At 39.1% G+C, this 262,451-nt stretch overlaps 6 protein-coding genes across 7 annotated transcripts; 4 read left to right on the forward strand and 2 right to left on the reverse strand.

The window, feature by feature from the left end:
• Positions 1 to 13,601: 13,601 nt before the first annotated feature.
• Positions 13,602 to 117,952, reverse strand: LOC139720680 (uncharacterized). Of its 2 annotated transcripts, none has more exons than XM_071632036.1 (3): positions 117,338 to 117,952; positions 57,158 to 57,220; positions 13,602 to 20,907 (listed from the first exon to the last, which is right to left on the reverse strand). In XM_071632036.1, the coding sequence occupies exons 1-3, from the start codon at positions 117,375 to 117,377 to the stop codon at positions 13,661 to 13,663; spliced, it is 7,350 nt and encodes a 2,449-aa protein (XP_071488137.1). In that variant the 5' UTR covers positions 117,378 to 117,952; the 3' UTR covers positions 13,602 to 13,660. The 2 variants fall into 2 exon arrangements, with proteins under 2 accessions (XP_071488137.1, XP_071488138.1); XM_071632037.1 differs by lacking the exon at positions 117,338 to 117,952 and adding an exon at positions 79,097 to 80,661.
• LOC139720681 (uncharacterized) lies at positions 102,479 to 111,563 on the forward strand. Its single transcript, XM_071632038.1, has 4 exons — positions 102,479 to 105,098; positions 105,864 to 106,013; positions 106,674 to 106,889; positions 107,794 to 111,563. The coding sequence occupies exons 1-4, from the start codon at positions 102,527 to 102,529 to the stop codon at positions 108,099 to 108,101; spliced, it is 3,246 nt and encodes a 1,081-aa protein (XP_071488139.1). The 5' UTR covers positions 102,479 to 102,526; the 3' UTR covers positions 108,102 to 111,563.
• A 9,139-nt stretch (positions 117,953 to 127,091) lies between the features above and the next one.
• Positions 127,092 to 145,676, forward strand: LOC139720687 (hydroxymethylglutaryl-CoA lyase, mitochondrial-like). Its single transcript, XM_071632042.1, has 7 exons — positions 127,092 to 127,250; positions 129,803 to 129,910; positions 131,905 to 132,059; positions 132,938 to 133,091; positions 135,396 to 135,584; positions 143,611 to 143,736; positions 145,429 to 145,676. Exons 1-7 carry the CDS (start codon positions 127,092 to 127,094, stop codon positions 145,528 to 145,530), a joined length of 993 nt encoding a protein of 330 aa, XP_071488143.1. The 3' UTR covers positions 145,531 to 145,676.
• Positions 145,677 to 168,791: 23,115 nt separating this feature from the next.
• Positions 168,792 to 186,059, reverse strand: LOC139720654 (hyalin-like). Its single transcript, XM_071632010.1, has 5 exons — positions 185,846 to 186,059; positions 177,057 to 177,308; positions 175,649 to 175,918; positions 173,634 to 173,855; positions 168,792 to 168,922 (listed from the first exon to the last, which is right to left on the reverse strand). The coding sequence occupies exons 1-5, from the start codon at positions 185,934 to 185,936 to the stop codon at positions 168,792 to 168,794; spliced, it is 966 nt and encodes a 321-aa protein (XP_071488111.1). The 5' UTR covers positions 185,937 to 186,059.
• Positions 186,060 to 230,383: 44,324 nt separating this feature from the next.
• Positions 230,384 to 235,268, forward strand: LOC139720655 (uncharacterized). The gene is made up of 3 exons (XM_071632011.1): positions 230,384 to 230,507; positions 231,288 to 233,737; positions 234,831 to 235,268. The coding sequence occupies exons 1-3, from the start codon at positions 230,384 to 230,386 to the stop codon at positions 235,266 to 235,268; spliced, it is 3,012 nt and encodes a 1,003-aa protein (XP_071488112.1).
• An 8,180-nt stretch (positions 235,269 to 243,448) lies between these two features.
• Positions 243,449 to 259,278, forward strand: LOC139720656 (putative inorganic phosphate cotransporter). The gene is made up of 9 exons (XM_071632012.1): positions 243,449 to 243,620; positions 244,074 to 244,279; positions 244,936 to 245,172; positions 246,173 to 246,260; positions 247,356 to 247,474; positions 248,754 to 248,909; positions 250,739 to 250,871; positions 252,552 to 252,793; positions 259,132 to 259,278. The coding sequence occupies exons 1-9, from the start codon at positions 243,449 to 243,451 to the stop codon at positions 259,276 to 259,278; spliced, it is 1,500 nt and encodes a 499-aa protein (XP_071488113.1).
• Positions 259,279 to 262,451: the final 3,173 nt, after the last annotated feature.

Consider the following 262,451-nt stretch of genomic DNA (forward strand, 5'->3'; position numbering starts at 1 on the left):
GTTTGTCATGTCTTCCATTGCTTGGGAAACGTTCGAAAGAGTAAAGAAATTCATCACTGTCACAGCACACTGTAATCTATAGGCCTACATTAATGAACAGTACTATTATTTTGTGGCACAAAAGTATTGTTTTTAACTTTATGAAATTGCATAAAATTAAAACAAGATAGAAGATGCTAGTATAATATTCACTGTCTTCACTGCAAGTAAAAACTAAAGTATTTTTACATTATGTGTATATAATACATGCATATGTACATTGAATATACATGTACATAAATTCTTAGTACATAATATACAATGTATATACAAATATACGAAGAGTTTGTTCGCAAAAACAGATAAGTCCATATTTGCCAAATGGAGATACATATTTGCGATTAAAGGTTAAGAAAAATAAGGAGAATAAGAAAACTTTTGCTTCTTTTGACCATAACTTCAAAAATGTACCTTTATATGTAGTGACAAATATATCATTTAAAAGGTATTATTTTGTACTTTATGACAGAGACCATACTTCAAAATCTTCAAAAATGGATTTATCGGTTTTTGCGAACAAACTTTTCATATACATGTACATATATATATAAATACATGTATATAATAATACATATATATATATATATATATATATATATATACAAACAATACAGTGTATATACATATAAAGTTATAATATATATATTTGAGATGAATACAAACTTTCACACATATCACATACACACACACACAGCAGAGCAATGTCTACAGAGGGCATAGTGCCTTATATGAATATTACATACAAGGCAAACAGTGAAATAACTCAAACAAAACAGAAAATTCCAATAGACTTATACACATTTTTTTTAATATAATGAAAGTCAATAGCATGGGCTTATAGATTATGTACAATAAACAACAAAACCATAGTATTATCAACGCTCTACACGCATTCAGAAAGAAAAGATGAAATTGTGCCTTTGCTGTTCCAAGGATGATCAAAAGTTTCTCCTACTTAGTCTTTGGTTCAGCATTTTAAAGCACAGCTTTCCTTAAAGACTGCTATCACTTTTCACTAGCAATGAAAGAAACCTACACAATCTCTTACTTACATATTCAAAGAAAGTACTGGAAAAGAAGCCCAACACAAAAAACCATCAAGTTTGATAAGAAATCATGTGTTCAGAAATGTTCTAAGCAGTATTTTCTCCAATATTCCCCCTCTAACAGACACTCTCCTTTCGCCTGCACTGCATTAAATTGTTCATGTGCAAAGATCTAAAATCAACAGAGACTTAAAAACTTATATTTCAGTTTGGAATGAAGACTACACATACAAATAAAGGAACACAAAGCTATCTGGATTATTACTTTTTTTGTCACATATAGTACAGAACATTTCACTTAAATACACTGTTTGAAGGTAATAACACAAATAGAAATTATTAGTCATCATTATTCTGGAATGATTTGGGGTAATGCCAGCAAGAAAAAAAAAAATGTTTAAACAAATCAATAAGCACATTTCGAAATTTGTTACAGATTTGATTAAACAAGATTGTTTTATTTTCCCCTTTCTCCTCCTCTTCAATTTCACAACACCTTAATTGGGCAGAACTGTGAGCTTCTGTCAAGAAAACATTTGTCATGACATCTGACCTTTTGAGATCACCATTTAGGGGTGTCAAAACATTAGCAGAGTCTGGTGAAAGTCAAGCTCTGCAAAAACATGTGAGTTTATTCAAATCTTAGGGCCATCGGCATTCACAATGAAACAGACTCATAAAAATAGGCAGACATGATTACAGTGGGGAATTCCCTGATTCCCAGGGGCAGGGAGTGATGCTGGAACATTTCATTTCATCTCATCTCAGATATATTTCACATTTTCCAATAACTAAAAATTGTGGGCAGAGATTCTGGCAGACACTCAATCACACTGTACACTTTTAGTGTCTGAAGGATATATTTTTCAAAGGTTCTTTTTGTTTTCATTTTTTTCGTTTCTCAATAGCATGGTGATATTACATTTCAGTCACACTGTTCAATCACAGTGCAGCAATCAGAGCTCATTTATCAGAAGTTTTCACTCTCTATGGGGACTTTTTCACAGTGTGAAGGTGACAACACTGTCTGAGTTTCCACACTGTGACAGTGTTTGTGATACAGTGTCCACACTGTGGATTGCTGCATTCTCTTTATGTTACATGGAGTGGAGAGTGACATTAAAACTTTTTACAAATTTGCAAGGAATAACATTTAATGCCGTTTCCAATCTAGCCTCTCTGCTAAACTACAAAAGTTTGCTGTCTGTTCTACAATATTTGTTGTTGGTGTTGTATACTCAGAATCAAACAAAATGCTGAATAAAACGGTGAAAACCATCAGCAATCTGCTGAATTCAGTACAGTAGATTTGATTGCCCAGACACGGCACCTGTACGTCATGAACACTGATAAATTCTCCCCGACAGCAGAAATATAGATGAAACTTAAGAGTGAGAATGAAAGAAACTAAACACCAAACATCGGTACTCCCAACACTGTCCATCATGGAACGTAACAATTTTCACTTATTGCCTGATATCTATTTGGAGAAAGGTTAAAAAATTTCAGATGATTGCTATCGCACTGACTGGCTGCGCAGGAGATCATGTCTCCATGTGAATTATAAATGAAGAATATTCAATAATATCCTACTTGATACAAAAAACATCAACAACAACCAGGAGGTCTGTATCTACATATATGTGGAAACAATTACAAATGGGAAAAAAAGCCAGTTGTTTCACATAACACTAAACATTGTACATAAAAAATACACATATTTTACAACGAACTGATACAACTCAGAATCAAATATACATTGATAAAAAAACACATATTTCTACTTCACATTTTTTGTTTTGTCTGCATGATTGCTACTTTGCTCTCCGTAATCTTTTTTTTTGTTTTATTTTTCTCTACATGATGACACACAGTATACCATGAGCTACATCCATGTTGTGTGGCAGCTATGCTCACAGTACAAGATGTAGAAAAGACACATTTGAAAAAAAAAGACAACAATGACGCACAAAACAAGCCTGAAAGATGACTTGTTCATCCCTCCCTGCAGTAACATCATACGGGAAAACCATATATTCATCCCCTCTTCGTCAATTACCATTCCTGACGTACAAACCAGCAAGAAACTCGTTAGTACCATCTACGTCAACCTCACAGAGTTGCTCTCTAAAACTGACAATGCACACACACATACATACATACACACACACACACACACATACACACACATACACATACAAATGAATATATGTTTATAGATCTATATATATTTATATATATTTATGTCATATACTTCATAATTTATCTGCCCTCACTACATGTAAGCAATCAGTGGGACAGGTAGGCTTTTTTGCAATCTACATATCATCATACTTTCTTGCTGACAAACTCCAAACTACTCACTTTTGAGTAGATTTGACATGATGTACAAGTACAAAAATAAAACGCATACTAGTAATAATATGTCTTTCTAAGTACATAGACCTCTAGTCAACCATGGTAAATCTGAGGTGCACACTTGGAGAAGGCAGGATTGTACAAACACTTTTAACATTAAAAAAAAAAGAAGTCTCACATTTCCTTTGTTTTGTCTTTTTCATACAAATCACACAATTCTTGTTTTTTTCCTCTCAAAATCACACGAAGCTATTTCAATACCACATCTTCATTTAATACATCACAAAATTTTTCCTTCTGCATATTCTACAGAGCTGTGTACTGCCCATGAGTTATTCCAGCAGCTGTACAAATTTTGTACCAGCACTCTCGCACATACATGTAGCATTGTGCAGCTTCATGCTAAAATTACCTTTGATGACAAGAACTACATGGAGCAGAGACTTAAGTGTCATGATTATTTACATGCATTCCCCCATTTTTCATCACAATTCAGAAGAGTGCAATTGTATGCCTGTACCGAAATGCAAGACACGAAACCTGGTTACCAGGTTGTTTGTTATGTGACATTCAGACTACTTGTAACACCACTCAGAGCGCTCGTGCCTCTTTTTCAAATAAAGACAAATTGTCCTCAATGAAGTCCAACTTCAATACAAAACACAACAAACAGTCAAAGAGATTATCAAGCATGCTATGACAGAGAAGAAGTTAGACAGAGCGAGAGAGAGATATCACCAAGCCAAAATGATAAGAAAAGTATACTACATGTTCTACTTTCCAAGTCTAAACAATGGACACACAACCGATCTTACACAATACAACAATAACCAAACATAAAACCTGACAAAACAATATAAAAGATATAAAAAAGGGCTATGAAAGATTTGGGTAAAGTTCATACAGCTCGACACCATTTTCAAATAATTAACTCGAAGCACATATCTACTCCAGTGTCCCCAAGTCTGTTTCCCTACCGTAGAAACACACTTGGCACTGACATCGGATATGCCTCTTCACCCTTTTACAGAGTCCACTGAAGCACTTAAAAAGAAAAAAACAAATATAACTCTCAGCAAGTAATTTAGCTCTCTTTTCCAAGCCATCGATATCTCCTCTCTTACCATAGAACAGGGGCAGCCATCAATTATCACCATGGTTAAATATACCTTCATACATTTTTACTTATTCATACTCATACCCCTGCTCATTTCTTTCTTCCCCTACCCCCCCCCAAAAAAAAAAAACTGCAACAAAACAGAAAAAACACCAAACAACTAATCAAACTAAAAACTGAGCCCAACACTGAGATATCTGGACCCTCCCAACCTCTCTAAGAAACAGAAAAAGAAAAAAAAATGGGAAAAACTAAAGGTTAAGATTCTTTTGGGCAAGATGTTGAACAGATAAGAGAATGAATAACCTTGACTTTATACTTCAGTTGCTAAACAAAAGTGACAGATACGAGGTCTTGTGTGGCCCCTTAATGCTGCCAAACAAACCTACACAGAGAAAGGAGAAACAGTGTCATAAAGGGCATACAGCTGGATTGTAACAATTATGTGTGTGTGTGTGTGTGTATATATATATATATATATATATATATATATATATATATATATATATATATATATATATACACACACACACACACACACATATATATATATATATATATATATATATATATATATATATATATATATATATATATATATATGTATATATATATCTTTATTTCTTATCGTGGATATTTAATTTCATTAAAGGTATGGAATTATGGAATAGTTTTTGTTAAGTTGGGGATTCAAATCTTAACTTTTTTGTGAGACAATTAGAAACCATGCGTCGAATATCAAGGAGCATACAATTGTAAGAGGAATTCAACGTTTATTTGATGACGATCAGTTCTGAAATGGCCGAGATATCCAAAAACATGGGCCCACTTTCAATTAGGGCCTCTTTGTCCTTGGAGATCTCAGTAGTTTTAAAACCAATTTTCATCAAATAAACTTTGAATTCCTTTTAGAATTGTACATTCTTTCATATTTCATAAAAGGTTTCTCATTATATCAAAAAACATTGAAAACCTCAAGCCCCATCTCAACCAAAACTGTACTATCCCTTAATAAGTTTTGGGGAAATTATACTAAGCTTAGACTAATCATGCATGTGTTGTACACATCATATCTCGTATAATGTATTAGATCTTGTGCACTGAATGTATTCATGTTGATTACATACAGTACATATATTTGCCCAGAAAAATTATCCTACATAATGTAACAAAATGATACATTAGACCGATTCAAACTAACTAAAATATTCTCTATATCCTTTTTTTTTTAAAATCTGTTTACCCACACCATCATTGGCAGGAAATACAAATAATATTAAAACAAAAATAAGAAATAGAGTTATGCAGCTGAAACAATAGTCAGAAAAACCCCCTAAACAAAGAAAGGTTACTCCCTCACAATGGCTGGAACGATCCACAGTGGGACTATAAAAACTGATTGCATTGAAGAGGAAATGAGTATAATCGTTTCCCTGGGCCACTTCTTGCAGAGGAGAAGAGGAGAAAGACAAGGTAGAAGAAGAGGAATAGGCAGACCGTTTCTCAGAGCAATTCCTGCTTCTGGTTTCAGGATTCCCACCCCCTCCGTTACCCCCCCCCCCCCCCCATAGCTTCCCTTTTCCATTCTTTTTTTCCTTAAATAGTTCAATCAAGCTCAGTGACCAACATACTCTGAATTCTCCTTCGAACAAAAACCCAAGCAATTAGGTCGCTATGGCAACCAAAATCCCAAGGCACTCTCCCATCCAGCAAAGGGGGCTGACATGGTCTTCCTCTCTCGCCCCCCCCCCCCCACCTCCTTTTGACCTATAATGGTCTGGGGAGATCTCCCAGGTTTCTACCTTGTAGATGGGTCGTGCGGAGGGACTCCCCTCGGAATAGGACTGGGGGGAAAATGGGGAAGAAGGGGAGTCAGGGTGAGAGGATGTAAATGAGATACTGTGCACGCAAATACACATGTATGCTTAGATCTGGAGAGATTTGGAAAAGAAACAAAAATATTTGGGAATAACTATTGTCTCACCATGATTGTCAGCAAGGGGGGGGGGGAGGGAGACCCAAATGATAGTCTTACCTCTAGACAGCCAGGCTCATACATCACTTTGAAATGAATTCAGCTGGTGAATATGAGAAACACACCTCTATGTGTGGTCGTCTACCATGGCTGGAGCGGAGGCAGTGTATTACATTTTGGATGGATGAAAAGTTAACCCATTCCTTATGGGAACCTGGCGGCCTGTGTATTAAAATCTACGGGGATTTCAGAATTTGGCATTGAACGGGTTAAGCGAGAAGAAGCCTGCTCCCATTTTCAGGTGACTTTTCACAGAAATTGAGTTCGACTATAGAAGATAGAGCTCTATTCACCAGTCATTCTGTTTGAATTCCTGCAATAATCATGGCAACGCCACAAGTACGGCACACTATGTAATATCAACTGTTTGGGATATATGACCCCTTTCTCTCCCTTCAACACAAACTCCCTGCTCCCCCCCCCCCCCCCCCCCCCCCCCCAGCTCTGGGAGTTGCTCTTCCCGCCCTTTATCCCGGGCCATTTCCTCAAACTCACTTATCTTGCCTCTGACTTCATTTTTGTTCTCTTCCCCTTGTGCGAGCCAGGGCAATCACACTTCCCTTCGCCTTCTCTTATCCATCTTGGCTCAAAAAGAAGAAGAAGAAGAAAGAGAAAAAAAAAAAAGACAGAAGAAATTGAGAAATCCCACAGGCTAGAATCTGTAGTCTATTTTTGGCATGACGTAATGAATGACATGGGAGAAATGGGGAAGGGAGAAAGGAAGAGGAGAGAGAGAGCCAGCCCTTCATTTTTTTATCCATAAACAGGAGACATTAAAAAACAGAAAGCAAATTCAGCTACACCGTTGTTCTCAGCATGTTTCATATTATTGGAAATGCCTACGTGACTGCCAAAGTTCACCACAAGAACCATTCCACCCTTGAAGCACTCCTGAAGTGAGATGAACATGTCAGACTAAGAGTCAGAATGAAAGACAGATTTAAAAGAGAAAAAGAAATGAAGAATAGGAGAAAGAAATCTAATCAAATGAGAAGAAAAGAAAAGAAATGCGAGAGAGCGAAGAAGAACGAGTGGGGGAGGTCTGGAGTGGGAAACAAAAAAAAAAAAGATGGGAGATGCAGAGTGAAGCTTCTGGCCCACATGGGTACTGGCGACAAACGCTAGGCCCTGGAACAATTTCCCCTCCCTTCTTGTCAGAAGAGAACTTGGCGGCTCGTGACTCCCAGATGCTGACACTAGATTGCCAAAATAAGCCTTTTCTTCCCATAAAGGAAACGCGGCAAGGAATGAGAATCAAAAGAAGCTGTATGAACTTTGACCCCTTCACAACCTCTTCGTGAGGATGGACTGTCACAATGGATTTTGAGTATCAAAGATGCCCTACCTCCCTCCGAGGCACAATGAACAATAACAAACTTTCCTACACACATAAAACAAGTGGGAAAAAAAAAAGCAAAGAAAAAAATATAAGTGTCAGTCTGCCACACATACTGTGTACGCCATATATTTAGTGAGTCTAAATTTTCGCGAATCGGAACTTCCAGACGATTTCGCGAGTGGCTAAATTTGCGATTGTGGAGTCCTGAACCAAACGGGGAAATGTATACGCGTACGTCACATTCATAGAATGATCAGAGTCAGTATTTTTGCCTGTCTTCGATTTTGCGAATAGCATCTAACTCGCGAAATTCGAGAGAATAAAGACCTTGCGAAATATTTGGCGTATACAGTATCTGGCACTGAACTTCAAATGGAAGAATTAGAGAACCTGAAATAATGTCTAGTATGAGTAACTGTTAACTGATAAAAAAACATCAGCATGAGTGTTTCTCTTTGCTATTTGCTCAGTAGTGTCGGGTGACTCCATCACGCAAGTGATAAAGCTTTAGCTGGTCTGAATGTCTCAAATTTTTGCACTTTAATAAGCACTCAACAATGACAAGTCCCATGAACAGAACAACATAAAAAGAATAAACAAAATTCTGCCAAAATTCCATTAAAAAAAGGCTTATCCTTTTCTCCATGTACTGCACAGTGACTCACTATGAAGGAATACATTACTCATGCACACTTAACTCCTTTCTTTTTTTTTTCTTTTTTTTTGGTGGTATTTTCTGGAATATGTAGTGAGAAATATGCAACATACACACACACTGCGTACGTAACTCACACTATAGTCATTTCTCGGCACAAAGAGTGACAAAGAGACTTTGGGGTAAGGAACTGTGATGCAAAAATAGCTTCTCCAGGTATATATGTAAATATCCATTTGACATAAATCTACTTCTGATAAATTTTCCAATACTGTTATCTGTAAATCTATTCACGAAACTACTTTCAATTCGGTAGGCTTTTCACGTACACACATTTCATAAACCATTTATATATATACTTCTTTTTTTTCTACAGACATACTAAGGCAACGGTTATGAGCTAGTTCCTTTTTCAGTTGTTACAATGACATTTTCAGTGACTACGCAAAACTACTCACACGATATGAAAAAATAAGTTTCTCTCCCCATAAGCAAATCTTTCCCACATAGACTTTACCCTGTTTTGTTTTGACACATTCCTATTCATGTTTGCGAGCATCAATGCATACATGTATGTGCACGATTACGCAGCACAGTACATGTCCTCTCTGCCCTGAAACACACACGCAGTTTTTACATCTTGCAATATGGCTTTCTGCAAACTCCCCTCTTTCTTTGGGTAACCAAAGAACCATAACAAAACAAATAAAATGACAACAATGCCAATATGAACAACAAGCCGCAATGGCAAGTCTGCCTTTATCAGCCATCACTGTGAATAGCTTTCTCTCTTCTATCTATTAACCTGTTGAAGACGAGTCCTGAGAATACTCAGGCAGGTGTCTATGGGAAATGCGTGTTACAGCAAAATCAGTCCTTCCTAAACAGTTCACGAACAAACCATGCCCAGCCTGGGAAACTTTGGATAATCTCAAAATGTTACTAATTTTAACAAAGGCTGTCCACTTCAATGCCTGACATAATTGGTGAGAGTGATAATAATATAATGATAATAGCGATCTGCAATAACATGTTGTGGGGTGGATCCCTAGTCCTTGCTAGCAAGGTATGCACTTGATAAACTTTTGTTGATTGGCTGGTCTCAGATCTCAGATTATCCCACTCGCAAAGGTTTAGATTTACAGCTGCAGTCATCATTTGGTGGTTTGGGTCAAGAAGCTATGGTCCAAGTGACCACTTGGGTCACTTACTCAAGTTGACCACTGGAGACAATCAAGTCATAGGATTGAATCTACAAGTAATCAGCTTGGCTACCAATATTCTTCACATCGAAACTGGGGAGATATTTGCTGTGTTACACATCAACTGGTAGAAAATGATTCCTAAATCAGGGTAGGTTCTTCCTTCTCTGGTCAAGGCGTGAAGGTTAACCCGTTGAGGACGGACTGATTTTGCTATAACATGCATTTCCCATAGACACCTGCCCAAGTATTTTAGGGACTCTTCTTCAACAGGTTAAGTATTCAGAGGGGCCTTTAAAGCTGCCATTACAGTGCATTGCAGACCGGTTGAAAAGAATCTTGAGATATCACAACGTGGTTTGTGTGTAATTAAGAATACGCTACACTGTGTACACAGCGTGGCGGTTTGACCATAGCATGAACCTGTAATCCTGCCAGAGCGACTGTGAAAATACAATGTCAACACTTGCACTCACTGTGTAACAAAACCACACAGCTGAAAAAGGATTGAAACGGTGCGATTCTTAAAGGATGATAACTGCAGAATACTGTGTCAATGCTGTGCACTGCAGTACTACGGCGCATCATTACCTTTAACACTGGGGCAAATTTTCTCTCTGCCTATTGGAATCGAAATCTCAGTTTGGTAGAGATCCAAAACAGTTCTTACACTGTTGCCAAGTGTGGCAAAGCATGGTTAGTATCAGTCCCAGTGTCCTTCACCTTGGCATGGAGCTGGTGTGCATTGTGCTGTCATTCCATTCATGTCACGACCTTACACTCAGTTGACTCATGGCAAGTTTTCCATGTAATTTCCCTCTGTCTTAATCCTCATCATTTCGGCACGAAGTTTAATATGACGAGCCCTAATTTCTTAGACAACAACTCTGATCTCTTGTGAAGATGTTGACTATCACGGTGAGTTCCATGACGATAGGGTACAGATAATTGTTTGTCTCGTGAAGAAAAGTGAATGCGAGGTGTACGACGTTTCACCTGCTACTGCCGAGCTTCGTCAGGTTGCCGATAACTATGTCTGCATACACACTATAACCTGAACCTGCATGTACGCACTACCTTGTCTCATTGTACCTGACGAATCTCAGCAGTAGTGAGCAAAACGTCCTACATCTCACCTACGATTTTCTTCGCGAGACCAACCCTTACCTGTACCCTATTGTCATACAACTTTGATCTCCCATGTATAAGTAGAACACAACAGTGTTTCATAGCCTGCTGTCAATGAAGACGTAGACATGGTATTATAGGAGAACACAAACACAGTACAAAGGTTATTTTTCGTAAACATGAAAAACTGATATAAGTCATCTTCCTGAACAGAACTTTGAGCAACTTCCCTGTCACTTCCTGCCCAGAACAATTAAAGGAAATAAAAAATGTTCTAATGCACTAAAATCACGTGGCATTCATCTGACCTGTTCAGTGTTGCGCTATTCACCACTTTGCCCCTCCAAAGTCACATTTTGTGGTAAAAGCATCAACACTTTTATAATCCAGGTAACTTGTCTGTCTACTGCATGCACAAACATTACCTTCTAGGATTGAATGACCAAAAAAAAAAAAAAAAAATAGAAAAGCAACAATCACTGCATCCAACAAGGTCTACATAAACATTTAAACTTTCACATAGTAACTCCAGGAAACACCATACAGTTGGTTTCCTCACGACAAACTCCTGACCGAACTGGGTTGAGCCGTCTTGGCCTGAACAGGGCAGCTCACCCAGTATTTCAACAACATAGTGGAACTGGTCCACACACAACTTCCAGGATACGATTAAAAAACAAAATAAAACAAAAAACAAGCTACCACAATACAAAAGCAAACCAACAACCCTATATCTCTCTTACTATTGAAGGTTTGTCGGTGTCTGTCTTCACTGACCTTTGTGAACTCTATGTCGTGTCTTCCTTTACTTGTACGGCTGTGATGAATTTCTGCCTGTATGTGGATCAATGCCTAACCCAAATTCACAATGAGTGTCATTTGCAAAACAGTGTCAGTCTATCCAGTCAAAACTCCCCCGCACAGTGTACGAGAGTCAACAGAAAAAGTTCTACAACTTTATCAAATCACATTCTTTGACCTAACAAAAAGAAAATAAATGTGCATTTCCTAATGAAATTTCACAAAAATGAATTTGCTTTCTTCTACATCTTCATCTCCCCATGACCTGAAGAACTTCTTTTGTTTTGAAAAGGGTCGAAATCGTTTGGCCGCCACAATATGATTTTACATAATGAGGGCAACTATTCTTGAGGAACCTAAGGTTTGAGCAATAAATCTAGCCACAAGAAAAGAGGGGAAAATAGATGGTCCTACATAGTCATCCCTATGGGTATTAAATTAATGTTTATCCACTGGCAAATCTCCACACACAGGCAGTGTCATACAACGACACAAACAAATGAAAAAATCATGACAAAAATATACCTCCAAAGGACTACCCAATCATACACCATGAGAACCCACTATAGTGGAGCATACTAATCTACCATTAAAAAAACAAAAAAAAACAAACAAACAAAAGAACAACCACACAATAGGTATACACTTCATGTTAGCATGGTGTAGGGTGTTTTGTGACATTGCCCCTTCTTTTTGGCACATGTTGCACCCAGTCATTACTAATGACTTAAATTGATGCCAACACAGCATGCATGCAAATCAGTGCAGATGCCGCGCCAAAATCTGATCTACAACGACAGTCATCCTATTAATGAAGACAGTACTAACACGTCACTTGGCATTATTAATGTTCAGTTTTTGCACACACTCCAATTCTAATCTGATATATATTTCACTATGTGCTTTGGCACCAAAACACGAGGGAGGAGCTAATACTAATTTTAGCCCCATTCTCCCCTGGTGTATAGAGATCCTAGATACAAGACACGGTAAAAACACACCCTTGAATAAAATCTGCTAGGTAGACACACAAAAAACTCTCATGATTCAATACAAAATGAGTATGAAACACATCATATTGGAAACCTGAACATTGTCAGTGTATCATAAAGAGAAAGGCTTCCTCTACAATGGTTAGCCATTTGACATGTGTGACTTAAGCTTAATATAAGTTTCAAAAGAAGTAGAAATCTAGCTTACTTGGCAAGGCAGCATAAAAAACTCATTAAGTTAAAGGAGACAAGCAGCTCAGTGAGGTAATAATTCTGATGTGAACTGTATCAGTTCTCCTGACTTTACGTCCACATTTCATCTTGTTAATTCTTGTTCTAATAGTTTCTTAACAAGATCGCAATAACTTGAAAAACGGCGAGGAAAACCTTCATAGGTACATGGAAACAGCTGCCTAAAATTTCCCTTTTTTGTTCCTGAATTTTTCTTCTTTTTTTTTGCAACTATTTCTTGTACTACTACTGTCTGGAGAAAAGACATCCTACTGCTGCAGAAGCTCCATACACCACATGATGGCATGGACTTTCAAGTTGACTCCATCTACACTAATCTCTCCTCAGCCAAGTTTGGTGTCGACAACGTGGAACGTGAGCACCAAGAGACACATCACACTGCAAATTTTCCTGACTTCTCTCCGGAAGTGTGCTCCTCTTGTATTTAACTACTCGCACAATCGCACACCTGATGGCTTTCAAAAGCCTAATACCGGAGCTACTCCAGTCATACCTACGGCTCCTTCTGGTGGTCTCTTTAGCCTACATTGGATGGGATTCAGTGAGTTGGTTGGTGACTGATCCTGAATAGTGATGTATCTCCATCGCCTCGATGCACAGCTGAATGAGGTATCACTGACCACAATAACCTTTCACAATATGGAATATTCACTTGGCACCACATCTGGATCCTTTTATAAGCACATTCAACCACTTTCATGACTTCCCTTCCTCTGCTTCGCTCGCACTGTCCGTTTTCTCCGATGATGCGGGACTACCAGGTACTTTCTGTTCCCCATCTGCGGCACTGACGTCCTCACCACCATCTCCATGCAAATGAAGTAGCTCGTGTTTGTGGGCAGGAAGCTTCCCCTGCCTTTCAAGGGTCATCAGATGACCCTTCGACCGCAGGTGCTTGGCCAGATGGCCCGGGATTCGAAAGGCTATGGCACACTCCTTGCACTTGAAGGGTCTTGGATTGGAGTCCACTCCAGTGGTGGTAGCTAGCTCCACCCCTTCAACTCGCGCAAAGTGTTCCTCGGAGCGTTCGTGCTTCGACAAGAGGTTCCTGCTGGAGAAGGAGACCAGGCATTCGTGGCAGGTGAACGTCGCCTCCACAGCGTGTACTCTGGCATGGATACGCAGCTGGCTTGGCTTGATGAAGGCTTCTCCACAGTGTATGCAGCGATGATGACCAGTACTGCCAGTGGGTGACATGGCCATTCTCTCCTCTTCACTGACTTTGGGTCTGCCATCATCTGCAAGACTGTCACCAGACTGCTTGTCTCTGGAAACATTCTCAGTGGGGCTAGAAAGGGCAGGAGATGTCAATGAAGAGCGCTCTCCCTCACTAGTAGTGGGAGAAGTAGCAACTTCCCTCTCGGCATGGGCAGTTGGCTTAGGTGACCCAGAGCCTGATGGCAGGTTTGTTGACAAGATAGTTGGGGGTAACTGAAACATTTTGGAGGGGAGCATTGGTGAAACTAGGCGGTGGTAGGGCCCAGGGGAAAATGGCTTCAGGTGGGTTGGTGATGGAATTGGAGGTGCTTGAATGGATGGAGGAAGAAATGGTGACACAAACTTTTGAAGTGGAGACTTCTGCACAGGTGACTGGTCTCCGGCTGATGGCCAGAGAGGTGGTTTAGATAGAAGTAGCTGCTTGATTGCATTCCCTGAAGGTTCCATAATGGGTATCTGACCTGCAGTGGCTTTGGATGAACCAGAGACAGATGAAACAGCCTGTCCACTCTTTCTGCCACTTGAGTCTTCCTCGTCATCAGAGACAGGTTCAATGATTGGATGCATTCCATGGGCTGCTGGCTTGTGATGAGAGCTAGAAGAGTAGTAGCGCATGCTGGAGTCAGATCTTTCTGGCCTTCTCATCAAACTCTCATGTGGCTTCATCGGCACACTCATTGATGACAGTTCTGAATCTCGGGAATGAGAGGACTTGTTGATATTCTCCACCAAAGGCAGTGAGGAACCAACTGATTCTGACAATTTTGATTCTTGCTTTTGACCACCTTCTTTTCCTGTTGACAGTTGCATGCTCGTGGGAGGACTCTCTTCACTCCCCAAATTATCTCTGTTTTCTTTACTGACACCACTACTAAGAGCCACTCCCTGAGCTGTGGTAGATGTGGTTGATGCTGTTGTCTGGCACTTAGCAGAAACGGCCGTATTCCCTGTAGCAAGGCGATAGTGGTTGGTACAGGGAGCATATGACTGTAATGACACAATGTGGCCATACTTGTCTAGAACAGGAGGAGGTTGAGACTTTTGACTTGGACTCTTTCCTAGGAATGCTCCACCAGACAGAGGAAGATGTGATAAGCTCTGGGACTTTGTAAGAGGTGGGTGGCCAGTGTGAGCACGTTGCCTGTTTGTAAGGTGCTGGGAAAGCTTGCACACCACTTCGGACCTGGACAATTTTGACGACGGGAGCTGATCCTCTTTTACATCCTGCAGGTCATGTGGTTTGAGGATTTCACTGTAAGATCTCTTGAGTTTACCTGGATGAGGGATTGAGTCTCCTTTGACATGATGAGCATCTTGCTGCTCCTCAGTCGAATGAAAAGCATCGTCTTCCATTTCAGTCTCCTCACCCATACCATCATCCATCTCCTCCTCCTCAGAGTCATCAGCTGAGTCTGTGTCTTCATTTTCATCGGCATCCGAGTACTGGTGGTCATCAGATTCATCATATGCACTGGAATCGATGCCATGTTCCTGTTCAAGCTCAGATGGATTGATGCCATTCTCCAGACATTTCTTAGTGTGGGCCTTTGACTTCATGTGTTTGGTGAGATTGCCCTTGGTCTTGAATGCAAAGCTGCACACATTGCACTGGAATGGTCTGACGTCAGTGTGGGTGCGAATATGCTTTTTCAGCATGCTTGGCTTCTTACATCGGATTCCACACTCTTGGCAAACATACTTCCCCCTTCCTCGACCTCTCACATACACATACTCCTCATTGGACTTGTAACCCCCCTCAAAGATTGGTATTCTCTTGGGCTCCTTTCCCTTACTAGGCTTATCCACTGGGAGTTCAGCTTCGCTGGTGGCTGCAGGCGGGGTCGTCTCCATTGGTGTTTCAGCGGGAGAAACATTTGCTGTGCTGGAGATTTTATGCGTGTGTATTTCTTCACTGGCAGCTTTGATCTTTTCAGCAGACATATTCCAGGCCGAGGAGTGAGTCAGGATTCCACCACCAGCTGGGCTAATGCTGCAAGTCACATCACCAAGTGTTCCCTTGTTCATACCAGAGTTGTAGAGACCAAGATGAGCCTTCCAGGACACACCAAGGGGGTGCTTGGTATTTCCTCCTGGTCGCCAGTTAGAGTACATAGATATCTTGCGGTTGGATCCCTGTGGAACATACATTGGTTGCAAGCGCCTGGAACAACAATCTGTGACCTGGGCAACACCTTTCATTCTTGAGGATATGTTGGCATACAGGAAGGTTGGTGCAAGGGCTGGTCCACTACCTGCTTTGTTGGTCTTCACACTGCTGAACCAATCAGCCAGACTCTTTTCAAGTTTCTGTGGCAAGGACTTCAGGGAAGTCTGGTGTAAAACTGGAGTCAAAACTTCTAACAACTGTTCCCCAACAGAAGATTCATTGCAATTGCTCTGTTCCAAGGTCTGCGGTTTAAGTAGCGATGGACTGGATTGACTTTTCTCAGTTTTTATTGGCTGCACTTTACATCCAGTGCTATCGCTGTCCTCTTCAGAGAGTTTGACAGGTCCAGAGGCAGTTAGGAACTCTGCTTTTGAGGATGTCTGTGAATCAACACTATCTGCCTGTCCTGGTGGCAACTTGCCTTGGGTGGGACTCAGCTTGTCGCTTGGAGTTAAAGGTGACTTTTCAGACCTTGGAGATGAACTTGATGGAAAGCTTGGAGCATGTGATGATGATGGGGAGGGCAAGACAAAAAATTGTGATTTCGGTTTGCCATCTGCTGTGGGTGTAGCAATTGGTCCAACAATTACTCCCTCATTGGAAGTTGTCAAAATGCTCTCTATACTTCCACCGGCGTTGTGAAATGCATGGGCCACCAAGCGGCCAAGTTCACGAGCAGCGTCAACAGGAGTACTAGGTGTCTTTGCCTTCAGTGGTGACTGTGACATCTTCATTACTGATTCAGCAATTGAAAGTGCTTCAGGCGACAGCAAGACACGTGGATCGATTTTTGGGGATGACTTTGGTCCATCAGGAGTAGATGCACTTTTCACAGCTGCTGTCAATGGTTGTGGAAGATCCAAACTCAAGCGATGCCTTGCTGCTGCAGAACCAAATTTCATTGGTGACTTCGGGAATTTCTTACCCCCTTCAGTTGGTGTATGAGCTGGTGATCTGCCAGCTACATCAACTCTTGGGATTTTAGCCGACAATGGCGATCCTAGAATTTTTGCTGTTAAATCCAAGGCATGCGTCTGTTCACTAGGGGTTCTCTTGGCTGGCAGAGACCTTCCTGGACTCATATTTAATCCAGGAATGGCTGGGAGATTGCGTCGCTTTTGTAGACTGACCCGGGCACTGTTTTCATCAAGAGCCAAGGTGAAACTCTTTTTCTTCCTTGCCAGTGCCTCATTCACAGGCAAATGATCCAAATTTGGCGTCTCTTTCAGTCTCTCTCCTTTATCAGGCATAAAGGAGGTATTCGGCACTCGAGGGCTAGCTAAGCCTGGTGTCTTAGGCGTGAGAGGTGACTGCGGTGGCGCAACTTTCAGCAATCCTTCATGGCGAGGAGAATGTTGAAGAGATGGACTACTGAGGAGAAAGTCACTTCGGGTGGAACCACTACCTGTTGTGCTATACAAAGCTGTCACAGGGCTTTTGCTCTCACGAGGAACGAATGATGAAGCTCCAGGTGACTCTCTCTTTGTGTCGCTTTTCTCTGGCCCATAAGTTGAGATTGGCTGTCCAGGAAGGAGGGAAAACTGAGATGGTGCATGGGGAGTGGTTGGAGTGTGCTGAATGACAGATACACCTGGGTAGCTTGTCTCTGGCACCTTGGAGGATTTGGGTGAATAAGGGCTCCTCAAGGGGGTTGACGTTCCTTTTGGCAAAGACGGGTGTAACCACATGAGCTGGGACGCAGCATGGTTTGCATCCGGCCCCGGGAATGGAGGAGAAAACATCGGCAGCATGGAATGAGTTTGCGCTGCGCCATGATGTGGCAAAGCTTTTGGCATCTCCTCTTCATGAATAGGAGTGTGGTCATGATGTTTGCGCACCTTTTTCTTTGCATGGTGTGGATCCTGCGAACCTGCAGAGTCACTCTCTGATTTGCTCTTTTTACGCTTGTGTGCTGATTTGCCAGAGTCAGCATGATGGCTGCCATGTGGGCTTTCCCTCGGGAACTGGTGGCTGGCTGACCCAGGTGCAAGGCTCTCCGTTGGGAGATGTTGCATCATCGATGGATGGTGATACATTGCTGGCATGGGATATCTCATACCTCCCTGTAATGCTTCCTTCAGCATCCAAGGTGCCACCATATGAGCTGGTGGCCATAGGGGCGAGTACTGTTGGCGCTCCATGGGCAAACTCTGGCCTAGCATACTGGCAGGAGGTGTGTGCTGAGTAAGTTTATGCTGGAGCAGTATATTCCTAATCGTATTACCGTCCCCTGGCACGGCCTGCTGAAGAGTGCTGGGTGAGGAAGTTGGCAGCTTGTGGCTCGAACTGATGCCTCCTTCCGTTGGCTTGTGGGGGGGCTCAACCCGTGGCTGACCTGTGTGCTGGTGTGCTGCATGCTGGCTTCTTTTAAGGGACTGCGCTTCCCGCTGTCTATCTTGATTTCCCCTCACTTCCTGCTTGCTGTCTAAATTAGTTTGCTCAGCCAGCTCAGGCCTTCTCCTTATCTCCATGGCTACTGCACTGCTCTCAGCTGTACTTTTTGAATCGCATCGAGGGTCTGCAATGTTTGAAGGTAGCTGGGGCGGAGTGCTTGTCATACTTTCCCTGTAAGAAAAACTGGGTCTTCTTGGCTTGACAGACTCCAAATCAGAGTCATCAACTATGGCTTCATTTTGGGTGATGAGCTTTTGGATGTGTTGCTGCAGTCTGATTTGCTTTGACGGGGAGTTGAGTGTTGGCCGTGGCTTCTCTCCTCCATCTCTGGATGAAGTTTTATCACTCTCAAGGCAAACACCCTGATTTTTGAGAACCTCCTCAGACAATCCTGGGATGCCATCTACTGGAATCTGAAAATGGTACTGGCCGCCAGATTTGACGATGTTAAAATTTGTAAGAGGGATCATGATTTGCTGTGATGACTTCTGCTGATCAGCGTCCTGAGATGTCCCCTCCTCTCTCACGTGACCACCTTTTGAAGGTGCGGACCTATCTGCAGAGACAAGTGATGGATGTGAGACTTCCCTTTCTCCCAGATGGCTTATTGGTGCAGAATGCCACCTCTCTGTGAACTGGATGCCGCTCTCTTTTGAAGAGGTTGAGCCATTATTTTCAGCAGGTGTGTGATTGTAAGTGGCACTATTTTGTGGCGAATGTTTTCTTTGCTGACCCCCCATGAGTTTCATTGTATGTGGCTCCTCCTGCAGTAAGTGTTTATCAACTATGTGATGAGTCATGCTGGGCTGGGGTGCCCACATCATATTGCCGGTTTGGCTTGCAACGGGCGATGCCTGAGTCTTACTGGATGGAACAAAGCTTGGGAGGCTATCTGGCATCGAACTGCGACCACCGTTAACAACTTTTTGGACACTTGTTTGTGTCATCTTCACCCTGTCCTGCTGTGAGTCTACAGGAAGCGAGGATGACTGACTGTGAGGTTGGGTCTGTGCCTGCAAATCTTTCACTCCTTCTTTGTCACCCTCCTCATCAGTGTCTGTTTCATCTGAACCGCTATCATTTTCAAATTCAAGTGCTTTCAGGTCGGGTGCTAGACTAGAGGCTCCAGCCTTGGCGGCATGAGCGTGTGACTTGCAGTGTTTGTAAAGATTGCTTTTGGTTTTGAAAGAAATTCCACACGGATCACATGGGTAAGGGCGCTCGCCAGTGTGCGATCGAATGTGCTTTTTAAGCACACTGGGCTTCGAACACCTGCGACCACAACAGTCACACACGTGCTTTCCTTGCTTCTGGTTAGATCTGACCTCTATCTCACCTTCTCCCCTGCTGGTCAAACTATCTTTCACCGGTCGGGTGCGCTCTGCGGTTATTTCTCCCTGCCTGCTCTGTGAGTTAGATACTTGATGCGTGTGGCTCCAGTTCTCAGTTTGCAGCTGTTGAGCACTGTTCGCAAACTGCATCAAGCGCGTGTCATTGATATCGCGTTTGGATGATCCTCTCCTTTGGTTCAACACTGAGGGCGGTGTGTGCGGTGTCACAATGGCATCTCCCAATGTGGAAACATCATTCTGTTCACTTCCCACAGTATTCATAGTCTTAAACTCTTCCCCAGTAATCTTGAGCAGGGCTTCCAACGCCTGCTGTTTCAGTGCACCCTCCTCCTCACTCTCGGAACTGCGCAGTACTGATACATTCTTTTCCTTCTTCTGGCTACTGGCTGAAGTGTGTCTTTGACGACTCTGTTTTTTGGGGCTCCCCAATGTACCTTCCTTACTTTTGCTTGGCGATAATGTCCTCTGCTCTTGGGATGCCCGAAATTCACGAGCTCGGCGCTCTTTTATGATGTCATACTTGTCTTTGTAAATAACCTCAGGTACGCGTTCCTTCACAATCTCCGGCCTGACGGCGGCCTCCTGCGGTTGTTTCTCGCTGATGCTGTCAGCAACGTGAAGGGGTCCGATTGTTTCCGGTGTCAGCTTGCTTTGCTTTTCTCGCAATGCTTTGGCCTCTCTCTTTTGCCGCACTCTGTCTGTAATCTTCACTTTCATGGCACTCTTGTACTTGGGTTTGTGTTTCCCATGATGCCTCCGCCCTGATGGTTTCCGCTCTGCTGGTGAAATCTGAGCTGCACCGTCAAAGCCATCTGCATCAAAACAACAAAATGAAAAAAAAAATGTATCAGGTGTGGCAGCACAGATCATCATGGTACAATTAGTCACACTAATATTGAAATCAGAACAACAATATACACTTAAAACTTTCTTTAAAAAAAAAAAATCACTCAAAAGATGACCTGCATTAGCAGACATCATGACCTGCCTAATATGCTTCCAGTTTGACAAATGTTCAGTGCCCATCATACTGGAAGTAAAACTACATCCTTATTCAAAGGCGTAGGCATCGGCCCAATATTCACAATGTATAGTATAAAGCATGAGATATGCAGCCTAGAGCATGAAAAGCATACTGACAAAAGTGAATGACTCTGTTTCCTTTCAAAACACACACAAAAATCATCACAAGAATCTTAAGAGAAATGATAGAATTTACATATCACATCCACATGCCAATTGAAGCTAAATAACAGTATTTTGGACTCATTAGATACCAGTCAGTGTCATTTCTAGAAACATGAAAAGAACTGGAAGATACAGACATAACACACAAAGTTTCAACAAAACTCTGTGAAGTCAAGATAAAAACACTTAATAGCCATGCATCTCTTGTATAATGTGAGGACATGTTTGAGTTCTCAGGCACGGAATATTCTGCACACTTATAAGTTGATATCTTTGTTGATAGAGGGAAAAAAATACTAAAACATACAAGGTACATGTTTGCAGCTCTGTAGAGCATTAATTCGATCAATGTCAATGCCTTTTTGCTTGTATACAATGCATCAAGACCTTATTGAGGTCCCAGCACCGAGAAGGTTAAATCCAACAGTGCCCACGGATGAGACAAAAGCAAAGGGCTAAAACAAGAAAGGGAACTCCTTGGCAAAAATGTCTTTCATGGAGTCACACTCTGTGATATGTGACTCACACAGACACGTCCCAAATAGATTGTTTCCCTTTCAACTTTTCATCATGTTCTCCTCCGTTTCCTGTATTGTCTGCATCCATCTCCACACGGAGGGGAAAACTATGCAATCCTATTTAAGTCTCTATCACTCACAAGTCTGGTTGGGGAGAATGTCACTCGATATCTCACTCCAGATTGTCAGACAAACTCTTTGCAGGCCATCCAGTTCAAACGTGTTATTATCCAATTTTCTGTTCACACTCAGAAACATTTCTCAAACTTCTCTCTGCATTATGTTAAGGGCAAATGAGAAAAGGATTTTAGAAATTCTATCAACATGAACATGAGAACTGCATGTATACCCTGGGCTAGAGATGTACAAAGTTGTATAGACAACTGTTAGTCTCTGCCTGCAGACCCTCATGCATTCTTCACACATATTTCATTTGAATTTTTGCTTAACCAAACCTGTGACCAGCAATGCTAAACAACTGTCCTGATCAGGGATCATCACTTTTCATTGCCTGCATTTGCTACAACAGTAACTTCTGTACTTCTACTTAACCAGAATCATCAACAACAAGCACAAATGGTCCAATTTCAAACATTATACACACAAGGATGCAGCATTCATGGCATAAACAAGGAAAAGTAGAAATTACGCGGTGCGTAACATATGTCCCCGCCGGAAGTAGCATTTTGTAACAAAATGTGCAATATAGGTAAAAAAATCAAGGTCAATGGTCAAAGAAGTCAAAGGTCAAAATTCTGTGTAGAAGTTTTGAAGCCCTCACCTAGTGCTATCACATAAAGCAAACGGAATCGAAATCGGGTTAGAAATGGCGAAGGAGTAGCATTCTGTAGCAAAATGCACAATATAGGTCAAAAATCAAGGTCAAAGGTCAAAGAAGTCAAAGGTCAAAATTCTGTGTAGAAGTTTTGAAGCCCTCACCTAGTGCCATCACATAAAGCAAACGGAATCGAAATCGGGTTAGAAATGGCGAAGGAGTAGCATTTTGTAGCAAAATGTACAATATAGGTCAAAAAATCAAGGTCAAAGGTCAAAGAAGTCAAAGGTCAAAATTCTGTGTACAAGTTTTGAAGCCCTCACCTAGTGCCATCACATAAAGCAAACGGAATCGAAATCGGGTTAGAAATGGCGAAGGAGTAGCATTTTGTAGCAAAATGTACAATACAGGTCAAAAATCAAGGTCAAAGGTCAAAGAAGTCAAAGGTCAAAATTCTGTGTAGAAGTTTTGAAGCCCTCACCTAGTGCCATCACATAAAGCAAACGGAATCGAAATCGGGTTAGAAATGGCGAAGGAGTAGCATTTTGTAGCAAAATGTACAATATAGGTCAAAGGTCAAGGTCAAAGGTCACGACTGAAATTCTGTGTAGAAGTTTCAAAGCTCCCATGTAGTGCTATCATATAAAGCAAACAGAATCAAAATTGGCTCATAAATGACAGAGAAGTAGCAAATTGAAGATTTTGATCACACACGGACGCACACACGGACACACGGACGGACGGACACACGGACGGACGGACGGACGGACGGACACACGGACGGACGGACGGACGGACACACGGACACACACACGTACGGAGCCCGTTTCATAGTCCCCTGCTCGAACTCGTTCGGCGGGGACAATAAACACTTGGTGCACTGTTTAATGACCTCCTTTGAAAAGAAATAGAGTAGGCCTAAGTTGGAAAGTAGCAAGAAATCTGACCTGACTGGGGGAGGGGGGGGGGGGGGGGGGGGTGCAGAGTCTCGAGTGCACTATAAAGCACTGCGCTATTGCAGTCCTCACAGGCTGGAAAATCAAATTTTCCAACTGGGAGTGCATTCGGAAGCACTCTCATCTTCTACAAGAATAAAGTTTGAACGAGATGGAACACACACCCAAAGAGTAAGAAAGAAGGTGGTAATGCCTAGAAGCTGCTGAGTTACCAGCCAAAGAGAAGGGTTTCTTGCCAAAAGTCTGTCTTCTCCTGTCTGCATGTGTCCTCAACAGGGTCACACAGGTGACCTTAACCTGGAGGTATCCTTCCCCTCAACCCTCCCCCCCCCCCCCCCCCCCCCAACCATTCCTGGGGTGAAGACCAGAGGGGAGAGAGAAATAGAGGAGAGAGAGAAAAAAAGAAAGAGAAAGAGAGGGGGAGAGGAAGGGATAGAAAAGAAGAGAGAAAAGAGGGGTCTCCTGAGGAGGATGTCAGAGGGAATGGGACAGGGTGGAAATGGGTGCACTCCCCCACCCCCATTCCCACCCCCTCCACCTGTCACATGCCCAAGATGGCTCTTCCACAGTCATTCATCACTGCATGCTAACCATGTTGCATGGTTCAAATTCTGTACCTCTCTCTTGTTACTCAACATTTTTATTGAATTCTGGGCCCTTGTTTCTATACGATCATAGTATACAATTATCTTCTCCCTTGCATCTGTTCTCAATCTGTTCTGATTAAAAAGTCATTACTTCTCCTATGTAAGACTATTAAGAAAATACATGATACCAAACAAGATCAAGAACTGCAGTCTTGAATTCAGGCTACATCTCAAGGATGACCTATAAATATGACAGTATTTAAGGAAAAAAATACCAAGAGGAGAGAAGAGCTAAAGCATCAAAGTGTATACACTCCCCTGACGTCCTAATTTATTACTTCCTACATGCATTAACCACCATACAGTGTATGTTTGGAGTCCATATCCAAAGGTAGGGTGTCACTGTGGATGATAACTTCATTACGAACACCTGTTGGATTATGGGGGGAAAAATGCAACAGTCATTCCCAACTCTTGGCCACAGACCCGAAGATAAACGATGAATAAGGCACTGCTTTTATCCATCGACCCCCCCCCCCCCTTCATACAGGGCTCAATATCAAGTCCGACCACAGAAACTAGGAGAACTTCCCAGCAAGCAGCAAAAAGGGGAGCCAATCAAAGTCAGAAATGTTTCCACAATATGGATATTATTTTAAGAAGCATGTTTTCAAGGGTTGCACAACTGTTTCCAGAGCTTTCCAAAATGGGGGGGGGGGGGGGGAAATAAAGGGTGGGGAGGTGGGATAGGTTGACAACACCTAAAAATGTCATCGAAAAAAGTGGTTGAGTGACACTGAAGCTATTACGGGATCAGCAATGCATATCCACGTTTGCACTAATTACAGACAAGATTGTTGGTAATACGTCGATGAGGGGTGCAAGCTCAGGAGGGGGCTGAGGGATGCCCGGCAGAGAACACTCTCACATGATCCTGTGAGGAAACCATGGAAGCATCGTAGAAACAGAACAGGTGACGCAATTCTCATCTACTCTTCACGTGTTGATATCGAGAATTATTTCCCGCCACCTACCTGCTGAAAGGGCAGGCACGTGTGTAAGGCTTACATACTTTACGAGGCTCTGCATTAGCAGTGGCCAGGGGACATCACAAATTGATGTGGGGCCACCAATTTTCCAGAAAGATTATCTTTTGGTGGTCCAGTCGGGCAACTAGAGTTCAAAATCTACCATTATGTTTTGGGCAAATACTTTTTTCTCGGCCACACACTTTGAAATGTAAAGATGTTGGTGGCCAGAATGGCCTACCAGGGAAAAAAAAGTTAGTGTCTAGCCCTGCTCTATGAGGAGACAGGTGTCCAGTCATTCTACCTGCCCAATGCCAATTTGTAGTTGCCCTGGGCAAGTAAGGCTTGCAGTACTTTGCTATACATGAGTACTTCAAATTCACGTCAGCTGATGCCACGGAATAAAGGCTTTACAAAATGTCTTGTGAACCCATGACCACATCTGAACTATGGCCAGCAATATCCTGTAGTTTGCTTACAAGCAATATGTTCTGAATGATAAATTTAATGCTTGGATTTACAACTTGACAGGAAATGTGCAATAAGGATCAACTTTCTTTGTTATGATGGAATCATACACTACTTCAGATGATACATTTGGCAGAATCAAGGAAGAAAATTTCAAAGAAAGAATGGAATTAGAAGTTAGTTTTTTAAATAGGCAACACAACTGTAAGAACACACAGCAATAGTCACATGATCCAACTGAATTTAAACAAAAAGGGACATTTTTATAGAAATAACAGTATCTGTAAGATCTGCATTTTCTTCCTTCTTTCTATTTTTTTTTTCCTCAGGTAGCCACCCATTTCTGTAACAAGCTTGAAAATTATAAGCTGAATAGAAACCTTTCTGTGCCCTAGCAAAGATCATTCTAAGACTAGAATTTTGGCAACGAGTCTGTGGTTCGAGGCTATCCACTTCTAGGGAGTCACAGTGTGTATGACATCATCGCGGTGGTCAGGTCAATGACGATGCTACATGTACATACCCACACAGGGAAAGACTAGTCTCTAGTTTCAAACTTTTCCCAACTCTACGGGCCTCAGCATATCTTGGCTACACCACGAACCCTGTCTTCTAGAATGTCACATGATTCATTCTTACATGGACTAGACCAACAGGAAAGGGTGTAATTAAAGAGATCATGAGACTGTTGGCGGGCTGGAAAGGCAAGAGTCTGCATGGTAGACTAGATTCAGAGCTGAAAACTTTTGCCCATCACTGGTGACAGCTCATAACCGTGGTAACGGTCCCTTCCCGCCTCCGGTGGTAATCCATAGTGGCGGTTTCGTGTGGACAAGTGTCAAAATCTGCCGCTTGAGTGTGACTTTGTGAATCGCAATCCCAGTGCGAGCTATTTCTGTGATATTGATTAGCATCGTGGCAGAATGGTATTGACAAGACAGAACCCACTGCCTGGAACACAACTTCATTGACGCAGCTTCCAAGATGTGACTGGTTCTGTTTTTAATGCAAAAACACTGCCATTTTGGGAATGGTTGGGAATACAATAAAGGAAATTGTGTGGATATTGCCATACGAAAATTGCATCTACAGGGCTGCCAACCACTGCAAATCAAATTTCAGGAAAAAAAAATACAATTCATTAAAAACCCTATCAAGAAATGATTATGATAGAAAAAGCAATTATATCATTAATTATCAGTTGGCAGGTCTAGATCCACTCCTGCCTGCCAATATGTGAATTGAAAAGGAAGGTACATCGTACAAGTGTACAAAAGAAGCTAGTATTGGGGACAATTTTGTAAAGCATCACACAAAATTGCTCTAGAACATTGGCTGGCACGCCTTCAGGGTCAGAAACAAGAAAGAGATTTTCATTTGAGGCAAATTGAAAAGACACACTACCTAAATATACTACAATAAACTTCCAACATGATAATTATGTGTGATAATTTTTGAGCTAAGAATCCTGGCGACCGGCCACCTAACAGTGATACCCCAGACTGGCACATAGTCTGTCTATAGCTCACGCTTCATCCCTGTGCCAAAAATCAGCGCATTGCGTCGGGGGAAGTCTTTAATGCTGTAGCCTCTTTCTAGGCTGCTGCACAGATTATCACGCAGCACAAATCACAGAACACAGGCATTCGAATTGAGCCTGACGAGATCATCGCTGGCTTCGCACGGTAGAGACTATAAATACCTGACAACTCTGTGCAAGATCCTTGAATTTCGGCTTCCAGAATGAAAAATGGTTATTTCCGACATGAGTGACGCCTGCTTCGACACATTATGAGATGGCAAGCCAACTGTGACGTATTCATCACAGAGAGCTCACTTCTTTTTCCTTATCTTCCCCAACTGTCAAGCTGACGTTCCACAGTTTGTGTACGTGACTATAAAACTCTTCTTTACTAGGCAAAGACAAAATGTTGCAAGAGATTTGTCATTTAAAATAACCTGTTGGCTATTAGTGTGACTTGTTGAAATTTCATGGTGAACAGATTGACGCTTTTATATGATCAGACTAAACTCACACAACATAATCTTCCACTCCATTTAATTTTCCATTTGCATGAAGTTAGGCAAAGCAGGAAGTTATCTGTTGAAAACTACAATGTCACCAGCAACACCTATTATCTTACCACTATTTGCACAGAAACTTTTTGTTTGTGTGTGTGTGTGTTTGTTTGTTTGTTTGTTTGTTGTTGTTGTTTTTTTTTTGGGGGGGGCTGCATCATAAGAAATTTCACACAGCAAGCTATGCAATGACCACAGTGAGAGCAAGAACACATAGAGCACAATTCCTTCAGCCACTTACTGCCCAAGAGTGATTGATGGTAACTTGGAAAGAAGCCTCACCTCCTCCCCTCACTCTAAGATTTAAAATCACAAAAATCTGCTCAGCCTTCCTTGATGGTGTGTACAGACAATAATTCAAATTGTACTTGCAATCGTAATTGTAATTCAGCACTACAATTACGTTTCTCAACGGGTGTGAAAATGGTCCTAGAATCTAAGCCCTTCACTTCTGCATGAATGATGAAAGGGTGCCAATAAAGAACACCCCTTCCCCCGCCTCCCTCTCTCTTCTCCCCCCCCCCCCCCCCCCCCCCCGTCAAACTCTGTAGGCGTCCACAGGAAACGGGGAGATACACAGGAGATCTCCTCCCTTGCATAATTCCTTGTCAGATGGAATATTCAGGCACTCTGATGCACAGAGATATGGTAGAAAAAAAAAGAAAGAAAGACAGAGGGAGGGAGAAGGAAAGAGATAGAAACATCAATAAAGAGAGAAACAATAAAAAGAAGTAAAGAAAAAGACGAAAACTGAGAGAAAACAGAGAGCAAAAAAGAGAATAGATGCAAGTCACATGGCTGGATGTCTGTGTACAATGAATGGGCTTCTCCCAAGCTAAGAATGCTAGTCTTCAGTGTCAGTCACTTTTATCTTTCCAACCCTGCATTTTCAGGTCAGTGTATGGGCTGTACTCACTCAGCAACTGTTTTGAAAGACTACTGTGACGAGAACAGCAAGACTGGCCAAGACCTTTTGGTTGTTTGTGGAGAGATTTCTCCTCATCAGCGTAGCCTGTCCACCCACCCACTTTAAAATAAACCTCATGCACCGGGACTAAAAAGCAATGTGAAGCAGGTAACTGGTGACTGGGACAGAAGACTACTCCAGATCTTGGAAGAGTGCTGCTAATTGATTGATCAATCACGCCGCGCATAATAAGGAAACTGCACTGACATTCGTCACCCGATGACTTCCCACAGGTTTTCTTATAATAACCAGTTTCTACCTTTCAAGTCTCCTCCTCCTCCTCCTCCTCCTCTTCATAATCTTCTTTCTTGTTCTTCTTCTCCTTCTCTTTCTCTTTTCTTCCTTGCTCCTTCTCCTGTCTCTATCATCCCTCTATCGCAAAAGCTTTCTCACATTAACCCGAAATTTCTCTACTCCTTCAGTCACTGTCACCTCAGCCGCCAGGTTTGCTGCTTGCCTACGTTCCTCTTCACACTGATTCTGTTTGATGGATCCGCCGAGATGGACCCCATTCACACTCACATAAGAAGACCAAGTGCCATTGCAGAGTAATACATGGTTGCGATATTCACACACGTATGTATCAAAATTAGGCACATTCCAAAGTTGCATGGACATCCATGTATGTCAGTGGGCTAGAACAATACCCAAAATCAGAGAGGGTTCCCCTCCCCCCATATTCTTTTGCTAGGACCCCCCAAAATGGAGAAAAAAATAGTTATGGTTACAGGAACTAGTAGATCCTCAAAATCAGGGAGACATGGAAGCTATGGGTGATACCGCATCATTCCTCAATACCATGAGAGGCGACATTGAAGTGTACTATAGATGTGTTCAAAGGAAGAACTCTGAATTCACCAAACCAACCCTCTACCCAAAAATAAAAAAATAAAATAAAGGAATTACTTAATGAAAATATAATGCTGGCATTTTGAAAAGCCAGAAGTTGACAAAAGCTGCTGGAGCAACTTCTACAAGTGTGCTTTACTCGTCGAGGATGGATTGATATTGCTGTAACATACATTTCCCGTATACACCTGCCAAGTATTCTTGGGATTCATCTTCAACAGGTTTTAAAGGACGAGTCTTCCACATTACACGATGTAAAATACTAGTCCATCTTTGGCACTGACATACATAAATGTAATCCAATGGGATGGCAGTACAAGTATTTCAGGTATTTACATGTACAACTACAGTGTATATTATTCAAAATATTGGACAGGGGACCTTTCAAAACCAAGCACCGATTTTAATTTGCTATACAAACAGTGTAATAATTAGCAAATTTCAGCATAATTTGTAACAACTGAGGTAACACATCATCCTGACTGCAATGATTACTGTCAATCAGTCTGAACAGGCTCATAATGAGATCACACTTACTTTTCAAATGCGAATCGTGCCTTACTCTGTACACAATGAGTGAGTGGCTGATAGTACACCTAGTCTTAATGCTGCGGTTGTTATTGCTGTACAGCTGCTGTGGTTAGGAACGAGTCCTATTTATAGAGGGAATAATTTATAGATTATACATGGAGAATCATCTTCTGTGACCCAAGATTAGTTTGATTTTCCTTATCCCATCGTATCCTTGTAGAACCGTGTGATGGCCGACAGGATCAATGACTTGAGAAGTCACATGAATGCAGGCATGGGACAATAGCATAATAGATGGACGACATGGCTGGTCATTACAGCGGTCCACTTCTCATTGTTGTGTCTTCCATTCAATTTCAGGCTCTATGGCACTAATAGCCCCAATACCCACAGGGTGGAAAATCTTCTCTTTTTAAAAAATAAATAAAAATGGGAATTCCATTAGTCCACCATTTATGTCACCATCAAATGAAAGAGACTCTTCACTCAAAATAAAAGTAGGATTAATGCAGTATACCAGCACATTGAACTCATGATATCTGCACTGGTCTCCAGTACAAAGTATGAACAGTTGCAATGAGATCACAGATACAGGTAGATAGCATGTTGTTACAGGAAAATAAGCAAATCAAATCTATGCTCAACCCCTACCATGAACTGTCCAATTTATAATAACTTGAAATGGGACTTCAAAACTAGCATAAAACAAAGGAGAGTCTGATGGTAAGTACAGCATTTGGACATACATGTAAAGGGCAGAAATATTCATGCTGTGAAACTTTCATGAATTGGAGCCGACGACCTTGTTCCATGACATAAAACTTTCAGAGAATCGCCTCTGGCATTCAAAGTACTGTGTAGACAAGCACGTTCACATGCATTTTACTTTCGCAAATCTTGGCTCCTCGATACAATTACAATAGCAAAAGTTTCTGGTTTTATAGCACCCACTGCAGAGAAAAAGTACAGATTGAAAGATGTGGCAGCATGGTTAACCACTTTCTCTCTTCTTCTGTAGCTCATTAGACTTCAGGGTTTCCCCATCGGTGTCACGGACACACAGTCTAGAAGAAGTCTTGGCACTTTCTCCTCGGCTTTCCCAGACAGCCTAATTTCCAACGTAATGTGGTTAAAACAGGGAGAGCTCGAAAATTTGCAGACGGAAATGTGTCTGACTTGGTCTGCAGTCAAACAGTGGCCCTCTACACAGTCTTCCTGTCTCGATCCCACCCCCACAAAAACCCAGCCCCACATCTAATTCTGCAACTAAAGGGTGAGGGTGTGTTGAAGCTCAATTTGCAAAGGGAGAATCAGCATTTTGAAACACCTAGATTCAAAACGCCATTGAAAGGAGTCCTGTTTATACTAAAATTTTTTGAGCTCACAAAAGAGCCGATTATACTGCAAACATGGACTGTGCTTTGCTTCAATATACTTTTCAACCCATATTCTATGTTTACGTACGTTGTCTGCTTCACATGAACTGGAAAGGTGTTGAGATGCCGTCGATATAAACATCTAATTACAATGTGCTTTGCATTTATGCTTCCCCTGTAAATTGTGATTAGGGCAAAACACTAACAGTAAACGAACAGCTTTGTGCATTTGGAATCAGTGTTGTGAAACGCTGTTTATGCCACTGTGAATCGAGATCCAGCTGCGTTTTGTTTCAAAATGCTGATTCTGGCCCCCCAAAAGTTGAGCATTAATGCACCCTTAGATTCAGAAGATGGACCTGTGCACAGAATAGCTCAATTTTTAAGATTTGATTAAAGTGTTCACTGTGGAATCCCAATCGGCCTCCAAACAGGACTTCCAGTGCGGTAAGAATCCATCATTTCGAAAGTCCCTGTCACTCTTTGTTGTTGTTGTTGTTTTTTCTCCCACCCCCCCCCCCCCTCCCCCTCTCTCTGAATAAATCCAAACAAGAGGTTGAGTGGAATGGGTGGGCTCAACATATCACCATCAGTAGTTTTGCCAAAGTTATACACAAAATTACCTCCCCCCCCCCCCCCCCCCCCTTGGGATGTAGCTGAGATACTCTGAAAACCCACAAGTCTGAAAAGCATGCCTTCCCGATCTAATAAATTTTCGAATGTTTACTAGTAGAGAGTGATATATCCAGGTGAATATTCCACTAATGAACACTTTTTGTTTTGTGAATCGCTCACGGTTAGGGAAATGCACGAGAAGATAAAAGCCATAATTGCTTCACTGAAACACTTAGGATAAACCAAAGATTAAAAAAAAGCCTGCTGCCCAAGCTTCAATCACATTGTTAATTGCTACAAAATGAAAAATCTCATTGCAACACAATGACTACTATTGCATTTTCATGCCTATATAGACAACTTCGTATCACTGCATTGTGCAACCACATTTTGTGGTGGATCAAATGATGACATAACAGGTCTGCATCAGAAGACTACGATTGCCATATAACTGTTGTGTCATCCTCTGATGTAGAACCCGAAAGTCTGCCGTTCAAATTCGTCTGCCAGGAAAGTGCCTGGTAATGATAATAAATGGAGTAACGCTGTACCCAGTAACATTCCTGAAAGTTGCAACGTCACTTTTAATACATTCATTACAAGCAATCAGGAGAGAGTGTGCCAGTGATGCAAATGAGCATCTAGAATCCCACTCGCTCCCTACTTCTCTGGGCCTTTTGATCGCTGGGAGTTTTCTCATTCGTGATACAACGTAAAATACAGTACTGTTACTTTGTCATAAGAATGCAAATACACCACAACATACATCGCAAAAGAGTTTGGTATTTCGGCTGGCAACTCACACTACAAATAAAATATGCATGCCCGATTTGATGTGAATTGTGTTGCAAAATTATTCTGACCAGCCAGTGGTGTACAATGTATTTCTCAGGTAATATGACACACTCCCTGTCTTATTAAAGCCATTGAGGATGAGCTGGTTTTGCTGTTTACAATGTGCAGTCCCCACAGACACCTGTCCCGGTATACGTACAGTTGTAATCGGGACTAGTCTTCAACAGGCTAATTTCCGAAGTGGGCAATTATTCTATGCAATATGTGTAGTAGAGTTGTATTCTTTGGGCCAGAAATACCACAGTATTTCGTGAATTAGAGTGGTGCTGACTGATCTATTATTGTGGTATTAGCCAATGAGCATGGGACCAATAAATTACTAGGGTATTGAACACTAGATGCAAATTTATGAGAAAGTACCTAGTATTTATCACACCTCCTCAGAAAACAACAACACCCACAGCATGGAGGCGACGCTGACACAACTTTTAAAGCCCTTGTGTCATTTCACAATTGTATTCAAGTGGCTATGTGATAAACCTGTGTGATCTCTCCATGGCTTGATACTTCTAGGAATTCTAGGTCATTAATCATCATCTTCATTAACCACAGGGATGTCTCAATGTTAAAGGACAAATTCACCTTCATATATACATGTTGAATGAGTGAATGCAGCAATATCATTAGAACACTTTAGTGAAAGTTTGGGGAAAATCAGACATTCCATTCAAAAGTTATGAATTTCTTAAGTTTCTGCACAGTCACTGCTGGATGAGAAGACTACTACAGTGTATGATGTCACGTGCGTACAACGATATATGGAAAATATAAAGAGAATTTCACAAATTTTTATTTTGTTAAAAAAGTGCACATTTCCTCAACTTGTCGCTGACGTATGTTAAGGGTAATATTAATCCCCCTGCCTTCTGAAAGAGGTAAGTCAAGCGTTCTTTTATTTTGCGAGAAAAGTGAAAATATGTGTAATTTTCTTTATGTTTTCTTTATATCGTTGTACACACATGACATCACAAGCTATAGTAGTCTTCTCATCCAGCCGTGACTGAGCAAAAACTTAAAGAACTCATAACTTTTGAACGGATTGTCCGATTTTCTTCAAACTCTCACTAATGTGTTCTACTAATATTGCTGCATTCACTCAACTCACATGTCTATGGAGGTTAACTTGTCCTTTAAAGCCCTTGTGTCATTTCACAATTGTTTTCAAGTGGCTATGCGATAAACCTGTGTGATCTCTCCATGGCTCGATACACTTCTAGGAATTCTAGGTCATTAATAATCATCTTCATTACTGTTTACCACAGGGATGTCTCAATGTTAAAGACTTCAGTGAAACATATTCACTAGCTCTACACAAATTCTGATTGCTTGTCTGAAGCTTAACCAAAAGATCGGTCTGTATCTGGTCGTCGGGGATATGTTGCGTCTGGCTTCACGGAATTCCCTCGTCAGGAGAGCTGATAAACTTCAAGAAATAAAAGACTCCTCTGGACAGACGGATCTTTCTGTCTGGTCTGAAGCATGCACACAAAAGAACCATCAATGAAACCGAAATGGTTAACAAGCACATATCTGGTCACCTTTGGTATTAAACCAAGAGTAAAACATCCAAACAATACTGCAAGGAAGAGGGTACAGTCAAGTGAAGTAAGCAGGAAAAAATCTGGGCCCCATTTCATAAAAAGTTGAAAAGAGGGCAATTCTTGCTGGAATGGAAATTGTCATAGTAACAAGAAGAATCCTGCTTCCTGATTGGCTGTAGCTATTGGAAGTTGCCATTCCAGCAAGAGTTGCCATCCTAATATACATCTTTTATGAAATGAGGCCCTGATGAGCATCAGCCTTTAGAATTGGAAGAAAGTTGTGGCCGTTAAAAACCTGGTAGCATGAGGATTCCATGGAGCAAGTAGGCTGGCCTGCAGCTCGCATAATTTACAAATATTTAAGAATCCCCATTTATAACGATTTGTGCACAGCTTTATCACTACTCTCTATGTGCGTACACACACAACTGAAGAATCCTGACCAGAAACTTACCGTTACCGTTGAGCGTACTCTATGATGCACATTCACTAATGGGTGCTATTTGTGGTGTTTTGAATGCAGATCACACGTGAAGATCAATTCATTGGGACTACCCATGCTTTCCAATGCTATGAGGTCTTTAAAGCACCATGTTATCATGACGAACGGCGATTTTTCATCGATGGCGATTTTTCATCGATAGCAATTATCCACAGTCACATCCTGACAAAGATGGGGTGATAACGCCATGGCCACACAAGAGTCCCATTTGCTTGATAACAAAAAGAGAAGATCTTCACTATTCAAAGTATCCCTTACTGACAAAGAAACAGAAATAACATAACATCCTTTGCATGGAGTCGTTCTAGAGTTTCCATGATTTTACGATGATAACTTTCTAGTAAAATAAAGAGTGAGATTTGACAGCTTCTAATCCATTGACGACTCAAATAATCTCACATCCTTTTACTTACAAACAATATGAGGAGATTCTCCTTCACTACAACAAAACTTAAAATGAGAAATTAAGCTCCTAGCAACTGCAATTGCTCATGATGTCAAAAAATCATTGAGTTTCATCCGAGTTTTCCCCGTGGTACATGTAGATTTTTCACTGAGTCATGATCTGAAAAAATAAGTTTTGATACAAACACTTTGAGGATTGAATTTCATTGGGAGAGCTTGACTGGTATGACACATGTAGATGATTCATTTGTAAAACTAGACAAGTGAAGATAACAAGAGGAGGATCGTCCTACCATTGTAGATTCATAATCTTAACAATGGCCTTTCTCTCTATAGTAAGCCATCCCCCCCCCCCCCAAGAAAAAAAAGGGGGGTGGGGAAGGTTCAACCCTGGGAAAGATTGGCCACCATTAGGGGGTTGCTTCAACATCATTTTGAAATTGTTAACAAATCTACATTGTAAGTGAATGTAGATGAATCAACAAACAAACAAACAAACAAACAAACAAATAAACAAACAAATAAACAAACCTCTCTTCAGAAGGCATTTCCCATTCAAAGCAGAAGTGAATCGAGCTCCACTGAAAGAAATACCTAATATATTCAATCGTTCTGTTGTGTTGATAGAAAAATCTACTATAAAGTGATGCTTGATCCCCCTCTTCTCCCTTTCCCCATTAAAACAGAGAGGGTCTTAATCCCGGGAATTTCCTCGACGAAAAATCGCGGCCGTGACATCACTGGTGACGTACAGAACAACCATGGATTAGCGCTGCCTAAATATGGCGAGATTCCCACCATTATCAGCAGCGGGATCCGGAAATACAGTGAGAGGGTAAACCCATCAGTGCCTAATTTCCTCTTCACTGGGAATGGAGTGAGATCCAACATCAGCATTATGGTATATAGGCTATATATGTTTGATATACATGCCTAGACATGTAGTGGCCTCAAAAGAACAACAACAACAACAACAACAACAACAACACAAACCAACAACAACAATGACAAAGAAACAAATAAAAACAAGCTACAAAAACCAAAAAGGCATAATATAAATTTCATATATGTTTTTCCATACATTCCAGGACAAAATAAATAAATTTAAAAAAAAATCAGAATCTATCCCCTTTGAAGCTGGGATCATTATACACACGTGTAGGATTATGTACTTGAAATATATGTGTACATTATGATCTACAACTGTACATTCCCCCTTTTCTTCTAAGAAAGAAAAAAGATATAATAATTGATACAAATATTCTGTATCTCTTTTTATGCTACAGATTGAATGGCAGATCTGTATAAAGAGTTGAGGCGTAAGACCTGAGGAACACCAAGACAGAGGGGTATACACTTTGACACACTTTAAACCATAGCTCCAATTGGTGTCTGTATACGGTGTTGTGCATGCCATCCTTCCTATGACGAGGGGGATTGTGACACTGTACGTGTTGTATAGTGTGTATATTTGCCATTTCAATCGAAGCAAAAGAAAACAAAGCAAAAGAAAACAAAGCAAATAAACAACAAAAAACCCAACAGTGATAGCGAAACTGTGATACACTCATTGCACTTATGAACAGGAAACGAGCCACAAACCCTGATACTATGTATGCATGAGCTCATCGTGTTTGGATTTGGAATCGGACACGCCAGGTACAGATCATGAATGGATACTGTGACAAACATACTATACACCGAGTGTGCCTATTGACTTGCTTTGGATATATCACCAGTGTCTTGTAGAACTTTGTATTTTTTGTTGAGTCATATTGAACGGGTGAATAGCATCTGCAAACAAAGCGCATTCAGGGTGAAGAAACAGGGTGAAGAAACAATGAAAGAGCTGACAACTACATGGTAAACTTGCTCAAATATGCACCAAACATTCACTATCAAATACATCCCAACAAAAGCAACAGTACATATTGATACCGGTGGGGGAGTTTTCCCAGGCCCTCGAAATGAGGAACTACCTGTACGTGACGTTGGAGCATTCCAATGAATACAAGTACTAATTGGCAAATAATTTCGTTCTGACCTCTGCTAATCAACCTGAATCCTTTCACACACAGGTTCAACCTGTATTGCATGTAGTTTGCTAGATTTAAAACAGTTAGGGGCTCATTAAACCTCAGGGGTGAAAAGTCACACCAGCAAAATTAGTCCTTCCACACCTGTTACAGCCGTGATTTGATGCTACAGGTGATCATAATTTGACCGGTAGAAGTGACCGGCAGTGACCGCCACAAAGGCCTCGATTCTCATCTGATGAAAAAGGCCTCATGATCTTTTTTTTTTAAATCCAGTTTCCGTGACTTAAGCACTTCAAGCACTGGTCCTCTACAGTCCGTGTAACTTTGGAAATTAAATTAGGAAACTTTTCTCGCAACTGGTTTCCGCCAAACTTGTCATAATTTACAGCATCATGCTGCTTCATGTTTTTTCCTCTTCTATGACATTGTCAAATGGAGGTAATGAAGATGTACATATGAATTTTGAATTCTGTTAATTTTCGATTCAACAAAGAACAAACTGACCAGTCATCATGACCATCTTCAGAAGTCAGAGATCCTCAAAGCAAAAAACTACAAAATAGGTGATTTTACTGAACAATGCAACATTTTTGATTGGTTGAAATGAACTGAAAATGTTACATCTGAACTACTAATATATATATATATTTCCTTGCAGAATTACTTTGTCAGTAGGATACCTAGTTTAAACTTAACCATTATTTCTTTAGGTTTTTATCTTCTTCTTTTTTCTGGAGCAGGGTACATTTCATGGCCATATTTTTCTAAGGCTTGTTTCCTATAAATGCTTGCCTGTATCACTACAAAGCTGATTTTCTAGAGACCGCTCATGTTGTAACCACCTTTATCATTGCTCTTGTGGTAGGCTTCCGGAAGGATGGGTTAGATTTATTCATCTATTTATTCATCAATTCATTTACTCATTTTGTCTTTCAAAAACAGGGCAGTCTTTTCAGAGCCCACAGGCCTCCTTTAACCTGTTGAGGACGGGCTGATTTTGCTATAGTGTGCCTACAACATGCATTTTCCATAGACACATGCCCGAGTATACTCGGGAGTCGTCCTCAATGGGTTAAGACAGAGCCCTGTAGACATACATTGTAAATGACTTATCACCTGAAAGCGCAAGTCTGAAAAAAGGCGAGTTAACCTCAGGGAAGTATATTTTTTGACTTTATCAGGCTTTTAAAAAATCACATTTTACCCTCTAGGACCAAAAAGATGCAGTAATTATATGAAAAAAAAAGTAATCCCAATTGTTGATGGCTTCCTATGCTGTTCAAATGCAAACTATGGTCAAGGAAGGAAAGCAATATGCTGGAGGTATCTCCATGTTGTAATACAGTGAACTATGCTAGCTTCATCAAGCCAAAGTGAAGAAATAAAAGATAATTTCTGGAACATATCATTATTTATTATGATTTCTTGCAATTCTTCATCATGAAAGTATTTCTACTACTATTCTTTATCCATGTTGGGCTGTTAACCACTGCACATCAAAGCACATAGTAGTAGTACACCCTGAAAACTCTCTGAAGATAAAACATAGATATTTAGGTCACAAAGGGAGAAAATTGTCATACGTGCCAAAACAAAACAAAAAACAACTATAGTAAAACATTCTAGATAGAAGCTGCCATTAATACATCATTACAAACAAGAAAATTATCATTACTGTACTGCCATCACCAACATCTCATTATCATCATTATCACCATCATCACCATCATCATCATCATCATCATCATCCTCCTCGTAATCACTATAATCATCAACATTAAAATCACACACACACACACACACACACACACACACACACAAAAAAAAAACACCACACAATAGCAGCATTCTGCCAAAGACAAAAAGATCCAAACCTCCGACTGACAGGCCCATCACATCCTCATACTCCTTGTAACCTGTTTTTACAAGAAACTGTGGTGTGATATTCCAAACCATATTCCTCTCTGTGGCGATGTTATCTTTTCAATAGACTGCCACAATATCACCTCATCTTTCCGATTCTTGTATCAAAATCACAAGAAAAATGTCTGTATATTTTTCTTTTTTTGGTACAAATACAATACTCAACATACCTGATGCTCACACTACATAAACTTTGTCTGAATCCGAAACTGGCCGATATATTGCACAGCGAGTACACAAGTCTGTGACTGTGTCTTACAGCGCTTGACTGACATAGTAATAACAAAGTGAGTAATTTTCACATGACATACTGACTTCAGTTCTTCATTGGAGCTTCCCTCTCATAACCAACATGTCGTATGGGCTTATGGGGCATCCCTCTATTTAGAGCAGATATTTACCGTGTTCCACGGTCCCTTTGTACCAACCAACGAACCCATGCAGCACGACTTGAAATATTGCATTGAGCCGGCGTGCTGAGCCAAAAATATTTTACTCATCAGCTCCGCAAGAGCTTAGACGACGGAACAAATTTGTTATTAATGCTATGAGCAGCTTCCAGCAACTTAATGAGTTTCCTGAAAATCAAGCACTCCCGAGTTCAGTATCTCGAACTCGCATCATTCACGGTGTAATGTGCCGTCCCCCCCAGTATGCACGGAAGCTGGTCTATTAACGGTCTCATATAACGCGGCTCACAGTCTGTTCGGCTGCACTAATGCCGCCAACGTGCTGAGCTGCATGTGTGTCGGGATGTGTTGACAGGAATTGGAGAAGTAACATGTCAAGCTGCTGTGCCGAATGCACAAGATTCCCAATAAACTAATACACTAATTTTTGTTTGTGTTTTGCAAATTAACAGCTTTTTCTCTTGCTATACACCTGTCTGCGACGGGTAACAAAAATTAATTTACAGTTTGCCAACTTCCCTTCACATGGCAGGGTTCTAAAGAATTGCATCATGACAATGTCACTTCTGATTCCTTTTTTTAACATCAAAATAATACATCAAGGAGACTCAACCCCCCCCCCCCAAAAAAAAAAAAAAAAAATGTTGATAGTCCAACAGTATGCGAAGGAAAAGAATACAATACATGATTAAAAGATTGAGCAAAATCAAAACTTTATTCAAAACATTCGGAAAATTTGTATGGCACAACCAAGGCTAACTTGTAGCTCCATGGCCACAAGCTGCAGCAACATATTGATTTTGTCATCACCTACTGTATCTCTGTGTTATATGGCAAGTCCGTTACATCTACTTTAACCAGATATTCATTTTCTCTTTGATTCTTATTAATGTGAGATGTCATAGGACTTTATTATTCCAGCATATCTTCATAGAGAAAAGATGCTCAGTCAGCTGCAAACACCAGAAGAAATGAGGCAATATCTGGTCATTCCCACAATGTGCTCATTATATGTCGCATGAGACAATATGCAGTCATGTGATGCCAAAAAAAGGTTATCTAATTCTACTCAATTTCCCACTGGCTCATTGATTTCACAACCTACCTTCCATGTCACTCTGAACAATTCATCTTCCCATGTATTTTTACACTTAATACCTTTAAAGGGGCATAGTCCCGGTAGTGTAGAGGGCGCTGTTGATGATACTGCCGATCACCATTAGCATTGATACGAAGATTACCGAAGTTGAGCTGTCATCAAGAGTCAAGTGCATAGGTGTTGCTAAGTAACATTGCCTTCATTGTCTTCTCTGCGTATTGCGCAGTCTGTAGTAATGCCAGGATGCGTGCATATGTGCTTCTTACTATTATGACATCACAAAAGAAGTTTGCTAAAGCTGTCATCCCCAATCCGACCACTGACTACAGTGGATCGGACTTCTTCGGACTCGAGGAAGTGGGCCAAAGCGTAAGCGCCAAAGAGGAGTCTATAGCATAGGTCTCTATAGGAAACTTGCGCCGTGCGCCCGCGTACGCATTTGACTATTAAAAACACCGGGACCATGCACCTTTAACAGAACAGCAACAACAAAAGCTCACCACTCTGGACAGCTCCACGCACTACCTGCCTTTTCTCTTGACCGCTTCCACCAGAAGAAAACTCTACAAATAAAATTGGGAAATATGATTACAGCTCCTTTACAGGCACCAAGAAGAGGATATAAGAAGAAGGAAAAGAAGAGTCAGATCAAGGCTGCATAGAGGGGTGAATTTAGGGAAGAGGGACTCTTGATTTTGGCGGGGGGGGGGGGGGGGGAGGGGGGGGGGCAATACAGGGTGCCCATCATACGCCAATTTTTGCACCAGCAGCGACTCCTAATTACCCCCTATCCCTTACATCTCTCTATGGGGGAAGGAAGATCACGTTATCACTGGCCAGTTACCACACTCATAATTTGATTTGCTCCCGGGTAAGGGAGCAACCAAGATTTTTTTTTTTCCTTGTCTTTCCAAATAGAGACAAAGGAGATAGATAATAAAATGCAAATTAGCGGCTACCTAACTGTTTAGCGTTGAGTCACCGCGAAGCACACACACCAACGACAGCAAACTTTGCATACTGTCATCCTGTCTACCCTAGTGGCTTTCTTGATGTGTTTTGCACATAAATACACCTAGTATACAGTCTACGTGTTCCACACAAGATATTTGGGCAGCATTCTGTGGCCTATACTGCATACATTCATCTTTTTTTGTTTGTCTCGTTTGTTTAGGGCCTATTTGTTGTTGTTTTTTCACAAGATTTCAGGATATCGCCAAGTTATCAAGAAATCATTGCAATCTAGGGCAAACGGCCATAGTTTGGAAAGATCAGAGTTATGGCAACATGGCACACACAACATTGCCACATTTAGATGTGATCTATATGGTGACACACGTAATCTGATGTATTCTATATCCCCTTCTTTCTCCTTCCGCTCTTCTTTACTCCTCCCATTTCACGCCAAAAAACAAAATGTGTCATTTTCTTTTGCGATCAGATGCCAAAGTTGACAAGCTCAGTCATGTGACCTAAACACAGAAGGGGAGATGCTCGTCCTAAATCAGAATCAAAACGAGAGCGCATTCAAAAGTGCCACTCCTTTCCGAGTGAAAAAGGGCACACTGACGAAATCAAACACAGAATCAAATAGGTTCGTGGGTACTCCTCAACGCATATAACAGATAGCGCTTCACTTTCAGAACAAGGGCTCACTATTTAAGTGGCATTCAATGCCTATGAGGCATTTGTAAGAATCACATGACGTTTCTTATATTCAAGATTAACTCTGAGCATTAAACTTTGATTACTAGGCTTTTAGTTTTGAACTACAACACGTGACCATGACACCTAACCTTGAAAGAATTTGACCTAAATATATGGTGAATGTAGCAATATTAGTAGAACGCATCAGTGAAAGTTGTAGGAAAATTGGACAATCTGTTCAAAAGTTATTGAATTTTGAAGTTTCTATGCTTCCGTCGCTGGATGAGAAGATTACTACAGTTTGTGATGTTGCATGCGCAGAAAGATTAATACAGAAAATGTAAGGAGAATTCTACAATTGTTTTTTTTTTTTTTGGGGGGGGGGGGGGGAGGGGGAAGTATACGTTCCCTTGACTTGTCACTGACATACAATTGTATAATGATAAGGGCTATATCATTTCCTCTAACTTCTGAAAGAAGAAGGAAAAGGATACCAGAAAAGTACGTACTATTCATCAAAATTTAAAACTTCAAGATCAGAAATGTTGTGTGAACATAGCTTCAAAATACATGTACCAGCAGATTGTAGTGATATTAGGTAACCAACAAACCTGACATTTTCCACACCGAAACTGGGAAAAGGGACAAATGTAACAAACACAGCACAACCACTTCAAGTAGATGATTAGCTAATTGGTGCAGAAGCCACTTGCAAGAAATGATGTACATACTTTTATATGACACCACACACCAATACTGCATTGATTTTTTTTTTTTTTCACTAGGCACCTAGACTACAAGGTTTGAGGAGAAGTTTGATACATGTAGGTGCACCTCTACAATGTCTTGTGCAACGTTTACACAAAGATGACACAGCTTGTTTGATGGTCAGAAAAACAGAACTAAATAAAAGTGTACCAGAAATCTGAAGGTACGACCACAAAAAAAAATATGAGAAGTTAATGACCCACTGGGACAACATTCTTCCATGGAAACCACCATTGTATCTCACTGTGTGACTTCCCCGTCTTCCAACTCTTTTTGTTTTTTTGTGTCTTGTTGTTGTTGAATGGAGCTGATTATCAGGCAACGTACATTTGGAGGACGCGAGCTCTTTTTAGACACATAATCTTGATTTCGCTTTTACCGCAGGTTTACCAGGAAGACTCATGGAACAAAGATTAGAAACATGGGTAGTCTACCTCCATACTTGCGTGAAACTGTTCAGCCCTTTCAGTTTCAAGCAAGGCTGAAAAATGAAATCCCCAACAAATGCTATCTCACATTACAAAGAATTGAGGAGTGATCAAGACCACATATGCTATATGACTCATAATAATTTATACCTATGTGAAGATTTATAGGCCTGTATCATGTTTTGATTATAGGATCCACTTGCCAAACCATCCATCATCAAACAATGTAATTGCTCTGAATATTAAAAGGCGCTAATATTTTATAACTAGAAGCTCTCAAAACTTTAAAGAAAGTATACAGGGAACAAACAAAGAAAAAACAAGAAAACAAATCTCGTCATTTCGACACCAAAATGTTGACAGTTCTACTTCCGACCCTGGCAACGCGTTGGCACAAAGACAGAGCCATCTTAATCTTATCTGGCTTTGACATGCCTGGAATAGTACACAAGTAGGATATTTGAAACAAACCAAATTTTCCTGAAATCCTGCAGGAATTCACTTCCTCTCGCCTTGGCTCCTGTGCGGAATCCCCAACGCCCTTGACATATGGAGCAGAAATGTGGGGGAAAATGCAGCGGAAGGCATATAATGATGAAGAGACATTTAAGGTACAAATCGTGGGTACAGTCTTTATACCAGGGAGGTGGCCTGGTCTTTACCATTTACGAATATCTGGTCAAAATGACCATGCAGTGTAGGCCTATACTTTTACACTGTACTGTAAAAGTGGTTTCTTTTGCGGTGGTTATATTTTCGCACTTTTCGCGCTTTGAGGTTGAACCACGAATTTAACATCACGCGAAAATGTTTTGAGCTCGCCACTTGTTACAATGCTATTGCGCACATGCACACACAAAGATTCCGTGCATTGAGTGTATTGATGGTTAACACACACAGCGATACCGCGAAATGTAGGTACAAGCATGTTATAAAGTATTCGAGAGACGGGATTTCAGGTAAACCTGCATTTAATTTTGATTTCTATCTACTAAATAAAAGAATAATTGGATTATAATTTTGGTTTTCATGTGCAAAATAAAACAGTTTGCCGATTGTGAATTCACAGATTTTGCCGACCGCGAATTTAAACAGAGGGATGTCAAAGAGTCTGCACCGATGGAAACCGCGAAAGTATCTGTACGCGAAAGAAACCACTTTTACAGTAATACATCATGTTGGGTGACTCTTTCACTGCCATTCAAGTCGGCCTGAATTTCTTTGGACTTCCTCCATCTGTTTTCTTTCTTTCCCCGTACTATTCATCCGTTTCATTTTTTTCACTACTTTCATTTCATGTCTATGTGGATTTCCTGCACAGTAGATCCCTAAATATGTGTTTTTCTGATTTTTCATCTTTGTGGATTTTTTTCCACTTATTGTTTTGAAATATTAAGTGACAATCAGACATAACCATTTTTCTTTTCAATCCAACCTGGTGCCCGTTTCATAAAACTTGTCATCAGTGACAACTGCCACATTTCTATGACAAATTTGCTCTCAGCCAATCAGATGCAAGGATTTCAGTAGCTTGTTACATCTATAACAACTTGTCACTGATGACAAGTTTTATGAAATGGGCCCCAGGCCTGTATACGTTCATCTTCAATACTTGATTAGATGTAATCATGAAATTACTTCAGGGCATGGAATTATCATTTGTTTTTATTTTGTTTGCTTCTTTTTGTGGGGTTTTTTTAACAAATGAAAATGTGATACTGGAGTCAAATATTAAACATACAAATATGACCCACTCATAGTCTGAGTGAATAACCCACTCATAGTCATTGACATCTTAAAGACCACCATTATTCCCCTCCCCCCCCCCCCCCAGAAAAGAGAAAAAAATACAAAAATGCAGAAATTTCACTTATGCTCCTACTTAAATGTAATCATGCAAAAAAACAAAAACAAATAAAAATCACTCTTTGAAATCATAGCAAGATATGCTCAGGTATGTGTCAATACGTCGTGCACCCCGAGAATCGAGAATCTGGAACATAAGCAAGGGTTTTAACCTGTTGAGGACGGACTGATTTTGCTACAACACGCATTTCCCATAGACACCTGCCCGAGTATACTCGGGACTCGTCCTCAACGGGTTAAACCACTGTGAACTGCTTGATGTGATTTTGCATAATATTTTACATATCATAGTCTCTGGTTAGCCTCATAGCCCTCCCCTCCCTCTGCAAGGCTTGCCATTATAGCGCGAGGAAGGATGTCGCGATGACAGCGAAGGGAAGTGTGACCATCAGGAAACTCCAAAGCATCCGGGCAAAGAAAGGGGGGGGGGGAGACTTACACGTACATGCTGTCTGGCAGCAGGTACATATCTGCAAAGCATACTGCATTCATATTCACACACAGATGGAGGTAAATTTAGCCTGCCTTAAGAGTCACAAAGGAAATCTGCGTATAAAAACCTATATTTTTCCTTGTGCAATATATCCCTCACTCACCCATGTGAGATAGGCAAGGCTTGCATGGACTGGAAGTTATTATGATTGTAGGTAAAGTGCAATTTTGGACAATTCCACAATTTTGTCATCTTTCTCCCTGTTGATATCATAATCAATTTCTCTTTGTTATCTTTAAAACAATGCACTACAAATAAAATCAGGGTTCGAAATTGGCAATGGTCCGCTGGCCATTGGCCACCCAAATTCACGTCGGACTAGCTAAAAATCATAAAATTCTGAAGTAACTAGTCCGTCTGGCTAGCCAAAATATTGCTCCAGTGTCAAAATTGATTCTAAGTAGTCCGCCTGGCTAGTCAAAAAAAAAAGTTCAATGCGACCCCTGAAAATGCAACAACAAAATGCAATTCCTTGGCATCTGAGCGAAAAAAAAAAAGTTGATATAATACTACGCTGAAAAATTGGGTAAAGAGACCGAGTTTTGAGCAATCCCTGAAACTTTCTCCAGTTAATCTGCAATGCAAATGTAAACTGGAAGAGATTTCATGCTCCAACTGGCATACCACACGACAGTGATCCCCAATCCCTTCATCCTCCATCCCCTCCCCATCTCCCTCCCCTCCCCATCTCCCTCCCCCCCCCCCCAACAAAAAAAACCCTCCATCCCTGGGAATTCACAACCTCCTTTCCCCCCTGATCCAGTATCATGATGAGGAGATGCCCAGCATAAACATAGGCCTTGATTAGAAAGGCACCATGTAATAAATAATATTCGGGAGAGAGAGAAAGAGGAGAAAGGTGCCCCCTTGCACGGGATGGGTGCATCCCTGCCGCGCGGGAATAATTCCCAATATCCAGTCAGGGCCTAGTTTCTCCTTCCTCATTACCCCCTCGCTTCTCTGTGAGAAAATGAATTACCGCTACTCTGTCGCCATCGGATGCAGCCTGCCCCGCGTCAGCCGATACTCCTCATCTGGTCAATGCATGAAAATGACATACAATGTATCTCTCCTCTTCATCTTCATTTCTGAAGGGGGGCAGTGTTCCCCATCTTGTCTCCCCCACATGACTACCATCACAAAATGCATAATTATGATTCTCTCATAAACATCATAATCACAGATTTAGAAATGTGACATTGTTCTCTTATGTTCTCTTTTGTTAAAATTCTGTAAAGTGCTTCGAAACATTTTTGTCTCAAGCGCTATTTAAATCTTCTAAATCATCATTATTTATAAATATCTTTATATATGCATATTGCAGAAGAACAGGAAGTATAATATCCAAGAACATCTATGTGGTACAATGACAACATCTAATTTAGATGAAACAAAAAACTTACACAAAACAAAAGAAAACTGCAGAAAACGTGAACCTCGGCACAACAGGTGTTTCAGCACACCTACCCTTTGAAGATGACATTAATGTGAGGGACCAGTTGTAGGAGTATTCTTGCGTGCAGGTAGTTTGATATTTCTGTCTCGGCGAATGGAGGGGGGAAAAAAAAAGAAGGAATCCTAAAATACTTTTCGTCATAACTTCACCTCGCATGTGTGTCACGTACGGGATTCTGGGCGGGGGATGACATTTATCCTTGCGGAAATATTAGATAGAGCGGTCACATGACTTGGCACTGAGAGACAAACTACTCACACTTTTGCAACATGGTGAAATCTTGATCGGCAATAGAGCTTTAATTTGACATCCTTTACAAACCAAAGGTTATCATCGCAGGGATTTATCATTCATTTGCCGATTGATAACACGGATGATTTGTGGGTAAATTTTCTGCTTTTTTGATGGTGTAAGATAGCAATTTCATGAAAATTGCTGAGCACTTTCTTTTGCAGATGGTTACCATAAAAAACATTACTCTGACATTATGCAACAAAATTTCATTACAGTGCAAGTATCAAAAAAAGGTAGGCTTTTGTTGTTTTGCGAGGAAAAGCCAACAATCAAATCAAATCATAACAAATGAAATGAAATGGAATGAATTGAAATGACTGCAAATCAATATTTATCTGCAGATGTTGTATCAGGATGTTCTGTGCAAAATTTTCTCTTTATTTCAGGCAGATTGTTCAGATATATTAAATTGGAAATAAGAAAGAAACAGAAAAATACATGACATCTTCACAAGATACCCCTCTCTGCTCCCCCTCAAACACACACACACACACACACTCAAAACAAGCCTAGCAGGCTTCGTTAATGTGCTTTCTTGTTGCAGTAATGACATAAATAAAGTATAGGGTAAGTGGACAATGGCCACTTACATGTAGACATTGCAAGGAGAAGTAGGTCCAATTTTGGATAATTATAAAAGGAAGAGGACAGATTTTACACAGATCCGAGTCTCTGCAATCTGCCTGCAATGCATACAACACCCTGCCAACTGCTAGACTGAGTCCCATACACCTTGAATGGGTAGCGTTCGGGGTGCTAAATTGGGCCTAATCACTGTTATTAACGGCAGGGGCCTGTTGTTGTGGAATGAGTCGTGTGTCTCGCGATGGCGAAAGGAAATGAGCGCAGACGGAGGGAGACAGAAGCGGGACTCGGCTGACATGCAGGCCGAACTTGTCTCTTTCAGAAAGGCAGAAAAAGCGTAGCGCAGAGTCCAAAGTCTGGCAAATTGTCTGTTTGAATATATATTGGCATACACATAAGAAACAATTAAAACACTTGACTTGCCTCGAGACTACTGCAAGACTGACTTGATATACACAGAAACAAACTGGAACCAGTGGAAGTAAAATTCAAAAACATTTGCTCTTCACCATGAAAGCTGATGTCACAGAGATTCAATGAACTTTAAAGCAAGCAATGGTGTTATGATGAATAACACATAACTCTAAACACGTTTTGGCAGACTGCTTCAACACAAACACACACACTTTGCACAAACAGAACCGACCAAATAAATAAACAAACAAATCAACTATGAAGTTTGGCCAGATGATAACAAACACGAGCTAGCCAGAATAGCTTGTTCTCCGATGCATGAAAATAATTGATCCATTTCAAATAAACCACACCAAAATGTTTTCACTTTCTGGCTACAGCACCAGGAATCATATCTGTGAATATTAGAGGGACACTACTGCTATTAAAATGACTCATAAAGGATGAATTTGAAACACAGTCCCTTTTTGTCTATCAAAAACGGAAAGAAATTTTTGTTAAGTCCACTCTTTCCATCTGACATTGTCCCATCGACCGTCAAGTATCGCTTTCATTTCTAGGTCTTTAATCCATGTAAGAGATTTCAGAGAAATCAACAAATCGTTCTATAAGTTCCCGATAATCTGGGACAGATGGTTGAAAGACATGACAAGGCAATCACTATCTGATGCCATTAAGCACATAATTCACTGAAATTATTTGACAAAACAAATAGAATCAGCATAAGAATCATAGCTCCCTGAACTTAGTATCAGATACCCCTCTCACAAAAATTGTGAGCCTTACACTACAACTGAACAAATATTTTTTGTGATTTCTAAATCTAGACTGTCCATTCCTTGTGCTATGTTAGTTGTGGATGGTTGCCAACTTTGATGGAGTTCGCAGCTTTTGAATTTAACTGCATTTCTTCATACTTTGCAGTATGACAAAAATTTGCTCACAGTTTACAGATAGTGTAGGGTCAAAACTAGTCAAGGCACATTGAAAATACACTTGTGATAGCCCATTTTTCCCATTACTTTTCTCCTACACTGGCATGGATGCAAACAGTTAATGCAAGGTGAAAAGTTGAATAGCTCTTCATTTTTCCAGCTATGGTTCAAAAGACATCTTGTCCTATTAATATTGTAAACCATATATACACACTATAAACAATATATAGGTACATCTTTAATAGTGTATGTCCCCCCCCCCCCCCAAAAAAAAAAAAAAACAAAACAAAACGCTTAAAGGGACTGTAGATACAGTACTGGCTGAGGTAAGGGGTTCATGTTTTGAACATTTCTAAGTGAGATAATGAGAAACCTCTTATGAAATTAGAAAGAGCATGTAATTTTAAGAAGGATTCAACGTTTATTTTATGAAAATTGGTTTTGAAATGGCTGAAATATCCAAATAGGAGATAATAATAAAAGGCGACAGGCCACAACTTTATAAGGATCTCTTTGTTTCACCTTGTTTTTGGATATCTCAGCCATTTCAAAACCGATTTTCATCAAATAAACTTTTGATACCCTTTAGAATTGCATGCTCTTTGACATCTCATAGAGTGGTTTCTGAATATCTCGCAAAACGTTAAAAGCTAAATCCTCATCTCAAACAAAACTGTACACACCCTTTAAATACACAGGGACATGATAAAACATAGGGAATATTATATGCGATATTTTACATATTCTGGTATGAACATGAAGGCACTTGATAGTCTATATACTTTCGTTTTATACATCAGTTTTGAATGAAGGGTATTACAGAGTACATGAGTTTTTGAATAGAAGTATCAATTATTACATCAATGAGTGCCTCCATAACAATGACTCACAGCTGTTATACATGTGTCATTTTCATTCCGTCCAGATCATAGATCTCGAAGCCGGATATTTGATGCACATATATCAAAATCATCTGTAGACTTTTCTTTTCAGCTTTGCTTGTGCGTTTTGTTTGTTTCTTTTTTTTTTTCTTTCATATTTTTTTCTGACTAAAATGTTGAAGTGAGAAAGAGAGAAGGAGAGAGGTAGGGAGACAGGTACAGGAGTACAGTGTAATCAGCTAGTGGTTTGTCTTCTTTACATATAGACCGATTCGGGTTCGTTGAGGGCAGCAGACAATTTGTGGCACTGGGCGCAGCCATGAGCTCATTTTGCGGTGTCCTAGCCGACCCCCCCCCCCCCCCCCACCCCCGGGCAACATGTTGATCGCGCACTTGTATCAAAGGTTCACGCATTTAGCAAGCATTCGCGCACTCAGTACGAGACACCCATTAGCTAAAACAACCATGCATCAGTTTTTCATTCCGTGCGCGGAAGGCGGTGGGGGAGAGGAGAGGGGGGGTCGGCCGAGACACCGCAGTAATGGCGCTGCCCAAAAATACACATAGCGCGTCACAGAATCGGTCAATAATACAAATGACTGCTATCCTACTTACCCAAGTGAGGAGGACTTGGGCAAGTGCCCGTTAATTTCATTTTCTGGACGGTGACTTCTACCGGTAGTCGCCCAGGGCTGCATTTATCAACTTTTCCATATTTGAAACATGTTTCACTTCCCACGACCAAAAAGCGTTTGCACACACCTTTCTGATTGTGTTTCTCGAGTTGTTGCATTTATCAACTCTGTCGTGAGTCTGTTGCCACTAAACAGGTCCATTGCGCAGTTTGAACCAAGGAGCAGATATGTGTAGTTTGCAGTGGCTGGCATGGGCAAGTCTGAGCTATACACTCGTTTCAAAATAACTTTGTGTTCAACTCTAGGGAAACTCATTTCTACCTCAAATGCGTTTGCAATCGCACATTTTTCGGTGTTTCAGAAATGCAATTCAAACTGCATAATCAAAATAGCTTTGCGTTTATCAACTGCCCCAAACTCCCTGAACGTTGTTTGGAAACCTGAATTCGGCGCCAGAAGGGAGTTGATAAAAGCACCCCAGGACTACCGAGCTTGCGGCATCCTAGCACCTTGCAAACTTGTTCATTGGACCCTCAACATGCGCTTGTCCCGAAGCAGAGACGCACTTGTACCTGACAACAATTCCATACCAACCAAATAATAAGAACTGACTAGCCACAATGGTAACACAGTAGGACCTCGATTATCTGGCCACGTCAGGACAGGCAGGGTAAGAGAGATAATATGCTCAAATACAGCACTTTCTAGCATATCATGCTAGGGGTATACACATCTTATTATCAATTCATTAATACTATGATTAGGCCCCCCTATCTGCTTGGCATTGTCATGTTTCATACTTCATAATTTGACACCGAAATAAACGAAATATCCTTTCCAATGTATTGTTTGTTTGATTGATATTGACTGACAAGGGAATCGATATTGCGACTCATCAAATCCTGCCGCTGCATCGTACTGTAACCACTGCTGTGCACTCCAGTGCCAGTGACAAGTGCAGCACCAGTTATTGACATCGTCTCACAGACTTAAAAGTTACAGTCCACTGCAATGATAGGAATATGTCCCGTCGTGTATTTGCACGATAACGGTGAACGTGTTTGTTTTGAGTGAGATTGGCACTGAAACTGCATGAAAACAACAACAAAGAAATGTCAGCCAGTCAACATCCGGGTAACAGGGAATCCGGATATTGGATGGCTGGATACTGTATACGCCGAATATTTCGGGAGGTTTTTATTTTCGCGAAATTACAGACATGCAAAAGTATTGACTCTGATCCCAATGTGGATGTGACATACGCGTTCCATTCAGTACAGGACTCCACGATCACGAATTTAACCCGATTCGCAAAAATTTAGACTCGCAAAATATATGGCGTATACAGTAATCGATATCCTACTGTAGCTCGCTGGATGTACAGCTACAGAGGGAATGGGGGGGGGGGGCTACGGGAGAGGGGAGGAGGATGCAGGGAGGAGGGAAAGAGGAAGGAGGGGGGCTGACATAACTCATCAGCTCGCAATCTATTTCAGAAGGGCAAAAGTGGCTGACCTCCAAAACTGAGAAAAACTGCTGGAGATTTCTCTGAGGGCTGAATATTTTAGTAGTGAAAGAGAGAAAAAAAGGAAATAAAGAAAGAAAGAAAGAACGGGAAAGAGAGAGGTGGGACAGACAGACAGAAAGACAGACAGAGGGGAGATAGAAAGACGGAGAGAGAGAGCTCTACAGGAAACCCCTTTTAATGTCATCATGGTCTAAGATCATTAGGAGGTAACCCTCTCAACCTTTTATTTTACTTTTAACCTCCGATTTCTAATTACGTTAAGATTCGATGAGTAGCCAGCTAGATGGATGGAGAAGGGAACGAGATAAATAGATTGATTGATTGAATGATAAAGGGCGATGCACAGATAAAGATAGAAGAGAGAAAAAGAGGGGGAGGAATTGAGTAGAGAGAGCGAGAGATGTTTATCTCGAAATTTCCTCTGACAGAAATTGTGCATTTATCATCAATGCCAAGTCTTCCACCATTTTTGTAAGCCCAATTCAATTAGAAGATCAAGTTTGTTTCTCCTTGGTAACTCTGCATAATGTGGGGGGAGAGAGAGTGAGTGTGTGTGTGCACATGTGTGTGTGTGTGTGTGTGTGTGCAATGGTGTGTATATTCTCCAAAGTGTAAGTGTGCATGGTGGAATATATTGATTGAACAGTTACTGAAGCATAAATATGTCAATGTCATGATAGAGATGGGTTATTAACTGAACGAACACGAGATATGATGTAAACTGTAGATCGTACTGAGAGGATAGGCATTTAGAATTCCAGAAACGTGATACACTGTAGGCAAAGGTATACTATGAGCAGATTTATTTATAAGAAGACCAGAGGCTGGGAAGGGTGAAAGGAAAGATGGAGCACAGTTACTGATAAGGATAGTAGGAGAGAATACAAAGGGGGAAAAAAGAGAGATAGAGGCAGAAAGAGATAGATAGAAAGATATGGAATAGATATATATACAGATAGGATAGACAGATAGATAGATAGATAGAGATATATTGATAGCTAGAGAGAGAGAGACAGAGAACAAAAACAAGGTGGGTTTACGATAAACTCCAAGTTGTATCTAGACAGATAGGTCTATGCCTACACAAACGGGGAAAGGAAGTGAGATAGTGGCAGACAGAAATATATGTAGATCTATGGGATAGGTGTATAAGCCTAGATAGACAGAGATATAGATTGGGGTGGGAGAAAGAGAATAACTAAGATTCGGGTTCATCCTGTATATTCTGTGCAGGACTTTATCATACACGTCTATACTGTATCTTAATATGAGATTATGAAGGGGGGGGGGGGGCAGTGAACAAAATGTAAAGCGATCACTGGGTCGGTTATTAACAAGACGAAATTGTAATTCATTCAGAATTCTAGAATACAATGGTTTGTACGTGTACCTTTTCTCTACCCAGCTGTATTTAGCTTTTAACAAATCTGAAGTTGAGAATGTAATCCTGCAGATTGTATCCTGTATCAGAGTGATAATTAAAGGAACGGTCGATACTCAATGCGCTGAAGTTGAACAGTGCCAAAACAGAATTTCGCCATAATATCTCTTCGCGTTTTCGGGCAGTAGAATCAGCAGTCTCTTGATTTTGGTGGTACTACAATCCATGCAGCACATTGCACACTTGCAGAAATTTAGGTGTAATCTTGGATGATAAATTGCTCACGGAAAATTTTGTGTCACAAAAATGTCACTCTGCTTCATTCGCACTTTACAAAATTGGGAAAATTTGAGAGTTTATTGACAAACACACTGCAGAACAATTAGTTCATGCTTTTGTCATGTGCCATCTTGATTTTTGTAATGGATTGCTTTATGGACTGCTGGTCAAACAGATAAAGAGATTACAATCAATCCAAAACTCTGCTGCACGAGTAGTATCCAAAATCAAGAAACATGAACAAATTTCACCAGTTTTAAGAAGCTTACACTGGCTTCCAGTGAAAAAGCGGATTCAGTTTAAGATATTGTTATTAGCATTTGAATGTTTTTATAAGTTTACTCCACATTATTTAATGGAGCTACAACTGTACTTCAAATCTACACACCAGAGAGGAACCCCCATTCAAAAAGTAAAGATTTATTTGTTATTCCGAACAGAAGAACCAAATTTTACGGAGAACGAACATTTGCTTTCAATGCCCCTACCTTATGGGATAATTTACCTCGGAAATTAAGACAAATCACTGATATAAATAGATTCAAGTCTGCTTTGAAAACGCATTTGTTTACAATGTAAGCAAACATGAAACTTGGTACCATCACTGTAATTGGATTTTATGTTTTTGTATAATCTTTTCATTTTTTGAGTGCATAGGGACATTATCACTTTGTGTTATGCGCTATATAAGAACTGTCAATTATTATTATTATTATTATTATTATTATTATTATTATTATTATTATCATTATTATCATTATTATTATTATCATCATCATCATCATCATCATCATCATCATCATCATTATTATTATTATTCTCTCTTCTACCAAAAGTCACACGAATGCGACATAGCTTTGGAATCAAAACTTTTTTGTTGAAGAAACTCACAGAAATCTGTCCTTAAATTCTCCAACCTCAAGACCTTCTCTTTCAGATATGAGGGCTATAAATCAAAATGTAAATCTCTTTTTTTAAGACAGTACACCTTAAAAACTACCCACACTGATAATGAGTATGTGGTAGGTACTGGCATGCTCCTATCAACACTTTCACACATTTCAGAAAAGGCCAGACGAACAGAGAAATATTAAGGCCGGAATAATGACCGGACAGTTGTGGTAACTCCCCAGTAGGTAGACTAGATTTTCATCAGATTTACCATTTTATCATTGTGTTTCTATGATTTTTTAACAATGTGCTAATCTCCGCCAATAGAGGCACAAACTCGTTGAGGACTTCCTCTTGACCCCAAGCTTTCCTGCCTCCCTGCAGTGCGGTCTCCCACACTCCCCAGGTGTATGCCTCCCATGGGAACTGTCCTCTCCTCCCCCCCCCCCCCCTTCCTCCTCTCCCTCCTCCTCCTCCTCCTCCCTTCCCCCTCTTTCTCTTTCCTCTCTCTCTCTCTCTCTCGCTCTCTCATTCATAGAAATCTATGCTTTAAAGGGACTGTAAAATTCTAGTCGAGGTGAGGATTTAGCCTTTGACATTTTGCGAGATATTCAGAAACCACTCTATGAGATGTCAAAGAGCATGCAATTCTAAGGGGTATCAAAAGTTTATTTGATGAAAATCGGTTTCGGAATGGCTGAGACATTCAAACAAGGTGAAGCAAAGAGATCCTAATAAAAGGCGTGGCCTGTCGCCTTTTATTACCATCACTTTTTTTGATATCTCGGCTATTTGAAAACCAATTTTCATCAAATAAACGTTGAATCCTTCTTAAAATTATATGTTCTTTCATATTTCATAAGAAGTTTCTCATTATCTCACTTTGGAATGTTATAAACCTGAATCCCCACCTCAACCAGTACTGTACAGTCCCTTTAATTTGTGAAAGCGGGGAAGCACCTTGTGCTAGCACTAGAACCACAGCACACTACTTGGACAACCTCTGAAGTCCCAGTCACATCAATATTAAACAAAAACCTATAATTTTCTCATTTACCCTGTTTTTCTCCCTTCTTCACCATTCTTTTATCAACAAAGATTGGTTGCTTTGGGATATCTAGATCATTATATCTGGATTTTTACAGGTGAGAGGTGAGTGGCTACTTCAAAAACGAAGACGTCAGACAGACTGCACTTTCGAGATGGACTTTAGTTTGCTGTTTAAGTTTTGCAAGTTCTGTGGGTAGTTTTTGTTGATGGTGAAGATTTCTGACACACAGGTCAAGTCTTTTGACATTGACCTTTGAGCTTCTCATGACTTCAACAAGACTCAAGAAAGGGTCATTGCCCTTTCACACTACATCTGAAGCACACATACCAAAACAATGGTTGCTACCATTTCTTGGGTTAGTTAGATGGGAACAAAATGTGAAGAATTCAATTTGTGTCTTTGACCCTTGACCTGCAAATTTTGACCTCTGACCAGCAAGTTTTGACCTAACCTACATGCTGTACCACTACCAGTACAGCACCTTACTATATCATAACTCAATGCTACATCAACAGATGTATTACTTTTCATATACAGTGTCTCAGCAAAGTGCATTTACTGCAAGTTCAGGATTTGCTTTTGACCTCAGACTTGATCAAATTTTCCCCATATTGTATCAAAGTTGTTCTGCAACAAACCCCCCCCCCCCCCCCCCCACAAAAAAAACCCATATAATCTTATGTTATCAAACAAATAATGTTTGCGTGTATATTGACCTGAATAACAAGTTTCCTTTTCTCTTTATCTCTCTCTCTTGCTCTCTCTTTGCATAAACCTGAAGCATGTCATTGACATATTTTACTCTTGAAAGATACTCACCTTTCACAGATCTGTCTAAATTTCCATCATGCGTGTGAGCACCTGTTGGGGGATCTTCAGACTCTGGAATGCAAAAGAAAAATGAATGAAATAATAGCAAATAAATTATAAGTGTCTAATTCATCCAGGCTGGCCTCTTCAATGCTTACACTGTTCTACAAGAGGGCCCTGTCATTAGTATACTAAAGCCCCAGAATTTATTACCCATACCTAGCTCAAGAGAGACATTGTGGGCAAAACATCTCGTGCAAGGATAATCACATCTGCCGGGATTTGAACCCCAGACCTTTTGCTTACAATTCCATAACAATATCCACTAGGCCTACACCACAGTGTTCCAACTTAATACTACAGTGCTTATAATTTAGTACTTTAATATATTTTAGTAGAATTTACTAACTTGGATCAACCCCCCCCCCCCCACAAAAAAAAAAGGTTTTATCTGCACTCATTCACACATGGCAAAAAAAAAAATAATAATAATCAGTCAGCTGTATTAAATGCAACATTTTAAATCTCCAAACTGTACACACCTAAAGTAATAAAGACCAGAGAAGGACCTACAGTAGCATCACCTCTGACATCATGTGGCAGCAATTTGCATTATTGGAATACACAAAAAGAATCAAATTATAAAAATTTTATAGGCCCACATATTTCTTTTGCATCCTTATTCACATTCACTGTATGAGGCAAATTATTGTTAGGGTTTTCTATTCAATATCAAGACAGACCAATTTTTGCATTGTGATGCACATCTTAATGGTGAATTTGTTTCTTTCATATTCATACATTCCTAAGAATTGGCCCTATTTGTGTCATGTTGCAAAAATCTTCTTTGTTTTTAAAACTTGTAATAATGGGGGTATGTGAACGAGGCCCAAATGCAACCTGACAAAATCGCAAAGTTGCCCTGTTTTTCATCAGTGCTTTCTTTGGCAGCCGATTCAAAGGAGATAAATGCAGGGAGGATGGCTCTGGGTTTTCCTCTTTAGGCCTTGCGACAACACAACCCTCAGACAAATAAAAACAGATTATTGGCCCACCCTCCAAAATAGAAGAAGAAGATCACTAGAAGAAGAAGAAGAAGAAAGAAAAAAAAAAAACTTGCACACAGCATAGCAGAGGCATAGTCGGAATGCCATGGACAGAGTGTTTGTTTCGTGGGGGGATTCTTTTGAAATCTTGAGGGTCTGATTCTCTGTCCCTCTTCGGTCCTACCAGAATGCTGGAATTTTTCGGGAGGGAGAGGGATCTCTCACATCAGTGACACTTGACAGTCAACACGGGGAGTTACTGGGCACACAAGAATGCACATGACCTCGATGTGAACTTTGACGGGGTCATGAGGTCAATGTCTGGCTGAGCAGAAATTGCAGCGCTAGCACAGCTTCAAGGCAAGTCTCTCTCTTCTTCCTCTGTCACAGCCCTCATGGATGATTGTTTAAAAAGATACAAAGAATAGGATTGGGTTAGACTTTGAAAAAAACAAAACATCAGAGCCAAGGATTTTCAGTACATTTTTTTTTTTTGCTTTTACCAGTCTGGAGTGATGGGGGGGGGGGGGGGGGGGGGGGGCAGAAAAGAAGGAAGCTTTGTCAGATAGAATTTAGAAAGCAGACATACGATGTAAACTATATGTTGTTGTTGTCGTTGTTGCTGCTGCTGCTGTTGTCATTGTTGTTGTTGTTGTCATCGTTAATTTAAGAGGTGTGATGACAAATATGATAGCCTGCTTTCCCAGCCTTAGAAGTGGCACTTTCACACTATGAAAAACAATCTTTAATTTATGCAGCTTGTCAGGAATATCAAAGCCTCTATTGTAATTTCTCTTAAATGTTTTCATTTCATGAAATGCCCCCCCCCCCCATCTCATCAAACATGAGCAAGAAAAAGTGCGAGAAGGAGAGACAGAGACAGACAGACAGACAGACAAAGATAATACATGTAAGTGACTCTTTTCTCTCTTTCATTCTTTTTTTTTCAAGGAACCTGAGGGAAACAACCTGGTCTGCAGCCCAGACTAGGACACACAAGACAATTTATGGAAAACCCCCCTCAGAGAAAATTACAACCGCAGCACCGCCGCATGACGACATCTCTGCGCACTGGAGCTCCGAGATAACAGCCCCGCAGTTTCAGATTTGGAACATCCCGTGTTCTTGGCGACATTTCGAGTGCTCAGTCGAGCCAGCTGGCTGCAAGGGATCGGGCCAAGGGAGAAAAAGGGCTGCCCAGATTTTCCATTTCTTCATGCCAAGTTTAAAATGGCAGCTGACCCAACTCTGGCTCATAAAACGCCCGACAGACCCCCCCCCCCCCCCCCCCCCCCCCTCCAGTCAAAATCTCTGACGACAGACTTGTTTTCTATGTCAACTGCACACAATTTTGAGCATTTAAAAAAAAATGGTATAATTGTTGGACAACTCTGGTTCAGTTTTAGCTGACAAGCTGATTACTGCTTTCATCTCTGGATGATTTTGGACGGAGTGCCTGGGGTGCTGAGTATTCATTACAATTGCTTCCTTCAAGATAAAGAAGTCTACAGCTCAATATTGTCTTTGTCCATGATGTTTTCCAAGTCGGGCAGGCCTCAGGTAGCCTAAACTTTGAAGTTGCCATAGATAACATATGCGATGGCAGCATACATGAAGGCCATGCACACTTACAGTACAGCACGAAATATCGTGGCATTTTGAGACGTATTTTGTAATGCGAAGGCAAATCCACCAAAAAATACATTGCGAAATTCCATGGGACACTTGTATCTAGGGAGGTAATTCAAATTACACAGGGAAGCATACCTGTATGTGAGATTTAAATGTGAATCGTGCCCAACTAGGGATAGCCTGGTGGTAACGTCGCTGCTCGGACAGCAGTATGACAGGTTCAATTCCCACTGGTTTCTTTTTCTGACGTGTTTGTCAAAATACAGATCAGCACTTGCAATCTTACAAACACATTTTTTTTTTTTATACAGAGGGAGACATTTGATTGAATGCTTTCATAGCACATCTTCATCTCTCTGCTTTAATAATAATCTCTTGATTTCAAGGAAATTTTCATATGAATCGCGTATAGTTTCTACTGTAGCAGAGCTAATAACATTCTAGCATAAAAATCGGGGATTGTATGCAAAATATGTAAATATTTTCATATACCAAGGATCCTGGAAAAACAAAAATAAAAGACATTTCGTCATAAGCCCTGAATAATGACATGCACGCACACGATTCAAGGAAGGTGTGCCCGGAATGCTGGTGAGGCTCGTGGATATAGCATGCCCCTCAAGTGCGTTTGCGTCGTTCTTCCTGGCACATCTTCCTCGTATTGTGCACGTTCACAGCGTTCTTCCAGGGACATGATGATCTTATACCAAAATGAACAAAACTTGATTGTGGTAAAACAGATATGATTGTAGGATGACAGTACAGAATGAGTGGGAACCACGGCATAGAAGAGATGACACACACAAAAAAAGGGGGCAGGCAGAAAAAAAATATTCTGTGACAGAAAATGTCAGAAAAATACATTAAAATACAAGGACAAACTTGGCTCTAGTTGATGAATTTCTGAATGAAGTTTCCCAACTCACGATATACAATGTATGGGGTCTATTCTCAGTACAGGCAAGATGCATGGGAATAATCAGCGAGAAAAAATAAAGATAATGAAAATAAGTTCGTTTATTCAAAACTCTGGTTTGTTTTGGCATTTGGCCCACAGAGTTGGATGCCTGCCTAGAATAATTCACAGCCCTGACTCGCTGTGTAATGATGAGGTACACGGGGCAGCAAAGATGGCTGCCAAATATCAAGCCAGACAGCATAATACACAAAATCTATAATTAACCCATTGCTCTATGGAATCTGCTCTCACACACCCCTTCTTCAATGTTTCACAAGCATCTGTACCTGGTACTTTGTAGAACCTGGCAATGCATCTACTGCACAGTATTTAACTCCTGTGTTTTGAGTGCCAGTTGGCACAAAATATCCCACACGCTATCTGAGTTCATGGCACAGCAAGGGTTAAATAGCATGATCTATCAAACATATATGTCAAAACTGTAATCTTTCATCTGCAAATCAATACCATCCATGATGTGATTATTTTTTTTTTTTCATGGAAAAACTATCCATCATGATCCAAGGGACTTATACATGTATGAGCTCATACTGCAATGGCAAACTACAGACAGATAGAGACTGTACAGATATCTTTTTACATGTCCACTACCCATTCTGAACAATGTCACCAAGCTGGAAAATCTTGATTTCAAAAGTATAAAGGTCTCTGTGCCTTTACAGCAGGCCTAGTAAACTTCCCCTTCAAAAGCGTGGTGAACCAGCACGGTCAGCATGTAATATGATACATCACTACTTTAATTTTAGAGCCACTTCATTCATTTCTCTATGTTTTATTCTTATTCATGTTTTCTATATTTTCACCGATACTGGTATAAAGATTCTTTTTAGGAAAGACACAAGCCATTATCAAGGGCTGCACACAAACCCATTTTTTTTTTTTTCTGTCTGTCGGACCAGTGCACTGTAGGTATGCAGTTTTTCCATTTTTTTTTTCCTTGTACATTTCACTATTAAAAATTTACTGGTCGGACAGTGATTTTTACTGGTCCTGGACCGTCGGACCAGTACCAGTGTGCAGCATTGTATTATCTACAGGAACTTGGAAAGCTCTGTGCAAAGGTGGGCATTGATTTCAGAATCTTGTATGAAAAGGGTTACTCTATAGGTCCTATGCCAATTAGGCCAACACATTTTAGCGATTTTCATCTTTTGGGAATCAAGACTTTCTGAAAATTTTGCACATGGTTAAAAGTGACAAATCAAACAAATGTGACTCTTCTCACACCTGAAATGAAACAGACTTTGAGAAAACCTGAGAAATTTCCAAGTATCTTGACATTCTGAGGGAATGGTACTTTGCTTCTCTCCAAGATGTCAATCAACCTTCAATGTAGGCCTATACTTATCCAGTCATCTATGGCAGAAGATGTAGGCCTACATGGGCAGTTACTCGAGCACTGAATTCTTTTCTCTCTCTTTTTTTCCACTACCCGGAGAGCAATGTCCCTTTTCCTCGAAAAAGAAGGGAAAGAATGTAATTCCCTCTTCTTCTTCTCCTTCTTTTTTTTTTCAGTCCGAAGTCAAAATGTGAGTCAACCTGCTCCCAAAATCACCCAGCTGAAAAGTCACCACAAATATGTGGAGGGCTCTGGCTCACAATGGAACTCTCTGGCACTGGGCAATGTGTGTTTCAAACAATGTTCCCAGGGGAAGCAAAATGCAGAAGAGAAGAAAAGAAATTCAATTCAAATATGTTCCACAATCATACTTGAATTCTTTCATTGATTCACTACATAGAAATCAACATGCTGCTGAGCATCATACACAAGTACTACTAGTATACACGCACAAGTGCGTATGTTTACTCACAATTCTCATGTCTAGTCCACGGGAATTGTAATGGGAGAATATACACGTATGTCCATGATATGGTATGCCCATGATGTGGAACTGCCTCAACTTGGGAGGTTCAAAGCAGTGGGTGAAAGGAAAGCACAAGTCGTCTTTTTATGACTGCTCAAATACCTGGCTGAATCAATGTGCCCCTGTCATGAGCACAGCCAATTATAGCTGTCTTGGTTGAAATGTGGTTATGCAATGTCATTGACTTCATACTTGTCCATTGCCTTGAAGGCTTTTGGAAGATTCTTTTTTCACCAATAGCCATCTCTCTCTCTCTCTCCATCTTCCTACTAAAATCAAGCCCTATATTTCCTTGCTTACCAATGGCCAAACTGCTTTTGCTTTACTCTGCCAATAAATTGATACATCTCTCCCTTGAACATCCCCTAGCTACCAACAGAAATTGAATTTGAATACAATTAAAAGCTGTCACAACCGTCATTACAGAGCCCCTGTTCCTGAAATGACTTTGTACTACATGTTACAGGCCCATTCAGACATACCCTAAATCAACAGTTAGCATAAACTGTTTTATGCCAGTCATTGCCAAATAACAAATATTTCTTGTGCATGGATACTAAAAACACACACACACACACACAAAAAAACCCAACTGATTATCATCACTCAAAAATATGTAGGCCTACATCTAGATAAACAAATTTGTTTGTTTGTTTTTCAATCTCAAGCTAATTTGCCTCATGAAGCTAGTGCCCTAATGTGTGTGAACGGCATGCGAAGACAACTTCCTTTTTTCGTTTAATTCCCATGATGTAATATGTCACACTAAGTTTCAGAGGGGGGAGAGTGCAAAGGTACAAGTAGTTGTTGTTTATGCATGCCCTGTTCAGAGAAGTCAGGTGCTTTCTTTGCGTGCAGATGAATGAATGATTTACTTATTTACTCATTTATTTATTTATTTATTTATTTATTTATTTATTTATTTATTTATTTATTTATTTATTTATTTATTTATTTATTTATTTATTTATTCATTTATTTATTTATTTTTTTTTTGGGGGGGGGGGGTGTTACTCTACCTTGAATAAACCCTTCCTGTCAGCATACAACGTAGTTCTTATTCTTTCTTCCAAAGTTCCTGAATCTCACAGACCAAACAGTCTACAAACTATCATGTGGCGTGTGTGAGTCATATCAACTTGTGATTCCCTGTGTGCAAAAACACACAAACAAACAAGCATAATATTTCTTATATAGGGAGAAACATTGTCCACTGACAGTGTAACTATTAAAACAATATTGTCGTTCATTGGTGACATGTACCACATCTATTGCATGATACATATGTATCAAATTGATTGACAACCAATGCATAGTAACCACCTGTCCGACAAATGTGGTCCATATCTTTTATTTCACTTGAATGGCTGCTTTTATCCAGGTGTGACTTCACATATGAATTATCGTCTTGCCTTTTATGATGAAGCCTATTAAAACAAAAGATTTGAACACTCTAGTGTGTCTGTTTGTATGTGTGAGTGTGGGTGTAAAACGGGGGCGGGAATCCAAATTTCCAAACGACATCAACTTTGAGGATGCATGATTTGCATTTTGGTCTAGGCGCTCAGAGAAATACATTGAATGCTGGCCAACGCAGCAAAGAGGCCAATGCACAAACAATACATGGCGTTGTAATAATTATTTTGTTCCTGGGTCACCTGTTGGACAATTGGTAATAAAGTTGCATCAAAAGAAAGAAAAAAAACAAACTAGAATGACAAAAGAGGGAAAAGGGAGGTGGACTTTGCCTGATAACATAGAAGCACAGGGCAAAGACAAATTCCTGTGTATATTGACACTGTAAACAGTTCATCGCAATGTCATCGCCGCCGCAGGGAAAACAATGCAAGTGCCTAATCAAGCAGAGTTTGGGAGGAATTCATACAATGCCACGGTGACTAATATCTAGTATTTCACACTCAGTGACATCATTTGTTCTATTACCACCTGTGAATATAACTGACCTTTCCCACCCCTTTCTCTTTGCTGTATATAAAAGATGCTAAATATATTCTATTACATATGACAGAAAATAAATCCATGCTAGTTATTAAAAGGTACTGTAATAGTTCGTCATTCCGATGGTTTTTTCATCCAAACATCAAATAATGTTTGTTATTCCTAAGGTTCGTTCATGTAGAAGTGAAACAAGGTTCATTATTTCTAAAGGAGTGTATCAAAATTCCAAAAATGAACAAAGGTTCAAGAAAGTTCTTCAATGCAAAAATGAAATAAGACTTACACTTTAATCCTGAGGATTTCCTAGTGCGTATCATCTTTACATTTTCTTATATCATTTTCGGGTTATACTGAACCTTCGGAACAGCATACCTTATTTCATTTTCGGGTTGATGAACCTTAGGAATAATGCCACAAATGTTCGGATTAATGAACCATAGATAGGTAATTTCCGGATTGATGAACCCATAAGTATAGCAAATTTGTGTGTTTTGGAAAAACAAACCTTTGGAATGACGAACCTTATTTCATTAGTGGATCAACGAACCTTCAGAATAAGGAACAACACTTGGTAAGAACTAGGCAAAGCTGTGTTGATGAAGTGGAACTCCTTTCATATCAACCCCCAACTTGTTTGGGGGCTGAACATAATACTTTCTTTCAAATTTTGAGGGACTGTTTTTCTTTTCCCACATAGATTCAAATAATGTGCACTTTACAGACTGTTTGAGTGGTAAAACTAGTCTATTTCTGGGGACCTCTGAATGCAAATTATGCAGAAAACCTGAAGCTTGCAATATGTTTAGGATTGAGCAAAACAAGTTGGTTTTCTAGTGTACAAAACACGAAACACACTGTTCAAAGCTCTGCAAATATGAACTCTGCAGATTTTTTTTCCCAAATTCTATTGAGACATCTCTACAAAATAATGCACGGGTATGAGACCTACTATACATGTACAATGTACATAGGCCTTCTATGTGGCATATAAAGGGAAACTTGTTATAACAAGGGCCTAAGAACCACAACAATTTACCCAAGTGTTATATCAGATTTCTCACTATAACCAGGGTACAAAAACAAAGGTAAATTTATTTAGGAGCTGCAAAAGCACATTTTTATGACAGGGTTTTATCACACCTGACCTCTTTTAACCAGGTTCCACTGTATGACTCAGGAAAGATGCAGAATGTGTTCAAAATTGCCTTTGCATCAAAACAATTTGCAATTGGATCCAGGTAATTTCTCATGTTCACTTTAAAAGCACTAAAGTCCACACTCCTTGCCACAACATGAGACATGGCTGCTTTTTGAAATAATAATGTAAATGTAGCAGAAATATCAAACATGAGATCTCAGATCATTATCATAACAATAGCAACTTAACTACAAAGAAAATATGAAAGGATACCATGAGTTTCTAATACTTGCTTTCAGGAGATGCCAGTCCAGACAAACGCTTAAAGAATCAGAATGATGAGGATAAGAAATGGCTGGATCATTTTTTATACGTCTTTTGTAGTTAAGTCTTTAGAGGCGCCATGCACTACACATGACACTTGAAGTATTTGATTTCTTTTCTTTTTTTTTGTATAATCCCTCAAATATTCAAAGAATCTAATATAACAGAAATGTGTGATCAAAGTTCAAACAAGTGTCATAGGTGGGTAGCACACCACAAAACCTACCGTAAATGTTCTCAAATAAAGTTCTAATCTTGTTTGAGAATATATGTGGTACCATCTAGTGTAACTTTTACCTTCAGAAAAAATACAAGTCATGAAGCTGAAGAAAAAAAAAATGACTGGATTTCTGATTTTCCTCAAACTTCACTGACTGTCTAATACTTACTACCAATATTTCTTCATTTACTGAATCTACAATGAACTGTAAAGAAGGGACAGCATTTGATGGGGGAATGTTTGGTAGAAAAGAAATAGGGCCTACATGGGCTGGGCTGAACACTAACCCATTTTTTCTACTGGTCTGACCTGTCTGTTGGACCAGTAGGTACCCAGTTTTGGGGGGGGGTTTTCCAATTTTTTACTAGTAGATACCTGAAAAAGTTACTGGTCCGACAGCGATTTTTACTGGTCCTGGACCGTCAGACCAGTGTCAGTGTGCAGCCTTGCATAGGACTATATAGACATTCTCTGAACAAACATTTCGGACTAGACCCTCTCCTGTTCATGTGTCATCACAACATGGGTGTGTCCAATGACAGAGTCAGAGACTCCAACCCCAAGCACCTTATGATCTGGAGATTCTCCCGCCTGAAACCCCTAGCAAACAGGAGACTCCAACTTGATGTGCGCGAAGTTCCTTGCTGCTGGGGTCCAACTCTAGGGTTCTAGATGTTATCTTGTGCTCTCTAAGGCTTATTTTTCTACTTACAATGACACTAAGTAAAAACTCATTTCAAGCGGGAGAAATTAAATCTCAAGCGGGAGAACAGGAGATTTTGCAAAGATAGGCTCGAGGGGGGGGGGGGGGGGGAGAGGGGGGAGGGGAGATCTCCCGTCAAGAGTGGGAGAGTTGGAGTCTCTGCAGAGTATAAAGGGTCAAGTTTTTTATTCTACCTTTATACCATTACCACACCCAGAGGGAAAATAATGTTTCATTCACAAATCTAGTACTTGGGTACACTTGCACTATTATGGGAAGGGGGAAGGAGGGTTGGGGGGGGGGGGGGGAGGGAGAGAGAAAGGATCAAAGTGTAACAACCTTGAGTGTGCTCCAGAGATTTCAAGAATTCTTGAATCCATTGCAACCTCACAGTATACATCAAAGCAGCCTACCAAGACTGTGATCTTTCTGGCAGCCCTAAAAGTTCAACTGCCTTGAGGTCAATGCCTGCCCATGCTATGACCTTTGATCTCTGATAATCAACTCATCGTACCCAGGGGTCATTTTGCTGACTGAATAATTGTTCATCTTTTACTCATCAAACTGGCAACCCTGAATCTCACTGTGTATCCTACCTACACTGAAGAATGATGAGATGGAAATGGTTCAAATCAATATACAAAGTCTGCACAAACTTAGGAATATATCGGGTGGTGCAACCATCTCCAATATCGCTACCACAACAACTATCACGAAGGCCACCATATATTTCTCATAGACACCTGCCCATTAGGCCCTACAAGCACTCTTGGGACTTTCCATATCTTTAACAGGTTAAAGACGGTTAACTCTCTAAAACTGGTACTGAACCAGAACTGAAAAATCTTTCCACAGCTTAAACACTCTATCCTTGCAGGACGACAACACAATCTCTTTCCCCTGTAGGCATCGACACCTTTGCCAACCCAAAATTACCTCTTTAAACACCAAACTCTAAACTGTACTAAATAACAAAGTGCTTTGGGAGAGACAAAGCAGCCTGATGTACCTCTACTCAAAACACCCTATGGAAGTGGAAACGTAAACACAACGCGCCTCCAGAGGAAACCGTTGAAAGGCAGCTAACTGCAATCCACATACAGTTGCAGCGTCCGTCCCTCCGTACAATTTTAGTCGAGATCCGCCGGCCAGGTATGTATCTGCCTCACACTTGTCTGCCTCTCTTCCTCTCAACCTTTGACCCTTGTCCTACACAAGTTCCTCCTGCCCTTCCACTTTCCTACTTCGCTCTTTCCCTTCTCTTCCTGGTTTCAATTGTGATTAAAAAAGAGATGGGTAATCATCCTTTCGCTAACATGGCTGCGATTATTCCTTTCAGTTGTGGTTGCTTACTTTCACAGGTGTGATAACATCTCTGCTTGTTCTTCCTCCCGAGTTATAATTACTCAGCATTATTCTATTTGTCCGAATCAATCTATTTTTCCTAAATATAACTATAGATTGACCTGAATTTTGCAGTCTTTTTCAAATTAAAGATGCTTACTATTACAGAGTGTCTTGTTCCCCATGGAACTATGGTATCTCTTTGAGTATTTCACGCCTTGTGTTTGAAATCACGCATCATGATTCTAGCAGACAATTTTATGATGCTTTCAATGAAATAGAAATTCACAGACAGAAAGCTCCTAAAGAAAACTGGCAAGAAAGTGTACATGATATTTCTATTTTTCATCCATACTTGCTTATTAGCAGTATCTACCTTTATTCTAGCTGAAAAGCTTCACAGTTCATCACAGCATGTGTTGTGAGACTAATTTTCCCATGAAAATTGGTGAAAATCATTTCAAACTTTCACCCAACAGGTGTCTATTTATCCTTCCAAAAATTGTGTAAATTATTTCAAAAAATTTTTCAATAAATGACATATTTTTTTTTCTTTTTGACCGTGAAAACTTTCAGTGAAGATCATTTCACCAAACTTTTCCTCTTAATTACTGAATGAGACAACTTTTTTTCTCACCATGGTGTATAAAATTTCACAAAATTTGTACTAAATGAAAAACAAAAGCAACAAACAAGCCCACCTTTACTCCCATGAAAATTTTGTGTAAAATATTTCACCAAAATGCTATCTAATATAACATTCGTGGTTCCCCACACTGTGCTAACCTATCAACATAATGATGAGGCAGAGATATGCTGCAAACTGCGTGGCTTCTATCTGAGGTAGACAGGCTTTAACCAATAGCACATACACCATAGCATCACTAGTAAAAGTTTCAGACGAAAAAGAAAAGAAAGAAAAACCCTTCTATCGCATGTCATTAAAAAAGAAAAAAAAAATTCAAAATTTTATTAATGTGAAGATGTTATTGGGCCACTAGCATTACAGGTACAAAACTTCATTTTATACATGAGGTACAATGTAGGCTGAAGTGAGCTTCAAAGAACATTTTATATACTGTTTGTGTTCATGTTTAGGCCCTTCAAGTTTGCAAGGGCATGTTAAAAAGTTGTAAAAGAATCAAAAGTTGTGTGCTATCCAGAAAAATGACCACGAATGCTAACAAATGATTGAATAAATGCATACAGTTCTTTCAGACTCTCTCCGCAACTCACACGTACAAGTTGTGCACATACTTATCCTGACTATTTGAGAGCCCACAGGTTGGAAGACAGATATATGGCTTCTGGCGAGAGCAGCTGCTCAAGCACAAAATGGTTCAGGCACAACGGTTTTTAAAGCGCAATGTTGGAAATTACCACCTCCCTTGCACGTCCCCCACCCCCTAACTGGCCCTCTCGTATCCGCGCAGCTCAGCATGCCTTGATTTCCCTAAACTTTTCGCTGCAGTGGTCATCGGTGCAGCACTGACGCATGCACGGGTCAGTTTGCTGAGAGCACCGGTAAGCGTGAAGAAAGAAAACACATCAGATACCCCTTTTTTCGGGACACTGACCAAAGTGGCCATATGCCCGCATCACCTTTCGGTGACTCAGCCCACACAGGTTGCTATTAAAATGTCTTCCTACAGTCACCTACGACACAGCATACCTGAATCGTGCAATCGATAATGGTGAATAATAAAGTGATTCATTGCATGGAAACCAACAACAACGATGAATACAAAATAAAGAAAGGCTATAGGATACCTTTGCATCCAGTAGGAATTCCCGCAGTCGTGATTCACTATATTGCATGTTACTAATGTTGACTTTCAAAAGTAGAGAAAAATAAAACTATAACAGGATTTAAAGCCTTGAAACTCTATTTAGTATTTCCTTGTCTGACACTAATTCAAGGAGGTATGGTAGCCTTCACCTAACATTGTTTTATTTCAAAGTTGGACAGATTCAGCAATGAGGACTCATAAAAAGTTGCTGAATTGTATAACAAAAGAAGAATCCTATGACATTTGTACACACAAAACTAGTAAATGTGATGTAAAAATTTAATAGCAACATTGTCTTGTCTTATTGGGACACATATGACTGCACCTAAAATTACCGTTGCTTGAGAACATGTAATGCAAAATCTGAAGCCTTCCTTTCTTCTTTCATAGTTTGATTTCAGTGAAACTGCTGTCATACTATGTGGTATAATACATGAACATTTCTTGACCGCTAAAGACAGCTTGAACATGGGGGGGGGGGGGGTGATATCACATACGTTTGTGATTTCACACACAAATTTCTTGTCCATCAAATCATACATGTTTGCACCATCTGAAGGTGCTAACAGTAACTCAACACAGAAAATTCCCTTTTGAAACAATAAAAAGCTAACATTATTAGCATATATATCAGCAGCATCTATATGGCTACTAATTTTTGATTTCCTTTTTCCTTCTCTTGTTCAAATGCACTTTCCTTTTTTTTCTTCTTTCATGAATCAAGGGTTCTCAGAGAAGTTCCACAACATGTGACAGTCATGTGACCATGCAAGCTCATGTAAAGAGTCCCATACAGGATTTTCTTACAATCTTGATACTTAAAGGACAAGTTCACCTTCATATACATGTGGATTGAGTGAAGGCAACAATGTTAGTAGAACACATCAGTAAAAGTTTGGGGAAAATCCGACAATCCGTTCAAAAGTTATGAATTTTTAAAATATCTGTGCAATCACTGCTGGGGGAGAAGACTACTACAGTGTATGATGTCAAATGCGTACAACGATATTAGGAAAATAAAAAGAGAATTTCACAAAACTTGACTTTTTGAGTAAAGTGCACATTTCCACGACTTGTTACTGACTTATGTTAGGGGTAATATTATTCCCCCTGACTTCTGAAAGAGAGAAGTAGAGTGCTCTTTTATTATGTGAGAAAAGTGAGAATAACTTGAATTTTCTTTATACTTTCTTTATATAGTTGTACGCATACGACATCACAAGCTATAGTAGTCTTCTCATCCAGCCATGACTGAGCAGAAACTTCAAAAATTCATAACTTTTGAATGGATTGTCCGATTTTAATCAAACTCTCATTGATGTGTTCCACTAATATTGCTGCATTCACTCAACCCACATGTCTATGAAGGTGAACTTGTCCCTTAAAGGCATTGCAAATTATCATATCAACTGAAATCGTGGCTGTGCATACACCAAGGCTGCACACTGGCACTGGTCGGACGGCCCGGGACCTGTTAAATTCACTGTCGGACCAGTAACTTCTTTCAGGAATGGACCAGTAAAAAATTGAAAAACTGGGTACCTACTGGTCTGAGAGGCAGGTCGGACTAGTAGAAAAAATGGGCTAGTGTGCAGTCCTGATACACTCTGTAATCTTTGTCATTCATTAAACATTTGTCATGGGGTTAAAATTCTCTATATCAACTTTATCAAACATGTATCATAGCTTCTTTGACTCCAACAGAATTGATACTCACATTGGTCCTCAATGAGCTTAAAGGTGCTGTTTACCATTGGGAGCAGTGATTTAAAAAATGTTCGAGATATCACATTTGATGCATATATGTGTAGGTCAGTTGTATCACAAAGCATCCTACCATGTAAAGATTTTGCAATAAAGCGTAAAATATTAGGAGATATCACTATTTTTCTCAATAAACCATAACTGTAGATGGTTCAGTCTAGAAACAATCTTATTGTAACTATTGTTCACATTTTGTTAGCCTATATTCAACAATACTTAACATTGATTATACTGATTAAAACAAAACATTTCTACACTGGTTGTTTCTATACCTAGGCTGTAACTCACATTTCAGAACTATTTTGAAGCACTAAAGCTGGATTTTTGTTTCATCTGCAAATGGTAAACAGTGCCTTTAACTACTCATCACTGTGTGTTTGAAGCTCCTTGCTGTTACACCACTGTAATATGGAATGCCACAACGTTTTGAGTCGATTCACGTATAACGAGAGGAAGTTGTTTATCACTCCTCCCCTGCGGGTCTCTGCGCCACTGGGATTACATGTTAGCACATGGTGCCAGATATTTTCAATACGGTAGCAGGGGGTGCGTGTCTCACCCATTTCACAACTTCTTCATCCCTTGATCACCCACTGAACCTTTGTCAAATGAATGTTGAAATTCCACATAAAGGAACAAAGACCGAACAACAATTGATTGTAACTTACAAACTTTACAACAACAACAAAAAAGAAAAAAGAAATATATGAACCCCATTTTTTTGCTGGTTCTGAGCATGCATCATAATATCTCAACAACAAAAGAACTTGGGCTTGAAGTGTACATCTCATCTGTGCTGGCAGCACAGTGTGCCAATGCAGTGGTGTTTTCAATGGTCATTCAAGGGAGAGCTTTGCAGAATGGAGTGTCCTATTGAATGACCATTCAATGGAACCGGAGTTATGGAAGAGGGGAAAGTAACTTTTATTAGCAATTTGTCATAGGCCTTTCATTCATGTTTCAATGGGAGTTGGGTCACAGTAGATTCGGCAGAGACTTTGCCGATCATAGAAATTCGATGGAGTGCACACGGGAGCATTGCTTTAGAAATTTGTTCGGTATGAAAGGGGCAAGTGGCTCAGAGGGTGAAACCTTCAAAATGCTGTTTGGATTTTGTGCAAACATTCAGTCAGAACAACAGCGCTCCAGAGTAAAGAAATCCCTCCGAAAGTTTCCCTGAGAGCCAAATATTTTCAACAATAATGGTGGAGCAACAACAACATCAACAAAACAGCAACAAGTTAAGAGCAATCTTATACCAAAAAATAAAAAAATAAGCAAACAGAATAAGGCAAGCAGAAAGAATAGAAAGAGAATCTTTTTTTAATGTCTTTTGAGCAGAGAGAAGGAAAATGTGTCTTGAATGGAAACCTCTCTTGAAAACGCATTAAAAGTGGAATAAAACTCGACATTTGTACATTGCACATTCAAGTAATAGCTTTCTCCTTTTCATAGCTTTACTTCTTTTTCACAGAGCAAAAGTCACTCTCAGGGGTTAATAACCTTGTGTTATGCAAAAAGAATGCCTCTCCTCTTTATCAAAAAAAGCCACTGCCACTTGCTAACCATCCATTATGTTTTAACTTAGCATTACTGATAGTGCAATTGCTAAACCCCTCTCTAGATCATAGATTTTGTAAGAGACTGTTACAGTGTATTTGGGCATTTAAAAAAAAAGAAGAGAAGATATAGATTATTATATCTTGATTAGAGGTAGAACTAAACAGCTCTTCAAACCAGACGTAAGTAAGTTTTACATTGAAGAGGAGAAATTGTCTCAAAGTCATGGTAGACACATACAGCCTGAAGATGAGCTATAAACAACAACAACAGGACCAGTATCCTAGATGTATATCTCATTTGAAATGATACCTTGGCAGTATGATATCTACTGCCTTCAGTCTCAAACACAGCCTTTCTTTTCTTTTCTTTTCTTTTTGTTTAGCTACATGCACACTGTATGTGTATTGATGCTTCATATATTGTTAATCAAGTAAGGAAAATGAAATGTTCTTTAATATTCTACATGACAAAAAAAAAAGAAAAGAAAATGAACACAGTGCATGCATTTTTTTCTTTCTTTAAACTGGTCGTAAAACTTGTATTTCGTGTATTTTCTATTCAAGAATAGAAAAGGAAAACAATCCAGTCTCATAAGCTCTTCTACAAGTGTAGCACAACTAGTGATGAGATCTGTAATGACAGTAAGTGGATCTCCTCATCTGCTTTGTAAAAAAAAAAAATCATAAATAAATAAATAAATATATATATGACAAAATAGTTTTCATTCCTTTGGGTATCAGAACACATATCCTACAATTTTGGAGATGTGTGCTCAGATGTTACCTACAGGGTACTTAGCAGACAGGTGTAAACTCAGCCATCTCTTTGCAACACTAAATGTCCTTCTTGTTCTAAACATCACATTAGATTCATCAGGTGTGTGCAACTTGAGAAGCATAAAGTAAGCATTACGCACCTTTATAATTAGAACAAAGTACTTCTGTGCCCAAAATTATCGCATCTACCAAGAAAGCGAAACAACTATCACTCATCATTTTCCACTCGTCATTTTCGTTACTTTCCTTTTACAAGCGTATTATATTCCAATGATTTTATTCTTAGTGTTCTGAATGGTCTGAAGTTTGGATATATAATGAAACCAACATCACTGACTTTTGATTATGATGTCATCCTGTTGTATTATGATGTCATCCTGTTGCATGAGATCAATTTCTAGTTTGAGAAATTCTCTCAGGAGGCAGTCAATATCTGACATGTATTTACTTATTCATTTTATTTTTTTAATTTTGCTTCTGCAAAACCCTCGCGTCTACTACATTTCAAACCGTTGAAAACTAGTCTGAAGTATACTTGGTTATGTCTGTCTTTAGGCAGGGCTTGACACTAACGGTGGCCCGGTGGCCCAGGGCCACCAAAAATAAAAGTCGGGCCACCAAATTTTTTTAAAAAGGCAAATTTTTTGGAAAGTATGTCAATAAATTCGTAACTTTTTGGGCCGGAAATTAGCGGTTAAATTTGTTTTAAGGATGGATGAAAAGAACTGAATGAGTGCCTGAGAGTGAGTGTTGCAAGTTTGTTGAGGTTTATTTATGAGTAGATAAATACATTTATGTATGTCCAACTTCCAATTCTTACTATGATAAAACTTAAATATTTGACTCATTAAAAAAACAGGGTTTTTAATGTTTTTTATTGTGGTTTTTTTTCGGTCTACCAAATTGATCTCTCGGGCCACCAAAAATTTGAAATTGAGGATTTTGGTGGCCCCATCGGGCCACTAAAAAAAAAGTTAGTGTGGAGCCCTGCTTTAGGTACATGGACACATTTCGAGGAAGCATCATATCATATCAACATTCTGAAGGATCACATATGGAGGTAACTGTATTTTATGAACGCAAAGCAACTGGTAAATACTGGAGTAAGATGTGCATGCCTTCCACCAATGTTATAAATCACATTCATAGTCAATGCATCTTGTACAGTAACTTGATTCCTACAACCTGACTAATGCATGCAATTGTAGGTGTGAACCAGATATTGTATACCATGTATTCATTATGTACAGACCTGTAGTTGTAGTCATCTATTTGTCAGTTGGTCGGTCAATTCCACTCACTGACCACACGGCAGCACTGGTGATACAGACCAGAGAGGTAATGAGTAATAGAAATGGAGAGCTATTTCTGACTTATGCACAATGTTGACAGTCTGACTAATTCAAGGATGATGGGTGCATATACTCTGTATTCCTATCTATAGCTCCCTTCCCCAATACTCCGAACACGGGCGGGATCGGGTCATCAGATAGTCAGGAAAAGGCCACCTGGCAAGACTGAAAAGTTCCGCGCCGTTCCGTAAATTACAGCTCCCTCTCCTCCTTCACATGCAATAATCATACACTCTTCAGCAGAGTCACTGTGCAATATAGTGTACATTAGTGGCCAGCTGAGTTTAATACACAGTGACATTCTTCGCCCTTGTTTATTTTATATGTCAAATGTATCATTCTGAAACATTTGCATATAATATATGTCAGTATGGAACCAAGACTAAGGGGGGGGGGGGGGTGACACAGACAAATGAGGGTTTGTTCTTGTGTACACCAGACACATAAATGGGGCGGGGGATGACTCACAAGCAATAGGGTTGTTAATCCTATAAATGGTGATTAGTGGACAGACAATTGGGTGTTGGGGATCGGCCATGGGGATTTGGCGGTCAGATTATGTAATAGGTGGAGGGGGCCTGATTCAAAGCACCGCTACTTGAAGTGAGCGAAAAAAACAAGTCATTTGAGCCAGCTATCTCAGTGGAGGGCTGTGATTCTGTTTGTCTGAGCATGAAATCCTCTCTGCGACCAATGGCATGTGAGTGATTCAGTGGCTATGTAAATAAGGATTCGGAGAATATGATGTCTTCTTCTTGAGAAAGGTAGCACGCTTTGTCTTAATACATCGACATCATGGGATACCATGCAACACTACAAGACAACTGTCACAGGATATTGGATTTTTACACAGCACATCATTCTTAGCTCTGAGAGATCTGGGGAATAAAGATGTCGGGGGGGGGGGGGGGAGGGGTTAAAACACAAGAGTACATTGCAGATTTAAGGTGAATAGACAAATGATTTTGTTTTGTCAACATATGACACGACATGTGCCATAATATATCTCCAGTCATGTACACGTGTCAGGAAAGTTTGCAAAAAATGCTGCCGCCCACGGTTCCCAGTCAGGTTTTCCATCAGTATCATACAGTCCAGTGTACCAACGTTAACGAAAAATCACATGACAAGGATTACTTCTTCATATATGTGGTAGAATAACACTTAGGGCCTATGCACGCCTTCATTGTTTTCGTCTGTTCGATGGGCTGGGAGTAATTCATGCCTCTTCATTCTCGAGGGTGAATCCATTACTAAATGCAGTAGAGATGCCTCATGTTATGAGAGGGTTTTCAGGCACGTCTTTAAATGCAATGTGAAGTCCAACAAAAAAACCTGAATTTGGTTATCGCATACTTTTGAAGGAAACTGAAGGAAAAAAACAACAACAACACATACAAGTACACACACAAAACATTGATACAAAACACAAAAATGCTGCATTTATCAACTTTCCATTGTTTGAAAGGCGTTTCAGTATCCACTGCATCAAAACACATATATTGCAAATGTCTTCGGATGGTTTTGTCACCGCGCAGCTCCATTGCGCAGTTTGACCCGAGGAGTAGAAATGTGTAGGGCCAACGAAGCTGGCAGTGGTTGGCGTGGGCAGGTCTGAGCTATAAACATGTTTCAAAATGACTTTGTGATTGTCAACTCTACAGAAACTTGTTTCCAGCTCAAATATGTTTGCACTTGCATTTTTTCCCCAGCATTTCAGTGACATGTTTCAGACCCCATAATCAAAACCGCTTGACATTAAAATCAACTGCTCAAAACTCCCTGAGAGTTGTTTGGAAACCTTAAAGGTCTTGTTTACCTTTGGGAGCCATGATTTAAAAGATGTACGAGATATCACATTCAATGCATACGTGTAGGTCAGTTGTATCACAAAACATCCTATCATATAAGAATTTTGCAATAAAGTCTAATACATACGGAGATATGACTATTTTTCTCAATAAACCATAAATGTAGATGGTCAAGTCTAGAAACACTATCATTGTTCACATTTTGTATATTTGACAACAATAAACATTGATTATGCTGATTCAAATTTTTACATCTCAATTGGTTGTTTTCTATCCCTAACTCACATTTAACTAAATATTTGAAACACTAAAGCTGGGTTTTTGTTTCTTCTGCAAATGGCAAATAATGCCTTTAATTCTACCCCAGAAGTGAGTTCATAAACACACCAAAAGACACACACATGATTTTGCCCTCTCTATAATTACCTGGCCCCATATGTTTATAAATTCAGAGTAATACTGTGTGTGTCCCTTCCAGTACAGAGAGGTGCTTAAACTCACATTCAGTCAGTCTCAGAATCAAACAGAATCATATTGAAGTACCCAATTCGGTACATGTGGACAGTATCTAACAAATTGCATGTAAACGCTTTGTACAATTAGTGAAGTAAAATATCACCAGCAGACCCTTTGTGAAAACATATATCTAAATCAACAAACTGACATGTCATTCATAGTCACTACTACAAAATATTCGAAACTGTTGTTTTCCCTTCAGAATTGTTTGTTTTTTTGTGTAGAAACTTGCCGTCTTGCTGCTTATTTATAATCTTAGTGTTGATTTCCAAGTTTTTGAAAAGTTGCATAATAATGTCCCTTACATGAATGCACTTAAATATATTGGATGCAATTGACCTATTAACTAAATATCAACATATCCTAGTCATAGATGTAGGCCTACATCCCCTCATTTCAATTTCTTGTTTTGAGTCTTCATGAATGAAGATTGCTACAACCAATAAAGGCATGTTTTTTACAAATATTGTCAAGAAATCACACTCAACAGAGTTAACGAGATTGGTTGCATGCAAAACAAGGGCTTACATCAGCAATTCTCACTTCCCATTCAGAAGTTTATATACTACCACAGAACAGTGACATTCAGGCATCATCTCCTGAAATGTAAACAATGCGGGATGTTCTACTTTTCTCATTTGGATATGGTTCAAGTATCTATGAAGGTTGACAAAGTCTTCACGATTTGTACTGATAAAAAAAAGAAAATACTACTTCTGGCATAATTCTGGGCAGAGGCATTAAAATCAATACAACAACTTATGTATACAGCAAAGAGAGTAATTCCAATATTCTACAACCAAGGGGGCGGGGGGGGGGGGGGGGGGAGGGGGGAGGGTCGGGGCCTGTATCTTACCTGCCATTACGTATGTGAGAAATATAAGATGAGAGATTTTGAGCTCAGAACTACAACAACACTGATCATATAGCAATACTAACAAGTGCTAATGATTGAAATTATGCGTTCTCTAAATAATAAATACCGGTACTTGTCTGGTACCATACACACTAAACAGCACATCAAATGTAAAATCTTCGATGCGACTATGGCTGCCACTGAACAAGACCTACATTTATCGAAAGCGGCATTTTAGATCGATAGGTCATGTTTTACACCTCTCAATGAATGACACACATACAGTCGGTTCACCACCGCGGCAACATACCTTAAAAAAACTGCCGTGCGACGTATAAATCCAATGCAATGCAGTGGCCTGAGCTGTGCTGCTAAATGTAGGCTCCGGATTTCCCTACACGCTACCTACTGCCTGCTTCACTGTACACTACAGAAATACTATCCACATCTCTCTTCTCCCGATCCCCTTGGCTTCTTTTTCTCCCCCTCACCTCTCTTTCTCTCTCTCCCTATGCCCTCCCCGTTCCTGTGCAACCGAGTCATACAATGTTGGCTGGGACTCCTCAATGGGGTCAGGGATTGAACTGCACTGCACACTGCATTCACAGAGAGAGAGAGAAAGAGAGACAGGAACACACACATAAAATACACCCACTCAAATGCACATGCACAGACATACACACACACACACACACACAGATTCACACACTCATACACACAGGCCAGTCTTGAGCGCCCCCACTCCACACATAGCATGTATGATGATCATCATCATATTAGTGTAGTCTACACTTTCATACAGTAATTCCACTATGATAATTTGGACCCACAGATCATATTCTTCTTTATCTCTTATAGTTTTTTTTAACTACTAGGGATTTTTATGATCTCACTCCAATTTCTTATAAAACTATCTCATTATATCTTTTGCTGTATAGCTCATATCTGTAATAATACAATAAAGGACACTGCGGAACAACTGCACACAACTAGGAATTTTACATGTCTGTTCTCCTGTAGAATATCACAGTTCTATATTTAAACTGTGCAGGGTCAGAGCAGTCAACACATTTTCACTCACCAAGGCGGTACTGGTGGCTCAGATTACTCATTACCTCATAGCATTGTGATAGTTTCACAATAAGTGTTTGCTGAAGCCAAGATAAAGCCACTTCTATCATGCTAGTCTACATATTCAGACCATATTTATTCCAGTTGAGGAAAAAAATCTTACACACCGAGCAATAAAATTTTGACACATGTCTGCAGTAGGATCCCAATCTTTCTACTGTTCAATCACAACCTAAACAAACTGGCACAGATAAAGGACACATCTGATTCCAAGATGCAGTTTGTGTCTCTAACAGCAAGCAGGTCTGAACTTCAAAGACTAGGCTGGGTATCTACCTGGAAGAAGGTAGACAAGCTGCTTCATTGATTCAATGACTGCTTACCATGATACAGTCAATAACACAAGGAACTCAGTCTGTCATATTGTCCTTGCCCACTGACCCAGGAGAGAGTGATTTTAAGCCAAAAACAAAACAAAACACATGAATGGAAGCTCTTTAAATGCCCTTTAACTGAAGACGTCAAGGATAAAACCATAACGAACACAACAGAACATATACTGTACTTGGCATACAAATATTTCATTTTAGCTGGAAAAAAAAATGACAAATTTGTGCATACTAATCATGACAGATGATATTTACAATACATTTTTTTTAAGAGCTCGAAGGGAACATATTTCTATTTTGATTAGAGAAAAAATATATATATATTCAGGTACTAAAATGGTAAAATATGTACAATTATTTCCATAGCTCTGAAGTTACTTGCCGTTACCACATCAGAGTTTTACATATTTATATTTGATGCCACATATGATGCCACAAAATGTCTGTGGTCATTCAGAGCCTCTACAAAACCCATTCACATTGTTACCATGAGACAAAATTTATTCATTTCTTCATTTTTATTTTTTGTGACTTATGCAGGTCAGGTGCTATTCACAAATTCCAATACACAAAAATACTAACTCTTATACCGACATAAATGTGACACGCACATGTTCACTTCTCCGTCCTCTGTTATACTCCACTGTCATGAATTTAACCACTTGGGAAAATGTTGGAACATACCAATTCGAAAAAAACAACAACAAAACAACAACAAAACAACCATTATTCTCTAAATATGTGGCATGTACAGTTGTATGTAGTTGAGCAGCAACATATGGACTGTATCTAACAATCTAGGCCTACACATTGGTTGTGTTTTGGTTTTGGTTTTTCCACGTTTCCACTGCAAAAAGTGTGTATCACGCGATAAGACATTGCTAGATAGTTATCTCAGAAATAAGTCACCCATAGCGCATAAATATAACATACAGCCTGTACAGGCCCTAAATATTCATCAGTGACTCTTGCGATCAGATCATGGTAGGCTTTAAAAAGAACCATTACAATTAAATATATGAAATGAGATAGAAAGACTGTAACTAATTAATATACTGACAGGCAGGGCTAAACTCACAGTCTACATGGTCTATGAAAATACCAAAAACGTAAACGTTGCCCAAAGGAGATAACATGCACTGGACGATAAATACTGTAAAGCCCCAAATTTTCCTATCATGAAATTTTCGGGAATTAGAGCTGACGGCCTTATTCGCTGCATGAAATTTTTGCTGGCATTCAGTGTATATCACGAATATTGGCTCTCAAGAAATTCACAAAATCAAAATGTAAACAAAAAATTTCCTTTAGTCCTTTGCTATATATATGCTGTTATTTTCGCAAATGAGGTCACAAACGTTTTCGCAGGATGTCTTTTTCACGAATTGATACCGACGCCAAAGTACATTGCAAATGTACAATCACCCCCGCGCATGTCAATATTTTAGTGTGCTGTTAAATTCGCGATCCAACTGTGATTCGCGAAATTCGTGAAAATTAAACCCTTGCGAAAATAAGAGTTAATACAGTAGTTATCTTCAAGGGGGGCAGGGTGAGGGTAGCATTCGAGGGGTAAGAATGAGAAGGGTATTAAACACTATGGCTTTGGTGGCAACTTTTACATCCTTATCATTCTCACCCTACGCATTGTAGTGGCTGCATATATGTGGTCACTAAAAATATTAAATGTAGATTATGCAGCGTTCACGGGAGAAGGGATACCATTACAACTTTTCAAGTGGCATCGTGCTCTAATACCTGTCAACCACGAATTGTGAATTCATGATTTCATCATCGGATGAGCCATTCACACTTGATAGAGCCAAGTTTCAAATTGATTTTAATAGAAAATGCACCACCTACAAACAATATTCATTCATGCTTTCACACCACAACAGGTTTGGATTCATTTCAGGGGTATAGCCTTCACCCAGAATTAATACACTGGGCTAATAACATCCCCCCCCCCCCTCTCTTCCTATAGCCTAATATGGAATCAGATGCATCATATATTAAATAATTTGTATAGGTTGTATACAAATGTGGACAAATATGCAAATGCAGAGAAATGTATGCAAATGTGAAATATCACACTGTGAAAAAAATCCTTTTAAGAGTTCAACATTTACTTTATTCAAGCAAAGCAATTATGTGGTCAAGCCAAAGTGGAAAGTGAGGAAATAATAATATTGATTAGCCTAAAGCAAAAAATAAAGGCAGCCACAAATTGCATCACATCACATGAACAAGGCATTCAAGGCACTACGAACAGTGAGTGTATAATTTCCTTGTTTCTTATCAAGTGCTTGTGGGTAAAAATTACAAAATACATGATTAACAGCCAATGATTCAACAAAACCCATCTGCATCCTACTTTGCAATAACATCTCCAATATTTTTCAAAATGAGCATGGATGGTGCTGGTGGCATGATTTCAGGTAAGATCAAGGCATTTTTTCACACAAATAACAATGAAATTTTGCTCCAGCACATTTTTTTTTTTTTTTTTTTTTGCTGCTAACTTTTCGAATCATATATGATGAAAGTGTGTTTACCTGTACTCATCTCACACTATTTGGGTGCTACGACTTTCAAGGCTCTGTATCAAATATGACTAAAACTTATTCGCTCTAGGTTTTAAAGGTTATTGGGTCGAAGTTTACACCATGAGTCAGATATCAATGAGACATCTAACCACTGGGGTTTTTTTTTTTCGCCATGCTGTTTCCTTGTATGTACTAAAACATCTACTGTATATCTAGCGCCTCTAAATTTTTGTAAGTCTGGACTTCCTGATGATTTTGCAAATGGTTAAATTCGCGATCGTGGGGTACAGTACTGAATTGAGAAACATAGAGTGTTGTACATGCACGTCATATTCATATCGGGATCAGAGTCAATATCTTTTTCTGTGTCTTTAATTTCGCGAATAGCACCTGACTCTCAAAATTTGCGAAAATAAAAACTTCGTGAAATATTCGGCATATACATTGATATGTATCATTCAATGATAGTAATACAATAACTTGTTTGATTGATGCTCACAAAATCAATGATTTCTGCCCCACACACTAATCATCGATATGAGCTTCATTTCCTTTTCGATATAAAATAATTCTTAAAGTAAAGTACTAAAGACACAAATAAAACAACGAAGGAATCATATCATAAGCTATCATCCACAGTAATACTGGAAATTTTAAAAAAAGAGGCAATATTGGGTCTATTTTGAGACTAACGATTTGATCCGATCCCTGCACAGGAGGCCTTGTAATGAATATTTATTTGAAGCATCATGGATATTCATGACTGCTTCAGCGAATCCCCATCAGGGATTACAACAATCTAAATTTGGAAACAGTCTGGAGGAGAGGAGGTGGACTGGATAGTCTACAAACTAGACCCTTATATGTTATTATACCGCTGATTAACTCTGGTGAAGGGTTGTCTTCCGTCGAGGTGTTTCTATGAATTGGAAGGGTTGTCTTGTTTCAGTAAGACAAGTCAGCTGTCATAGATAGAGAGCAAGATCTTACAAATCAACAACAAATAGAGAGTAGCCACATTCTATTTCTTCTATCTTTCTCTCTCTGAAAAAATCACATACTCGAGTATGCAGTGAAAACCATTCTCCTTACATAACCTGTCGGAGAATGTAATCCATGCAATCCTTCATACCATGGAGCTACTAACAGACAGTAGCTCCACGTTCATACCATTTCCTTTCTCTACTCCTTCACAGTGGATATCAACCATACCCTGTTCTCTTGGAATCTTATTCGACAGGAACTCAATTTACAGTAATGCTCTGAACATCCCTCTACAATAAATAATTCTTTCTTTCTGTTTTTCTCTGGATGGGTGCAGGGGGAGGGCGTAGACCCGATAAAGTTGTGAAAAGGGGCTGATAAGCAAAGACTAGACCTTCCACAGTGAGTCAGACTGCAGATAGCTGACACACTCGGGCAGGCCATAATGAATACAGTCATGACTGTGTATGTGTAGGTAGGTAGACTCCCCTACGCACTGACTCATGAGTGTGCTATCACCAAGTTGTCACAGATGGCGTACATCCCATATTTTCACGATCACAGGTGATTGGGGAGGTGAGCAAATGTACCAGGTACTGCTAGTTATCTACTTCATACTGATTACTGAGGCTTATCACCCCTTCTTTACGATATAACATAGGACAATGCACTGGGAAAATAAGAACTGACAGCTACACTGTACAACAACAAGACAACTTCTACTATTCTACACTACATAGAGGGTATATAAAATGTATACAACAGTTTAATTTCATGGGAAAAGGTGTGTTATAGACCTATATCATACCAATAAAAGTAAAATGAAAATAGAACTGTAACACAATCTAGCTTTTGCATCAGGTCATGATGGTTAAAATCCAAACTGAGCATACCTGATGTCCTTTTATTGGTCACGCACAGGCGATTATGATCAGGTAGAAATTGATGGGTCAAAGGTCACTTTTTCGACAAGTGCACTACACTAGCTAGCACTGTACGCACACAAGTGCAGCAGACCAAGCGTAACAGACCACACCAATGGTCGGCATTGGCACGTTTATAATGAACACAGCTCTCAGAATAACAAGTTGAAGGAGACCTCCGGATGATTTTCATACTGTTACATTCAGTTGAACAACTACAAGTATATTGGATGTACTGCATGGGTACAGAATTTCAGAATTTGTGGTGATTGGGATGCGGAAGAAGAATCTTATAACAAATCATAATGAACAAGGATGATGACATGGCAGCTTTATACCACAATATGATTGCATGACTGGGGCTCAAGGGAGCAGAACGAAGCAAGAAAGCATTCATAAACTCTACACAGGTGAATTTGTCCAGCAAAGTGGTATAGCAATAGAATTTGATAGGCCTATATTGCTATATTTCTGAAATATCTGAGGCTCCATGTCATCATCCTTGTTCAGTGTAATTTGCCTTGGGTTTGAGTATTGGGTTTGCAATATCTGCTCAAGGACCACAATCGATTCCACAAATCAATACATGGAGCTGTTGCTTAAATTGTACCCCTACTATGGGTACATGACATGAAATCATAAAAATCGCCTGGACTTCCCCAATAAAAGTCAACCCGAAAGTGTATTGTGCATCACACTCTGGCATTGACTAGTATATGTGCTGTATTTCAAGAATAACTTCATAGATTCAGTACTCCTCAATGCAAAATAACATGAACCCATGAAGTGCCAGAAACATTTCCATAAACTTTATTTTTACATTATGATTTTTACAATATGTAATTGTAGTACACGTGTTTCACATGGTAATGTTCAAGTATCAAAGATGTGTTCCCCCCTTTTTTTTTTTGGCAGAATTTTGTGGAGTTGTATCACAAATTAGACAAATGACAAAAACATTGATCGAACAAGCACTTCCCCAGAACTATAAAATGGTTACTCAGGTTTAATAGGAAAATAAGTTTTACTTTTACTTTTACCTGTCCAAACACAAGGAAATTATACAGATGGAAGAAAGTGGACATAATAGATCGTCAGGTTGCGGCTTCACAGTTTCCTGTCATGGGAAATGACCATAGGTGAATACCTGTCCTGTTCTCACAATATTTCTGCCTTCTTCAGAGAGATGGTTAAATATTAAAGGGACTGTACAGTACTGGTTGAGGTAGGGATTCATGTTTTGAACATTCCTAAGTGAGATAATGAAAAACCTCTTATGAAATATGAAAGAGCATGTAATTTTCAGAAGGATTCAACGTTTATTTGATGAAAATTGGTTTTCAAATGGCTGAGATATCCAAAAAAGTGCTAATAATAAAAGGCGACATGCCCCAACTTTATTAGTATCTCTTTGTTTCACCTTGTTTTTGGATATCTCAGCCATTTCAAAACCGATTTTCATCGAATAAACTTTTGATACCCCTTAGAACCGCATGCTCTTTGACATCTCATAGAGTGGTTTCAGAATATCTCACAAAACGTTAAAAGCTAAATCTTCACCTCGACCAGAACTGTACACACCCTTTAAAGTTACTCAGAGGAAATGCTCATGCAGGGATATCATTGAGAAGAAAGGGAAAACCCCTGATACTGAAACCACACTCCCAACTTTTGTCAATCACCTGCCTGGGAGGTGGTGGGGAGACAACACAACTACAAACTACACACAACACCAAGTTCAGTTAGTCTCCTCCACAGCTGTCTTATTGTATTCCCTGCAAAAACTAAATCAGTATACGTACTACTGTAAAGGTGGACATTCAATACACTGTACACATTGAAAGAATTTTTTGCACTTAGTGTCTTTATAGTGAGGTATCATGAATTTCATGTTTTTAATTTCGTGGAATCAAAGCAATAACAAGTTGAATATTTCAAATTTCTACAGGTAAAAATATTCACACACTTTTATTTTCGCACTAGACACATGCCGTGAGAAAATATCCACACCGCGAAAATTTTTACTTTTTACAGTATCACAACTAATTGGTGGCAAATGAGCAGGACTGACTTGTAAGCTCTGCTGCTGAAAAAAAAAAACCAACAACAAATAATAGAAAGATTATGAAACACTGTAAACACACTACACAGAAAATAGAAGGCAAAGAGCATTGTGTTTGGAAAAAAAATGCACACTGTCAGGCATTCTGCACATGAAATTGTAGAAGAAACATACAAACCAACATGTTTATTATCTCTAAACTATTCTATTAAAATGGCCGAAAAATCACAACAGAAACAGACCCACAAACATACTAAACATAAATACAAACCAGCTAGAATCTAGACTACACTACACACTTCATGTACAGTCAATGTATACACCATGTTCTATTCATTGAGCATACTTTTTCCTATAATATAAATTGGACTTTAATACAAACTTTTTTTGCAAGTGGTTGTATTGGCAATCAAAAACTACTGCAAGTGCAATTGAACAAGGTACTGTATCTTCATTTTTGAAGTGAAAACTTTACTGATTGGATGCAATTGATTTTCAGATACTGAATGCGATAATTTTGCTGGTGGTTTCTCTTCCTATAAAGTTTGTGAAACTAAAAATATCATACAATGGTATCATATACGCTGTATAGTACTCCAGAGTACTGAGGCTGCTATGCTTGCTCGGCTATTTGATAGCCCTACCAATGCAAAGAAACCAGCATGTGTAAAATACAGACCCCTATTCAGACGCAAGCCAGTTTATACCACAACTCGATAAAGAAACGATGTATGAAGAATCATCTACTGACAGACTGTTCAGACGCTATTAAATCTCAACCGTTCTGGATAAACGTCATAAACATCGTAAAGATGCTCAGTTTCCCACTGCGCATGTTACGGCCATGACGTCACCGCTAGTGAGAGGAACAGGGTTTCGCACGAGCTCGTGTGTAAGCCCCGCCCTGTTATACCATTCTATGGTCGCCATACGTTCAGACGCATAATAGACATGATGGAATGCTGATTCATTATCAAGTTCTAGTTCGAAACGATGCTCTGACCATCATTTTGTTATCATCATTTCATTAGTCAGCGTTCAGACGTATAAAATTCATCATGGCTATACCATTTTGGTATGAATGTACCGTTCTGGTATAGATTGTTTGCGTCTGAACACCCCCATATTCAAATGTACAATGTTTGTAGTACTGTACCTTAAGGTGATTGTCTCAAAAGTGTCAATGCCCTTGATGTTTGCAAAAGAGGTTTCTTCCATAACAATATCAGTATATCTCATGATCAATGCATAAAGTCCCTACAATGAGTACATAGGTCGCTTTGAGCTTCTGAAATTGTGGCTTTGGGTTTGATACAACTTTCACTTTCGTAGCTGCACTCCTGGCCAAGAATAGCTGGGATGAACCAAGTCAGTTCCTCCTTCAAAAGGCCAGAATCTGAATGTCTTTGGCTTTGTTTTTAACCCATTGAGGACGAGTCCCGAGTATACCCGGGCAGGTGTCTATGGGAAATGCATGTTGCAGCAAAATCAATCCATCCTCAATGGGTTAAAGAGTATCTAAAGGGAGATAGCACCATGGGACCATTAACCAGAACTCTGTGACATAAACGGCTGCCAGAGCATTCCAGACAATGGCCACTATGCTGGTGAAAGTCTGGGGAAGAATCGCAAGAGATGTCTTGGAACACAGCCATGTGTAATAAGTGGGACAGTACACAAGATAGAGACTGGCAAAAACAAATAAATAAAAAGAATTAAAAAAAATAAAAACCAAGAAAAAAAAAACTCTTCCTGTTGATATCCTTTTCAGACAAGGTCAGCTTCAGAGGGTCTACGAAGTTGCTCAAGAGTAACTCTCGAGTTTAGAAAAACTGATGAAAAAAAAATCACTGAAAATTCTACGGAAAGTCATCCTCCATTGACACCTGGGTTTAATAGCTCTGATGGTGGCACAATTTCATTGATAAGCTCTGGTCTATATGGGATTTCCTTTCAAAACTTGCAAGAATTCACAAATGTACATTGTATGCCTGACAGCACGAGGAGAGCTGCACTCCTAACCATGCCTTTATTTTCAACCATTATAGAAACCTATAGTAGTCTCATCAAGACATACTCAGAAATTTCTTAGAAATTCCACTCTAGTGTCGTGCCATGGATAAGGGGATGAGAGGGCGCTATTTGCACCCTTAGCCCATACAGGGAATGGCCAGTACGTACCATGACAACTACAGAGTTTTGGCAAAGACTGATACATTTTTGTTGTTGTTGTTGTTGTTGTTGTTGCTGTTGTTTTTTTTCTTTGATGCACTGCCATTTTTTCTTTTGTGTGTATCTATGATCATATTCAGAATAACAGTAGCACTCACAGACATGCTGTTTTGAAGGACAATCTTTGCAAGATTTTGAAATAAGTATCTAGCCATGACACTGGCTATTCCCAGTCAGCAAGCACACCGCTAAGGCTGCGTTTAACATCTTTAATATCATGATTGAACCATATTTCAATACCCACTATTAAAATGCACTTGAAAATGTCTTCCAGACCCCATTTCTTGAGTTGTTGTGTTTATCATCACCTCTATCGCGAGTCAAGAGGGAGGCCTTGTCACTGTGCAGCTCCACTGCGCAGTTGCGTGGGCAGAGGTCTGACCTAAAAACTGCTTCAAAACGACTCTGCATTTATCATCTGCAAAGAAACAAGTTTCTGTCGCACACATGTTCGTCATTACACATTTTTCGCTCTTTCAAAGGTGTTTCTAACCCCATAATCAAAACAGCTTTGGGTTTAATATCATCTGCCCAATTCCCTCTGAAAGTTGTTTGGAAACCATAATTCCATGCCAGAAGTGAGTTGACAAACGCACCCGAAGACCTAAAACTGGGCGTTGTTGCCAACAGTCATGAAAAGTATAGTAGAGAGCTTACAACTTTTAGTTTTTTGGATAGTCCATTCAACCAAAGTGAAACAAGTAATGGTCAAATGTATAGAAACATATTGTATGTGACATTCCTTCAGATTATTAATATCAAATCAATATCAAAGAGTAACAATTTTTTGTTGCTTTTTCACAAAACAGGAATTCATTCTGATCACTGTGAGAAAAGAGAAGTATGTTTTTGAATTCAGGCCAATTTCCTTTCATTTTTTTTTTCAATCAAGCTCTTCAAAGCCCATTTTTTGTATATCCATCTACTATCACAGAACCATACACAACGATGTGTGATAAACAAGCACAAACAGCAGACGGAATTATCCCCTAAATTCTTCTCTATTATCCCGACTTGTTCACGGCCCTTTGCCGAGTGCAGGGACCGAGTCAGCTCCCATTCATCAGGACCAGACATAATGAGCGAGCGGGGGCGGGCATTCTTTTCTTTGCCAGCTATTCTCGCGAAGGGCTGGGACTAGGAATGCGAGCCACCAGCATGACTCATGCCACGGGAGAGAAGCCAGCGACTACAACCTTGCCGCCACCGTGCTACTCCAGGCGTAAAGCCAGTGAAGATCTCAGTTCACCGCGACAAACGCAACAACACACATACCAGTGGCTCCACCATTTATCTGACATGTAGCAAATGCAATTTGTTGCGTTGACTATGTTTTGAGGTTTCATATTCAGTTTATTACAGCAAAGAGAACAGGACAAGCAATTGATGATATATATTATATATTAAACTGATTGTGTATTTACGTCTGCAATCCCAAGGGGAGGGGGAGGGGATTCTGCATTATGGGTTTCATTTGTTTAACAGAAAATAACTATTCATTCACTAAGAAAATATTACCTATACATGTAGGTACAAGGTGGATGTAAAAAAAAAAACACAAAAAAACTGTACTATTCCTGGTTATTATTCATATTTATTCATGCTTTACAACAAACTGTGATGATGTTCTTTGAAGACACACGGATAGACACTAAACTTCAAACAGAAGTTTGTGGAACACTGAATTATTCAATTCCAGATTCCTAGAAACATGCAAGAGATTATAGGGATGGGAGATGCCAGTAGCTACACAACCAATGTAATAATATCCTACATAACCAGATAAATTTATGTTGGATGTTTCAAACTTCTACACTGCTGGTCTGTATTCAAAAGAAAAAAAATTACTACGAAAAATGAAGAAAATTCAGAAAAAATCACGCAAGTGACAGTTCCTAAAAATCTAAAACCTGTAAATTAATAACTGACAGGAGTTTGATTTGTTAATACAGTGGACACATGTGTTACTCTTTTTACAAATGCTGTGCTCTTCTAAATAAACAAATTTTTTTGCTTTCTGTACTGTCAGTTTTACAAATAGGCCAAATTTTAGCATTTTTGTGTGTTATTGCAGAATTTGAAAATGTGCACCATACAATTTCAAAATCAGATCAATTTTCACACTGACAATAGGACAGCTGATGCACTCTTTCAAATTCTGCAATATCATTATTTTTTTTAAATGGCCAAAAATAAAACCAAGATCCCTTTCTGTGGGTAACTGACAACCGGTCACATACACAATGTGTACCAATTGGCAGCTCCATTACAATTCACCAAAAAAAAAAGCATCTTGTCGAAAATCAAAAAGGATGGCGCACACTTCCAGGACTTTCAGATGGATTCGTTGCTCAAGTGTACCGGTATACGGTTCTGGATCGCAGCTGCCAGAAGTGGTATTCCCGATCATTGCAGTTTTCAGAAACTAAATCAATGCAATTTTGAAGAAAAAAAAAATGAAATCCGATATTTCCGGCATGTTTGAGAGAGGAACGAGTAGAAACAAATTAATTGGGATCATCCATCATCGATGGGCTTTTTCACTGGGCAGCCACTACAACTTCTGGTTGGTAATTAATTCACTCTATTAAAGTGACAACAGACAGAGAGGGGGGAGAAATAAAAGAGGTTGCACAACGACTGCTGATAAGATCAGTCCTGCGGGAAGCAGGTGCACTGTAATGTTCCTGGCCTACGACCCAATCGACACGGCATTACGCCCAGCAAAGGCTGCTGATATTATTTGCATTTATTTGTAATACAGCAAATATTTGCCAGGCAAACTCTGCCTACAGGAAGCGTTTAGGCTTTTCAGCCTATACATGTACATCCAAAGTCCATGCGCACCTGCCCCATGACCCAAATGCAAGCACGGTATGCCATTAATAAGCCTGTTGATATGACAAAAAAAAAATTCCTTCAAAGGTTCATGCATCACTGCAATGGTCAGATATCTCTCCACACAAAACATTAAAAAAAGAAAATGGGGGAGGGGAAAGAAGGACGGAATCACTTACACTTTGTAATCTACTATATGCATGGTACAGTACATTCCTTATCATTCCATCTTTATTCGACCATATTTCTGATAAACGGATGATTACTGTATCTGTGTGAAAGTGAAAGTGAAAATGGACTATCAAACTTTGCTTTAGTTTACATTAGCTTTGACCATACAAAGTGATACAAATGGTTGATCACAAATTCTCAAAATGGGAGAGAAAATTACATGGATTAGCCAAAGTCTATTATGGGTACATTGCTTTGAAAGTTCTACAAGATTGATGGTATCTGTCTAAAAAGTTGATACCATGTTTGGCACATTTTATGACCGGGTGCTGTTCGTTATTCCGAAGGTTTGCTATTTCGAAGGTTCGTTATTCCGAAGGGTCGTTAATCCGAAACACGCAAATTTCCTATACCTAGAGGTTCGTTAATCCGAAAATGAAAAAGGGTTCATTAATTCGAAAATTTGTGGCGTTATTCCGAAGGTTCGTTACTCTGAAGATTGGTTAATCCGAAAATGAAATTCGGAACAATGAATCTTCGGAATAACGAATCTTAGGAATAAAGAGCCTTCGGAATAACGAACCTTCGGAATAACGAGCTGTAACCTTTATGACTAATGCTAGATTGCCTCACAGATCTAATTCTTCAGAGCACTATAAACACTGTCTAGTGAATATGACTTTACCCTGGTATGTCTCTGTGAGAAAGTGGTCCATACAATATACACTATTTGCACTACCTTGCCCGGTCAATCTCGATGCAAAACTAAAAGCAGTTAGTAACATTTCCGAGAAACCATCTGTGCCTCCAGAGGTATAGACTTCACAGAAACCAAACTAGCAAACCCTTTAAAACTTGTTGCGTGCTCTGAGTACCTATTGTCACAGAAAACAGATACATTGTACAGAGTTGTCCAGAGACTAGAGAGGCATACAGGCAGGGAATGGCAAGCACAATTCTGTAATGGTGTGATTTCAACATTAAAGGGACTGTACAGTACTGGTCGAGGTGAGGGTTCAGGTTTAAAAACACATTTTTGGTGAGATAATGAGAAATCTCTCATGAAATATGAAAAAGCATGTAATTTCAAGAATTCCACATAATTCATTTGATGAAAATTGGCCATGAAATAGCTGAGATATCCCAAAAAGTGATCCTAATAAAATTGACAGGTCACGACTTTTATTAGGATCTCTTTGTTTTACCTTGTTTTTAGATAGCTCAGTTATTTCAAAACCAATTTTCATCAAATAAACTTTTAATTCCCCTTAGAATTGTATGATCTCTAACATTTCATAGAGTGGTTTCTAAATATCTAGCAAAACGTTACAAGGTGAATCCTCACCTCAACCAGTACTGTACAGCCCCTGTAAAGAGTGAAAGAAATTCCACTCTAAAGAGCCCATGTTCCATCCACTTGAAACACATTGCAAAATGAAAGTTTTTATTAGAGTCAATCAAATAGGAATATTGACATTTTCCTACAGTTTTAATGACACCACAACTGAGTCAAATTCACATTTGACAAAGGAGACAATGGCATCAATATCTTTTAATCTCCTGTTCATTTCCAGGTTATGTTTTCAATAAATCTCTTCTCCTTCAAATTCAGAAAGACATTGTAGTAAATTGGCAATATCTATTCTTAAATGCAGCTCTAGGCAATTTTTAATAGTTTAATAATTGTACAAACTTATTAAAAGTTCATCACAAATTTGTAGATTTGATTACACCGTGTACAAAGTGGAAAATTGTAAGGTGAAACCATTAAATGTCAGCTGAATTGCATAATAGGGACTGAAAGTGACACCAAGATCATCACTTCAGAAAAACATATGACATTTCAACACTTCATACACTTTCTTCTAATATTCTGCTTAGTCGAATTTCCACAAAGATATCCATTTTGTCTCATATATCCTTCTGAATGAAGTCATCTGAAGGAGCGGATTCTCCTGTTTATGTACTGTAAGACTAAAAACACAATCAGGTCCAAAAATATGTGCAATGACCACAGAGATGCCAAGTTCCAAAAATTTTTACGCGTGAGATTTTCATGACTCGGCGTCCTCGGCGTGGGCGCATGCGTGCGAGCGAGGGAGTGAAGCAACCGACCGGGGGGGTCAGGAGCACGGTATGGAGCTTTTTCAATATTTAGCTCTTAATGGTGCGATCTGGTGTATACTTAATTGACTATTTTTTCCTTATTTTGAAAGACAAAAGGGATATACCTTCAATTGCAACTACAGTATCACGTTAATCCTTTGACCTATGCTCCCGATGCATGAGAAAAATGGGTACCATGCGTGAGATCGTGAGACACCCTAAATGCTTGGGTCTCACGCAGAATGCATGAGATTGGGTAGCTCTGTGACCAGTCACTGTCCAAAGTACATGGTCAGCTGACCATATCTGCTCCCACCCATCTCTGTTTTATACCTTCTCATCGTGTCACTCCTAGTGTACAAGCTATCCTCACATATCTCCTTGTGATATACGGTACAATACAAAATGTATGTATGTATTGTACATACATGGTTAATGGTAATCTGACCAGAAAAATTAGTTGGTTTTCAAATTTCCACAACTTGGACTTCGCATTAAAATAAAGGAATCATGAAAGACCAACTTTAATGCATACAATTTGCACTAATCCCATTAGTAAGGGCAATCGTTTTTTTTTTTTTTCTTTAAGGGGGAGGGAAGGGGGTTCCTCATAAATTAATATGACTCCGTCTAGTTGCATTTTTAAGTGTAAACGTAAACGTATCAAGTTTGAGACCTAGGCGTAACATGATCCACCGAAGATGACTAGGGTAGTAGACATACAATGTGCAATGGGACCTTTTCCACTGTGAATGAATGAAATAAGACACCCTGGCTTGTTTATGTTGGTCATTTCGGTGCAAACCGACCATGCCACTTCACAGAGTATGGCAAACAGTATCGGTTCTATGAGCAAGAAACTCAACCTGGCTACATGTACATTGTACACGTGTAGATTGGGGGGGGGGGGGGGGTAATTCATCATTGCTTCAGGGAATACTCGTGGGCACAGTTGCAATTGAAAATGAAAATTTAATGCTAGAAAAAAAAAATATTAAAAGAGACAGGGCAAATATCACACCATAAACTTGACATCCAAATTCTATTTCAATGCCAAGTGCTATATCAACCCGTTGAGGACGAGTCCCGAGTATACTCGGGCAGGGGTCTATGGGAAATGCGTGTTGTAGCAAAATCAAATCCTCAATGGGTTAATTTATTAGTGCCATTCGTTTATAGTACTTAGCGTGACACAAAATGTGTGTAGTGTTTCTTTGCGGGAGTACCGCCCTCCAAAAAAAAAAAAAAAACATCAAAGCAAGAATGCACCCCAGAGAGTGGGTTTAAAATATTCAATAGCGTGGCACAGTATTGAACTCTAATACCAACTTCTACTCTGAAACTCTGTATTATATGAACCACTTGCTCACTTGTACATCACATACAATTTTGATAGCGTGAAAAGTTCACAGGAGAAAAAGGCTACAACGTCAGCACATTAAATGCTCTGTCTTCAAATTCCGAGAAACAATGTCATATTTGTGTAATATTAAAACATCCAAGCAATTAGCAAAACAAGGCAAGTCATTGTCAGGTGTGAATTATTCAGATCATGCATGCTGTCTGGAAAACAAGCTGTCAATGTTGATCTCTAGAATATTTCATACATACTGCACATAAATCATTACATGCCTGACACTCCCCCTCCCCTTTCAATGGTAAAAAAAAAAAAAAGCTTTATTTTTTTCAGTATGGGGGGGGGGGGTGAAACAAAAAGCAATTAGCATGATACTTGAAGCGCTCTACAAGTAGCAGCATTTGCCAAGGCTTATAGAAGTCTTGCCTCTTCAATTTGTCTACAGCTGTAATTGATATTTCCTGTCATAGGAAGAACATGATCAAAAAGCAGAAAGATGCCACACTGGTTCTTGGCAGCTCAGAAAGGGCAAAAAATAAAAAAGGAAAAAAAAAAGATTAAACATACTTAAACATTATGCAAATCACTAAAAGAACCCATGAAGTTACTTCTAATCAGATCTATAAAACTGGTAGGGGATGTCTGAGCACTTTGTACATAATGTACAGTAACATGTACACTGAGTATAGTTAGACAAAAATCTTATTGGAAGTAAATTAAATACACATAATTTGACTAAATTATAATATCAGGTTTCAGTGTGCATCCATGAAGGGTTTGCGTTTATTGTAAAAGTGGTTTCTTTCGCGTACAGAAACTTTCGCGGTTTCCATCGGTGTGGACTTTTTCGCGTGTATCTAAATTCGCGGTCGGTAATGATAGCGTTGTACAAGCGACGAGTTCAAAACATTTTCGCGTGATGCTAAATTTGCGGTTCAACCTCAAAGTGCGAAAAGCGCGAAAATAAAACCACCGCGAAAGAAACCACTTTTACAGTATACCATTTGTAGTATACAGGAATAGGCAGCATTTATAACAATACAACTGTCAGATGCTGGTTTTGAATGCTCTTTCCCCTACAAATAACTGAAACTAAATTGTACAAAAATCAACAGCCATACAGGATTTATAAGAAATACCAGGGACAAGTTATGATCAAATGTGATATATAAAATGTATGTGTGTGTCTGTCTGTCTGTCAGAGTGAGTATTGAGGACAGGTTTTCTCCCAAGCAACAGCCAATGTATGTTCAGCAAGTAATGGTTGCTACGGCTACCACCAGACGACAAGCTTTGCCTTCTCCCAGAGGCTGTGCACACAGGGAGGAATGAATGACGGGGGTCAAAGTTCAGCAAAGGTTTATTGGCAGAATGAATACTTAAAAATCTATGCACATACAGAATGCAGTGCAGTCCGTCCCTCTGGAGGACAATGGATCAAGATTGAAGTTATTGAACTGTAGCTTGCTGCTACAAATTATGTAGTTCAAGCAATGCTGTAGTGACTGAGCCATACCTCTCTCTCTCTCTTTCTCTGCATCTTTGAAAGTATGGCATGCATATTTGAATTTCAAAGTGGGCTACCCTCTAATTCACAAAAGGGATGGAAATCACTAGCAGCAGGTGCATTGGCAGTAAAATGTCTAACCAACTTATTAATAACTTAGAGAACATGCTATGAGAAATCACAGGTACCTAGAAAGAAAAAAAAAGATAACAACAAAATGATAAACTTCACAGACTTTCTGTCTTCTACTGAGCAACTATTAGAATTAGCAGGATCAATATTTTCAGAAGAAAACCATCAAATTCAAAACTGCTTGACAATATTGCCTGAACTGCATGGTGTCTGGTCTGGACTACAAATATGTTACCTGTCTGGACTATAGGGACACCCTATCTGCTCCAAGCCCTGCTCTTGAGAAGTTGGACTTGGAACATGGAAAAGGCCTAACCGCCACATTGTCAGAAAGTTCTCACAGTTCTCCACAGATGCACAGAAACATGTTAAAACGAAGAGAAGTTTGTGACAACTGTCTGAGCAAAATGTTAAACCAAGCACTGCTTTGCATGATAAGTTTGACGACCACTATGTAGGCCTACATTTTTGTAATTCATCACTAGATTAAGATACAGTGCTATTTTGTATCAAATACAACTGGAGTCTCATATCAGGTATTTTATACCCGTTGAGGACGAGTCCCCAGTATACTGGGGCAGGGGTCTTATGGGGAGTGGGTGTTGTAGCAAAATCAGCCCATCCTCAACGGGTTAAACATCATTTCATTTTCTCGATGAATGCCTTTGTGGTACATGTACATTGTATTATAAATGTGCCTGAACATCAGATTAATATTAAATCCCTTTGCAGCTTCTACTAATGACTACTTATGTATATTTCGTTTGTTTGTTTTTTTCATAAGTACATTGGTATACAACTTGTACATGCTCATTCTCTCCCTACATCTGGTATCTTTCACTGCTCGTTGCCTTTACGTCTAGCTGTACATCAACAAGTACACACTGTCAATATTTGTAGACCTACAACTGTACTTCAGACAATTCTCGGGAGAGTGTTAATGAAGTATTTCCGCATTTATCAATTGCACAGAGACCCTTCATGGTAAGGGATCGACTAAATTTGTAGGGTGAAAAGTGGTTCATACGTGTACATACATTGTACACCCGCAGTACGTGGGGGGGGGGGGGGGTGGTCATATAAGTCCAAAATAGTGAGGGTGGGGCATATTGCTCCAACAACATGCTTTACTACCTCTTTTTTAATAGCAAGCTTACAAGTGATGAGCAACTGTATGACTAAATAAAGCAGGGCAAAGTCATACAGTAATTGCATAGATCTGATCAACAATCACAGGGTGATACCATTTCAGAACACACACAAAAATCAATGGTTCAGTCCATCTTTGACAGAATCATGTGTACAGTGATGAATATCCTCCAATGTCTAAACCATTGTACGTACAGTTACTTTAGTGATGTTACGGTTGTTACCCCTCCACCATTCAACTAATCATCTTTATTAAACATCCAATCGAATTGGTTTGTGATCTTTTTTTATGCTAAAAACTCTTCAAATTGGATTGTATACCTGACACGCACCACATCAGTGCTACCATGCAATGCGATTAAAGTCATCTACATTGTATTTGGATATGGACAGACATCCGAGAATTTGTGGATGAGTACTGGAGCATTGACTACCCACTGTACATTGTATTTCTACAGTCCTAATGGTAACACCTGACTTCTTTCAAAACAAACATCAACAGAGGTAATTTTGTTCCTTTACATTATAAGCCATTAATTCCCTCTTCTGGTCATAATATTCATATTCCTCTATCATGACATTGTTTAAATGGACATGATGACAAGTGAGCAGGAATACTTTCTTTCGGTGGTCAATAAAGAAACTCTGCTCTGCAGCAATCTCTTGAACATCATCAAAACTTTTCACTTTGAAAGTGGTTACAGCTTTGATTCTACTCCAATGAATTAATCTCACTTTGGCATACATGATCACTAGTCCATGATGGCACTTGCAAGTAAATCACAATTCTTGTCAAAACCTGGTAAAGGCAATTGCATTGGCCTATTTGGCCTCAATGCTATGTAATTCATAGTGGAATGTAAAAGTGTAGGCCTACAATGTATTCATCACTATACAGCTATGTACAGGGTTCTGAATTTTAGGCAAACGCTCACTACTCAGACGTACTCAGTCAAAATAGGAGTCGAATTAGGCTACAGGTACATTGTACATGTATAAAGGGTAGTGATCAGACACAGTGAGAGCATGGAGCTACATGGTAGCTCCATGGTGAGAGCATCCACTGCTCCATTTCATGCTGTTGTCAGCATTCTACTTGGTTATAGGGTATACATTTCCCATAGGTACATCGATGAATGATAATACACATTAATCAGACTTAGAATTAAATCTAAAAGTTATTGATTCACTCTTTGGACTTTGGTTAAGGGCAGAAACTTACTTTCTCGTGCAGTGAACGGCAATGCAATCAACTTTGTAATCAATTTTATCTGGAATATTAAAACATGGACTGACAGGAAACACTCTGAACACTCAGACACTCAGATCTGGAGGTTCATGGTAATCATATTCCTGCCTCCTTACGATCATGGTACACAATTAACGGTTCACCTGGAAATAAGAACCATATACTGGAAACTGCATCATCAAAAAAAAAAAAAAACTAGAGAGGGGCCGTCAAAGGCGGCAGACCCACGCCTAAGTACAAAGTCGGGGTAAACATAATGTGCATTCGGTCATCTACCAGAATTCGGCCACTTAATTGCCAGTGTGCTTTATCACCAGCCAGTGAGTTCTACCAAAGATCGTACACTGAAGTGTACGATCTTTGGTTCTACAGTCACATCACACGCAAATCACATAATTACACATACGGTATTAACACTCATTCACGTACAGGAAAGTCCTTAAGTCTCCTCCAAAAATCCATCGAAAATCCCAAATTCCACCGTCAAAAGTGCAGAATCGGAACTTTTCCAAGCGCGCGCGAATTAAGTCGCTAAAAAATAAAAAGCGCTAACAATCGAGAAATACGCCGTTTTCTTGCGGGATATTTTGATTATAGCAAGCCGAGAGTGTGATGATATCAAAGGTCGTATGAGTGTACGATCTTTGATGGTATCCACAAAAGCAAAAAAGAAAAACAAAATTTACGTACCCCCTAGGCAATTACCCCTATGATTAGTGTCTACGGGAATTATTCAATGCAAGGGTTGAATGCAAATGTCTACTGCACCAGTATTCGGCCACCAACGAGCGCCGCAACGTCCCCGGTGCAATTTTGCACCAACAGTGTAGAGCGCGATGCATTTTCAGCGGCCTTGCACACGCATTGACATTGAGCACGCATATCGTGCAGTGTGACTGCGACCGAGCAAAATGCTCCTCCAACGAAAAAAACAATCAATGTTAATTTGAAAAATCATCAAATATCAAAGGTCGTATGAGTGTACGATCTTTGATGGTATCCACAAAAGCAAAAAAGAAAAACAAAATTTACGTACCCCCTAGGCAATTACCCCTATGATTAGTGTCTACGGGAATTATTCAATGCAAGGGTTGAATGCAAATGGGTCATTCCATGAAGTTGGGTACACAATGGGCAGTACTGTTCATCATGTTATGTATCTGTTTTCAGAGGTCCCAACAAAAGTTATTTTAATCTAATATCCACATTGTCTGATTAATGAGGAGTGATAGAATATATTATCAAAAGGGCATAGTTGAGACTTTATGAAAATCCCGTTTTTTGATGATTAAAAATGTTATTTTTTTGTAATTTTTGTGTTTCTTTTGTGACATCAAAACATTGTTTGTGTTGTTTGAATATTAAATAAATACAATTTACAGTAAAGAAAAATGAGTTGTGTATTTATTCACATTATTAACTCTCATAGTCGGCACTAATAGACAATTCCCCAATGAAGAGGTTTTTCTTGGAAAATTACCTCTTATGAGATCATGTTACTATCGTAACATTTCGTGTCCGCGAAATGGTAATGAGGATTAAATATTTGCGAGTGGAAAACTGCAGAAATACGAGAGAAACATGGCAAGAAATGTCTTATATATGTTTGTTGTCAATGGATCTTTAAAACTGTGAAAAGAAACAATCGCGTTTGACTGCTTTTGGAAAATACGGAGGAATAAGGTGCTTGTATATTTTCTTCGTGTCCGTGGAAAAAGTTACGATGGGAACAATTCTCCACGATCCATTCGGCAAATGACGTACGCTCACGAGTTGACGACACATTGCCCGGGTTTCCGGATGATGCGACTTGAATGTGACGAGTGCGATCGGCTTGCAGACGACCGGTTAGAACAGCTCAAGCCGCTTTTGTGTTTCGTGGGCAGCTGTTACGATGGAAACGACGTGTCGCTTTTGACAAGGTAGGCTAGCTATCTTTCTCATGTTCTGACATGATCGTATCGTACTTATATTACACTTTATGATCGATATTTCGTAGATTATACCCACAGTTAACGAAATTGTGTGGGCAGAGCCTCGAAGAATATTTCATTAAAAAAAAAACCACAATCGGCGCGAGTAAAGTAATTCGTAATGATATTGCATCTTTAGTCCCACTCGTGTCTTTTTATGTAAGTAAATACATGTAGTTGAATACACATGGAAGTCTGGTGGTAAACGACGACATCAGCGCCCTTTAGTAGTATCGAGTCTAGACTAGTATGACCAAGGAGGTACTACGCTTGCCTAGTACCTCCTTGGGGCTTGGTATGACCTCTTGCTGTAGTATAAGACTTCCTTATTGAGTTATCACCACATAAACCAAACGTAATTTATTGGTGAGATAGTTTGCTGAGAACAAGGTTCCACAAGGACAGGCGCATGCAGAAGAACGTCGCACGCTATTCTCGACGATATTTCCGTATGGGATGACCTCATCGAGAGTGTGACAACACGATGTCAATATGCAGGATTTATAGCACATTCTGAGCTAAATTTTAGGTCATTTAGAAAATAAAATATTTCACTAAGGAGGCTGACAATCGCTAGTTTACCGAAACTAGGGGCCCTCAACCATACAAGTTACTACTAATATGACACTAGTCTCTGTCTATCTTACAAACGGCAAAATTTGCACATGAAGTTTACTTCGCTAGTGTTTCTAAGTTTAAAAATGACCATTTAATCGCAGAGGGCACCCTTCAAAATACAATTCAAATAATGCCATTAATATACAACCCAATATAAATTTGAGGTACAGTGGAAACTCGATATAAAGATCAGTGTTCTACTGTTCTTTATAACAAGATTCCCCTGTATTAAAAAATGTAGTGTTCATATTTACCTAGAAGGTTGCCAGAATATATATTGTAATCTGCAAATCATATTTGAACTACATTTCAGTTTTAATTTTATTTTAATTTTAATGTTGTCTTTTCCCCCCTACAGCCCCCCCCCCCCCCCCCCCCCCCTCCTTCCAACTTATGATTACTTCAAGTTCAGGCTGGTTAAACACCGATAGACATGGCTAAGAAAAAGCCTTTCCATCTTCGGTTGCGATGTAGTATTGATTCGGAGGCCCGGAAGCCCTCAAAAAAACAGTCAACAGTAAAGTTAGTAAACAGTAATGAAGCTGCTTCCCGAACAACAAAGTGGCGACATAAGTTGAAGGCCAACAACCCACAAGAATACACAAAATTGTTGAAAAAAGCTGCGGAATATAACAAGTTACAGAGGATCGAAATGTCCCTAGCGGAGTCCACCTTAAAGAAGAGAAATATCTCCACTGAAGAGAAGGAAAAGTCTGAAAAGTTCCTAGAACAAAAGAAGCGGTGTAATGCGACTGCAGCTCTGCGAATGAGGAAAATGAGAGCAAAGAAAAAGGAGGAGCAACTACGGCTTCAATCAAACAAAATGAAACAAACACCTAGCACCAGAGCTCAAGACAAAAGGCAAAAAGAAAAATTACAAGCACAGGCAAGAAAGAAGCGAGAGAGACGAGCAGCAATGTCAAAAGAAGAACATGAGCAATACAACGCAATGCGACGAGAGAAATACAAGCAGAAAAAAGAAAAAGAAAAGCTTATGTGGATTGAATCGCAGAAGCTCAAGGCTCGAGAAGCAGAGCTAAAGAAAGAAGAGGAACGTTTGAAAGAAATTGCAGAGGCATTCGATCAGAAACATGCGGAGTTGGAAGTCACTCGCAAGAAACTCTCATCTGCAGGATGTGACGTGAGAAGTTCTTCGGCTAGAAGAAAAAGTTTGGAGAGAGTAAGGGCAGTTATGCCACAAGACCGAGAAAAGTGTGTTTCTACGATGATAGATCTATTTCAGAAGTCCTCTCCAAAAAAGCGTGCAGCACTGAAGAAGAGAGGAATGCACACTGGCCTTGAGGATGCCCATCATGAAGTCCAAAATCTCCTGACATCAAGCATTAGTGAGGAAATGGGCAGACTAAAGAGGAGCAAGAAGAAGAAAGACCTAGAAAAAAGAAGGAATATTGCTGCATCACTAAAGATCTTGAGCAAGTACCGACTTCAGAAAAAAGGATCGGCTCTCTTGCAGATGGGCCGCAAGATCATCTCCTCGGCAAGCAAGAAGAAGCAAATGCACGACAAGAGAAAGCTGTCCCCAGAGGTAGCAAGCGCAGTCATCTCGTTCTACGAAGAATCAGCCATCGACCTGCCTGATAAGAAAATGGTATCCATGAAGACCATGAAAAATATTCGATATCTTCAACAGTCAGTGGCGGCTTTGTTCTTGAAGTTCAAATCACAGAATCCAGACATGAAAGTAGGTGCAAAAACATTCTACAGCCTCCGGCCACATCATGTAAAGCTCCAAGGATCAATCAAATTCAGGGCATGTTTGTGCGAATACTGCACAAATATTGAGTTGAAGGCAACAGCAATTAATAATTTAGCACACAGTTACGGAATGAAGTCCTTCTTTGATGGCGTTCACTCAGTGAATCGCGTCACAATGTGTCCCAAGTCTGAAGGAGCGAAGACGTACATGCGACATTGCTCCGAGAGGAAATGCAAAGAATGTGGTCCCAAATTGTTGAGATCTTACCTGAGACCGCTGGTGGAAAAACACGGCCCTAAGCATATGACATGGAAGAAATGGATTCGGGTCAGAGTGGACGAGAATGGGAAGACGATCACCAAGCAACAGATTGTCACCAACGACGGGACAATATCTCAATGTCTGGAGGAACTTGAAGGGGAGACGGTCACTATCAGTAAGCATCTGCATAGTGCGTCTTGGCAATCTCAGCAGTTTGCTACACTTACCAAGGACATGCCAAACAACTGGGTCGTCATGGTCTTGGACTTTGCAGAGAACTTTGTATGCAAGTACCAAGACGAAATACAAAGCGCACATTGGTATCACACAAACGTCACAATCCACCCTATTGTTTGCTATCACAGATGTCCAACATGTGATGAGACAATGCAGGAGTCACTCGTCTTCATAACAGGCGATAATCGACATACATATCATGCAGTGCACCAGTTCATGTCACAGGCAGTACAGCATCTCCGGCAAAACATGGAAATTGACAAGATCATCAGATTTACAGATCAATGTGCAGCCCAATACAAAAGTAGAGGACCATTCAAGGACATTGCTCTTGCACAGCAACATTACCAAGTTCCAGTAGAGCATCACTATTTTGGTGCCAGACATGGGAAAGGTCCGAGCGATGGGGAAACGGCTGTTGTGAAACGACAAGCTTCATTAGCTATTAGTTCTGGGCGTAAAGTAATGAACAATGCAAAAGATGTATATGAGTTCTGCCAAGATGAATTGACAATACAACCAAGCCAAGCCGAATGTCTCCACTTTCAACGGAAAGTGTTCTTCGTAGAGGAAATGAATCACAACAGAGATCACAAGGACGTCCAGACCATCAAGGGCACCAGGCAACTGCACTGTGTAAAGGGTGAAAGCAGTGGACGGCTGTGGACAAGGAACCTGTCTTGTTTCTGTAAAGGCTGTGTTCTCGGGAATCAGCAGTGTGACAGCAGAGGGACTGTAGATGACTGGAAAAGTGAAAAGCTGTTTGCTGCTACGATTGAGACATCTCATGGTAAGAACTAAATTAACCTTAATATTTACCTAGAAGGTTGCCAATATATATATTCATTTAGTATTATTGACTAATGCTAGTTATTTGTGATCCAAGCAGAAAGTTTTCAAACAGACCCATCTTATTCATTGGTTGTTTTAAAGTCAGTGGTTAATATTGTGGGTCGATTTAAAAAATTGTACAACTGCGATGTCTAAGCAGTGTAACAATGTTCAAGTGGATGAATAAACGGCCAAGAATATAAAAGTTTTGAAAATCCTGCCTTCACTATCCAGATTTCTATGAATAAAGAATGAACCATTTCAGTAACAGTTTATTCAACACTATAGCCAATGGGGAAATTTGAGCATCGTAAAACAGTCATTGCAAATTTACATTTTTGCAGTAGTATTTAAATTATCATTTTCACAGCAATTTTTGCAGGGCTTCATTTCTACACTATATCAGATTTACTAGTAGCACGTGGGACCATGTAGCTCAGATTTTTTTCAACTGGATTCATTGTTAACCAATGCCTTTAACATATATTTCTGTAAGTCCAGGGTTTTTGAAAGATGTTCTTAAACTTATAACTCATGAATTGCTGCTGCACATTACACCATTGTCTTGCCATACGCTGCCACGATGACCAAATGTTGTTCTATACTACAGAGTTAAATATGTGCGCACTATCTGTACATATTTTTCTTTGGATAGACCAATGTTTTTGTTCGTTACAGAGTGGTACAACAGCAAAATTGTGTAAGTGTGAGGTGTTCTTTACAGATACAGGTGATACTGAAGACCCGTCTTCCATGACTGTTGCAGATGATGACTTGGATGCTGACGGCCCGTCTTCCATGACTGATGCAGATGATTACTGGGAAAGCGAATCCTCCCCTTCCTCTTCACCTGTGAAACAACTGCATGTTACCGGTTTGTACAAATCAGTAATATCGCTGTTTATGTTTTCTTCAACCCTTTTTTATATTAGGGAGTTAATTTTGGCGATATGAAAAACAGTTTATTTGTCCCTCGGATGAAACATTTAAGGTAGCCAATGCCTTTTGCAGAGCCCACAAAATGCCCCAATCATTGTTTGAAACCAAAGATATTAGTATTTGGGCAATATCTGTGAAATTTCGAAATCAAAAGTTGTGTAGAATTCAAAAGATAACAGTTGTAGTGTAGTCGGCATTCAAGCAACAACAGTGCATTTATCGTTCGGGGACTGTAATATAATACTTAAAATCCAAATAATAATGTCAGTAGGTATACGAATGTCATAGTAAAGAATTCACTTATTTCTTTTTGCTGTATTTTTAGTGATAAAATATACCATGAACATGATCAATCGATCAAACAGGTCTGTAAAAGGTAGACTAAGTCTAGAATAAATGTAAGGCCTTATAATAAATATACCAAAATAATTTGAATCATAGTTTTCAACTTAACTCCATAAATAAAGTTGCACAGAGGTTTCACAATATTGTCTGCTTGAATACTGTAGTGTTCCCACTAATTCTGACAAATTTCATGCAAAAGTCATTGTCTACCATTAAGGTCTTTTTTATGTATAATCTTCAACTTTCACAGATAACGTGGTCATAGGTGTTCCAACTTCCCACCCGCCTTCTACGTCTGACAGACAGCTTCCCGTTGAAGTCCCAACTTCTAACTTGCTGTCTACTGGTACTGAGCTTCATGTTGAAGACCAAACCTCTCACTCGTCAACGTGTGACACACAGCTTCACATGGAACTCCCTACTTCTCACTCGCCATCTACTGCTGGCACTCGGGTTCATGTTACAGGTTTGTAAAAATTATTTTTTACATCTCAACTTTCAAAGTTCAATTCAAGATTCAAATAATTTACTATCATGCACTGAAGCATAGAAATCATTTCAAATTGTCTGATATACAAAGGAAAAAAATGGCAAGTGGTATAATGTTAACAAATGTACTTAAGATTTTACTTGTTCTAATCATTGAAATTGGTCCCTGCACATGTATTGATGTTCTTGGCAATTTAGGTTTTAACAATCATAGCGCACATGGATTGGAACCCCACCAGCATGAACCCAAACACATGCGCACACACACACATTTATACATACCTCACAAATGAACACACACCTGCAAATGTCCCCATTTTTAACGCTTAAGTCCACCCACACCAAAATACTGATGTGCACTTAAACACCTCAGTGACCTCACCCACTGCAATGCGTATGTATCCACGTGCACTTACAGCATGGAGTCAGCATGAACACACACGTGGGACACATGCTCACCTGCACCCAATTCTAGTCCCAAAATGTCTTTGTTATTTATGTTTAAAGTTAATATACCCAATTGCACATGCAATATATTATGTACATGTGAAGGGATATTTTTTTCCCAACAAGTTAATCACACCTCCACTTTATGCATATTTAGGGAGGCTGTTACAAGATTTATGGAGAGACATACCAGTTCAATTCTGTTCAAATGAGTTTTTCTGTGGATCAAAATTCTCTTTCAGAATAACTATGTCTGAATGCAGGAGGATGTATGTCTTCTTTCATATTAAAGATCACTGGAGATCCTTTTACTGATTATGTTACGTGCAGTACTGGTTATCTGAGAATTGTCTATTGGTGACAGTTTTCTTCTATTTTGCAAAAGCATTGTTACTTTATAATTTTAGATATTTTATCTTTATTCATATATACAGCTTATCGCCAAACTCAGGACCTTCAAACTGGGGATTTTGTTGCCGTTGTATATGGTAAGACGTGGTGGGTCGGAGAAGTCCTGGAGCTGAAAGGAGAAGATGCACATATCAACTTCTTACTCAATAAGGGTGATAACAAGTACTCTTGGCCAGACAAACCGGAGCAAGACTGGATTCGGAGAACTGGGATCTTTGCCATCTTCCCCTCTCCACCAATTCCTGTGTCCTCAAGACATCTTGGATTTGAAGAAAACACTTTTCGTTCACTGGCAACTAGAATCGACACATTCATCAATCTTGAAGAATAGGATTAGTAGGACAGGATGCTGCATTTTAGAACAGGAACATGTATATGTGAATTAAAACAGCCTCAGGACAGCTTTGGCATTCTTCAAATTTTCTAAAATGTTTTATTGGAAGAGTATATGTAAGGAATAAAATACAATGTTTAATGGTGAAAATTCACCTTCCGTATCTCATTCCATTGTATGTTTGCCTTTTTTCATTCTTCCCATGAAAGATATTAAAATTAGCAAATGCCGAAGCTGTTTCGATCCTTTTATGTTATGAGGCACTACTGGCCAGGATCTCCTGCACATCATTCAGTGTAGAGTCTTAGTGCTGTAGTATTCGGTTATTTTAAAACCCAGTTAACCTACTTCAAAAATATGGTTGTGTTTCGGTCATATAATGTACAAATTTTTATACAGGTTGTACATATTCCTTCATTATTTTGCAGGTAATATTTATAGTGATAATTTTACTCGTAATTCTATTTGTAATAATATTTTCAGAACATAATGAGAATCAAAACAGTTATCCAAACCCAAACCATTTTGACCAAAGACGGTTTGGTTACTGCTTTGTTAACCTTTTTACTACAGCACTAGTGTAGACGTGCAGGACTGCGCTGCAGTCATCAGCTGAGGAGCTAGTAGCATGTGGCCTCAACTAGAACAAAATGCAAATGAAAGTATGGGTTATTTGGAATTTTTCATGTGAAAAATGAAGTTTGAATTCTGAATCAAAACATTGATTGAAAAACAAACACACATGCTCATATAAAAAACTGTTGACAACTCATGAGAAACAGGAAAATCTTAAATCAACAAGATATTGTTATAATTCATGGTTTAGGAACTTAATTTTTAATTCATTTAATAGAATTGATATTTGTATGCTAATCAGAAATCAAGTTTTTATGTGACATTACTTTAATACTAAATAGAATGACACAAGTTAACAATACAGGGGAACCGAGAACAAGATTCTTAAATTTCTTGGGACCATCAAAGTTAGATTGCTGTATTGAATCCTTGATAGTATCAGGGCTATTATACATAAGTATTATGAGTATAGGGAACTTCATTATAGTGAGGTCCTTAAGACCATATAAATTAGTGTGTTATATTGTAAATATGTTCTACTAGTAACACAAAAGAATACAAAGAAGTGGGACAAGAAAGATTACATTGTAGTAGTGGAGTTCGTCAGATCAGTGTTCTACTGTTCTTTATAACAAGATTCCCCTGTATTAAAAAATGTAGTGTTCATCACAACGGTGATGGCAAAGAAATTCAAAGTTAGAATTCCTGTAATAACTTCAAAACTTGAACAAAAGCAAAATGCAGGCACTATGTGACTAAAATTAAAAGTATTGTAATAAAATAGTATCAATATAATGTACATGCAAGAATATGGATGTAAATATAAAAGTCACTGTAACTTGAAAACGCATTGATAAACCAATACAAGAACTGGAGTGCCAAAAATATTAGTAAGGTAACATGCAAGAAAATGTGAATATGAGTTGTAACAAAATCTGAAGATATTGGGAATTTCATTTTGAATTAATGAATAAAATTATAATTCTGTCGTTCAATATGTCATTGTGATAGGCATGCACATTAAATTTGAGCCTACCCAGACTACATGCATCAAGTTTTCTGTAATCTGTACATTGTGTAGGAGGAAAGATAATCTTTCAAAGAAGGGTAAACGATTGTAATTAATTAAAATTATCCATGTGATTGCTTATTTTTGTTCAATTAAAAGCTGTTCTTGAAGAAAATCAAACAAAAATAATGAGATACATGCATTATTTGAGTAAAACTAGCAATTTGATGTTTCACGTGTAACAGGACGCCGGTATCTTGGTGTCTTTGTTACATGTGAAACCACCAAATAAACTTTGGGACAAATACATTATGATTATAAGAATAAAATTCTTATATATATCTTTATATAATTATTCTCAGTCATTACTTGAAATTTAAAAATGTTGAAAGTCTGATAAATCGAAAGACAAATTTATTGTTTCACATGTAACAGGACACCAGAATCTTTGTGTAATTGTTACATGTGAAACCTTAAAATGAAGTTTGGGCAAATAGTCATTTTGTATATGTGTCCGCATCTTTACTCTCCGATCTTATTTAAACATTAACCTGTCCTCTTATGCTTCACTCTATTTCCTTTATTATTCATGCTACATTTAAAAGAATATTAACAAATAGGACACTATTTTAGTGTTTCACATGTAACGGGACACCGGTATCTTGGTGTCTTTGTTACATGTGAAACCACCAAATAAACTTTGGGACAAATACATTATAATTATAAGAATAAAATTCTTATATATATCTTTATATAATTATTCTCAGTCATTACTTGAAATTTAAAAATGTTGAAAGTCTTATAAATCGAGAGACAAATTTATTGTTTCACATGTAACAGGACACCATAATCTCTGTGTAATTGTTACCTGTGAAACCTTAAAATGAAGTTTGGGCAAATAGTCATTTTCTGTATGTCCGCATCTTTACTCTCCGATCTTATTTAAACATCAACCTGTCCTCTTATGCTTCACTCTATTTCCTTTATTATTCATGCTACATTTAAAAGAATATTAACAAATAGGACACTATTTTAGTGTTTCACATGTAACAGGACACCAGAAAATCTGTGTAATTGTTACATGTGAAACCGTAAATGAAGTTTTGGGCAAAGTAGTCATTTTTGTATGTCATTTTGCATATTTATTTTCTGATCTTATAAACATTAGCATGTCCCCCTATGGCTCACCATATTTCCTGAATTATTCATGCTTCATTTCAAAGAATATTAACAAAAAGGACTATGTTTCAGTGTTTCACATGTAACAGGACACCGGAATCTTTGTGTAATCGTTACATGTGAAACCTCAAACAAGGTTTTGGGAAAATAGAGTCTTTTTGTATTTGTTAACCTTTTCACTTTCTGTTCCTATTTAGGCATTAGCATGTCCTCTTATACTTCACCCTGTTTCCAGTATTAGTTGTGCAGCATTTCAAAGATATATTTACATTAAGATTGAATTTCAAAATTGACCCCTAAAACTGTCTGCAGACCTTTCTAATAAGAAAATGTTGTAGGATTTTTAAAATTTTTAACTTTCGATTGGTATTTTTTGCTGTTGCTGGTGTGGAAAGAGTCACAACATACTTTCCAAATATTTCTTGATTTATAAATATCTTGTGGCAAACTAAGAGAAAAAGCAGATTTTCTTCAGATCAAATTGGAAGGTTGGTGTCCCTGTTACATGTGAAACAAGTGGGCGTTATCTTGAATGTGTGATGATGTGTAGTGGCTACGCTGCAAGATTCAAACTTCTAATAGTTTGTTTGATATACTCCATGTATCTATGTTTCTTGAGATGACAATAACTAAGCTCTGCATTAGTTTTGAAATTTTGAGCCTCATGTCACACTTTGTGTACCCAACTTCATGGAATGACCCAAATGTCTACTGCACCAGTATTCGGCCACCAACGAGCGCCGCAACGTCCCCGGTGCAATTTTGCACCAACAGTGTAGAGCGCGATGCATTTTCAGCGGCCTTGCACACGCATTGACATTGAGCACGCATATCGTGCAGTGTGACTGCGACCGAGCAAAATGCTCCTCCAACGAAAAAAACAATCAATGTTAATTTGAAAAATCATCAAAATACGGGCCAGTTTGTGATGACGGAGAACGAACTTTCATAAATCTAGAAGGACATAGTCCCTCAAATAGGCCTAAACGTAAATTTCGGAATTCTTACGAACATTTGAGCAGCGAAGTCGGATCGTTGGGGAGTTTATGTCTTCGTATGGTAGCGGAAAATCGCAAAGTGAGAAACGGGAAATTTTCGGAATGGTCACTATACCATGGGGTCAAAACTTCAAGGTCACACAGAATTTGCAAGGGTCAACCGATTATCACCAAAATCTAATCGATTCTTTCCTGTCATTATCCAAACATTCCCTGAACATTTCGTGCAAATCCGTTTACCCGTTCTCTTGTTATCTTGTACACAAACAAACAAACAAACAAACAAACAAACAAACAAAAAAACAAACAAACAAACAAACAAACAAACAAACAAACAAACATACGGAACCCTTTACATAACCCCCTGCCGATTTTCATCGGCGTGGGTAAAAATGAACCCTACACTGAAAACTGCATTAATCAGAAAAAAGAGAGACTCCATTCACAACACCAAGAAAACTGATATGGGGTGAGGAGTAATAATAAAACATTTTGACAGCTGCAGGGCTCTATGATTTGTGACTGCCATCTCATCTCTTTAATACTGAAGCCTTAAAGGAAAAGAAAGAAAGAAGCAAAATTCATAAATTTGTGTGTGCATATTTACTGCAAGCTTTATGATGCTGATATCAACCTCAAAATAATCCTGATGCCCATGGCTGTAAGAAAAGTGTTCTCACAGATCCCAGCCCTGCTGTGTACTTTAGTCTCAGTTGGGTTCTAGTTGTCCCCGCCGAACGAGTTCGAGCAGGGGACTATGAAACGGGCTCCGTACGTGTGTGTGTCCGTGTGTCCGTCCGTGTGTCCGTCCGTCCGTCTGTCCGTCCGTCCGTCCGTGTGTCCGTGTGTGCGTCCGTGTGTGATCAAAATCTTCAATTTGCTACTTCTCTGTCATTTATGAGCCAATTTTGATTCCGTTTGCTTTATATGATAGCACTACATGGGAGCTTTAAAACTTCTACACAGAATTTCAGTCGTGACCTTTGACCTTGACCTTTGACCTATATTGTACATTTTGCTACAAAATGCTACTCCTTCGCCATTTCTAACCCGATTTCGATTCCGTTTGCTTTATGTGATGGCACTAGGGGAGGGCTTCAAAACTTCTACACAGAATTTTGACCTTTGACTTCTTTGACCTTTGACCTTGATTTTTTGACCTATATTGTACATTTTGCTACAAAATGCTACTTCTTCGCCATTTCTAACCCGATTTCAATTCCGTTTGCTTTATATGATGGCACTAGTTGAGGGCTTCAAAACTTCTACACAGAATTTTGACCTTTTACTTCTTTGACCTTTGACCTTGATTTTTTACCTATATTGTGCATTTTGCTACAGAATGCTACTCCTTCGCCATTTCTAACCCGATTTCGATTCCGTTTGCTTTATGTGATAGCACTAGGTGAGGGCTTCAAAACTTCTACACAGAATTTTGACCTTTGTCTTCTTTGACCTTTGACCTTGATTTTTTACCTATATTGTACATTGGCTACAAAATGCTACTCCTTCGCCATTTCTAACCCAATTTCGATTCCATTTGCTTTATGTGATGGCACTAGGTGAGGGCTTCAAAACTTCTACACAGAATTTTGACCTTTGACTTCTTTGACCTTTGACCTTGATTTTTTACCTATATTGCACATTTTGTTACAAAATGCTACTTCCGGCGGGGACATATGTTACGCACCGCGTAATTTCTACTTTTCCTTGTTAGTTTGAGTTTGCTTTAGTTCAGCATACATTTTGTAAAACTTGCATTACACTGTCCTCTAAAGCCTGATTGTTCTAAAAGCAAGGAACAACACAGGTACAGTGTGTGATCATGAGTGAGCCATAGTCTTTGGGACACAAGAGACCAAGAACTGAACGATGCATACATGTAGTCGATTTGAGGAGGTGATCACTTTTCAAGCACGCTTCTCAAGCTACACGAGTATCACTCTCATTTATATACCACAACCTGTTTTTCGTTGTGCCAGCCAAAGACACGTGAAATGAAACCCTTGAGTTTTAATACCAAGAAATTATGCCCGCGATGTATGGTACAAGAGCATCTGTTTCAGCGTCATCTGCGCAATAGACCAGTGCTGACTCATACAATCTAAATGCCACACACACACACACACATAATGTACTCATATGACTGAGCTAAAATATGCTAGTGGTGACATATAATATGCTATACAATAGTGACAGATGATATCATTATTTATGATAAAAATGAGAGTAACAGTGGCTACTTTTATAGGGCACAGGTACTTTTTTGTATGCTCATGACGTTTTGATCAATACAAATAATCAACTACAAAGACATGAAATACAGGAACAAAGGGGTAATTAAACAGCAATTAGAAGTATAAAGAAAGGCATTGATGGTTAAAATATGACTTAGTATATTCCATGTTTTGATTTGAATTTGTCTGCTGCTGAAATTTGTTGAGAAGTCTGAGGGAGATTGTTCTTAAGTTTGGTCTACAAGAATAACAGCATATTTTGTGTTTGTTTGCTTGTTTGTTGGAATCACAGGGACAAACAACTTACGATCAATGTAAGCTCAAGTATTGGTTTCTGATATTTTGTGTTTGCAGCGCTAGAATTACAAAGACGCTACCTAAAATAAAGAGTATAGCTTTGAAAAAGATATATGCACTACAAAATGTGGCCACAAGTGACTCTGATGTAAATTGCACTGGTGTTGTTCATCTATGCCAAGGTTAAATCCTGGCTTGACAGAAAATAGAAACCCAACTAACGCACCTCCTGCACAAAGTTAACTCATTCAGAATTCAGCCCACGACATATTTTATGTACATTTTGAGGATATACATTGTAGTCCTATCATGTGAACATCAATAAAGTCACACACACAATAGCCGATACCCATTGAACAACTCTGAATAAACTATGTCTGCTATAGTCATGTCTTAATGATACATTGCAGGGCCGGCGGAGCATTTTCAAAAGTGGAGGGGGGGGGGGGCACTTCCGAGTTTCATGAGCTAACAAGCAAAAAAAAAAAAGGTCCTCAGCTCATCTCTCCTTTTCCATTTACATAATAGTGTATGGTACATGTAGCTTCACGGTAGATGTCAACACCATGGGTATAATGTATAAAACACATCACTCCCAGAAAGTACTACAGTAGGCTTGCAGCCATTCTGAGATCACAGAAAATTGTATGTTCTGAAACATGGCTTGCTAGATCAAAACTGTACATGAGATGCTAAAATGTAACAAGGCAACCTCTGTTTGCAGAGGGCCAGTGTAATCTTACTCTAATTTTGCATCATATGTTTTTACTCGTTTACATTCATCATGATTTTACTGAAAGACAGCTTAAAAGCAAATTCTCCTGGAGTGTAACTGCTAATGATGCAAAGTAACAAAAGCCGGGTTATTTTTTCATTCCTTTCTACAGTGTATTTAAAGGCATCATAATACTATATGCAGTTGTCACATCAAAACATAGTATTTCCCGTAATCTCACAGATTTTCACTCATTTCATGAACCAATAATGAGCCACACATGTGCACACACACGGGACACACAAACACACACACACCATGATATTGGGAGTTTGAGCAGATATCAGATAGGAAGACAGCAGTGTATCATTGAGAAATCATGGTATACAGCTGTACATGGACTTCAAAGGGAATAGGTCCTATTTGATGTACATGTATACTTGGGTGACCCGCACCTCGTCATAGTTAATGTTTGCCCATATTTGAATCACATTTCGCCACTGAAATTCTTTGAAATCCCACTCACATACAGGAAAAATGCTGAAAATTCCAATGGAATCACAAGTTCACTGATCGATATTGAAAATTTGCAGCTATCGTCGTCGAATGCGAACGATGCGAAATAGTTGCGCGCTAAGGAAGGGGCCCGCAACTCGTCACCCGCTCTCCCATAGACTTAGCACGTAAAAGACGTGTGCGGGTGACAGTGATGTTCCCATAGACATACACGTAAAAGATGCGTGCGGGCGACTTATAACACGTATTCCTATAGCCCTATGAAAATTTCAGATTTTCGCGAAAAACTGTTCGGTTTTCACCACAATTTGCTTGGTTGTGGTAGCCCTGCCAAGTTTCAAGCATACAGAACACAGTTCCGGGCATACATTTTTGTTTAGTGCGCTCAAAACAATTTTAAGTGGGGTGACGGTATTCGGGCCCCTGACGAGGTGCGGGCACCTCACTATACATGTTAAAAGTGCACAGAATCATGAATGCTGAGCAGAACATACTGCAAAGCGATGTGTAGCATGCAGATTTAGATGAGGGTCTGTTCAATAGTATTCAATACTCTGTAATCAAGAATACCACCATTCACCATTGCACCATGGAGGTGGTCACCTCTCTGCTCTGGCACCACTTTGGTTCTTTTTCTGACTGAGCTTCCTAAATGTAGCAGCTCTAGGAGCCTCTAGCCCTAAACATACATTGTACTGTAACAATGAAGCTGCTACTGGTACTCATTCGAATGCAGACCTGCTCCACTCTATCTTCTTCCGTACTGAAAAGGGCTATATCCCATGGTATGTGGCAAAGTTTATAGAATTTATGACTTGTGTGCTTGTTTTGAGGTGAAAAGTGGTCCTGTTGGCCTATGGCTATGCAGAAGCTGGTGAAGTGATCATTTTTTGCAGTTCCTACTGACATTACTGTCATTGTACCAAACCTTCAAAGAAATATTAATTTTTTGATTTTTTTTTAAATTTGTTATTATCAAATTGATTATTAGTTTTTTTTTACATGGCATAGTTTATATTTATAGCATCTAGAATCGCATCACATGTAGAGATAGTCTAGACCTAGGCCTATTCTGATAAATCTCGTCGAGGCTATCCAGACCAGGGGTTGGTTCTCATTGGCATCGTTGAAAAGCTGAAACATTGACGGAATACAATCCTGCAACCTAAAAAATATCAATAAGTGTCATTGTTTACTAGAAAATACTCAATAGCACCGGTACAAATGTATCAAGGTCATCACATAACAATGTGTGGTCCCTGCCCTGCACCTGCCCCTGGATTGCAAATCTAGAACTGTTCTGTAAGCTGTTGTTAGTGTAGTGTAGCAGATGTTTTCGTCAGACTCCATTAACATTAGAATCTACTGTAGTGTTATTTATGAAGTGACAATTTAGAGGTGCAACAATTAGAAATGTAATTGTAAACCAGACTAACCAGATCTTTTACAGACTCCAGACTAACCAGTTACTAAAGTGTATCAAAGTCAGAGAGTGAGCTATGGAGACACTGACACACGTTTATAAAACATATAAAGATCTAGAGATGTGCATCATGTTGCAATAAATCATTGACCGAGAAGATAGACTAAATTCAACATTGGCCAACATGCTTATGAAAAAGTCACCATGGTCACGATAATGCTGTAAAAAGATACACCTAAAAACTAGAACGTCTATGAAGTGGAACCTGCATAAATTTACTTACGCTTCAGACCCCTCGGATTTGATTGTTTTTGACGTGGCATTTTTGTGCGTCTACATTTGCTTGCGCACAGTGCAGCATCACACAATTCAAGCAGAAGAGTCAATAGAACAGACGAAAAAAGCTATTAAAAGAGCCGAGCACAGGCCTGTTGAACGCCGCAACGGGGGCTGGAGGAGAGCAGCACGACGGAGCACACGGTGGTGGTAGACAGACGGCGGGGCCGTGAGTTTGAATACCGAGCGATTGAGATCGCGATGACTACCGTCAGCAGTCCAGTCCAGTCCGTCGGGTTGGCTGGGAAATCCCACTGAATGTCAACAAAATAAAACAAATCTGCGGCGAAAATCCACTTTCCTCGCTATGACATGGTCATAGCGAGGGTAGTCAACGGAATACCATTGACATTCACAAATTCAACTGGTCAAAATTCCAGGGAAATTCCACGTTGGAAACCGCGGAATTCATATTTCATGGCTTCGGTGTTTATACGCTGAAGTTGTAAGATATCGTGACGTAGGCATATGATTAACGGCCGCATGACGTCATCGCAGTGAGTATGCCCGTTCGACTATGCGGGAAACCCCCTAAGATTTTAAAATTTGATAGGTTCTCGTGACATGCGCCCGTGTACAACAAGATTAGCATTCTTTCCTGCCTGTATCATTATCATACATGTACTGTCTAACTATTTTCACAGAGTACTTCCATAACGTGTTTTTTTTTTTCTTTTTCTGTCTTCTGCAGCAACACTGAAGAGGGAAGCCACCACCTGTAAAATATGAGCTGGCTATCAGACCGATTTAGCTTGCACATGGTGCACTGGTCTCAGTTTGGCGTCTTTCTGCCATCCTATATAGGAACCTACTCGTGCATGATCACCCCCCCCCCCCCCCCCCCCGCCACGTCCGCTCACATAATATCATTCAGGGCAAATGCTCGTTTTCCTTCATTTTGAAGACATCCCTTATTTTGGGCTGCCAAAATTTCTGACTCCCCACCCCTTTCCCTTCGCGGCCTTTTGCAGTCTTTATACTTTAGAGACCCCTCAATGCATCCCTCAATGCAACGCTCCTCATTGCAATGCATACCCCCCCCCCCCCACCACACACACACACACACACCGATCTCGGATGTTCTTTCCACCTGCTTGTTGGTTTAGAGCAGACACCCTTCACCTCATCTCAGGTACGTAGTTCGGATATGTGTGTGTGCGTGTATGTTTTATTATGAGAGTGAATTGACACAATCTTTTTTATTCCCACCCTGACCCTAATACTTTAATTAGTACAGTGAATTATGAATTGAAGAATGTCTCACAATGGATATATGCAAATAAATTGTCACTGAATATTGAGAAGACAAAGTATATGTTTTTCAGTAATTCTGTAGATAGATTACCAGGTAATGTTATATTTGACGCTACTCCCCTAGAAGAGGTTTCGTCTATTAAATTCTTAGGTGTTTGTGTTGATAATAAGTTATCATGGAAGTGTCACATAAAAAATATTTGTAATGTAATTGCACGTAACATAGGCATAATGAATAGATTGAAATATTATCTTCCTTCTTCGGCTTTGATTACGCTTTATTCAAGTTTGGTATTGCCGTACTTGAATTACGGAATTTTTGCTTGGGGGAATACATATTCGACATTGTTAGATAAACTTTTTCTTCTGCAAAAGATGGCGCTCAGAATCGATTTTAACCTTCATATCCGAGCACATACTGACAAGCTTTTCCTTGAGCACAAAATTCTGAAAATAAAAGAGTTGTATTTGTTTCAACTTGGTCAATTTATGTTTAATTACAACTGCAACTATCTACCCAAAATATTTTATTCTTTATTTAACCGTAACAGCCACGTACATAATTATCCCACGAGACAATCTAAAGAATTCCATCTTCCCTTATCAGTGAGAACTGTACACACTCAAAATACATTTGTATTTTGTTTATACTGGACCCAGATTTTGGAATAGCTTAGATAATGATCTAAAAGAATCTGTGAAGTTAATTACATTTAAGTATAAACTCAAAAAATATTTGTTTTCTAAATATACCAGTTAATTCTGTTCAATGAAAAACCCCGTCATGTTTCACTTTTCCTTGAGATTTTGTAGTGTGTCCACAGACCTTTTCCATCCCTCTCCTTTTCCCTCTCCTTTTCCTTCTCTATCCTTCCCTGCTCCTGCTCTTTCCTCGTTCTTCGTTGTCCAGTATCTGTCTGAGTGCATTTCCTCAAATTCTGTTATTTCTGTGTATTGTGTTATTGTAATTGTTGTTGTCGTCGTTATGTTTTTTGTGGCCGATTGCATATCTTCCTTTCCGTTCAATTTTCCTGGCACACCTAGCCCCATAGTGTCTGTGCCACAAATGTGATATGTTACATAGTTTATACGTTTGCATCCTAAAATCCTAGTAAGTATTGTTCATAGTATCAGCATCATTATATCAATGAGTAAAATGTACAATAGTATATAGAAGAATTTAAAATGAATATATTGGTATAACAAATTGGTGCTGTTGTTGTTTTGTTCCAGTGTTCCACGTCTTACAAGCGTGGCCTTTTTAGTGGAACACTGTTTTCCATCATTGTGATTATTTACTATTTTTGTTGCCATGACAAAGTGCATTGTTTCTTTTTTACGACATCATTCGTGTATAACATACTTTATATTGTATTGAAAAAAATCCTTTTATCAGACGAGTGTAAGAGAAATGAAAAAAAAATTGTATCACTTTGGATTATGTCAACTTTTTCTTTTCTTTTCTTTGTGATTATGAAAATAAATAAACTATTGAATTGAATTGAATAGTACTATAGTACAGTATTTGATCCTGATGCGACATTGCGCCGGTCTTCTTATCTCCAAAGACTTCAATAGGTTATAGCAGGGCCGGCGGAAAGGGGGGGGGGGGGGATGGGGCATTTTTTTTTTTGCACCACTTAGTGCATAGGAATACATAGGGTGTCACCACTTTGCCCCCCCCCCCCCGCACACACACACACACACACAATTTTTCTTTTTTTTACCCCGAAGTGGCACTAGAAAAAAAAAGAAACCTTGAAGTGTGAGCGCGGTATAAGGCCTTTGTTTTTACGCTGAAGACCCTTTATTGTGTTTGTTTGTTTGTTTGGTTGTTTGTTTGTTTGGTTATTTGTTTGTTTGTTTGTTTTGCTTGTCATCTGATGAAACCCGGAAGTGGCACCAAAAGTATAAAGTGAGCCCCACTTTTGAAAACCTGGCGCCGGCCATGTACAGGGTTATGGGGTTAGGGTTATGATAGGGATGTGAGGATAACAAACCTTTATTAGGGTTAGGGTTATGCCGTGGGTAAGTTTTATATCTGGCTTAGCGTGCAGATGGGAGCAATTGTCGCAGGAGCAAATGTCACGTACCCACAATGAGATTTCAGAACTCATAAGAAATTAAACAAAAATGAACATCTTATGACATGAATGTTTGTTATTGGTAAGGAATCTAATCCCTGGATATGATCATTATTTTTTTTTCTGTGTTTTCCAAATATTATAACCCCATTTCAAATTTCACATGATGTCCAAAGAGAAAGACAGAAAGAACAAAAAATACTCAGAGTGAGAAGTCAAAATACAGACCCTTTTTTCGGTTTGCTTTGTTTTGTTTTGTTTTGTTTTGTTTTGTCTTGTTTTGTCTTGTTTTGTTTTGTTTTTGTTTTTGTTTTGTTTTGTTTTTACGATCCTCGGCCGGCAGTGTCTGGATTTCGTAGCACGAAAAATAGACCCTACCCCTTATACCAAGGAGGTAGGAGTTCGCACACCTCCTCGCTTACAGTTTATACCGGCGATTTCGGAAACACATGTGGTCCCTCCTATATACACCGGAGCGGGTGCTGCTATCAAACTATAATCCCGTAAATTTCTTATAGAATGATATGTTTTTGTATATTCATGTTTTTATTTGTTTGAAATCATCGTAATGATCACTACCTATGATTTAATTTGATTTGATTATTTCTGCATTTTTCACAAAGTTATACAACATAACAAACAATATCCCAGTACTGTAACATTATACTGTATCCAACACAAGATGAATAGAAATACAGTCATAATGTAAACCAATAATGAAATATTGTATCGGTGAATTATAATCATACAAAAACAATTGGAAAATCATTGATTATTCAATCGAGTTAATACATTATACAAAATGCAGGAGACCGTCATCTTAAAGGGATAGTACAGTATTGGTGGAGGTGAAAATTGGGCTTTAACATTTTTTGCGAGGTATACCAAGAAAACACTTATGAAATAGTACAGAGCATACAATTTTAAGAGGAATTTACAGTTTATTTGATAAAAATCTGGTTTGGAATAGCTGAAACATCCAAAAACAAAGTAAAACAAAACGATTGTAATAAAATGTGGGTCCCGCACTTTATTAGGATCGCTCTGTTTTCGCCCTCGGCCTTTTCAAAACCAAATTTCATCAAAAATAAACATTGAATTCCTCTTGGAGTTACATAATTTTTCATAAGAGGTTTCTAGATATCTCGTCAAAATAATAAAAACCTGAAGTTAAGTCTCAACCCAAAACTATACGATCCCTTTAAGCTGAAGTTTGAGTTTGATGGCGGCCTCTAGAAAAGCATAGTATTATGGCTTATATTTCTTTACAAATCATTTAATACATAATGCATCAGTGCAATGGTGAGTTAGGGTGCAAGTGCATAGTGCAGATTTGTTATTTCATCATTGTTAATGCTATTTGAGAGTTCAAATTAAAAAATGATTATACTTAATCTTTATGTGTGCGTTTTATGTATGAACACGAATCATGTAATATAACATTGTAGAGGAAAGAATAAAGTATATCGTAGCAATTATAATCGTTGATGACCTAGCGTTGTAAACTATTAACAGCACATCGTGCAGTAGACTGTTATCTACTGTCCTTTTGTTCGGTGGCCTCTTGTGATGTATAGATTGGTGGAGATAAGGATTCGGCTTTTAACTTTTTCCGAGATACCAAAAAGCCACTAATACTGAGCATAATTATACCATTACAAGAGGAATTCAAAGTATATAGATGAAAATCGGTATTGGAATGGCTGAGACATCCAAGAACAAAGTAAACTAAAGTGTTCCTAATGAAAGATGGGTCCCACCTTTTATTAGGATTGCCCTGTTTTGGATATCTCGTCCATTTCTATATAATTATATATGTATAAAATAAATGTTGAATTCCTCTTTAAAGTGGAATTTCGTGCTCTTTCATAGTTCATAAGAGGTTTCACATTGATGGTCTTACAAAAAAAAATGTTAAATACCTGAAGTTAGGTCTCGACCAAAACTAGATCTTTTGACTTGTTTCATGCCACCTTGTTTTTTGATATCTCAGCCATTTCAAAACCGATTTTCATCAAAATAACTTTTGATTTCCCTTATTATTGCATGCTCTTCGACATCTCATAGAGTGGTTTCTGATTATCTCGCAAAACGTTAAAAGCTAAATCCTCACCTCAACCACAATTGTACAGTGCCTCTAAGTGTACGGTCGCTTCGGTCGGCCGGGCCGACACAACGGTACTACCGAAAGGGCGTCCAAGAGGCCTGGACAAGAGACAGATTTGACGGTCTAACCACGCAGCTGCGAAAAACAAAATCCTGTTCCGCATCCTATCCTTCTCGAACGTTAACGAAAGCAATAAAACTTTTCCCTTCTTCCCTTCTTTTTCTTCCATTGAGGGGGTCATCACAACCTATGATATATGTTATGGCGAATCCAGGCGGGGGCGCCCCCCTTTAATTTTTGTTAAAACAAAAGATATAAAAAGAAAAAATGGGAGGCGGGCATGCTGCGCCCCTTTAAATTTGTAAAGGCGCCCTCCCCCCCCCCCCCCCCCCCTTTACGGAATTCGTGGATCCGCCCTAGGCCCTGCAACCCATCGATAACGTGTAAGGGAATACATCTACTTGTCGAAACGGCTATATACAAGCACGCCCTCTTCTATGTTGTTCGTCGTTCGTAAGCTACACGTTGTTTACCTATACCATCCACTGGATTTCCCGCAATCAAAATGTAGGAAAAAAAGGAGGATTCCACTAACTGTGTGAAGGAATTACACTAATCAAGTCGAGTGGAATTACTGTTGCAATAGTCATATATCGTCACTATTTATCAACATAAAGATAAGTAAGTGCCTACAATAAAAATAAAATAACAATGGTTCGATATAATTAAAATCATAATATATTTTTGTATCATTGGATTACTAATACTACATTATCATTAATATTGTTAACATGATTAATTGTTTTACTTGAGAATACGATTCTTGTACTTGTGACATAAACTTGGTATGGACATGAACTTATATGATAATAATGTATGTACCAGATTCTCTTGTTTGTCTTCCTCTAGCTTTTCATTCTTTGTTTCCTTATTCGTTGTCATGTACATTTGTATAGGAATGATTGCAGAACCATACACTGTGTTATGCTTCTCCCGATTATGATTTTGTAATATCATGATGACAACATCGACAGTGTTACCGCGTTTATTGTTCCGGTTATATACAATCATGATGTTTGTTGCGATTATAATAATATTTTGAACTTTGAAGAAAAAACAACTCTTTGACACTAAAAAAATAAGAGCTGAGAAACGCAATCTCTGGGCCCATTTTGAAGGAAGAGAGAGAAGAAGGGAGGGCGGGAGAGGGGGGAGGGGGCGGTGTTGAGGAGGGAGACAGAGGGAGGGGTATACTAGAGAGAGGTGCGCGGTGGTGAGGGACCGCAGTCTATAGTGTCGTGAGGATGAGCTGCGTGCGAGTGAATATTATGACAATTGAGGTGGAGATACGAAGGAGAAAGTGCGTTACAGTTGTACTACATTATTGAGGGGGGGGGGGGGAAGTAATTGCATGATTCCTTAAAATGATCATACTTTCGCCCGCCATCTGATGGCTATATTGCGTAATGATCAGACACGGTAACATTCTCATTGCAGCTACATTTTATATGCATTACCTGCAAAATCATAGACTCAATTACGGCACACGTAATCAAAAAAGAACCCAACAACAACAACCCAAAGCAAAACTTTTGTGAATCAGTTTCAGACCCTAAACAATGAAGATACGCAACATCTTACCTAGGAAGTGTCGCATGACCTTGTACACGTTTTTCATTCTACATTCTTTATAATAACAAGATGAAAATTGCTGCAGTCTGGATACGGGACTATTTCGGTTGTCATGGTGTGGGTATATAGTCGCTGTATGGTTGGTATACTTCCGTGGTGTGGAGTGATAGCACAATTTCTGCTCTCTTATACAGCAAAAATACGATGAGACAGTCACGTAAAACGCAAAATGGTGCACAAACAAGAGAAAATGATGATAATAAATATTGTGGTAAATCGGTAGGAAGACTGGTAGCAGAAGCATGAGATAAACATATCGAAACATGCTATAAGTATACCACAATGTTTATACCATGTTCTCAGCACCCCGGGATGACAAAGTGAACGTGTAGTGATGCCGTGTGAGATTTTTAAACTGTCAACAAGTTTGCCACGGTCACCAGGTGACTGTGCTGCTGAGAAACTAACAAACTGAAACTATGTGTGACGGGACCGCTGTTTTTCTTTACATTATTACGTTAAAACAAAGATTAAAAACGTTGCAGTATTACAATAACTACACGCTCGATAATGTGCCAATATAGTTCAGCGCATGTCTCATTACAAAGTATTTTGGCTTGCAGAACAAAAATTCCTATCAGTGTTAATTTCTGTCTTGCATGGATAATATCACGGACTCGCGTACTGTTGTAACTGAAGAGTTTGTTCGCAAAAAACCGATAAGTCCATTTTTGAAGATTTTGAAGTACGGTCTCTGTCATAGTACAAAATAATACCTTTTAAATTATATATATTGGTCACTACATATAAAGGTACATTTTTGAGGTTATGGTCAAAAGAAGCAAAAATTTTCTTATTTTTCTCTTTATTTTTCTTGACCTTTAATCGCAAATATCTCCATTTGGCAAATATGGACTTATCAGTTTTTGCGAACAAACTCTTCAACTGGTCCCACTGACATTCATTATCATCTATCTGGACCATTATAAGAGTAAAGTTCAAGTTCAGTGAAATCTCCATCTATAAGCAAGTCAGAGAGAGGGATCGGGGGGGGGGATTAACCATTTTCATTTAATGTGCAAGAAGAATCTTCTTTATATTAATTTTTGTAAGGTATATCCTCTTGTATTGAGTGCATGGGATGTTATTTCTTGTAAAGTGCAAAGCTGGTCAACGCTGCAAGAAACGAGGGTGACTGCCAGAGCCTGGTGACGGCCAGTGTAGAGCGCCCTCACTTCACAAAGTTCAATTACATTTTCTTACTAATAAGAAAATTTTTGCTTCTTTTGACCATAACTTCAAAAATGTACCTTTATATGAAGTGACCAATATATCATTTAAAAGGTATTATTTTGTACTTTATGACAGAGACCATACTTCAAAATCTTCAAAAATGGACATATCGGTTTTTGCAAACAAACTCTTCATATAATTATATACATAAAATCATGCTATGGTCAATTTAGGCTGAACCCCTCTCCCTTGTAACCAAGACCAACAAACGAAGCAAACCATAGACGAAAATAAAACCTAAACAGGACTGCTAACTGTGTAATCACATACTTCATAATGCTCTGTTTTAGATTTTACTTATTTGATTGAAGCAAACCACGAATTTCTCTTTCAAGAAACCAAAGCCCAACAGCAATGATATGAGTACAAGTTAGAACTCAACAAGAGTTGAAGGGTTTGTTTGCAAAAACCGGTAAGTCCACATTTGCCAAATGGAGATATTTGCAATTAAAGGTCAAGAAAAATAAAGAGAATAATAAGAATTTTTTTGCTTCTTTTGACCATAACTTCAAAAATGTACCTTTATTATGTAGTGACCAATATATCATTTAAAAGGTATAATTTTATACTTTATCACAGAGACCGTACTTCAAAATCTTCAAAAATGGACTTATCGGTTTTTGCAAACAAACTCTTCAGTTTCTGGCTATTTGTCGAGGAAGGACAAACAATAATTGACATTTATTCCATGCCCGTAAAGTAACTTCTCTAGTGTGGAGATGAACATTTAATCTTTCCAATGCTTACTGATAGACAAATTGCCCTACATCGACGTAAATAAAAACATATAGACCGAAGAATTTAATGAATTTGAACATCATCGTTGTTTCTGCATTAAAGTTTATCCAGGTTATCAGCTCACTATTGATTGTGAGAGATGATTATTATCGTGTTCCTGCTTTTTATTTCCTCTACGTGTCACAGATCGAAACTTGCTTCCTTGGTGTTTGAATATAGTAACTGTTTTGTTCAATAATGGGTTTACTGTCCACGAGGAGACTTCAAAATAGAAGCTTGGCCTCTCAGCACGTCTCCTCCAGTTCCTGCAATTTTAAGTTTAATTCAATATCATCAGAAATTTAGTGATAACATATCAGTTTCACTGTATTTTCTTTGGCATGACAGTGAGCATGTGAGCATGTGCTGATTTCTGACCACTAGATGGCGCTCAGTCCAATCATATTGATTGACATGATGGATTGATTGACATCGTTTCAGTCGCCGTGCATATGACCACAGATTATGAACTCTTCTGTGCTTATGACGTATGGACGTGTGACGTGAGATGACAATTCGACGTTCGTTTCACGAGTGTCAAGGCAAGAGTCAACATGGCCGCCGGCATGAGTCGATTCTGGGCCTGCGCCGAAATCGTATCTCAAATGATTTTGAGGAGAGGAGCAGCTTCTTTTACGGGAAAGGACGCACACTTGCCAAAATTTGTGAAAATCGTCGAGGTCGGTCCACGTGACGGTCTTCAAAACGAAAAGGTAACGGCGGAATGAAGATACGACAGTTGTTACTTATGCCGTCTTGTAATGTGCAGTCCCACACATTCAATTTTGTGTCGGGCTTCTGGCAATTTGTCAATTTATAATATAGAAATCTAAGTTAAACCATAACGTTAATTTATATTCGTTTTATTTTCTTATATTTCTGTTATATTTGTTTGATTAAAACTGATGGTACAACTTCTGGGCACTAATGCACCGTCGTATCCATGTAGAAAGTGTAGAGTTCTAGACCTAGATCTATAAATCACGGTAGGCAACTACTACTGTAAAAGTGGAAATTTTCGCGGTGTTCAAATTTTCGCGCATTTCGCGCAACCAGAAACTAGCGCGAAAATAAAAGCACGCGAATATTTTAGCTTGCCATATGTGCCTGTGCGTGATGTCTTGATTCCGCGGAATTAAAAACACGCGAAACTCTTCCGACCCGGCCAAGCGCGAAAAATTAGTCACGCGAAAATATCCACTTTTACAGTAGATCGACAGTAAAATACGAACATTAGATCTAGAGTAACTGCTGCAGTATGCGGCCGTGCGCCCGTTCGCGGCAGGTACAACATACTCGGTAATATACCGCTAAACACAGTATTGCACTATTAAATGCACACTACACATATACTGACACACTACCAATCAATGAAAACCAACCAATAAAATAGGCACAATCTCCGACAAAAGTGAAATTTTCTCACCTAAGCTAAATGACAACATATCGCATAAAAAATTTAATTTTTGGTACTTCTTAACATAAACACTACATGTAGTTAAGAAACAATGGTCCAAGAAACTGGATTTTTTGTCGTTTTCTCGATGTTCGTGGATTTTGAAAACATATCCTCATGTAAAATAGAACTTTCGCGAGCCGATGTGGGCCGCCATTTTTTTTTGGAAAGTGGATGTTACCATCGAAAAAAAATGAGAAAAACACGAGAAAGACATCAACAACACCGCCAGAATTGCGATCCTGTTTGCAGCCAGTGCATGTGCGCCCGCTATTTTCACATGCTTTTGCAATGGGAATTGGTGCTTACGCAATGTTCGCGAGACATGTGAAGGCGTTCAGCTGAAGATCGTGGAGCACGCGCGTATTGCATAGGGATTGTACATCAAGCCGCAAAGCAGAGCTCCTATGGCGCATATCGGTGAAAATTGTGCCGGGTTTTGCCCTGGTAAATCATGAAAACTGTGTTTGTCATTGATCAAATTTTTAATGAAAACAATAGCGTTAATGAATGATCTTGTCTATGATATATGAAATGGTTGAAGATAATTTGCCTGATTTGTTTACAGTGTGGAAAAACCCTTAACCTGCCGCAAACGGAGTATTTTACTCTAGACTAGACTCTAGATCTAGAACATCTAACCAACGTTAGAAATCTAAATTTACTTCAAGTTCAAGTTCAATTTCCGCGCTGCTGGCGCCGGACCCATCAAACTAACTTAGCCAAATTATATCAAATTCACACAAATCACAGCACAGGATCAGGTCCCGGATATGGCCGGTTTAGTTAAATTATACTTAAATTACCCTTGTTCTTTGTAGATTTAATGTTAGACCTCTAGGTTTTCTGTTTATTGCTTATTTCTACTCACTCAGACTCAGGAGTCATATAAACAATTCCAAAATACCAAATCAGTCATCAGGAAGCATTGATATTGACATCAAATTTCATGTCGACCCATAACCCTCTCATTGCTCAAAACGACTCACTCTTGACTTTTTAATTTGTGACAGTGCCGTAGATATATAAAGAGAGTCTGGGCATCTGGTATTAAAATTGGACGCCATGCCGTTCCCCAGCGTATTACACGTAAGAGGGTTAGCTTGTACACTCACACCTAATAATGAAAGCAAACCAACAACGGAAAGTACCAGTGAACAATGAATATATGCGTATACGTATAATAATGCAAATTCGTAATGACATGGCTCCACAAATTATAATGGGACTTGTTTTGACCAATCACAGGCTTCAAAACTCATATGCCGAAAACTGAGTTGGCCAGACTCTCTTTATATGGCACTGCCTTATGAGCAATCACGGCGCCCTTGGCGTGTGCTTGCCTGCGCAATCTGAAACAAGTTAGCCACCTAATAATATTATGTAATGAATCCTTCAAGCAACTGTGCAGTGGGAGCAAAAGATCGGTGTACAAAGATGATTTATGGCAAGTTGAATGAAGTCTGGTGAGAAGTGCTCCACACACAGACTAACAGACACACAGAGACAGACGGTAGATACACATATTTTTTCTGTTATTTTTTTGTGAATACATACAACATGTAGATGCACTGCATGTAGACATCTCTTATACGCTACTGATCTAGGAATCTAGAGTACTGTATCTTCTACGTTTATTCTCACAGAGAATAAGAATATGGAAAGAGCTAGCATGTTTATGTTTGAGATGCTCTGCTGTAGGGCAAGTGGGGGGGGGGGCACGAAATTGTCTAATTTCTCTCTCTCTCTCTCTCTCTCTCTTTCTTTGTGTGTGTGTGTTTGTGTGTATTCCTCATCTTTTTGAGCCAGGTTGTTGTTCCGACTGAGACAAAGATCAAGCTCATCGATCGCTTGGCTGACACAGGACTGAGTGTGGTGGAGGCAACAAGCTTTGTATCACCAAAATGGGTGCCACAGGTAGATTTCATGGCTTCTAAACTTAAGTTTGTTAAACTTCATAATGTTCATCTACTTAGACTGCAAGAATCAATCTTTACACACCTTTTGTATTCAGCGAGTTTTGGGTGTAGTTGATAGTAATTGTAATACCTGCATAGATGCTTTACATCCAAGCTTCACAGCCTTTTCGATTTGAAGCCCACTTTGGCTCCTACAGACTTTATCGAGCCCAAGTTAGATCAAATCATGAGCCTTTTTTATTTCATTTTTGGCCGACATTGTGGCCCACCTGCAAGAGTTCATGGCCCGCTATTTGGCTGCAGCCCACTGGTTGAGAAGCACACCTTTACATGCTTGGGTACTACAAGTGTAGCTCATTGAAAACAGAGTACCGGTATCATTACTGTATTATTGGTAGTTTCCTCTCAAAACCATTTGCTTTTAATTCAGTACTGCATTTAACAAGCTTACATGCTACTTGTACAAGGCCTGGAGTTTTAAATAGCTGGACATTGTTTGCCCTTGATTCTTTTACAGTTGAACCTCTCGTATCCGGACAAGTCGGGACCGGGGCTCATCCGGATTGAAAGGGATTTGGCCGGATATGGGAGACTCAATGCTTTATACATGTACATATACTATACACATGTACAATGTACTGATGTAGCCCATTGTAGTACCACATGTAGTAATGTGTATACTGCAACCTTTTCATTGTTACATTTGGGGATGTTTGGGGATCTTAAAATGTCTGAAGGTAAGCAATTTGGAAGGAAATTTGATGTAATGTATGTTAATCATGTTGGAAGTAATATGTAATTCGTGTGTGTTTGTGTAGGAGTTCTCAAGGAGTTGGGGAATCCCCCTTTCCTCCCGTAATTATAAAAAAAAAATCACGGCGATATTGCGTCCGTATAATAGAGAGATCCGGATAAAGGGAGGCCGGATAAGAGAGGTTCAACTGTATTTGGTATGTGTAATACTGTACATGTATGTCATATTCTATGTTGCTATATGTCTACATTATCATGTTCTTTGCAATGCACTGAACATGGGGAATTAGTGGGTGCAATATAGGCCTCACATCTCACAGTATTGTGTGCTGACAAGTTGGCAATTGTAGCAAACCATTTAATACAGTGCTTGAGTGCTTTCTTTGCAGATTGGTACGGAAACTAATTGTCAATGATTAAAGATTACCTAATCCTGCTTGTCCCTTTTGTGTCACCATAACTTTCCTGTTGGACTGGGGCACACTTGTTACACCTGAGTGGGCTTGCTAACTGTACAACTAGGTCAAGTTGAGCTCAGTGCCTGGGCAAATAAAGGGTCAAACAGGTTTATGTGGATATATATTTCCCCTCGGGAAGCTGATGGCCAGCCCTCAATGAGTTATTGCCTATTAGAAGAATTGCAAAACTAAACAGCCAAAAAAGGAAGAGAAATCTTTTCTCCAGCCCAACAGATATTGTTTGTATGCAAGTACAAATGTAGTTTGGCAGGCAGGGACTAAAGGTTCATGTATACTGTACGAGCTGAAATTTTCGTGGTGGATTAATTTTCGCAAATTTCGGGAATCGCCTTTGAACCGCGAAAATAACAACACGCAAATAATACGTTCAGGTAGACCCTCGCAACCGCGAAATTAACAACACTCGAAAATGTCCTCCAAGTAGCAATTCGCGAAAATATCTGTACACGAAAATTTCAGCTCGTACAGTAGCTACAGGATGGTTTCAGTCATTCCTTGTGGGCATGCAAAGGAAGGAAAAAGAATAGATGATTCCTTTGTCTCCTTGAAGACCAGACACAGTTCTTTGTATGATCCGTGTTCCATATTTATGGAGCTGTAGAGGAGAAAGCCATAGCACTAGCTAGTTTGTTGCTGGATATGGTTGCACAAAAAACAGCGAAGTTGATGGTCAGTCAATGATACTTGATTGGGAATGTTGCATACTCTTGGCCTGCCACTATGTATGACATCTTGTCATTTTTTCTTTTGTGTGCAACAGATGGGTGATCACAAAGAAGTGCTGACTGGAATCACGAGAAGACCCGATGTGAGCTACCCCGTCTTGACCCCCAACCTGCAGGGATTCCAGTCGGCCCTTGAGGCAGGTGCCGAGGAAGTGGCCATCTTTGGGGCAGCCTCAGAATCCTTCAGCAAGTACGGGTCTCAACCTCTCGTCTGACTTTTGTTGATGTCGTTCATGTTACCATTGCCAATAAAAGAAGTTTTATGACAGCTCTGTAGGCTCCAAAGGCCTTGACTGCCCAAAATAGATTTGGAGTCAGTAGTTACTGGGGTCAATGTCGATCTCTGGTTGTCATGACAACCTCTTATAGCATCTTCTTGTATTATCAGTTGTTTGAAGGATGTACTCTCTCTCTCTAAACAAAACCAAAACAACAACAACAACAATAACAAAACCTACCAATTTCCTGTTAGGACCCCAAATCCTGTCAAATTCTTTGTTAGTGACACTCTCAGAAGACCTGAATGTCTTTGAATGCAGTTGAGAGGAAAATAGCTTTGCCTGCTGTTGTGTATGCGGAATGAAGCAGACTAGGAAGGAAGGCTGACATGCTGTTATCTGCAGTGGATAGTGTTTGTAGAAATAACTAAAATAGGACAGACCATGTCGTGATTTGATCTTTTGTTAGGTCATCATGTTTTCATCTGATTTATTGTTACTCATGCGATTTGTACTTTAAAAAATAGATATCGTTTATCATTACTGAGATAATTAATGCGCACATTTTTGTTTTTCAATCAGTGGCTCAAAATAAGTTCTTGTGTCACAGTGAAATTGCAGGCAATGTCTAATGTAAAGAATGTTTCTTCTCTTCAAAAGTCTGCAATATCAACATTATTCTTTCCTTGTGCCCTGCTTAACCTAAGTATCAGTAGCTTGTGAAGTGACAATTTGTTACAAACTCTTTGCAATGTGGTTCCATTTTATCCTTCACTGTCAATATAGTAAGAATGCTGGCGTGATGATAAACTGTGATTTTATGGTGTGTATTTCCATGCATTTTTTTCAGGAAGAACATCAACTGCTCAATAGAAGAAAGCTTGGAGAGATTTTCTGCCGTGATGGAAGCTGCGCAGAAGGCAAAAGTCAAGGTCAGAGGTTACGTGTCTTGCGTGCTGGGGTGTCCCTACGAAGGCAGGATCGAACCGGCAGCTGTTGCTAAGGTGAGCACAAATTTGCTGTTTTTAGAGACCTCTTGGATATATGTTTACGGATATTGTGAGTTCTGTTTTGAGATCAGGAAAGCTGTAGTTGCATTAGATCAACTACCTCTCCAAACGGCTGTGACATAATTGTGACCTTGCATCACAAAACAAACAAAAATTCGGCACCCCCATTTTATGTGAGGACCCAAAACAGGTGAAATGGCTCCACCTAATCAATCTTTACTTTTTCATATGTGACCCTCTACAACAAAATGGTCCTAAAGTCGCGCACGGTCAAAGCCGTGAAAATCGAGTTTGAAGTCAGAGCATCAAAATTTGTCAAAACTTACGATTTTCTGAATTTGACATATTATTAGAGTCTGACATGTCTTCTATCGTCTGTCGAAATTTTGAAGCAAAATGATGAAAGGAAAGACCAAAAAATAGCGTTTTTCTGGGCCATGTTTTTTGGCGTTTCAACGAAGCAGAAACTGGTTCGAACATTTGGATTGAGCGCCACAGATAGGCTCCGCCCCTAACAACGACCAGAGTGATCTCATTGGTCAGTTTGCTGCTTGCCGCTAACCGAAGCGTGAAGCTCGCACACTGCCTAGTCGACTGGTGCGTGCTGGCAGGGTGCGCTATGCCCAGCCGCTTCTCCTGGCATCCTGGTCACTGATTGGTCGGTGAGGAGACCGCCGACGCTGTGTTTGAATAAGCATTTCGGGGGTTGCTAGGGCTTACCTTCTATTGTCCGGAGGTGAATACTGACTTGCGTGTCCCTTGATCGTGATTGCGTCGCAAGGAGATCTTTTAGGGCGCTTTTCTCGAAACAGTGATTTCCCAGACGTCTCGACATGCTCTCTTTTAAACATCGATATCGCCACAGCCGATTATTTTTATAAGATGTGTTATATATCAATTTAAAGCAGAAAGATTAGGGAATTGTGTCATGCAATTTTCAAATAATCGGCCTCACCCGACTTTAGGATCATTTTGTTGTAGCGGGTCACATATCTTCTTTAATATCCATCCTTCATCTACATGGTTCTAAAGTTTGGGATCATAAGACAAATGAGAAACTGTAACTTAGCAGTTTTTCCAGAACATGTTTTAGCAGAATGTGATTGGGTATGTCTTTAGGATCCCTCATCATTTCCTTAAAACACTTTATACACTCTTTCCTTTTAACTAATAACTTCTGAAAAGATAGTGGTATGGCTTTGAAAGTTGAAAATAGCCATGAACAGAATGTGCTTAGTGAGTGTGCCAAATTGTAGCATAATCCGATAATCCTTTCATTGTGGTTGCCCTGGCGCTTTACATCCTGTATTTTGTCCCATTATTGCACAGCTTACATCTTGGTGAGATTAAGCACTTGAATAAACCCTTGACTTCAAAGCCTCTTTTCTCAGTACACATTTTTCAGTGTGTACTTTTTGTCCATTATTTATAGGTATGTTAAGAAAGTCCATTTGTATTGTGTTATACATCACTTTAAAGCTTTATAGCATCTGCTCACTCAGAATATGTCCATATCTAAAACTCTGTATCTGGTGACTTTTTTTTTGTGTGTTTTTTTGACGCAATGTCACAATCATATTAACATCCTTTTCTTCATCTAACTCAAAAAGTTGTGAACGGATTTGAATAATATATAGGAAAAGTTGATAATGACACAAGGAACAGATGATTAAATTGTGGTAGTGATCCGGGAATTTTTATGGATTTTTGAAGTATTTTTGATCTTTTAGCATATAAGGTCATTGAACTTGGGAGTTCTAGCTGTGCGTTCTGGAGGTTTACATACGCGCACTAAAGCGCGGGCTCTGCTGATGACATAAACAAAAGGCTTCTATATTGGGAAATTGCATGCATGTTTTGTGGAAATGAGTTGCTGGCTTGGCGGAGGTCTGTGCTCTCTGAGTGTTTTTCTAGTTCGTTATGTAACTATGATTGAAATGCATCAATATGATTGGAGGCACCCACTTTGGTGAGGAGCATAACATCCATCCTTTTGATAATCATCAACTATTCTAGATAAAAAGATACAATGAGAAATCAGAATGAAAAACAAAGAAATACGTAACAACTTAATTGAAATCAAGCAACATTACTAAAAATAACATCCATGTTGATGTCCAATAAGTAGAAATATTGTTTTGTTTTATAACTCAAATCAGTATTTGTGATATTCAAAATCGGGTCAGTTTTTTTTTTGTGCATTCCCAATTGATACATGAAGTCTTGTTACCCCATGGACGATAAAGTTACACTGTTACAAGTGCCTTTGCTCATCTTATTCGTTGGTGGTGTGTGCAGGTTGCCGATAGGATGTTCAAGATGGGCTGCTACGAAATATCCCTGGGAGACACGATAGGAGTGGGCACCCCCGGCGCCATGCAGGCGCTGCTGGAGACAGTACTAGAAACCATCCCAGTGGAGCGGGTAGCCGTCCACTGCCATGACACCTATGGGCAGGCCCTGGCCAACATCCTTGCTGCACTGCAGGTGAGAATTACTGGACAGTATGTCCCCCCCAAAAAAAATTACAATCAGATTTCCGCATTGATAGCTTTCAATATGATTAAACCGTCTGAATGCTATTTCAGGGTGTAAAAATATAACATCTTGCCTACTTTTTGCAGAAAACCCCGTTCAATTTGGTAAAGTGGTCACAGAGAAATGTGGATTGTTGTTATGCATGTCATGTGTCTATTTCTTTAAAGTTTAGCACTTGGATGCTCTTGGAACTGCAAATTCATGTGTGAACACAATGGACAGAACTTGGAGGGAAGAGTTCCTGACATACTCTACAATTATCCTCATTTCTCTTTGACCACTGAAGCAAATCGGATGGGGTTTTCTGCAAGATGTGGGTAATAAGTTATAGTTTCATACCTTGAAATTATATTTGGATTGATTCACTATTTTTAAAGTAATCATTGCGGAGGGTCCCATTGTTAATTTTTTTTTTTTGACATACGGTGTACTTTGATACTTACGTACAGTTGAACCTCTCTTATCCGGCCTCCCTTTATCCGGATCTCTCTATTATACGGACGCAATCTCACCATGATTTTTTTTTTTATCATTTAATAATTACGGAAGGAAAGGGGGATTCCCAACTCAATCTAACAATGGCGACCTACAGTCGACTTTGCCGAGCCGTGATGATCGAATTTTGAAGCGTCGTTTCGTCGACTCGTACTGTTTATTTTCAAGATCTACTTGATACATTTCTTAATAATTATTTAGGTAAATCATCCCAAGAATTTATAAAAGAAAATGATTTCATTCTTGCAAACACGAACCTCTATTTTTTGGTCTGTTACTGAGTGTAACAATAGAAAGGTTGCAGTATACACATTACTACATGTGGTACTACAATGGGCTACATCAGTACATGAGTATGTATATGTACATGTATAAAGCATGGAGTCTCCAGTATCCGGCCAAATCCCTTATCCGGATGAGCCGCGGTCCCGACTTGTCCGGATACGAGAGGTTCAACTGTATTATAAATGGGTTTCTCATTGGTGTTGAGACTAGGTGGCGACCTGGTGGCAACTCAAGTGTTGCTGGTCACGGAGACATCTCTGCTGTGTCTCCTTGTTGTCCTCTGCAGACTAGCCGTGTCTCTGTTGAGTCGCGATAGAATCAATCATGTTCGATTTTTCCGGAGACTCTTTCCAGTCTCCAGCTAGTCTCCGAGATGTCTCTGCAGCGTCTCCTTAGTCACAGTCACGTTGTGGAGACTAATTTTGTCAGCCAAGTCTCGGAGACTTCTGTGCGACCTTGTGGAGATCCACTGCAACCTACTGGCGACCACGTGGAGACGTTGCAGTAATGTCTCTGTGACTGAGAAGACGTCTTGGACACATCACGGTGACACCCCTGCAGCTTAACCCTATTAAAATGTTCACATCATTGAACATTTGAGGAAAACTTGGACAATCCATTCAAAATTTATGAATTTTTAAGTTTCAAATGCCGCCATCGCTGGATGAGAAGACTACTACAGCTTATGATGTAACATGCGTAGAACTGTATAAAGAAAATATAAAGAAAATTCAACATTTTTTTCACTTTCTCGCATACTAAAAGAGCACTTGACTTGCCTCTTTCAGGATGCAGGGGGAATGATATAACCCTTCACATAGGTCAGTAACAAGTCAACGCAATGTCTACGTTTTAAAAAAAAATGACATTTTGTGGAATTCTCTTTATATTTTCCTTACATTGTTCTACACATGCGACATCATACATTATCGTAGTCTTCTCATCCAGCAGTGACTGCGCAGAAAAAAAACCTTTTGGAGTCAAAAGGGGCCTGAACTTTCAATCCTAGGAGAATCTTTGTCTAAGGCAAAATGACATACAGGCAGGGAAAGCAATCACATATAAGGACTACACAAAACAGAACAGTCATGGGAGGGCTAGGGACACAGAACAAAGGAAACTAAAGGTTACGGTTGGAGGTCATGGGCAAGGAACCCAACAGGTACTATTGATATAATATGGACTGGCCTTGAGGGGGAAACAACATTTATCGCCTGAACTGGAATTGTATTGCCCAAGTTGAAGACGAGGGCAATACAATTCTAGTGAGGGCAATAATTAATGTCGTATCTCCCGAAAGTAGACAGTCCATATCATTATTATTTCCCATTTCAGGCATCTTGAGCAGTAAAATAAATCATTACAATGTAACTTTTTAGAACTTTCCAATTCACTGTGCTAGTATTTCACTCCGTGCTAGCTCGAGCTCTACACCACACTGCGCGCTACATCCTCATACACAGCTCAGGTACACAACACACGTGTAACAGCCAACTCACACAGGCGCAGGGATCATCCTCTGTTTTTAAGTGTTAACCTATGAGAATTTGCCCTCTGTCGCAAAACTCGAGGTATGCGGCGCATGTAGAAACAGCCAGCTCACACAGTAACAGTGATCGTCCTTGAGTTTTACGTGTTAACCTATGGGAATTTTCCCCCCGCAAGAAACTGTCATGAACAGCTAATTTTCCTCATTGGGAGCTCAAGTGCCCGGATGCTATATTCCCCTCGTTTTTAACACACAAATCCCATAGGCGTTTGTCAAAGCAGGGAATATGGGAACTTTGCTCCTCTTCTCCCTGCTGGTGCGTAATCCCGCACGTAGTACAAGGAAAACACAATTTTGTAGAACCACAGCTCAGATGCCTGATATGGGTAATAATACTCTATATGTGACCCTGCACCACAAAACAAACAAAAAGTCGCCAGACATGAATTTTTAGCTAAGACCATATTCTGAAAGAGCAGACTTTAAGCTTTAAAATGATGTATAACTCAAATCAAATGGACTCTCCTAACCTATCTTAATATTGAAAAGAAAGCACAAATTCAGGAAAAGTGTGAACTGAGAAAAGAGGCTCTGAAGTACAGTACCTATTCAAGCGCTTTGAATCTTAACCAAACCGTGCTGGCTGTGCGATGAATGGGACAAAAAGCAGGAAGTAAACCACCTGAGTAACAACAATGAAGGGATTATCAGATTAAACTGAAATTAAGCATGTCTCATTAACACATTCTGTCCATAATTAATGCCAACTTTCAAAGCAGTAGCACTATCCTTTCAAAAGTTATTAGAGTTGAAAGTGAAGAGTGTGTACAAGGTTTTTCAGAAATGAAAAAGGGACTCTAAAGACACACCTATAATTACACTATTTTGCCAAAAATGCTCTAGATAAAGTGCTAAAAAAAAACACTTTCTCTCCCGTTTTATGATCCCAAATTTTAGCATAATGTAAAAGAAGACTAATTGTGTCTTGCTCTTTTAGAAAACATGAAAAAGTCAAGATCGGCTAGGTTGACCCATTTCACTTATTTTCAGTCCTCACGCAAAATCAGTGTGTGCGACTTTTTGTTCGTTTTGTGATGCACGGTCACATATATACTTTGATATGTTTGACAACTTGCATTTGTTGGTTGACTCTTACTTTCATTTTGTTGCTTCTTCTTGGTACATTAGGTTAGGGCTTGCTGCTTACTCAGCCACCTCCCCCTCATGCTGTTGCTATTTTACTCTATTCCTTTCTTTATCCCTCTGTTCCTCATCTTGTTTGATGTTGCCTCCCTATTCATCCTTATCCTTCAAAGGTTGCCTTCCTATGGTCCTCAGGATCATCACTGACCATCTTCTGCCTTTTGTCTGTCCATCCCTCTGCTCTAATCCCCCTCCCTTTACCTGTTGGGCTCCTTGCCCATGACCTCCAACCCTTCCCTTTTGTTTTTATGCCTCCGCCACGAAGTGGTGCCGGAGGCATTATGTTTTCGGGTTGTCCATCCGTCCGTCCTTCCGTCCGTCCGTCCGTCCGTCCGTCCGTCCTTCCGTCCGTCCGTCCGTCTTTCCGTCCGTCCGTAATGAATTTTGTGGACAAGGTAACTATCAAAAGCTGTTGAGGTATCCTGATGAAACTTGGCATGTATGTGTATTAGGGGGTGAAGTTGTGCCTATCAACTTTTGGGTGCACGTGCTCAAGGTCAAAGGTCAAAAGGTCAAGGTCAAATACATAAAATTTCACTATTTCCACCATATCTATGCAATGCCGGAAGATATTTTCTTGAAACTTAGTGTATACATGTATTACCCAATTTAGATTCTCTGGTGAAAGTTTGGGTCATGAGGTCAAAGGTCAAAGGTCAAAAGGTCGAGTAAAAGTATTAAAACTTCTTTTTTTTTCTCTGTAAATTGGAAAATTGTTCAAGGTATCTTCATGGAACATAGTATATATACATGTACTGACTGGCAGTGATTATCTAGAGAATGTAGGGTTCATGGGGTCAAAGGTCAGGGGTCAAAGGTCAAGTGCAACACTTCAAAATTTTACTATTTCCCTCATGTTCATGCAATGCCAGCAGGATTAGTTTTTTTTTTTTTTACACTTGGTGTATGCATGTGTAACCTAATAGAAATTCTCTGGAGAGTTTTTTTTTCTTTTTCTTTTTTTATTGCCTCAAAGGTCAAAAGGTCAAAGATCAAGTGAAAGTGCTGAACTAACTTTTTCCTCCATATCTCGGAAGTGGCTCAATTTATTGTGAAACCTACTGCATATCTATGCATGTTCTACCTGAAAGTGATTATCTTATGAATTTTAGGGTCTAAGGCCAGATGAACATGGTAACAATTTACTATTCAGTACAGAAATTGCACTTTTTCTCCATACCGGTACCATGAAAATTACTCAATGCATAAATGTATGAATGGGTCAAAGTCAAGTTAAAGTCCTTAAATCCCCAAATACATGCTCTCCTATTCATCCAATTAAACCAAGTTCAAGGAAGGTGAACATTCAACACATTTCTGACAAACTTGTCATTTCAATATTTTGCCAGTTTTGTGAAAATGTAATCACACATTGTCCACATGGACTATCTAGACCTATTAGGAGAATCATGCATTATGGCGGAGGCATACCAGTCGCCATAGCAACATTTCTAGTCTTTGTTCTGTGTCCCTAGCCCTCCCATGACTGATCTTGTTGTGCTTAGTCCTTATACAATGTATGTGATTGCTTTCCCTGCCTGTTTTCCCTTTGTTTTCTTTGTTCTGTGTCCCTACATGCCCTCCCTCACTGTTCTTGTTTTGTGTAGTCCTTGTATGTGTTTGCTTTCCCTGCCTGTTTGTCATTTAGCCTCTGATGAAGATTCTGCTAGGATTGAAAGTTCATTTCCCTTTTGACTCCACTTTACTACATTGGCTCGCTGCTGTTGGATAAGCAGTTTTCAGCAGCTTTTTTTGCTACACTTTGAAAAAACTTTTGAACGGTTTGTCCAATTATCCTCAAACTTTCACTAACGCGTTCTCCTATAGTATTGCTGCATTCTCTCAATCCACATGTATATGAAAGTAAACTTGTACTTTTTAAAAGTGAAGAAGTTAGGCCCTTGTTTGGAGCATCTGAGACACCACTCTCGAATCGCCTTCTTGGCGAGAGCATTAGCAATTTCTTTCTGTCTCTTCAGTCGCACAAGCCCGATCAGTTGCAATAGTCGTGGCAACTTCTTCTCCAGTGAGATAGGCCTTTTTAACCCATTGACGACGGAGTGATTTTGCTACAACACGCATTTCCCATGGACACTTGCCTGAGTGTACTCGGGACTCATCCTCAATGGGTTAATACTTTATATGTCAACTTGCACCATCTGGGGGTGTCATAGCGAGAAGCAGTAACCAGTGAACTAGTGAATCAATCCAAATACAATTTCAAAGTATGAAACTACATTGTATAACTTATTACCTACACTGTACAGAAGACCCCATCCAATTTGCTTCAGTGGTCAAAGAGAAATGGAGATCTTTATAGAGCATGTCAGGAATCCCTTCTCTCCAAGTTTTGTCCATTGTGTTTACACATTAACATGCAGTTCCAAGAACATCCAAGTGCTAAACTTGGAAGAAACAAACCCATTACATGCTTTACAATGATCCTCATTTTTCTGTGACCACTTAACCAAATTGAATGTTTTTATACCCCCGCCAAACGAAGTTTGAAGGGGGTATATAGGAATCAGCGGACGGTCGGTCGGGCGGTCGGGCGGTCGGGCGGTCGGGCGGGCGGTCGGGCGGTCGGGCGGGCGGTCGGTCGGGCGGTCGGGCGGGCGATCGGGCGGTCGGGCGGTCGGTCCGTTGCAAATCTTGCGTCGCGAACTACTTCCTCAGTTTTCAACCGATTCCCATAAAACTTGGCACAGATGTGTGCCTTGGGTTGTAGATGTGCAAGACGTATTTTTTGACAGTACCCAAAAGTACGTTGCCATGGTAACGGCATATTATTGGCAAAAATGGGTACAAATCTTGCGTCGCGAACTACTTCGTCAGTTTTCAACCGATTCCCATAAAACTTGGCACAGATGTGTGCCTTGGGTTGTAGATGTGCAAGACGTATTTTTTGACAGTACCCAAAAGTACGTTGCCATGGTAACGGCATATTATGGGCAAAAATGGGTACAAATCTTGCGTCGCGAACTCCTCCCACAGTTTTTTATCAATTTTTATGAAATTAGGTACAGATGTTCATCTGAATATGTTAATGTGCAAGACACATATTTCCGCAGTGGCAAAAAGTGCGTTGCCATGGTAACGGCATGTTATTGGTAAAATATAGGGCAAAATGCTTCATGGCAAAACTGCTTCATCAGTGTTCTTCCAATTCTCATGGAATTCATATTGAATGTTTGTCTTAGGATATAGGTCAGCATGACACATTTCTTGACAGTGACAAAAAGTATGTTGCCATGGTAACAGCTCACATATTATGAGCCAAAATGATGGAAAATTTTGTGTTTCAAACTACTTCCTCAGTTTTTGCCCAATTTCCATGAAACTTGGTACAGATGTGTGCCTTTGGTTGTAGATGTGCAAGACGCATTTTTCGACAGTACCCGAAAGTATGTTGCCATGGTAACGGGATATTAATGGCAGAAGATCAAGGAAAGATCTTGCGGATTTAACTACTTCCTCAGTTTTTTGACCAAAGCTTATGAAATGTTGTTTTGACCAAAGCTTATGAAATGTTGTTTGGCGGGGGTATAACCAGTCGCTGTAGCGACATTTCTAGTTTTTTTTTGCAAAATGTAGGTAAGAAGTTATAGTTTCATACCCTGAAATGGCATGTATATTGTTTCATTATTTTGAAAGTTATCAATGTGGAATACGATTGTTGTTGTTGTTGTTGTTTTGTTTTGTTTTGTTTTGTTTTGTTTTTTTGGGGGGGCATACTGTAATTTTGCTGTTTGCAGTATTCTCCTGTAGCTATGTACAGCAAGTTGCGGCTGTGCCACACATACACAGTGCTGTCAAGCCTTCCTGATTCTGCCGTACAATCCCTGTATATCTTTTTCCTTTCTTGACAAAGAAAATACAATGCTGCACAATTTTGGAATGGGTATGGCCTTGGGTGTGCATGTGACACACAGGTGTCTCCCGATCACTCTTTGAAACCTCCTTGATTTTGTTAAGTGAATGTTGGCAACAATGGCGCAAATGTATTTTTCTTGAAGGCATGTATCTTTTTTTATTAATGCATATTCATAGTGATTATAATGAATATTCATATGCACATCCATAGGAAATTCATACTGTATACGCCATATATATTTTTTTTTTTTTTGGGGGGGGGTTATTTTTGCAAATTTTGCGGGCCTGTAGCCATTCGTGAATTTAACAATGTGCAAAAATATCAACTCTAATTCTGACCATAATGCGATGTGCACACTTACATTTCTGTGTTCATTAACTGTACTCCCCGTTCGCGAATTTAACCACTCGCTAAATTGTGGGGTAGTCCTGAATCGTGAGAAATTAGACTCGCTATTATATGACCTATGCAGTAAGCATCATGCCTTTCTGATGCATATCCATATCATATTTCTATTCCATATCACTCCTTTATGAATATTCACATACATATTCATTTACATGCATAAGTGTCGTCCTTTTTAAATGCGTATTCAACATATCTTATCACTTTCACATTCCCCTGCATAGATGGGTGTGACTGTTGTGGACTCCTCGGTAGCTGGACTGGGCGGCTGTCCGTATGCCAAGGGGGCCTCCGGGAACGTAGCAACTGAGGATGTGGTGTACATGCTGAACGGATTAGGAATCGAAACTGTGAGTATTGGTCCAGTAGGAGATGCAGTGCGATCATGTTGATGATGGCAATCGATGATGACAGCTGTGAGAGTTATGTTGATAATTACCCTCGTCATTGCTTTCATCCTCATTAATGCCATTTTTATGAGGGCAGTGATATAGCTCAGTTGGTAGCGTGTCTGCCTCCAGATCCAAGGGTACCATGTTCGATTCCTGAGTCTCAGTGAGTAATGTTGTGTGTAAGCATTCCTTCTCTCGTAAAGAGGCAAAATGCTCCATTCCTCGGATAGGATAATAAATGGGGGTCACATATGTGCGTTAGCCACGACTCATGCACATAAAAGATCCCTCTTCATTCATTCATCGCAAAGAACAGGGTGTTTAACCCGGTGAAGTGGTCCTCCTATCCACCCACATAAGAAAATGGGCGAATTATGTCGACCCCTTGTGGCTTGTGCCAGGTGATTAGCAATAGTCATCAAACGGTAGTAACCAAGCACATTGTGCCATACACTTGAATGAATGTCATTTTTAGCTTTATCATCATCATCATCATCACAATGAGAATGATGAGGACTCATCCTAATTACACTGTCAGTGAAGATTTTTGATGAAAAGGGACAAATTAAAGAGGAATGATAATATATTGGCTGTAACATTTTGTTAATCTGTGTTTTCCATTATCGGTAATTAGATTCATGAAAACTTGCTTCCACTTTGTTTTTCTTGCTGTGATTATGAATATATCAGCGTGTGAAACTGTGCCTTATCCAGGAAAACACCAAATGGTAATTTTGCTCATCATAGTGCAAGACTGTCATATTATGTCGTGTCACCATAATACAGTAAAGCAAGAATTATTCACGGCATGAAATTTCTGCAAAGTGAAGTCAACGGCCTTTTTCGTGGCACAAAATCTTCTCGAATTGCCCCTGGCATCCAATGCGAAGACAAGAACTTTCACATGCATTTTAATTTCCCATATCTTTAATCTCACAAAATTCCCTTAATTAAAATGCATGCCAAAATTTCTGGTTTTTATAGTAATATGGATTAGTCAAATACCAGTCGAGGATTTGATAAACACTACCTTGCAAGAATGGGTCTTCTGTAACATTCTGCCATAGGCAAATTATTTGCGGGAATGTTCTCTCATATGAGAACAGTTTCATATGAATAAAATAGCCAACGAGGAAAGCAGTGTGTACTACAGTTCGGACACGCAATTGAAAAGACACAGGAGCTGTGTATTTTTGTGAGTAGGTTGATAGTTTGATATTGAAGGAGACTTGTTGGTGATGTTGCAGAAACGGCTCCACAACAATTTTGAGGCAAAGACGGTACCCATTACTCTGAAAGTACTGTTGTTTCAATTATACAGTATACAGAATGTTCTTTCCTCAGGGTTTGAAATACTATTTAAGGATGGTTATAATTTGCCTAGGAAAACAATCCAGATCTAGTGGAATAAACCATTGTGTATGCACCCTCCCACCCCAGTCATCACCTACATGTATATATTTGCTACTTATGATTCGAATTTGTTTTACAGTTCACCTTTGCTAATCATGCTGGGAATTGTCCATATAATGTGCCATTGTATGTGTACAAAGCATGATTTTTTGTTTTTGTTTGAGCTTTTTTGTTATTAAAAGGAAAAGGGAAATCAAAACATTTCTCTCTTTGTTCATTCTGTTCTTGTATCTGCAGGGGGTTAATCTGGAAAAGATTGTTGCTGTTGGTCAGTTCATTTCCAGGGAGCTAGGCAGGCAGAACACTTCCAAAGTGGGCTGTGCAATGAGCAAGCTATGAAAGAACCGCCCAAGCTGCTGCAAGTTTGTCTGTCTTAGACTTTTGAGGAGGCCCTGTGACACTGGATAGATTGGTGATGGTGTAGACTAAGGGTATGTTTGAGCCCCCTTTTTAACATACCATACCCCTGCCAGAGGAGCACTGGAATGCTCCTTGAGCAAACTGTACTGTACTGGTCAGTCAAAAAATGGACCACCTCCCAGTATGGTCCAAAAGTGTATCACATTGTACCCCATGCCAGAGATACATCGCTTGACGCATGCTGTTCCAAAAGTGTACCATACCCATGAATGATGCAGGAATTCCATCATAAAGGGGAGGCGCCTTTGCCAAATTAAAGAGGGGGGAGGGGAGGCACGCTTCTCCACTTTTTATCTTCTTATTTCTATTGTTTTAATAAAAAATAAAGAGGGGGTGCGTGCCCTGTGCGCCACCCTCTGAATCTGCCATTGATTCCAGAAGTTGACAGAAGAGCTCCCTTGTTTATCATGTTTTCAAATGGATCAAAGGCATGCCGTAAAAGTGGCAGCCATTGCTTGCATACTGTAGGCCTACATCCAAATGTCATTTAATGTGCCAGTGGTTTGAGGCATAATGCTTAACTTCATTTCTGGAAAATTACAATCTAATGAAACTTTTGATTGAAGTGGTCGCAGATGAAGGGCATCGCGCATTGAGGTAACAGCAAGCTTTAGATTTTCGCTGTGAATGCTAATATGACATTGATGAGGCAAAAAATGGTGTTCCGCACATGCGCAAGACAGCTGTGACCATTGTCCAATGCAGGAAGCTGGGTTGTCTTAGCATTCACGTCGCTGATCTATAGCTCACTAAAACTGACGGAAGTCAAGTGGAGCCTGTTGGAACAGTAAGCAGCTTTTTGGATGTTTATGTGCAACAATAGATGTATTCACACTGACAGTGAAATACAGTGGTATATCATGCTGTGTTTTGTAATATGAATGCTTATACACCACAAAAAAAAAAACAAACAAACAAAGAAACCTTTGCACAATACCGTGGAATTTAGAGTGGTATTCCAAACCTACACAAAATATACGTGCGACAATTGAGAATGAATATGTGTCATGAATACCAACGGTCCTGCTGCAATGTGTTTTTCATCAAACGCAATGCTTTGAAACCATGAAACACCTCAGTATTTCAGAATGAGAATGACACCAAGTGAGTTGTACATGTATGGGTATGGTAGTATTTTTCAAATGTGAAGTGGACTGAGTGATCTATTCACTTCTTTCTTGCCATGGTTGGTGGTCAGAGAGACAACATGGGCAGAATAGGCACCTGTTCAGTGCTGTAATGATGCAGGATGTTAAAATGTGTGTGAATGTGTTTGTGTGTGTGTGTGTGTGTGTGTGTGTGTGTGTATAATGTGTGTTTGCATACTTTCCTACCACGTACAGATCGATGCACCTGCTGAATGCTGCAGTGTGTCTGGATGTCGTGTAGCATTTGGCACGGAACCAAAGACATTCCAGCCTTTCTGTGTAGACAGGTTGGACGCAGCATGCAGCCATCACGTGTGAAGCTTTTTTTTGTATTTAGTCTGTTGGAAAGCCGCTTGGTATTGTGAGATTAGAGGACCCAACACAGTGCATATCCTGCCTTGTCTGCACGCACCCTACCTCAATTCAATGTCCTTGGATGAAAAAAAAAAACGTGTTATTTTCTACTCCACTTCCCTTGATGACTTGAAGAAATGCAAACATTAGGGAATAAAAGCACACCTGTACAATGTATGTGGTTCTCTATTGTCCTCGAGATAGATTACATTGTATTGTAGCATATTTTAAATAGCTTGATCAATGTCATTATGTGTGTGTGTGTGTGTGGGGGGGGGGTACGTGGTGATGGGTTGGTCCTCTCAAAATACATAGACCTGTAGATTAATCACAGATTGTATTGCTTTCTGGCAATAGAAACCACTCTTCATCTCTTAGCCACAGATTTTTCATGGCATCGTGATTCAAGCGATATTTATGTGTGAGTCTATGGGGGTCCTGAAGGGAGAATGGAAAAAAAAACCCCAACAACAACAACTACTAGTACATTTATCATTTTTGTATGAGGTCTGTGTTGTGGTCAAAGGCCAAGTACGTTAAACACATTTTCCTTTTCTGGATGCATTTTCTGCAGAAGTACTTGTTCGAAACTAAGCTTAGAAAGGTGTTTTTATGCCTCCGCCATGAAGTGGTGCCGGAGGCATTATGTTTTCGGGTTGTCCGTCCGTCCGTCCGTCCGTCCGTCCGTCCGTCCGTCCGTCCGTCCGTCCTTCCGTCCGTCCGTCCGTCCTTCCGTCTGTCCGTCCGTCCGTCCTTCCGTCCGTCCGTAATAAATTTTGTGGACAGGGTAACTATCAAAACCTTTTAAGGTATCCTAATGAAACTTGGCATGTGTGTGTATTAGGGGGTGAAGTTGTGCCTATCAACTTTTGGGTGCACATGGTCAAGGTCAAAGGTCAAAAGGTCAAGGTCAAATACATAAAATTTCACTATTTCCTCCATATCTATGCAATGCCTGAAAATATTTTCTTGAAACTTAGTGTATACATGTATTACCTAATTAAGATTCTCTGGTGAAAGTTTGGGGTCATGAGGTCAAAGGTCAAAAGGTCAAGTTAAAATATTAAAACTTCGCTTTTTTCTCCGTACCTTGGAAATTGTTCAAGGTATCTTCATGGAACATAGTATATATACATGTACTGACTGGCAGTTATTGTCTAGAGAATCTAGGGTTCATAGGGTCAAAGTTCAGGGGTCAAAGGTCAAGTGCAGCACTTCAAATTTTCTACTATTTCCCTCATACATGTATTTATGTAATGCCAGCAAATTTTTTTTTTACACTTGGTGTATGCATGTATAACCTAGATTATCTGGAAATTATCTTTTTCTCTTTTTTTTTTTTTGGGGGGGGGGGGGGTTTGCCTCAAAGGTCAAAAGGTCAAAGATCAAGGGAAAGTGCTGAACTAACTTTTTCCTCCATATCTCAGAAGTGGCTCAAGTTATCTTGAAACTTACAACATATGTATGCATGTTCTGCCTGACAGTGATTATCCTATGAATTTTAGGGTCAAAGGCCAAAAGAAAATGGTAACAGTGTACTTTTCAATACAGAAATTACACTTTTTCTCCATACCTTGAAAATTACAGTATTCATACACTTATGAATGGGTCAAAGTCAAGTTAAAGTCCTTGAATCCCCAAATACATGCTCTCCTATTCATCTAATTAAACCTAGGTAAAGGAAGGTGAACATTCAGCACATTTGTGACAAACATGTAATTTCAATATTTTGCCAATATTGTGAAAATATAATTACAGTCAACCTCGCCTAAGTCGACCTCGCATAAGTCGAAAACTCGGCCAAGTCGAAGCTCCAGAAAAGTCCCGATTTTCTCTTTACTTTTTTCTTTAAAATAATCTTGCACAAGTCGAAGTTTTACAAGTCGAATTTCGCCTATGTCGAAGATAATTTCGAGTCCAGATTTGTGTAAATACATGTAATTTTCATCGCACAAGTCGAAGTTTTTTTTTTCCCGCACGTCATTATTCAAACATTGAGTGAAGCATTCTTTCATTCTTCGATAAATTAGCGAAGGATAAAAAAAACCACTACTTTTGTAATAAAATACTCCCAAGGGTCGAATACAAGTTGACCTAATATCCCTTGTATCCTTGATGTCCAGCTGAGAAGAACATAAAAACCAAAATTTCAGAAATGAAGATTTTGGTGGTCCGCGAAAAAAAGTCGGATGTTTGCCATTACTTTTGGAAATGAACAGCGGTAACAATCGGCTCCGTAAGAAGCCAAAATAAATGTCAGATGTTTGCTTTTAATTTTGGAAATGAATAACGGTAATATTCGACTCCGTATGATAATAAAATGAATGTCGGATCTTTGCTCATACTTTTGGAAATGAATAACGGTAAGATCAAGCTCCGTACGGTGCTGAAATTAATGTCAGATATTTGATTTTGCGTTTGGAAATGAATTAGGATAACAATCGGCTCCGGAAGATGCTGAAATGAATGTCGAATGTTTGCTTTGACGATCGGAAATGAATAATAATAATATTCAAGTCCATACGATGATAAAATTACTGCCGGATGTTTGCTTTTACGTTCGAAAGAAAATAATAACATTCAGCTCAGAAAGATGCTATTCCATAAAAGTAAATGTCGAATGGTCACTTTGACGTTCGGAGATGAATAACAATAATATTCAACTCCGTATTTGTACCATGATTTAATAAATGTCGGATGCTTGTTTTTAATTTCGAAAGTTAATATAGCAATAACATTCGGCTCCGGAAGACGCTGAAATAAATGTCAGATGATTGCTTTTACGTTCGGAAATGAATAGCCGTAATATTCTGCTCCATACGATGCTAAAATAACTGTCGGATGTTTGCTTTTACGTTCGAAAATATATAGCAATAACATTCAGCTCCGGAAGATGCTAAAATGAATGTCGAATGGTCACTTATACGTCCGGAGATGAATAACAATAATATTCAACACCGTATTTGTACCATGATTAAATAGAATAGATGTCGGATGCTTGTTTTTACTTTCGAAAGTAAATAACAATTACATTCGGCTCCGGAAGATGCTGAAATAAATGTCAGATGATTGATTTTACGTCCGGAAGTGAATAACAGTAATATTCTGCTCCATACGATGCTAAAATAACTGTCGGAAGTTTGCTTTTAAATTTCGAAATGATGCGTTCGATGGTGCAGCGGAAATCAACGTTTGATGTTTGCTTTGACGTTCGGAAATGAATAACAATAGTATCCAACTCCGTACGATGATAAAATAAATGCCGAATGTTTGCTTTTACGTTCGAAAATAAATAGCAATAACATTCAGCTACGGAAGATGCTAAAATAAATGTCGAATGATCCCTTTGACGGACATGAAACGCATTTCGATTATTACAGTCCAATAACTTAAGTTTCTCGATTTTTTAAAACTCAAAACAAAACAAAAAACACTAAATACTATACGTATTGCTATACCGTCTTCTGTATTTCAACTGTCAATAAAGACATAAAAAGACACTGCATTATAAAAATTTATCGGAGAATATCGGGAAACATGCAGGGGACATTCTCCGAAGAAGCTTCGGGGTCTGTTCGATGTTTCACGAAGATTTTGCGAACATCGCGCACGTCTGGCGAAGGTCAAGCGCTAAGTCGAGACAGTAAAGACATTTTCAAAAGCAAATCACGACCAGATCATGACGCATTGTGCGGAAAAGTTCATTGAAAAAAAAAATATATATATCTAATTCAAATTCTTACCGAAGTAAAAACATCCCCGAACAAATAACGGCGCCCCGAACTCCCGCGTTCGTTTCGCGATCTTTTGCAGAAATTACGTGCAACGCATTTCGATTATCACAGTCCAATAATTGAGCTCCAGGATTCTTTTTTAAAACGTAAACAAAACAAAAATACTAATTACAACATAATACTACCGTCTACTGTAATTTCAAGGCCACTAAAAACATGATAAGACACTGCATTATGAAAATTCGTCTGGAAATACAAGTCGAAGAAAAATTCGACTTCCGCGGAAGTCGAATTTCGCGTAAGTCGAAGTGTTTTCGCCGGTCCCAATAGATTCGACTTAGGCGAGGTTGACTGTATACATTGTCCACATGTACTATAGACCTATTAGGAGAATCATGCATTATGGCGGAGGCATAGCAGTCGCCTTAGCGACATTTCTAGTCTTTAATGTTTAAAAAATGTTCTATGTACTATGGTTAAAAATAACTTTTGAGATTGATGGTTTGTTCCTTACCATCATGGTATAATGATTATTGTGTTGATAATAATTATTAAAAGTAATAGTTCCTATGATATTTCATATTTTTATTGTTAAGAAAGAGAAATTATTATTTTACCTGTCATCAGAGTTATGAATTCTACAGGTAAGAGGCATTATAGTGCATTTAGGAGCTAGAGAATGCTCAGAATTTAACATTTTCTCGTGTATATGTCTTATAAAAATTACACAAGGGAATAACTGATTTTGAAACAGTCCATTGAAACATGTCCATTACTTTTCTTATTTTTTGTTGCAGTCTCTATGAAAACAGTATAAGTTGAAATGATATGTTCTTACAATATTAACACTGGCAGTAGACAGAACTTTACATAAGTTCAATGTGAAAAAAAGGAAATAATCGTGAGAATGGAAAACATAGTGCAATAAAAGTACAGCTTGTACATTGTATTCAAACTTCTGTTTGAGAATATAATTGCACACTGAGTGAAACGTGCATTTATTTGTTCATAGAAATTGGTGGTCTTGTATGCTAGTTGGCTTGTGGTTTTTTTTATTTATTTATTTATTTATATGTTTTATTTTCACAGGGTGGCTCCATCAGTGGATTAAACACTGTTGTTCTTGGAGGCCCTGCATGAACACATACATACAAATAAACACATGATAATCATACAAATACCAACATCACAATCAAATATGCAGTATCAAATCTGTATATATCTTAATATACTGTATACTGATATATGTTAAACTCAAAATTTAACAAATATTATGTAATGCATTACATCCTCATATCCTTAAATTTCCCCTACCTCAAATAGAGAAAAAACAGAAAAAAACAACAACAACAGAACTATACTTTGGCACAGTGGAGTGCCCCCCGAAATTGGGCCGAGAACGAATGTTTAGATGGGGCATGCCTTAAGTTTATTGGTATTGGTTTATTGTATTTTATTGATCCTGCTTTGAGAATGTAGATCAGTGTACTATGTGAGTGTATTACAGATTGTGGCTTTGGAATACTTGGGTATATTGTTATTTGCATTATGTATCACAGACACAGAATAGAGGCTTTTTTATGGCAATGTAACACTAACCTACCTGTAGAATTGATTTCTGTGCCTTAAAGTGGTATGTACATTTATAGTGTATAAAGTAACCATTCTTTAATAGCAAAATCAAAGAAGGATTTTGACTCAAGGTGAGCAACTTGAAATTCAAGAATAAAGAAGCATGTGGAAAAAAAAGCATGCACAAACACAAAAATATAAAGATCACAAGTGAATACTCAGCTACAACAGGCAGCTAAAAGAAGTGAGGTACAATTTACCAGCATAAAGTTTGAAAAATGTAAATGAATCATGAAAAAAGATACGTTTACACTCGTGATACAAAATTACAAAATTTACAGAAGATAGAGCTAAAGTGAGTGATGTATGATACAGGTCACAGAAAATGATGAAATTCTGATCAAATATGTGTCATGATTTCAAAATTATTTGAAACAATATGCTAAAACCTGATGAAAATGGAACAGTGCATGTATGTGTCTATGTCTGTGTGTGGGATGGGAGACAAAAAACAAAACAAAACAAAACAAAACAAAGAACGCACAATTAGTGGCCCAATGATTTATGCTACATTTTTAGGCATTGTGATAACCAGTCATTTTTTTTTTTTATTATCACCATCGTTATCTGATGATGATGGTTATTATCATCATCATATTTAGCATTGTTGTCATTTTTGTAGTTTTATTTATTGCAGTAATCATTACAGTGCACTCCCGTTATAACAAACAAAGTTATAACGAAATTCGTGTTACCATGAAGTAAAAACTCAGTAGGCCGCTACATTATCCGCTCTATGTGTGATATTGTTTATTTGATCGCTTATAATGAAATTTTGATATCACGAAAGAAAAACTGCCGGTCCCGAGGACTCTGTTATAACGGGAGTCCACTGTATTAATACTTGTATCGCAAACCCAGAATGTATGTCTACTTTTTTGTCCACTTTAGAATAACAAGCACATAGACAGCTGAAAAAAAAAGGGGGGGGGGGGCATGCAGCAACATTGTATGTTTTTATGCAGACATCAAAGAGACGAGACTGAAAGAGAGCGGAAAATGGGAACTCAGCCGTGTGTAACGCCAAGGTCAGCCCATGATCTTTCACCTGCCATTGACAGCACGGATGTGCGTGTGCGTGCAGTGTACATCAATGAGTTCATGATCGAGTACTGTACCATGTTTGCGGTAATAATGACTCGACGTTTCCTAGGAGACATGTCGAATCCCTGATTGATTTTTGCCCCCTCCAATGTTTTGCCTGTCTGTGTTTCTATATATATTTTTTCTTCCCTCTCTCCTTTTTGTAAAGAGTACTCTCTCTCACCTTATCCCGCCATCTTCTTTGCTGTATGTCACATTTCATCCTATCGTTTCTTGCCCATGATCCTGGGGTCATGGAAGTCTTACATGAGAGACTTTTCGCTCATGAGACACACTTAGGAGAGATTTCATGAAATGGATTTGAACAAATCAAGTCTCTCATAGCTACATACGAGCGATCGACTGTGGCCATTCTCCGATTACTTTTATGTGATGACTCCATGAAACGAACCCCTGGTACTTAATGTGTCCATACTGCTATCCGTTTTACAAGTCTGTATGAGAACGAAATAATTATGCATGACAAATCTTGCAGAAATGTGCATTGTTGTCTGTCTGTTAGAATATTTCTGTTATCTTGATCTACCGGCACCTCCTCCTCCTTCGTCAGGAATACACCGTACTCTGAAAGACTGCTATGTACACTGTAAGACTCTTCAGCTCGGAATTTCAGTCTATCTCCCCGTAGAAGGGGAAGGCCCGCTTTATATACGTGGAATATAATTTATGATATCTTTGAACATATTATTAAATCATGATTCTCTCTCCCTCCCCCTCTCTCTTATATATCGATATACATATAAATATATGTCTTACATTCTATCTTATATTAGCAAATAGATGTTTATGTATATATACACATATACATACATACATATATATATATATATATATATATATATATATATATATATATATGTATAAAGGCCATAGTGAACATCACTGCAACGTCTGCAAGTCATTCTTCCGTCACACATATACCCAAAGATAATGCAGCACCCACCACGTACAAGGCCAAGCCCGCTTCACGTTATATACATATTAGAAATATATATGATATATATTTAATATATATATATATATATATATATATATATATATATATATATATAATATATACATTAATATTTACGAAATGGTTCAGATGATGATCGTGCAGACGAATGCTTATGTCCTAATGAAATAATAGGGAGTCTCAAGAAATCCCACGATTATTTTTTTTCACAAACAATAGAGACGCTACAGTGAACAGCAGATTTATTTTGACTGATGCTGAGTTTTAATAGTGCTGCGAGTTCCTTCCAATGCAACCTTATCTTTTCATGGTCTGTTTATAGTTTGTTTATAATTTCTCCCAAAACATGATATGATTTCAGTTGATGTAAAAAAAATTTGTGAAGCACTTAAAGATTCTGAGGAAAATCCGACAATTCGACTCTAGGCTCTTTAAATCAACGAAAGTAACTCAAGAGTAGTAGTTGTACACCGCTATTTAGTGTAATATGACTTAAGGTCGTTTTTCCTTCGACATCAAATTTGCTGGAATGTAGACCCAACATAAGCCGTCACGTGTTCGTTGTAGGTCCATGGTTTAAAGGGATAGTATAGTATTGGTTGAGATGAGGATCGGGCTTTTAACTTTTTGTGAAATACCAAGAAAACACTTATGAAATAGTACACAGCACGCCGTTCTAAGAAGAATCCAATGTTTATTTGATGAAAATCGGTTTTGGAATGGTTGAGCTATCCAAAAAAAAAAGTAAAGCAAAGCGATCATAATAAAAGATGGGTCCAACCTTTCATTAGGATTGTTTTCTTTTGGATATTTCAGCCATTTCAAAACCAATTTTCATCAAATGAACGTTGAATTCCTCTTGGAATTATATGCTCTTTCAAATTTCATGGGAGGTTTCTCATTATCTCACCATAAAATGTTAGAAACCAGAAGTTTGGTCTCATCCAAACCTGTATGATCCCTTTAATACCGAAAGAAGATACCCGTTGTGTGCACTAAAAAGTATATACACCATTGTAGATATAAATGGACAACCTCCCTCAAGTCGACATTGTACAAGGCTGGCTAAGTCGAAGAAAACGTTTAACCCGGATGTTTATATACACATGATGATTGTATTGTTACTCCGAATTTCAAGTGAGTCGAAATTTACGTGAGTTGAAGGATTTTCTCGTGGATTCGACTTACGCAAGGTTGACCTTTTACAGATAATGCATTATACATTATCTTATACGATTCAGATCTTGTGAAAACACAAAGTTATATGCATACGCTCAGTGTGCACATGCAGGGACAAGATTTACTGTATACAATAATCTTTGATTCAATAGAATATGAAAAGCTGTGATTTACATAGCCTATATACTCGTATACATTTGCCAGTGCGTTGTACTCTACACACATTGGTCTTGCTTGCAATAGAATGGCTATACTAAGTCTATACAATCAAACACACGCGGAATTATCCCCTCACCAAAAATGTAATCACACTGGGATTTTCATTATATTCCAGGCATTCAGAACTCCGATCGTCCGATGCATGCTGGCAACAGGGCAATTTCCAAAAATGCTCTTCATTCTAGTTTACCTTTATGATGATGGTAAAATTCCGCAAACTTTAATGACTTAAAAAAACATTTCCCTACTTTTTCATATAATTCATAGTCATTTTATTTCTATTATTATCGGGTTTTTTTTTGCATATACATTGTAGTGAGCTTGTACTACATTCTTTTAATTTCCTAATTTTAGTTTTGACATCACTTACATCGATTCATACCAGACGGAGAGATGTAGGGTGGAGGTATAGTTACTATATCATTAAGCAAAGCTGTCGCAAGAGTCTCTTATTTTCAGAACCTCGTTATGAAGAGGTGGGATATACAAATGTACAGCTACAGCAGTATCCTTTCATAACAAGGTGATTTTGCCCGTTCCAACTCTGTATATACAATGTAATCGATGTTTGCCTTCCTATTGCACCGTGCTATAATGACAAACCTGATATAACAAGGTGATTGTCATTGTTTTTAGGTCCTTGTTATAACGAGCATCTCCTGTATTACAAAACACCTCCCACCCTTTGTTTCATTCTTTTTTTTTTTCTTTTTCTTTTTGCATCCCGATATAGTGATGAACCTGCTTGAACGAAGTAAAATGCCTTGGATAATAGGGTATCATTATAACGAGGTTTCCCTTGAACTTTATCGGAGTCGACTGGAACAATGGCAGGAGTTTGTCGTTTAAAGAAAAACCACTTAATCAATCAAACGTTTCTCGAAGGGTGTTCATTATACAACAAGTGCATTTGAAAAAGGACTTTCATAACTAAATTATGTCTTCACCAAAGTACGTCGGATTCTCCCGTGGCAGGTTTGGCAATAGACTAGCAACTTTTTGCAGCTGTAGCGGGTGAGACATTTGTACACTGATCTTTTGAAGCTGTCGTTTGCAATGCAATACACGAAGAAGTTGACAGTGTGGTTGGTGAGTCGGAGAGCGGTGAGCGCATCCAAGACGGTGTCCAGTACTTGATGCAGTTTGATCATGCGCAGAACGCGTCTGTCCAACAGCGTCTCGATAATGTGAGGTAACCACGTGACAAACAGGTACATAGTGATGATGAGCAGCATGCGTGTTGTTTTCCGACCAGGGCTCAGTTCCGCCTTCTTTTTGTTCTGCTCCTTCGGCCGCGGGCTTGGCAGATGGCGCGGAGTGACACGCGGTGATACCAATGCCAGTGACGAAGATGGTCTACCACCGGCCGCTGGCGACGCCGAGTGAAGTCTGGTCTCCACTAGTGTGGGCGTTGTCGTGATGCTCCGTGTAAAGAGTTCCTCTCTGTTGGGTAGTGTAGTAGACGAAGTCGGCAAACCCGCCGTGTTATTAAGGCTTTGCATCGGGATGACTGCGTTTCGATTGGCTGCTGCTGGAGTGTCGTGCGGCGGTTTACTCCGCGCGGGAGTCTCCAGCCGATGGGGTTGGGGCGGTCGACTCCGGTAGTGATCGTTCTTAGAGTCGAGGTCGTTGACGAGTCGCGAGTGGATCTCCCCACGATCTCTGAGAAACAGAAAAATCATCGCGTAGAGGAGCGTGCTGATCAGCAACGAGGTCATGAACGTGGTTACGAGCGCCACGGAAAGCAGAAGCGACATCGTGTCCGACGCCGTCGTGTGGCATTCAGCGCCTTCTTCCGTGTGAGGGTCGTACTTCTCATAATACGTCATGGGTATGTTTAGAATGAGAGAAACTAGAACTGCCAGCCAGGCTAGCATGAAGGAACATCGGACGGTCCAGCGACTACGCAGCGGTCGACACACGGCCATGTAACGGTCGATGCTAATGAGCAGCGTGAGGAAGAGGGAGCCGAACGCACCCATGTTGGACACCAAATGAGAGGCCCGGCACAATCCCGTGGTGATGAGCTCGTCGAAGCTGTTTCGCACGATAAGGAGGGGCGTGAAGACGCACACCATGAGGTCGACGATTGCCTGGGCGAGGATGAGGATGTCCGTGCTCGACTTCCGTTTCTTCTTGCCGTAGATGTCAATGATGATGCTGTTTCCCGGAAGTCCGAACAGCATCACGATGGCGAAGTAGGTGGTATTGATTGCAGCTGTGTTGTTGTTGACGTCATATTGTTGGTCCAGGCCGACTTCTCTCGTTCCATTTGGGATGCTCAGAACTCCCTGGGTCTGGTGCATATTGTAAAGGTTTCTGATTGATAATTGGGGAAGTTTCTTTCTTAATTATTGGCCGTCGCTTTATTTAATCTCTTCCTGCAGAAACACCGAGACACGGAGAATCGAGTAATTCGATGTGGCAGAAAATGAACACATCATTACACAAGCAGGTTACGCGAAAGGAACAATGATTCAGAATTCACAACTTGCCAGACAAACAGGATATTATCAGAACTTCACAGCAAAACTTATTTCTCTCTGAGTCTCAAGTGCAAATGACCAAACATCGCACAAGGCTTGACGAGGACAACTCTCATTACCCAAATGATGCAGGAAACAGTGACCAAAGTGTTCGTTAAATTAAAACAGCAGTCAAGAGAGTGACCAACCTAACCCCTCAATCAGTTGCAGAGCACAAACTTCTGAAAATGATCATGGTGGATGCGGTTGCCATGGTTTTGAAATCACTCAGTCTCTTTTTACACGGCAGCGTTTTAACGGTCATTTTCCCTGTCACGAGGAATTTTGTTAGAATAGTGCATTGCTAATTTTTGTAGAGCTACAATGAATTAAGTGCCCGCCTTGGCTATTACGAGTTCTATCTGGAGCACCAGCCACCAGACATGGAAGTACCCACTACACTGATTTCCATTTTGAAACCATTCGATTTAACGTACTGCTAGTTAAGAGCAACGAGCAGGAAACTATAAGTGGTATTAATTATTCGATACACATTTACCCCTCTGGGAGCACAATAAACACGCTCTGTTGGTCGCCATTATCCACTTCAATCAAAGCAAGGTTTACATATACCCGTCACTGATGGCAGCAAATGGAATAAGACAGATAACGCTGTTCCACTCGCTCCCACGCACGCTATCCAACCTGATTTAGTTTACAGGGAAAAGTGAAAAAAAGAGAAAAACAGTGACAACGGGCACGTGTGTCCGCCACCCCCAGGATATAATTTCGAGGCCGCGCAATAATGATGAGGATTAATTAGCACCAAGGCATTCTATAAGATCCATATAGCGGTAATAATGATGTCAGAGTTTAACCCTCAATCTCGAAATGATCATATCACTTTGTGTTGGAATAACAAATCCGAAATACACCTTAAAAATCCTTCGCATGACCCTATAAGATAGCTGAAGTACATCAGACCTTTCCATTATCTTCGTAGTGTTAAATCAGTTCATCGTGTATATGTGTGCTTTTGGGGAAAAATAAGTCGTTTGATCAGGAATTTAAAACAGCAACAATAATACGATAACACAATGATAATAAATACAATACAATACAATACAATACAATACAATACAATACAATACAATACAATACAATAAAACATTGACCAAGAACTGAGTTCACGTTATTTATTCTTCTTTATAACAGACAGCAAATGCATATGATCATTTTTGACGTTCTTACGAAAATATTACAGCAAGTACAATTAAAACCGAAGGCACACTATCTGATCTGTCTGAAAAAAAAATGCAATAAGAAATATCTGTGGAAGATGCGATTCAATTATTTTAACAATCCACTCAGATAAGAAGTATAGATACATTTTTGTATTTATAATTCCTCGGCGTATAGAGTACTGACTTCCAATGATTTTCTTGCGTTTTTGAAGTCGAATGTACTGTTTTGTCTCTGCTACTGGAGACTGCGTGAAACATTACTGTATGAGGCACTCTCACCCGAAAATACAATACACTTGTATTGTATAACATATACAGATAATATCGACAGAGATAAACATAGTACATATCACACACGTTTTAGCGCTCTGTTTAAAACTGATAAGGAAAGCGATGGCCACTGTTCTTTTAGAACAGTAAGTGGTTATCGACTGGCTGACCATGCCGGTATATATGACCTACAATAAATTAAGAATATACCATGAGATATGGGAAAAAATCACAATTTCTCGTTTTTCCAACCTACCACGCATCTCTGCCGCTTCATGCAAGAACTTATGATTTCCCATTTCAAAATGCCAAAAATGCACTTAGGGCCAATTACTTTTTTTAAACCTCTGTACGGCTTGTTGTTTGATATTTGATCAGAACTGCCTCCTAAACACATGAGCGCAGCGAAAAAAGAATTAGAGGGCACAAACACTCACACACACACACACACACACACACACACACTCACACATTCATATACAATGTATACACATGTCACATGCATGTATTTGTCATTTTAAAACATTGGAACAAACAACTCATTATATATAGGTAAACACAGGACGAAGAAAATAATAGTTACGACTAGTACAAAGATGAACAACTACGATGTTGAAAACAACGATGAGCAATATAATGCATAATACCACTGACATAATCTACACCTGTTCGTAAGTAGGATGCATTAACTCTCATGCAGCGATAAAAAAATCTAAAATTTTAAAAACAAGGACAGAATAATAACACACACAAGGCAAGGAGTTAACTTTTCATCTCTAGACTATAGTTAATGCATTCGCCCTTACATTTCTTTCCTGTGCAAGTACTCAGTTTTATTTTAGTTCGCTCGTGTTTTCCTTTCTTTCGTTTGTAATGTCTGTACCTTGCTTACATTTTGCGTGTGTGTGTGTGTGTGTGTGTGTGTGTGTGTGTGTGTTTGTATATAATTTTTGTTTCTATCGTATTCACACTGTTCTGTTGTATAAGGGAATCCCAACACAAAACAAGTTACCTGTTAGTGTAACTTCTCGGAACATGTCCTCATCAGATCTCTGTATAGCTATTGTGTTCCATATAAACGAATCCTTTGCGATTGACATGATCTGAATGAATGGATTTGAACCTTTGAACCTTTCTTTAACTTCATCTATCATTCTATCATTTTCATCTGTCGTCTTCTTAAAACATCTTTACACAGATTAACAGCTTTAAGGAAACGCCGGTGTTTGTTTGTTTTTTTCTTTTGGAAAAAAAAAAATCAGTAAAAAGAATACACACTGCCGACTTAGTATGGTAATAAGTACGAGAACTCTGTATGGCCGGGTCAAACAAACGATAGTCAAACAGACACAGAAAGCAAAAACAAAAAAGATTGAAATGCCGGCACGTAGGAATTGTATCCGAGAATAGAGGCTTTAACTCGACCCCTAGTGACCTTTTAGTTCCGATTGGCATTGAAAGCGACATAACGTTGTACTTGATACACTGTCGAAAGTTCCTGGCATGTACAGAAACGTTTAAGGGTCCATTCATGCGCACCAAGTCATCTTTATTGTGCAACAAAAGATGTGCACTGTTGATGCACTCGTAAGAAAAATTCTAACGATAGGGTGACACCACATTTGCTCCTGCGATAATTGCTCCGGTCTTATTTTCTCCAACGACTTAGCCTTCCATAGGGTTAAGGTCGTGATAGGGATTTAGGTTTAATTCGATGTGAAGATTAGTATTAGTGTCAGGGTTATGTCTATCATGGGTAGAATTTATTTCTGGATTACTGTGCAGATATTTCATGGGAGCAACTATGGCAGGAGCAAATGTCGAAATATAAAGGACACTGTTGGCTTCGAAAAATTTCAATATCGGCGGGATGATCCTGCTCATCAAACGTGTAGAAAGTTTTGTTTGCCAAAGTCACAGCTCTGGATCCTTCTTGATGGCGTCACACTCAAGACGATCAGGCCCCTCGGCCTTGTCGCTGCTTTTGTATTTTCGCCTTCGCCGCCTCGTCAGAACTATCCACGCGACGACAATCACGACCACGAGAATGATGACGACCACGACTACGGGAGGCACAATCATGGCTGCCAAATTATCACGTCTATTTTGATTTGGATCGTCGTTTAACCTCTCCCCGTCTTCTCCTTGACGTGAGTCGTTGTTGTCTCTCACTGCACCACAGAAATAAAAGATGAAAATACAAAGAGCAGAAATTTACCAATTTATCAGTGTACTACTCCAAAACACAATGATATTTTTCGTGATTTCTGTTCATTCCGCATTATTTCACAAAGGATGCTTATGATATTGTTGTGTACATAGTGAGGAAAATAATGTAGTGGTCTTGTGTCATTCATTCAGTTAAAGTAAAATCCTAGGGATTTTTGGCAGGATTGAAAACAAAAATACGTAGCCCTAATTTTTTCTTAAAAATTCGCAGTACCGCGGTACCCGTTTTGTCCGTCCCGTGACGAAGAATGGAGGACACACTCATGGCAATAATGGCAATAATAATAATAATAATAATAGTAATAATAATGATAATAATGATAATCATAATATTAATTATATTTATAATACTAAGTAATATTAATAACAATAATGATGATGATAATAATTACGATTATTATTATTGTTACTATTATTATCATCATTATCATCATTCTTATTATTACTGTCATTGCTATAATTTAAAATTAGCGTCACGCAGTGTGATACTAGAAAGAAACCTACTACTGTCTTCATTACGTCACTCACAAGAGAGAGAGAGAGAAAAAAAAATCATTTTTCTTTATCCGGAGGATTTTACATGGTCCTCCCCACCCCCCCCCCCCCAAAAAGGAAACATGTGACCAATGAAACAATAGATCACTCTCAGTCTGTCTGCATGGTCAGAGCAACCAAGAGAACAGTCAGCGGTTCTTGTATGTGTATTCTGCATTCTGTTAAATATATTTCATTCATCTATAGTATTTCAGTGCTCCCGTCTTCCGTATCAAACGCGCGGGTGGGGTGGGGTTCAGCCCCGCGTTTTTACCTCGTCCCCCTCTCCCCTCCCTCCCCCCCCCCCAAAAAAAAGATAGAAATGAAGTACCCCAATATGAATTTTCATTGGTTCCGTAATTAGATTCTTCCCGTCTAATGGGGGGGGGGGGGGGGGGGTAACCATTGAAATTGACCTTGACCTCCCCTTTCCGGCCTCGCAGCTTCCCCCCCCCCCCAAAAAAAAAAAAAAAAAAAAAAAAAAGCTCCGCGGTCCCTGGGTTGACATTACATTATTTTGCTCCCTTTTCCCAGATGCACAAAGAACTAGAGCGCGTTGTGAGCTCAATGTAGAAAGATAAACTTCCAGAAACAACATACCAATTCTGTTCGATTTTTTCTATTACACTGTATTCCTTTCTTTGTTTATTCGTTCTTTTTTTAAAGAAAGAACGTAGCCAATAAAAACTGATCTGCACTGGAAAAGGGCCTGCAATGTAAATACATATGTTGTTAACAATCTAATGTTCGATTTTTCTTTTTCACTCCTTTGCCAAGTGATAAGTGAAATATTTTTCTCTTCTAAAAGATAGTGCTAGGAATAATTTTCCAGTCTAAAGCTAACACGAAGCCTTTTAACAAGATTGTTCGTTTCCTCCCTCTTTATGTGAAATAAAATCAAAAGATTAAATTGTGGTGGCGAACTTTATTCTCTACCCAGGTACCAAAGAGCAAGAAAAACTATAACTCTGCAGCAAATACAATTGTGAGTATATTGCATGACATAAGTAATGTACATCGTGATCATGATGATAGATATGATGTATGTTCATACAGCATATTGTACGTCACCATGAAAGAGAATGAAATAATTCAATTCAGAATTTGCGTTTTCTTAACCCTCCCACATCGTTCTCATTTACGTAACAAATCTTTCCTTCACGGCTACTGTATCAATTTCTGCATAGAAATGTTCCCATTGTATAGTGAGAAAGTTAAAGTGGCTTAGGCTGCTTTCACATAGAAGTATACGGTATTCGCTATTCGCTATTCGCTATGCGCCGTCAAGTCGACCCAGTACACCATCACCCGCACCATCAACTCCCTACTTCTTCCTCCTACACAATCATCCCAGCAATAACAAACTGCACCAGAATGTCAGTCTACATGCCTATTTTTGCTAAAGGGCAAATCGAGACCAAAATTTTCATCATTTCATAAACGAAAGATGGTATACGCTGCTCGAAAATCGAACAAGCGCGATTCCCACTATGCTATACTATTCGCAGCTATTCGGTATTTTCGAATAGTGCCCTCTTATGTGAACCGGTGTTAGGAAATCCCATCTATGATGATTCAAGCTATATTCGCGTGCCCTCGAAAACGAGCACCGAATACCCGAATAGTATACTTCTATAGGGCTTTTTACACTTGTGTTTCTTAACCCCGGACTTTCTCTGACCCAGGACTATCGTTAGTCCGTACCAATTTTTTCAGCTTTTTACACTCGCCAATTAGTCCCGTACTATCTCTTGTCCGGGGCTAAGGAGAAAACTGACCTTTTTACACTCGTATTTCTTAGCCCCGGACTTTCCAAACCACATGAATATTCATAATTACGCTGTGTACTGTACACGTACACGCACGCACCGGCAGCACTTGATTACCTCGTTTCTGATTGGTCAGTGAGGGTCGGACTTCGTCTCCGTCGCTTAGCCCAGGATTATTTTTTCGTTCTGTTTACACTCACTTGCTTGGCACCGCAATTGCGGTGCTAACCCCTGCTATTTTGCAGGGCCAGATAGTACCGTACTATCGGTGGGGCTAGCCCACTTTGGCAAAAACGAGTGTAAACAGAAAGTGGGCTAAGGATAGTCCCGTACCAACGGTGGGGCTAAGGCCCCCCCCCCCCCCCCCTTAGCCCCACCGTTGGTCCGGGGCTAAGCAAAATTTTACAAGTGTAAAAAGCCCTTATGTGAACGCAGCCTATGGAAGCAGGGGAAGATCATGCAGTGATTGCAAAATGCACTTAATCAGTGAAATGTCTTGCTGATGAGAGAAACGTATGGGGTATCTAAGTCTGTGATGCTGGATGGTATCCTTTTCGTCTAAAGACACTCTGTAACCATGGTAACAATTCTTTTCATTACTGTGTATAAATGTTTCTTTATCTTGTCCTGTCTCTTCTTTTTTTTTTTTACATTTCGTGTTTAAACTTTTGTATGTAAAGTTGACAATACTTCGAACGAGGTGGGGAAAATGTGAACTTTGACCCACCGTGCAGTCTCACAATGCGTGTGCCACATCGTGGAAGTTCCGCTCGTATGAGGTGAACAAACTTTGTCAGTGATAAACTCAATAAGTGATTTTGTATGAAAATCGTATTTTGGTGTGGACGTTTCTATTCATACTTTTCAAACACCAGAAAATCGATCAATCTTCGCTATTACATTACAGTGGCTAAGCAGAATCGTTTCACACCAAAGGCTGAGCAATAAAAGTACGTAAATAACCAATTTTCTTCCAAAATTAATATTTATTCTCTACAGTGGACTGGACTGCTAACATACTCAAAACATAACTATATGAATGCCCTTTTGACATACTTTTCGTTACAAATAAATGTATATGGTTTTTATTCATTCAAATTGCCGAACAGGCAACAACTCACACACGCGAAATGTATTCAATACGAATACAATAACAACGATACAATTGTTTTCTTAAGAAAAAAAAAACCACACGCACACAAAACATGAAACAAAACAAAAATCCTATCAAAAACCTGAAAACAAGCAATCTAACCACAAAAACCCAAACAAACAGGGATGCAAACAAAGAAGAAAAAGAGAGAAACCCTTGGCATGACATACTTTCTAACAACTCAATTCCAAGAGGCTTCATTAATTTTCTGTGTTTGGGGCCTTATCTTCTTATCATAATTTTACTTTTCATTCTTCGTGTTCCAGACCTGCGGACGGGAAAAAGAAATTAAAGCAAGCAACCGCTTTAATAATCACTAAATCTATAACTGAAACCCAAATTGGCAACCAATTTTAGGAGATTTATCATCTGTTTCTTTCAGACAGTGTGCATATCTATTGAATTTCATCGAGTCAATGAAGCGACCATGTCATCATCCAAATTGTTCCTTGTGATGTGTTATCAATTTTGAAAACTTTCTTTCTCCTCGTCCCAATTACTATAAATTCTGAAACTTTGTGCCCAGTATAGGCCTATATTATGTAGACAATTTTCATAATATTTTATTGTTCAAATGTAAAAGTCTTCAGCCCGCCGCACACTACACGATTTTGCCCCAATTCACCAGTCTTAAGACCTTAAGACTAGAAGTGTGACGTCACAGTCTTGCCATTTTCTAGTCGTACGACTGGGTCTTAACGCCAGTCGTAGAGATTTGGCGTGTTGAATTTCTACGACCAGTCGTATAGGCTTTCAGCCATTCACAATGCAGTAAAATGCAAGCGCACGCAGTGCGCACTGCGCGCGCTTTACAGTCGGGTCGTATAGTGTGCGGTGTCCGGTCGTACGACTGGTCTTAAGACCCAGCTTGGTTTAAGACTTTAGGACCAGTCTGATCGTGTAGTGTGCGGTGGCCTTTAGAATCATTCAAAGGTCTCCTTTAATGGCAATAAAACGATGAATTCTCCAGCACAATACCCAACGGTTGTGATAGGTTAAGAAAAAAAAAAAAGAACCAACCTCTCCTTTATTTTTCCTTGATATTGAATGAGTCCCACTCTGTTATTCTATCCTTGCCCTGAAGCACCTGTCTACCAAAAATATTTGCTCTCGAGGTGTGTGTGTGTGTGTGTGTGTGTGTGTGTGTTTGTTGAACCCGAAAGCACAACATTACTTCTAAATCACCGCTGGAGTTCCGTTGTATCGTTTGTTGGTGGTCCTACGGGGACATGCTTTGTTTGAAATAACATCGATTCTATCGTGTTATTTATGTAACGTTATTTCTCCAGTACAATACGCTAGTGTATATTGACTTGAAATGATTAAAGGGTGAGTGCAGTCCAAATGTATGTTGACGTCTATTGATGCCTAGTGGTCTGTACATACATGTAATTAAATCACTAAATACTTCATGAAAATAAGCATCATATATTTGAAAATATTTCTGTCGATTTTTTTTCTGCACCCCTTGAGCCCCACCTCTAAAGAGCCCCCAGATTTATTCATATTCTCGCTGTGATATCATCACCCTGTAACAATAAGACACAGTTTTGCGCCTTACGTATCATTCACTGCTTAATATACATGTACCTACGCTTACAGCAGCATCACATCCTCGTTTTGCTTGTTTATTTTGTTTTTGAAATTTTTTTGACAATATTTTGACGAAGCAATGAATGGTAAGGCGCCTAAGTGTTAGTTGTTCAGCCCAAGTGTTACAGGAGGATTATGTCTGGAATATTATCTAGTAACAGGGAGTAATGACGATATACAATTTTTTTTTTTTTTTTTTTATAAAGAGATGAATCTAAAAGGGTACAGATAAAAATCAAGAAAATATTTAGAAATAAATAGCTTGCTTCCAAAAGGCCATAAATCCATTGAAAAATGATGGATTTAGCGCCTTTTGGAAGAAAGCCCTTCAAATATATGATGCATAGTTTTATGAAGCATTGAGTAATTTGGTTAGACCAAAAGGCATCAACAGAGGTCAACATATAAGTTTGGAAGTGGAAGTTGAATCCTTTTCTCAAAGAAACTCCTCTCATTTCCTCGGCAGTATTCTATCACACGATTAATTCCCGTGTGATTTTAAAGACACAAAAAAATTGTTACAAGAAGCATGCATTTATAAAGTATTTTGCGTATAACGGCAAGTCCGACTCATGGTCCTCATTAAGGGCCTATGTGAAAGCCAGGAAAACTACTACTAATGATATGCAACTGACTTGGGTCAGAGAGTACGGTGCAAACTTTATTTCTAGAATCGACCAATGGAATGTGGCTTTTCTTTTTCGTCAGAATTTATGAATTTAACTTACGTTATTTCTAAAATTCAATAGAGAATGAACGACTGTCTTGATAGTTCTTTCTAGACTATATGTTCCACTGCTGGTCCACTTTTAATGATTATGATGGGGGGAGGGGTTATCACCCCTTTTTAAAGCTATTTTTCACACTTGAAATGCAATCCAAGTTCTCTTGCAATCATTGTCTACGACATTAATATTTTGAGTCGTTTCATTTAACGACACAGAAGCCTTAATACAGAAGTATTATTCTATACACACGTATTCAGTCAATCAATGAGGAACACTGAACATCAAAGTACACATGTGATTGTCAAAATAAAAGAACCACAACTACCAACTCAAGGATATGTACTCAAGAAATGACCAACTACAGTACAATACCTTTACAATAGTAAAAATGTAAAACATTTTTGTTCTTCTATGTACTGTAATCATGATAATGTAACATAAATTTACTCTATGGAATGAAACGAAATTTTAGTTTCCCCCTATAGATGCCACATAAAGATATGCCTTTAGTCTTTCATATACCATACCATATTTCTTCTCTCTATATATAAATAAGCTTAATTTAACTCTTCTCTGATATAATTATGTTGATAGATATTCTCTTTACATTTTTGGAGTAGGTCAATATAAGTGCACACAACAAAATGAAAGACATTGGTGAAGTAATGAATGACCTCAACTCATTTTCCTGAAATACACGGAAGTTTTGCAGCAACAACGACATAAAACACCAAACTATTAAAGCTGAATGCCCTTTCTATAATTCCTAACAGCTCTTCTCAGGTCTCATGATGAACGGGTTATAAAATCACTAGGCAACATTCTTGCCAGAGCGTTATGATGACGTCATAGTCATAGCTGTATATGTCATCAGTCTTCGTCGGACTCTTCCGATGAGGAAGATGAGGAGGAAGAGGAGGAATCACTACCACTGCCAGATTGACCAGGTGCTGGAGCCGGAGTGGTGGGATCCGACGTCGTGGACGCCGCCGTAGTGGGAGCTGAAATGAATTCCATTCGAGAGAAAGGTATATTTACATGAGTATAGATAGGCATACAGAAAATGGGGGGGGGGGGGGGGTCCAAACTTTACTATGTCTAATTGATAAGTTGTCTGCTTTAATGAATTTTTACGGAATACAGTATGATATTTACAATGTTCTATTTTCAGCAGCAATATTGTATGTATGGAGTGATAATCATAAAATCCTGCACAAACAACGACAAACGACATAGCTTGTGATTCTTTGACGTAGTATATTATTATATACGTCACAGTGCAATAAACACGTTTTCGACAAGAACTTCATTATGCAATGTGATTATACATTCATAACACAAGGCCGTTAGGGCATTGCATATCTTAATCTTTCCATACCTACAATAATCATAATATATCATATTATATACAAGTGTCTGGCTAGAGAAGCTAGCGGCGTACTTTATATCTCGTACAGATATGAAGTTGCAATAGCATGTGCATAATCACTGTCCCAATATGGGTTAAGGTAGGAAAAGTGCAAATGTGACGAGACCCCCTATATAGGGAGCAGATTATTCATTTTTTTCACATTTTTATTCAAATTATTCAATTATATCTAATTATTCAAATTTCCATTCTATCTCTCTTTTTCTTTACGGAAGAAGGACATTGACCTGTGTGTTTCCTCGAACCCCCAATTCCCGTTTTATCAAAATCATCTTCCAATATCAAATGAAAAGAATCCGACTACATTAGCTAAAGAACGTAGGGAAGTGAGGTTAGTTCGCAAGTGGGATGTGGTTAAAGTAGACAACTACTGGCTAAGTTAGTGTCTGCGTATAGCACTAGAGCAGTGATTAGAAAGTTAGGTCTACAAATGCGACTATTACTATGCACTGTTAACATATCACAAGGAGACTCTATGTCTTTACGACATAGGACAATTACGTCTAGATGATACTGACATACCGGTATACAAGTAGTGAATGGTCACGAGGCGAAAGATAGAGTGGCTCTATTCAAGCCGAGTTGAATAGTGCGCCTCATCTTTCACAGAGTGCAAAATCTGTTTCCATTGCACGAGTAAAGACCATATTACACTATTTGTTTTATACAACACCTCGAACGTCAACAGATTTGGTACTCACAGATTCTTGAATTTAACACAGAAATGGCAACCATGGTAGCCTCACAGTCGCAGTCACCGTGTACGTACGTATGCGAAACGAAGTTGTTCACAAAAAATAAGTGACAAAAGTACGCGCTTGTAAGTGCGCTTTTTATCTTGTCGAAAGTATCTGAACTCAACTTTGGGTTCTTTGCAAACCATCATCTTTTGTCGTGGTGCCAACAATTTCGTCGATGACAACAGACGAGTATTGTGACTGACGGACAAATAACATGCTTAGCAACACGTTGACATTTTGCTGAGACAACGTTGACCTCAGGAGAGCGGACGTCAGAAGTTCATTCGTCAATAACGGAGACTTAACTCGGGATCCCCCCCCCCCCCCCCCCTACGTCACAGGCGTGCGCGCAACATCAGCAATCACCGGTGTGATTAATGACAAGGGTGAATGAAGAAATGTGTTTGTTTGTTGTTTTTTAGGTTGCCTTGAAATATTCTCTTTTACTGCAAACTTTAAGTTGCGACTGATTCCTAAATGTTCGTCCCTATTACTTGTACTGTCATATTATTGTGAGTCTTTCTTCTTTACGTATTCAAAACTAGGCCTATTCAAACAATCTCCCCAACATACATGTAGGACCAACATGTATACTTAGTAGTCCCATTCGCTAATATTAGTAGAAACCGATCTGATAATCTGAAAAAATAAGCATGGTTACGAAAAATAATCGTTTGACTTTAAGTCACTCCTTATCTATCACATGAGACTATCACTCACATTAAACCAATTTTTAGATTTTTATGAATACTTTCGCGAGGCTATTCTATCAACTCATCGGATATCGGGAAAGAAATCGGAGTTCCGTGTGTGGGGGAGTCACAACCCACGCAAGTAACAGATCCAGCTTTATTCATTCAATCGTCGCAAAGAGCAGGGTGCATAACTCAGTGGAGTGGTTCGCCCCAACTTCTTCAAACTGGATTACGTGAAAGACCTGCTATCAAGCAAATCTTTTAATCATTATGGAAAATAAAAATAGAAAAAAACAAATAAGCAAACTGGGAATAAGAACACAAGTTGGGAAATTATTGGGGGTCGCAGTTAGCGTCACTAGATAAAGGTTCAGTTATCTAAGACTCATATGCGCATGACATGTCAGCTATCGAAAGACAAAAGAGTATAGGAATATTAATTGGGAATAAAGCATAGTGATTGGGAGGGATGTATCATCGCAGAAAAAGTTGTTTCGCATCATCAGAATTGTTACTCATCAGGAATGTACCTGACCGCGTGGATGTGGCTGCAGCAGATACTGCGAGTGCAACCGTTGAAGACATTGCATCTACTTTCGTTACAACTGACGCTCTAGCTGTAAATGTTTGCCCAGCCGGGGTGCTTAATGTTGAAGAAGAGGATAGTGACGTCACAATCGTGGTCATACCGACAGTCGAAGCTAAAGGCAATGATTATAATGACACAGTGGAAATGGAAAACCACTCAAAGAAATACGAGAAGAACAGTGATAGTTTTATCAAAGTTCAACAAAATGCAGACATTAAGTCATAAAATTTTAAACTTTTTAAATGGTTTCATGAAATGTTTGCAGCGGACAAAATCTTTACGGCAGTGCAATCCCATTGTATAATTTTGTATGAAAAAAGAGTCATCGGGAACGAAATTTCGTTCTAACCTAACAGTTAAGTACATAAAGATATACAGATTATAATTTTGGGACCGGTATCTTTATTTCGTTGTTACGAGAATTTCGTCATAACCGTGTTTATGTTACAACGGGGTGCACTGTCTATAGGCCAATAATTAGTCGAGGTGATAATGATATTATTGGCTAATAACACTCCTCCCAGTTTGTACAAATGCTTTATCATAACGACTACGTTTTTCCCGACAATCTTCCCACTTCTTCTATGTATAATCCATTATTACTGCATGAATAATTCATTCGTTGACAAGTGATTTGCTCGACAGGAAGTGTAGAGGATCGTCTTGAAGTCAGTTGGATTGATTTGAGGCTAATATTGTCACCCCAACTAGTTTGCATAATTATGATAGCCGATTGATGTCACTTGAAAACATGGAAATTAAAAGTCAAATTCCTCGTAAATTTCCCTTTTCTTATCCTTCATAGTGACTCAACACATACTTTGTCTTGTTTTGTTTTGTTTTGTTTAGATAACTCAATTTATTACAGCAACCCAAACGTAGAGTGGTGTGGCAATGTTACAAGAAGTGAGAAAGTTGTCAGAAATTTGTAAAATTTAAGATGATGATGAGGATGTTACTATGGTTACTGGAGATGACTGCACTATAAAGTAATAATACTGTTCCAAGAGGGAAGGTTCTGCTCCTGCTAAGGCATATGCCATATCAACATATACAATTAATACAGTATGTCCCCCCCCCCCCAAAAAAAAAAAGAAAAAAAGAAATACAATCGGATTTTCGCATTGAAAACTTCCAATATGATCAAACTGTCTGAATGCTATTTCAAGGCCTTCAAGTACGACAGTATAACATCTTAGCTATGTTTCGCAGAAAACCCCATTCAGTTTGGTCACAGAGGAAATGATGTGGATCATTGTAAAGCAGGTCATGGGTCTGTTTCTTTCAATTTTAGCACTCAGGTGCTCTTGGAACTGCATATTAATGTGTGAACACAATGGACAGAACTTGCAGGGAAGGGATTCTCTACTTGCTCTACAAAAATCCGAATTTCTCTTTGACACCACTGAAGCAAATCGGATGGGGTTTTATGTAAGATTTGGGCAATAGGTTATAGTTTCATACCCTGAAATTGTATTTGGATTGACTCACTTATATTCTTATAGTTATCGTTGCGGAGGACCCGTTGTATTTCTTCTTCTTCTGTTTTGTTTGTTTGTTGTTTTTGGGGTTTGTTGTTTTGTTGGGGGGGGGGGGGGCATTGTACCTATGGCAGGCCTAGTGGCACTGTCAACGACAGATATGGCATAGTAAAGCTTCATGATATTCAACAACATCATCAACAACAACATCAGGGACTGGCAAGACAAAAATGCATAATGGTCCAAAATTTCATTTTTGAATAGTATGATATGAAAATCAGTGAAAAAAAAACATGGCACACGCTTCAGCAAATGTTCTTGAAAAACGAAACGGGAGACACCAAAATATACTGAAGGATGCCGAATTTTCTCTTGGAATTACTTTTGTGTCACAAGGGTTATTAAGGTAAGCAGATGGATTCAAGGACCTCCTTTTAAGTAGGATCACAGAATAAAACGCATCGTTTAATGTTTCGCCGTCATGAATTGATGGAAATACAATGCTTATTCACGAACGAAAACAAGATAAGATGTCATTGGACCTAACTTGGCTTTTTTGAAAGATATGGCAGTCAGAGTATGAGTAAGTCAAATTTCGAAGGCCAGTGAATGAAGCTCCATGGTTATGCAATCCCCAGACCAAATACAGAGCAAAGGTGTGTCTGTATGGTTTGCGTATGAATTAAACGAAATAATCAATGATTGCAGACGGTATGAAGAAACGACTTATTAACAGCGGCTATAGCTTGCTTAAAGCTGTGCTGTATGCTAAACAAACCTATAACTGTCACGTTGAACTCGCAGGACGCCGAATTCGACGAAGAATCTGTGACGTTAACAGTAACCGTTGTTGTTCCCAAAGAAAGGGAACTTGCTGGAGGGTCATAGGTCACCGTTGGGGATGGGTCCGCGTTGTCTGACGCCGTGGCTTCGGGGTAGACGAGGTTTGACTGTGACAACGTTGCGTCGGCCGGACAGATGACAGTAGGTGCCTCATTATCTAATAGCATGGAGCGATTCGAGACTTTAGATTACAATATAGACCCCAAAACTTTAAATAATGTTATACACAGCAGACCTGACTGAAAGGACAACAGATAAGAAGTCGTGTGCTACGAAAGCATGATGTTTATCAGTTTATCCTTCAAAATGAATACTACATGTATTATATACAAAATTAGATTGTTCTTGACATCAAGTATCCAACTTTAGTTTGTCCACCCAATTAACATGTGAAAAAGTAGAGAAAATCCTGCGCAATTACATTTGTCGTCGAAAATTAGATTAGCTTTGATACCACATCTCAAAATTTGCTTTTGTCAACATCGCCCCCCACCCCCCCCCCCCCCAAAGGGGAAAATTCTACGCATTTCATTGTCTGCGGCTCTATTACGGTGTGTGGTAGCATTGGACACATTATGTTTCCGCCATGCCGAAGCATTATGTATCCTTAATGTCGGGAACCATGAACATCCCCGAAGTTCGGCGGACTTTGGTCAATGGTATAGCTTACTCCCTAGGAAATTTACAATTGATTACCGTTTTAATCTTTCACAAAGTTAATTGAGGGGAACCAGTACCACCCTTCATTGGAATGAATACAGCCCATATTCCGGCTATAAACAAGGAAATACCCCATTGTCTACAGAGTACGAGGGAGTGACAAAATCCTATGGAGTAAATCATACTCTAGCTCCTATACAGACAACGAGAGTTATAAAATGACCTTTAGAATCTCTGCAAACTGATTGGTCAATATCATGAACATAATTTTTTTTTTTTTTTTTTTTTTTTGCTGGTCCACACTGAGCCTTGCGTCCGGTAAAATTTGACTTAAGCCATGTTTGACGTCGTAGTTGTACAAAAAGCATGATGGAAAAGAAAAAAATAAGGTTGAATTTCATGAATTTACAAGCCCATTTTATAAAACGAATGACGCGCAGGCCTAGTTCATGGCTCGGCGAAAATTAGATGCTCTCGTTTAACTCTGGCAACAGTCTAAAACCCACTCGCTGCGCTCGTGGATTCAAACAGTTCCAAAGTTAAACTCGCGCATCCAATTCTCACCGATTCACTTTGTTCTGTGCGCATCATACCATGATTATGACACACGTTATAGAGAATCATGATGCTCTCATAATCTCCTTGTTCTCTCAAGATTGGCACCTCCGACTTTTATTTTCCATCTTATATTTGGAGATAGATTTCATCAGACCGGAAACATTCCTTAACTCTGTACACACGAAAATAGAGAGGTATTTGCAGAATGCTAGAATAATGAGAACTTCAATTTAAACTAATGTATTTTTGACATTTAAGGAACTAGTTCTAAATCAACCAGATTAGTGAAGAACCTGTGATTGTTTTTTTTTACACAATTAACCCTAACAAGTATTTCGAAAATGATTTCGAAAAATTTGATAAAAAGATAATGTACGAGAACATGCACCACAAGGTGGTCTCTGGTTCTCTGTGCGTTAAAAGGCCATAACACTGAGACACAAAAGAGATAAGGATACACAATTTATGAATGAACTTAATCTGGGAGATATTATTTTATTTCTCTGTCGGGCATTTTGCAATTGGTAATTCTACCCCAATCCTCACTGATTCCACGCATTTGTGAAAATTACGAGGTGTTTTTCTTTTTGTATGTGTACATGAAATGTATAGATACAATAAGCAGAAGCGATAATATACACCTTCAAGAATCAGATAGGTATGTGTGTGTTTGTATGTTCGTGGGTTCATATAGAACACTCACAAAAAAGAATCAACACATGCTGTACAAACCTTCAACAGTAAGAGTGGAAGTGCACGTTTTACTAAGCACGTCGTCAGAGATCACGGTGGTAATTTGGTTCACGCCGACCGGAGCTTCGTTACCCACACCGACGTTAACGTCAACCATGACGCCGTTGTCGCCGATATACCGATAGTTAACCCCCGTCGTAAGAGTCACGTCGCCTGGGCCGAAAGTTGGGGTGTAGGTGTAGGTCGCCTGACCGGGACTCAGTGATACCGTGTCCGTCAGATCGGGACAGTTTACTGGTAACTCGGTCACTTGGTCCACAAGAGAGAGAAAGAGGGAGAGAGTGAGAGAGAATAGGAACGATGCGGTTACAGGTCCAGGGTTCTGTTCCATCGATACACGGGAACTATTCAACCAAACAATGAACCCTTAGGCCCGACCGAATTCACGAAGGAGGTACAATTGAAACCATGGTTTAAACCATGGACAAAGATCGTAGTTTTGTATGGGGCGCCAAGTGTCGCATGGCCTATTTCGTGACGAAATGACCATTTCGTTAACGAAATGATCATTCCATCGACGAAATGAAAAATGACTGATTTCGTAACGATATAGGCCATAACATGCGACACTTGGCGCCCCATACAAAACTACGGCCTTTGTCCGTGGTTTAAACCATGGTTTCAATTGTACCATCTTCGTGAATTCGGGCCAATGCTGGATGTTGGGAAAGTCAGTGTCCTATCAGATCTGGTCGGGAGGGGTATACAAAAACATTCAAGGTGTATTCTAGAACGTTGCAAAGTGGTTGCAAGATATTGTCCCCAAATGGCTGATTGATTGATCCCAAAATTGTCCTTGGATCAGCTGAACTGAACTAAGCACGTTGCTTTTTAAGCACGTTATAGCTGCAGAGAAACAGCCCCAAGATAATTAAGCTTTGTAGAATTCATCAACATCTCAACTCTGCAAATATACCAACACAGAATTAACAGCATTTAGGACTCAACCACACACGTGTGTTTAAATTGGGCTTTACTCTTTATACGATAATGTTGAAGGTCTGTCTCTATCATGGACTCCGACCGGTCCGAACATATAGTTTTTAATCCCGAAGCTAGATGCGGCCTCCTCGTAAAATGCACTTCATTCAAATGGTATCATAGTTCTTCCTTGTGTGTGCGTGTGTGTGTGTTTGTTTGTTTGTTTGTGTCCTTCAGAAAATTTAAGCTGTGTATTTTTTGTCCTGCAAGTTTAGCCTATAGCATAGGCCCTATACGGGTCATTCGGACGTGTAAGTCAGTCTGGAATAATTGTTGCGTTTTTGAAGAAGAAGGAGAAGAAGAAGAAGAAGAAGAAGAAGAAGAAGAGTAGACCAAAGGAACAACAAACAGACACAAGAATAAGCACAGAAATACGTATAATTCAGAAACAGTTGTTGATACCCACGTGGGTTGTTCACGGTGAAATTACAAGTAGCCACGTTGTCGCACAAGTCTCTGGCGATGAGGGTGACCTCTGTGTCTCCGGGTGGATATCGGTGGCCAAAGGGCCCGGTGGGCAAGCTGTATGAAATGCCGTTGAAGTCCGGGTTAACGTCAACATAGGTGTATCCATTATTCAGGGTCAGTCCGAAGAAGACGTTTACAAATGGTTGTCCCAGCGTAACGTCTGAACAATTTACAACAGGAGGCGTTGTATCTGTAAATCCAGATGAAATCACAGTAGTGGAGTGCCATGCGTAAATGCAGTGTAAGTGTGAATAGATCCCCCCAATAAAAACAAAGATATTTTTGCAGAGTGCAGATTGTCCACTTAGATGACAATTTGTAATCAAGACCTCACCCAAAGCACTTCCTTAACCATAAGCAGTACCCTAACTATAATGATAATAGCGATAATAATAATAAAAAATAATTATCAAACAACCATCGCACGAAACCAACACCCCTTTCAAAAACTAACAGAACAAAAAGAAATAGAATATCAAATATCACACGTGTGTGATTTGTACTGTGTAATACGTGAAATTGTACACGGCCCCGTCTCCGGCAATGAATAAGATTGGTAACAAACGTAATGTATGCTGCAAAATATCTATTGAATGTTGTATATCTAAGTAAAGAGCTTTTTTTTCTGTTGGTTATTACCTTCTATAAGTCAGGACGTGAATGTAATTGCTCATCTAAAACCGCAGATCACGGTAACGTATGTTACACGGCTTAAAGATACCTTACTATCAGTAACTGGTTTATATTTAATAATGATAATTTCGAATTGGATAACTGCAGTACGTGGCGGAAACTAATTATCAAATACACTTTATTAGTGATTATATAATCTGTTGCATTATCTATGACTAAATTGAAATTCAAAATTATTAATCAAAGAAAATATCTGACCTTTTGGGCCATCATCAATATATTACCGTAAAACATGTTAACGCATCTTACAGAAAATGTGAGACAAAAAACGGATGGTGGAAAACAGTATCCAAAGCCTGAACAAAACAATTGTTTTTTCATGTCTACAATGAACAATAATAAGTGTGCATGTAAACATGATTTTTAGAAGAATTTTGTTTGAATTTTTGTTTTTAGTACATTACACTGACAAGGTTTTTTTTTAAACCTATATTACAATCTCCCTCAAGGGGCCCCAATATATTATTCATTTTATTTCACTTTTTGATTTGTCCAAATTATGTATAAAAACTTGGCATGGAAAACTGGTTTTGTCACACATTCATAAACACATATTTACAACTACAAAAGAAAAAACAAAAAAAAAATTAATTACGTATAACATCAAATAAATATTCAACAAAATTACAGGGAACTAAAAATACATCATAACACAAACTATCATAATGTAGTGAACGTGCAAAGAGGGGATAGAATAGATATGTACATACACAGAAAACTATGTTAGAATTAACTGCTGCAAAAGATATAATAACCACAAATTTTACAACACCTCACTCTACAGACTACCCCAACATCATAATCCATAAATTATAAATCATAACACATATTGCATATAATTCCTCGCACCCCCCCCCCCACTTACACACAGCTGAGATCTGTCTCCTTTTACTGATGCCCTGACACGCCTGATATGCACAACCAAACAACTATCGGACTATTGCACATTAACATACAAAAAAAAACTTCCGTACATCTATTTACGTATATCAATCAAATGTCAGTGTACTGTGGAAGATCACACGATATTTTAATACAAAAAAAAAAATGCATTTCTATTAATACTACATTTCAGATACCATAAAAACCTTTTTTTTTTAGCATAACCACACAGGTACTAAATAAACTCTCATCGGGTGATTTCATAACGGAAGTAAGTATACGTACAAAACAAGAACTGAAAAACAAAACAAAATGATACTTCCGACTTTCTTTCCCCTAAATATGCGTTCAACTTTACTTGCACATGCCACTGAAAAGATGAGACGAAATAAACAGGTTCTCTGCTCTTTGATTTCTTTAAAATGCAGAAAGAAGAGTCAGCGACACCTAAACGAAAGAATCGCACCGATTTTTATATAATGGGTTTGACCGTACACCGTTTTTTCACCAATAATCTAATTCTAATTGGGATTTCATCTTTAGAGGTTGGCATATGTCATTATGAATGCAAGCTCATAACTTCCAAGCACGTGTCTCCTGGCCTTCCCGAAATTTTCGTTGCTGTTGTATATGTTATATTACTCTGCTTTTGCTGGATCTAAGGAACTTCGCCGACTGCTGACTTACACAACAGGTGTGTCACAATACACCGTGATATGTCACTCAAACATGCAACCCTCAGTACTCTGCGTGCCAGAGTGCATTTAAATTAGATTGGTACCCACCTGAACGTAATGAAACAGACGCGCTTATTCGTCGTCCCAAAATAGGAACGAAGCTTGAGCAGGGGAAAATAAATCCCAACGGGAACAACACCATCAACGACAAAAACATCACAAAACCATGATCGGTATTAAAAATAAAACACACACACACACACACAAAAAAAACTACTTCAGGAACCATGATAAAGCCTGCATTCATACTTCATTATCGACTTTGGCGTGGAATACCTAATTCATTACAAAGAAGTATGCCAACTATTTACACTAATTTTGTCTGCACGCGATGTTTAGTCATTTTCACTCGTCTATGATTACCATCATTTTTTTGGGGTGGGGTGGGGTGGGGCCAAGGGGTGCTGTTTACGGTTGAAAACAACAAGAACACGAGAGAATGCAAGCAAGAGTGACAACCCGTTATGGAAAACGGTGTAAAATGCAAATAGCATCGGTACGTGCCGTGAATGAGCCTTGATTATCATATTGTAAGGAAAGTTTCAATGGAGCTCAGCTCAAAGATTCTCTTTCCGAGTACACTGTGGACTAACAAATGAGTATATGAATATAAGAACGACCCAAGTCCATGGAGGATCATTTCGAGTAAACTAAAAAAAACTTCATATCTTTTTTATTTGTCCAATAATATTCTATTTAACTGTGATGGAAAGGCAACGTTGTATATACAAATTAGAACATATATTATTATGACAATTAACATTTACATTAATTGTGGAGAGGCCATTTTGTGTGGTGGACTTGGGTCGTTCTTTGATTCATATGGACTTGGGTCGTTCTTTGATTCATATACATGATATTCTGCTATAGAGATGGAGAAGGATGAGAGAGGGCGCTATTATATGAATGTAAGAATGACCCAAGTCCTTCATTCTTACATTAAAATAAGATTTAACTCATTCATTTCAGGCACTTCCGGGGGTAATTAGGATTTATCATTTACACACAAGATGAGTCCATGCATAAGCTACAATTTCCCATGTCAAACTGAATTTGGCCAAAAATTGGACTTGGGTCGTTCTTATATTCATATACTCAAATGTTGGCGTGAATATGGCGAATGAGCATTCTATTATAGTCACATCTTCGAGCATCACAAAAGTATCGTTGAACGTATTTCAATTTTCAATTTCAATTTATTCTCGTATTTCTCGATTAAAAACATATCAAAAGAATATGCCAATATGAAATGATACATGATATCCAGCTAGGAAGCATAATGAAATATTGCAAACACAAAGAACATAGTGGTAAATATATGAAAGTTGAAATCTGATAATAAATGCTTAACAATTTAATAGGAAGCTCGTGAAGCGGGTAGCAGGTCCTTGTATCAAAATTGAGAGTAAAGATTAAGATGTTGAGCAAGGGTACAACATAATTATGACCAAACATAGAAAAAAGAAACAAAAAAGAGAAGATAGAAATACTCGGGGATATAGCAAATTCTTCTCTAACATGTCTAATGCAGGTTTGGAGGTCGGATAAGCCACATTCTGCAAGCGGATGAACAGTTGTTATGATGGGATTATTAACAGTATAATATACTGATAATGATTATGGTATAGACAGAGATTATTAGAAAACATGCATTTTGTATCCTTTAATAGAAAAGACGGGGAAGTATTGAGAAGAGAACACATACACCAGCAAATCAAGAAAAATATTTTAAAAGCACCCCTAAAGAAGAAAAAAAGTTGAAGTGCTGCTACTTATTCAACAAAGCAAAAAGAGAAATATCGGTGTTTGTTTGTTTGTTTGTTTGTTTTTTGCACATGGTCCATATGAGAAATACTCGTTCAACATGGCATAGAAAATACCTATATCAATGAAAATAGTCTAGGGGAATGGTGGGGAAATGTTTATAAATGATCCTCATTTCCAAAAATGGGGGAGTGATTACGATAATCATGAAAAAAAAAATGAAAAACGACACGAGACTTACATTGCGATGTGAATGCGGAACTGGATTCCAATTCAATTCAGTTCAACTTAGTTTACTTCAATTCAATCTATTTCATTTTCTTCTTCCACAAACCATAAAAATAAAAACAAATCACAAATCTTGGGTGAATTTGTGAACTCTTATGTACTCAAGATCATTTGTGATTTGTCTTTTCTATTGCCTTGTAGAAGAAGACCATCAAATAAACTGAATTGAAGTCTCGTCACGAGTTTACTGTATCGTGGAAATTGAAGGCAATTATGAATCAACAGCATGATACGCAGTTACAAATCAAACTTCTCACATGTTTCATGATTCTACAGTGTGAGGAAAGACAAATGGGAGTCCACTAAATAGAAGAGCTTGTACATTGAGGACAACTCATGCAATCGAGTCAAAAAACTTACAAAGGAAAAATATGCGGTCGATATAAAAGAATTCCACATTGAAAGAAACGTGACATTTTGTGACTTTTTGTTCTTTTTTGAATGCGATTAGCCTGAATCATCATTGTCTGGTTTTATGTGTGTTCTTCTTTCATCTCCGTTATTGGAGATGTCATTTGTGCACACTTCTGGTGTGACTGCATACCTTCGGAACAGCGATTTTCCTATTCAAAAGGCATGGCCCACGGAGGCAATACAACAATGATGAACCCCCTTTAAAAGCTTGTAAAGGGAATCCATGTACCCAAAACATGCGTGTGAATACAGTAAGCCAATTCGTAATTAGCTCATGTGCACATTGATATAAATGACGATCCATTTGTCTGGGTTGTTCAGGCAGTTTCCTCGTTTTCAAAACGACGTCATATACATGAGATTGTCAGCCATATCTTAAGGAATTCATGTTCAAAAAAAAATATGGCAAGAATGGTCCGTCAACTATAAAATACATGAGGAAGCATCATTTCATTGTTTCGCATTAAACGCATTGAAAAACCATGTTTTCTCCTATCGCTATGAGATGCCAGGCTGTAGTAAACACTTTGTTGATGTCAGGTGGATGTGCTGGATAGCACCATTTATATAGAGATTAAAAGACCTCCGTGAACGTTAGTACAAATACAAGTAACTTTTTCTGCCCATCATGCCTAAAGCGGAAGTACGAACTGGCTTATTATCTCGCACGTGAATGCCAAAAAAAAAAAAAAAAAAAAAAATGAATCGTAAGAGCATAGTTTGAGGAAGTTTAGGGCAGTCGCTGAAAAGTTGTTAATGTCGTGTTTACATGTGCAGTTATTGCTGGACCACTTCATAACATCCCCACATATGAAGCGATATAAAGAAAACATAACCCCACAGTGTTCACGTTGATTTTTGTCTGTCCGTAACGCTACAAAAACTTCAATAACTCTTTGCTCTGTGCTTCAATTGCAATCAAACTTCGAGGGAAGAGGGGTCATACAAAGTTTCACATTTTATCAAATATGAAGGTCTCCTCAAAGTCAAAGCTCAAAGGCAGGGGTCAATGAACTTTTAGAGCCCAATGTTAAGTTTTTCTGGCGCGTTTCTATTATGGGTCATAACTTTTGATCCATAGGTCCGTTTGTGACTAAACTTGGATGGTAGATGTCCCTTGGGGAGTGGATGATCACCACAAGGTCAAAGGTCACAAGCAGGGGTAAACGAACCTTAAGAGCCCAATGTTAGGTTTTTATGGCGCGTTTCTATTATGGGTCATAACTTTTGATCCATAGGTCCGTTTGTGACCAAACTTGAATGGTATAGATGTCTCTTGGGGAGTGGATGGTCACCACAAGGTCAGAGGTCACAGACAGGGGTCAACGAACTTTAAGGGCCCAATGTTAAGTTTTTATGGCACGTTTCTTTTTTGCCATAAATTTTTACCCTTTTATATCTCTTTTCATCTGTTATATCTTTTTTTTTTATCTGTTACATGCCATTTGCGTACAATTTCTTGTACGCGAATGGGCGAGACACATTATGGTACTTGCCTTGTTATGTAAGTTACAACATGATTACTCATATTAAAGGGGAATTCCAGACGATTTTCATAATTTCACGTCATTGTAGTACATAAATCGGCAAATCCACGTATAATAAATTTGTGGAATTTACAGTGGTTCTTGAGCAGAGAAACAATACTTTGAAAAACCTTAAACAAATTACACTGAACAAGGATGATGACATAGGAGGCTCGCATATTTCAGAAATGTAGCAGTGAAATTCCATTACAATTCCGCTTGCTTGCGAGTTCACCTGTGTATGATTTATGCATGCCTTCTTCTTTTGTTCTGTTTCCTCGAGCCCCAAATCATGCATTTTTATGGTGACTCTGCCATATCATCATCCATGTTCATTGCAATTTGTTATAAATTTCGAAAATATTATATTATTATTCTTCATCCCAATTATCATAGATTCTGGAACTTTGTCCTCAGTCTAACTAATTCATAGTTGTTAAAATGTAAAAATCTGAAAATCATCCGGAGGTCTCCTTTAATACTAAATCTGATCACAGTTACCTGCCTTGTAACTCTGAAAACGGTACATGCAACAGGTAAGTCAAGTGCTTTTTTATCACGCCATGAAAACGGGTGACTTTCGTTATTCCGAAACACACACATTCGCAATACTATTAGTTGATTTTATTTTGTTAATCCAAAAGTGAAAAAAAAAGTTCGTTAATTTGACTCTCAGTGACGATATTCCGAAGGTTGGTTGATCAGAAAATGGTCAAACACTGTTCTTTTTTCCCGAAGGACGGTTAATTTTTAAGAGATGTCAAAAAAACATGCAATTCTTAGGGGTATCAAAAGTTTATTTGATGAAAATTGGTGTTGAAATGGCTGAGATATCCAAAAACAAGATGAAACAAAGAGATCCTAATAAAAGGTGTGGGTTGTCGCCTTTTATTATCATCACTTCTTTGGATATCTCAGCCATTTGAAACCAGTTTTCATGAAATAAACGTTGAATCCTTCTTTAAATTACATGCTCTTTCATATTTCATAAGAGCCGGCTTTCTCATTATCTCACTTGGGAATGTTCAACACATAAATTCCCCCTCAACCAGTACTGTACAGTCCTTTTAAAGGGAAACATGCGGAAATACGAACCTTATTCTATTTTCGGAATAGCGCATTTTTTTTTTTTTGCAATGACATCTACGGAATAACGATCTGTAATCACATGAATATATGTAATCACATAAACAGATGTGAATTATATATATATATATATATATATATATATATATATAGATATATATATTTATACTTTACGTCCTCCACCCCCCCCCCAAAAAGGAACAACCTCAGCTACTATTGTTTTCAAACTAGTGAATCAATCCATATACAAGTTCAGAGTATGAAGCTCATTACCCACATCTTGCAGAGAACCCCATCCGATTTTCTTCAGAGGTCAAAGAAAAATGAGGATCTCCAAAAAACATGTCAGGAGTCCCTTCCCTCCAAGTTCTTCCCATTGTGTTCATACATTAATATGCAGTTCGAAGACAATCCAAGTGCTAAACTTGGAAGAAACAGATTCAAGACATGTTTTAATTACAACAATCAACATTTCTTTGTGACCACCGGATCAAATTGAATGGAGTTTTCTGCAAAATATAGCTAAAATTATTCTAGACCCTTGAAATAGCATTTGATAGTACTAGTGATAGTAATATGATAATAACGCCACGATAGAGATATATAGATTATATTTATTATTATTATTATTATTATTATTATTATTATTATTATTATTATTATTATTATCATTATTATTATAGAGGAATGCATTAAATGCCAATAGGTGTTTAATGAAAATCCAAATATTTGGAGACCTCCCTCTTCATCAGGGATGAAAGTGCTAAAGATTTTAGGCACTTTCATCCCTGACCAAGATGAAATTGACGTGTTATGGCAATAAACTGATATGGTCGAACATTGGTGAATATATGATCAAAATGGATGGACGCGTAAATGCATGGGCGCGACATCGAAGCAGGACATAGGTAAATGAAAGGCCTATAGATAAGGAGGGAGAGGTGGGGGAGCGAAGAGGAGGGGTTCGAAATGAGGTGTTGGGATCTCTGCGGGCAGGGGAATGAAGGGAGGGGGGGGGGTACTCTTCTTGGGTACACGTAGGCCCTACTATACCTCAGGGAGGTGAGAATTACCTCCCTGGTATTATAATATGAAGAAGCTTCAATATCCACAGCAAGTGAAAGCCATGACTGTCAGATAACTTGTAGTGGTGCATGTATTGATAACTATCTTGTTTTTAGAATGCAGTGGCGAAGAATTTTTCAAAATAAAGACGGGAGGGTAAATCCTGTCGTGTGGAGGAAAGATCGGCAGACATAAGCGCGGAATGAACAGATGACGTGATAGAAAAACAAATAAACATACGAGAAATATAAATATTCGTAGTTTACACCTACCTGTGCTACAGTCTTGGCCTTGTGCAGAGGAGCAAACGGCGAGGAGGCCGCATGCCAGTATCAGAATCTTACCAGCCATCGATGGCGACATGAAAACCCGAGCCCGCTATAATGTTGCTTTCTTCGAATTCAGACCTGAGACCTTTCAGTCCGCGCGTACCTACGATGACCACGAGTGTTTTTGAACACGAAATATCACACGAGCTGTTGTTCTTATATCACTGACGAGTTTGTTACTTTTCAAGAATCCAGCTTTCGCGTTATTTATGATGGGCTGTACCAGGTGAACATCCTTATATCCACCAAAGGGCAGCCACAGCACGTCCGAATGTACATGCTCTGTGCGGTTAGTCTTGCAATATGACAGCTAGACTTCCGCCAACGTCGAAGGGTGGGCGTGTGGAATCTGTAATGTATGTGTGTATGACTGTGTGTATGTTAGCGAGGGTGTAATGTGTGTTTATTTGAGCGTCTTTTTTTTTGTAGTGATGATCTTTATTGGCTTTGTATTAATGATCATGGATTTAATAGTTGTTTAGATTTGAACGCCTCCATGCGTCACAGTGATGACGTATCACAATTATATAGATTTACCTCTGTGGAGAAATCCGAATTTACTTCCGATAGAAGCAAACATTTGCTCTTATAACTATCCTTATACTCGCTAACCGCTAGTAAAGGTTGGTCGTGGTGCTCTCTCTTCAAAGAGCGCGTTGACTTTTGGCTTTTTATGAGCTAAAATCCTTTGTTGCATTCACCTTCGATCAAAACACTGTCATTGAGTAAAATCGCTCAGTAACCTTCTCATATTTTCTCCCATTCCATGATATCGTTATTACGGGTAAGGTAAAAATGACAACTCGAGTGCCATGAAAAACGAAAGGTTTTTTTTTTCCCCTGAAAGGAATAAACTTTCAAGCATTTGTATGAGCAAAAAAAAAGTGTTGTTTTGTGTGAATTTGTTTTGTGTGAAACAGAAATGTATTTAATGTTTTTCATTGTTTGTTACATGTTTTTTTATTGTGACCACTTTTTACACCGAAGCATATACGCACCGTTTTCCCGGTAGCACTACGAACAGTTCTAGGACAAGCATACCCCCTGGACATTTATCCCAGACCCTTCCCCTGACCTTAACCCTCATCCTAATTCTGCGGCTAATTCCAACCCTAACCCAAATTATGACCTTAACTCTCACCCTGATCATCACACTAACCCCATCACAAAGCGGTATTAGCCAGAGGTAATTGTCCTCGGGGTTATTGTTCAGTTCATTTCAATTGATATTTATTTCCATTCCACTCATTCACAAAAAAAAAAAAAATCGTAAAAGAATGCAAATATATTACACAATCATTATTTCATCTGATACGCTGTGAGCACAAATTTATTGGAAATTTCGTGACAATTAGAATAGTAATGCTGGAGCTTTGCGGTCACACTCCAACTCAAAACCGAAAAATTAGTTATACAATTGTATTCGAGTTATGGGCATGCGCAAGAGGCTTGGCGGTTCGCCGCGCTGATCAATGCGCATGAGGCTTTATTGGCGGTTCGCCGCGCTGCACGCATCTGTGATAAACAATCATGGAGTTGAGGTGAGACGGAACATCTCTCTGAATTTTTGGCTGCGAATCCACTGAAGAATCCATGTTAAATCGAGTGGACGTCACATGATGCTGTCACAAATTGACTAAGGATGACGTTCCGAATGACTATTTTACAAACAGCAAACATCACACTGAAGCTTTTTAAGTCCGTACTTCGGTCTGAAGTTTCTTCGGCTTTGTTTCTGGAAGATTTTAGAAGTGTTGTTGTAGATTTTTATAATCACCTGAATAGATGAGCCTCAACATTTCGGCAGGAAAAAAAAGTAATCATACCTTGTTACGCTGCAGTATAACTTTAAGAGCATTTATGACCCTGTTTTCGGCATGAATTCTCTCTTTACACGAAGGACAACATGAGAATGGAAAGGAGTTCCCTTTAAAAAGTGCACGTGACGTTTGTCTGATGGGCCTCTTTCAAGCCAATCAATTATAGCTCGCCGTCTGTCACTTGCTGTCAGAGCAGTCCGACAGGAGATGAGGTCAAAGAGCACCAACGCAGGGGGTTTAAAGCCACGTTTACCATTTCCAGATAAAAAAATAAACAGCTTTAGTGCTTCACTTTCTTTTTTCTAAAATGTGAGTTAGGGATAGAAACAACTAATGTAAACATGTTAATCAGTATAATCAACGATAAGTATTGTTTAATATACAAAATGAGAACAATAGATTTGTCAAAATTGCTCTCTAAAAAAAAATCGTCTACAGTTATGATTTATTGAGAAAATAATATGATAATGTGATATTTCCCTATATTTAAGGCTTTTTGCGAAATTTTATGTGGTAGGATATGATTTAACTAACCTATGAACATATGCATCAAATGTGATAACTCGAGCATTTCTTTTAGATCTCTGCTCCCTGATCCTTGATAGACCAGGAGCTGGCTGCTGGTCAATTTACCCCATCAAGCCCAAAAGGTTTGACCCCTCAAAGTTACTGGGGCCACCCCCCTCATTACAAAACTGGGCGTCAGCCTGATACCTGAGGGCGGGGTCGTCCACCAGGGACCCCCCCAAAATGGCCCCCGGCGGGTGTAATTTACCCCATGGAGCCCATGGACCAAACCTGGTCTAAAAGAATGGCCTAGGGGTGTACATGATAAAAATATAAAAACTGACAAAATATCTGGTCGGGAAAGGGGTTGCCAGACCGTCCCCCCCCCCCCCCCCCCCCCCTGGGCCCCCCCTGGCGGGTGTAATTTACCCCACGCAGCCCATGCACCAAACTTGGTCCAATGAAAGTACTATTGGTGTACATAATGAAAATATAAAAACTGACATGATATCTGGTTGGGAAAGGGGTTGCCAGATCCCCTCACCCCCCCCCCCCCCACCACCGCCCATTACGCCCCTTCGTGGGTTTAATTTAGCCAACAGCACCCATGGATCAAATTTGGCTGAGGGAAAGTAGGCCCCACTATGGGTGTGCAAAAAATAAAGATAAAAGCTGACAAAATATCTCACTTACAAAGAGGAATCGAACATATCCCCTACCTTTGCTACCCCCCCCCCCCCCCCCATTTTTTAGTGTGAAGGGCCTATACGGTTTGGAGAGGTATGAATGAGCGTGTCATAAAAAGTAATAAATGGAACTTCTTAAATTAAGATGAAGTTATGACAACAGAAGCATTGTGTGTGTATATATATCCACATGCCCCATCCCACTCCCTCCCCAAAAGAATGGAGTTATCAATATCTACACTAGAAACATACTCAGACAGTGCAGACCTTTGCCAAGCAGCTCATTTCCACCCATCCACACATGCTAAAAACTGCCAAATTTCCCATATAAAAGCCTTTTGCTTTTAAATGCCATCAACTTCCAGCTGTGTGGTAGTGCATTATACCTTGAGCACATGCCTTTACCTTTAGTGCGCATGTATGCCAACCTCAAATTCATGCAGCTTGAACTCCCAATTCCATTGATCTCATCTGCCATAAGATAAAAAATCATCAAAATTTCATAAAGATTCCCGGATCACTACCAAAATTTATATTTATCATCTGTTTTTAAAATGTAATTGTGTTATTATCATCTTTTCATACAAGCTTCATCCAAATGTGTTCTCAACCTTTCAAGTTGTTTTGCATATAAACAATAATGCAGACAATACTATATAAGTAACATAAAACCTCAAGTGGCAGAAATAATTACAACTGTATCCAACATCCTACAGTTCAACTGTGTTACCATGCATGTGGAGCAAGCTCATGTACAACAGTACAAGAAACTGTATACCTGTGATACAAAATTGTACATGCAGTGGGTGCATAGGCCATAGTGTGGTTAATTGCATACATTATTTGTATGTTGTATACATTTTACTTGTTGCATGCAATTATACATTTTGAAGATCGGCAACACGTGTATCATCAGTCTGCAAACAATAAAAAGGCGGTGTTTTCCTGTTCTGGTAAGTGAACTGGGCTTTCCTATTGCAGGTACTATACTGGTAGGCCCCTATGACAGTAGTACATGTATTTCATCACTGGATGACAATTGGTGTCAGTAACAGAGCAAACAAAGAAAGGTCAAGAGTCTAGATCTTGGACTAGATCTAAGTCTCAAATATGCTATGATATGGCTAGATATCTAACGTTAGACCTATATTTCCTATACATGCTGTAGCTTGTAGAGTAACTAGTACTATTGGCGAAACCAAATGAACTGGAACAGGGGATGGATTATCAGCGAGATGTAGTGCATTATGAGTCATAACTGAAAAACCAATAAATAGAACATCAATGTTCTCAGCCTATATAGGTTTAAGTGTCAAAGGTGTGCATTGCTTTAAATTTGCATAGAACACTTAAACCCTGAATTTGTTAAAGTCACTGCACTTCCTATCATTCATAGCTAGAGTCAAAAAGGCAGAATCATACTACATTTCAATTTCTCTATCTAATAGACAACTTTGACTTTAGGATTAGAAATAGCCTTATTAATAGCTATATGTATCATAAGTGTTGAAGATGCAGATGTTCCAGTGAATGAATACTTGCAGAATTGGGTATGAAGATTAGGCAAATAATCTGAAACTCTCTTTAAATATAGCAAAAGAAATAACAAACAGCCTGATTAAAGTAGCAAATGTTGTGATACCGATGTCTTAACATGCTACAGTACATGCAGCATGTCTACCATGCCAGAAACATGGACAGAGAGCCTTAAGATTGAAGAGCTGTGACCAAATGAAGCCTCAAATTGCTTAATTGCGAATCAAAACCATTGGTAGTAAGATAATATTTTAAATACCTGCAAAAATATAGGAATCTGTACCAAAGGTCATTCACTTACACCTCTGTTAGAGCCAAAGCTATATTGTGCATTGCTACAGTATTTATGCTCAACTCTGAGTTTGTTTACACTGATGTATGAGGCGAAAGTACACATATGTTTTCACTTCAGTTGTTTGTTTTTCTATACCTTGTGCAGCTCTCATAGTTTACAGGTACAAACCTTTGTTGGTTGTCAATGAGTCTGCACAAAGACTACTACATGCTCCACACTGGCAATGTCCCTGTGTTGTAGCCTCTCCCAGGGGAGGCTGCTCCAGTGCCAGGGTGGTGCATGTAGTAGTCTTGGCGCAGACTCCTATAATACCAACAAGGGTTAGTGCATGCAAACTATATGCACTACAGGCCTACTACTACAAAACTATATGGCATGGTAGACATGCTGCATGTACTGTAGCTTGTTAAGACATCAGTATCACAATATTTGCAACTTTAATCAGGCTGTTTGTTATTTCTTTTGCTATATTTAAAGAGAGTTTCAGATTATTTGCCTAATCTTCATACCCAATTCTGCAAGTATTCATTCACTGGAAAATCTGCATCTTCAACACTTATGATACATATAGCTATTAATAAGGCTATTTCTAATCCTAAAGTCAAAGTTGTCTATTAGATAGAGAAATTGAAATGTAGTATGATTCTGCCTTTTTGACTCTAGCTATGAATGATAGGAAGTGCAGCGACTTAAAGCAATGCACACCTTTGACACTTAAACCTATAGGCTGAGAACATTGATGTTCTATTTATTGGTTTTTCAGTTATGACTCATAATACACTACATCTCGCTGATAATCCATCCCCTGTACCAGTTCATTTGGTTTAGCCCAAATAGTACTAGGTACTCTACAAGCTATAGCATGTATAGGAAATATAGGTCTAACTTTAGATATCTAGCCATATCATAGCATATTTCAGACTTAGATCTAGTCCAAGATCTAGACTCTTGACCTTTCTTTGTTTGCTCTGTTACTGACACCAATTTGTCATCCAGTGATGAAATACATGTACTACTGTCATAGGGGCCTACCAGTATAGTACCTACAATAGGAAAGCCCAGTTCACTTACCAAGGTCAGGAAAACACCGCCTTTTTTATTGTTTGCAGACTGATGATACACGTGTTGCCGATCTTCGAAATGTATAATTGCATGCATCAAGTAAAATGTATACAACATACAAATATATGCATGCAATTAACCACACTATGGCCCTATGCACCCACTGCATGTACAATTTTGTATCACAGGTATACAGTTTATTGTACTGTTGTACATGAGTTTGCTCCACATGCATGGTAACACAGTTGAACTGTAGGATGTTGGATACAGTTGTAATTATTTCTGCCACTTGAGGTTTTATGTTACTTATATATACAGTAGTATTGTCTGCATTATTGTTTGTATGCAAAACAACTTGAAAGGTTGAGAACACATTTGGATGAAACTTGTATGAAAAGATGATAATAACACAATTACATTTTAAAAACAGATGATAAATATAGATTTTGGTAGTGATCCGGGAATCTTTATGAAATTTTGATGATTTTTATCTTATGGCAGATGAGATCAATGGAATTGGGAGTTCAAGCTGCATGAATTTGAGGTTGGCATACATGCGCACTAAAGGTAAAGGCATGTGCTCAAGGTATAATGCACTACCACACAGCTGGAAGTTGATGGCATTTAAAAGTAAAAGGCTTTTATATGGGAAATTTGGCAGTTTTTAGCATGTGTGGATGGGTGGAAATGAGCTGCTTGGCAAGGTCTGCAACTGTCTGAGTATGTTTCTAGTGTAGATATCGATAACTCCATTCTTTTGGGGGAGGGAGTGGGATGGGGCATGTGGATATATGTACACACACAATGCTTCTGTTGTCATAACTTCATCTTAATTCAAGAAGTTCCATTTATTACTTTTTATGACACGCTCATTCATACCTCTCCAAACCGTATAGGCCCTTCACACTAAAAATGGGGGGGGGGGGGGTAGCAAAGGTAGGGGATATGTTTGATTACTCTTTGTGAGATATTTTGTCAGCTTTTATCTTTATTTTTTGCACACCCATAGTGGGGCCTATACTTTCCCCCAGCCAAATTTGATCCATGGGTGCTGTTGGCTAAATTAAACCCACGAAGGGGCGTAATGGGTGGTGGTGGTGGGGGGGGGGGGGGTGAGGGGATCTGGCAACCCCTTTCCCAACCAGATATTGTGTCAGTTTTTATATTTTCATTATGTACACCCATAGTACTTTCATTGGACCAAGTTTGGTGCATGGGCTGCGTGGGGTAAATTACACCCGCCGGGGGGGGGGGGGGGGGGGGGGCAGGGGGGGGGGGACGGTCTGGCAACCCCTTTCCCGACCAGATATTTTGTCAGTTTTTATATTTTTATTATGTACACCCCTAGGCCATTCTTTTAGACCAGGTTTGGTCCATGGGCTCCATGGGGTAAATTACACCCGCCGGCGGGCCATTTGGGGGGGAGGGGGTCCCTGGTGGACGACCCCGCCCTCAGGTATCAGGCTGACGCCAAGTTTTGTAATGAGGGGGTGGCCCCAGTAACTTTGAGGGGTCAAACCTTTTGGGCTTGATGGGGTAAATTGACCAGCAGCCAGCTCCTGGTCTATGAGGGTAAATAGTGGCTTTAAAGAGTTTGCGTGAGGGCTGGTGGATCAATCATGAATCCACAACAACAAAAAGAAACATCGGGGACAATAACAGAAAGAGAGAGAGAGAAAAAAAAAGGGGGGGGGGGGGTCGGAGAGAGAGAGAGAGGAAAAAGGCAACCGAACTAACGAGCAACAACGAATAACAGGAGAACATAATAGTCGGGGTCCTTATGTTACAATTTTAACTTTCGTCGGATTTTTGTGGAGAGTATGAAAACTATACATTTTTGGAAACGTTACAGTATAATCAATCAGAAAAACAATGTTTCCATTTGCACCGAATAATTTATGGCCGCCATCTTGGATTTTACAAAATGGCCGCCATAAACAAGGTTTTTGTTGATATATCTCGACTTCTAAGTGACATAGAGCTTTTATTTTGACAGTTAAACTAACATTTTCAGGGTCAAAGAATCCAATGCTCCTATTTTCATGTATGTTGAGACATTTCCTATAGCATTTGAATTTCTTGCAAATACTTACTAATTTTGTGACAAATTACGTAATATCAATTTACAAAGCTTAGGATTCTATTCAAGACTAATGAAGTCTAGACGTAGGTCGTCATGCCTCAACCACAGGGGATTATTGTGTGTGTGTGTGGGGGGGGTTTTTTCAGGGTGTTCCCGCACTTGCGTGTGTGTGTGTGTGTGTGTGTGTGTGTGTGTGTGTGTGCGTAGGTGGGGGTGCAGTACTAGGGTGTGGCATGCCGTCAATCCCTCGTTTGAGGCGAGTCCCCAACTGGGGCATACCCAAAGTGGGGTGCGTATATTTGTCGTTTGGGAGTTGGGAGTCGAAGGACTTGTCCATTGCAAATAAACTTTCTGCTCAGGCGTGACAAACCTGGAGGCCAAGCCAGGGTTTGATGACTCCAGCAGCTGTCGTATTACGTAAGAGCATGATAAGGATATCTGCCTGTGGCAGACCATTCAAAGTGAACTCAATTTTCTCTATCCTTTCTAAAGTTTTCAATTTTATATTCTATTGAGAAATTCTATGGTCATCCATTTTACATTTCGAACGAAAAAAATTGACCCGTAAATAACGAAAATACAGGAATAAGAAGGAGAGCATTGCTAGTTTGCCGGTGCTGACAATGTGCTATTTGGCAGTGAGTTACAACGGGGTACCTCCCTGGTTACAATCAGCCTGCTGACTGGATTGAGAAAGCAGCGTCGTATTACGTAAGAGCATGATAAGGATATCTGCCTGTGGCAGACCATTCAAAGTGAACTCAATTTTCTCTATCCTTTCTAAAGTTTTCAATTTTATATTCTATTGAGAAATTCTATGGTCATCCATTTTACATTTCGAACGAAAAAAATCGACCCGTAAATAACGAAAATACAGGAATAAGAAGGAGAGCATTGCCAGTTTGCCGGTGCTGACAATGTGCTATTTGGCAGTGAGTTACAACGGGGAGGTGAGACTACCTCCCTGGTTACAATCAGCCTGCTGACTGGATCATAGAGAAAGAGAGAGAGAGAGGGGGGGGGGGGAGAGCGAGGGGAGAGAGGGAGGGAGAGGGGGGAGAGATGGGGGAGGGAGAAGGGGAGAGCAAAATGGAATGACAATAGTTCCGGTCACTACAGTACAGGCATGCTCTGTCTGCATACGCTGAATGCAGGGAGGTCTCACCTCCCTGCTGAATGTCTACACTCACACACACACACGTACACACACACACGCACCATAAAGCTACATGGCCCATGCCAAAACCAAAACAATCTCCTCCTCTCGCGGTGCCCCCCCCCCCCCCCCCCCCTCCTGTGGCGCTGCGATGACTGATGCTTATACCCCTTTCCCGCTGAAGAAAATCTTCCCCGGGGGCACCTGGGGGCACCCGGGGAACCCCGCAGTGTGAAAGGTCACTCGGTTGAAACCTAGGGGAAGCCTAGGTGAAACACCGATGAAATTTTGGGCAATTTTTACCCGAGAAGCGTCCTGGGTAAACTCCGATAGTTCAACGGGAAATCACCCGGTGGTTCACCGAGAGCGCCCAGCGTGAAAGGTTGTCTCGGTGAAACACCGGGGAAAATATGCAGATTATGTCAAAGGTCATGTTTTGTTTCTGGTCATGCACACGTTTTCAGCTAGCTAGCGCGCACTCGACCTCCCAAATCCACACGTACAGGGTACTAGTAATTCGTATTTGTAAACATACACTCGACACTACATACTGTATGTCGTTTCGTGTGCAATGTGGCGTTCACAGTGCGACGGCATTGTTTTGCATCGTGCTGTGCATTGTATTGTTTAATTAGCACGCCGTGTATACATACACAAAGCTGATATAGGTTTACAGTGTACTTGATCGATTTGATGCGTCCTCCCTCTTCGTCTTCCTCTAGTGTCTAGCTCTTAACTCTTCCAGTAAAGTCTGATACAGTCCGCCTCTTGCTTGATTTTTTCGTATTTTGTGCTTTTCTCGTCAAGTGCTGGGTTTACAGTGTGCAGGAGAAATCCGTTGACGTTTTGTGCTGTTGAAATTTGAGGGAATTTTGCAAATGGCTGGAGTGTGGACCAAAGACGAAGAGAGAGTACGTATAGCGAGGCAGCAGTGAACGAAGAACTGAGCGGGACGTCGGCTGACGCTGCCGCGTACGAGTCCCTCCTCCGAAAACTTGCTGAACATGGGATCGAAAAAACCAAATCGCAGATGCACAACAAACTCAAGTACATAAGATCACCCACGTTGCGAGCAGAAAACCCGTCTAGGGGAAAGTTTCACCGAGAGCAGTGTGAAACGACGGCACTGAAACTTTCACCGAGAGGTTCCCCGGTGAATTCACCGGGGAACCTCTCGGTGGTTCACCGAGACGGGCAGCGGGAAAGGGGTATTAGATTAGGCCAGGGTCAAGAAACAGGTGTTTTATATCTTTGACTTTAAGTCATTGATTGCCAAGATATGCACTGGCATTATTTACTGGGGTGTAGCCTCTTCAAACGAGAGATTTGCGTCATGGGGAAATCAAGGTCAAGCCCTCCCCCCCCCCCCCCAATCCTTCTGCTTAGATGGAAAATTTAAAAAAAAAAAGAACATTTGGAAATTTATAGGTGTTGTGATTATTTCCCCCTGACTCTTCTTTTTTCTGATTTTGTTACTTTTTGGGGGGAGGGAAAGGAGGGGAAAATGTTTGTGTGTGTTTGTGTGTGTGTATGTGTGTGTGTGTATGGGGGGGGGGGGGGATACGGAATTTACCCTGTTCTGTGGCCCCTGAACCATACGTGAGGTCGTTCATGATATTTTCTCTGATGATACCATGCAGGACTTTATATTAAGGAAGTTCCTTAAGTTCGTCTTTGATTTGAACGCCATGAGGTGATGTAGGCAGGCAGCACTGCATGAGCTGAATTTATTGTGATCTTAGGACAACTTGTAATATAAGTGTTATGTAGGAGTCACTGCGAAAAGTTTTTTCTTCCGTGTATGTGACAGACCAAGGGGGTGTGGTGTGACAAGAGTGATAATAAGATCAATGCTGATGGATCTTCTCAGAAAATAGGGTTTACATACACCTGCGTAGACTGCGTGTCTTATCGCCGTTTTCTGTTAATTAGAAACAGCTCTGGCCAATGGTGTTGTAATCACCAGAATGTTCCATGGTCTGTATATGTACCACCATTCCTGAAGAAGGGTGCCTTTGCGTTTTTCGCCACATAGATTACACAGACTTGTCAGAGGACACGTCCTGCTGACGAGAAAGGAATCACCCATGGCACAATTAATGTTATAACGGCCAGAAGGCAGAGTTTACTGGAGAACCGGTTGCACCATCCTTATCAATAGGCAAAGCCTAGAGTCTATCAACCACTCCACACCATGTAGATATGCTGCACTTTGTCAATTCAAGTCCACAACTTGCAAAAAGAAGAGACCACATTGTCACCAGTAAAGAAATCTCAGAATGCTTCCAGCTGAAAGAACTACAGATTGATTGTTGCAACTTCTTTATTTAGAATGGAAGTAGGGGAAACATCAAGCAATATTCCAGGTTGAGCGATTCCAACATGTCTGAAAGCAAGCCACTGACCCAGGCAGGAGCCACCAATACTCCGAGGGGTAGCACATGAGTGGTCAACCCTGCTGACTGTTATCATTCAAGCAAGTCAACTGAGAAACCTGACTTTTGAACAGCACCCTACGGTCATTTCATTATTTTGACATTGCTCTTTATGAGAGCGTGGTTCAAATGCTGGATACCAGACCTAACCCGAAATGCCCAGTTTTCCCATGACTGGGAGAACTTGATGTTGTCTTGGCTACTGTATGCGCTCTTGGCGCCTCCTGGCATTGATGATGCTTGGTTATGATATATCTCAGCATCAGCTTCTGTATTATAGAAGTTTATATTTCTAGGTCTGCAACAATAAGGTAAACCCTGAAATGTACACATTATAGGGTGCTCGTCATGCCAACACCTATTCATATAATTATGTAGCTCTTTATATTCTTCAAGGAAATCCTATAACGTAAAGAGGTCTGTCTAAAGGCAACAGACCAAGTTGAAGCTGAAACGAAGCAAAACAAACAAACACCATTCTATACTTGAGGCTTTGACCACTAATGATATCATCACGGCTTTCGAAGAATGTGAGGAACAAAAACAAATATTAGAATGCAATGTTCAAGGCAGTGATGAATTACCTTCATAAAGTCGAAGCAATCTTATGTTTTGTCTCAGCAACCAGAAATGCTGATCAATCCAGTACCAGGTCAGAGATGACACAAAACATTCCAACAAGCAGATTCCTTTTACAAAGCAAGTCAAAGGCTGACCTGACCAACTATCTTGCTTCAAGACTCTAGAGTACTACAGTATAACACAAAACATGCCATCATCTCTTCTTCAGGGCATACCAGGAGCAACAAAAGACTTATTTTCTAGGATAATTATCATGAAACACACTGTTGATCTTCCATGCTGTCCTAGCATTACAGCGAAACTCATCAAATGCAGAGGTTTTTCTTCTCTATAGACACCGAATGTCCTTCTTCCTTTTCTTCTTCTTCCCTTCTTCTTCTGATTAAGTGTGCCTCAATCAATTAACTGAAGATTCTTGCACACTGTTAGTGTTCTAATAGTCATAGCAAATAAAGTCACCGGTGTTTATTAATAGCAAACTTTGAGCTCATGCTGAAGAACACGTCCATATTAATGTCCTCTGATGGGTTATGGATATAGAACATATGTGACCGTGCACTACGAAACAAACAAACATTCGCACGCACTGATTTTGTGTGAGGACTAAAAATAGGTGAAAGGGTCAATTTGGTCCATCTTGACTTTTATATTTTCCGAAAGAGAGGTCTTCTTCTGCCTGTACAGTGTCGGGGCAATCGTTAAACAGCCCGTTAACGATCCACTTTTATATATTTTTTGAAAGAACAAGTCTTCTTCTACATTATGTTAAAATTTGGGATCATAAAATGAACAGGAAAGTGTTTTTGTAGCAATTTTGAACACTTTTTATAGAATAGTATGATTAGGTGTGTCTTTAGAGTCTCCCTTTCATTTCTTCAAAAAATATATACACACTTTTCACTTTCAACTCTAAAACTTTAGAAAGGATAATACTACTGCTTTGAAAGTTGGTATCTATAATGGACAGAATGTGTTAATAGAGCATGAACAATTTCAGCTTAATCTGATAATCCCTTTATTGTGGTTAAACTGGTAACTTTCTTTTTGTCCCATTCATTTCACAGGTAGCACAGCTTGGTGAAGATTAAACGCTTGAATAGACCCTGTGCTTCAGAGGCTCTTTTCGCAATTCACACTTTTCTGAAGTGTGCTTTCTTTCCAATATTTAGATAGGTTAGGAGAGTCCATCTGATTTGAGTTATACATCATTTTAAAACTTGAAGTCTGCTCTTTCAGCTGTAGTAGCTTTCTGGTTTTTTTTTTTCTTTGTGTTTTGTTCCTGCTATCAATAAATATTCATTTTGTGGTAAAAATTTGATGTGACCCGAATCAGTCTCCGGAATTTCATTTATGTTTTCTTTTCTTTAAACCGAAAATTTAATTGGGCTGAATTTTAAACGTGACTAAAATATTTTATTTTATTTTTATTTTTACAGGAGGAAGGTTGTTATAATGGTTTCATTGTTTCTCCTGAATCTGTAATTATACATTTTCAATCAAAATGTACTACATTAGTTCTTATTAATGTCTAAAACAAAATCCTAATCAGTTTTGTGCGAAAATTCTTTTGTGCATTTTTGTCATTAATGCATCGGTACATGTTACTACATTTCCGTTTATTGCCGCTGATTTATGTTACTCTTAATTGTGATAGAAACGTTATGTTTTAGTCCCTGTTTTTCATCAAAATCGGCGTGCTTTCGTCGTATCATTTTCTTACAAAGTATCGTTGAAAGCCAATGGAAACCAACAAATTTTTGGAAGCTAATAGGCGTAATTCCATGTGTGACTAGTTTTGATTATAGATATCTGGGGCCTTAGCGACATCAGTCAGTGTATCGATTTGAAGCATGATCTTTTTTATAACAATTTGTCAGTTCGTAATGCTTTTCTTGTTATCTTTATACATTGGCGACCTCATCTTTTTTTCCCTAAGAAGAAAACCCCCATCCCCTAAAAAAAAAAAAGAAAAAGAGAAAATATGTTGCAAAGCTATAGATCCTTGTATTGTTTTATAGTTGGTATTTGGTTTGAGGATAGCGGATATCGGAACAAACAGCTTGAGTTTCGGAAGTAAAATGAGGTGGCAGGAAGCGAGGTATCAGAGGGGTTGTGAAAATTCAAACAATGGTGGACAAAACGAAGGGAAAAACCCCTGAATATCATGTACACGCTGAGTAATGAAACATATTCACACAGTGTGTCTTTTTTTCTCGTACATATTATATAGTCGTGATAAAAAAGGCTCTCTGTTTAAGGTCTCATACAGGCAAAAGTTGGAAACCAGTTCTCTTTACCTAAAAAAAAAATGATAATAAGAATAAAGAAATAAGTGTACTGAATCGGGGAAAAAAATTCAGTTCCCAAACATAATTCGATGATCTTTGACCATATAATTTGCATAAAAGAATGACTGCTCATATTCATCAGAAATTGCGATTTGCGTTATAGATTTTCTATAAATCTGTAAAACCAAGTTTCCTAGATTATTTTTGATCTTTTACGTAATTCACTTTTTATGGATCAACATTGCTAATGATTATAAATCGATAGTTTGTAGAACCTATCTTCAATCAACATGGAAATAGTGCTCAAATATGCAAATAGGTAGGGCCTATAGCATCAGCACTGGAGGTCTAATTTCAAGCCTTCTTTTCCTTTTGTTTCTTTTTGCACAGACGCTTTAATCTCCATAAAATGTCATGGAAATGATAGACGAAATAGTGCTCTGCGATAGAGTCACAAGGGCGCACATTCAAAAGTAAGCATATGGGCATTGCCCAGAGTTACCCAATGCACATCCAAGGCAATAAAAACAAGCACGTACTATATACCCACGTTGATACATCCATGGTACATGCCTTTAAAGGCGATGGCTAGTACCTTATCAGTGGGAATCAGTGGGAATCAGCGGAGCATTTACGTATGATTTGTGCAATAATCAATGAATCGGAAGATGTAATTCAGGTGAGTTTATGGTTGAATATAGCTTATTTTTTGTTTCCCCTGAATTTCTTTGCTGGTGCGGCATTGAGGATCATAATGATGAGAACACTCTAAGCAAGTATAATTACCGTATGGACTGAAAAGTGGCGATAATGGAGATTATAATGTAGAGAAAGTTGTTGCTTCTAAGAATAAACCCATATTTGTCATCAGGGGTATATTGATTTGTAATGGACACTAACTACCAAAGTGGACATTTAAGTCTGATTACTTGTAGAACATTTAATGAAACAGAACATGTCAGTTTATGGTTGAATCTACATCAAAGATTTTTAAACCATTCTATTTCTGTGCCGAAGCAGCAGCGGGTGTCAAAATGATGAGGGTTTTCAGACCAAAAATGAAACTGACGATGACAATGATTGAGATGAGATGGAAAGAAAGTTGGCTGCCTCAGAGATTAAACCAATTTCTGTCAGGAGGATTATGCTGGTTCTTTGGTTAGAGACAACTCATAAAACCCGATACAATTAATCACTTTGATTATTGATTTTAATGCTGCATGATTACTTTAGAAAAGTGGTCAGTGTCAATTTGCAATAAAAAAGAAAAAAGTCAAAAACAAAATATAAAATACATAAGAAAATCCAAAAATAACAAAATGCATAAGAATTGAAATGAATTTTAGATTTTTTTTTAATGATGTACCATTGTTGAATTTGCTACAACAGATATACACACCAAAAGTAGACTCTCAATTATCTACTTAGATTAAGATATGTGACCGTGCACCTCAAAACGAACATAAAGTCGCACACACTTATTTTGCGTGAGGACTGAAAATAAGTGAAATGGGTCAACGTAGCCGAACTTGACTTTTTCATATTTTCTGAAAGAGCGGGTCTTCTTTTACATTATGCTAAAATTTGGAATCATAAAACGGGCAGGAAAGTATGATTTTTAGCAGTTTATCTCGAACATTTTTGGTAGAATAGTGTGATTATGTGTGTCTTCAGAATCCCTTTTTCATTTCTGAAAAACCTTGTCCACACTCTTCACTTTCAACTCTAATAACTTTTGAAAGGATAATACTACTGCTTTGAAAGTTGGCATTAGTTATGGACAGAATATGTTAATGAGGCATGCTAAATTTCACTTTAATCTGATAATCCCTTCATTGTTGTCACTCTGGTGGTTTACTTCCTGTTTTTTGTCCCATTCATCGCACAGCCAGCACGGTCTGGTAAAGATTAAGCGCTTGAATAGACACTGTACTTCAGAGCCTCTTTTCTCAGTTCACACTTTCCTGAGTTTGTGATTTCTTTCCAATATTTAGATAGGTTAGAAGAGTCCATTTTATTTGAGTTATACATCATTTTAAAGCTTAAAGTCTGCTCTTTCAGAATATGGTCTTAACTAAAAATTCATGTCTGGCGACTTTTTGTTTGTTTTGAGGTGCACTGTCACATATGATCTTTGGCTTAATTTGCATAATTAATTGATAATCAAAGACTAGAAATGTATTATTTCAAAAAATCTTATGACACATTCGTGTATAGATTACTGGTGCCATGCATGCCAAATTTCGTCGCGATCATACCACTGATGGCCAAGAACTAGGGGGGGGGGGGGGGGTGGGCAGTTTTAGCACAGCCTTAAACGCCTGGACAGATTTGGGGTAATGGAACATTTACATCTGATTACTTAATACAGACAATTAGATAGGAAATGTCAGTCAGGCAAGTTCACAGTTGAATCTGATTCTTTTTTTAGTGCGGCTTCCTCTACCATACGAATCCTTCTTAAAAGCCTAAGAGATTAAATCCATTTCTCTTATGATGAGCATATTGGTCCCACAGCCATGGACATTAACTTATTGCAATGTTCATGTCTGGTCACTTGTAAAACAAGTGATAAAATTGCAAATGTCAATTATGTGAGGTTATTGTTAAATTTAGCTTATCCATTTTTCTACCTTTGGGTTTCTTGGCCCTGAAAATGGTAGTTTTGCTGTCAAAATCAATTTCTGGGTCATTTAGAAGCCGATTTATTGAAGAAAACATATTTCATGGCGGCCATTTTGGAAAAATCCAAGATGGCGACCATATAGGTATCGGCGCAAATGGAAACATTGTTTTCCTGATTGCTTATGCAATAACCTTTCCAAAAATGTATAATTTTGATACTCTCCAAAAAAATCTGGCGAAATTACATAAGGAACCCGACTATAAAGTACTGAGACCTTATTCACATCGAAAGATTAAGACGGTGGGCATGACCATGCGGTTCCTGTTAAACTTTATTAGTTAAAAAAGTAATACCCCTTTCATGCGTGGCTACCAACATCCTTGTGATGGAAAGAAGAAACAGCAATTTGCTATATAAGACCAAGTTTTAACAATTTAAACCCAAATCTATTTTAAACACAAAGGTTGATTCCATTAACCCCTGTGATCGAGACATATACTTATGTAGTGGAAATGAAATCTTTTGAATTGTGACGCTAAATTTTCTCCGATCATGCAAGCCATGAAACACAAATCTTAGGCCTATGATTTGATAATATGAATAACCATGTTAGGATACTTTGGTAATGATAAGGACTGGTCTATAGGTCTAGGGGGAAAATAATATACCCTACCGGTAGGCCCTACTAATGATCAATTGCTGCTTGCAGCACTGCAAAAAGTCCGGTGTTAAATATGAAACACCGAGCTGGTGTTTAATTTCCGGTGCTCATCCATGGTGTTAGATTAACACCTCCGGGTGTCATTTCAAAATTTAAAATTGTTTTTTGAATAGTTTCTTAGTTACTGCACTTTTTGTTAATTTTGAACTTCAACAAGACGATAAAGAATTTTCCGATAAAGTACTTGATTTTTGAAAAAATGTGTAAACAAATTTACACCACAGTAACACCAGTTGGTGTGGTCCCCTATTGAAGCTGGGTGGGTGTTATACCATTGCAATTAACACCACCAATATCAAATCAACATAATGCGGTGTCATTATTGAATTAACTCTAGTGCAGTGTCAAAAGTATCACCAGCCACAGTGTCAAATTAACACCACGAAATGCCAGGCGAACACTTTTTAACACCGTCACAATACCTTTTCGGTGCCAGGTAAAAATGGCAGAGGTAAAAATGGCAGAGGTAAAAATGGCAGAGGTAAAAATGGCAGAGGTAAAAATGGCAGGGGTAAAAATGGCAGAGGTAAAAATGGCAGGGGTAAAAATGGCAGAGGTAAAAATGGCAGAGGTAAAAATGGCAGAGGTAAAAATGGCAGGGGTTAAAATGGCAGGGGTAAAAATGGCAGGGGTAAAAATGGCAGGGGTAAAATGGCAGGGGTAAAAATGGCAGGGGTAAAAATGGCAGGGGTAAAAATGGCAGAGGTAAAAATGACAGAGGTAAATATGGCAGAGGTAAAAATGGCAGAGGTAAAAATGGCAGGGGCAAAAATGTCAGAGGTAAATAATTATGTCAGTGGTAAAAATGTCAGAGGTAAAGTTGTCAATGGTCAAAATGTCAGTGGTCAAAATGCTAGAGATAGAAATGCCATTGATAAAAATTTCGTCGTTGAAATGCAAGAGGACGAGGTAAAAGTGACAGATTTTTTGCTTCATGTTTCTGACACCTTTCTCGCAATACGCGCTTTTCGTGCCTTCTGAAATAAAGCACGGGGAGACCGGGGAGAAATGGGACACGGGGAGAAATATGGGACACTCATGTAACTTGAAAAATGCTTGGCCAGTCAACAATCCAATATATCAGTAAAAAGATGAGCCTCGGTACACCTGAAAATGGACATATTAAACCACTATGCAGCTCTACAGGTATCTTGTCAGTAAAATATCAAACTTACTATATATCTGGTAGGTCCTATACTATGTTAATAGATATTTTAATAAGTGTGCAAACTTCTGGAAATAAAATTGCTAGATAACAGACATGCAGGTATGAAAAATTGGCAGGGATCTTCTACTGTTTCTGTTACCACTGGGAGAAATTTAATAGGGCAGTGTTACATTTCACCCCGCGGCACATGTAAATCCTACATTGGTCATGATGGTTATCCAATTTCTCTCCAGGTTGTCTCATTTCTCCCCGCTTGATGTCCCATACCCCCAAAATAGGGGTTAAACAAATCATTAATTACACGAAAATGTTTTATATATAAAGGGGTATCACTAGATACTCTTAGTGGGGCAGCTTAGCAAACCTATCGTGCATTTTGTGATACAAGCACCAAATTTGGCAGAAATGTACATTAACATATTGCAAACATTTTCAGATATTGGGCCACTTGGAATTCTCTCTTTATGTCCGCCATATTGGATTTCAAAATGGTCGCCATTTGAAATCTACAGTTGCGATTATCTCTGGGTCTAATGGTGCTATTGACCTGATTCTGGTGTGTTCCGGGATTTACGCCCATGCTTTGGGGCAACAGCTAAGTTTGAAAGGCATCAAACATTTACATTTTTTTTTTTTCGCCTGCGGATTCGTTCAACAATGATTGAAAGAAATCCCATGGCAAACTATCGGTTTTTTCTCTCACTAGAACAGTTTATTGCTAAAGTTCGTCTCCAGTTTTAATAGGCATAAGTTTGTAAAGTGACCACAAAGTGTTCATTGAACTTCGAGATATTTGTTTTTGCGCCATGTGATACTTGAACAATGTAATAAAATATATTGCAAGAGCTTTCTTATGTCTGCCGATACGTCTCCTGTAGTTTGTTTTTTGCGTTTTGTATTTTTACTTCTATATTATGTCGCGATCAGACCTTGTGATAGGCTCCTATAACGAAACCTGAATGTGAGAAAATAGCATAGAACAGGTGAAAAATTAGCGGTTTGCTTCGACTATGTCTCCTTCACTTCTTTACACTAAACAGTTAAAAAAATGAAAAATAATGACAATATACTAGCCTGGACGTGAGCGGAATTCGTTTGTGTAAGAGTGGGTATGTGAGAGTATGTATATCTGCGTATATAGAAGTATATGTTTATACCAAAAGTGGGTTCGTGCGTGTGTGTGTGTGTGTGTGTGTGTGATAACTTCATTGGGCGAAACAACGTAGGATTACACTGTTTAAGGTTTTTGCAGCATTGTTGGAAGCCCCTTATAATGATAGATAACAGTAATAATAATGATAATGAATAGCAAAAATAATTTCCCATTTTTAGGCCTACTATAGGCTCTTAGCTGGTTTATCATTCCTGTGAACAGACAGAATACGCCACTGCACTTGAATCAAACTCAGAATAATGAGAGTGCTCTAATCTTTTTAAAACATAATTCAATAAATATTCTTCAAATCTGCAGTTTGGATTTGATAATTCGATAAATACAGTTTGCTCTGGCAGGTTATCATTCAAAACCTCTTCATACGTTCATCTCTGACGAAATCGCTCTCATTACTTCTAACATTTTACCTCTGCCATTTTTACCTCTGCCATTTTTACCTCTGCCACTTTTACTTCTGCCATTTTTACCTCTGCCATTTTTACCCCTGCCATTTTTACCCCTGCCATTTTTACCTCTGCCATTTTTACCTCTGCCATTTTTACCTCTGCCATTTTTACCTCTGCCATTTTTACCCCTGCCATTTTTACCCCTGCCATTTTTACCCCTGCCATTTTTACCCCTGCCATTTTTACCCCTGCCATTTTTACCCCTGCCATTTTTACCTCTACCATTTTTACCTCTGCCATTTTTACCTCTGCCATTTTTACCTCTGCCATTTTTACCCCTGCCATTTTTGCCCCTGCCATTTTACTCCTGCCATTTTTACCTCTGCCATTTTTACCTCTGCCATTTTTACCCCTGCCATTTTTACCCCTGCCATTTTTACCCCTGCCATTTTTACACCGAACCACATTTTCAACACCTGTGGGTGTGGTCCTCTATTGAAGTTTGATCGGTGTTACCGATGTTTTTACAGTGAAGGAATTCCAGCTCTTCCTGTAGTTGGTGAATTCTCCTTTGGTTTTAGCATGGACAGATGAGGCCCATAAAGGAGCTTCAAATACAAGCTTCTGTATTATAGTCCCATCAATTGCTCCGGCAGTCTGCTGTGGGCAGGAAACCTCTCTTGTAGTGGCCGAGTGTATTGGAGCGCTTATCTCTGAATCACATGAGCTTGGTATGGGTTAAAGGGTTTGAGCCCATGCTAAGACCGGGGACACACGTTCCCTCTTCAGCAAGACACTTTGTCCACATTGCTGTTATCCACCCAGGAGTATAGATCATGGGTATCCGGTAGGATGAGAACGTACGTTTGAGTTGGTTGATCAGCATGCATCATGCGCGTCTGCAAAATGGCGACTGGCTGGAATGATCCCCAGGGAATAGAGAGTGAGCACTGTCAGGGTCAGTTGAAAAAAAAAAAACACTCAGTGACAGGGGTATGTTATGATATAGTTTGAAAACTACAATTATTCTGAATCCAGAGACGACTTCGTCATATAGGCTCTCTCTGGGCAGTGATATAAAGCGATTGAATAAGTTTTAAGAAATATAGAACAGCGCACTTCTCATGTCAAAGTGCAAAACGTAAAGACGACATTGAAATGGCAAACAGGTGCACCACTGCGATGAAGTCAGCAGCGCTGTGAAGAAGGACCAACGGCATTATTCGCGAAAGATGCAAGCGGCAGCGCCGGTTCCTCTGCCCTCTCCTCATTCTGCGTGCTCGGCTGTGTTTCTGCAGCATCAATATTTCGGTTTTTCAAAATATCAATTTGGCTCAGAAACATCAGTGACACCATAAAAAATCCATCTCCTTTTCAGTGCATGTAAACATAAATTTCCAATGTTATGCCAGAAGCTCGCACCGAAAGAGCTAGATTTGTAGATTTCTTCTCCAAGAATCAAGACGATGTACAAAAGGACACGCGACAGGCCAGTAAGCGTAAATGTGTATGCCAACAACATTTTGCGCGCAAGAAATTAAAATTTCGCGCATGCGCTATTGCGTACTTCCGCTTCAAAAGAGTAGATGAGAAACAATCAACCGGGAGATCATTGGCTAGCATGAAAGAAATGTTCTTGACTGTTTAACATTCGATTCCCGGTTGAATCTCCCGAGTGATTCAGCGAATGACTAGCTTGAAAGGGGCATTAGCAAATTTCACTCGAGATTCCGAAGTACTGTACTTGTAACTCGCGCGTGATGTAGCATGAAAGAGCGCTTTGGTATTAAAACTCTTGGGTAAACTGCCGTGAGTCTTTCCAGAAATCTTACCCTCGAACGATCCCTAGTAAACAATTCCCGGATGACGCTGAACTAGCCGTTTCACGCATGCGCCATAATGTAGGGGCCTACGTGTGGACCTAAGATACACTTGCACTGCTTTGACAATGAGAAAGCGTATATACCCTACGAAATCGCATGTGCTTATGTTGCAGTAATGATAAGAAACAAAACAAAAATGGAACTACATTCTCACACACACACAAAGCAGGAAGGTGGAAAGCTTCCTGCACAAACTACCTCAGCGTGCCCTAAGTCTTGTGAAATTAGACCGGTCGTACATGGTAAGATCGATATCGATATCGAATTTTAGACTGCTTCGGCTTATAGGTACCTATGTATCATAACAGACGACATATTGGTTTCATGCTTCTTCCAGGGAAGTGGGAAAGCGTTTACCAACCAAAAGCTCACGTGAGCCTCTCGCCAACTATCCTGGTAGGTCTCCCACGGGGAACACTACGTAATGTAACCAAGCATAACTGTAACCTGATAGATGTCGCACTATACATTCTTTAAAGTCACAATAAGTTTAATCGTTAGATGATGTTATTTCAAAATCGCGCATAGAAAGCGGAACGAGAGTTCCTATAAAATTTGACGCTATTTCAACAAATTATTCTGAGTTCGATATGAGACTTTGACAAAGTGCACGCAACACGTTTGATTAGACAAAATTACTGTCTAACCTTTGTTTCAATCGCACACCATTCCAAGACTTTCTGACTTAATGAGTTAGTCAAGGAATTGAACTAAAAAACGACAGAAGTTTCACCACAGACATTGAGCAAATGATTTGAAGTAGTGATGCCACTCTGTGCTCAATATGCATTAAAAACCTGAGCTTGCATCATTTACTGTTTTGAGATGAAAAAGAGCATTATAAGAGAGTGCCATCAAGACCCACATTTTTTGTTATGTAACCACAGATAATCAGTTCTTACACGAATGGTATAGTATTGATGGAGTTGAGGATTTTAGCTATCAACTTTTCGCGAAATACTAAGAAACCACTCATGAAATGTATACAGAGCATACTATTTCAAGAGATAGTAAGTGTTTATTTGATGAAAATTCGTTGTGAAATGGCTGAGATGTCTTAAAACAAAGTTAACAAATTGATCGTTATAAAAGGTGAGTCCCACCGTCCGTTCATTAGGATCCCTTTGTTTTGGATATCTCAGGCATTTCAAAACCAATGTTCATCATGATAAATGTTGAATACCTCTTAGAATTGCATGCTATTTCATAATTCATGAGATATGTAAACTTTTTATTAGGATCTTTTTTATCAGGATCGCTCTGTTTTGGATATATCTCAGCCACTTCATAACTAGTTTTCACGATATATATAAACGTTGAATTCCTCTTGGAATTACATGCTCTTTTAGATTTCATAAGAGGTTTCTCATCTCTCTCTCTCTCTCTCTCTCTCTCTCTCTCTCTCACACACACACACATAACTGAAATGTTAGAAACCTGAACGTCCTAGTCAAACTTTTCATAGCGTATAACGATCCACACGAAATGTATAATAACATATTTCAAGTACAAACTATGTGCATGATTTTGTGTATAATGTTTGTATATGCATTTAGTGAATAAATCAAATCAAATCAAATCTAATCACATCACATCAAACCTAGATCCAGGTCTCAAATATACCATCCCCTAAGGCCCTGAGATGCAGTGTTTGGCGGGTGTATTTTTTTTTTCTTTCAAACGTTCTCTTCCTCTTTGCGTCCCGTTGCGTTCCTTGAAAAAAAAATATCAACAGCAACATCAATATCAAAAATATCTGTCTAAGTCTGCTTTAATCTAGTTTAGAAGAGTAATGACCAACAACAGCCAGTGTCCTACTATCAGTGGAAATTATTATTGGCTTGTTCTGATGCTATCATGTCATTGACTCTTATACCTTGCGTTTCAATTTAATGAACAAGGTAAAATAAGTTATCTATTTTTCGATTTTTTTTTTAAATTTCATTTTTGATGACTACTCTGATACAGTTTACTACTGTTTGTTCCTTCAACCGTATTTTGATATGTTTGCTTTCTTCGTATCATTATCTTTTTTATGTGTGTGTGTGTGTGTGTGTGTGTGTGTGTGCGTGTGTGTGCGTGTGTGTTCATGAATGTTTGCACATGCGGCTATCATACTCGCTTGTATGCTCTGCAACTGAATGTGGTAAATGTGTTTTTGTCTCTCTCTCTCTGTCTCTCTATCCCAGCTTCCTTAGTGGTGTTGTCTTCTTCCCTCTCTTCATGTTTTTTTCTTTTGTTTTCTTTTACATTGAAAGGGTGGGGGTGGGCTGTCCTCGGCACAACAGTAGAAGTTCCCCACATCCAGCGACTGCATACCCTCAATGAAATGCTCCAATTGTTCCGCGTCTCACCAGGAACTAAACCTTGAAAACTCGTGTTAACCGGGAGTAAATAACACCTCGAGCTTGAACTTGAGCTAACTGTTGCAGGAATGACTCGTTTCAGATTAAACAGTTAAATAAAAAAAAAAATGAGTATCAGCATCCGGTCTCCGGTCCAAGGCCGTTCTCCTTAAAGGACAATTTCACCTTCATAAACATAAGGATTGAGAGAATGTAGCAATATTAGTAGAACACATCATTGAAAGTTTGAGGAAAATCGGACAATCCGTTCAAAAGTTATGCATTTTTGAAGTTTTTGTGCAGTAACCACTGGATGAGAAGACTACTGCAATGTGTGAATAACTTAGATGTCACATGCGTACAACAATATAAGGAAAATATAAAGAGAATTTCACAAAATTTCATCTTTTGAAAAAAGTACACATTCCCCCGACTCGTTATCGACAAATGTTATGGGTAATATTATTCCCCCTGCCTTTAGAAAGAGGCAAGTCAAGTGCTCTTTTATTATGCGAAAAAAGTGAAAATATGTTGAATTTTCTTTACATTTTCTTTATACTGTTGTACGCATATGACTCACAAGCTGTAGTAGTCTCCTCATCCAGCGGTTCCAACACAAAAATTTTAAAAATTCATAACTTTTGCATCGATTGTCCAATTTTCCTCAAACTTTCACTGATGTGTTCTACTAATATTGCTGCATTCTCTCAATCCCTATGTTTATGAAGGTGAACTTGTCCTTTAACAATCAACGTTTATTCGCCTATACAATCTCTTGAATATCATCCCAACCCCAGCAATTTGGAGCAGCATGCACGCTGTTTGCTGATATCTACTTGGGAAACATAGTGTTTGATACTGGCGTATTCGTTTTCTTGCAATTTGGACTTCTGAGGCACATCAAATTTCACAGACGACAATCCGCAATCTCCTATGATAGAAAAAAAAAGTACATGTAATCAATGTAATTACACACTCCTTAAAAGGGAAGAGGGCCTTCATGCACTTTGGGTATTTGCCAATGCAATAAAAAAAATGCCTGCATTAATGTTGATAATAGGGTAACTCTACATTGAGAAAGTATTTGTTGAACATATATGCGATGTCCTCAGGAATTTCTTCCGAGTTCATAGAAACGTATAGAATTTCAAACTCTTCTGTTTCTTTGATTGTAAAGATAGCGTTTATAGTGCCCTACCTAACTGTGTGTTATCATTTTTTTTCTTTCACGTTTTCGCAAAAGCAAATATCAAAAGACATTACGGTTTTACGTCAGGTTATACGGTTGCAAAAGATACATTGTTTCTCCACAACTGTTGTTAGTTGAGATCCAATACGCTCGTGATAATTTTTGTAATATTGCTCCCTCATATCATCCATGATTGTGTAGAGTCGAATCTGTTGGTCTTATTCTTCTGATAGTTTTCCTGATGTTTTCATTCTGCATCTGTAGGGCCTACTTGCTTTCTTCCGCTACCGCTGACTTATTACCCTTCTCTTCTTGATTGATTAGCATTCTGTATTCTAACCTTACCTATATCTTCTTTCTTTCGGTTAATCTAATTTACCTGTGTTTTTTCCGTAACATTTCACTAATTATTAACTTAAGACCTATATAATATAAAAAATGTGCAGCAAGGCGCCCGAAAGATGTATCACAACCTCAAGTTATAACCACTTTTCTGTAACTTGAAATCAAGCAGGTGATATGACTATTAGATCAGTTGCATCAAAAGAACGGAATGATCCTCTTGGCTCCAAGTGCCTATGTGTATCTGTTTACTCTTCAAAGACAAACCAAAGCATAACAAAACAACAAATCACGCATATTTCCGTTTTGACAGCATGTTGGTTCATTCAAGTCGTATCATCCTAAAAGTCACGAATCCACTGTGCAATTCACAACAATCAAATGCATAATGATTATGTTGTTCATATATATTTCAACGATGTGTTTTGTGAAATAAATGCGTTCATAATGTCTTTATACATTATACTATAGACCATGAACTGCATTCAGGAAACACACCTACACATATTTTGAGTGCCAATTAAGTGGACACACACACACAAACACATACGTATGGTCATTTCGTGTTTATCAAAAGCTATATTTCTAACATCACTAGAACGCCAGATTTCTGACGTAAATGGCATCTTGTAAACAAGTTCCGACAAGTACTCCGACAAACGCGAAATAAAAAAGACCACCAAATATCAAACATGATCTAATTCGTCACAACATTTGCTCCTCAAACAACATGGTCATTGCGGATTACACCTCAGAGAGCCATGCCTATGTTTGTGTGCTGTGCGACGGCTCAACCAATCATATTTGCCTTTATAAGGTGATGCAGGGTTATTTTTCACGTCATAATCGGCATTTGCTTGACCGCCAATTGAACCAAATTCTGTAACACAAAATATCTGCCAGAAGTAAATTAGACATTGTCTCTGTTTAGCCTTCATATCCGCTGAACGGATGTCGTTTCATACAAATAAGGCGTCTGTTTGTCAGATATTTTTCGCGTGCATCAGGCTTGACCTATTAACTGTAAACCACTGAAACAATTCATAGTTTGGCCTAGATACTGTTTTTCCCCCAAAGTCATTGATCGCGACGATGTTATTCGCAGATCATCCTTGATCATGCTCTGAAAAATCATGTTCGGCGAGTAGGAGTGCTGCCGCCAGTATATCGTAGAACAATTAATCCACAGCGAGCACTATGTGACAATATCAAGGTTCATTTACACTGAAAACGTATCTCCAGTAAACTCTCCTTCATGATGAACAAAAAAGCAAACAAGAATACCTCACCACTGCCTTGATTGTGCATATTCTTTCTGTTACAAACTTTCTAACATTGCTATAATTACGATTTAAAAAATAACACTGCTGCAAAACACAAAAAAGCAGCAATAACAACAACAACAATAATAAAATTAGTTTCTTTGTTTTTTCTTTTTATTTTATATATTTGGGTCCTATGTTGTATCCGTGCTCCTTATCTCAGTATTTACACTCGGTTCAATACTGGGAACTATACCCTTAACCATGCTAACAAGCTTGCTTTTAAGTAGCTATTTCTTTAGCATTTATACCTAGATCCGAATTTTCATAGATTTATTTACAATAATTTATTTTGCATCCTAACCAGACAGCACTTTGTTATCTTTAATTTTTTTTTTCTTTGAGAAATATCACAATGAATTGAAATTGAATTGAAAACATTCTCGTATTGATCAATTCCGGCGCATTCTAACAATGTTAAAGATGATAAGATCCGCAATTCAAATCCAGTTTCGTGGTTTCATCACTATAGACAGTGTGTTTTAGGCACGATGTTCCTCTTTCATCGAAACACTGCCATTTAGAGGGGAATTTATGTCAGATATACATGAGGACTCATTGATTGAAAGGAGAAATGCAAGTACTATACACGTTAGTGAAGCTGGATTTAAAAATCGGAGAATTCATTCAATTCAGTTCAATTCAATTCAATTCAATTCAGTAGTTTATTTATTTCCATCATCAAAAAGAAAAGGAAAGAAAAAGTTGACCTAATCCAAAGTGATACAATTTTTTTCCATTTCTCTTACACTCGTCTGATAAAGGACTTTTTCAATACAATATAAAGTATATTATACACGAATGATGTCGTAAAAAAGAAACAATGCACTTTGCCATGGCAACAAAAATAGTAAATAATCACAATGATGGAAAACAGTGTTCCACTAAAAAAGCCAAGCTTGTAAGACGTGGAACACTGGAACAAAACAACAACAGCACCAATTTGTTTTACCAATAAGACATATTCATTTTAAATTCTTCTACATTTGTACATTTTACTCATTGATATATGATGCTGATACTATGAACAATAATTACTCGGATTTTAGAATGCAAACGTATAAACTATGTAACATATCACATTAAGAATTCATTAAGAATTCATTAAGAATAATAACTTTATAGATTTCCATGTAGGATCAGATTCCAAAACTTTGTAATTGTCTTGCTGATTTTCCCGCAAAGGAATGTACCAATCCATTATCGCATGGAGTGCTGTGTATCTCCGTCATAGTATATTTTTTGTTTTGAACGGAGCATTTTCGAGGCTTTACTTCTCTCCGGAAGGAACCGCGTGCGAATCGTGCAACGGAACACTTTGGGTCATGCGTTATTAAACAGTTTAAATTAGGATTATGGCAATCTGCATCGGGGCAAATCATATTTTTTCATCACCATGTTAAAGGGAATGCTGTACAATAATTCGATCGAGATGAAGCAGAGACACCTCTTATGCACAGCAGGAATGAGATAGAAGACGGAGTCTCTACCCACCACTTCTATGGACAGTAATTTTGTATCGCTGAATTCAAAGTAGATGTATTATTTCCTCCTATATTTGATACTAAATCTATATTCTTTTTCCTGGGTGGATAGGATATTGTCATTATTGTTACAATAGTCGTAATTATTATCATCTTTATTACGATTCATCTCTTTATTATTACTGTCGTCATAGACATCGTTTCAATTGTGGTTGATAATTTCATTATTCTTCGTCATGACAGCTATTAGTATTAATTAAACAAATAAACGTCGCGCGGTTTGTGTGCGTTACTTATTTTGCTCCATCGTTAATTATCGCGCAGGAACCAGCAAGGGTTATGAAAACACGTGGGATACAAATACACAATAAGTTACGAAAGTCGGCGGTTCATTATGATGTCACGCTAACGTTGGGGTTGCTGTACTTCGGTGCTTAGAGTAAAAATCCACTCTTTATTCCAATTGATTTGTGTAAACTCAAACAAAAGGGAGCAGAACACACAATTTTGAAGATTAACGTGTTTCAAAAATTGGAAATTAGCAGGTAGTAAAAAATCATATGCGCAAAGCCAGCAATCAACAAGATTGATGGTAATGTTTCACAACGTCTCCACTGATTCGTGTACAGAATGTTGTAATACTATTTTTTGTTGTTGTAACTTAAGCGGTATTTGTTACACTTGACTCGATCTATGAGACAATAATATCTTTTACAGTTGGCTTAATTCAGTATGTTTGACGCTGTTCGTTATATTCTACTCTTAAACTCATCAAAGCCAGTCTGCACATGAGTTGAAGGCTATTTCTATGTGGATGAGTAGTGTGTGTATAACGGAATATCACGCATGTTCCCGAAGACACCAATAGACCGGGGGCGTTTGGCAGGTCACCCGGAACATCCACAGCTAGACATTATTGTGTTGTCTTCAGGTTGCCATGGCAATGACGAGGGTTAACCGATTCCGCCAGCATGCAACTTTGCGCTGGCTGGGTCATAAACGGATGTTGGCGTCATCGATATCAACCTTTTATGGGATACATGATGCCGTATAGGCTGTTGCATGCAACATAGAAAATGCTCACTTGATAGCAGATTGTCTATGGCAATCAATTTCCTGCATGGTCTCCTTATCTTTTTTTTAAATCGCCTGGAGGTTAGAAGTGTCGAAAAACCCACGACAAACCAGCAAAGGAGGTTATTGATTGTGTGTCCTTACTTGATCAGTCAACAGTCATTATTTTCTTTTCGTTTTCTTTCGTAGATCTAGCAATTCCCCAATTTAATGGAAAACTCTCTCAGCACTGACGAATATTGATATCTCAGTGTAATCCACAGTGATGATGTATTCAGTGGTAAAGGAACGAAAAACTTTTCGTGACTAAGTTTAGACTCTCTTCAAAATTAAGACCCTCCGACTATAAAAAACCTCTAAAGGGCTTTTTACACTTGTAAATTTTTGCTTAGCCCCGGACTATCGGTGGGGCTAAGGGGGGGCCTTAGCCCCACCGTTGGTACGGGACTATCCTTAGCCCACTAAAGGGCTTTTTACACTTGTAAAATTTTGCTTAGCCCCGGACCAACGGTGGGGCTAAGGGGGGGCCTTAGCCCCACCGTTGGTACGGGACTATCCTTAGCCCACTTTCTGTTTACACTCGTTTTTGCCAAAGTGGGCTAGCCCCACCGATAGTACGGTACTATCTGGCCCTGCAAAATAGCAGGGGTTAGCACCACAATTGCGGTGCTAGCACCGCAATTGCGGTGCCAAGCAAGTGAGTGTAAACAGAACGAAAAAATAATCCTGGGCTAAGCGAAGGAGACGAAGTCCGACCCTCACTGACCAATCAGAAACGAGGTAATCAAGTGCTGCCGGTGCGTGCGTGTACGTGTACAGTACACAGCGTAATTATGAATATTCATGTGGTTTGGAAAGTCCGGGGCTAAGAAATACGAGTGTAAAAAGGTCAGTTTTCTCCTTAGCCCCGGACAAGAGATAGTACGGGACTAATTGGCGAGTGTAAAAAGCTGAAAAAATTGGTACGGGACTAACGATAGTCCTGGGTCAGAGAAAGTCCGGGGTTAAGAAACACAAGTGTAAAAAGCCCTTTTGTGTCAGAACACAAGGACAGTGTTTTATCAACACCAAGATACAGCGCAAACAAACTAACGTCCATCATATCTTTTTTTGTCTGTTGATTTTATATAGTGGGAATAATTCATATTACTGAAAAAAAATATGGTGAGCAAACACGCCGTATGATATTTGGTGTATCAAATATCAAATTGTTTGATTATGGATACTTTGTTTTTCAAGAATTTTTCACCGATGATGGTTTGCGACAAATATCAGCCTGGGACAATGGAAATGCCGTTCGGACAATGCTGTCAAACAAAAAAAAAAAAAAAAAATCACTCTTACACGTTTGCACGTCATATTCCTTCCTTTCACGATCAAGACGGTAAATGGAATCTGGAACGCATTAAAGGCAGTTGACAGGCTTAAACACGCTCCCACTCATACGCATCCAAGCTCACAACTGAGCAGGCCTGCATCCAACCAAAGTTCAACGCCCTTTCTATCTTGTCTATATACAGACTGTAGACCTCTACTAGACTAGAACTTCATTAGTTTCAGTGGCGCTTTCGTTCAACAGATCCACATCTCTCTTCATAATTTACTTGATTAATTCTATGAGGGTGTCTCCATTTGTTTCAGTGCAAATAGGTGTGCTTTTGCATTGTCGGGCGAGGCAAAAGAAAATCATGTTGTGGTAAATTTTTTGTGTGATTTCTGTTTCTGATTTGTTTTTCTATTCATCACTCTGTCTTCGCGCTACTAGTATTTGATATTCAGTTGCCTTCCAATTTGCTTGACACATGGTGACATGATTTCTATCTCTTTTTTTTTGATTTGCAAATGTTGTGGAATATTTCGCTTAAATTTTGCACTCATAGCTGGATTTTTTTTTTTTTTTTTTTTTTTTTTTAGGTTGAAGAGAAGGAAACGACAATTATTATCTAGCAACCAACCTGTACCTCTTCTACTTGGGATCGTCAATAAGATAAAACACCCAATCAAAGTAAAAAATATATGAACTGGTTAACAAGGAATGAGTAAAAAAAAAATGAAATTGAAGTTTTCTTCTTATTATTATTTTTTGTAGGCTACACATGTTTGTCGATACCTTAAATTTCAATTTGAGCTCTTCGAGAAGAAACCTTTTATATCCTTGTGACATCAGGAATACAAAAAGGAAAACTAAAGATGCATGTCCATTAGAACCAACACTGTCTTGCTCTATACAGTGAATGGGTCAACTTAAGTTAGTAATGATGATGTGATATCTTGCGTTGTACACATTTAACACATCTGCCTCATTTCTTCTTCAAAATTGAAGGGACAACGACAAGAAGTAACGCTACGCCAGATAACGAATGTATCCAGATGAACGTAGAGAGCGCTATCAGACTTTCGGTCAGAACGTACACTGCCTCAGAACTCCAGATCGCCAGGAAGAGAATACAAACCTGAATTCAGAGAAAAAAATGAAGAAAATTTTCGGAAAGACTCAATTCGTTTGCTTTGATATCTCAAATAATATCGTATAGGCCCTATATATAGATATGGAGCACAGGAAGCTACTATATATCGTATATTTGTTGCGTGTCTAAAAAACAGCAATGTAAGAAAATCCTTTTTTAACTTCTTGAACTTTGATTCAAAGTGCAACAGAATAATTTGAAAGTTACCATCTGTAATCAGGTTTTAAAAAGAGATTCTTAATGCCGTGATGTTGAAAGTACGAAGGACGATTATGGTGAAAGTGATCATACTGCTGAAAATGACATCCATTATAAAAAAGATACACACAAACACACACAAACAAACAACAAATAAACAAACACGGACATAATTATATCACCTTGTTCTCTGTCTCCATATAGCCCACGTTTGGGACGCTTCGCCTGCGGAGAGCTAGAAATGAACCGATCAAAGTCGGCAGTGTAAGAAGCAGACCCACGCCGCACGGCAAAACCTCAAGGTAGAGAAGGCTCTCGCTATTTCCCAGCCAACAGAACTTGTTGTGCCCATAAAGAAAGGAGTTCCCTTCTAGAAAATGACACAGCAATGCTGCAGCCGTCACAAGAACGGCTACTGCACATGTGGGTACAGCCTGGACAATCCCGATGCCTGGATTCGAATCAGTTGCTTCAGGCTTGCTGCCACATGAGCGATACAGACACAGCAACAAGAAAGAGAGAAGGCTGTAGTATACAGCGATGAAAGCAAAGTGACCCACGGCAGCCAGAAATACACACGGGCCCGTGCCGTCAGTAATGACCAACGAAGTGATCACGAACACCGCCAGACGAAGTGAAAGAAACATGCTCAAGATCTTGACGAAGCAGCGGCGACGTAGGTCCCACGTCCTGTCTAGCGTCACCTTGACAACGATCGTAACCATACAGACAATAGAAGCAATACATCCCGCCAAATTAGATGTCTTCATTGACGTGGTGAGCCCTAAAGATGTTTCAAGGCTACCAACACACGTGACAACTGAAGTTTCATCGTAGATGAGAAAGTCCTCGTCCTTGACAAGATTCTTCGTGGCAATGTGGAGGAGTCCATCAGATACCGACAGAAACTCAGTTAGATTTCGAGTTTCGAATTCACAAGTCCCTGACAGAAATGCACTCACGAAGCAAGCTGTTGAAATTATTGACCGTGTGTAACGGCTTACACCGCCTATGATATTCGACGACCTATCAAAAGAATATTGAACGTAACACACGTAGGGATGACGCACAGTTCCATTGTTGAAACCGTTTCCAGATGCAAAGTCTATTTCGTATACGCTGCAGTTGTTCTCTACTGCAAGTGGCCTCGTGGACTCCACGCCAACGATCAGATCACTAAGGTGACTACATTGTGCCAGGACGCCAGAGTTGCTGGTTTGAATTGCTGATCCGATCTCGTTATCAATAAGACGAGCTCGTGGTGGATCTCTCGTGATCAGGAGAAGCGTGTCGAATAGGGAGCTGTTGGTCACCAGTAAGGCATACCCTTCCTGAAAGGATGTACATTCGAGACGTCTTCCTTGATGATTGCGTCGGCAGAGATACGACGTTCCCTGCGAAGAGTCTCTCGCCACGAGCGGGATAGATTCGAGGCACTCCATCCGGGTGGCGTTGTGTTCTACACTTGTGGTCTTACCGACGCTTTCATGTACAAGAAGAGAACAGGTGTATCCTAACAGATAATAGCCTTCTAGACAAAACAAATTGCGGCAACGTCTGAGGAAGATATCAAAGATCTGACCAGTGCCGGGACAGTGAATCTGAATTCTACCAGGACTTGTGTTAGCACCTGATATATCTATCACTGGGGGAGGTATTGTGACGTGCTCAAGGTTACTGACAGTTTCTGAAAATGAACAATGTTGCAAGCAGAACATATGAGGATCCTGTGGACAAATGTAGTAACAGTTATTTGAGCAGTAGTTAACAGGCCACAGACCTGCGTCGGAATCGTCTAAGTTGCATCGTAAGCAGTGTGGATTGCCGTAGTACTTTTCATCGAAAGGATTTCTTACAGGCTCGAGATAGGACGAACACGCAGCTAGCAGTTGGCTGCCATTTGTTGTTGTATCATTACATCCATCTGCCACAATCACGTCCATCAAGCAGGAACGCCCATGACCTGTCTGTGCTACGGACGGCGAGTGAACTTGGAATTTACCGATCGGAAAGCCGGGAACGGAAACCCCTAGGATCCCCTCTATGTGTACGACGGGTCCCGGAAAGTACGACTGGGTAACCGTCCATTCCTGCAATTCATCCAGCGGGAGTTCGTGACAAAGCGCGCAGAAAACATTTCTGAAGACAGCGCCCCCACTGTCGAATACAGGCAGACGACGCAAGACGTCATCTTCGCCAAAGTTATCGGACTCACACATGGCACGGAAATCGCCAATAGTGGTGTACGATTCCGGACATCGGGTGACCATTAGTCTCCCCTTTGCCGACTCATCACTTGAGGCAAAAATGTCAGGTGGGTTCACCTGTTTACATTGGTAGTATTCGGTTCCCGGCGTCAAAATGACTTGACGATTTCCCTGACCGGCCGCACAGGCCTGGACGTAATCGAAGCAGCAGTCGCCGAATACCAGACACGCTGAGTCACACTTGCAGTAAGAATCGAGAATGCTATCACATCTTCCCTGGCAGGATGAGTTGCTGGAGCAGAAGCCGGCTGATACTCCCAAAACTTCAATGTCTGCAGCAAATACCAAATAAACCAAACAACATCATAATTAATTTGTGAAAATATCTTTTGTTTGTTCTATACCGGTATAGGAGTACGCATATATGCGGTAATGTTTGCGTGTGTGTGTGCATCGTATGCCTTAAGATACAATGAGACCCTGAGACACACACACACACACACACACACATATATATACATATATATATATATATATATACACATATGCATATTCTAAACGAGTTGGCGGTCTAACATAAGCTTTCTAACGTTTCGATCAACAACATATGTTAACGGATACTTTGAGAGCGTTGTAACTGTATATCACACTGTGGCGAATTCAAGGCGGATGCACATTCATACCAGATAAAGTCCTGTTCAGTTTGCACGCTCTACATATCTAGATACATGGTCATGATGCGTACACTAATGTTATTCAGTTACGTTCAGATTCGAATAATACAGAGAAACAATATGAGTAACCTCCCACGCATGAAATTTTCATGAGGAATTATCGTACAACTTACCCCAGCTGCATATCACATATGCCACATAATCACGTTGACATGGCTCGTCCGTTCCGTTGTACAATTTCCGAATCTCGCAGTCATCGATACTGTTTTCGTTACCCACACAGAAAATCTTGACGCTGTTGTGAATACCGTCTGAAACAAAGGGATTTCAAATGAAGATCATTTTGTAGACCTACATCTTTGGCCGAAGGCATTTAGCACCTGTTTAGGATGCAACTTGTGCGCTTTAAATCAAAGAGTTGAAATGCTACAATATCATTTAAAAAAAACAACGACAAACAAATACACATTACATTTTTTACATACATTTGAAATACACAAAAAACTGCCTCAGACAAATGTCTTTTTACATTTTTTCGGGCAATTTGCCTCAATTTCATTAATGTTCAGTACATAGCGTGATTAGACATTGTCCATGAGAGCCTGCAAATTACAAGCCTTGCTTTTCTGTAGTCACCTCCATTTCCCACAAATTTTCTTTCATGCTATAAGAACACAGTGACCCACAGTGTGAAACACAATATGAAAGACAGAGTAAACACATTGTGAACATAGTGTGAAATCTCTTCACACTGTTAAATTCGAACGTTTTAACAGTGTACACCCATTGTGAATCACTTTACAATCTGAATCACAATGTGAAACAGAATATTGCTATGTGAATACCCTGTGAAAAATCACACCACAGTGTGAAATAATCTTCACATTGTTAAATTCGAACGTTTTCACATAGTCGACTGTGTGAGCACAGTGTGACGACAGTTCGGGACACTGTGTTCTTTCCAGCAGGGTGATTCTACCATTTCAATACACTATCACTTTCCCTTATCACGAGCTTCTTAGTTTCTGTAAAACTATGTAGCAACAAAGTAGATATCATGCCGTATTCATACTTTCTTGGACATGAAATGATTGAAATGAAATGAAATGAAATGAAATGAAATGAAATGACTCCAATCTTCCTCTTCAATTTGCGCACGATCTGAATAACGATCATGAATCCATAAACTAGAAAAAAAAAGAGTAATATATACATTCCGCCTTTTGTCTGTGCATTATGTGCCGCATGCGGTCGTGAGTGATGGTTGCATTTCTTGGCTTTCGACATTTATACATTCTGACACACACGTTAAAGGGATTGTATAGTTTTGGTCGAGAGTTAACTTCAGGTTTTTAACATTTTTGGGGGAGAAAGTGAGAAATCTCTGGAGTGTGTAATTCCAAGAGTAATTCAATGTTTTCTTGACGAAAAATAGTTTTGAAATGGCTGAGATATCCAAAACCTAATTCCTATTCCTAATATAAGGTGAGACCCACCTTTTATTACGATCACTTTGCTTTACTTTGTTTTTTGATGTCTCAGCCCATTTCAAAACCGATTTTCATTATCAAAGTCTCAACTCCTCCTAAAATAGTATGCTCTGATTTACTTCATAAGTGGTTTCTTGATATATCTCAAAAACTTAAAAGCTCAATTCTCATCTCCACCAATGCTATGTACCATCCCTTTAACATGAAGAGACGGAACATACATTATGTTCATAGTTGAGTGAGAAAAATAATTCTCCCATTGAGGAAAAAACAAGATAAATAAGACAGGGTTTTTGAGATGGAGAAAAGGCTCGAGAATGAGAGAGAGAGAGAGAGAGAGAGAGAGAGAGAGAAATGTTAGCCTTGTGTGGAATTACTTAGGTGGAGATAAGATTTAGGGACTTGTCTGTCTTGATCTGCTGTGTCCTTTCATATGCAAATTAAGGACACTGTATTTGCATAATTCCCGAGTTGTTTGTCTTGTTTACGGTTGACACCGAAATACACTTATCATTTAGACCTTCGTGTCAGGCTGCGTTGAAGGAAGTATTAAGGGAAAGTTAATTTTTGACAAATAGCCGTCTTGTAAATTGAAGTAAACATAACGACATTGTGAGAAATAAGCAAAGAAGTAAAATCACTTAACATCTAATTTTGATCCTCCTTTAAAACTCTTCATTGCTGGGTGTAACATTAGGCAATGAGGTAATGAACGAACGTGTTCCTTTACTTGATGAAAAGATAAGAATACATGTACCTTAAAAATGGAAGTCATGTTTAGATGCTTCGATTTCTGCTTGAAGGTAGAAAAAGGTAATGGTCTTTGCACAATATCACCGAAAAAAGAAACACAGAAAAACAAAATCATCCAATTATTAAATAACGCAAGGTTTTGCCGGCACTTTCGTATCCTCGTCATTCAGTTTGATGATCATGTCATTTGAATTCACTTCCTTTTGATTATCATGCTATTTACTTAAGTCAGTTCACCTTCTAGAGTCACGTAACATGCACAACCCACGAGTTGTGGCGTTTATCATTCTAAAACTCTATTTGCATGAAATAACCTTGTTTGTGTGGTGTATATATATATCTATCCTTCTTTTTATTGTTCATACACACTACTGTCTTGTCCCCGTGTTATGGCATGAGTCAGAAAATCTATTGTTGTGGCTACGCTGAACAACGAGCAAGGATTATCTTTGTCTTTCAGGGAAAAAAAAGTCTATAGGTCGTTGTTCTGCTGAATTTTTTATAATCTTTTTATCTAATTCCTTGCAAGATTTACTTTTATACTCCGCACATGCATTGCAGTCAGGCAGCAATGTTAGTACATACAATCTGATACATGACATTTTGAGAGAAGTTTTTTGGTGAGACAAACAAAGAAAATGAAAGACAAGACATAAACCAAACATTCTTCACAGGCATCTTACCAGAATTGCTTCGGTTAAGGAGTGAATACGAATTACAAAGTGATACAGAACGAATGTGAAAAACAGAAAAGAAGTGATAGAAAAAGACAGACTGGGGGGGGGGGGGGGGTGGTGAGGAAGAGGAAGAGCGAGACAGACAGATAGACAGACAGAAATAGAGAGAGACACAGAGAGATAGATAAAAAAGAGAGAGGAAGAGGGAAAGAAAGTAGCGAGAAAAAAAAAAGATACAGAAAAACGCGAGATCATGCAAAGGACGCTGGCTACACCCTTAACCAATGAATCAGAACACACCTATAACATAATTCACATCGTGTTCCTGCTGGTAAAAATTATTGACCTATGTCTCTTTGTATGAGAGCAACATATAGTACGTGTAGCAGAGACTCACATAAATCAGTAAATGGCGAACGAAGGTGTTGTTCGGAAAGGATTTTTTCGACGAACATATTGTCACATTGTAGAATATTCACTGTCTGTAACACACCTGCGCTTACACTGCACACCAGTGATTATGTGGATACCCCTACCGGGGTCATCCCACAAGACCGACACCCACGAGTCACACAGTCCACGAGTTCGACATTGAAAAAAGGTCCATGAGTCATACAGCCCACGAGTCATTCAACCCATGAGTTCGACACTAGGTAAAAACAGCCCACGAGTTCGACGGATACAACACGGCGCTTACTGTGTCGGTCTCGTGGGCCTTGTTAGCTTAGTGTCGAACTCATGGGCTGTATGACTCGTGAGCTCTATGACTCGTGGGCTGTACGACTCGTGGGTGTCGGTCTCGTGACGTGCACTTCCTACCCCTATAAATTATGAGTCTTCTGTTTCTGTTCCCAAACGTGGGCGCCTCTTTAAAACGGTTTAAATGTTCGATACGTTGTAATCATTTGGTGTAATAAACCGCCTTTGTTCTTGTAGATTAAAACGGAGAATGGAAATGTGCAGCATCTTTCAGTCGCCTTACAAGATAAGTCTGATCTTACCTATTTCGGATTGCCTTGTCCCAATTTCTAGAACGCCCTCAAATCCTAATTGTCTGCAAATGACATTGCCGTCACGCGGGTCCCAAGAATCATGGTCACCGCACACCATCGACCACTCCTCCGAGAGATCAGGCAACATTAGCTCTACCACGCCCTCTCTTGGTGACCCCTCTCCATCAACAAGTCTCAGTTGGGTCATTCCTGTATTTGGGGGGGGGGGGGGGAATCGGTCTTAGAATAGAATACACTAATTTGAATTGGATCCTCTCTCTCTCTCTTTCTCTTTCTTTGTGTTGTTGTCATTGTTTATTTCTTTTTTTTTTTTAAGGTGAGCTATAAAAGCGCAATTTTCGAAAAGTAAATGTCGGTAAAATAGTTTTAAAGGACATGCTCGCCTAAACACACCTAAAAGTTGTGTACCTTCAAAGTTTCTGCGCAGCCATCGCTGGATGAGAAGACCACTCGGGTTTGTGATGACACGTGTGTACAACGTAAATATACAGAGAATTTCTCATTTTTTTGTAATGCATATTCCCGTGACTTGTTACTGACACCTGTTGCCTGTTAGAAGTAATAATGTATCCCCCTCTTTCCGAAAGAGGTAAGTCAAGCACTCTTTCATTTCAGTAAAAATATGAAAATATGTTGAATTCTGTTTATAGTTTCTGTGCATAGTTGTGCTGCAGTGACGTCACAATCTGTCGTATCCTTTTCATCCAGAGATGGCTGCACTGAAACTTTATAAAAATTCATAACTTTTAAACGGATTGTCCGATCTTCCTAAAACTATCACCCGTGTGTCCTGTATGTATGCATTCGCTCAGTCTACCTACATTTGGCTGAATTTGTCACTTAAACTGTCATCAAAATCGAATCTAGATTAAGTGATTTAGGGTTCTTATGGTTTCCCTCGTTTTCACAAGACAACCATATCTGAAAAAAAACCCATGCATCAATACGAGATGACGATGTGATGACGTCACGGCCTTACGAGTTTCTTCCTTGACATCACTGACAGTTATAGTTGTTCTTCTTTCCCTACACCAAATCAAAGAAAAATCTGATATCCTTTGATTCACCTGTATTTACTTATTCATTCATTTTATCATATCATTTTTGCTGAGATAAAGTACCAAAAAACGACCTACTATGATAATTTGTGAAAGCTTTATCAAAATCGATAAACACGATTTTTATAACACATAAGTTTCCTTTTTTTCCCACAAACCATTGGGGAGTTGCGAGTTAATGTCGTCATCACTTTTTCTAATTCACAGATATGCTGTCGAGATTGATAACACCACGCCAAGTCCAAACACCTAGTCCAAGTTTGATAAAACATTATACCATGTAGGTTGGTCTGATTTTACTTTAAAATCAAAGCACATTTTGAGAAGATGAAGGATTCAATTTGATTTTCTTTTAAAAGACTCACGCAGCTACAACAGTAAGAAGATTTTAATTACTATTGGATTACTAGTCATAGAAATATAAATTCGTCAGTTTGATTTGAGAAGACATTGTTGTCATTCACAAATAGATTATGAATATTAGAGGGCAGGCTGGAGTTATTAGTTAACATGTCTCTTATTTAGCTCAAAAAGAATCCTTCAGTAATGGATTTTTTTTACATAAATCAGCGAAACGCAAAGAGCAATCAACTAGTCCACGTAAACGCATTGCAGTGTTTTAGTGTTTTGCTATCAAGAGTTACAGTTTTTTTTCAATTTCAAAGGAAAATCGATTTATTTAGTAGTTTCATAAACAGTGATAAAGAAAGAGAGGCTGGCCGGTAACCTCATTCCTTAATCTCATTTTCTTGAACATTTTGGCTATTAATAGTTTCACCATTTCTTGGAAAGATGCGAAACTTTGAAGAAAAAAAACAACAACAGAACTCTATTTTTTCTGTTTACTGTCAATGTTTTTCTTTGTGCGAGTCAGCTAAAATACTAGATTGGCCATAGAATACAATTCAACTTTTATATAATTGTTTATCACTGGGAGCAGTTATTCATTAAAATAATCTAAAGAAAAAATGTTTGAGCTATCATATTTGATGCATATGTGTAGGTCACTTAATCACAAAATATCCTACCACCATTGCAGTGACCATATAAAAATTTCGCAATATAACGTATATGTAGGAACACGGAAATATCACAATTTTCTCAATAAACGATACTAGACGGTTTAGTCTAGAAACAATTTTGATAAAACTGTGATTCACATTTTGTACACTTATCAATACTTAACATTGATTACACTGATTAGCATTTTCTCATTGGTTGTTTCTATCCTTAATCCACAATGTAAAACTATTTTGAAGCACTAACGCTGGCTTTTTGTTTCATCTGAAAATTTTAAATATTGGCTTTCAACCTAGCGCTTTTCATCGAGACTTACCGCCAGAGGTTGTGGGCTCGGATTCCCCGCCCCATACAGGAAGACATGACGACAGCAGGACGCTCAGTAGGGTGATACGTAATCCTGACGTCACAAACATCGCAGACATGATCTCCTCTCTGGAGGAAGATTAAGAGACAGAGGTGACTGAGTTTTCTTCAATGTAATCCAGTTAGAAAATGTTAACTATTTACATCTACCTTAACATATTATATTTATGAAGTGTCTGATCATAAAACGAGGTAAATCCATTCTTTTTAAAGTGAGACATTTCAAATTGAAGCAGGTAAAAAAAAATGCAAGAAAATGTATCTCATCTGCAATGCGGTTGTTATCTTTCAACATGCTGTATAAAATCGTACGGGTACATGTACGAGTAAATTCATTATCATATCAGTGATATCAGCTGCAAAAATATGCGATCGACATATAGAAAACAAAATATCTCTCCATCTACCCTTACATATACCTACTGTATACATGTGACCTTACCTTTCGTTTCTTGGTCCCCACGATTCTATTTACCACTTGACTTGGATTTATCTCGGTTGTCCTTTCCAGTCCAGATTGCGAAACGCATGTCAACACAGATTAATAATTGCGAGATGATAGTTCGAAATTACATTAATCCTCCATCGTAATCAATTATTATATTGTGGATATATGCAATCATTAAAAACCTCCAAGCAATTTGATATTGGTTGCTCTCGTCTCTCTCTATCTCTCTCTGATTATAACACGCAGCGTAAGGGATCCATTGCTACGAAAGAGGAAATTCGTTCGAGAGGGAAATTTTATACCTACACTCTAAAACAGTTCATTTGCACACGATAACACAGGGGAGCTGTTTGTCGAGTTGACTTAATCAAAAAGCAATCTAGGTGTACAGCAAGTTGACTAAGTAAAAACACCGTCATTTCTCTTAACGTTAATAGATGGTCTGCTTTCAGCATCCCATTAAGTTGGTTTTTCGTTCGCAAATCGAAAGCTATTTTGTTGCTCTTACTGCCGAAAGGGGCAAGTGCTATATCAATAATGGCGGGAATCTATGAAGGCTGACGCTTCTAGTAGGCGCATGGCCATTTTCATCAAACAAAAAGGCGAGGAATATTGTGTTTGTGCAATTTACTTCTAGTAGATATCTAACTAACCATCACCGGTACAATTTCAAAGTGGTTTAAAAACGCCTAGTCTGTTGTCTGTTTGCATAGAGTAATATTGAACGTAGTCTTGGAAATTCAAGTTTATTATTAAATGTCAGCCATATTTCCCTTCCTGTAATGAAGTATCTTTATCATATAATCATAGTTATGTGTGCACCTTCTCTTCAACGTTATCTTCCTTCAACAGGATGAATAATAAAATAGTTGTCCAGAATGTTCAGTGCCGAAACAAAAAAAATACAAATAAAAAGAACAAATTTTCCTCTTGGGGGATAGTCTATGGAGAAGTGAGAAGGCAGGATGTTGGGAAGATGTCGTTTAACTCTCTGCGAACCACAAAAATTTCTTGCCCACAGGCATGTATGTGAAATTCGAGCACATCTGACTCATTGGCACAAAAAATGTTAAAGAAACAGACAGAGCGAGAGAGAGAGAGAGAGACAGAGAGAGAGAAAGATTGAGCCCAGCACTACCACGGACTCAATCTAATCCTAGCTGGCTATCTTGCTATTCTCTATTCTTGATTTACATATTCTATTCAGTTCATAATGCATCACAACCTTTTGTTTTTTATTTACATTATTCATTCATCAACACGCCACAAGGCAGTGGGGTTTAGCTTGATTATCTGAGAGATGTTCATAATCCCAGTCGACCTCACAGTCCGTGCATTCTTTTCTTCTTTAATTGTAACCGCATTTGCATGCGTCTTTAACGCTATGATAATGTCATAATCTCGTACCTCCGCCTCATGTATAATTTCATTGACAGGCTATATTATATGCTAAACAGTATCGTGTTTCCTACCTTTACCTGTCAGATAAGAAAACGTTTCTTGACAAGGCTTTCAGACTCTCTTCCTGTCGGAGCACATCAACTTATGGTCTCCTGAAGCCGTCCATTCGTGAATTCAGATAGTATGCTTCCACCGATATTCTAAGGACTTCTCGCTTCATCATTTTCAGTAATCTACAGAAAAGCTTACTTTGCTTGAGACCAATTACCATGTCATTTCTGTGCACTTGCTGATGTGCATATCAATAATCATCCTAGATAATATTTGGCATACGTAAAAGAACAAAATCTACAGCTCCATCACTAAAACCACTTCACCAGAGGGAATTCTTTTTCACATACATTATAACATACAACTTCGTGTCGAATTTTAGCCAACACTTACGAAATCCGATTCATACGTTGCTTCACCATATCGTGGCGCCATCTTCGGAATACTTTTCTTTTTCCCGCGTTCATTCGCTTCGGCAGAGTTCGCTGTCATCATGCCACATGGGCCAGAGGGTGCGTTGCTTCTGGCATTGTTGAGCTTCGCATTGACTCCAAAGCTCTCGACGGGGCAAGAATTCACGACTATGTCTTCACTAGACCTGGAAGGCGGCTGGACTCGTGAGTTGACTTTTTACATGAATGACGCTTGAATGTTGAATTTGTACTATTAATATAAAAACGAGTACATTTTTACTACGAGTTCAATAGATGTATACATGGGGGCCATTCTGTGCTTTAAAATGTATAATTAAAGTAATCTACATTTGTGCATGGTATAGATCGTGATCTTTTACAGTTAATTTCGAACTGCTAGTAAATTATGTTCAATGCAAAAAACTGGATCTATACACTCTGAAAGATATTAAAGAGTGCACTGGACGAATAGGAAAGCCATGAATGTTTCGTGATGGCATTTTATTCATCCAATCGGAAATCATGTTTTGAATGCACTTACATTTCATAATGTGTGTCTGTGCTTCATTTTTCCTATTTATAGAGAAATAAACCCCACTTCTTCTAAAATATTTCGGGTCCTGCAAATCCATTTCAAGCCACCATTTTTTGATTGGCTGCAGCCTTGATACATTCATCAAAAGCTTTATAGCGGTTTTGTAGAATCGCTTTTTGATAAAACGCGCGACTATCCTGCTTTAAGCGCCTCCTCACTTTAGGAATTTCATGAAAAATGTCTCCATTTGTATACATAGTATGTATAGTTTAGCCGCACTATACAAACTATAATTTACGAAAAATGGCATTACGTGTTTTGTGTTGTTTCTGTTTCTGTGTTGCTTTAGCACGCAAGGATGCCGTAAGAACTGATTTAGAATTGTTCTTTTTCCAAACTAAAATGCTGGACCTAATGTTTATGCTTGCAATCTCTTCAAATCTCTTTAGTTGACTTTGGCGACGCCAGTGTATCCATATGCAATGCATCTCATCTGTGCAGCACCAGGGACCCACCATGCGTTGATGGACCAGTTACCAACCACGTGGCCTGTTACTGCGATAAGCTCTGTGTAGTCTTTGACGACTGCTGCGTTGACTACGCCGACACGTGCATCGGCGAGTCGCAGGGATGGAGCGGAAACGTATCTCAAAGCGAACTCTATGAAAGTGCGTCCCTTCTGATCGACGTCGTCGAGGAAATTGGGAAGCCACCTGAAATGTACAAATGTAACACGTTCTCGCATGCCAGTCCTCTTATGAAGGCAGGGTATTTGGTAGTGTCGTACTGCGCCAATGCTTCTGTTGAATGCGACCAGGGCGCCGATCATCCCTTTTATTCAACATCAAATGAAGAATTCATGCGACTCTTTATTCCGGTAACGTCCCCAAGTTCTGGGATTGGGTATAAAAATGTGTACTGCGCGATGTGTAACGGTGAGATGGGTCCAATGGACTACTGGCAGCTGTCGGTAGAAGAAAGCGATAACGTAGAGATCCCGGATGATCTCCCTCTAATGAACAAACTATTCATCGCCCTCTTCTCGTTCAACAATGTCCTCTGGAGCCCTCCATCGTCTGTTAGCACAAAGTTGGTTCGGTCTTGCACTGAAACAACCGAGACACAATGCTCGCAGGGAGAGACCGCGAGTCAAGCCATTTGCAACACCGTAACGGCGCACATTCGCCTGTACGATGGGGGACTCGCTGACGGGGATGTGTATCATAACGAACTCTGCGTGCAATGTTCTAGATTGGATGAGTACCGTCTTACTTGTACCAGAGATTTGGCACTCTTGATAAGGCAGCAAGCTATCAAAGAAATCGACTTGAGCGGAATCGGTGTGCTGCCTCTGTCGACCATTATTGATTTCACAGGATCGACGCGGATTGTTATAAGCCAAGACCATGAGGAGCAGGTGTTTACATCCTGCCAAGAAGGGCATGCCTTTAACTCAGACCTTGGGCTTTGCGCACCATTATCATGCGCAGAGGGCTACATTCTCCAAGGAAACCAATGCATTAGAGAGGCAGAGGTTGTGGATGACTGCCCTGAGAATACGCAGGAGTGGGTACTCCGGTTTCATCCAGATGGCTTGCCGACGTGTCGTGCAAGGTTTGCCCTGATTCTAGAATGTCTGCGCCAAAATAGCTTACCGGTGGAATTGACAAGAATTCTGTCAGCCTCGGAAATGGACACTAACTGTTCGTATAGCTTGCTGATGAACGCATCGAGAATTGTCGCCACCCGGGAGGCAAGAGATGCTCTTGACCAATTTATGGTTGGCAATTCTACGGCATCACCTTTTATCACATGCTCTGTAGTTCATATCGAGATGTATCTCTCATGTATGACAAAATACGAGGAAGAGTGCGCCATCCCCTTGGACGTATTTCCATTAAGCGCTACTCGCAGAGATGCACAAGGACGAACAGAGTACTACGTGGAAGATACACATCGATGGTATTCATACCGCGAAGGTGTGGGAAGAATAACTTACGGAGCAGACAATCAGCAAATCGGCCATGTCTTTGTATGTGACGACAAGCTACTTCTTTGCCCCTTCCTCCGAATGAATGTCTCACTGTTTAGATTCAGTAGCACGTCAATGAGCATAATTCACGCCCCCACCGGTCGAATTGTTCCGGAAGAGCACTACAAGATATTGACTAACGGCATAATTCTTGTCTGCTCTCTCTTCGAAAGTGATGGATTCATCAACAAGACACTTACAACCAAAATCTTTGGGTTTGCCCTCGGTCAGTCGGTTGTTAGCACCGTAGGTTGTGCCATATCTCTTTTGAGTCTGTTTCTCACGGTTTTAACGTACGCTCGATTCAGAGTGATGCGCTTCAGCGTGTCCAGTAAATTAATCATGAGCCTATGCGTGGCCATTTTCATGGGTCAGCTGCTACTTCTTCTCGCGGGATTGGCCGACGAAAACCAAGGTTTGTGCGTAACGGTTGCAGCCTTAACCCACTACGTCTGGCTGGTCGCCTTTGCCCTGTCGTTCACTCTTGCCTACGACCTCAATCGTACTTTCGGCTCCGACACAATCACTCGGTCTGTCGAGAACGACCCCAAGCTTTACCTCTTCTATGCCGGTCACTCACTCGGAACTCCACTGCTTGTGGTGCTTCCCTGCTTGGTGATCCAAAGCCTGAAGAACGGCAGCGCCATCTACGCCAAGGACGACATTTGCTGGATTTCCGACTTCTTTCCTATGTTGCTGTCGTTTGGACTGCCAATAGCTATAACGCTCTTGCTCAACGCCGTTCTCTTCACGCAGACCGTTATCAGCATCTACAAAACCAAACGGTACTCCAGAAGGGTTCTTTTTCACAACTTCCAAAAGAGTACCTTTGAAGAAAACAAGAAGGAGCTACTTATCTACTTTAAGGTGGGTTTTCAATGGATTTGTTTTTTTTTTGGTTTTTTTTGGTACTACAGCATATCACTAAAGAACGTAATATGTATGAAAATATAGCAAGCGGAACTTTGTATCGAAAATAAGAAAGTCATCGAGCACCAGTGTGCAAGAAGTGACATTAAACAAATCTTCACGCTTTTAAACGAGCACAAACGTCACTGAGAGCAATAACAACGACAAAGTCCTGAAGTCCTGATGTTGTGAATCTTCTGTAAAAAGAAAAAAAGAGAGAGGGAAAATCTAACCGCAAAACACGTACATATACCTCATTCAAAAGCATTGAACTTTAGCAATATTATATTATATATATATATATATATATATATATATATATATACATATATGACAGAGTAATATTGGATGTAGAGCTTTAACATACCTTCACTGTTCGATGTTTAAGAGGCATTCCAATCACTATTAGCTAAGCGCAGAGAGACATTAGCAATATGTCTTACGCGTTTTGAAGAATTGAGTATATGAATATAAGAACGACCCAAGTCCAATTTTTGGCCAAATTCAGTTTGACATGGGATATTGTAGCTTATGCATGGACTCATCTTGTGTGTAAATGATAAGTCCTAATTACCCCCGGAAGTGCCTGAAATAAATGAGTTAAATCTTATATGAATGTAAGAATGAAGGACTTGAGTCATTCTTACATTCATATTATAGCGCCCTCTCTCATCCTTCTCTCATCTCTATAGCAGAATATCATGTATATGAATCAAAGAACGACCCAAGTCCATATGAATCAAAGAACGACCCAAGTCCATCACACAAAATGGCGTCTCCACAATTAATGTTAATGTTAATTGTCATAATAATATATGTTCTAATTTGTATATACAATGTTGCCTTCCCATCACAGTTACATAGAATATTATTGGACAAACAAAAAAGATATGAAGTTTTTTTTAGTTTACTCGAAATGATCTTCCATGGACTTGGGTCATTCTTATATTCATATACTCAATTGTTAATCACTGTTGTTAAAATTATCATTAAAACCATTCTCAATAAACACCCAGTCATTGCTTTGCAATTGTCTCTCTACCCTCTATAGATATCCTCTTTAATGGGCTTCACTTGGTTTGTGGGTTTCGCTGCCGTAATCATCCAGCATGAAGTTGCCTGGTACATATTCATCATTCTGAACTCGCTCCAAGGTGCTTACATCTTTCTCTCGTTCATATGCAACGCCCGCGTCTTGCGGCTGTGGACGAGTGGAAGCAGGGACAAGCTCGGCGGCTCCTCGGTCAAAAAGTCCTCTTCTGAGCTCGGGGAGGAGCTGGCTACCAGGTCCAACGCAGTTTTAACTTGCACCACCATCGACAGCGCTGGTCTTTCCAGCGGGGATGACATGCGGGGGAAAAACGACAAATCTGAGAATGAGAGAAACACCAGCGTAAAATCAAACGACACAGCAGCTCCCATCCTCGTGAGCGATAATCCCATGTCGGGAAGTGCGAAGGGGAGAGTGGGGAAAACGGTACACTTCTGAGTTGAAAACCAACCACAGCAGCAGCAGTAACAACAACAAAAACACAACAACACCCAATTCACCTATTTCGAAGTCGATATATTTCAGACTTGATAATATACAAAATTGTGTGCAGTCAAACGGGTAAGAAACAAAGATTTAGTTGGCAGGTCTTTATGATGTGAAGAAAGCTACAAAAACAGACCGAGCTAAGCGCTACAAAAATTAGAATATTTTCTGAAAATGTAATCACACGCGCACCTCACTGAATTGCAGAGAGACAATTCAACAGGAAAATAGAGCAGGCATAATATAATTCAAAATCAGCTTTGTATCAAGTCGTTCCAATCAAAGTGCTGCCGCTGATTTTGATGAACTTGCTGAGACAGATAATTACAGCAAGTTTAAATGAGTAACAAATGACAAGAGAATTAGTGCTATCACTTCCAGCATTCCTTCGTTCACGGAAAACGACTCTTTTTACTCATCACAGAGTAGCCATGTTGTAGACTCAGATTGGTTTACCGTTAAGCCTCACTGCTTCGCTAGAAGACATGACTGAAAAGAAAATTGCCAGTTGCGACATCTGGTACCGCTATAGTGACAATTCCTAGAATATTTTAAAGGGCCCTGAAATCCAAATGCATGTTGATTTGTGTTGATTTATGATACCCTCAACACCACTTTTGCGGTGAAACGAATATCTAGAATTATATAACCCCTGAAGAGATCCTTGTCATTTGATTGGTTGTTTGCCCTTGATCATTCGGCCAATTTCACTATGACGTCATCATCCGTGCAATTGTGGCTCCATATACCGTGCAATTTAGGATCCATACGATTTGCTCCACTGCACGCTCGCTGAGAGACCTGCAATCTACGCGTGTGAAACGCTTGCGTTTGCAGTGTGTGCATGCGACAGGGCGCTAATGTAAAGCGCTCAGTGATCACTCTTGCAATCTCAGATTCTCTCTTGTTTCTAAATAAATAAAACATCAAATGAAAAGGATCTATTTTGAGCGTCATATAAAACAAATAATGATTTTTTTTTAATTCATGCAATGGGCAGAATATTTCATTTCGTGAAAGATGAAATTACTGATCCATTCAACTCGACTGCGCCTCGTTGAATGGACCATATTTTCATCTTTCACCTCATGGAATATTCTGTCAATTGCACTGATAGACATTCATTATATGAATGACATTCCATATATTTTTAACGATTTTTTTTCTTCTATATTTCTTCAGATTACTTGGGAACGCCCACAAAAATCCTTTAAAACCAATATTCCTCTTGTGACCTCATCAGTCAATCATTGCTAAAGTACTGAAATGTTTAACAAAAGACATTTGAATGCACCTTGCCCTCGACTCAGCATAACTTGCATGTTTCTGTGATATCAGTGTTACTAACAAAAGACATGGCGACGGAACATGCAAGTTATACTGAGTCGAGGGGAAGGTGCGTTCCAATGTCTTAAAAAAACCCCATTTCAGTACTTTAGCAATGATTGACAGATGAGGTCTCGCAGGAATATTGGTTTGGAAGGATTTTTTTTGTGTGTGTGTGGGCGTTCCCAAGTAATCTGAAGAAAAATAGAAGAAAATATTATTAAAAATATATAGAATGTTTCTAGATATTCATTTTACCGCAAAAGTGATGCTGAGGGTATCATAAATCAACACAAATCAACATGCATTTGGATTTCAGGGCCATTTAAAGCTCTGTGTGCTACTCTAGTTTCTGTCCATTAGTATGTGTTTGAAATTCGTGCATAAAAAAATGACTCATTGGCACTCAAGTAGTGAGGAATAATTTGTACTGTAATTAAGATATCTACAAGAAATAACGAAAAAACAACAAAATACTTCTGCACCTAGTAGTGCACACCTAGTTGTAATTTGCTGAAACTTTATCATAAAAGTTTCACGACAGGCAATTTCCGTATTGACTTGTCTGTGTTCTCACAAAGGAAAAAGTCATATGCGGGAGCATTTGGCACTTTATCTTCCTACTCTTTTTTTGCGTTCAGTGAAACACTCGCTCATTAAAAAAAAAAACAAAAAAAAACAAAACAAAAAAACCAAAAAACAAAACAAAACAAAACCTACATTGAACTATGGTCTTACAGAATTCTACCGGTATGTGGAAAATGTCCTTTTGTTGTTGTTAAGCATGTTAGGAATAGCATTTATACCTTTCAGCGAACTTTGCAAGGGTCCAACTTTAGCATTAAGAATGCACCTGTAATGCACTAGCACTATTGAAAAAATAGGTTCTTCGCTGTTTGTGTACAAATCATAAGCACATGTGAATTTTGAAGGAGCTTTGATAGCCTTTGATTATCCGTTTGAAGGCAAGAAGAAGGCCTGAGGAATAGCTGTTTGGTTAACTTCTCGACACCCGGGCAACGGAGGCACATGGTGGACCTATACAAACGAATGTTGTGCTATATGCGTATCTCTTTTCTTCGTGTATACACACAATTTGGTAAACTATCAATAGGCCTACTATGACAATGATACATACATTACTTAAACTTTGCTACGTTTGACTCTGTCCACGAAAATAAAAATAAAAAGAACGTTCAATTTGGCCCTGTGTAGTATAGCGACTGAAAAGGATGCAATTGTCATAGTAGTGATTATAGCAGATACACTTTTCTTTGTCTCTAAAAGTAGTTAATAATGTCAGTGATATTGATAACGAAAATGGTGGAAATAACACTAATGTAAATAGTAATGAAGCCGTAATAAGGTAAAATTTCTGGACTGGTATCAAATCGAAAATCTTCATTTCATCCGGCTACAATATTCTAAACATTAATTTGGGGTTACAGAGAACATATATAAAATTATAATTTCTGAAATGACCGAATGAAGTGCAACGTTCGTGCAATGAGGTAATTTGCAAGGGATTTGATTAGTATGCTATTATCACAAAGATTGTAATTCATGATTGACAGGTGCAGATCAAGGATGTTATAAAATGCTAGTCAGTCAGTGGGATATATCAATGAATCCACGTAAGGATTCATTGCATATACCCCTTGGCACAGTTATCTGAGATTCCATTCCAATTAACGGCACCTATAAAGAATGCATTTCAGACAAAGCACATAGAATGTAATTGTGAATCCATTTGTGTATGAAAGTGAGACAAAACGAAATACAAACCTTTGTGCCACTCCCTACCTGTTGCAAGAAGCAGTCTTCAAATATTCGAATTTACGCAACTGATTAAGATGTAGTAAATTGGTTAGAAAGGCCAGGAATTCTAGACACATACCATTGCATACAGATGACATGAGAGTAATCAATTGAGGCACTTCCTTAAACTCTTTGCGTGCTTTGAGTGTCGATTGGTACAGAAAACCCAACAGCTTGGTACACACCTTCAAAAGTCACGGGCTGGGAAAGGGTTTGTTATCTTCTGTAAACACCCGTGCTGTTCGTGTCGTTGAACAAGTACTGCGGTATGTGAATTGAATTGCTCATCACTCAATAGGCGTTTTCACATCAGCCCGATAAAAATCCAAGCTCGAGATATTTTTCGCTATCGCAAATTAGCGCGCTATTTCATTTCCTATTCACATCAGCCCGAACATTTTCAAATAGCGCACTAGTTCGCATTAATTATCCTGCTATTTCGGAAATTTCCCGAGTTGGACTCGAGAAATTTTCTCGAACGGAGCGATTACAATTAGCGCGCTAATTTGTGTTCACATTATCAAATAGCGCGCTATTTCGTGATCGGGTCAATTTCCCAAGTTAGAAAATAGCGCGCTATTTCGAAACATTGGGCTGATGTGAAAACGCCTATTGTGATTCAAGTATTTGACGAAGTCGTAAGCACAACTTACACAAGTGCAGTTTTTTCCTTCTGCGTATAGTTTAGTGAGAGTTTAATATAATTATACACACTATACAAAGTGGATAACCATTATGACTATAGAAAGATATTCACCAACCAAGTGATGCATCGTGATCGAAAAATATACTATTCATGTGGAAATTAAAGACGTTATGAGGCACAAGAAGAATGATGTCATGATTATATCAATGGACTTTAATCCAAGTTGGCACAAAGAAAGGAAAAAGAATTTGAAGTGATTTATTAGCTTAACTAGTAGAGATCTACTCTCTTAGGGTGTGTATGAGTACATGTGGGTGTGTCTGTATCACAGACTGTGTGTTTGTATGTGTGTGTGTGTGTGTGTGTGTGTGTGTGTTTGTGTGTGTGTGTTTGTGTTTTTGACAGTATAAACACGAGCTAGCAGTGGAGAACATTACACTTACGGGCGACTGTGTGTAAATTGGACTAGAAAACCCTGCGTGATGGGTAACAGAGTCTAGAGAAATTATTGCTTACGATACTTGTATACTGTTGGTTATTTGGAAGGTTCGTTTTTCCGAAGGTTCATAATTCCTAAAAAAAAAGAGATTTTTTTTTGGTACCCTAGAGATAGACACTAGAAACAGCGTCTATGGTTTGTACATTTTTGTTTGTTTATCATTATTTTTTTTCGGATGAACGAACCTTCGGAATAATGAACATTTCATCTTCAGATTAACGGACCCAGAATTATTCATTCATTCATTCATTCATTCATTCATTCATTCATACATTCATTCATTCACCCATCCATTCATTTCCGCTTAAAAAAATAAAAACACTTACAAAACTCAAAATACAATAACCTTAGAGTGGAAGGATCATAAAAAGCACATACACACGAGGCTTGTTGGAAATGATCCCCTACAAGGAATCAATATTACATTTCAAAGGGAACAATACTCAGACAAATTTATATGATAAATCTAAGGTGGAAGATAAAATGAAAAGAAAATAAGAGAGGAAGAAGAGGAAAAATTGCACATCTTAATATACATATAATTTTAGCTACCTACTAGCACATCAAAAATATTTTACTTAAAGGGATGTTATAGCTCTGGTTGAGATCTAACTTCAGATTTCTAGCACTGTTTGGTGAAATGATTAGAAATCTCTCATGAAATGTGAAAGAGGATGTAATACCAAGGGGAATTTAAAGTTAATTTGATGAAAATTGGTTTCGAAATGACTGCAATATCCAAAACAGAGCGATTGTAATAAATGGTGGGGCATTACTATTTCATTACAATTGCTTTGTTTTTGGAAGTCTCAACCATTTCAAAACCGAATTTCATAAAAAAAACAAACTTTGAATTCCCTTTATAATGGTATGCTATGTACTATTTCATAAGTGGTTTCTTGGTATTTTGCCAAATATTGAAAGCCCAATCCTCATCTCCACCTATAATACGCCATCCCTTTAATTAAAGCCTTTTTAAATTGACTCGAAGTATTACTGTTTTTCATTGATAGGAAAAGGGTGTTCCAAAGAATAGAGAACTATATATGGAAGATGGAAGATTGAGCTTTGGAATATTTTGAGCATTCCTCATAATTATTGTAATTATGAATGGAACAATCCAGGGTAAATTGACTATGACATACTTGTGTAAGGAAGAATTTTGTTACAAACTTTAAACATAAAAATTACGCTTTCAAAAGAAAGGAATTCTTGATCAGGTAAAATTTTCATCTTTAGGAATAATGGCTTACTGGAAACTTGATATGACGAGTTGGTTATTAAATGTAAACTGCCAACGTTTCTCTCTTACGTCATAAATGCGATCTTCTTTTTTCTTTGGCAAGAAGCCCCGACAACAATGTTACAATAATGTTACGATGATTATGCAAGATGAAACATATGAATGTACTTGTTTTTTTCCCTTTGACAACCCTTTCGTGCGATGGTGGTGGATATCAGGCTTTCACAGTTAGCCATACTCACACCAATCCCAACTCATGTTGTACTCATATATATATACCAATTATAAGAGAGAGGGGGAGGGGGTGTCGGGAGAAACCAAAAAGTGCTATCCAAATATCATTCCCAAACAACTCAATACAAAAATGTGTCTCCTAAATATCAAAGAGTTAGAGAAAGAGTCAAACAGATCCGAGGATTTTTTTTTAACAGAAACGTTGACATATTACAGGCAGGTGACACGAAATACGTCATGTTTGTTTGCTTGATCAACTTTTATCACATGTTCTTTGAAGATTAAAGTCAGGTATCACCAGTCTTGCCAAACATCGGGCAGTAAAAGTGTCCTAAACTCTTAACCTCCATTCCAAAGGCCGCATCCCTGCTGTCTGTGCAGCTTGTCAATGAGATACGAATTGTGGACAGAAGGGAAAGGTAAATATAGCTGCGGAAATAAGAATAGCTTCTCCGTCGTTCTAAAAATGATACAGCAAACTTTACACTCATTACCCTTTACTATTAACTGTAAATGATTTGTTGGGAAAGTATTGTTCACAATGTTATGGAACCCCGTTATAAAGAAATTTCGTTATAACCGAACAGAAAACAATAAAAAGACATACAGGGGATAATATTGCGGACTGAATTATATTTGCTGTAGCCGAAATTTCATTACAACCGTGTTCGTCATAATGGGAGTGCACTGTAATAATTATTAAAGCCGAGATAAAGTGAAGCAGTTATTACGTGCACGGTAAGTGAGTATGTATGGATTCTACTTACATTAGGAATAACGAAGTATGTTTCAAAGAAACGAATTGCTTTGCTCATGACATGGAATGTTTATATTAGCACCGGCCAAAAAAAAAAAAAAATGTTTTGCGAAGTCACAAAAAAAAAAAGCATTCTCAATTTCCATACGGTAGGAATAATGCTTATTCAGCTAAATGGTGCGTCCCTCTCCTGACGTTGTGTGGGAAGCTCGGTCAAAATAGAGCAAATTATTTCCTAATACAATATCACACAAGGTTTCTTGTTTACGACATGATTGTTTGCTCATTTTATTCCACTTTATCATTCCCTTGCTACGTGCATTGGTGGTCAAATTCCACTACATAATCTTACTTTCAGAAAACGCTATGTGCGACACGACCGAGGTTACCCCTTTGGTTCGTGAATTAATAAAACCCGACGCATTTTTGAAGATAGCAGCATTTCAGAGACCAGCCCGAGTTCTCGAATCTAGTACACTCGTGGATATTTGGACTCTAAGCTTAGGGTTGTGCTCCATACCTTTGAAAGGAACCGATTCCATTTTTAATCGGCAGTTTGTTTTCGAGTATATTATGGTAATTGTTGTGCCGTTGAATAGAGGATAATTTCTTGTCTTTTATAAAAGTAATGTGTTTGGATTCTGTGTTCCACATCTTCTTTTCATTTAGGTTCGCCAGGTTTGCAATTTCGAAATCCGATCGTTGTTCGCTGTACCGCTGGAACTTGTGCACAAGAGGGATAACGGCTGGCGTAGGGGACAAACTAGGCATCCATCTCAGGCTGTCAGGTCACCAACGATATTAATGGAGTGTTGGCATAACCGTACAAACCTTTCAGTGCTAGTTCTTTTCAGTTATTTTCCTTCTTCTTATTGTTGAAAGAATGTCAGCAACGGATTGATTTGCTTATCTTATTTTACATGCTTCTTTCTGTCACTGAAGAAATTGAGATTTATGTTTACATGATAAACTGTGGAAAACGAAATCAATTTGCACTTAACTTGTTTCTTCAAGGGATAAAGTACCATCTATCAACCATGTAAGGCTGTTTTGTTGTTGTTTTCAGAGAGACAATGTATACAATCATACAACGACAGCACACACACAAAAACAGATTGATTTCCCTGATAAATATCTTGGCAGGCAGCCACATCGCTTCCTTTATACCAAGAAAGTGTGACGACAAACCTACCCCGAAGACTACCGCTAACTGAGAGGCACAGGTGGTGTGTAACGCTTCCCATAATCGGGTAAGTTTTCCATATGGCTTTTCTCATCATGAAGATAATAAAATGAACACGGTCTTTATATCGCACCAAAAAGTATATTCAAAATGTTCTGCTGTAACCCTAAAAGAATGCTTCTTCGTTGAACTACAAACGTTTACAGTGAATATACAAAGGTATCAGAAAGTAGCATGGAAAGGAATTGCGAATAAATTACGTAAGCAACCATGAGCTCCACATTAAAGGAAGAGTTTTCCTTTGTAATAATAGTTAAACTTTCGCGAATCACTTTGTTTTCAACTCGGCTAATGCGTTTCATGTCCAGAGCTCTATAGAGGTAGAACCATCCCTTCGAAACCCGAGTACTCGGATTCGTGAAGGTAATGGTATTGCAGGAAGTCAGTGACGAAGGGGATGGCGCTGTCGCCATCGGCTTCAAGATCTCTTCGCGGACATCTTCCCTTGAAGGCAGCAGTGATGGAGTCAACAATTTTCAAGCCAGTGAAACCACTGCTCTTCTTCGTAAAGGGAAGGAAGGAGACAAAAGGGATGAAGGTAAAATGGAAGACATACGTACATCACGTATGTGATATCTCCATTATTTTACAACAATGCGACAGGGTTGTCATGAAAATGGTTGCATTGGTGTTAAGTGGTGATGATGCCATTGGACTCGGGGCTCACTTGTGGAATCGTGTCATAACTAGTCTCAGGAATTCTCATATATAAACAGAAAAAAAAACCCGACAAAGATACAAAGGGAAGAAACAAAACTTATCAGTCAAGATTATTTTGTCTCACAAACAGAGCTAGTGCCCGTATTATCTAAAACTTCATAAGATTTCAGGTTAAGAGATTTTTTTTATACCTAAGAATACAAGTAATTATCAAATTAGAAACATTTCACAAATGCGAGATTTTTTTTTTCTTTTGAGTACTGGGCTCACGTCATTTTCCTTATTGTGACGAGTGTTATGGTAAACCAATAATTTCTCATTTCTTGGCCAGGTCGCTGCTACGTCCAGAAACGATACATACTTCTCGTCATGCTTTTCGGGGGCATGGCCATTACGTCTATCTCGCGTATCAACGTCAGTATTACCATGCCGGCAATGACGAATGTTACCTTCACGGAAAACACAGATGGCGCCGGGAATGAAAGCGGGTCGTTTTGCCGCGCGATGAACGAAACAACGTCTAACCATGACGATGAGGTGAGTCTGACACCGGGTAACCTCAATGATCCATTGTCAAACTTCAATTACTGGGAATTGGTGAAGCCCTTGAGCAAAATCTCACGTGATCACTCGCTGTGGGTCATAGTTTCCCTCTTTTTGAATCAAAGTTTCCGGACACACACGGACACACATACGGACACACACGCACACTTACACACACTTACACACACTTACACATTTACACACACACACACACACACACACACACACACAAGCAAATGATCATGATGCTTTGGACGATTGTCAAAAAGGGCATCGGAATATGATTTTGTTGGCATAAGGTGTGATTAAGACACAGTCTTCGAGACAAAGGAGATTCAGGATAGACTCCCGTTCAGGAGTGGAATCCCGTTATCAGGAAGTGCTCGGCGGCGACAGGCAGTTTTCTTTCGTTATATCGAAATATCCGAACAAAACGCAAACAACAGGAAACATAACGAAGTGCTCGAGAAAGACAGTTTTCTTCCTTTTTATCGAAATAAGTGAACAAAATACAAAATACAAACAATAGAAAAACATAGAGCGGATGATATTGCGGTCTGAATTTTTACTTCGTTGTAACCGGCGTCGCCTTGGCCCGTTGAGGAATTTCGTTATAACGGGAATGCACTGTATGGTCATCTGTCACACAGCCAGGAGGAGAGTTCCTGTGGTCCACGCATGAGCAGGAACTGATTCTATCCGGCTTCTTCTACGGCTACGGTGTGTGTCAAATTCCCATGGGATGGCTAACGGACAAGATAGGCGGCTCTCCGGTCTTCGTAACTTCGCTGCTGCTCTCGGGTGTATTGAATACACTGGGACCTGTGGCTGCCCAAAGTGGACCGATGGTGCTCATGACTGTTCGGATTTTGTGTGGCGTCACAGAGGTGAGTTCATATCAAAGCGAATGATCTCTTAAAACCGTTAGTTCATAATTATACAAACCTGAATAAGTTTATTTCTTTTCTCTATTTCCTGACATCGTCTTGTTCTCATATATCGATGTTTATTACTCTGGATGTCCGTGTTAGCTCCGTATACGATTCCGGCATGGTCCTCGTTGCTACCTTCTTTGTCTCTGTAGACAACGTACTTGTCCGTTAGACTCCGTACTTGCCGTGTATTGGGATGGTATCGACATGGGCATTGAGAGGGACACTGTAATGTTGCTCGCCGGAACACCACGGATTACTGTCCGTGGTGATCCATGAAGCGAAACTGTAAACGGGGCTTTAGGAATAACGAACGTTATTTCATGTTCGGAACCACTAACATTCGGAACAGCGATCTTTCTGAACAGCGCCACAAATGTTTATTTTAATGAAACTTTTTTTTTCATTTTCGGATTGTGAACCTCTAGGTATAGAGAGTTGTTTGTTTTTGAATATCGAACCTTTGGACCATAATCTCATTTTATTTTGGGATTAACGGACTTTCGGAACAACGAACATCACCCGGTGAAGTCACATGAAAACGCACACGCACACACTGAAGTGTATTGCATGGAAATTACAAAAGACCTATGAACACTAATTCTTAGGCTCAAATCTCACTTGAACCTCAAAACTTCTCTTCAACTCCGGTCCTCTGTCGAGAAATAGGAAGACCTTTGACTACTATGACAATTACAAATTCTATTGAATCGCATTCTTTTTTTTTATTCATTGTAAAAATAAGTAATTATCGTTTGTAAATGCCTCTGCAAAGAGCTTATTGAGTGCATATGGCAGAGGATAACCTGTTACGTTCACTTTCGATGTGTTTTTGTATCCGTTCGTTTTCGAAGGGCGTTGTCGTAATTTTCTTTGCTTTTCTCTTTTCTTATGTTCGTTTGTTTGTGTGTTTACGTGTTTAATTTTCTTTTTTTGGGGGGGGGGGGGGGTGTAGGGAGGTATCAATCCCGCTGCTGGTTCTCTGATTGCCTGCTGGGTTCCAGAGTGTGAACATTCCTGGTTCTACTCAACTGTCCTGTCAGGTAAAAGTCTTTTTGTGAATAATTGCCAAGATTTGCAATAAATCATAATGTTTTTACAATCACGCATTATCACGTAATGCTTCATAAGCGTAATCATGTAAGATATGCGAAATTATTACCCTTACCTATTACTCTTATCAACAACATTACTATCTCCCCAATATTTGTAATATTAAAGTTTATTGTATTGTACGAGAGGTGACAGCTTACACCAAGAAGCTTAAAGTGTGTATAAATCATGTTCAGTAAGATTTTATGAAACTGTAAAAGGAACTTTATATGCTCGTTCGTCAGTTCATATCGTGTCACATGGGGTTCAAAATTCATCCGTGTTCATCTTTATTATGAACGATTTTGCTTAGTCTTGTTTTGATTTTCACGAGTATTCTTTATGATCATTTTGTTTACTTGTGGGAGGCGAACATTGACATTCGTGCCCTATTCTTATTGTCTTGGGACAATTATTCCTTTATGGCACTCTAGACAGATGTAGTTAATCCGTTGAGTCAAAAGATTCCTTAAGAATGAGATAACAACGGATCGTATTTTCTACCATGTGATTTTGCTCCTGACTGGCTGAAGCTTACCAGTTTGTAAACCTAAATCCAAATATAGTATTATGGACTATATACCTTTGCTATGTTTTTCTATATAGATATTTCTAGTAGAATTATGACAATACTTCTGTATCTAATTAAGCAAGATGCCCTGATGGAAAGAACACAGTGTCCCACAATGTGTTCACAATGTGTTCATGCAGTCGGCTATATTAAAACGCTCGAATTTGATGGTGCGAAGATGACCTCACACATTGCATGGCGTGGTTTTCCACAGAGAGCTCACATCAAATGTTCTGTTTCACTCTTTGAATCGAAGATTCACAATGATAAAACGCTCGAATTTGACAGTGTGAAGAAATTTCACACTGTGTTCACGATGTGTTCACACTATGTTTCACATTGTGGTTCGCACTGTTGTCACTGTGTTCTTTCCAGTAGGGATAACTCTCTCAAGTCTTCATAATTATGCTCCCTTTATGTGTGTTCCTACTTATATTCTGTTTTTTCTGTTTTTTCTTTTTCATCTCGAATAAAGGATTTAAATTTGGGGCATTTGTCGGCACCATAGCCTCTGGATTCCTGGCCGGTTCCAGCTTTTTAGGAGGATGGCCATCAACGTTCTATGTATTTGGTGAGAATGACATCGACAAGATCGTTGCTCTTACGTGAATCCAAACCAGTGACAATGGTCAACATTGACTGAAAGATGTATCTCAATGCTTTTGTCATGTGTGCATATATAAAAATAATATGTCTGTTGGTATGTTTAAATGTGTATGTGTCTGTATGTGTCAAAGTAGGCCTAGTTCTGCAATTTTCTGCATTTGTAGGAAAATAAGCAAGTTATACTGATTCATATTGCGTTACCTTCATTTCAAAGTAAAATACTGCAAAATAGATATACGAAATCCCTCATCGTTTCAGTAATTATTTATCACAAAATAGTGGTGGGAGTTTTCAATTCTAATTTTCTTTGGCTTTTATTTCAGCCAGGTTTGTTAAACACGTGTGTATTAGTTTATGTTTTATTTCTATCGGTTATAAGATTGATATTGTATCACAACACCCTAATTTCATGTATGATACATGATGTTCCTTGCTGTTTCGTAAATATGCAATGCTTATAAAGGTACATCTATTGCATTATTCTTTTATCATAAGAATATAAGCATTTAATTTCCGTACCCTCACATTGCCATTCATGTGTATTCCTTTTATGTATATAGGTGGCTTTGGCGTAGCTTGGTCGTTGCTCTGGCTATTGCTTATCTACAACACACCTCAGAGTCATCCACGCATATCAAACGACGAGCTACACCATATCGAATCGAACGCAGTTGTTAGAAATAAAGTATGCAGTTTTACGCACTCTCTTCATCGTTGTCTGTCTTCAAATCTCAATTTTTTAGACAACTACCCCTTTCCCATTCTTGTGTGAATAACGAATGACCTCCTTCACTTTACTCTACTCTTTGTCGCCCTGAGAAGAGCATTCTTTGAAATTTTATTAATCTCGTTGATTGGAACTGAATTTTCATCGCACGCAATACTCAAGACTACTCTGTAGTAAGGAACGATGAGGGCGTTGATCAAAAATGCTTTTTTTATTGTTAAATTGATCTTATCGATGGGCTGTGCTTGAAGTCGCGATGGGTCTTCTATCAAGGCAATGGCCACGTAATGGTTGTTCAAAGTCAATTCATCTTGAATTGCGAACTATCTGAAAATAGCGTGCTTGTTCGTGATAATAATTATGTTGCACCTGAATTCGCAAGAACCACTATTTTCGACTTGTTGGCTCACCCCTTGAGTTACAAGCAGCCCGAAATTTTGGATTCGCGAAAAATGACGAAATCGTTTTTATTATTCAGGGCGTTTATGTTTTCCTTTTGTTTACTTTGCCGAATTATCTATTTTGTTTTAAACCTTACAGTCTTCTTCAGTGACAATTCCCGTCAAGGCTGTAGTGCTTTCCAAACCTGTATGGGCTGTACTGATATGCACGCTGGTTGGGAGTTTCTCTGTCATGATGGTATTCACGAATTTTCCACTCTTCTTGAAGCACGTGCATGGTTACAACATTGAAGAGGTTAATGACACTCATAGTACGCATATCCATTATGTACGGTGTCTTTGATATGTCATGAGATGAAACCATCAAGCATTGCGATTAGAAATGACACTTCAAAGAGGTGAAAACATATTATATTATTCATCATACGCAATATTCCCCGTTTGCTGTGGTCGTACATGATTTTATAGCATGAAGGTGATTATTCAAAGATGTTTCGAAGGTGACGATACATTCTTGGAAATTTTGTGTCGTCAAATCAAGCTCAACATCACTGTTCGGTTCAATGAAATCAAAGTTTGAAAATTTTTGGAACTGACCATACGCAATGCCACACAGGGGTCTTCAGTTAACATATTCTTTGAGAATACAGTACCATATCGTATAAAGTGTTGGCTTTTTGGGCATATAAGACTTGTCGTGCTTTTCTGTGAACCTAATGAACATCAAACCCATATTTAAAATGGAGATTTATACCACGGCTTTGAATCTTCAGAAATGAACGATAAAGACACGAGCAGGATATAAACCACACAATGCACTTGGCATGATGTTTTACATAATTTTTATATTATCACATGATTATGCACGTAGCCAAACAAACTGAGTACGCAGTACAGATATCCAGAGAGCACAAAGTTACCTAGAAAAGGTTGAGAAACAGAAATCAAACTGGATTGCTGCAAAAGAACGAATAAAAGATTACAACTCAATGACAGTCATGTGATCAAAGACTTATTGTTCAGGACCTTAAAGATATCACAACTGCTTTTGCAAAATGAATGATGCCTACGCGATTGATGAAACCACTGTCAAATATTTACTCAAAATACATCACTAAAAATTGCTTCGATTATATGTGCGTTTTTAACTCTGTACAATTATCACAGTCATGTTAGTATCACTGTAAGCGCCTATCTAGAATGGGTAATCATTTGTGATTGTATTCGTACTTTCAATTCCTTCCAGAGTTAAAATGTAAGCAACACAACGATACCCACCCAGAATGATAAAACATGTCGAAATTATGTGACCCACATGCATCACAAAACCATCAAGAAATGTATTTTTACTTAAGGGCAGATTCTGGAAGAGCAGACAGTAAGCTTTGAAATGATGTATAACTCAATTCAAGTGGACTCCCCTAACCTATCTAAGCAATGGAAAGAAAGCACACACTCTGGAAAAGTGTGAACTGATAAAAGAGGCTTTGAAGTACAGTGTGTATTCAAGCGCTTAATCTTTGATAGCAAGCCGTGCTAGCTGTGCGATGAAAGGGACAAAACACAGGATCTAAACCACTGGAGCAACAACAATGAAGGGATTAATAAAATAAATTGAAATTGAGCATGTTCTATCAAAGCATTCTGTCCATGATGAATGCCAACTTTCAAATCAGTAGCCTTATCTTGTCAAAAGTTATTAGACTTGAAAGTGAAGAGTGTGCAAAGGATTTCAAGAAATGAAAAGGGGCCTCTAAGACATATCTGATTATACTCTCTCCCCAATAAGGGTTGCAGAAAAACTGACGAAAACACTCTTTCCCATTCATGTTATGATCCCAAACTAAAAAATAATGTAGAAGAAGGATAGCTCTTTCAGAAAATATTATTAAAAATAAATCAAGATTGACTCAGTTGACCCATTTCATGTTTTGTTTTGTTTTGTTTTTGAGTCCTCACGTAAAACCAAGGGATGAGACTTTTTGTTCGTTTTGTGATGCACGGTCACAAAATATTATACATCATTTTATCTTTTTATTTCATCTTTTTTTGTTTTAATTTCGAAATCATAGTACTATTATTAGTTTATGAGTTATGAATTCTCTTCGTTTTTATGATTTACAGATAGGTTACCTCTTCGCCATTCCCTACGTTGTTGAGGGGTTGTCGCTTATTGTATCAGGTTACATAGGAAACCAGTTGATCGCTCGCCGAATGCTCTCCATCACTGCAACTCGCAAACTCATGACAAGTCTTGGTAGGTACAGGCATCATTCTTCCACCTTTGATTGATTTTGATTTGATTTCAAATTAATTTGATTGCTAATTCTAGTATACAAATAATGAGTATTTATAAATGCAATGGACAGAATATTTCATGAGGTGAAAGATGAAATGATCCATTCAACGAGGAGCGGCCGAATTGAATGGATCACAAATTTCATCTTTCGCCGAATGAAATATTCTGTCCATTGCTCGAATGAAAAACGTTCATTATTTGTTTTTATATAACACCTAAAATAGATCCTTTTCATTTGATGTTTTATGAATTTAGAAACAAAAGAGCATGTGCGGCATCTGCGATCGATACACACTGCAAGCGCAAAGCGTTTTACACGCGTAGTGTGAGCTCTCGCCGAGCTCTCGGCGTGTGTGCACATGCAATGGAGCAAATCGTATGGATTCAAGATTGCAAGGTAAATGGAGCAGCAATCGCACGAATGATGACGTAATAGTAAAATGGGACGAATGATCAATAGCAAATAACCAATCAAATGACAAGGATCTATCTAGGTGTTATATAAAACGTATTGTATACCAGAGAACATTATGGCCATTTTTTTTGTTATCATGGCTATTATAAAAAAGAAAATAACTGATTAATCGGTGTATACAATTACATCGACCAGGGCAATTTCTTAATCAGTTGCAATAAGAATAACTCGACGTAGGAATCGTTATTTTGAATAAACCATTCGTTTATAACATGTGTAAAGTAAGATATAAAGCAAAATACACGCAATTTCGAACCCTGATGGAAGTGATGGTTATATATTGAACTGATATACTAACCGCGTTTCGCGACGGAGTGTTCAGAATGTATTCGTAAGCGACACGGAAGTACGCGATGCCTTCAAGGAAAAATATGGATCGTTTTTCATTCACGAACTCCCGGATGAAAACCTGACATAGGCTAATTTTTCCCCACTGATATACCGGTACGCCAAGGATAACCGCCGGATGCTTCCTCGGTGTTTACACAGCAATACCGGAATCAACACGGGCCATCCTGCGTAGACGATCCGGGGTGATCCGTGACGAGATCCGTGAAAGTGTTAAAAGGGAATTTGTGGGATTTTTGTATTCTTTTTTTTTAATCGTAAGAGCTATAAAAATATGTGAAATACAGTATGCTTTACGTAGCTATTGAAGTTCTGCATAGTAGCGTAAACGCAGGTTTGTGTAAGGGAAACGTGCAACAATGAGAAATGTGTCAAACTATGATAAAGTAAATAATTCTATAGTGCACATTTTTCTTGTGCGTCACCTTGGACAGAATTAAAGGAAACATTTTATATTTCACTGACATTGGAACGGTATGGCCAAAATTCTTAGAGTTATGTCATTTAAGTGCCATATTAATGTTCTCCATTAATGTTCTCTGAAGTCCTCGTCAATGCTTGACGCACTGTTATTTTCATTTTATGGGCTGTGGTGGTTTTTTTTTAATACTTTTTCCACTGTTCTTTTAAATCTTTTGTTTTTTCCCTCTCTCCCTTCCTTTATTTCGTCTATCTTTCTCTCCTCCCCCTTTCCCCTAAACCCCCTCTCCCTTCGCCTCCCCCTCCACTTCCAAAAAATAAAATAAAACAAAACAAAACAACAACAACAACAACAACAATAACAACAACAACAACAACAACAACAACATATCCAGGATTGATATTGTCCGCCCTAGCTTTCATCGCCCTGGTTTTCGCCGACTGCAATGGAGGCCTCTCCATACTTCTGGTCACATGCGCTGTGGGATTCAACGGTATCTGCACCAGCGGCTATTTCGTCAACCTGCTGGACATTGCGCCCAGGCTGGCGGGAAGTTTGGTAGGAGTGGTCAACACGGCGACCGGGATAGCCGGCTTCACAGTCCCGCTTGTCATCAGTGTTTTCACAACAAATCAGGTGAAAAAAGGCCCAAAACAAACAAACAAACAAACAAACAAACAAACAAACAGACCTTCATACACACAAACAAAATAATACTCTGAGAAACAAGGCGCAGATGCCAACTCATATGCGGTTTCCGTATCAAGTGGCTGGGTTAGCTGCTATGCAAACAAGACCTCTATAGAAAGAAGTACACTACACACTTTCAAACTATGTGGATACATGAATTCCATTTTCTTTTCGCAATAACAGAAAAACAACAGTATAAGATTTTCAGATTACAGTGCTATGCTAGTCACAATTTACAGTACAATCACACAATTACACAGTACATGTTTATTTGTCTTTTCCTGACAAACAAATTAAGGCATTATATACACACGACTATATTGTAAACCTTAATAACTTTCTGATAGAAAATCCAGCAAAAAGAAAAAAGCAACAGAATAGTCCAAAATGATTTTGCCATTTAGAATCTTCCTGATATAAAAGCAATAGATTGTATATCAACCAAGTCTTATCACTAAGGTCTTTTACTTGCGTCTTTTATAGTTGCCCTAACATTGCCTATTAAAACATGTGAATCAATCCGTGTTCGCAATTGTAAAGTTTTGTACTGATCTTTTTTTTATTATCATTTTCTTTTGATCCCTCTATTTACATCTTCACGTGTTACTGAAGTCTAAATGTGATGCCACTCGTTACTATAAAAATAGAGAAAGTTGGCTGAAACTTGCTCACTTGAAAGGATTCATAATTATTTGTCGCAGTTAGAACACTTATCATTGAACATAGTAGAGGCTACTATGTAATCCCGTGAGATTTTTGTGCCAAAATTGATTTTATTAGCTAACTTTGTCAATTTGGGGGTGCTGAATCCAAAAAAACTTTGGTTCCATTTTATCCAACCACGTCTTCAGCCGCCATTTTGAATTTCAAAATGGCCGCCATAGCAAACTGTATTTTGACCCATATTTCAAAAAGTGAGCATTGTAGAAGCTTCAAATTTGGTGCAAAATGCATGAGTGTGATGTCAGACACTCTGATATATCTTTTTCTGATATTGTGGATTGTTTTGATACAATCTGTAGGCTGCCATCTTGAATTTCAAAATGGCCACCATAGCAAACTGTAATTTGACCCATATCTCATAAAGTGAGCATTGTGGAAGCTTCAAATTTGATACAAAATGCATCGTTGTGATATCAGACACTCTGATATATCTTTTTGTGATATTGTGGATTGTTTTATACAGATTGTAGGCTGCCATCTTGAAATTAAAAATGGCCGCCATAACGTTTTTACCCATATCTCAGGTTGCAATTATTGTAGAAGCATCAAATTTTCAAGAATGCACATGCGTGTGGTGTCCAACATTCCAGTACAGCTATTTTCTAATTGTGGATCATTAGGCAGGTCACCATGTTGAAATTCAAGATGGCTTCCATAGAAAACATACTGTTGTAAGCGCCTTAGATGAATTAGCCAAAATTGTTCTAGATAGACCGAATTCATTTCCAGGTCAAGCAGAATGACAGCCATCTCTCAATTCAAAATGGTCGCCGTAAATTCAAAATGTAAGGACGAGGTTCCAAATGACGTCATCAAGCCATGCTGAGGGGCAAAAACTGCGTACGGGGGGAGGGGGCATACCACTGTCCCATACATGTGGGTAAGCGTGTAAGCGTTACATCCCATATAGCCAGACGGGTATATGCGGTTCGCGAACTGCACGCTAAAGCGGTTTGCTTTTGCCTCTCGGGGATCACATTATTTTGCATTGTGGAACCTCGTTAATGATTATATTTAAGCCCAGTCAGTAAAATATTTGTACAAAAGCAAGCATTGATACAACTGAAGGTGATCTTCAAAAACTTGATGCTGCCTCGAGAGAATGAAGACAAACAAGGAAAAGTCTCGCAATGGCCAATGGCAAGAAAGGCCATGGTCACCCTACCAGGCATCCAATTCACAAGCTTGTTTGTTGGCCACAAACTGAAACAAGATTTGCTAAACACTAGATATATTTCTGGAATAATACAGAGTGAATAAGGAACGAGTAGGCTTTTTCCTGATTGCCCTTGAGTCGGTCATCTTCAGTTATTATTAAGACTTCCAAAATGCTTACTGCTGTACAGCCAAGTATTCTAAAACAACAAAGGAGCAATAATATAGCTCAGTTGTGTGGCGCTTTGCATGCATCAGAATTCCTCCACAATTTAGAAGACCATCACATGATTGTAATCTCAAAAATTGTCACTGCCTTGAAACTGATGAATGTGGTGTTTGGCAACCAGCTATCGGAAACATTCAAGGGGGATATTTCTAGAAAGAGATGAAAAGGGAAGTTTTCATGTTCTGTACTAAGAATTTGTATCTAGGAGAATTAAAATATATTAATCTCCGGGAGAGTATGAAAAAGGGCAGACATTCAACTTGTGCGATCAAAATACACCATGTAAGATTGTATCCAAAGTCATTATGCTTAAGAGGATCACTAACTTCTCAAAATATTTCTACTGGCTCTACAGTCTGATAGACCTGTCATTATCCAGTCATTGCTGAACGATACAATTATCGGAAGGTATAAGTTCTAAGTAATTCCACAATCACTCTTCATCTCATAATTTCATGGCCTTCTCCTCATTCTCACTAACAAAGGTTCATTTTTCATACCCATGCCTTAGAAACCCACAAAAGTGAGCCATATAATCAGCCTGAAAGTTGAAATACTGAGCAGTCATTTCCATCTGACATAGAGACGACATCACGGAAATAATAGAAACAAAGGGTTCATCAAAGATGCCATGGGAGCAGTCACCCGTCACTCACAACGAGGAAACAGATAGTCTCATTCCATTGTATGTAGATGCTACTTCAAGAGCACAGGGAAAATCAGAGATATTGATGATTAATACGTAGACAATGACATTTCAATTCTCCTCATGGATCTTGTAAGTTTGCTTTACTTACTGCATTGCATGATATCTGCTCCATCACTGGAAAAGGAAATGATAGAAGTACAATTGACATTATTGAGAGATTATCTTCTGCAGTCCGTTGCCAAAAAAAAAAAAAAAAACACAAAGATCTGCTTTTTCATGCCTTTTATGGTGCTGGCTGAAGTTGAAAATTTGAGGATGTCTCAAAGAGCAGATGGACCAAGAAGTATCTAAACCTGGAATCATGCAGAATGTGCAATGACACAGTCCATGCCTCCCAGAAGTTTGGCGTGGATGACTTCAACCAGGACAATCTCCCGCTTTACCCTCGTAGAATCTTGATACAGCAAATCCAGAGAGCAAAGCTCGTAATCTCTCACAACCTAATTTGCGCCTCTACTACAGGAAAATATGATATATTACATTGTAGTTATTTCCAGAAGGTATGCATAAAATGTTCAATTAAATGCTTTGAGCTTCCTACACCAACGGTGGCCACATAATTCATTATCATGCTCATAGCAAGAAATGCAAAAGTCACTGTTTCTGGAAGAATTTTATAAAACCAATTCTCCCTTGTGTACAGCCTTAAAGTGCTGGTGACTTCAAAAACATATGCAGGGAATGAGAATAGAAGACATTATCTATTAAAGTGACTATCCCATGAAATTTTAGAATGTATAGGGCTAATGTTGTAAACTCTACAAACCAAATCGTCTAAATGGGGCATTTAGTCACTCTGACACAAGAGGTTCTTTTGAAATTCATTTGTTTTGACGTCAGAGTCACATGATTTCCCACTCACAATTTTTACCCAAATGCAATTCTTTTAAAGTAATTTTTCCCATGGCAGCCATTTTGCATTTCAACATGGTAGTGTACCTACAGGACAGGAAGCAGTCCCGCCTACGCAATTCACTGAAGTGATTGACTTACACATGAGTGTTCCAGCATGCTTGGGTTTGCAGTTTAAAGATCTTAGAGCACCAAATATAGTCGAAATCCATCTTGAATTTCAAGAGTGGCGGCCAATGCCAATAATCCATTATTACAGAATGTATAGGCCCTATGTGTTTTTTTTTAAAGAATGTATACTGTACGCCCCCATAAACATTCATATGTCAAAAAGTTGCTTGTAACCAGAGATATTAGCTGAAAAGCAGCCATTTTGAATGTTAAGATGGCCACCTCGAAAGTGATCTGCAATTTAAGGGAGGGGAAAAGTGCATCTGAATATTCAACATCATGAGCCGGGTTTATGCCCGAAATGTGAACTTTCTTTATTGCTTACAACATGAGATATGGGTCAAAATATACGTTCTGGTATGGCGGCCATTTTGAATTTCAAGATGGCCTCCTTCAATATCAAAGTGAACCATCGTTTCAGAAAAAGATGTTTCAGAATGTCTGATAGCATACGCATGCTCTTTGCCCCAAATTAGAACCTTACACAATGTATACGATATGAGATACAGGCCCAATTACATTTGTTATTGTGGCCACTTTGAATTTCAAGATGGCCGCCACTGAAAATGATCCATCATTTAAAAAAAAAAAATGTTTATATTAGCATGTCTGACATCACGAGCATGCTTTTTGCCCTAAATTGATACTTTCCACAATGCTTACAACCTTAGATATGGGTAAAATATATTTAGCAATGGCGGCCATTTTGAATTTCAAGATGGCTGCCTAAAAACTGTATCAAAACTATCTACGGTATCAGAAAATGGTGCACTAGAATGTCTGACATCATAAACATGCTTTTTGCATCAAATTTGAACCTTCTATGATGCTCACATTATGAGAATTGGGTCAAAACACAGTTTGCTATGGCGGCCATTTTGAAATTCAAAATGGCGGCTGAAGACGTGGTCGGAAAAAATGGAACCAAAGTTTTTTTGGATTCAGCACCCCCAAATTGACGAAGTTAGCTGAAAAAATCAATTTTGGCACGAAAATCTCACGGGACCCAATATATTACGACATAGTAGACTGTACTAACACATCTAGGCCCCACTTCATAAAAGATTGTTAGGATAGCAACTCCTCCTGGAATGACATTTCCCCATATGAACAGCCAATCAGGAAGCTGGATTCTTGTCGTTAACATGACAATTGCCATTCCAGTAAGAGTTGCTATAATATCATTTTTTTAATGAAATGGGACCCAATACGGGTTACATACTAGAAAACCAAGATCGAAATGCGTGGCATAGCATAGAGAAGTCTGAAAACATCCGCATCTGAGGAAGTGATATCTTTGAATCATTTTAAACAACACTGCTTATCAAAGACGTAAAACATAAATGATATAATCGAGCATAGAAGGAAAATTTGTGTGATCATATGTACGACTTTAAAGAGATAACAATTTTTGTTAAAAACTTTAATTTAGCAACATGCAGTTCTCTCTCTTACAGTTTCAGGAGTATCGTGATTTTAATCTAGCTTGCATGTATCCATCAAGTTATCGCAGATATTACTCATGCAGAAGCTCGTAATGCAGTTTTAGACTGCCAGAAATCTGAACAAGAAAACGTCAAAAGAAGAGTTTTTGTCCATTCTACAATGTTTAAAATTATGCATAATAATACATAATCAACCATACAATAGGAGCTATGTCACGTCACATTTCTTTTTTCCTATACCAGCAAACACTATCTTGTGCTTACGAATAATTCATGCTTTAAAAATTGTTCTCTATAATACAATCTAAGGACCCGCTTCACCAAATGTTTCAGCTCGTTCGGTAATTTTTCACACTCCTAATTCGTGTTCTACCCTAAGTTTTGGTTCCGGCTTTCATTTTTAGAATTCGCACTATTTCATTTATTTGCTCACAATTTCATGGTATTTACTTTTGTAGCTACTTTCAATGTTGGTATTGTATCATGATTAATCTGATATCGTTTGTCTAGTGATACGTATAGTAATTGCTGTTGTGAAAGATGAGAAATAAATTCAACTTCAGTTAACTAAGTTTTGACATTGTTTGATTGGCGCTATCAGCATGAATGCATACTGTAGTTTAAGATGAATTTAACTATATTTCTTTAAAAAAAAACTTGCGACATTTCGCAGCTTTAGCTATAACTTTCAAAATGGAAGTTCTACTTTCTTTCCCAATTGTAAAAATCATTTGTATTTTTCTGTATTCCGTTGGGGGTCTACATTTCACAAGCGTTGCTTCTCCACATTGATAATAAGTAATATGCAAAAAAAAAATGTATAAAATGTGTAAAAAATATGTTGTTTATTCACATTGTCCACAATGCGGATTATGAATTATGAATGAATTTCATTTCATTTCATCTTAATTTTCTGTCAATTTCAGTTCTTGTACGTTTTCGTCTTTTTTTAGAGATCATCGACCACTCAAACGTTTGCTTGCCTTCTAATTTTCTCCAGGCCGATATCGAGGGCTGGCAAAAGGTATTTTGGATTGCAGCTGCTTTGAATGTGTTCGGAGCCGTGGTCTACTGCTTAATCGGGAGCGGGGAGGAGGAGGAGTGGGCTAAAGACCCAAAGACCCGCCGGACCTCTAGGGAAATTTAGTCTTGGGGGTACGTTGAGTAAACAGCGCGAGGGGAAAAATAAGTCGGAGGCAAAATGGGTCAAAGGTAAAAGGTCATTAGACATTTGATATGAATATCAGTCCAAATATTATACTTGTTACTTGTCACAGGCAAAGTAGGTCAGAGGTAGAAGGTCGTTGGACATTAATTTTGACACAAGTATCAGTGCAAACATCGTACTTGTTCGACATATTACACTTTTATTTGTGTACATGTTTATCTCTGACCTTTGTATCTTGTTATTTATTTCTCACTGACAGTCATACTTATCAATACTTAAACCGGACGGGGAAAATCCTTTTTATGCATCTGTTCATGGTATGCTAATAGAATTGTAGTCTGACAGCTCACAAAATAATTAGAGCGATCTATATTGCTATATTCTTAGTAAACACATAAGACAAATATTACCATCTGTTCTATCTCATATATAGTTAGCAAACTTCATATGTTAGATTGCACAACACTTGTATTTCGTAGGGATCCAAATGATTATTGCATAAACATGCTTTTTTGGTTAGTTTATCACGTCAATTAACACTTTTAATGGTGTGCTTATCAGCTTTGTGCAGCATGAGCATGGAGTTATTCTTGTGCAAACAGCATTGTGACGTCATGTGTGTTCCTAAAAGTACAGTACAACCGCAGTCGTGCTTAACTTGCTGCTGTTAGCGACTATCGTTTAATCATTACATGTTGTGCTGCTACCTAAACAAGATGAGACAGTTATAAACGGGCCCGTAGTAACCTTGAACGTATTAGCAATGGTGATATACCAACTGTATACAGATACGACTAAACGAGACTGAACTTGCTTATTGTTACTGTTTATTTACATCAGGAAAGTACATGAAGCTATCGATCAAAAAAGGAGAGCATGAAATGGTAGTACACTGTACACTCATTTTGGGCAGTTGTTGGGTAGTCGTGCTTTCCTTTCACCCGTTGCTTTAGTGTAAACATGTGGTAGAGATATGATGCGTCAACGAACATTTTACACTCCGGAGCTGACAGTACTACATGTTTGTAGCCATCATTGCTTTTAGCTATATCAAGGTAACATTTTAAGCTCAGACTATTCGTTCTCTGTCGAATCTTTTCCATGATACAAATATGAAAGCTTCATTTAAGTGTACAAGGCAGCATCGACATCTCACGAAAGTCCTGTGACAGAAAAAAGTCCTGATTCAAATCCTCTTATATCTCTCATGTTATACTATAACTGACAGAAGTGATTGTGAAGGCAATTATCATATAGCCGTTATACTGATAACAAATTGTTAGTTATAACAGCAACGACGACATCAAAGATGACATTAATGACAATGCTCTTCCCTTTCTGCCATTTTGTTGTTGTGTGTCTATGTGTGCACGCACGCCTGTTCAGGGAACCGTTTCATGAAAGTTGTCAGCCCTGACAAGTTGTCAGTCACTGACAATTACCATGGTAACAGTCAGTGACAAGAGCTTCTCAGCCAATCAAAACTGAAGATTTTGCTGAAATTGTAAGCGCTGACTAAATTGATGAAACACCCCCAGGTGTACTTGTGTGGGTGGTGTGCATGGTGTGTGTGTGTGTGTGTGTGTGTGTGTGTGCATTTTCGTCTGCGCAGATTTGTGTGCTAGGACTATTTTCTTGGAACCTTTATACCCTACAAGCATCAATACTCTGCTTTTCTTTAGATTCCCCCACACATTAATTCCAAATAGAAATATGAACCATTAATTCCACACATAAATAAAATGAATATGGCATATTATGGCATGATATGGCATAGACTGATGTATTTCCTGTAACTTCGATCTTTATCTGCTGTTTATTCTATATACACGATGTTTTGATAACTATTGCTACTCTTGTAACTACGGTTTGATCTGAGTATGTGACGGATGCAATTTGCGGAAATAACTTAATCAATGAAATATATGAAATGAAATAAAACATGGCTATCCTGCACACTTGAAAATGACGGCATATTCACTCGCTGATGCGTACTGCAGTATCGTCGATGTGTGTCACTCTATGTCAAAGTTTGAGATATGTAAGTGAGAATAGTGTATTGTACAACTTAGGAGTCGATTAACCCAACGCGTCTCTACCAGTGGCAATCTCCAGATCCAAAGAGATTGATCTAATAACGGGTCAAGCGCCTTCTATCAAAAAAAAGAACAAAACATATATTTTAAAACACGCCCATCGTCACATAGAGCGAAATAAAGCCCCTCCAGTTATAACGTACTTGGCAAATAACACGGAATATTCTCTAAGTTACGATTAAAGATAGCATGTATTTTTCTCTTAACTGCTTTGTGTGAGTGTGTGTGTGTGTGTGTGTGTGTGTTTGCAGCTTTAATCGCAAATATCTCAAATTAACAAGAATGGACTTAACTCTTTACGCCACCACACTCTTCATATTCACGTGATAGTATTCTGCACAAAAAATAATGTATCAACAGCTCTACGTATACCAGTAAAAGGAAAAACTATACATATACAATGTGTCTCGGTTTGATCGAAGCACAATTTTGTATCACGTAAACCAACTCAGATGTCTTGTTTACTAATATAATTGCACATTATACGAGCCAGAAACATAAACAGATATTTGGCAGGTTGGATTCATTCGATACGTGTAAACTTTGGATCCCCGATGTCATGTAAGATTAGTTTCTTTGTTATGCACAGAATATCAGACTCGACTTGTCGAACTTTGTTTTGTGAATTGAACAGATATAACGACAACCCCCTCCATCTAAAAACAAAAAGAGAGCAGCACAACCCAGCTACCATAAAACAAGACAAATAATTTATCAAAGATAATTACACCACCTTGGTTTATTCACATTAAGGAATGAAAATTTAGATTTTGTGTGCACGTATTTGAAATAATATTCATGATGTAATCTATACAATCGAGTCATTAATAGTTTTTCGTTGTCTTCAGCAAACCCGAAACATTTTAGAGAAATCGAAAAAACACTTTTAGGACATTTGATCCCCTACTTCGTTGAAGTTGCTGATTTTGTTTGATTTTCCGGACATTAATATTCACAGTAAATCAAACAAATCGACTTTTATGCGATGCAAGATGAAGGTCAAAAAGAAGTAAACACGATTCCTGAACATTTAAACCTGAAAACAGTTAATTCTTT

This window comes from Diadema antillarum, unplaced genomic scaffold (assembly GCF_040938485.1).
Source record: "Diadema antillarum isolate AM-2024a unplaced genomic scaffold, OU_Dant_1.0 scf00000131, whole genome shotgun sequence".
NCBI classification, from domain to species: Eukaryota; Metazoa; Echinodermata; class Echinoidea; order Diadematoida; family Diadematidae; genus Diadema; species Diadema antillarum.

Bases quoted from the DNA above. Each gene is read 5' to 3' on its own strand.
- LOC139720681 (XM_071632038.1), top strand. From the start codon at position 102,527: ATGGCTAAGAAAAAGCCTTTCCATCTTCGGTTGCGATGTAGTATTGAT. The intron at 105,099-105,863 runs GTAAGAACTAAA...TGTTCTTTACAG, and splicing joins TACGATTGAGACATCTCATG to ATACAGGTGATACTGAAGAC. The intron at 106,014-106,673 runs GTTTGTACAAAT...CAACTTTCACAG, and splicing joins GAAACAACTGCATGTTACCG to ATAACGTGGTCATAGGTGTT.
- LOC139720680 (XM_071632036.1), bottom strand. From the start codon at position 117,377: ATGCCACGTCAAAAACAATCAAATCCGAGGGGTCTGAAGC. The intron at 57,221-117,337 runs GTAAGTAAATTT...TTTGCATTCCAG, and splicing joins AAATCCGAGGGGTCTGAAGC to AGTCTGAAGATCCCCCAACA. The intron at 20,908-57,157 runs GTGAGTATCTTT...GTTTTGATGCAG, and splicing joins TTTAGACAGATCTGTGAAAG to ATGGCTTTGACGGTGCAGCT.
- LOC139720687 (XM_071632042.1), top strand. From the start codon at position 127,092: ATGGCCGCCGGCATGAGTCGATTCTGGGCCTGCGCCGAAATCGTATCT. The intron at 129,911-131,904 runs GTAGATTTCATG...TGTGTGCAACAG, and splicing joins CACCAAAATGGGTGCCACAG to ATGGGTGATCACAAAGAAGT. The intron at 143,737-145,428 runs GTGAGTATTGGT...TTGTATCTGCAG, and splicing joins ACGGATTAGGAATCGAAACT to GGGGTTAATCTGGAAAAGAT.
- LOC139720654 (XM_071632010.1), bottom strand. From the start codon at position 185,936: ATGTCGCCATCGATGGCTGGTAAGATTCTGATACTGGCATGCGGCCTC. The intron at 173,856-175,648 runs GTTTGTACAGCA...CCATGCTATTAG, and splicing joins TTCCACTCTTACTGTTGAAG to ATAATGAGGCACCTACTGTC. The intron at 168,923-173,633 runs GTTTGTTTAGCA...AATTCATTTCAG, and splicing joins GTTCAACGTGACAGTTATAG to CTCCCACTACGGCGGCGTCC.
- LOC139720655 (XM_071632011.1), top strand. From the start codon at position 230,384: ATGCCACATGGGCCAGAGGGTGCGTTGCTTCTGGCATTGTTGAGCTTC. The intron at 230,508-231,287 runs GTGAGTTGACTT...AAATCTCTTTAG, and splicing joins CCTGGAAGGCGGCTGGACTC to TTGACTTTGGCGACGCCAGT. The intron at 233,738-234,830 runs GTGGGTTTTCAA...TACCCTCTATAG, and splicing joins AGCTACTTATCTACTTTAAG to ATATCCTCTTTAATGGGCTT.
- LOC139720656 (XM_071632012.1), top strand. From the start codon at position 243,449: ATGGTATTGCAGGAAGTCAGTGACGAAGGGGATGGCGCTGTCGCCATC. The intron at 243,621-244,073 runs GTAAAATGGAAG...TTTCTTGGCCAG, and splicing joins AGGAGACAAAAGGGATGAAG to GTCGCTGCTACGTCCAGAAA. The intron at 252,794-259,131 runs GTGAAAAAAGGC...AATTTTCTCCAG, and splicing joins GTGTTTTCACAACAAATCAG to GCCGATATCGAGGGCTGGCA.